This window comes from Rhinolophus hipposideros, assembly GCF_964194185.1.
Source record: "Rhinolophus hipposideros genome assembly, chromosome: 3".
NCBI lineage: Eukaryota > Metazoa > Chordata > Mammalia > Chiroptera > Rhinolophidae > Rhinolophus > Rhinolophus hipposideros.
This window is the reverse complement of record NC_138049.1, coordinates 1,069,367-1,341,915: the sequence shown is the minus strand read 5'-3', so window position 1 is coordinate 1,341,915 and position 272,549 is coordinate 1,069,367. Positions and strand designations below refer to the sequence as shown.

General features: G+C 49.4%; 1 protein-coding gene across 2 annotated transcripts; it reads left to right on the top strand.

Annotated features, from left to right (window-relative positions):
* The first annotated feature begins 29,589 nt into the window (after positions 1 to 29,589).
* On the top strand, positions 29,590 to 196,417 carry SMOC2 (SPARC related modular calcium binding 2). 2 transcript variants are annotated; one of them, XM_081041261.1, is made up of 13 exons: positions 29,590 to 29,847; positions 77,189 to 77,360; positions 90,373 to 90,479; positions 91,521 to 91,620; positions 106,117 to 106,164; positions 109,250 to 109,297; positions 110,526 to 110,600; positions 148,913 to 149,099; positions 155,304 to 155,386; positions 182,965 to 183,064; positions 184,822 to 185,096; positions 190,537 to 190,574; positions 195,216 to 196,417. In XM_081041261.1, exons 1-13 carry the CDS (start codon positions 29,764 to 29,766, stop codon positions 195,231 to 195,233), a joined length of 1,335 nt encoding a protein of 444 aa, XP_080897387.1. In that variant the 5' UTR covers positions 29,590 to 29,763; the 3' UTR covers positions 195,234 to 196,417. The 2 variants fall into 2 exon arrangements, with proteins under 2 accessions (XP_080897387.1, XP_080897386.1); XM_081041260.1 differs by having other exon boundaries at positions 109,217 to 109,297.
* The last annotated feature ends 76,132 nt before the right edge of the window (positions 196,418 to 272,549 follow it).

Here is a 272,549-nt window from a genome sequence, read left to right as displayed (position 1 = left end):
GTGAAGGCTCGGTTAGTATTTGCTGCGTGTACAAGTGAGTGCATAGAGGACACTCAAGTTCAATGTGATTCTGAGCAGCAGCAAAAGGGTCAGGGAAGAACACTCATTCGACTTCGATGGCAGAAACACTTACCTGTGAACAGTCCAGTCAGCTGATAAAAGCGACTGGATTCTGCAGTGAATAACTATGATAAAATATAAGTGACATAGTTTTCATTGCTTAGAATCATTGCAAGAAAAACTTCAGGATCACCGAGTAGAAAATGTAATGATCAGAACCTGATAATATAGAAGGGAGGATATAAGTGACAAAGCTGGAAGGTGGAAAGAAGGAAGGGAGGAGAGGAAGAGAAGCACAGATCAGCCCGCCCCCTTAGATTTAGGAGCGGGGACCAATAAACCTCGTCTATGGTGGAAGCATCAAACAGAAATTATCGAAAATTGGGAAGTGGCAGTTGGAAGTGGGAAAGGGAGAGGCCATGGAAGTTATGTTAAATTTCTTAGCTTGCATGTCAGGAGACAACTGTGTGTAGTTGATCTGTCAACTTTATTGATTCCCAGACGCTGTTCATACCCTTCACCCAGTGAATCCACCCGCAGGACTCCTGTTCTCGCATGAATGTATAGTACTGTTCAGACGGCAGCCGCCCAGGTCCCCGTTATGAGGCCCATCGGGTAAACCGGTGCGTTCAGGCGTTGGGTCTATGGAATTACAAAAAAGAGGGATATTTCTAGATGCTGACACGGAAAGTTTTCAAAGGTCCGTGGTTAGGTAAAAGTCCTGGACAGTGTATACACTGTGCTCTCTTTAGTATAAAGAAGCCTGAAAATAAGCAGCTATATTTGTATCTGCCTGTATGCACAGAAAGAAACTCTGGAAAGACACATAAAGGGCCGTGAAGGGTGTTTACCTACGGGGCGGGAGCTGGCCTGACAGGCTCATGGATCCGAGGGAGAGTTTCACCGTGTATCTCAGACTGGTTTTTAACCCATGTTAATGTATTTTTATTCATGAAAACAATTAGACAAAAATTAGTGGTACCTGCCTGTGATACCACTGGTATGTATGTATTAATTTGAATGACAAAAGTAGCCTTAAGCACCAAAAGCCAGAAATAGAAGGGTCAGCCGGGCAGTGGGACCCTGGTGACGGATGAGAGGCAGGACCCTGGCTTCCCATTTGGTGCCCTTTGGCACTTGTGGAAATTTTCTTAATCCACGTTGAGTAGTACTCTCATAATTTGAAAGAGTCCGTGTTGCAAAATCACAGGCTGTCTGACGTGCCGTTGGTTTTCTGGGCCGTACAGCCCGTTCCCACCACCCAGAGCTTCGCTGAAGGACCCACTGTGTGCGAGAGCCTTGACTCGCTTTCAGAGAGACATAGAGAAGGGGACATAGCCACGTGAGAGCTGCATGGCCGGGGAGAGCCGAGTGGGGCTGTGTGTTCTCCTCAGAGCTCAGAGAACTGCGGGGTGGGGACCGTGTCGGACGAGACCCCCGTGGGGAGCCCAGGGTGACGGACGCAGAGAACTTCTGCGTCCCAGGACCTTCAAAGGCAGGGGTGTCCTCACTTCACTCCCTGAGGGGTGAGGCCAGGGCGGGAGGTGGATTTGCTCAGAGTGAATCAAACTGGAACTAAGTGCTACATTTTTGGTTTTATACAATAGAAAAATTGTTCCTTATTTCCTCCAAGGAAAACAAATTTGTGGCTGACTGCTTAGCACAACCTGCCGGCGTCTCTCCGGGGTGAGGCCGTGTTTACACTTGGGAAGGCGGAGGGGCCCTGCCCTCCTGTCCCCCGGGGTCCCTGGGGGCCAGACGGTCACCCACGTGTTTCCTCAGAGGTGAGGTTCCAAGCCCCTCAGACACGAGGGTTGCTGCAGCCTGACTGGCACCTGGCATCTGTGACGGGACGGCTTCTTCAGACCCACGCGACGGCTTGCCTGGTGTCCAGTTCTTGGCAGCTTGTGCCCCTTGGCCAGGTCACTGTCGCTGCTGTCCCTAACTATCACTCGGCCCCTCCCATGTCCTGACCTCCTCCTCACGCATGCTGCTCACTGACCTCCTGGACTGCAGTGGCTGAGACAGCCCAAAGCGGGTCCTCCATGTCACCACTGACACTGAGGTGGCCAAGCCGGCACGTCTCGAGCCTGAGCCTGGATTTGAATCTCTGCGTGAGTTCAGCAAGCATTTTCTCATCCATAAAACAAGGACTGTCATTCACCTTGTGGGGACAAAGCCCCAGAAAGCAGTTTCCAGGCTCTTGGCCTCACATAGAAAGGTGCTGGCTCAGGTAGTAAATGGCCATCAACTGTGATTGGATGGCCATCAGCTGTGGCTAGTTGGCCGTCAGCTGTAACCAGTGAGCCATTGGCCACTAATATAACTGCCGTGGCTACGCTAGCAGGAAAATGGGGGCTAGCAAGAAGATGGTGCTGGCAAGCGCGGACTGCTCTTAGGACGGCGGGTTGCAGATTATGTAGTTCCTGCTTCCTGTGTCTCCAGCCCAGCCGCCAGAGAGAATATAGTGGTATGACTCCCCTACCTATGGCTCCGTGGGTGTTCCTGTTTGGCCTCACCGTGTCCTGCGTCCTTATGTGGGGAGGGGGAGCTGAGACCCTGCCTGACACCCCGCAGGCCGCCCTGCAAGACACACCTCATGATGTTTTCTTTTAGGATAAAGTGAATTTTGATGCAAAGAACATGCTCAGAATAGGTACTAGCACAGCAGGCCGTCGATGTCGACAATAGAGAAGGGGCAGGCAGGGAGTGTCCGCTGTAGTGTGGCAACTCATGCCCCGCCTCAGTCTGTGGCACAGGTGACAGTCCTCCCTTCAGAGCCGGGGCCCCAGGAGAGGTGGGCCAGGCTGCAGAAGACGCAGTGGTGAAGCCTTGTCGGCAGCCAGCCAGTCTGACCACAGGGCACTCGTGAACTAGCTATCGGTCAGGGCGGTGGGTGGTGTGAGCAGGTGGCGTGGGGGTGAGGTGTGGGCAGAGAGCGGTCCCCTGCAGGGGACAGCAGGCTCCTCATGCTGGGGAGCTGAGCAGGAGGGTGGCCAGGGCCTGCTCGGAGCCACCAGCTCTCCCAGAATGGGTCCCTGGGGACCAGACTGTAAAACTGGTGGAAAACACACGACACACCTCACTTCCTCTTAGTTATTGTCGTCAAGCGTGTTACTGCGTTTCCTCATCTGCCTAGGAAAGTGCTTTCCGCTTTCCCACGCTGAGGCTGCCCTTCCCGGTCTTTGCGTCAGAAAGAAGGAGGAGAACCCACAGCCCACTGAGGTGTGGGGACCACAGAGGAGGGGGCGGACAAGCCTGCGGAGTGGTGTGGGCGCCCAGGCTCATTGCGAGGACCTGGCCTCACACCACGGGCCTCAGTCTCCCTACCCTTGCTGCTGTTCCTCCTGGACCTGCAAGTGCTCCGAGGTCCAGAAACTGTGAAACACTAAAGGGTTTGCAGAGAAGACTGACCATAATTATAGAACAAATCAACGCGATCGTGAGCTGTTCTGTAGAGCGCTGGTGCTTGTTGGGTACTGGACCCCACTGCCAAGTCACTGCCCACAAACGCTCCCTCTCAAGAGTCCGGACCCCCAGTGGGGAGAGAGGTCAGCTCTGGGCATGTGGCCACAGTGTCACCTAATCCACAGCCCAGCACAACCCCTCCCTCCTTAGAGCTGGCCCCTCTGTGGCCCCTGCCTTTCACTGTCTCAGTAGAATTCCCCAGGCCAGGAGCTATGTCCCAGGAGCACAGCCAGGCACCTTGACCGCTACCCGCCCTAACCACCTGTGGCCGGCTCCTCAGCCTGGGCTTCCTTCACCCCCGTTTCCAGAAGTGCCTGGAGCCCCCCATTTTGACCCTGTAAGAATTCTACAGTGTTACTCAGACCGACTCCCCTGTTTCTCCCTCAGCTCATTAACAATGTTTATCTGCTTTTTGGAAATTTGGTGCTGTTGTTTCCTCTTCTTGTGGCTAACTCATTCTTATGAATAAATCCCTTTAAACAATACCTTGGCTTCACAGGGCTCTTTAGAGAGGAATCATAGATTTAGGTTTAATGAATAATCTTTGCTTTCCAGTTTCTTAGGATATTTTTATGCTTATTTCTGGGGTCACAATATTAATGATTCAATTATTACCACAATGTAACAATTTATTGAATGTCTTTTTTTTATACTTTATTTTGACATTCAATATTATTTGATATTACTTTCAGGTGTACAGCACAGTGGTTACACATGTGTATAATTCAAGAAGTGACCCCCTGACTAGTCTAGTGCCCACCTGGCACTATACATAGTTATTACCACGTTATTGACTGTATTCTCTATGCTGTACTTTACATCTTTGTAACTGTGTGTAGCTACCGGTTTGTACTTTTGAATCCCTCCAATTTTTTCACCCTGCCCCCCAAACCCCTCCCATCTATCACCCCAACAAATCTAGTACCCCTCTGACACCATACATAGTTGTTACAATATTATTGACTGTATTCCTTATGCTACCCTACATCCCCATGACTACTGTGTAACCACCAATTTGTACTTCTTAATCCCTTCCCCTTTTTTCACCCAGACCCCTAGCCCCCGTCCCATCTGGCAACCATCAAAATGTTCCCTGTATCTATGAGTTTGTTTCTGTTTTGTTTATTTGTATATTTTGTTCTTTAGATTCCACATACAAGCCAAATCTCATTGCATCTGTCTTTCTCTGTCTGACACTCCACTCAGCACAATGCCCTCCAGGTCCATCCATGGTGCTGCACATGGCAAGGACCCATTCCCTTCCCTGGCCGAGTAATATTCCATTGTATCTATGTACCAGCTCCTCTTTATCCATTTATCTGTGGGACACCCAGGCCGCCTCCACATCTGGGCCATTGTACACAATGAATATATGGATACACACGTCCCCTTGAAGTAGCATTTTGGGTTTCTTCAGATAAATACCCTGAAGGAGGATTGCTGGGTTCTTCATTGTCTCTATTGCCTTTATTTTAAAGTTGATTTTGTTTGGTATAGTATTGCTACACCAGTGTGTTCTTGTTTTTCATTTCCATTTTCATGAAATATCTTTTTCCACCCCTTCACTTTCAGTCTGTGTGTGTCTTTCAATCTGAAGTGAGTCTCTTCTAGGCAGTGTGTGTAATTTTTTTTTTATCCATTTGGCCCCCCTAGTTTTTGATTGGCACATTTAATCCATTTACATTTAAAGTAATTGATGCTAGATATGTAGTTATTGCCATTTTACTTATATTTTTGATTTTGTTTTTTTTGGTCTTAAGTTCCTCTAACATTCCTTGTAATACTGATTTGGTGGTGATGGACTCCTTTAGCTTTTTCTTGTCTGGGAAACTCTTTATCTGTCCTTTGATTTTAAATGATAGTCTTGCTGGGTAGGCTAATGTTGGTTGTATATATGTTTTTCATCACTTTGAATATTTCCTGCCAGTACTTTCTGGTCTGCAAAGTTTTGGTTGAGAAATCAGATGACAGTCTTATGGGAGCTCCCTTGTAGGTAACTAACTGCTTTTCTCTTGCTGCTTTTAGGATTCTCTTTGTCTTTAACCTTTGCCATTTTAAGTATGATATATTTTGGTGTGGGCGTGTTTGGGTTCATCCTCTTTGAGACTCTGTGCTTTCTGGGCATGTATGCCTATTTCCTTCGCCAGGTTAGATTAGTTTTCCATCATTATTTCTTCAAATAGGTTTTCAATTCCTTGCTCTCTCTCTTCTCCTTCTGGTACCCCTATAATGTGAATGTTGGTATGCTTGATATTGTCCCAAAGGCCGCTTAAACTCTCCTCAGTTTTTTGGATTCTTTTTTCTTTTTGCTGTTCTGATTGGGTGTTTTCTGCTACCTTATCTTCTGCATTGCTGGTTCAATCCTCTGCTTCATCTAATCTACTGTTGATTCCCTGTAATGTAGTCTTCATTTCAGTTATTGTATTCTCTTCTGAAGAATGTTTTTTTATGTTTTCTGTCTCCATTTTTATGTGTCCTTTCTCTTTGTCGAGTTCTTCCTGAAATCATTGAGCATCCTCATAACAAGTGTTTGGAACTCTGCATCTGGTAGATTGCTTGTCTCCATTTTGTTTAGTTCTCTTTCTAGAGCTTTGCTCTGTGCTTTAATTTGGGACATGTTTCTTTGTCTCCCCATTTTGGCTGCCACCCTGTGTTTACCTCTATGTATTAGGTAGGGCTGCTATGCCTCCCAGTCTTAGTAGAGTGGCCTGATGTCATAGGTGTCCTGTGGGGCCCAGTGATGCAGCCTCCCTAGTCACTTGAGCCATGTGCTCCAGGTGTGTCCCTTGCATGGTTTGTGTATGCCCTTCTCTTGTAGTTGAGCCTTAATTGTTGTTAGCACTTCAGTAGGTGGTATTGACCCTCAGGCTGATTGTTTGTGAGGACTGGCCATGACTGCAGTGGAGGAGCTGTTGTGCAAGGGCTGATCCTACAGAGCAGGGTTCACTTTAGCAGGGCTCTGGTGCCTGCCCATCTGCCCTTTGGGTGTGTCATCCTTAGAAGCTGCTGGGTGATGCTTTGGCTTGTTTCAAAGCTGGCTGCTGGGCATGCCAGCCAGGGGTCTCCTGGGAGGGGACCTGCTGCAGGCCAAGTTGAGATGCAGCCTTTGCCCTCTCTCTGGCCACCTGGTATGAGCCACAAAGCAGTGCGCACATGGCCGCGACCCACAGTAGACTCACAGGTGCCTCAAGAGGCCAATCTGTGAACCGAGGCCGGCTGCTGCTAATGCCGGGCTTAGGGCTGCTCAGCCAGAGGTACGGGACATGCTGAAGACAGATGCTGCTTGTTTGGGTTTTGTGAACCTTCGAGAGATTTTATGAAAGCCCTCAGCAAGAGCTAGGATAGGTTATATGGAAAAGCCCTGGGAAGCGCTTTGGGTGTGCCTGAAAGTTTGGTGGGGCGAGGTCTCAGGGAATCAGGGCAGGGCAGATGCAAGGTGATAGCCAGTGTGATGGAGACTCAGGTGTGATGTCTGCGTGTGTGCGTATGTGTGTGCGTGTGTCTGCATGCAGCGAGAGGAAGGACTCACAGGGAAGCAGTGGCTTCTGCCAGCTCCTCTGTCCAGGAGAAAGCTGCTCCTTCAGCCCCCGTCCTGAAGTCAGACAACTCTGTTCCCCCGTATGTCCTGCCGTGTCTCCAGCTGCTGCCCCAGTGCTGGAGCTGAGAAAATGAGTCCGTCAGCAGGTAAGTCCGTGTGCGGTCCCTTTAGGAGGAGCACCTGGGAGTGCAGCCACCCTCGGTCTCACTCAGCCACAATCTCCTCTGGTTTTCACAACAAAAATTATGATGGGGACTTCTCTCCTCAGCACCGGAGCCCTGGGCTGGGGATGGCCTGGGACCCCTTGCTTCTCCTGGGGGGCCTCCATAGCTAAGATACCTCTCCCAATTTTTAATGGTCACATGGGTGTGGACCAGCCTGTTCCGCATCTCCCCTCTCCTACCAGTGTCCAGGTGGCTTCTCCTGTGTGTCCCCCTTAGTTGCAGGGCTTCGGTTCAACAAGATTGCAGGGGATTCTCAATGATGGTTATCCTGTGGTTTAGTTGTAATTGATGTTATGGGAAGAAGTGAGCACAGTTTTACTTGCTCCACCATTTTGACCAGAAATGTGAACATCTTTGTAAGAGCTACCGTGCTATCAGGTAAAAGCTATGCGTTGTGTAAAGTGGCTGACTCTTTGCTCACAGACCCCCGGTTTCCCATGCATGCTGCTTGGTTTTGCTCATATTTCTGGGGCACGCGAGTATGTTCACAGGTGTGGTGAGCACGGCAGGAGAAATAGGCAGGTCTCCGTCTCAGTGAAGTCACCACTGTGTAGGTGGACTGGGCAGGAAAGAAGCTATTTGCCAGAGTAAGGTACCAGCACATTCACAGAGCAGTGACGCACAGTAGGTCATGGGGGCCACCTCAGGTGTCATGGGGGCCCCTCAGGTTTCATGGGGGGCCCTCAGCAGTTGTGGGGGGCCGCCTCAGGTGTCATGGGGGTGCCGCCTCAGGTGTTATGGGGGGCTGCCTCAGCAATTGTGGGGGCCGCCTCAGGTGTCATGGGGGCCGCCTTAGCGGTTGTGGGGGGGCTGCCACCAGAAGGAGAGGGACTCAGCGCACTGGGAGTGGGGCCTCGGTTCATTTTCCTTTCCGTTTTCATGTTTAATTGTACTAGAAAACACACAACAGAATTCACTATCTTGACCATTTTTAACTGTACAATTCAGAAGTCAAGTGTATTCACATTGTTGTGACACTTTCCTTTTCTAAACACCAGTGGTTTGTGGAGAGGACTTGCTGTAGCACCTTTTTTTTTTTTTTGTAAAGTCTCTAATCATAGTCCTTGAGTGGGAAACCCCAGACCTGGGTGCTGGCCCCGGGTGTGACCCCAGTTGTCTTTGCAGGACAAACCTCATCACACTTCCCGTTCTTAGTCGTGTCCTCGTCCACGGGAGTCCCACATACACAGCCTTCTTTCATGGACCCCGGGATGGGCAGCCATGCCAGGACGGCTGAGTGCCTGCACTGAGCCCTGGGGACCGTCAGCTATCGCACGAGTATGGGGGACTTATCCCAGACACTGGCTTTTCTTTATGTGGGTCACACTTTATCTAGTTTCCCACCTTTGTTCTTCCCTGTGCCCTTCGCTGTGCACTTGTCGGGGAAGGTAAGGATGGACAAACCCCATGCCAGGTTGCAGAAAGTTCTGGAAACACCTTCAGGTGGGCACCTCACCTGACCTCTGGCCCATGGCAGCTGCTCTTAGGGGCAGGCCTGTCTAGCCTGACTTAGATGAGTCAGCTGACGTTTGTGACCACGAGAACCGTTCACCTCTGTAGAATCGAACAGGCTTTGACGCTTGGGGACGGGCCTCAGTGTTTGGGGGTGAGGAATGATAAATTGGTAGGCGCCTGGTAGATATAAAGAAAGAGCACGTCCACACATGAACTCGGCCAGTGGTAGGGGTACCCCGGCATTCTCAGGTGCACATGGCGTCTACTGGGTTTCACCAATGAGAAATTATGTTGGCGAGCGAGGAACACTGTTTCTTAAAATACTCTCTCCTGTGACTCCGAAATGAAACAGTTTCATTCAGTCTTAAATATTCACCCAAAATCACCTCTTTGGGGGGAAAACACGATGAAATCGTTTTAGCCCAAAGCTTTGGAGCGAGCGTGCTGTGCGTGGCTCCGTGTAGAGGTCTAACGCGAGTCTGAGTGGCCCTGCGGGAAGCGGTGCTCTGCTCTGTACGGGCAGCCGCGCACACAGTGTTGCACAGGGACCCATGGAGCAGGCGGTGTTTGTCGTGGCCAGTCGGACATCGTTCTCCCGGCTCGGCCAGGCCGATCTGCCCCTTTGGACCCCACTTCAAGTCCACACCTCTCAGAAGCTCCCAGCCTAACCAGTCTCACTCAGGTCTCCGTGTCCCCACACACCTGAGTAAGAGGATATTTCCATTTTCTATCACGTTTCAGCTGCTGACATATTGCCATGTAAATACTGTCTCCCAGGTCCACAGGTGTTCAGAACTCTTGTCACTCTGACTTCTCTCTGTTGCCTGTGTATGTCCCATGGGGCTGAGGACATTGCTCTGTTACATACATAGTCAAATGCCAACTTAAGTTCTACACATGGCAAAGCGGGTGTGCGGTCCTCTGAATGACAAGCCTGGCAAACTGTCACTCTGGGGCATTTGGCCAATGTGAAAGCTCCCTTGTTGTCACTTAGTGGGCATGACGTGTGTGTGCTCCCCTGGCTGCACAGGTGGGCAGAAGACAGGAGGGCCAGGCACCTCGTGGGTCAGGTGAGTGAGCAGCAGTTCAGTGTGACAACATTGTCTGAAGCCAAAGGGGAGAACCACCTTTTCCGGGCTCGCCCCATGGGCCCCGGGATGATAGGACGGCACTAAGGTCGCTTCTCCTGGGGAGGCGGGGATGCCTCGGGTTGGGGCGAGGGCCAGTGTGTAGCCCTGTGTGTGTAAGTGCTGATCCCCAAGCAGAAATCAGGAAACCCCAGGACGGGTACCCTCCCTCTGCTTGTAGGATTTCAAAAGCCTAATAAGGAAGTAACCAGGAACAGGAGTCCACCCCGTGTTCCCTGCCTGTCCTTTCACTGGGGGCTCTGGTCCCTCAGTGTGTGTGGGTCACATACTCCACCTTGTTTGGTCTAAGTGGTGGCCCTGCAGGGAGCAGCAGACAGGTGGTGACATCCAGAGGCCAGCCCGGCCGCTTTGAAGGGGAGGCTTCCGGCTGGAGGAAAATGTGCGGCCAGCAGGGAAGGAGAATTTCTTTAGCAAACACTGTACCTAGGACTGCAGGGCTCACGCTGCATCCTGACGAGGATGCTTTGGGTTGCTGTGGCATCTGTATTTTACAAGGGGAAACAGAGCCTCAGCTGGCCTGGCGTCACATGCAAGCACCAAGCCTGGGGGAAAATGTACTTGGCCTCAAATGGCTCCTGCAAGCTGCCTGAAAGTCACAGACATCTTTCCCTTCACTCTCCCACTGTCCCGGAAAAACCAGCTCTGTGATGCTGTGGCCCCCGGCCTCAGGGGTCTGCGACCTGCAGCTCCAGAGGCAGCCCCACCTCTCTTTCCTCACCCTCGGCCTCTGCTCCCTGCATTGGCGGGGGGTCTGCCCCAGATGCCCTCGCTCCCTTTTGCACCAGCTCCTGGGCCCCAGCTGTGGCTGGCAGGCCACCAGCCGCCCATGCAGCACACATGCAGAAGCCCTGCTTTGGAATTTCATTACAAGCTCCCAGTGAAGAAGACATGCATCTCTGTAACACAAACACAAATGGTGCTTTGGCACGTGGACTCGTCATTAGACACGTGTCGGCTATCTGAAAGATCAGCTTGCGGCCCTGCGAAGGATCTCACCGACCGCACAGCTTCCTCACAGCCCAGCCAGTTGAGAAGACTCTCGATGCAGGGTCTGAGAGCAATTTCCGGCCTCTTGCTACAGGCAAGTGGCTTCCCTAGAGCCACACACTTGCCCACGCCTGACTTCACTCTAACAACATGTATTCCAACAAATGCAAGGACCTCTGCCCAGATCGGTGACCCCTGCGTCTGTCTCCCGTGTGCCGAGAAGCAAACATGGTCGGCAGGATGGAGGGGTGGTTTCTCTGTGTGCGGGGAAGGGGGACCTCTAAGCTGGCAACAAGGCAGAAGATTGTCATTATGCCCAATAGCTTGACAGAAATGAAAATTAAGTGCTGATGTCACGCTGAAAGTGTTCACGTGTCATCTTACCATTTAAGTAAATCTCTCCGTTCTCATTCTCTCTCTCTCTCTCATTCATCTGTCTGCCTTTAGAGAAGGAGGGATGTCATGCCAGTGCTAAGGATTAATTCAACACTGATTTTTGAAAGGCACCATGAAAACATGGAGGCTGGGCGATGCCAAATGCTTTGAGACTGCAGGAGCACCCCAGGCAGACAGGCGCTGTGGCCAGGCCTCGCGTGGCGCAGACACAAAGGGTGGCTTCAGCCCGTCCTAGAGCCCTTGTGCTCACATCAAGGCTGCCGCAGGGCAGACAGCAGGCCCGGCCTGGCCGCGGGCCAGCCCTCCACGGCTCTGACTTCCGGCGTTCAGCTGTGTGGACGTGGGGACACGGAGCTCCAGCCATGCAGCCAGCCCTCATAAATCCGGCTTTCACCTCCTGAACCCCACCTACTGCATGAAGCCAACTTTCTTTAAGACATGTCAAAAGCTGTGCGCGTCCCAGGTGGGCCAAAGAAGAGGCAAAATGGGTGTAAAACGAGCCAAGAATTTCCATGTGTTGATGAAAGGTAAAATTACGCACCTGGCACGCGGCGCTGCCCAGCCTGTGAGGAGATGCTGTGCTCAGCTTCTCCTCAATGCGTTTGCTGTGTGGCTTGAACAGAAACACCATTCACCTGTGGCCGGCGGCCCCGCTCCACCTTCTCTGGGTGTGCTCAGCCTGGGCTGTTGGAGAGGGCAGCCCGGGACCCACGCTCCCTCAGATTCCGACGACACTGCTGATATTTGGGAGGCAGTAAACATCTTCTGAAGTCTTCTGTTGTCTGCAGCCAAGAAATGCACTTGAGCCTTCTGAGTGGACCAAGAGGAAGGGGGTGCAGGAGAGGCAGGAAGGAAGCCGAGAGTGACCACAAAGCATGGAGAAAAGGAAGGACATCAGGAGAGCCCCCGGGGACCACGGCAACATGAAGGTCTCCCCAGCAGAGCAGTTCCTAGGGAGAACCACATCCATGCTCTGGAGTCTCCCTCCCCAAAGACATGAGCTCCTCGGGGGCCTAGATTAGATACTCATGGCTCCATGGCTTGGGGACCAGGTGGCAGCTCCCCTCCCACAGCTTAAGGGCTGGCTCATGAAATTCCTGAAATTTAACTGTCAGCTCTCACAAGCTGGCACAGCTCCTTTGGCATCTGAGTCGGCCCGTGTGGCCCCTGAGAAGAAGACAGAGCAGGAGATTGTAAGCAGGGACCCTGCAGGCATGCGGGGGTAAACCCAGGGCATTTCTGTTCTGATGTGCATGGAAGGTGTGTGTTTTAAAGAGAAAAACGTGCAGGCGATTGCTTAGACGAATGAATGTCACATGGTGCAGCAGAGAGACTTTCTTGCACTTTCTCCCCTTACAACAAACTCGGTCCAAAAAACACCAGGTCAGAGAGAAGCAATACAAAGTGACACAGGACACGGGAAGAGGCAAATGTCCCCGTCAGTCCAGGACTCTGTTTTGCAAGAAAAGGGGTGTCTCAGCCTGTGCAGGCTGCTGAAACAGAAGCCCCCCACGGGGTGGCTAAAACAGCAGACATTTATGTCTCCCAGGTCTGGAGATGGGAAGCTGGAGATCATGGCGTGGGTGTGGCCGGTTCTGGGGCGGCCCCACTTCCTGGTTTGTAGAAGGTCCTCTCCTCCCTGTGTCCCCATGGAGGAAGGGCAGGAGCTCTGTGGGGTCCCTTTCATAAGGGCACTGATCCCATCATGTAGGGCCTCAGTGTGTTCAGTACGTGACAGGCCCAGCACCCAGGTGGCTTCCCCTCCTCCATGGCCCCTCGCTCTCAGTGACTTTAGGACAATGTGTGACATGTTTGTGAAGGGGCAGCAGAGTTGTTTTGCTCAGAGGCAAGCTGGGAGCGTCTGCAAGTACTGGCCCCTTCCGTGGTGACCTCTGTCGCGCAGGGGACCCTGTTCGCTGCGCCATGTGTCATGCAGGGCGTCCGGCGGGGTCTCTTCTCCCGCTCCCCACATAAGAATGCAGGATATGGTGAGGCCAAAAAGGAACACCCACGGAGCCATAGGTAGGGGAGTCATATCACTATATTCTCACCAGCGGCATCCACCTCTCTGCAATCCGCTCTTGCTAGCCCCCATTTCTTTCTGCTAGCGTAGCCACAGCAGTTATATTAGTGGCCAATGGCTTATGGGTTACAGCTGACGGCCAACTAGCCACAGCTGGTGGCCATCTGATCACAGTTGATGGCCATTTACTACCTGAGCCAGCACCTTCCTATGTGAGGCCAAGAGCCTGGAAACTGATTTTTGGGGCTTTGTCCCCACACCTCACAGCCACAGTCCACTTGGAAGGGGGGGTTCCCGAGTAGCCCAGTCCCAGGAGGGGCACGGTGGCGTCTGATTGTTAGGTGTGTGTGACTTTGTCACGGTAGTCCAATCTATTCACGGACAACTAGCCCACATATTGTTCTTCCGCACGTTGTTCCCCTGGCTGCTCCGGCTTATCCCCAGGCTTCAGCTCTGCCGTCACCTCACATCACTGTTTACCTGACACCCTGTTATCCACACTGCTCAGAAATGTACAGGCACGTCTGCTGGGGACCCCCGGTGCTGCACAGGGTGGTCTCCTCCCGGGTGGGACCCCCGGTGCTGCACAGGGTGGTCTGCTCCCGGGTGGGACCCCCGGTGCTGCACAGGGTGGTCTCCTCCGGGTGGGACCCCCGGTGCTGCACAGGGTGGTCTCCTCCGGGTGGGACCCCCGGTGCTGCACAGGGTGGTCTGCTGCCGGGTGGGACCCCCGGTGCTGCACAGGGTGGTCTCCTCCGGGTGGGACCCCCGGTGCTGCACAGGGTGGTCTGCTGCCGGGTGGGACCCCCGGTGCTGCACAGGGTGGTCTCCTCCGGGTGGGACCCCCGGTGCTGCACAGGGTGGTCTGCTGCCGGGTGGGACCCCCGGTGCTGCACAGGGTGGTCTCCTCCATGGTGGGACCCCCGGTGCTGCACAGGGTGGTCTACTCCCGGGTGGGACCCCGGCGCTGCACAGGGTGGTCTGCTCCCGGGTGGGACCCCCGGCGCTACACAGGGTGGTCTGCTCCTGTGTCCCTGGTTTACTCGCTGCAGGTGAAGGACTGTCACTCAGCCCAGACCTGCTGAAGAAGAGCTGTCTCTGTGGAAGGTTCCCAGGAATCGGATCACAGCCAGCTGTCGGGACTCCAGGTCGAGGCCACAGGTCTGAGGAGTCAGGGAAAGAAGGGGAATACTGAAGGGCAGATACTCTTGTATAAAAATGGCCTCTCCCACAGTGGTGACGATGTGGCTGTGGGTGAGATGCCGGGAAGTGTGGCCGACCACGTGCTCAGAAGGGGACAGATGCCCCTGGGACAGAAAACCCAGGAAGCAGCCTCATTGGCTCAAAAGGTCTGCAGTCCCCATGACACACCAGGTCAGAAAAATCACTGATTGCTGCTTCACCATTTGATATGAAGTCGATTTCTTTTTATTTTCCAACAGGCAATACATGCATGGCACAGACCTTAAAGAGGCACCACGGCTGAGCGGTGGGGCGCGTCTCTGCCCGTCTAGTTCAGCTCCTGCACCAGGGCTGTACCTGGCGGGACCACGATGCACTCTCCACCACGGGGCACACCTCAAGGAGGGGCTTTGGCCTCTGGAGAAGGAGGTGACCCAGCTCAGGGAAAGAAACGCCTGGCAGAGGGTGCATTTGGACAGTGGTACAGACAGGGAAGCTGGCGCACAGCATGTTACCCAGACGCTAAACGATGGTGCCAGCAGGTGACCCTGAGGGGACAGTCAGGGAAAACACGGTGAGGGTGGTGGTGAGTTTGGTCTTTGACATGTTGACCTGTGGGCAGTACAACATCCAGAAGGGGACGTTTGGGGTTGAGTGGATTTGATAGCTGTAGAGATGATGGAGAATTCGAAATGTTTGGGTGACAGGGACGTCAGATCTGATCCCGGTTCCCTGCAAAGCCAGGGTGGGGAAGCTTGGGAGAGATGAGCTGGTGACATGTCCCCTTGCCGAGTGCTTTCTACGGTGAGTCCCTCCACTCCCTCCGGCCGAGTGTGACTGAGCAGCCCATGCCGTGGACATTGTCTTGGTTTTTTACCCTCCCGGTGGTGCGCTGACATCTCCCGGGGTTTTCACAGGCGTTTCCCGGTGTCTCAGGACCTCGGGCGTCATTCTGTGTGCTTATTCGCATCGGTCTGTTCTCTTTGGTGAAATGTCTGCCTGTGGCTTTTGCCCATTTTTTAAGTGGATTTTTTTAACGATTGAGTTTTACAGTTTCTTAGTATAGTCTGGTTGCAAGTCCTTTCCTTTGTCAGACATGTCATTTGTAAATATTTTGGGGAGCTCAAGTTAACTTAAAATGCTCCATGATAACGGCCACCAGGCAATGGCCTAGTCACTATTCATTTCAAAAAAACCTCGTGTCCTCCTGAGTGAAGTGTTGAACGTGGCAGTGAGTGGGGTCGCTATGGCTCACACTCCTAACGTTTGTGGCTGTGGCTACCCGACAGTGTCCGTCACGGAGCGTTCACATGTGAAGCGGCTCTCAGACAGCCATTTCGTTGGAGTGTGCACGGGTCTTGTGACGACCCGCAGACCACACGGGCTGGAGCCGGACTGTGCAGGGAAGTTTAAAGGGTAAAGCATTGTTAAAAACGACGACCGTATTCACACAGTTGCAAATATGATGAAACGGATGTGTATGCAGCCAGAGTCCAGGTGGGGAGATGCAGCACCCAGCCCCGGGGGACACCGCCCGCCATGCTCATCCCTGTCCCCGTGGGAAGAGGTGACTGCTGTCTCTGCTCAGCGTTCCTCGTTCTCCTCTAATGTGTCCTGGTGCATTGCAGCCTTTGCAGGGACAGAGCCCCAGAGAGCGGTTTCCAGGCTCTCGGCCTCATGTGGACAGGTGCTGTTTCGGGTAGTACATGGCCGTCAGCTGTGACTAGTTGGCCGTCAGCTGTAACCAGTGGGCCATTAGGCACTGATATAACTGCCATGGCTACGCTGGTAGGAGGAGTGGACTGCAGCAAGCAAGTGGGGAGAGCAAGCGGATGGCGGATTGTGGATCGTGTGGCTCCTACTTCCTCGCCCGCTGCCAGCGAGACTCGGATGCAGGAAGACCCCTCGTTGGGGGGCAGGCAGATGTTTGCTTTTGTGTCTCGACCAGCTGCCGGCGAGAGTATAGTGGTATGACTCCCCTATCTATGGTCCATGGGCGTTCCTTTTGGCCTCACCATGTCCTGCGTTCTTATGTGGGGAGTGGGAGCAGAGACCCTGCATGACAGCTGCGTTTCGTGCTTCTTCTTTACACACGTAAAACAATGCCAGCTAGTGCCCAGAGTTGTTCTTTACTCGTATATGAAACCTTCCCTACATGAAAGCCGTGCCGGCATGATGGGAAGTAGATGCAGTAGTTACTGATGACCTAATGGTACGGAAGCTCTGTCTTCTCATCGTGCTTCCCTGAGTGCACCCCCTGAGCGGCCAGTGGCTGTGCTGCCCTGATGAAACCTTCCTCCTCAGTCCTGTCCTTGAAGCCATGAAGGGACAGGAAACGTCAAAAGGAGGCCAAGGCAAAGGACGCAGATAGCCCACAACTTCTAGTGACTCTGTTTCTTATCTGCTTTGTCATTTCTTTCAAGGCAGGATGTCCGTTGTAACAGGGACCCAGTGAGGTGCCATAGACGCAGCGCTCCTCTCTGTGTGTGCTCGTGGTGCTGCTGTAAGGTCTGCACTGTCACAGGACTCTTCCTGAACAGCCACCGTCGGCGTGCTCCAGTTCTGGGAGCCATCTGCGGGAGTCATTCACTCCTCAAGGACAGCCAGTGATGGGGGTGGTGATTTCCTGGCTCAGCTGGCCAGTCCCTGGTGCCCAGAGTTTTGAGCAAACAGCAGTCTGTTTGTTTGCTGTGAAGTGATTTCTAGAAGAGATAAACACTTAAATCGGTCGACTCTGAGTAAAGCAGATTACTCTTCATAACATGGGTGGGCCTCATCCAATCAGTTGAAGATGCCAAGAGGAAAAAGACTGCGGTTCCCAGAGGAGATGGACACTTTCTTCCAGGTGGCCTTTGGACTCAAGACTGCAGCACGTACATCTCCTGAGACTCCAGGCTGCCGGCCGGCCTCGCAATTTCAAATGTTGCAACTCCCACAACCCTGTGGTCCCATTCCTTAGAATCTCTCCCTCCCCCTCTCTCTCTCACCCTGACTAATGCAGCGACTCTCTATTGCTTGCCATAAAACAGAATTTTCCTTTTCCTGAAGTGTAAGTCTCATCACAGTTGGGTTTGACCTTACAAGTGCGACTGTGTTAATTGTTACCCTTGTTCTGGTCATACAGTGTTTTCATGGAACTCTGCTCAATTCACAGCTCATGAACCAGTGTCCCGCGTATGGAATGCCTCTGTCTTCCTTTTCTTATTTCACTCCTGTTCATCCTTCAAGAGTTAGTCCAAGTCCCCCGTCCTCTGTGATCACGTCTAACTTACTCCACAATGCTGCATACATTTAGAGCCCCCATTCATAATTCAGTTTCCACTCCCCAGAAAAACCTCCTGTGTGACCGAACGGGTATGTGCCTGGTGCTGGGGGCACCTTGGCGCAGTGTCGTGTGGTCCCACCGTGCACAGGCTCACCACTTGTCACCACGCGGTGCGACAGAGCAGCAGGAAGAAGGAGGGAGGAAGGTGCTCTGGAGGGCAGGCTCTCAGTCTCCAGTGAGAAGCACAGGATCGGCTCAAGGAACCAAATAGCAGACACGTTAGTCACAGGTTTTCAGGGAGCCAAACTCTGGGGAAATGCAGCCAGGCCCGAGTTCGGTGGTGCCTAGACAACCGAAAACAAACAAACAGTGTGGTCTTCTACCTGGTGCACAAAAGACCCCTCCCCAGGAATGTGGTGCCTGAGGACTTGAGTCAGGGCCAAGAGTGGGAGTGGAGGCCCCCCGAAGGGCTGCTGTCCTTGGACTTGGGCTGCGATGGATGCTGAGAGCCAGAACCCAGGCCCCGGGGGGAGGTATAAATGCTAGACGTGTGCAAAACTGCCCCTGGGATAGGACTTGTGATTTATGTCAGCTGTAAGTCACCTGCGCTGCAGTTCTTATGCTGGACTCACTGTGTGTCCGACACCTGTGCCTGAGCCACCATGAGCAGGGCCAGAGCGGCCACCAACACACATTGTCCCCGTGCTGGCCAACACCCCGCAGAGTGGAGCTTGGTTGTGTCACAAGATTGGTCTCTGGGGTGCAAACCGTGCCCGGTGCCCCGCCTGACTCTCAGAGTGCGTGTGCTGCTCTGCAGCTGGGAGCAGACGGAGACACAGCACGCAGGTCCTCTGAGGACGCCATGAGGGGCACTGAGCCGGCGATGGCTACGGAAAGGAGGCGGAAGAGCTGCTGCTCGCCGCACAAGCCTTCCTGTAAAGGGGCCTTTTGGGCCCTGAGCCTTGTGGAGGCGGTGAGGAGGGAAGGTGCAGACCTGAGGGAGCCCGGGCCCATGTGGCGTCTCCGAGACGCCAGGCTGAGTTAAAGTGCACACAGCACGGCGCTTTCACAGCACGTCCTCGCTGCGTGACCACGCATCTGGCTGCCCAGCTTTGCCCCTGCCAGGACTAGCCGGCCGGTGATTTTTATCCCTCAGCGTCTCTGTCAGCCTCTATTTTTAACCAGGACCTTTTATGGTGCCCCCAATTCTGTGGAAATTTATTTACGTTTCTTTTTTTTCCTGAAAACTTGTGACCTGCAAGATTGGCGCCTCTTACGTTTCCTTTTCTGCTTGCTGTGTAGTTGGCATGTTTGACAGGGAGCCTGTGGGATGAAGGACAGCCCCTGGTCAGGGACACAGGGACAGGCACTGCGGCCTGGCCAGCATGTGGACCATCCCACTGCCCAGGTGACTGAGCTGAAAACCATTTGGTGTGTTTGTGTGTGAGTACGTGTACATGTCTGTGCATGTGATCTCATGTTTCTCTGCGTATGTGTTTTCATGTTTGTACATGTGTATTTGTGTGCATGAAGACATGTATATATGTGTGCATGTGTACGTGCACATGTGTGCTTGGGTCTGTTGCACATGTGTGTGCGTGCGAATATCCACATGGGTCTTGCATACGTGTGTGCATGAGTATGCATGTGTGCGTGCATGTGTACCGCCTGGTCACTCCTTTCCCTTGAACTACTGGAGGCTGCAGCCGGCCTGACTCGCTTCCTGTGCCCGAGTCTCCTTTCCTTCCAGGGTGAAGGCTGTGTCTTGCTCCCTCCATCCCCTTGCTGGCTCCTGAGGCTGCACCTGCGTTTCAGACGATTCCCTTCACTTTTCTAAGTATGTGGAGGCCCATTTCGATCGGCCCATCCAATCTCGAGACCTGTCTCCATGTCTGTGGAATGATCTGCAAGTGTTTCTGAGGGTTTCCCTGCGGTCTGCAGCCTCCAGGGTTACTCCAGTGGTCTCTTTCCCCTGTTACCCTCGCAGCCCCACCCCTCGGTGTGGGCTGGCCTCATGGACTCATGGACTCTTCCTTTCCCGTCTGGCATTAGGCTGCCAGAGACTGTGCTCTGTCCTTGGTGAGCTCTTCTGCTCACTTGTCCTTGCCTCCCTCCTCTTGGGGAGCTGGCTGCAAGTTGGAGGCCGTCTGCCTGCGGGGAGGGGCGGGAGCCAGGTGGGAGCTGGGGGCGGGGGGCTGCTAGTGCCTGCTGCTGCTGCCTGGGCCTTGGATTTGGGCCTCGGAGGAGGCGGCAGGCAGAAGCATGAGAAGGTCGGGAAAACGTTGTCAACACCTGGAGAGACGGACCTTGTCAACAGGTGGCAGGAAGCTTAGTGGCACCATTGTGGCCGCTGTGTGGGAATAGAACCTAAAGTGCCTAAAACTGGGTGCCTGGAGGACTCCCAGCCAAGTTGGAAGTGCCTGCTGTGCTAACCGTGCAGTGGGGGCTTCTCCTCCTCTCAGGTTCATGGGAGGGCGTTCAGTACGCTGGTGGGGGAGCTGGCTGCGTCTCTGGCTCAGGCGTCTTACATTTGTTTCACGTCTTGAAAGCCTGTGACTGACAGTCTCTGAAAAGCCTCCTCCCCAGATCCTCGTTCTCGAGGACCTCGGAGCCCCGAGCCGTCCCCACTCTTCTTTCCTCCCACCCCATTCCTTCTCTGTCCAGGTCACAGTGTTGGCCCTTGTGTGTCCCCCTGTCCCCGCCCACATCTCCCGAGTGGGTCTAGTGAGGGCGCAAGTGGAGGAAGAACAGGAAGGAGACAACCTGTGTGTTCCTTTTACAAAAGTATGTTTGACGGTGACAATCTTCTTGTCCCAATCAGTGAGGGACCTAATTGTATATCTGTAGATATTTAGCAAGCAAGTGAGACTTGAGTGTACCGGTTACTGAAGTTCAGACACCAGCGTGTTCCCCCGTGAATGCAATAGAGGGGCTGACTTGGGGGGGAAGTGACAGCAGTGTGGGGAGGTAGCACCTGGATAGTCTGGGGCTCACTCCGAGAATTCGGGAGGCTGGGGAGAGCGTCCTGGACTCCGCCCCCTCCCCAGCCTTGCTTTGGGGCTTGAGGACACAGGAGTGTCTTTCCAGCTCCTTTTCTCAGAGCTCCCTCCTTTCCCCAAATCTTGAGGGGTGTGGGTTCCAGAAGCTGCTTTCCCGGAGGCTGTCACATCCTTAGACTGTCCTTCCCAGGAGGCTGTGACAGGAGACCAGCACCCTTCACCACCTTCTCTCCCAGAAGAGGATGAAGAAAGGCTTTTGACCTCATCCCTGACCCACCTCTCGACCTCGGGACCCCGGGAACTGTGGTTCACTAGGGGGCAGTTAGTTTCAGAAAGCCTGACTGGACCCGTGGCCTGTCACTGGCCTGAGTGTGACAGAGTGTGACAGTCCCAGGGTTCTGCCCCCAGCTGCTGGTGCTGCGGTCACCTGGTCCAACTTCTCCAGACCAGGAAGGGATTCCGCAGGGGACGGTCAGACACATGCCTGCCTCCCAGGCGGGGAAAGAGGCAGTTGGGGGTTAGTCTTCCCACCTCCTCTTCCACCACCTGTCCCCAGGGCTGTCCACCAGGGTCCCGGCCACACCTGTCCCAGATCGGAGTGCTGCATTCGCGGTGGGAGCCGGTGGGCTGGAAATGCTGTGTCTTCTCTCAGTTGCAGGCTTTTCTGGACCCGTCCATGTGGCCTCCATGTCCCAGGGGTTCTCTCCTGGTTTCCCAGTCTGCACAGTTTTGCCCTTTCCAGGGAGGTCTTTTCACCTGTGTCTTTCAAGCATTCCATTGCATTTTCCGTTTCCCATGTGCTAAGAGGTCATTTGTTTGTTTTTCCCTAGTGAAGTTACTTTGAAAAAAACAAAGCACCTCGTGCTGTTTCTTAGATGTGGAGGTTCCTGTGTGACCGAGGGCGGGACCCTGAGTCCCCTGGCCCCACAGCCACTCTGGCCTGTCCTCCAGGCACTTGTTCCTTCCCGTGGTTTTGGGCTCTGCCTATGCAAGAGGGACAGGCTTTTCCTGGTGGGCCTGGTGTCTGCTCATATTGGCGATGACACATATGTGCTTTGTGTTCTGAGAGCCGTGGTTCTGACTGGAGAGGGACTGGCAGCCTTTCCCCCGACGGAACCCCAGTCAGGATCTTCCCGGTCTCCCTGGGAAAGACCCTTCCAGACCAGGCCTCCGTCCTGGAGCGTGTGAGCCTGAAGGCACTCTTTCAGGAGCCCGAGTGGGAAGAGGCAGTTTTCCAACACTGATTACGTGAGCCTGCACTGCTTCCCATGGGCAGTACCGGGCCTGCCCGAGACAGGCCCAGGCGGCCATCGATAGGGCCACGCTGTGCTGTAGCCTCTCAGAGGAATACGTATGACTCCTCTGCTCCCCTCCGTCAGGGACAGGTGGCTTTCGTCCCTGCTTCTGTAGGTTTCCATGCCACTTGCTTTCTCAGCCTTCTGTCGGTTCCATATGTTGTTTCCGTCGTGTATCTTCCCTGTTTCCCCTTGTGTCTCTGCTGTCAGCTCTTGTGTTCACTTGCTTGTCCCCACTTCTGCTCTGTTTGTCCTCATAGACTTATGGCTTTGAACACTCTGCTCCTGGGCTCGGGAGGTGTTTCTGTAGAGCAGAGGGATGAAAACTTACTCCTAACACGGTCTTTAACCAGAGAATTCTGGGTGCTTCTTTCTTTCTTTCTTTCTTTCTTTCTTTCTTTCTTTCTTTCTTTCTTTCTTTCTTTCTTTCTTTCTTTCTTTCTTTCTTTCTTTCTTTCTCTCTCTCTCTCTCTCTCTCTCTCTCTCTCTCTCTCTCTCTCTTTCTTTCTTTCCTCCGTTTTCCCCTCCTGTCCCTCCCCTTTCCTCCCCTCCCTCCCTTCTTCTTTCCTTCCTTCTCTAGTGGGTGTGTATTTCTTGTACTTTGAACAAAAATGATAAACCGAAATAGAACACAGGCCCATCAGTAGCTCTTGTCAGTGTTCCAACAGCAGAGCACACACATCGAGTTTACATGTTAACACACGCTTGTGGCCCAGGAAGCATCTCCAAGGGCCACGGGCCCTAAGCTGCGTATGAGAGACTTGTCATGACTGCACGGGAAGCACTCTTCCTTTCGCAGCGATAGATAAAATCATGGCATCCTTCCTGCTGACGCTGTTCCCCATATTCCAGTATTCTACTAGTGAGACATAAACTAGAAATGTAAAAAAAATAAAAATAAAAGAGTTACAAACTAACCTGATACAAGTTAAAATGACAAAAAAGTAGTAAAAATAAGTAAAGGGCTGAAAATTGCCTGTGATGATCCCAATCCCCAATATAAAACAATGAACAAATAAAAACCAGAACATTCTCTTTTGACTAAATCATTTCACCCACACTTTCATGGTGACTAAATGATTTCACCCACACTTTCATGGTGACTGTCTTTCCAAATTGCCCCCATCAGAAGCTCCGAGACTTACGAACTGCCCCTTAACCAAAGCTAAGTGGGTTTTTAATAAATTGCAAACGTAGTTGTGTTGTCTGATTGTAGGAGTTGTCCTGGCACCTTGGCTGAAGCTGCCTCTGTAGTAGCAGGCGCAATCCACAGTCAGAATTCCCTTCTCTCCTAGTAAACCAGGATGTCTTGATGGAACTCATTTTTGACTTTTTAAATCAGTGCCCCTTCCCTAGCTATCTGAATGTCCTGTGTGACGGCTGGATGACACCTCGCCTCGTCAATATGCCACACGTGAGGTGACCATTACCACTGGTTTACTGTTCGGAAAAGCACGTGATGGTGCTAAAGCATCTAGAAGGATGAATAATTGCTTAGGGCATGGAGGAGAGAGGTTCAAGGGCTTGAACAAGCGTGGGACACACCGAGCACAGGGTCGCCAGGAAGCAGGGCAGGTGCTCTTCATGCCCCGCCTGCCCGGGTGCCAGACCCAGTGCGCACGTGCACTTCTGTCCCGGAGATGGCACCCAGCTGCACACAGTTGTCCCCTGCCCGTCTGCCGCTGTGTGCCTGGAACACATTTGGGCACCTTCCTGGAATGCAGTGATCCCCTTTGCAAGCCTGAGGAGACACATCTGAGTGCCACCAAGAACTCCATGCATCTCTGCTCCCCAAGCTTTAGTTACTTTATAGGTATTAAAGGAAACACCTGGTTTCTTTAGGCAAGCGTCCAGACAGAGAGCTCTGAATTAAATGTCCTACATCAGGAAAGCAGGTCTCTACTTTGTGGCACACTTTCCCAGAGACAGAGGATTGAGGCAAAACTCAGAGCCAGACCAGCAGACCGTGGCCTCCCCGTGAAGTCAGGGAGGGCTCCTGGTTGCGCAGACAGAGCAAAGCCAGGTAGATGATGTGGTCAAAATTCTGTGGCAACAATGGGCTGTTCCTGCAGGTAGGAAAGGTGGCATAAGGTGGGAAAGGTGGCGTAAGGTGGGAAAGGTGGGAAGGATAGGGTAAGGTGGTATAAAGTGGCATAAGGTGGGAAAGGTGGCGTAAGGTGGGAAAGGTGGGAAGGGTAGGGTAAGGTGGTATAAAGTGGCATAAGGTGGGAAAGGTGGCGTAAGGTGGGAAAGGTGGGAAGGGTAGGGTAAGGTGGTATAAGGTGGGATAAGGTCAAGGGACCAGTATTGCTTGCACTGTGTCCATGGCCATGGAGTGGGTGCTAAGTCACCCAAAAAGGCGTTTTCAGATGAGCACAGGCAGACGAGGGTTCTGGACGAGGGTTCTGGGCCGCCATCGGGCTGGGTGCTGGGCTGGTGGGGGAGGGGTGGCTGAGGGTGATCGAAAGCCTTCTCTGTTGGGGTACCTTCTTACTCTGCATTCTGTTGGGACAGCTCGTATCTGGGGTACACATGCCTCTGTATTCCTGGAAAGCTGTATTTCTGTTGTCACTTTAAACTTTTTTCCTCCTAAAGGCAGGTCTCATATGAAAAAGAGGAAGAGACTCCTAGATTGTGGTTAAGAAGTATGGAGAACCCAAAGCCATTCAGTTCTGCCAACTTGGGAAGACTTGGCTGCTGCACGTTTCCTTAGCTCTGGGTCTCGCCATGAACACGCCTTCTGTCGCCCCTGGTCTTGGTAATGATGGGCTTGTAAAAATACTGTTATTTTTAGCTTAGCAACTGATATATTCTATAAGCTTCACGTACTAGTAAACATAGCTTCATGAATGGAAAGGCGAAAATAGCTTCTGGATGTCATGTCACAGGTTTCAGTAAACCTGTGCTGAACCTCCTGGTTGTACAGCAGGTTGTGACCTGATGTGAGACGGGTTCATGAGGCCCAGGGTCCGTTGGCAAGAGACACTCCTCTCAGAACCGTACAGGCCCCCCGCCCACCGTAGAGGGACTGTTCCTGCCATGGAGGCAGCAGGTTTGTATCTGGCTTTGGGAAACAGAACTTTCTGCAGAAACACTGAAACTTAACTTGGAAGACGCTGCTGTGGGGTTGAAGCGTTACCAGTAAGTCAAACACCAGTTTTTTCATGTATTTTTTTCCTTGTTTGGTGGTGAATCTCCAACAAGAGGCAAAACTGCGAGTCAGTGAGGGTGTCTGTGCTGGAGCTCTCCCAGTCGCTGACCCTTGTGGAGGAAGGACCTGGAGCCTGGGGGAAACTGAGGCAGGTCCCACTGCCACCACTGCTTAGCTGGCCTGCGCTGTCTCGGCCTCACTGTTGTCCTCTGTAACACAGAGATTTAGTCAGGGAATGTGTGTAAAACACCACATTTTTACACACATTTCAGTTATTAAACATTTCTATCAAGGGCCAGAAAGGTGTTGGCATGAAACTTGTATAGCATCTTGAGGAGGAAGCAGACATTTATCCACAAGGACAAACTTCAAACAATTCAAATGACTTGTTCCTTATGCATGAAAACAGAGAGGGGCCGTCTGACGTAGGCTGAGGATTGAAATGCGCACGCCCACCCAGTCCACTCCGACCCCACACTCACGCCCACCTTGTCCTGCTGTCCCGAGGCGGCCAGCTCTCCAGTGCTGTCTGATTGTCAGGCCTCTGTCTGTCTTCAGCCTTCAGTGGCATGCAGGTTTCCGGACTTGGGGCTTGTGCTAAAAGCCCAGGACTGCTGTGAGGGTCACACATCCTTCAACCATGGACCAGACAGAAGAATGAAAGGGAGGACACAGTGGCAGAGGTGAAGGAGGGGCCAGAAGCCCCCGGAACTACCAGAAAGAGACAATTCTCTTGTCCAGAAGTGAAGTCCAGAGCAGTTCCATGAGTGGAGAGGAGCCTGACCCCCAGACGAGAAGACAGTTACCCAGAATTGACCTAAGGGAAACTGCGGGAACTGCCAAGATTCTTCTTGCCAAGGCTAGGTAGAAAGCAGGAGAAGACAGTAATGCCGGAAGTGACTAGTGACAGCGGCCCAGGGTGGACGCCGCAGTCAGGGCGCCGTCCGACCCACTCGCTGACACTCAGGACGGTGACTGTGAGTTTCGTGTCACAGACACTGAATCAGCAGAGGCATGTGGTTAACATCTTATACTTAGCACCCTGAGCTGGGAATGTGAGCCGACAAAGATTTCTAGCCCAACATGAATTAGCCAGACATAATAACTAAATGATATCACGCCCACACAAGAGTAAAACTCTTTTGCAGTTTTAGCATAGAGAAATAAATGAAAAAGCAAGCCAGTCAGCCGGATGAAGCCTTTTTGTAAAGGCCGAAGGCAGGAACTCATTTGGAAACACGAGGGTGGCTACAGCACAGGGCGATTTGTCTGTATTGTAACTGTCGTCAGTGCTAACAACTCAAATTCTGGGGCCAAAAGCCATGATCTAGAATGGGCTCTCATCACTTACTAAGTAAAAAACCTACGCATTTCCAGAGAACTTCTTCTGTGGGCTTGTCTGTCCTAGAGGAACATTTTGGAAAATATTAATTGATTATTCCCTGTCTTATTGTTGAACTAAGTGAATTTACTTGTATATCCTTTCTAACAAGGCACTCATGTGGCATTCAAGCCAGCAATAAGTTTCTCGGAAAGTTTGACAGCCAAGAAAGTTTGACAGTTTAAGAATAACAGACAGACATGACCACGTCTGGGTATATTTAATAAGTATTGATGTTCTTCATGAAAAGGGAAACTGATTATGTCTCCGCAGTCCACTTGTAGTAACTATAGAACCCAGGACTGGGCCTGTGTTGTCCAGGGGTCTTTGAAGGACCCACCGGCCTCATGTCGGTGTCCTGGGCAATTATTGCAGTGGTCTCTGCGGAGTCCCCAGTGGGTCCTCCAGTTGATGCGAAAGCCGGTTGAGATTCTTGAATAAAAGGCCTGGAGGGCCCCCGAGTCTTCTTCTGGCCCCTCTTCGTTCTCCAGACCTTTGCAGGGGAAGGGCGGGCACTGCATCTTTGGGCTTCTGGGCTCTGGTCCCAGTTCTGCTGCTCAGGAGACCTGGCAAAGCCTGCACCTTGGTGCTTTCCCTCCTCACCTGTCCGATGGGAACAATCATTCTTCTCTCCGTCTCTGTCCCTGAAGCTGATGGAACATGCTTTCACTCTTCCAAGTTCCAGAGAGACGAGCAGAGTCAGACAAATCCTTCAGCTGGCGGCTTGCAGTCCCCTCCCCGAAGTAGAGAGTAAAAACTGAATTGTTAGTAGCAAATGCTCTTTAAAGGATTTATGTCAGTGTGGGATGCAAATTTTCCTCTTTGGATGATCTTAGAATGGGCTGTATGCAGTATTTACTTTTGTATTTTTACCTTAATTTTTATTAATGTTCCCTAATAGCATTCCTTATTTCCTTAATCATTAGCAGCTGCTTTGCTCACCTGTTTCTCGGGAACCTAGAGCAGTCCCCAGAGTTTTATTATAATTTCCTCCTGAGCCCTCAAGCCAGAAGGAATGTGTTTAAAGTACTTAATAGATTCTCTGGGCCCTGGAATTTGAAGGCGAATTCTTAGAGTAGCCTGCTTTCAGGATGATGCATTTCTTCCCCATCTTCCCTGGACCCAAGTCCATGACTTTCCTGATGAAAATGGGAAGCCTGCTCCCTCTGCAGCGTGGGACCCAGTGGTGGGGATAGCACTGCTTGGCTCAGCAGCCATCCCAGCATTTGCTGCTACCGGCCCCCCGCCCCCCAGTCGGAGCTCAGCTCCGGATTAAACACCAGATTAAAAACCAGATTTGGATTTTCTGTTTTGTCCTTTTTTTCCAGTGCCCCTGACAAGTCAATCGATCCATTGTTCTTGAAAATCTTCACTCTTGATTTTCCATGTGAGCCAGAATTAGGGCTTTTTCCTGTGAAGTTGTAAGCCAAGGCTAAACTATTTCAGCAATGTTGTCTGCAATGGATACTATCCAGAGTCTGGGTGTGCAAAATTCTCCTGGTTTCCAACCAGTCTCCACCGAGGAGTGCAGCCCCCACAACTTGGTGTGCGCTGCATAAACACCCCAACAGCTCTGCCAGAGCAGCTCAAAAGCAGGCACATTCCTGCCACACTTGCAGGGGCCACCCCTGCATGCGTGTCAGACCCCGGATCTGTGGGTTCAAAACACATGCCCGAGTGGATTAACCTGCGCAAAGATGCCCCAAACAACCCTCCGTGTATTTCCTGGTTGATGATGTGTTGAGCGTTGTCCCGGTTGGAGACCAACTAATCAATCAGCAAGTTGGAGAGGCGACATTCCAGGCGGAAAGAAGTGGCATTCGGGTCAGGAGGGGGTGCTGGGGACTGACCTCAGTGACACGTTAGTGCCGGTGGGTGGCCCTTGCTGGTGCCTTGGGACAGAAGGGTGCAGAGCATCTGTGGTTTTGCCAAGCTCTCCCAGGGCGCGCCAGTGTTTGTGCGCACGCGTGTGTGCACGAGTGTTCTCGTGTGTGCGTACGCGTGTGTACGCGCGCGTGTGCGCCGTCGCCGGGAAGGAGCCACGCACAAGCACCAGCAAGTCACAGCAGGGCCTGGCGGCCCCCGTGGAGCCTTCGCTCCAGCAGACCCGCGCCCGGGCGGCCCTCGGGCCCCAGCAGGCGTCCGCGCGGAGCGGGCGCGGCGGCACGGGAGGTGGGGCTCGGAGCAGCGGGGGGGAGGGAGGGGGCGTGGGGAGGGAGGGGGCGTGGGGAGGGAGGGGGCGTGGGGAGGGAGGGGGCGTGGGGAGGGAGGCGGCGTGGGGAGGGAGGGGGCGTGGGGAGGGAGGGGGCGTGGGGAGGGAGGCGGCGTGGGGAGGGAGGGGGCGTGGGGAGGGAGGGAGGCGGCGTGGGGAGGGAGGGGGCGTGGGGAGGGAGGGAGGCGGCGTGGGGAGGGAGGCGGCGTGGGGAGGGAGGCGGCGTGGGGAGGGAGGGGGCGTGGGGAGGGAGGGGGCGTGGGGAGGGAGGGGGCGTGGGGAGGGAGGGGGCGTGGGGAGGGAGGCGGCGTGGGGAGGGAGGGGGCGTGGGGAGGGAGGGGGCGTGGGGAGGGAGGGAGGGGGCGTGGGGAGGGAGGGAGGGGGCGTGGGGAAGGAGGCGGCGTGGGGAGGGAGGGGGCGTGGGGAGGGAGGGGGCGTGGGGAGGGAGGGGGCGTGGGGAGGGAGGGGGCGTGGGGAGGGAGGGGGCGTGGGGAGGGAGGGAGGCGGCGTGGGGAGGGAGGCGGCGTGGGGAGGGAGGCGGCGTGGGGAGGGAGGGGGCGTGGGGAGGGAGGGGGCGTGGGGAGGGAGGGGGCGTGGGGAGGGAGGGGGCGTGGGGAGGGAGGGGGCGTGGGGAGGGAGGCGGCGTGGGGAGGGAGGGGGCGTGGGGAGGGAGGCGGCGTGGGGAGGGAGGGGGCGTGGGGAGGGAGGGGGCGTGGGGAGGGAGGGGGCGTGGGGAGGGAGGGGGCGTGGGGAGGGAGGCGGCGTGGGGAGGGAGGGGGCGTGGGGAGGGAGGCGGCTCCGCGGCGCTCCGCAGTGATTGCTTGACAGCAGCCGGGAGCCGCGAGCGACGCGGACCAGCGCTCCGTGCGGGGAGGGCAGCTGGTCGAGTCCGGCCGCCTGGCGTCGTGGGGTGAGGACCGCGGGAGCCCCTCCGCCGGCTCCCGGCCGCCGCCCGTGTCCCGCGCGCCCCGCCCGCACCATGCTGCTGCCCCGGCTCTGCTGGCTGCCGCTGCTCGCGGGGCTGCTCCCTCCGGCGCCCGCGCAGAAGTTCTCGGCTCTCACGGTGAGTCCCGCGCGGTGCCTGCGCCGGGCGCGGCGCGGAGAGCAGGTGGTCCCCGAGGAGGTGGCGCCTCCTCCCTGGCGGGGCCTGGCAGGTGGGACCCGCGCGGGACGTGGCGTGCCAGCCTCCGGACGGCCTCCGGCGGCGGCGGGCGGGGGTCCCCGCGCGGGGACGAGGTCTGGGGACGCCTGCACCTCTCTGCGGACGTCCGAGGCGGCCCCGCCAGGACTGGGTACCCACTGCCCGCTGACCCGCCGGCTCCCCACGCGTGCGCTCGCCGGGCGAAGTGGTGGGACGGCTCAGGGCCCTCAAGGTTCGCCTGACTTCCCCCGAGACCCTCCCTCAGCAGCGTTAGGGAAAGCAGATGCCATTACAAATAAGGGGCATTTGTCACTCGTGTAAGCGGCAGAAATGGGAGGGCGCAGGCGCCTGCTGGCCCTGTGGCCGCGTTGCCCTCGGCTCCTCTCCGGCCCGTGCTGCGCGCAGGCCGGCGCGCGCCCCAGCGCGTGGGTCACTGCGGTTGACCGCTGTGTGTTTTTCTAGCTGCGACTTGTAACGGCCTTGGCCGGCGAGGCGCGCGGTGCCAAGCGCGGAGCTATGTCCAGGGGCTGCGCCAAGCCACCGGCCGCTGGCCCAGGCCGCGTCTGCAGCCCCCAGCTCGGGCAGACCTCGTGGGCTTGCAGTGTTTGCAAACCCATAATTAATGCAATCTGCAGAAACGAAAACATTCCACTTAAATGTGTTTTTGAACAAGTGCTTGAGAAAACACGAAGGTAGAGCGAACACCTCTGGTGGAGAGACGCTTTTAAGTGGCCAGGGACTTGTCCTGAAGGCGTTTATTGTATCGAAAATAGGCGGTTGAAATGAGCTGTGGTCCGGTTCTGCTTTTCAGCAAATTTGAAGCACTCCTTTGAGTCTTTTCTTTCTTCCTTTTTTTTTTTTAAAGCAGTAAGAGGGGGAAGGAGTTGGTGAGTTCATGGTTCATACTTAAAATTCTTCTGGAGCCGTCCTGGGGTCCCTGCCTTGTGTCTGCAATGACTTGTAGATTAGAAACTGCTAACTTTCGCAGGCCCTGCTTTCCCTGCAGAACTGTTATCTCCCCAGAGGGGCCCATCAGACATTTACGGCGTGTGTTCATATGTGTACCCATCTCTACATACACACACAGGTGTGCACATGCACACACACTCAGAGGCTCACGTGTGCACACGCACACACACATACTTAGAGGAGCACGTGGGCACACACACACACACTCAGAGGTGCACGCACAAATGTACACACACTCAGAGGTGCATGCACACATGCACACACACACACACTCAGAGCGCACGTGCACACACACACACTCAAGGCGCACACACATGCACACACACACATACTCAGAGGCACACACACATGCACACACACATATTCAGAGGTGCACGCACACACGCGCACACACACACACATACTCCGAGGTGCACGTGCACACACACACATACACACACTCAGAGGTGCATACACACACGCACACACACACTCAGAGACGCACATGTGCACGCACACACAGGCACGTATGCAAACACACTCAGAGGCGCACGCACACACACGCACACTCAGGCACGCACAGCCGCACACACACTCAGAGGTTCACACACACATGCACGCACACTCAGGCACACACACACATACACACTCAGAGGCGCATGCGCACACGCGCACACACACACTCAGAGGCCCACGTGTGCATGCACACACAGGCACACATGCACGCACACACACACTCAGAAAGCATGCACACACACACACACAGGCACACACAGGCGCACACACACACTCAGAGGTTCACGCACACACGCACACACACACACTCAGAAGTGCATGCACACACACACATGCACACACTTGCCCCTACAGTGCAATAAAGAAGATCTAGGGACAGACCAATTCTCAGAACGAGACCCTCGTGTTTCTTTCCACAGCTGCCACGGATTTTCTGGAAGTACAAAAAGCAGACTGTCATCTGCTCGCTGTCCTCGGGGGAGCCTCAGCCGGGTGGTCCCTCTGAGGAAAAGCAGAATCCATGTGGTTAGTTATTGGAACAATTTAAATCTCTGTAGATTCTTTTCTTCTCTCCCCTCCCCTCTTCTAATTTAACCATTTGCTTTAAACCTCTGGTCCTGTGCCTTCCCGAGCTGACTCCCAGGGTCTCCGGGGCTGCCAGCCGCACGTGGGACTTCTGTGGGGAAGGGACTGGATGTGTGCCACTCGCGGTGTGCCTTGCACTGCACGGCTCCAGAAAACGTTTGGCCTGAAAATCACATTTGCAAATAAAATGCCGTGTTGCTTTTGCATCCAGGAGAAAAGTTTAAAGCTGTAAAATATTTTGGCAGACTGCTTCCCACCCCGCCCCCACTCGAGGACATTAGGAGGCTTTCTGAAGGGCCTCGAGGAAACGTGAGCGGTGCTGGGTCTTTCCGTGCTCCTCATGTCTCTTCAGATCACTTTGGAGTATTTGGGATCCCTGGTGTGGACAGGAATGGCTTTCTCTCTGCAGGATTCACATGTGCTCTTGAATAAACCAGAGAGGCAGCGTGAGTGGCTGAGAGGCTGGAGTGATGGCTGTGTGTCTTCTACAGTGAGTGGGCAGAAAGTAACAATACCTGGTTAGCACATGTGAGGATTAAAGATAAGCCTCAATATGCCCGGTACACGTCAGTTCTCCGATCAGCATCATCCCTCAGGCACCCACGGCGGGTCCACGTGAGATGGTCTGAAATCCTGGGAGTGCCATCCTGCCTGCTGCTGTGCCGTCAGGTGCATGTGGCTCCGTGGTCTTGCCACCTGTCACGGTGCTGAGAGCACACCGCTTCGCTCTTGGTGTGTGGATGAGCCCAGCCGAGCTAAGTGGTGTAGAGTGGACGCGCCAATGGGAAAGATGTGATTCTCTTTGTTCCCTGAAGTTCTTCTCACCAAGAAACAGGCAGTGTCACTGTCTCTTTGGGGCTCAGACGTTTGTCATACCTGTCCTTGGGGCACAGTGTTGCCAGAAGGTGTCACGGGATTTGATCACCCCATTACTTTGTGTTTGAGACTAAGAAAATCTACTTTGCTTGACAGTCATTTTTTTCTAATTTTCACCACTGTCATTCTTCAGAAATGGCACCATCAGACCCTTTGTGTTTTCTCCTCTGACTCTGACGGCTTTGCACAACCTGGCCATGGATCAGACCTCAGTGTTAGCAGGGCGTGTTGCTAAGTGTGATGTGTGTGTAACCCACTCCAGTTTGGACCCACGGTACTTCTTCCTGGAGGAAGTGGGTGCATTCTAAGGCCAGCCTATCTGCATTTTTCGTGAGGATGGCTGACTTCTTAATTTTGATTTCTGAGAATGGCTGAGCCTGGGGAATCATTTCAGTATACATCACTGGGGCAGACAGATCGCGACTCTTCCACTCTGTCAGAGATGCCATCATATGGAATTTGACTGACAGTCAATAAACCTACACCTGAGTGCTTTCCTTAGGGGATGTGAGGAATGGGGTGAACCATGCCCCTTTCCCAGAAGTCTTTTAGATGGAGCCATTGCCTCCTTTCGGAGCTGACTAAATGGTTCTGCGTTCATCCTTAAACACAGAGTGAAGCCACTTCCCTTCTCGTGCCTTTTCTCCTGGCCAGGGATGGTGCTGTCCTGGGCTCACGCCTAGGTCGCCCCAGTGAGCCCTGACTGTGCTGTGCGTGCTTGGCTAAGGGCACTTCGTGTCGCTTCACAACAACCTTTAACCCTCATAACAGCCTAACTAGAAACGTTTCTTGTGTCCACGTTTAAGAGAAGAAACGGGAGATTCCCAAGACCCTGTAAGAGCCCTGCACACAAAGCTGATCGAGATGCTTCCAAACTCAGCCTGAACTTTTTTCTTCCTTTGGGGTGAGGAGGGCTGGTGGGGGGGTGCCAGCACAGGTTTTTGTGTCACTTTTAGGGACTTTATAATTCTGCACCACCTTTGCCCAGACTGCTTGACTGTTAGCGCTTTCCCACAAGGGTCTGACCCCGTGGAGCGGGGGAGAGGCAAGGGGGCATAGGACTTGCTGGTCTGAGGACCTTGGAACCACAGTGTAGAAACAGCTGTTTTCTGCCCTGTATGTATTCATTTGCTTTGAAAGAGAGGGGAGGAGATGGGAAAACAGTGTTTAGTCAGATACACACTTTAGAATGTTCCCCTGTTGGCACGTCCATGAGAAGAGTTCATGGTGATTCTGCCGAAACACACATATCAAAGGGCTCTTCCCTTTCCCGGGGTGACTGTGTGCGAGTGTGTTCTGCCCTGTGTCGCTGCTGTTCTCACTCAATGTCGGGTGTCTGAGGAGTAATTATGGGTTCTCCTCTCCCACTGTTGGACGTCCTGGAAGGCAGCCTTTCATTCATCAGCAAGAGATGGGCCACTGAGGGGGTGATGGGGAGGACACCAAACACAATCAAGATTTTCCAACCTAGAAACCCATTTACGTGGTGACTGAAAACCCAAACATCTGGAGGACTCACATTCATTTTGATTTGAAGTCAAGACCACGAGTAATACTCCGAGCCACTTCAGGCGCTCACAGGCTTGTGCAGAAAATGGGCACGGATGTGTGGTAGGTTTCACGGTTCAGAAGATGTTGGATTTCTAGGTAATTCTGTATCAAAATCAGCCTTCACAATGAGCCAGGGGTTTAGAATGCTATTAAGATTGCCAGTGTTACCCGTTAGGCAAGGATAATCGTTATGTAATTTTGAATTAAAAGATACCCTATTCCACACATACAAGGCTGACTTAGAATGATGAATTTCCAGTGGGATCTTGGAATTAGAGGGAAAACACTAAGAAAAAAAACCTGAGTTAATTTATAGAAAACTAGAATTGTCACTTTTGTTTCCCCAATTGATGCTGTGGGTAATGGGACAAGATTTCACTATTAATGTCTGTACGTCTTTAGAGTTTGAATAACAATCTATTGAATATTTTACTGAAGCCCACAAGAGGAAAGATTTCAGAAAATGAATTTCTAATTTCATAGGGGCTAAGAAGAAATTATTTTAAAAGTGAAAAAGAAAAACAAAAAAACAGACATTATTATGTGGTTTTGTAATGCCAGGCTGAAAATCAAAGAACAAAGGTTTGCAATAAAGCACTAATGAATAGAACCAAGAAAAATGTCAACTCACATTTATATTGTCAGGATTAAAAAGAAGAAATTATAAATGGAAACTTGTATACTGTAATATCTGGCCCAATTTAATTAGAATTTTCAACATGGAGGCAGTCTCCGAATGACTACTGAAACCAATTATATTCGGGTTTTTATTATGTGACATAATGTGGCATGTAACCAATGAAGTTGGCATTTAAATGAAGGTGAAATGTCAGTAGAGTAAGTGAACGCTCTTCCTTGGATATATATCTTCCTTCTTTTTCCTTTTGTCTTTTCCCTGGTCATCTGTTTTCTTTCTCTTCTGTACTTCTGCCCATTCCCATTACACTCGTTCCCGCGACTTCTCTTCTCACCAGTACTCTGACCGTGGATACTGCCCTTTCCATGTTAGGAACGGCTGAAATTCCGGAAGGGGTTTTGGTAGTTTCTGTTCCCTATAGCCTTTCCTCTCAAAGCATCTGTCTGTCCCCCTCTGCCGAGCCCTGTCCTGGTGGCTTCTTGCTGTGGTGGGGGGGAGGGGCACTGCTGTCACTGTATCTCCAGCATCGTGTTACTGACCCCTCCACGAGCAAGCCCCGTGCCTATGGCAGATTAGTCTATTTAGGGGTAAGCCAGCTCTTAACATTTGAGGTTGCTGGCAGTCGTCAGTGATAACGCACTTACCATAGCGTGGAGGGTGTTGGGTAAACAGAGGTCTGCGGCTGTGTGATCACCGCTCGAACACTTGAGTGAGTGGCCAGTCTGTGAGGGCCACTCTGTTCTGGATGTTCTCAAGGTGGCTGGGTTTCTTGAAGAACAAGCTCATCAGTTTCTTCGCCCAAAATGCCACAGTACATAGGTTGACCTTGTCCAAATTGGGTGTTTTTGTTTATCTTCTGCTCTGTCCGGTCATGAAGTCCTCCCACCCCCACGAGATGAGCGCAGTTGTATACAGCGGATATCCTTGCTGGGACTTCCCATCACCTTGCCGGCCCTGGGCAGGTCCATCCCAGCCCAGCCCCGCAGAGCGAAACAGAAGGTGGGCATTTCCCAGACCAGGCCAAGACGTTACTTCCTGGGAAGAAGCTTCGTGCCCAGAAAATGGCGTGGAGGCCCTTTGTGATGCGTGAAACATCACACGGGCAGACTCCTGTGGATTCTCTCCCATGAAGACCATATGGAGATGAATTTGGGGACCCTCTTGGTGGCTGAGAGTGCCCCCCCACCCCACATCTTTCAGGAGCAGCAGGAGAGGAGACACCTGACACCAGTGGGGCCAGGACAACACTAATGCTGGCTCTTCTTGTGTGGCCGAGGCCACACGAGCTGTCCCAAAAGCAGTGACCTCTTTCTACGAGGGAGCTACATGTTGATGTTGACGGAGAAAGGATTTTCTAGCTGTCTGGGCAGTAATGGAAGGTGCATTACTGAGTGGGTAGGCTGATGATCTTAATTTTTCAGGGTACATTTCAGTTCTAGGATGGCAAGATGTGTGATTCCTTTAACCAAGCCTCTGTGTTGGGCAGACACGCTCCCCAACTCTTCCAGTTCCATTAGAACTCCGATTGGGTTTGGTGGTGTTGCTCTAATGACAGCTCAAAATCTAACCCCAGTGTTCCGCCTCTTCCCTCTAATTACCCTTTTCCTCCCTCTCTTTGTTCACGTGTAGTCACGTTTTTAGCCCATCTTCAGAAGTGAACATGGACTTGCCTTTTCTTCACTGTAGCTTGTTCTGGTTTTCTGAGTACTAACATTAACTGACGCACAGATTAATCTCTCTATATATGTGAATTGCATTCACACACTTGCACTTTTCTTATGCTACCATAATTGTTTTAGAAAGTTGAGGGAAAATATACAGATCAAAAGAAATGTCACAGAACCACTCTGTAACTTTCCTCGGTTTCAGAAGTCACTCTTATACCCTTCCTTATACTTGAAATCAAATTGAAATGAAAAAGACTTCATAAGATACAGCTGCCCCATTGATAAGAACGAATCACTTTAAAATATGAAATAGAAGTTACAAAATAAGAAATCAATTCCATATATACTCATATTAATAATTTTAAAAACAATTCAAGAGATTTGAATAATGGTATTAGAGCAGAATTTAGTGCATTGTCTCTTTTCAGTTGTACGTTCATTCCACATAGGCCTTGGGTCTGTGCAATGAAGAATTTAAAACAACAAACAGTACGCTTAAGAGTAATTTTAAAATAATGATCTTTGAAAAAAAGAAGGTCGTGTCCTGCCATATGGCAAGGTCAAGACTATCAAATGATGGTGTTTGGAAATCTGTAGCCAGTTTGGGGGCTTTGGGGTCCAGACAGGGTGTGTTCCAGGTATGGACAGCCCTGGCTGCTGCCTTCTGCGAAGTGCCAGCAACTCTAATGCAGTGCGGTGCTGTGTCTCGCGTCCCATCACACTGTCATCTCACAGTTGAGTGTTTTAATATACCTGTTTCACGAGTGACCGTTACGTGCTTTGCAGTGGAACGGATGGGTCAAAGCAGACACAGGGTGTACCTGTTGAGTCCTGGCCGGGACCCCACTCTCAGCACAAGTCCTCCTCTTTCCTCCCGGTCATCCCACATGCACGAGCCTCAGTCAACATGCTGTCGCTGCTCCTTTCATTAGATGTGCTTGTCCGTAAGCAGGGGGAGGGGAAAAGGGAGAGAAGGAGGAGAGCGAGGGGAGGACCCTGCCTCCTGCCCACGCCAAAGGAAGTTTGGGCCAGGGGGCTCTGATCTTTGGAACATGGGGAGTGCAGTTCTGAACATTAAAAGACAGATGCTTGGACCATCCTCGTGCCCAGCTCCAGGGCCGTTCATGGCAGAAGACGTGTCACAGGAGGGCTCTTCTCGGCCCCTATGGAAGACGCTGCGAGTACTTCTCTGCGGGGACTGGTTTCAATGCAGATGGAGATTCACATAATTTTGAAAACTTCGGTTATTGATGAGTCACTAAGAATTGACATTGTGTGTTTCCATGGACCACTTATTTAGGTATTTAAAGAAGATTACTAGGTTGTCCGAAGACAGGACCCCTCCTTTGTCCCCCTCCCCTTTATTCTCAGGCCCTGGTTCTCTTCCAGTGTTTGGAAGACTCTGGGGGTCGGGGGTGAGTGAGTTATCAGCACCTAAGCCCCATGTCTGAAGGAACCCTGCAGGCCCTCCGGCTCCCCCTCCCCACTCTGAACCTGCTCTGCTTGGGTGCTGCTTGGTCAACGCTGTTGGACGAATGTGGCCCACAGGCCCAGAACCAGGAGCTCAGAAGCAGTGGTCCCACACGTGGAGCTGACTCTGCATGACGGCACCAGTGTGTGCTAGGCTGACGTTTCTCAGTAGCTTTCCAACTGGAGGCCCCGCCAAGCCAGTCTGTGCAGGCAGTTGTTTGAAGTTTGTGAACCCACAGTGGAACGGTGTGTATTATTGCTGTTAAGACTGGATCTATGTCCTGAGGCCATTACCCCAGGCTGGAACAGTCCTTTCCGGTTTGTGCACATTGTCTGAGCCTGCTCCACGTTCCCGGGCCTGGGTGGCCCAAATACACCTGAGGGACAGGCCAGGTCTCACTCCAAGGAGAGGACGCTCAGGGTGAATTTCCATTTGCTGCCTGGACTCACTGCCTGGTGAAAACTCCCCAGGAGACCTGCTTACCTCTGCCCCCCACCTTGCACGCTCCCCAGAGTTAACGACTTAAAAATCATCCATAAGATGCTATATTGACTCCCAGGTACTCGTTACTGTGAATCATACTCTAAAAAGTTTATGCTAAGGCGGTAATTGACACCTGTGGAGGGAGGCCCTGTTCTCAGCGCCATGTGCACAGGCCATCTCCTGGACACACACGTCCTCCCAAGTGACAAGGTGACTGCATCTGGGGTGGGATGAAGACGTCCGTGTAAAAACTAAATTGTCTTTGCACGCGGCACCCTGCTCCCCAAGCAGAATGCACCGGCTTTGTGTGTGTCTTATTTGTCCTCTGGTATCCTTGCCAGGCAGCTGTCTGTGCTTCATGGGCGTATGTGTTTTGGGTTTCTGGAAGCCCCTCGGGGTGAGGAAAGTGAGTAACAGCTCTGACCTGAACATACACGTCGTTCCGTTCTCGCTGGGCTGGCTCCCCACGTGGGCTGGTGCCAATCAGGTCTTCACTCTTAAAAGATTGATCTCCTGCAGGGAGTTGCCAAGACAGATCTTCCTTTTCATTCAGAGATATAATCCAGGTGGAGTCCTGGGTCCCTTGTTCACACTCTGGGCATCGCTCCTGCCTGTGGTGCTGCCTGAGCTCAGGTGGGGCCCGAGGCAGGTCCCCAGTGGAAGCTGTGGGTCCTAACTTTCCTTGTTCCACTGTCGCCCACAGGGAGGAGCCCGAGAGCAGCCTGGCCGGCGCTGGGAATGGGGGTCGGCGGGCAGGGAGGCGGGCTTTGGGGTTAGGACCACCAGCAAAGCGTGGCCGCCTTGATGACAGAGAGTGCCCCAGGTCTGCCACTTCTCATGAGTTCAGGCACCACATTCCAGTTTTAAAGATCTGACTCATGATGCAGAGATGCTAAATTAGGGAGTTAAAAATAACGAGCACTTTTGTTTTCTTGATGTTCTAGCACCTTAATCTGGAAGTCTGGGCCATGCATGTTAAATTCAGTGCTATTGCTCAGCTGCGGGGCAGGAGTGCTGTGTCACTGAAGTGGAGCTTTGGTTTTGTGTACTGAGGTCTGCAGAGCTCGGTGGGGTGGGGCTGTCCGGCCGAGACACCCTCTGCTTCCAGCTGCCAGGTCTCGCTTGGCGAGGCGATTCCGCGGCAGCAGTGGCTGACCTATCCTAGCTGCTAAAGTGACACTCATTTCAGTTCTCCAGGACGGAGGTGCCCAAACATGCCAATTTCACGGTGGGGTTTCCCCCCGAAGAACACTGACAGTCGCAGATCACAGTGTGCTTTCTGATCGAGGCTGTGCCCCAGGGAGTCTTCACACATGTGTCACGGGAGGGGGGCTCCGGGAGGGCGGCATGCCAGCTCCCGGCTCCCTCAGCAACAGTCTGACTGGCCTGGCTGGCATTGGCCTCACAACCATCCACATTTCTTTGTATCCCAAAATCTGAAGGACAGTCTTGAGAATCGTTAGTGGCCCCCATTCAAATTTACATCACCTTTCCTTTACCCTCCTTCACTTCTGCCATATTTTTCCGTGTTCTTTTTCAGGTGACAAAGAAAAGTGCATTTCTGGCAATAGCTGCAGGTTGTCCCCCAGGTTCTGATTTGTAAAGGTTATTGGGGGTCGGGGGACCACGCCTGTGGTCCTGAGTTTTCCATCAGGCAGCCATGACTTCAGAGCCAGGCGTGTGTCCTGGCTCAGCCAAGCCTGTCTCGTTGTTCCTGCTGTTACCTGCAGACTTGGGCAGCTGGCAGGTTGGTGCTGGGGCAGGGGCTTCTGCTGGGCCTCCTGGAGTCCTGGGCTGTGGCACAGGCAGTGAGAGGCCCCGCGCCACCAATGCCCCACAGCTGGGCCCTGGACGCTCGGGTCCTGGGAAATCAGGCCAGCTGCTTTGAGTCCCGTGTTTCCTCAGTGGCAGGCGCACGTCCACGTGTCTACGTGTGTGTACTGAGGTCGCCTCAGGAGACATGGGCGGAGCCTGAGGAGCAGGGACAGCAGTGCATGCGTGCAGAGCATGTGGGTTACGCAGGGCGCCCCCAGGCCCTGCCGTCCCTTCTTGGGGTATGTTGTCACGTCCATCCTTCCACCCAGATCCCTTCCTTGCTCTTTTTACTGTACCCCCAAATTTAACAAAAAAAATGACAAAGAATTTCATTGACAAAGGTAGAAAATTAGGAGCAAATATTTCTCTGTCTTTGTCTCTCTCTGACTCTGTCTCTCTGTCTCTGTATCTCTGTCTCTGCATCTCTCTGTCTGCCCCTCCCCCTCTCGCCCTCTGGCCTCCTGCCCTGTGTCCAGTGTGCTTGTGGTCACTCCCAGCCCTCCTGTCCCTGTGACCCGGCTGGCCACAGTCCTTTCTGCAGCACCTGGGACCCCTCCAGCCAGGCCCCCGGCCGTGGCAGCCCCGTTCCCACACTGGGGAGGCAGGTCACCTATTGGCAGGGCAGGTGAGAGGCCCCAGGCGGCCTGGGGCTCCCTCAGCTGAAACATCTGAGGAGAGCGCGTGAACTAAGCCAGAACTTGACTGAGAGCCAAACTCTAACCAGCCTTTTAAAAGAAATCCCCAATTTTGTTTGTTTCCACCTTTCTACTCCAAATGCTTTCTGGCTTTCCCAGTTCTGTTGGGAACTGTTTTTGTACAGAGTACTCCTGTGTGGGTCTGTCGCAGCGAGATCCCAGCTCTCAGGTGATGGCCCTTGCCTCCTGGAATGCCGCAGGACAGCATGGCCCAGGGAGTGGGGGGAACTCCAGCTGCAGTTCAGCAGGTGGGGACACTGGCCCAGCGGTGCGGTGCCCCAGGGCGGACGCAGGTCACTGCTGCGTCCTCTGTCAGTTTGCTTTTGGGGTTTTCTTCATGCCCATCCTGTGGAAAAAGGGGCTTTGATGGAAAAAAAGGTAAAAAACACCAGTGAAGTAGGTAAATAAAAGCACCACACAGCATTCACAGTGTGTCTGGCTGTGCTCGAAGGGACCAAGGGACTTCTCGTGAGGGCCGTGCAGTGTCCCCTGGGTATTGGGTGGGGACCCGGAGCGTCGTGGGCAGGGAGCCACCTGGAGGAGTGAGGAGGCTCCCGAGGGCGGGGCGGGGCTGGGGTGGGGGGGCGTGAAGAGCCACTGGCAGAGGTGGGCCAGGCAGCCAAGGGGAGCCCCGCAGGGCGTCAGAGCCCGGCCAGGCTGGCTCCTGGGGCAGCACGACGCTGTGCACAGCCCTCAGGAGTGGCTTTGCTCGCTGCTCCATTTGATGGCAGGGGCACGCGGTCCTACTTTCCCGGACCCCAGCCAGTGCGTAGCCGGAGCCCCCACCTGCTTTTGGGGTGTCAGATGCGGGGGATAATTTCTGAGCACTGCTAAGTCACCACGGAACATTTGTCCCATACACATCACTCCTGCATGAGGTGGCCTGGATGCTGTCACAGCTTGTCACCAGGGCGAATTTCTGTGCTGTGAGCTGTGGGAGGCAGCGTGGAGGGGCATGCGGGCATGGCCCAACCGGCGTGGCTGTGGCCATTCCTGGTGGTGGCTCTCTGGTGCCACCCTCTGGCAGGCATCCTGGGCATCCTTCCCACGCCCTGATCTTCCTTAGCAGGACCTCCAGGTCACAGGTCTTGATGCTGCTAGTGACATGCAGACTTTTGGAAGTGTGGCTTCCTTTTTGGCAGCCTGGCATCAAAGCTTTGGGGTGCATGTTTCCTTTACGAGCGAATTCTCCCGTTAGTGCTAGGGTTTCAAAACGCTCTGGGTCCCAGTGACATGAGACAGAAGCCTCCTGAGCGCTGCTAAGGAGAGCGCTTTAGGAGTGTCCACGAGGCGCCCATAGGAGGAGTCCTCAGGTGATGGCAAAGGGCACGCCCACCGGCTGAGCGTGGGGGAGCTTGCGCGGTGCGGGGCGGCCGGGAGGGGCGAGGATGGAGGGAGTGGGTCGGCTGTCAGGCAGCAGGTTAGGGAGCTGGCCCCCCATCTCTGCCTGCTGGAGCTGCACTCAGGAAACAAAACAGAAACAGGTGAGACCTGACCACCAGGGGCACACATGGGAACGTGAAACGGCTGCTTTTCTGCATCACGCCCCGTTTTGCTCATTCCGGCCACAGCACAGAATTTGGAAAAGCAGGGCCCAGCCTGCTGTGCTCAGTCCCCAGAGACAGCGCCACAGCCATGTGCCCCACCCTCGCTCCGTCTTGTTTGTCACAACCTGGCGGGATCCCTGAGTCTCTGGACTCTCACCCAAGGGTGTCTGGTCGGATGTGCTCAAACATTTTGAGTGGAAATGCGAGTCCGTCCACACTGTAAGAACCCAACAGGCTTCAAAGTGACCACAGTGCCTGGTGCCGATGCCACCTCGGGAGCCGGTAACAGTGGAACGGTGACAAATGGTGCTCGTGCCATCTACATGAATCTGCAATTACTTCATCCCGTGTTTTGCCTCTGGGGCGCCTTGTAATTATAAAGTGACTTGGACACATGGCTTGTAAACATGCAGGGTGCCAGGTTCTAACCAGACATGCGTGGTTGGAGTCATCTCGCAGACAGAACCCCCGGGGACACGACACCTTTGTGAGTGGGCGTGGGGCCTGCACAGGTGCTCAGGCTGCCCTCCTGGCAGCACAGCCCCCCATGTCTGAGGATCCTGCTGGAAGCCAGTGTGGCCCCGGGGGGGGGACAGTCGGCCAGTGGACGGGAAGCACTGTTTTTTCCAAGTTTTATTCCTTGTCTTCTCTTTCCCATTCTACCAGGAACATTCCTCTGCTGTTTCTTTTTCCCCTTGTTTCTTGGCTCCCTCACCTCGTGTCTGCTGCCTTTCCCTGGTGCTGTTGGCGGCACAGCGTGTGGCAGCCCTTTGCAGTGCAGTTAGGAAGGGTCATTGTCGACCCCTGTGAGACAGACTCTGAGGTGGCATTAGCAAAGCCAGGCGTCCTGGGCTTGTTCCAGAAAGACCACAGTGACCTACCTGGCAAGGGCAGAATCCTGCAGGCATGGCCCAGAGATAGGGCAGCGCCGGCTCCGTGTGGAGGGTGCCTCCCTGCGGCCCACTGCCTGGCAGTCAGTGCCACTTAGTGCCCACTTAGCCGGCCTCCCAGGGGGACGTGGGCCTTGTGCCTCTGGGGGTCAGGATGCCGTCTGTCCTGAGGTCCCGGGCTCTTGTGCCAGCAGTCCTGGCCATGATCCTAGGACGTGCCCCTCATGGCAGCTGCAGCAGTTCCAAGCTGGGTCTTCTGTGCTGCAAGGGACAACGTCCTGTTCCACCACCATGCCCTGTGACCCCGTCTGTCCCTGTCAACCCGCTTCCTCCATGGCTCCTGGGGCACAAATGGAAGTACCCAGGCCTACCAGCCCCTCCCTGTCCACCTCCCGCTCGGCTCCTTCCAGGCTGGTGATGCCAAGTGCTTGCTTTGGCACAGCCTGGCAGGGCGCTCCTGGGATTTGTTTGCCCCTTACCCTCTGCTCACACCAGCTCTTCCTCCAGGAAGCCTCCTAACCCCTGCGTTGGTATAAATGCCAACTCTGCCTGAAGGACACAGAAAGCTGGGGCATGTTTTTAGTCTCCCTTTCAAACATTTAAGTGCCAATTTATTAAGTATATCGTGGGAAGCAGCATAATTAGCAGGTCAATGTTGTGGAAGTTGTTGATAATTAACAACGTGGGGATAGTAGTTAACGTACTACTTGCTGCACTTAGGGCCCGCTTGCGGTGAAACTTCTGTGCCCCTCACGACCCCCGCTGCAGTGGGGCCCTGGTCGTCCCACTCTGCAGATGAGGAAATCGGACGCAGAGATAAAGCGAAGTGCCAGGGACACATGGCGGATGGGCTGGGGCGGGGTGATTTCCCCACACGATGGATCAGATGGAAGATACAGTGGGTGCAGATTTGCGACTGAGGAGCTCAGCCCCGGGCTCCGGCTGCATTTTGGTCGGGGTCCCAGGGTCTCCTGGATTCCTGGACCAGGAGTCTCGTCAGGTGTGCGGCCCAGTGGGGGCTCAGCTTCCCCAACTTCCTGCCACACTCTTTTGTTGGCTCAGTGTTTAACGGGATATTTCAGGTCAGATTTCGAGAAGAACAATTCAGCCTCCAAACTTTTGTGGTGTCACACGTGCATTATTATGAAGAACTGATTTTGGTAGGAACGTGTGAATAGACACGAGCTCTCTGACATACATGAAGATATACAGTCTGTCATCAGATTTAGTAAGTCGGCAAACTAAACACTCACCCAGGGGGGAATGAGGCCGTGGGTTAGGGATAGTCCCCTGTCACTCCTGCAACACCGACTCTTCACGTGTTACCAGGTACTCATGTCTGTGTGAACCTAAAACAAGAGGCCTTTCAAAGTGAGAGGCGACAGTGTTTATTTGAGACCAATCAGAACAGCGATTCAGGAAGCATTGATTCAGGCAGAAGCCCAAATAATGTTCCGATGAGGAGACAAAGGCGATGGTGTGTATGAGAAGGGGAGGGGACAGTGACATCCACAGAAGGAAGGCGCTGCTCTCCGTGCAGATAACATGACATAGTGACGCTGATTGTAAACAGTGTTTTAGTTTTCAGTGCGGTCGTCATCAGTCCGGTTGTCATACTATCTGCTTTCTTGTCACCCTCGCAAATAGTTCTTTGGGGCACAGTGTTGCTTAGGCCCAGGCCACAGGTCATTGGCCCTGTTTGAACACCCAGAGGTCTGAGGCAGTGGCTCCGTTTCTGTCATTGTTTTATATCTACTAGATTTTTTCACTCAAAGCTGGGATTTGTAGTTTACGGGTATGACACTCACAAGTGAAATCACTCAGCACAGAGACGCAGGAGTGTCTTCTGACTGACTGCCATCTTCTCATCTTTCTTTCCTTCATGTAGTTTTACTTAAACAGGACCCTTTATGGTGGTTCTCGCCAAGATCCAGCAAGAACCAGCACTGTGCCCTCCCCTCCCCTCGTCCTCTGATATCCTGCCCTCACTCTTAGGTCCCTTCCAGTGGCCTGATGACTTGGGGCCCCAGAACCCACCAATGTAGCTGCTCCTCAGGTACCTGAGGGGCCCAGTTCTATCCAGTGTCACAGAGGCTGCTCCCTGCCTTGGAGTTCACGCTGAGCCATGACAGACTGTCCTTGGGGACATCTCACCTTAGCAAAGGAGTGGTGAATGTGCTGTGTCACCTGCCCAGCATCTGGGGACCAAATCTCTCTTCCCCGCCAGATGTGGCCTCCTGGCTCCATGGCCCCTCCCAGGTGGCCTTTGCTCTGTTTTGGGGGCTCCCAGAGCCTCTGCTGCGCGGGTCATCTCCTGTCCTCTTGCCAGGGTTCCTGCGAGGCCCAGCCCTCTCTGCGTGTGGGCCCTGTGGGAGGCGTGTGTCCAGCACTGCCCACAGGTGCGTTCTGATGACTGATGTGGAATCCGGGGCTGGCACATGCAGGCCACGGGCTGTGCCGAAGCCCCGGGTGGGGGTGCGAGGGGAATTTAGAGCATGGGGAGAAAGGCCTAGCCCAGGGGTCCCACTGTCCAGGAAGTGACGGACGCAGAGCAGACCACTGGGCAGGCAGACTTCCCCAGGGTCTGAGACTCACGTGACCTTTTTCAGTGCTGGAAATCACTTATACGGAAAGGTCTTCTGATAGAAGACCCCATGTGAGTTTGAGGACACTGGATTAAAACGGTCCCGTTCCTGCAGGAAGTCGGAAGCAGGCTCTTGCGACAGCGTGCTGAGCCCGACTGTGTCACCAGGCAAGCCAGCCCTGCCCCGGCACCCAGGTCTCAGGCTCTCTATCCTGAAACACCACTGAGGCAAACTTGAAAACCAAAATATTAACATTCAGGATGAGAATTATCTGCATAATGTTAAGTAACATCCCACTTTTTCCTATTCACCTTAAAGATAGTCTCCTTTTAGTAAATAGGAATATCAGTGGTGGGGAAATCAGAGCTGGAGGAAGTTTATAGTTCTAGAAACTTCCAAGGAGACTGTTCAAACTTCCTCAAAGATTATTCCCTAACAATATGGAGGCAAAAGCAGTTACTTTGTGTGTCTTGAGAGGTACTGAAGTCGGCTGCTGTGATTTTTCCACGTAATGCAGGTGGACAGTGAAGGAATTCGAGATCAGAATGTGAAGGAATGTGAAGATGTGGGGAAGCAACCTGGCCCCAGAAATGAGGTAAAAATGGTGAAGTGAAGAGAGGTGTGTGAAGAGTGAAGAAAGGAGATCAGGGCATTTCTGGACAGCATCCTGTGCTTATAGAAAGCGTGGAGCTGAACCGCATATCTCTTTCCTAGCGCTTTGGATGACCGCAGGAGATGGCAGCCTGGGTCCAGGCAGGGCGGGGTGGACCACGGTGTCATTGGGGGCAGTGGAGGATGTGGAGAGGGGGCTTTCTGGTGGAGAGACCCTCTGGAATGAAGTGGGATGGCTTCTGCACTCTATCACAGTCTTTCTAGCATTTCAAATCGCCTTCCTTGTTGATAACCACTCTGGGATGGCCCTGTAATGATCCTTCCCACAGCGATTAACGGTCCCACTGTCATGCATCCCAGATGTGCCGGGCGGGCAGCTGGTCCAGTGCTGTTGCTAGTGTATTATTTTCACCGCGTAGGAACAGACAAGTTCTCCAGAAAGGGAAAAACCCTTTGGGTTTATTAGCAAGTGATTGGCTCAGATATAATCAGTTTCATGAGTGTTCAGTTAGTTTTTTTCCATTGTTTTTTTATCATACCCTCTTCATCTGAGGTTCAGAAGCCAAAGTGCTAGATGTGACTATTGTAATGTTCTCACAAGCTGCAGAGACCAACTTGAAGCTATCATGTGCCACAGACTAGACATTTCATTATTGAACTTGTAGGTAGTAGTATTTGGACAGTGTCCAGATTTTTCTCAGGATTGTACATGCTAACTTTCTTCTACCACCATAGAAACATATTTCTGGGACGATCAATATTGTGGTAAAGACAACCATTTGGGAGAGGAATAAAAAGCATAAAATACTAGAGAGGGAAATTCCAGACCAAATAGTGTGTGACATGCCCAGGTGCCTGAACACACCTCACAAGCCCAAGATATAGTAAACGACCTCCTGTTCCCAGGACACCATGGTGCCCAATTGTCGCCATAGGTGGGCTGAAGTGCTGTGAGAGGCCTGGGGCTCCCCACGTCTCTCAGAGCCCCTCCCTGGATGGTGGGCTCCTTCCTTCTGAGAGATATTCCCCCCAAACCCGACTATGTTTATAGCCCTGGCCCCCCTTCCATCACAGAAGGGAACCTTTTCAATTTCTTGCCTGTTTATTTAATCTGCCACTTTCTCCAAAGCTTCAACACACTCATTTTTTAAAAATGAAAATGAATTTCCCTGTTGGTTTGTATATTCTTTGCTCAGCCCAAAAGGGTCGTTGGTCCTACAGCTCGCACCTTCTGTAGGTTTTATTTTTAACTTCTGTTGGTTACAAGTACAAGGCCAGCCTTGCTTTGAACTTCTGACAGTGAGAGAGCCAACTAGGGACAGTTGTGTCCCCCCAGCCCTTCTGGCCTCAGTGTGGAGGGATGTTCTCCATTGTCAAGACTTAAATGCTACTTAGGGACCCGAAGTTCTAGATTGATGGGCCATCAGCTGAAAAAGATTTATAGAAAGTTCCACCTCAGGAAGCGTGACTCACGCGGGGTTGCATGTGGACACATGCTTGTGTTGGTTTGTGATTTTTACAGAGTGGATTGTTTCTTCACTGTGACATTCTTTGTTCAGAGGACACGTTTTGTGAAAGCCTGATGTGAATCCAGATGGAATCGAGGGCCTCAAGAACACTCTGGGGCCAAGCTCGGGGCCTGTGGAGTTGGTAGCTGGGGAGGTTCGGCAGACGGTCTGGGCGGCATCCGGTCCAGGAGGGAGGACGTGATGAGAGGTCAGCTCCCTGCCGGCTGCATCTGTACACGAGGGCGTCGCTCATCCTTGCCCTTTGATTTCCCACTTGTACTGAGTTCCCAGAAGTCTCAGAAGAAAGCATATTTTCCATAGTATTTGTGCACAGGCTTTGTCTGTCTCTCGGCATTTGTCCCAGAGGTCAGATTCCTCAGCCGCCGCTGGATCCAGGGCGCACCTGCCATGTGTTTACTTCCATGGCTGCCGAGGCTGGGCTGTGGGAAGGAGGTGGGTGGGCCTGAGGCCAGAGCGTCGGCCCACTCATTCCCCTCCCCAGGGCTGCTTCCTGGGCCGAGGCCTGCTGAGCCGACCTCCCCGCTCCTCTGACACCCTGTGGCCTGGGCTTATTTCAGCGCTCCAAGCTGCCCACCAAGGCCCTGGGTATACAGTCAACAACCAGAGCAAAGCATTCAAACTAAACGCAAATGGCAGGTGGGCGTCCATGAACGTCGTGCGGATGGGAAATGTATCTCGGTAAGCTGTGGAAAGCTGTATTCTGCTTACTTGCACGTATTAGCTGTATTCCACACGTTTACTGAGTTTATTAGACGCTTTTCCTGTTGCTCAAGGATCAGTTTTCTTGGGCTGTTCCTGGCATGGATTATTCTTAGAGTTTTCTTAAATTCAATGTAATATCTGTTAGGTGAAAAGCTTTACTATATATATATATATAATCTGGCAAAAAGTAGCAAAGTCATCTACATTTCAGAGGAAGCATCAACCATTGTCTTTGTTTTTTAATAACTTTATTTTTCAATTACGTTGACATACAATATTATGTTAGTTTCAGGTGTGTAGCTCGGTGGTTAGGCATTTATGTGATTTATGAGGTGATCACCCAGTTAGTCCACTACCCACCTGGCATCATACATGCTTATTACCATATCATTGACTATATTCCCCCATGCTTTACTTTACCTCCCCATGACTATTTGGTAGCTACTAATTTGTACTTCTTAATCCATCCACTTTTTTCAAACAGCCCCCCAACTCTTCTCCCATCTGGCAACCATCAGTTTGTTCTCTGTATCTATGACTCTGTTTCTATTTTGCTTGTTCACTTATTTTGTCCTTTAGATTCCACATATAAGTGAAATCATATGGTATTTGTCTTTCTCTGCCTGACTTATTTCACTTAGCACAATACCCTCTAAGTCCATCCATGTTGTCACAAATGGTAAGATTTCATTCTTTTTAATGGCTGAGCAATATTCCATTGTGTAAATGTGCCACCTCCTCTTTATCCATTCTTCCATGATGGGCATTTAGGTTGCTTCCATATCTCGGCTATTGTAAATAATTCTGCGATGAACATATAGATGCATATGTCTTTTTAAATTAGTGTGTTGGGTTTCTTTGGATAAATACTCATAAGTGGGATTACTGGGTCCTTTTTTGTTTCTTCTTATAGCCTTTGTTTTAAAGTCTATTTTATCTGGTATAAGTATTGCTACCCCAGCTTCTTTTTTTTCTAATTTTCATTTTAATGAACTATCTTTTTCCATCCTGTTACTTTCAGGCTGTGTGTGTCTTTTGATCTGAAGTGAGTCTCTTGTAGGCAGCATATGTAAGGGTCTTGTGTTCTTATCCATTCAGCTCCCCTATCTTTTGATTGGAGCATTAAACCCATTTCCATTGAAAGTAATTGTTGATAGATATGTAGTTATTGCTATTTTATCATTCAGATTTTTTTTATCTTTTTCTTCTTCTTAAAGAAGTCCCTTTAAGATTCCTTGTAATATTGGTTTAGTGGTGATGAACTTCTTTAACTTTTTCTTGTCTGGTAAGCTCTTTATCTGTCCTTCAATTTTAAGTGCTAGTCTTGTTGGGTAGAGTAGTCTTGGTTGTAGTTCCTTGCTTTTTATCATGTTGAATATTTCCTGCCAATCCCTTCTGGCCTGCAAAGTTTCTGTTGAGAAATCATCTGACAGTCTTATGAGAGCTCCCTTATAGAGAACTGATTGCTTTTCTCTTGCTGCTTTTAAGATTCTCTGTGTCTTTAATCTTTGCCATTCTAATTATGATGTGTCTTAAAGTGGGCCTTTTTGGGTTCATCTTGTTTGGGACTCTCTTCACTTCCTAGCTTGTATGTCTATTTCTTTTGCAAGGTTAAGAAAGTTTTCCATCATTTTTTCTTCAAAGAGGTTTTTAATTCCTTGTTCTCTCCTCCTTGGGTATCCTTTGGGTACAAATGTTGGTATGCTTGATGTTGTCCCAGAGGTCCCTTAAACAATCCTCATTTTTTGGGGGGGTTTCTTTGCTGTTTTGATTAGGTGTTTTCTGCTCCCTTATCTTCTAAATTTCTGACTCAGTCCTCTGCTTCATCTGATCTTCTGTTGATTTCCTCTAATGTATTCTTCATTTTTTTGGAGTGGTTCTTTTTAATGTTTTCTATCTCGATTTTTATTCTTCCCATCTCTTTGTTGAAGTTCTCCCTGAGATCGTTGAGCATCCTTAGAACCAGTGTTTGGAACTGCGTCTGGTAGATTGCTTGTCTCCATTTTGTTCAGTTCTTTATCTGGAGCTTTGTTTTGATCTTTTATTTGGGACATGTTCCTTTGTCTCCCATTTTGGCTGCCTCCCTGTGTATGTTTCTATGTATTAGGTAGGGCTGCTATGTCTCCCAGTCTTAGTAGAGTCACCTTATGTAGTAAGTGTCCTGTGGGGCCCATGGTGCAGCCTCCCTGGTCACCTGAACCAGATGCTCCAGGTGTGTCCCTTGTGTGGGTTGTGTGCCCTACTCTTGTAGTTGAGTCTTAATTGCTGTGGGCACATCAGTAGGTGGGATTGACCCTCAGGCTGATTGGTTGTGAGGACTGGCCATGACTGCAATGGAGGAGCTGTAGTGCAGGGTCTGACCCTACAGAGCAGGACTCACTTTATTGTGGCTCTGGTGCCTGCCCAGTGTGCCCTTTGAGTGTGTCATTTGTGAGTGGTTGGGTGGTGCTCTTGTGTGTTCTGAGGCTGGCCACCAGGTATGTTAGTTCTAGGACCTCTTGGGAAGGGCTGTGTTACAGGCCAACATCAGCAGCTGTCTGTGCCCTGCCCAGGGCAACTTGGTATGAGCTACAAAGTGATCTGCCAGATGGGTGCCATTTGTGCTGGCTTTGAAGGCTAAGCTGTAAACTGAGGCCAACTGCCCCTAATGCTGGGCTCAGGGCTGCTCAGCAAGAGGTGTGGGACATGCTCAAGCCAGATGCTGCTTGTTTGGGGCTTGTGAACCTTTGAGAAGTTTTGGGAAAGTCTGTAGCATGAGCCAAGACAGGCCATTTGTATGGAAAAGCCACTGGACACAGCTTAGGTGGGCCAACAAGTTGGGTGGGGTGGAGTCTCAGGAAATCACTAGGGCAGGGCTCATGGTATTAGCCGGATTGATGGAGCCTCAGACGTAGTGCCCACCTGCATCTGTACACTGGTACAGGGGAGGGCTCAACAAAGGAACAGTAGCTTCTGTCCAGGAGAAAGCTGCCCCTCCAGTCCTCACCCTGCAGCCAGACAACTCAGTCACCCTCCTCCCCCTCACCCCCACCACACACACACATACCCTATGTCCCTGTCATCTCTCCAACTGCTGCCCCAGTGCTGGAACTCAGAGCCAGTGATTCCGTCGGTGAGTACATCTTTGCATAGTCCCTTTAAGAGAAATGCCTGGGATTCCAGTAGTCCCCTGGCTCACGTAGCCAGCATCTCCACTGATTTTCACAGCCAGAAGAAATGGGAACTTCTCTCCGTGGCACTGAAACCCTGGGCTGGGGAGCCTGGGGTGGGGCTGTGACCCCTTGCTCCTCAGGGGGTACCTGGCAGCCAAGATCCCTCCTGATTTTAACCATGTGGGTGTGGGACCAGGCTATTTCATGTCTCTGACCCTTCTACCAGTCTCAAGGTGGCTTCTGTATGTTGTTTGAGGTATGACTTCTGTTCAGCCAGACTTCAGGTGATTCTCAGTGGTGGTGGTTCTGCAGTTTAGTTGTAATTTTGATGTGATCATGAGAGGAGTGAGCTCAGCATTGACCCACTCTGCCATCTTGACCAGAAACTCTGAGGTCCTTTTTAAAAAAATAATGGGTACATTTCATTCCTAATTATCCTTTAAAAGCCACTCCAGAAAGCATGTAAGTTTGCATTCTTGGCCATTCCTTGGCTTGCCTAAGACACTCTTCTTGAATCAGTGTCAATGACAGGGAACAACACGAGGAGCTGTAGACAAAGTGCCAGTACGTTTGCCCCATTGTATCAGGCGGACCAACAGAGACCTCCAGGTTTCTTGTTTCCCATGTGGCTAGAGCAGGTGAGGAATATGTGAGTCAGGACTTCAGTCTTGCTGTAGTTCTCTTGGCACACGCTGTAAAGTGTTGGCAGACTTTGAAGGTTAGTGATTTTCAAAGCCCTCCTTTCAAATGTGCAGATGCCAGATAGGAAACACCTATAACCACCCCACCCTCTTCCCCACCCCTGGGATGGGGCTTCATGTGAAAATCGTTCTGAGTGTTGAGGTTGATAATGAAGTGTTTTAAGTGCAAAGCTCATTTCTGTATCATGCGGTGAATGTTTCTAAAGTGCTCCATTAATATTTTAAGTTAAGCAGTTTTATTGATAATTCCACTTTCCCTGGGTCTCAAAGGAAACTGTAGTTATAGTGTAACTAACAGTTAGGTCATCTACATTAGCATTTTGGGTTACTATTTAAGGCAGGTCTGGCCAACCTTCCATGATGAGTCTGAGCTTCTCTCATGGGAGTGTGCTCTGCTGGTGCCCCCTGGACTGGGCTGAGCTCCTGGCCTCCAGAAGCTCCTTTCCCCAACTGTGGAGTGGTCTTCTGTGGCCCACAACCACTAAAGGATCTTTGTCCCACAACCGGAGCCCTGACCCTTCAGGGTCTTCCCCGATTGGACACCAGAAGGGATATGATTTCAGTAGAACCTCCTGAAATGTCTTGTTCTCGTGGAAACTCCTAACTGAGCAGTACATCTCTCAGGGAGGGAAATTTGGCAAACTGACGGTGGGGTGGGCTCTGCTTAGCTAATTGAGTGTGTTTTGTAAACAGATGTGTATTCACTAGTTTATGTAAACATGAAGATTTGGTTGGTTAGTGGAGGAGAGCAACAGAATTAAAGGGTCAGGGTTTGAATACGGAAGCTGTTTTCTAAATCTTTCTGTTTGTAAATGATGTCCTGAAATCAATACACTCTAGCAACTCAAAGTATCGTGCAAATTCAGGCCGGCACTAAAAGCCAAACCAAACACCTTTGTGGTAAAAATTGGAGGATTCTTTGGACCCCTGCCAACCACTGGACAGTGTAGATGATATAGGAAGATGGAGCAGTTCACCCCCTGATGAGTGTTGCCACTGTCCCTCATTTGCAGTCTCCCTAGAAATGCTTTCTAGTTTCTTCAAGAAAATTGAGTGGAAATTTCCAGTTTATTCAGTGGAATTGTGCATGTGTTTTCTTCCTTGTCTTTGGGCCGGAGGACTAAATTAGAAACAATACTTTCTTTTCTCTAAGCTCTATCTGCTCATGGAAAATACATACATAACTTGAAATATACTCATTTTTTTCAAAGTTGGTTTCCTAAGTAACTGTGTGTGTGTGATTTAGTGCAGAATTGCTCATCGTGAATCAGGCTAACATCAGTCAGAACCATCCACTATGCTGGGTAAAAATGCCAAGTCACCTCTACCCTGGGTTCCGAACGTGAGGTCAGTAGAATGGAGCCAAAACAGCCTCCTCGTAGTGTGGGGTCTCCTGGAGACCCTTCTGCAGAGTTTCAGAATTACCCACTTTGTCTTCGTCTTTCTCTAGAAAGCCTTTCAGAAATAAGTCTCCACTCTTCCCTTTGTGTGAAAAAGACCTGCCAGTTAAGCTATTTCACCACACATGAGTTTATTATTTTTTAAAAATCCCGTTTTTAAATTTGGTTACCTGAAACATGACTTATTCTAGGTTGAACAACCAACTTTTTGAAAAGAATTTCTATTCCAAGATCCTATAGTGTTTCTCTGATACTTTATTTCTTGATGAAGTCATCTGAGATGCATCTAAGGCCACTAATCCCAAAACACTGAAGATGAAGGGATGTCTGGATTCTCCCCATTTGAGCCTCTCTCCACTGAGGCTATTTGAGGCACTTCCAGGATAATTCTTACCAAAACATAAAAAAAAAAAAAAGCAAATGTGAGATGTTGAAAGTTTATTACACATGAATTTTCTGCTGTATCTATCTAATTTCATAGTACTGGGATTTCCATATGTGCAGGTCATTTTCTAAATATTTTGTAAGTGCTCCTTTAAAAGCATAAGACAGTGATATCGCTTGTAGGAAGGCAGTGGGCTGCCACCTTGCGTTCTGGATATGGGCTGGAGGTGACCCCGGCTCAGTTTACCTGGGTGGAACTCCCCACGTTGCTGGGTTATTGAATGGCTGTTGCCTTTCGGTGTCTTGATTCTCCAGCAACCGCAGGATATGACTTTGCCAAATTAGATGTCGGCTACCGTCCTCAGGCAAATCGATGGAAGCGTTGGTGTCTTTCCTTCCAAGGTGTGAATGAGGCCACGTGGCAGAAAGAGGCCAGTGTCTGAAGACTGGGATTATTGGCAGCGTTTCGTGTTTCACTGATCGATCCTCTGGGGCGATGAGGAAATGCTCATGCCCAGTTCAGAAGTGTAGCCTGGAAGACGTGTGGTGGGTGGGTGTGTTGGAAAGCTGAGTCCTTCGCCACTTTGCCCCAGGTTGTCTTCTCTCCCTGGTGAAGTCCCCAGTGGTAGTGGTGGTTTCAGGGCACGTGGGACAGGTTATGACTCACGCACACGAATACCCTTCAACTCCCCACTGGCTGTTGCCCAAGATGCAGGAGCTTGCGCTCTGGCGGAAATGTGTTTCTGCGTGTGAGGTTGTCTACCAGGCCTTACACCTGAATGTGATTAACACCCAGCTGTCGCCCTCGAAGCTTTGGAGCTTGGAGAAGGACCAGGGCCACAAGGCCAGACTGCGAAGGCTTCGGGGAGGTGGCCGGAGCCGGTGCTGGGCAGGGTATGAGGCAGTGAGTTCCAGGGCAGGGCTCCAGGACGGCAGGGGGAGGTCTCAGCCCGGTGTCCCCGGTATGAACCTGATGGGCCCTCTCCTGTCTCCACCGCCCTTATCGCCACTTCAGTTGCCCTGCCCTGAGTCTGGGGAACTTAGCGCCAGCCGTCCTTACCTCTCTCCAAGGTGGTGAAGACGACCCAGGCCACCTGGTTCTCCTCGCCGGGGAGGACGGGCACAGATCCTGACTGCTGGACGTGGCTCCAGGGGACGGGTGGCCCGGACCTGTCTGAGTGCGTGGAGCTGCGGGCTCAGGCAAGTGGGAGGGTGGGGACCCTGCTGCTTTGTCGAAGGCAGAGCACACTTGAGAAATGGTCGCAGGGTGTCCCATCCTGTCACTTGGGAGATGGCTAGTGAAGGACTTAAATGGGTCCCCCTCACTGACGCTGTTCCTCAGTCTATGCTAGAGAGCAAGGCTGTCTCCTAACCCAAACTGCTCCTCTGACGTCAGTGTTGTGTGTGCGTGTGCGTGTGTGAGTGTGTGTGTGAGTATGTTGGACAGGGCATGAGTGTGTGTGTCCGAGTGTTTGAGAAAGTGTGTGAGTGAGTGTACGGATGAGCGTGAATAGCGAGTGTGTAAGAGTGAGTGAGTGTGTGAGAGTGTGCCTGAGTGTGTGAGTTGTGTCTGAATGTAAGTGTGTCAGTTGTTTCCAAGTGTCTGAGTGAGTGTGTGTGAGTGTGATAGTGAGTGTGAGTGTATGAATGAGTGAGTGTGAGTGTTGGTGTGTGAGTGTATGAGAGTGAGTGGCAGTGTGTGTCTGAGTGAGTCTGTAATCTAGTGTAACACAACACAGCAGCCCACATGCGTGTGTCAGAGTGGCAGGTGCTGTTCCTGTGTGTTCTTCCCGCTGTTCCTACCCCAGTGATGGGTCGCTCCCTTCCTTGCGGGACAGGGGCGCTGGGCCGTGAGGGCGTCCAGGCTGGCACCGGCCGTCGTTCATGCAGGGCATCTTGGGGGTCTGAGCTGTGTATTGTGCACCAGGCGGGTGATGCTGATGGTCCCCCTGGACCCTAGCTCCCAAGCCAGGCTGCGGCATTGGGCACCTCTGATGAGCACAGGGCTGTCTCCTTGTGAAAGTCCCCCCAGCTCTGCGGCCACCCACTCTGTGGATTGTCCCAGTGCTGACAGGTCCCCAGCCTCCTGCCCAGGCTGGCGCTCCTGTGCTGAGTGCTTCTGTTGGTCTGTCTGGTACTTGGTCCTCCCCCCAGCCCTCTCCCACCTGTCTCTGCTGGTAAGACCACAGTGTCTGTGTCACTAAATGCCATCTGCCCTCCAATGGCGTCACATTCGTCTTCTCAGCCAGAGTCCAGATGCACCATGGCTGCCTCCTTGAGCGCTGCTCATAGGCTGCAGACTGCGCAACTCCAGGGGTGTCATGCACGTACGGGACGAAGACCGCGACCAACCCAGCGGCGCTCAGGGGCCTGTTCCATTTGGAAGGGGCGAGCCGAGGGCCGAGTTCTCAGCTAAGCACCCGTCTCCTCGGCCGGCCGAGGTTGGATAGGGGAGCGCGTGCAGAGGTTCTGATGGCACACTGGCTCTGTAGTTAGTGGGGCGTCACGATGCATCTTACTTTTAAATGACCCTGTGCTGCTAGCGCTGTGGAAAACTGGCTTTTAGCCCAGGATGAAGGCTTCAGATACATTTTTAAAGGAAAGAAAAGAAAAAGAGTAAGATTTGATTGTAATTTCGGATTAGATTATCATGAGTTGACACTCACAATATAGACTTGTAGTTTCTCATTTTAGGGAAATGTGGCCAGATTGAAACCCGAAAGCTTTGGGCTGGGTTTGCCACCCAAAGGGCGATTCTGTACTGTCAATGTCTTAAGCCTTGGTCTCCTCCCGTAGAGAAAGGTGCTTCCCTTGTACGTCTGGGGAAGCTTCAAAGTCAACAACGTCGGGAGAGGCGGCGAGACGGGGCCTGGCCTGGGCCCAAGGCCAGCCGTCACTGCCTCCTTTCGTGTCCCCTCCGGAAGGGCATGAGATCACCTGTGTACTTATTCCTGAGGCACTTGTGAAATGGCCCACGTGACAGGCACATGCAGAAATACTGGCTGAATAAAACTCTCCCCCCAACCCCTCACTCCACTCACACTGTCTGAGGTGTGTGATTCTGATGTGCAAGCCGAGCTCAGTGCCGTGGAGGTCCGTGCTGCGGGGAGAAGAGAGGGGGCTATTGAGCTGCCTGGGACCCATGGTGCACAAGGGCGGTGGCTGAGGTTAACTTGGGGCTGGAGGGGACGAGAGCTGCAGCCCACGGGGCCCATCTGGGGGCTCACTGACGGAAGGACAGTCACCTGGCTGGGAGGGCATGAAAGCCAAGCAGAGGTGTGCCCCCAGACAGGTGGGAAAGTGTGGACATGGGAGGGGTGAAGGCGGCAGGAAATTGGGGTCCCTGTAAGCTTTTAGATGCCATCAGCAGGTGGGCCCTTGACCAGGTAGGACACACAGCAGGAGGAGGTTGGGATGAGGTGACTCTGAGGCGTCTTGCGATGTGTCTGCAGAGTGACAGCGCGTCTCAGGCTCTCCACATGCTCTGTGTCATGAACCTCTCAGCAGTGCCGTGGAAAGGAGTGGTTATCCTAGTTCCCCAGATGCCAAGGACATAGGCGGAAAGGGGGACTGGAATATTAGTGCCGAGAGTCTGTGTTGTTGCGTGTAGCTGTCCCAAGCTGTGTCCAGAGCTCCTGGACACAGAAAGGTGTCTTGGCTGTGCACCAGGTATTGGGGAGTCAACCCAGAGATGGCGGTAATAGTAGTGATGGAGGTAGTGATGCTTTGACCTTCAGTCTTCGTGACATGTGATGATCTTTCATCAGGTGACAAACTGACATCTAAATGTTTCAGCGGAAGTAGCACACGTGTCACGTGTGTGTCACCGACCTGCGGTGTACCTACTTTTTACCCTTGTTTGTGATAACTGAAGCTTTTCCTTGCTTTACTGTTGATACGTTTACATTTGGGCACATAGTTATGCATTTTCAGTGGCTTGAAGTATTTTTTAAGTTAAAAGTATGTGTCTGCAGAGTGACAGCGCGTCTCAGGCTCTCCACATGCTCTGTGTCACAAACCTCTCACGAACCTGAGTAGCTCAGCCCCTGTAGAAATTTGGACATGGAAGAGCCCATGGCGAGAGTGGAAACGTCCTGAGATGTCATTACCTGGAGATTAAACACTGACACAGCTGTGCAGCACGTGTGTGTGTGTGTGTGTGTGTGTGTGTGTGTGTAAAATTAGGGTCAGGTTCTACATTGTCAATTTTTTTGTTTGAAATATGTTCTATAATGTTTTATATGATTTTAATGACTATGTGTCTGAAACGTGGATTTTCAGTAGTAAATTTCGCCAAATTAAGTATTGCTGGGTAGGTATTTAATTTCTCTCAGATTTATTTCACTGTTTAAGATAATGGTACAGTGAGTACCACTGTGCCTACATATGTGTGCTTCTCCAGTGGCTTCTCACATGTATTTGTGTGGAGTTGTTGGGCTTCAAGACTTCACAGGCCTCTGACACATGGAGTGGTTGGGATGTCGGTGCTCATGCAGCATTTGGAAGTGTCTGCAGCCAGTCACCAACGTAGAGTTCAGAATCAGTGAATTTAGCGTCCTTGGTTTTTAATCTCAGAACCTGTGTTCAGTAGACCTTTGTGTGCAATCACATCAATGACTCCAAACCTGTACCCACAGTTGAACTAAATGAGACTACTTTTGAGTCTCTGTTAAGTGGTTAACTTGAAAAGCTGCAGTCTCTGCAGTTTCATTTTCATGGAGTTCCCCACTTCTCAAAGTGTGATGTCAGCTAGCAGGCGCTGGGCTGGGAGGTCTTCCTGTGGACGCCCCACCTGCATCAGCGCACAGAGCGGGACCTGGCGCACGTGTGAGCAGGGAGCTGCCAGGGCCGCTGAGCGGCAGCCAGCCAGCCTCCAAGCCTTAGAGCTCCCGTAAGCAGAGCGCGGCATGTGTGCCTGGGCTTGGCGTACGGTGCTCAGCAGGCAGCGCACCTTCACACAGGCTTCCAGTCTTATCTCGATCCCCTGCAACATCTGGCCAGCTGGTGTTTTTATAACTGCCTTTCCCTGCTGGAGAACTGACACGTGCAGTTGGAAGCTCTGGGCAAATAACAGCCCTTTCTCTTTTGTGGGCATGTCAAGGCCTGAATGGAGACAGACGATGGAGCAGAAACACAGGTGGTGAAGAGGGTTTTGCTCATTGTCTGTGAGCCCCTGAAGTTTGCTGTTGGGTCGCAGCTCTGTGGTACAGTGTGTTTGTTTGTGTGTGAGCGTGTGTGTGAGTGTGGGGGGGACAGATCGAAGGGGGGCAGCTCCATGAGACAGTGTGTGTGCACGTGTGTGTGTGAATGGGGGGAGGAGAGAGAGACAGAGACAGAGAGACAGGGAAGGCGGGGAAGTACTTCGACGTGACGTTCTGAAGAGCTCTTCCCAAATACGCTTGCTTTTTCAGCGAGATGAAACCCAAATTACAAAACAGAACTTCTTTGGAATTCTCTACAAAGTGTTTTCTCCTTCTGCAACCCTCGTGGTTCTGACACCCGTGATGATGGCGTTCGTGTCCCAGTCCCTGTGAGAACGCAGACACCCTGTCCTCGCCCCATGTGTCTCATTTTCTCCCCTGAGGAAGAAAGGGGACTGTGGCACATGCGTTGGTCTGTTATCAGAACCCAAAGCGTGCCATGCTCTTGCGGCTCTACTTCCGGGAAGCAGAGTGGCGCCATGTGCCTTCTGTGGGCCCATCCCCAGCCCTTAGGGGTGAGCCAAGGGCATAAGCCGTAGTCCTGGCCTTGGAGACCTTCAGTCCAGGTGGCAGCTGACGCTGAGGGACAAGGAAACGGTCCAGAATTTCTGGGCAACCTGATGTGGCTGTAGGAGGAGAAGGATGCTTGTGGCTGGGGTGGTCTGGGGGCCGAGGGCCAGAGGCCGGGCGCCGGGAGCCACAGGAGTCTTCAGAGAAGAGTGGGGCTGACCTGTGCAGGAGATCACATGGGTAGGGGAGCATTGCCACCAGGTAGGAAAGTGGCCTAAGAATGAGTGTTTCTGGAGGACAGAGTGACGGATGTGCTGAAACAGTGTCCTCGCGTCCAGTGATGTGGCATCTGAGGTGACAGGAGGGGCCTCGTCTTAGTGTCCCCCGTGCAGCCCTGCTTCCAGCAGGCAGGAGAGGTCCCCTCATGCGGACGGAGGAACACGCGAGTGGATGGATGGACCCCAGGTCGTGGGAAATCTAGCGCAGAACGGGGATACAGGACAGGTGCTGGGGCTTCTGGGAGCCGCACTCGGGCCGGCCCTGCGCGCGTGGGTCTCACATGCCTTCCTCCCGGTTCCCGTGTGGGTCTCACACCCACACCCGCCGCCCTCCTGGTTTCTGTGTGGTGTCACACCCACGTCACCCTCCTGGTTCCTGTTGTCGCCAGATGGGAGCCTTGTAGGCACTGGGCACTGTGCCCTGTGCACGTGAGCAAAAGAGAAGGAGGCAGACGAAGGAGGAGCCCACCACCTCTGCCATTTCTTGGCCACTTCCCCCGGAGCTCAGCCGCAGGCGCTGCAGCTGGACCAGGATGTGTTCCTGGCCGATTGCGGGTCTGATGGCGCCCTTCGTGAACTCAGTCTCTCAGGGGCTCCTGGCCTTCCTTTTTCTAAGCCAGCTTGGCTGCAGGCATGTCCAAACCCATCGTGACTCACCGCTAAATCACAAACAGGGCTGTGGAGGCCGATTTGGGAAAACCTATCTGACTGCCTCTTAGTGTGTTCACATTCTGCTGTGGTTCTCCAGCGTTTGACAAAACAAACAGTCCTGCTTCCAAGCCGCTGCCATCCAAAGCCACGTCTTGTAACTCTTCATTACAGAGTACCCTTCCAGGCGGAGACCTCAGCCTTCGCGGCCTCGCCTTCCGGGAAGGGATGGTAAACAAGCCCCAGCCCCAGCGCCCCGCAGGGCGCAGCCTCCTCAGCCCTGGCGCTCAGGCCGCAGCACACCTCAGACACAGCCAGCCGTGTGGGCAGCTGCAGGCAGCGGGGCGCAGAAGGGGCAACAGTGAGCTCTGCCCTTTGGCTGTTTCCTGACCATTTCACTCCCTCACTTTGGGTTAACCCTTTGTGTCCCCAAATGAGCAGATGGAAGGCAGGCAGCTGGGGCTGGAGGCTGAGAAGGTGACAGAACCCTGAGAAGCGGAGCCCGGCCGTACCCTTAGACCAGGGCCACCTGTGCCAGCTCGCACACCTGGCTTCTGCCGTAAGCATCACGGTTGCCTTGCTTGTGAAGGAGATGCGTGTGTTGGCAGAGTGATCCCTGAGGCGAAACATCCTGCCCCTGGCCACTTTGCCTGTCCCAGTGCGCCCATGCCCTCCTCCTCTCCATGTCAGCTGCTCCCATGTCCCCTTTGTCTCTGACTTCTCTTTCCCTCCCTGATGGAGCCCTCAGCATGAACCTGTCCTTTGGGTCACATTCTCCCTGCTCCTAGCATTCACAGAATATGCACCCTCAGCGACCTCGCGGCCTCAGCCCCCTGCCCCCCAGCACCTCACACCTCAGGAATTTCTGCTGTGTTGACACCTTGGGCTCCAGACAAGTCTCTTTGCAGCCAAGCCACACCTCCCTGATCCTGTCACCTCCCTCCTTCACCTCCTTTCTGCACTATTCAGATCTCAGCTGGGAAGAGGGCGAAAGTTTAAATTAACCCATTGCAGTCTGAAGTGACCATCATTGGCTTGCGACTTAGTCAACCCACTTATCTCTCATCAGGCCGATGGCAAAGGTGGTTTTCATTTTAGAATACACAAGATGTGGAGAAGTTTTTGTGCGTTTGTTTCTGTCTGCTGCTTTTCAGCACTCACTGAGCTGGCTGCCTCGCGAACCTGCCAGCACAACGCGTGGAAAAGCAGTGAGTGCAGGCTGAACTTAAAAGCTTCCATCTGCTAAAATATTACAATGCACGTGGCCTCAGCCTGCGTGCTTAGATGTGTCTCTGTCTGCTTTGGAGCGTTTCTTGGGCTAACTCCTATGCATTTTAATATGTATAGCAGTGACATTTAACAACCCTTTGGATTGGGGGCTGCTTTCATGTGGTGACATCGGCAGTTACAGTCTTTTATGACTCGTTCTCTGTTATTACCAGACGGCCTCTTCACTGGTGCCCTCACCCTTTCCTAGCAAATCACATGAACCCAGTGGCTGGAACAGAACCTCAGGCATCCCAGGTCTGGAGGCCGGAAGTCCGACATCATGGTGTGGGTGGGGTGGACCCTTCGCAGGCCGTGGGGGTGGCTGTTCCCTGAGCCCCCCAAGTGTGTGGTATTTGCTGGCAAGGTCTGTCCTCCCTGGGCTTGTGGGTGCAGCCCGACCTCTGCCTCACCTTTTAGGGCATGCTCCCGCGTGCACATGTGTGTCCAAGCCAGGCACACTGGACTCAGTGCTCACCTTTCTCCACCATGATCGATGGAACTTAACTGATGACATCCACTGCAGCCCTTTTCTGAGTGAAGTCACATACTTTTGTGGGGGGACACAGTCGACCTGCAACGGTGTCTGTAAGGCGTGCCTGAGCTGATCCTTCCTCAGCCCGGAGCCGCTCGGCCTGGCTTCGTGGGGCCTGGACGCATGGACGTGTGTCAGGCACCGAGCTGGGCTGCACTTCCTGCTGTTCTCTGGGAGGAAGACGGCGGACCCAGGTTCCAGCCAGGCCACCCTGCCCTCCACCGCATGGCTGTGTGCCGAGTCAAACAGCGGGTGGGAAGCTGCCCTGACAGTGAGGAAGCCGGGCACCAGTAAAACCCGCTGCGCGCCGGGGGCACTGGGCCCGCGTGGCAGTCACCGCCTCACAGCTTGCGGCCGCTCACTCGCACTCGGGAGTCCACAGGCCGAACTCCCACCAACGTCCGTGGCAGGACCCTGGGACGCGTGGCCTCTGCAGAAGGAGGTTTCAGGTTTTAACCTGGGGGACCCGAGAAGTCCCCCAGTTCTGTCAAGGAGAAAGCTGTCACGTGGTAGCACGGGCTCCGGCCGGGGGGGTGGGGTTCTGACACTGCAGGCGGTGAACAGGGACCCAGCCTCAGGCTTGTCCTGGCTCAGGTCACCGCACCGGCATGTCTCTGCCTCAGTGCCACTGGCCGTGGCCACAGGCAGAGGCTGCACTTGGACTGGGACTCTGCGCTCACACGAGTGTGTCGGACATGGAGAGTAGCCGGCAGCGTTTGCTTCAGCAGGTTCACGTGTACCCACAACATGTCGGGGTGGGTGGGGCAGCGCCCTTAGAAAGCTGACCCTGCACAACTGGCCAGGTGGTCGGACCACAGGAGCTATTTCTGGGTTGTTGTGTGTGATTCCTGATGGGTCAGCCCGGCTCACTGCAAACCTTTCTCCTGTCCACCCCCTGGGGTGTGTCTGAGCCACGCAGTGTTTGGCTCTGGGTCCGCTTGAACCTGGATGAATCTGAATTCTGAAGAGGCCAGAGGCACACAGGGCCCAACAGAAAACTGACTGCATTTTATTAAAATCACATGTTGATTTGTGCACGTGACATTATGGATACTTAGATAGCGTGGACATGTTTCTTGCCCAAACACCGAAGGGTAGGATAAGAGTGAAGGGAAGAGCTGAGAAAGGCGTTCGTAGGACCGCAGGGTGGGTGCGGAAGGGGCTGGGCTGCAGTGAGGGTGCCCCCTGGCTTGGAGTCTTGGCATGATGTCACCACACACCCTTCCTTTAAAGCAAGGATTTGGGGTCAGTGAACCCTGAGTCCTCATGACGACTTCTGCCAGAGTCAGGCAGCACTCCACGTGCTCATGTAAAGATCAAAATGATTACCAACAATGGGAAAACACTGAATTAAAACTTGAAATGTTAACTTGATACTCGGCATTAAAATATCTGTGCGTGTGAGCTGTAGGACTCTTTTGTTCTTGTGAGACACAGATGCAGAAAAGCCTTCTGAGTTTACTTAACTGTGATTTTATTTCGCTATTTTCAAAGAGATACTGCCCCGTTGGCCATATTGTACGCCCAGAAACCAAGTGGCAGCTTTGCAGAAAATTACAAGCCCAATGGAGGGTGAACTGTGTTGTCTGGTGTCACAAGTCGTCCTTGGAATAAACTGAGACAGCGCTGCCTCGGTTGAAAAGCTATTTTTAACCATTTTAGGGCCACCCACATGTTCTGCCTCAGTTCTTCTTCTTTGATGAACCTATCTGACTTCCTCACATTAGAAGTACCTTCTAATATTGAATCCCTTTACATTAACAAGTCTCTAATATTGATTCTAATATTGAATTCACTTCTGGAATTACCAATAATTTTTTTTTTTAAACAGGCTTATGTCTCCCCCATTTTTCACTCATGCATAGAAAATTACAGATTGTATTTGAAGGGAAAATTTCTTGTGGAGGCAAAAATATGGGCCCTATCTACCTAAACTGAAGAACTCAATTGTATTTGAAATGCAAGTTTCAGCTTGCCATTCACATGAGAATACTCTTGGCCTGGGACCCATTCTCTTAAAGATTTAAAGACACACATGCACACACAAAAGCCTGACGTGTAGTTTTAATTCACAAGATTTTCCGCTTTCCCTACTTTGCACCCCTTCCAGTTTTCCTTGTCTTTTAGAGGCACGAAGGAAGCCAGCACCCCACCATCAGTCCCCACACGAATGTCACAGCTATTGGCTGATCCGATCTGATTCATCCAAACCGGGCAGACTCCCTCTTGTAGGTGTGTCGGAGTGAGTGACACAGGCTGGTGCTGGAGGTGAAACAGCCCGGCCGAAAATGCACACTTGAGCCTTAGTTACAAATGTCATGGTCACAAGCACAGGTCACATTACACGTACCACAGAGCGAGGCTGGTTTATCTGAACGGACTTCTCTTGGTGATGAGGTGACATTGGCCATGGGATGAGTGACACCTTGAGAGACAGCCCTGTCTTGTGCGACAAAACTTGGACAGTGGCAAGAGGCACCTGTGTGTTTGCCCCCCCACCCCGACCCCCGGGCCCCGGAAGTAGAGCTCCCACTTGGCGCCAGGCCTGGTGGTTCTGTGGCCTCCGTCCTGCCTTCTGCACAGCGGACGAGCTTCTCGGTGTTCCCGGCTGTGGCTTGCTCGGACTCACTGCCGTTACGTGGCAGGGATTTGCGTGTTCCAGCACCGCCCATGACATGGCAACATGGATCGTTCTCGGGTCCTTCAAACACGCTGTGATGGGAGCTGTGCAGGAGACCTCAGCAAAGTGAGCTGAAGACTGAACTGGCGGAATGGTCACAAGTGTTCCCAAGGGAGCTCTCTGAAGGGCTCTGACCTGAACGCTGGTCTTTGAAGTACAGTTTGTGGAAAACCCATTCCTACTGCGTTGTAATCGTAGCCTTGCGCACGACGCTGTGAGGCGAGTGTCTCACGAATGCTCTGAATACACATCAGGTTTCCGGGGCCAAAGCCAACAGCGGTTCAGAAACCGCCATTCAGAGTATAAAGGCCAAGGTGTGTGTAGGGTAGCACTGGTCCTGACGGTGGCACAATTTCACATTAGGTTATTTGCTATGTTGATATCACAGTTTTAGGTATTGTACTAAATACTGGTTAGTTAAACTGGCAATAGACGAGCAAGTTGATGATGTCATTTTTTTCCAGGAAGTTATATAAATCCTCACTTTCTTTTCCCAGTGAAGTGACAGCTAAGAAAATCTGTTTCAAGCGTCTCCATTTCATCAGGCATGTTTTCTGGTGTTTGAGTGGCTTGGCGGTCTGTGCTGTGTTCAGTGGTTCTTGCCGTTCACTGTTTTTTGACATGAAAATGCCACGAGCGTGGCATTATCCTGGGGCCCCTGGACACACCTGAATTCAGTGCTGTCTGTGTCTCCACTGTGAACCCCACCGTGTCCTTGCTGCAACATTTATTTCCCCAGCATGTTGGGCTAAATGTTGGTGAGTCTGTTAGACACTTTTACCAGATGTTACGAGAGGCATTGTGAATGAACTTACTCTGTTAGAAGCGGCAGCATGCAGGGCGTGGAGCCAGGCCGCTGGCCACGCATGGGGAGGCGTCGTGTCACTGTGCCTTCCACTCTCATTAGCTCTGGGTGACGGAATGCTAATCCCCTCAGCAAATAAATCAGGTGCCTGCCTGGGTGTCCTCTCTTCCCCCTGCGTTTCTCTGAACGTAATGCCTGCCAGTTATCTGGCTTTGCTGTTCCAAGAGCCCGTCTCAGCCCTTTGTAGTGAGCACACGGGACCTGGTCACTGTCAAGGAGACAGAGATGTCAGACTCCGTTGGGAATTAGCAGCAGCTCGTCTCTGATGTACCGTGTAGGAAGCCTGGGGGCCCTGGGGTCTGGAGCAGACGCACATGGGGAGATGCAGGTTTCCTTGTGTCTGGCTCTCTCGAGTCTCTCCCCATGATGGTAGAGCCGGGCTGGAGCGGCCTGATCCCAAGACCAAGACGGAGGGGTGGCAGAGACACCACAGAAAAGCTTCCTGGGGCTTCTCTGGGAGTTGGGGGAGGGCTGCGGGCTCCCTGGGTCCCAGAGCTGACCACCCAGTGTGGCTAAGACCTGTGCCAGCAGCACGAGCTGGCCCTCGGGCAGGGGCGTCTGTTTCTCTGAATAAACCATAGCAGTGGGGACACCATATGTCGGGGACAGCCCCGCTTTGCCCTGTTCCCCTGCAGTCCCTGAGGGGGCTGAGAGCCGGCTGCAGGGGCCTTGGGAAACGGATGGTGGCCAGTTTGACCTCCACAACCATCTGTCTCTTACACTGACTGATGCTGACCCAGGATGACCGCCTTTCGCTGACTGCATTCTTCACTGTTGGGGTGACTTCCAGGGGGCTGACATTTTCCTCAAAAAGCCAGAGCTGTTACGGGGTCTCTTTGAAACGTTTGATCTCTCTGTAAAGTACAGATAATGTGTGTGTGATGCTTTGAGCTCATCCTGCAAAGTAATGCGAACATTTGTGGTGTGGTAAGATGTCCGTGGTGCACGAGCAGTGTGTGGTGACACTGCTGTTTGGAGAAGCCACGTGGACAGGGCAGTCAGGGCTTTGCGTCCTCACGCCCTACGCTCACCTGCGCCTGTGCCCCCCGTCGCTGACCGCAGGAGCCGGCACTGCCCCCCCTGCACACACACCATCCCTTTCACCTCGCCACGCTTAGTGGCACTGTCCCCCCGTTGGCATGGCGGAGACAGTGGGTCACCTGCCCTGGGACTGTGCTTTTCCTGTCCTCTGCCCTGGGTCCCGCCTGTCCCCACTCCCCAACCCGCTTCTCCCACTTTCTACTACCAATCTGAAAATACCTGTGAAGGCCCTCAAAATCCTCTTTATTCCCGCCACAAAAAACTTCATGTCTCTCTTCCTCTTGTAATTAAAGTATTTCTCTTTTCCCTGTAATTAAAGGTGTGAATTTCAAGAGATTCTTTTCAAAAAATGATTGTTTTCTCAGCGTTTTGGATTTGTTTCATTAGTACTCTAGTCATGGCATTGACCTCTACAGGTCCTTTTGCAACTATTCCTTTAAAACTGGAGTTTAGGGAGCTAGGGGATTAACCCCTTCTCCTGCTTCTGGGTGCTGATGTCCACCAGCTGCTGGCAGGACACAGGTGCTCCCGCTGCCCTGGGTGGCGGTGGCTCCAGACCCAGGGGGGCTTCAGAACATAAATGTGGTTGGACCAACAGCAGGACGGCCGAATTTCAGCTTTACTTAGTTCTGATTGATTTAAACGTGAATGGCTGTCGTGGCCAAGGGTTTCTTTGGGGGGTGGTGCGGGTCTAGAGGACAGTGTGCTCCATGCTGCAAGGTTTTGCCTGGGTGGCAGGTGAAACGGATCCAGGCCACCTCGCCCGCCTCAGGTTCTTCCACGAAACGCTTCAGGTGATGAAACATACGGATCAGGGGAACTGGCTCTGCCTGTGTTAGGTCCTGAGGCAGGCAGGCAGACGCCCCAGGGAGAGGAGCCCCGACGGACCACAGAGGCGGCCAGCAGCGTGTGTGTGTGTGTGTGTGTCGGGGCTGCTTCCAGACCCCTGCCTGACTCTGAGATTGTGTGTGTGCGTTTCAGTAATGGTGACAACAGTGAATCACAGTGTGAGGACCGGGGAGCTGTGGCGCCTGCGTTTCAGAGAGCTGTGAAGAGGAGTCTCTGCCAAGGACCCAGGCCCGGGCTGTCTCCCAGCATAAACAGGTGTTTAAACATGTGCAGCTTGTGATTCCCGTGTAAGCCAGGGCATGGCGAGAGCCATTTGTACCTCTGAGGGTGCCGCATGCGAGCCCGCACTGCATCTCCTCCAGCGGGGGCACAGAAACCCGAGGGAGAACTGGGAGAGCAGGACCAGCGATGTTGCGACCCGTCCCTCCTGCCCCATCCGGCGCCTCCCGAGGCTTCTGTTCTGCAGGCAGTCCTGCGCGAGCTGACTATGACAGACTTTGGCGTCTGTGTCTTGGAGGAAGAAGAGCCAGCCTGGACCTTTGGGCCCAGTGCCCTGCCTGCATGAGGGACCGGTCAGTGGGGCCGGCCCAGAACCTTAGGGTCGGTTCTGGCTGCATCCCACTCGCTGGGTGACCTCTTCTGGGGGCCTCCTCTTCGTCCGTGCCCCTGTGAGCTCTGCCCACCTAACCTTTGGGCTCTGTCAGCATTCCATCTGAAAGGGCAGCTTCTGCACTTGTCCCCAGGACACGTGAGCAAGGCCCTTGGCTCGTACTCTCACAGCAGAAGGGACCCGGCTTCCTTCAGGTTTCTCTCACTTTGGGTGGTGGTTGTGGTGGTGTTTGGAGGAGATGAGCATGGGGACATGAGGGTCTTGTCCAGCCCCTCCTTTCCCCGGGAACCCTCTCTGCTTACCCCAGCCTCTGCGTGTGCAGGCCCATCGGTGAGGGGTGAAGGGGGTCCTGCTGACTCTGAGACAGGACGGCTGCTCAGGGGCATTCCGTTGTCTGGCTCGCTCATGCGGCAAACCCTCGCTGAGAATCTGCTTTGGTGCATGGACCTGTCGGGAACACTGTGCCAAGGAGTCCACGACCCCTCGATCGCAGGACCCTGCTTAGCGGCTAAACATCTGCACTTTCAAGGTCTTTACTGGGCACACGTCTTGCCCCAGACAGGAAAGATCATGAACACAGGAAGAAACACGCGGGTGGGATGTACGCGATATTTCGGATACTCCGAGGGTCTCCCTGGAGCTTGGATGCAGACATGAAACTGGCCTCTATTCAGAGATCAGAAGCCCCTGGTCTTTATACGATGTGATCATGCTTTGGCACTTGTCACGCAGGGGACCCTGCTCGCTGCGCCATTTGTCGTGCGGGGCGTCGGGCGGGGTCTCAGCTCCCGCTCCCCACATAAGAACGCAGGACATGGTGAGGCCAAAAAGGAACATCCACGGAGCCATAGGTAGGGGAGTCATATCACTATATTCTCACCAGCGGCATCTGCCTCTGCAATCCGCTCTTGCCAGCCCCCATTTGCTGCTAGTGTACCCACGGCATTTATATTAGTGGCCAATGGCTCACTGGTTACAGCTGACGGCCAACTAGCCACAGCGGATGTCCATCCAATCACAGTTGATGGCCATTTACTACCTGAGCCAGCACCTTTCTATGTGAGGCCGAGAGCCTGAAAACTGTTTTTGGGGGCTTTGTCCCCACAGCACTTTTTTAAGGTACCAGTGGAGGTGCGCCTACGTGAGACCACAGGGCTGCTGCCGTGTGTGCCCCATGGAGCGGGCTCGCTCACCTGCGGCCTGGCGGACGAGGCCATCTCGCTGCGGCATCACGGCACGTTGTTTCCAGCAGGCTCTGTCTTTGTTTCCTGTTTCTAATCCTTTAGTTATGGCTTCAGTGGAAGTGATTTCACCCCAGAGCACGTAGTCTCCACTGAGGTTTGGCTAAGAAACAAAGTATCTGGTGTGTTGGCTTTTGGATGCACTTCCCCTGCTTTGCAGGTTATTCTGCTAGCCTCTAAAGTGTGTTAGAGTAATTTGCTCTAAATGACTTCCAATGAGCAGGAGGCTTAAGAAAGAAATTCTTGCTGCACGCCTGGGGAGATGCTGTTTCATCGGCGGATGCATTTGATATTCTGAGGGGAGTAAGGACGCAGGGAAGATGGTGGCAGTCTGTCCTTCTGTTCAGCTGTCCCAGAAAATGTGAAGCTGTTAGGGAATTTATGGACTATATATTTAGTAAAACAGCTGCTTTCTAAACACAAATATAGGGCGACCAGGGTATATGGCGCCACCGCTGGACACATGGATGCCGGCCGCAGCTTTTCTCCCTGCCTTCCATCAGGTCAGGTGTCACCGTGTCCACTGTCAGCAGCAGCTCAGAGCATAGTGCAGACAGCACGGCCCAGGGTCCAGGCGTTACGTCCCGTTTGCTCCACGTGGAATTCCTGGGTTCCACTGGTCTCCCACCAGTGTCTGGGCTGGAGCCCGGGGAAGTGCCTGGTGGACCAGCAGCGCCACTGACGGTGCTGCTTGCGAAGCCTGGCCCACCGGGACTCCCGTGGGTGTGCAGAGCGGGCTGTGCAGGAAACAGTCTGACACGTGCTAATACACATGTTCAAGGTTGACGTGCCCTGTTAGTTTTAGACACTTCTCATTTAACCTATCTTATCTCATCGCGGGACTCACTCCCCAGGTAGAATGTTTGTTTTTGGTATCATCGAAGGGCAGATTTTATGTGTGATCTTTGGTGTGTTTCAGCCTAGAGATGGATGAAATACACATGGCATCGGAAGGCACTCTGAAGAGGCTCTGCAGAGAGTGCTGGGCTTTCTGGGCAGGAGGCAGGTCTGTTCTGTTCAGTGCAGTCCCATGAGAATGCCGAGGGTATGCATGGCCTCGCCCTGTTGTTCCCACATTCCCACATCAGTTTTCCCAGACACCTTCTCTTGACCGTGCCACGTGCCCTAGTAATTTCATAGTGAGTCCCACAGGGTTATGTTAATACAACACTTCAGGCAGTAAACATTTACTGAGCACCGACTGTACACCCGGCACTGTACTGGGACGCCGAGGACACATAGGAAAATGCAGGTCATCTCTACCCTGTAAGAGTTCCGGTCCCATGGGCTCTAAAGCAGCTGGTCGAGTGTCCAGTATAATGTTTTCCCATTTCCCAAACTGTATTGTTTCTCATAAAGCTGTGGCCTGCGGAAAACATGTAAGTTGTTAAATACTCACTTAGCCAGTCCCTCCCTGATTTCTTACTGGGATCCTGCATAAGAAACTGGCACTTAATAATTGCTGAACTGATGAAGACATTGCCTGCCCAGGCCCTGTGGGCCCTCTGTGAATTCTTAGGTGATCAAAGTGTGAGAAGGCCCTCTGCTAGAGTGGGCATGACCTCGACAGCATAAGGTCAGCGCCCCTGCAGTGTTTTATGGGGTATTTGTAAGCTCCACCTCATGCAGACCAGTCACCTCTGATCTGTAGGAAGAATGACCGAATATTGACCATGGTGAGTTTTTTTTTCATTGCCAAACATAATTCTTGCATTAATGCAACACCACCTGCATGATATTTTATTAAGAAGAATTTTAAAAACAATGAAGCCTTACTGAATTTAAATAAATGTATAGTTGGAAAAGTTAATAACTCAAGAGATTTCCTGACTTAAGGAGTACTGACAAGAAGCAAAATATGTTTTCATCATTGAAATTAATACTAGTGTGGAGGGAGGGCAGGAAAACAAATTAAATGTTGTGGAAAAGAAGAGGTTTGTGAGTAGGACGTACAACACACGTCCGTCCCTAGCTATGGGGCCAGGAACTGAAAGCTGTGTGACGTCAGAGAAGGAACTGGAAGATTTCTGGGGCAAGTTGGGTTAGGGGACCAGGAGCCAGGAAGGCATCTGTAAGACACTTACAAAAAATCTTTTGTCCATTCAGGTAAAACAGTGAAGGCCACATGGTAAAAACAGGAAAACAGCAATGGCTGCTGTCTCCTGTTTTCATCTCGGTGGTTCTGTGCTGTGCGTTTCCATATCATCACTGCCCACAAGAAGCGTCCAGGGTGTGCGTGCCTGAGCGTCTCGGCAAGGCTTGGGGACTGCGTTTCTCTGGGTTGCATCTCAGCCCTGACAGGACTGTCTTGGTTCCCACGCTAGGTGGACACTTTTCCCGGTGTGTGGTACTTGGAGGCATTGCTCCAACTCCTGTGTCTCCCTGTCCAACATCAGTCACCCCATCTGTTGGTCCCCCTCTCCTGTCACAGGCACCCCACCTCCATTGACCCTGAGTGTGGGATCAAGTCCTCCTTTTCTTCTTGCATCTTCCTTGAAAAACCTGCTAGCATCTCCTGACCTGGTGATCATGTGTGGTCCCAGATAACATGACAATCACGTGTGGTTCCCAGATAACATGACAATCATGTGTGGTTCCCAGCTAATAATGGTGATCATGTGTGGTCACAAATAGCGTGGGGAGCATGTGTGGTTCCCAGCTGATGTGATCATGTGTGGTCCAGATTTTCTGCCTTCTGGATTTTAAGCTCCTGGAGGGTGGATCCCTTTTGAGTTTCCACCCTCCTGGAGTTGGGTACAATTCCTGGCAGAGAGTGGTCACTCAGAATTGTTTAATAAGTTTAATTCTAGCTGGATCTGACTTTTGAGTTACCTTAGAAAGATGAGGCTTTGTCATTGGTTACAGAGTGTGAAAAGGAGGCAAAGACAGTAGAATGTTGAAGTGCGTGTTTTTAAAGCACACACAAATTGGCTTATATTACTTCCAGGAAATAAATGAATGAATGAATGAGTGAATGAATGAATGAAAGATTGAATGAGTGAATGAAGGAATGAGTGAATGAATGAATGAGTGAATGATTGAATGAATGAATGAGTGAATAACAGAACGAGTGAATGAATGAATGAACGAGTGAATGATACCACCGTATCTCTCTGAGAAGAAACACCCCACAGAAAGTGCTGTTTCACATTAGCCTTGAAGCTGCACGTAAGAGGCTCTAGACAGTTTCCACGTTTGCATCAGATTCAAGTTTTCTATTAAACTGTAAAGTAGGTAACTCTTTCCTAAATCTGAGAAAATTCGGGCTTTGCACTGCCGAAGTTACCCTTTAAAGCAGGCCTGATTTGCAAGCACACTGCCACCTGCCTCTTAGCTGTCCCCATGGTCCCACCTTATTCCCAGCACGAGTGAGTCTTGTCCTTGGCCCATGCACATGCATGTGGGGCCCATACCCACCTCCCCGTGGCCTGTTCTTTAGAAAGTTCTTGCTTGTGTGAATTGTACAGCTGCAGAACTAGGCATTTCAGAGGCATTTTTCTTCCTGTTTACCCATTCTGTATGTTATCCCATATCATCATGAGTTAAAAAAAGTCCTCAGTCAATATTACGGTGGGAAAACCTATCCAATTAAGGTTTGAAGAGTGTTTTAACCTGTTTCTTAAATGTTTGATTTTGCTCCAATCTTTTCTGGCTTAAACCCATGCATTTATTAAGCAAAACGTTGGTCGTGTTTCGATCCCTTTGCGTCTGACCCACTTATCTTTTCAGGCGGGCGCAGGCGGTGCGCAGGGGACGTGGCGTGTGTCCCCGGGCCTCCGTGCCTGCGCAAACAGCACCGTTCCTGGCAGCGGGAGCGGGAGCCCCTGCGAGTCGCTGTTGCCTGTTTTCACCGTGTTGCTCAGGATCCAGGTGGTTTCCCCGGAAATTTGGCAAAGTGCCTGTTATCTTAACTGTTAATAGTTTGAAAACCCTCAACCAAGTTCTAATAGAGAGTGAACCCTTCAGATTAGGAATGTTTTGTTTTCCTTGAAGGGCTTTGTTTGTTGAAGAATACAGTTAAAAGCTCGTTTTCCTCTATGCACTGTCTCCCTTGGAATTTAGCTGCTATTGAAAATGGGAAGGGGGAGACATGTGCATAGACCATGCGCTCTCTTATTTCCGAGAAAGAATAGTGCCATTGTTAGCTCTACACCATTAAATTATCAAGAATCATGGTCAAATTCCAAATGCCTGCATGCTAGGCTTGTGTGTGTGCGTGTGTGTGTGCGCGCGCGCGCTAGGAGATACAGAGCTTCTCTCTTCCCATTTAGAGAAAGTGATAATTACGAGGTCTCACCTAAGTCGTCAGCATATCCTCACTTAGGGTTCCAGGAAATAGACCATCTCTTCCACATAAAAATTAGCAGGATTTAGGTTTATTCCATTTTTTTATTTAAAAGAGAATATTGGATGGGTTCCTCTGTGAGGCTGGGTCCTGAGCACGTTACATGTTCCGATTTATTCACTATGCTTTCTCTCTTCCTCTCTGTCTCTCTCTCTCCCTGTCTCTCTCTATTTCTCTCCATCTCTCTCTTTCTCTCCCTCTCCTTGTCTCTGTCTCTCTTTCTCTAGCTCTCTCTCTGTCTCCATCTGTCTCTGTCTCTGTCTCTCTCTGTGTCTCTTTCTCTAGCTCTCTCTCTGTCTCCATCTGTCTCTGTCTCTGTCTCTCTCTGTGTCTCCATCTGTCTCTGTCCCTGTCTCTGTCTCTGTCTCTCTGTCCCCAGTTCCCCAGTGATGCACTGTGGGGCCAGCTGTGTGTTATGAGAACAGTCCATCCGAACTCTCCGGAGCTTGTGAGGAGAGGAATGAGCAGTCGTGAGAACCTTGTAGGACAGAAGTGGCTTGTCAGGGCGGGCGGACTCCTAGGAAAGAAGACTGAGGAGACTCGTAGGGGACATTGCCCCAGGAGCTGTAAGCCTCCACGGCTGGAAAGTTGCCATACAGTTTCAGGTGAAGTGAAAAATGGGGTTGAAACTCCTTAGTGACAGTTCAATCCCACGTACTTATGTACTTGCTCTGCCCATTTTTAAGTAAAAAAAAAAAAACCCAAAGTTTCAAAGAACCCAGAAAAGGCAGTGATCTGTTTTCACTTGAGCACAGCTCGTTTCAGCAAGTGAGAAGTGCGAGCATGCGTTGGAACTTGACCGATTTGAGAAGTACCTCTCCTGTGCCCTGGAGGCCCCAACGAATGAAAGTCCGTCACCTCCAGGTGCTGGTTACCAGTCGCTTGATTGACACCTTCATCCAGAAATGGGAAAAAGACCACTGCTGAGCAGTTTCTCCCTCTCACAAGTGAATGCTCTGAGATGGCACGTGCACCTGCCCTGCCACAGAGCACCCCTGACCTTCCTGGCCAAGACCCCAGGGTGTGGGCTGTGGGGACCTGCCGCCTGTGTGAGGGACATGGCCCCAGCAGTCGGCCCTCCAGGGTCGTTCTTCCCTCCAGGGATTCCTCTCAGCTTCAGCTCTTGGGTAATTTCTAAGTGGTGCCACTGGGACCCTCAGGGCATCAGGGGAGAGCTTGGGCATCTTTTTAAGGAATGAAGGAGCCTGAGTTTGAGAATTTCTTTTTCCCTCTTACTTACGAGGGACCCGTGGAGGAGGGTCCCTGGACCTTTGCTGAGCCTATTCCTGGTTCTCCAGCTCAGACTGAAGGACGGGCTGGGTCCTTTGAGCAGAGATGTCTCCATCTCTTAATGTTTCTGGGGCAAATGACACTAGGTAGACCTGTTCAAATCCACAGGGACCCATCGGGCCCAAACGCTCTGAGAGCAATAGTGAGAACACAGCTCTGATGGTCTCCTTTCCCCCTCTCTTTCTTTCCGTTAATGCATTGCTAATGCCCCAGAAGTCAGAGACAGTATGTCTGTAGGGCAGGTGACATTCCAGTGACCACAGCCTTACAATGGTTCCATATGTCCTGTCACATGAAGCCTTCCTACGAGCTTTCTGAGATCCGCCCTCTTGTGTGCTGGCCCACCTGGCATCAGGAGGACTAGGCAGGGCTGCAGTTGGAGCACAAGGGTGGGGCTGGGGGTCCGGCGTGGGCAGGGAACGCCAGGCATTGTCCTAGGAGGGCAGGCGTGGGAGCGGGCGGCCAGGTCGCAGGTGTCACTGGGAGACACTGCTGTCCCCAAGCGATGTGTCAAGGATATCAGAGGAGCCAAGAATAGGAACCCTGGGCACTGCTATGTGTGAAAGGCCACTGGTGTGGTCTCCACGGGCTCAGTCCCCGGGGAGGGCGGGCCCCTGACGCCAGGTCCACTCCATGCTGTGGGTGACGTGTGCCAAGTGTGGAGAGTTAGCAGGCATTTCGTAGAAATAAGTTTCCTTCAGGGCGTGGGCATTTATTTGGAAAGTGATAATCCAGTTCCAAGAAGGGCATGTGGATGGGACCGGAGGTTTGGGGCCACTTAGAGAGGAGCCTCCTCCAATCCAGGCTGACACTCCTGAGATCCCAGCGGGGTCCAGACACGGTGGGAGCAAGCTCACAGATGGGTTACACCCTCAGAGGACAACATGGCTGCTCAGACTATTGAAGATGAAGCAGAGCCCACGCCCCCGCAGATGTGAGGTTTCACACACGTTCGGCATTCAGAGATTCTCACCTAGAGAATTACCGTCATCCAGACGTTTGGCAGCAAATGAGGACACAGAAATTCAGAGGTTTGGGTGCTGCGTCTGGCAGCTCCTTCCCTTCTCTGATGTGACGTGGTCCTAGATGGCCATCTGTTTTCTGCTGCTCTGCAGGGCATTTCTTTAAATTTGTCTGGCTTCTTTTTTCTCTCTGCAGTTTTTGAGAGTCGATCAAGATAAGGACAAAGACTGCAGCCTGGATTGCGGGGGCTCCCCGCAGAAACCTCTCTGTGCGTCTGATGGAAGGACCTTCCTGTCCCGCTGTGAGTTCCAGCGCGCCAAGTGCAAGGACCCTCAGTTAGAAATCGCTCATCGTGGAAACTGCAAAGGTAAGCTATGTGTCGTCGCCCGAAGGCCGGGAGGTAGGTTGGCCACTACAACGGGCCGGCGTGGGTTTAACCTCCACCTTTGCTAAAGTTGTATATGTAAGAACTTTTCTGTCTATGAAGTTTTTTCAGAGCACGTAAGGCAGGAGAGTGATTTCTGGGACTGTCTCGAGCTGAGGCATTTCTCACTCCATTAGTGCTCTCTTTTCTTAAAATGTTTTATGACGTCATGACTCACATTTATCCGAGAGTTTCACAGAATGTTTCCAGTGTCTTCTAAAGTTGTCACCAAAGTTTGTTGGTTTTTTCAGCTCTTTCTTATTTCACCATTTAGCAAATGGGACATGTACAATTCACCTGGACCATTGCCAGTGATTTTTTTTGTGTGTGCTAATTTTACATGTGTAATTTCTGATTTTCCTGCTTTGAGAATCAGACTTCAAGTTAAGTAGCTTGCTTAGAGCAAAGCAGTGAAATGCTTCCAACACTGATGAGAGGTTTGACTCAGAAAAACAGGTTGATGTTCCAAACGTAAACAGTTCTGTTCAGAAAGAGATTTAACTTCTTTCTTATTCTCTAGGATAGGGTTTCTGGGCGGGAATTCCCGCCGTTCTCAGGAATTTTTCGCTTTCCCATTCTCGAATACCGAGATATAAACTATTTTTTGTTCTTCGCGATGAATCGTTTCCACAAAGTGACGGCTGATATTGCCAACCACCTGGATTCAAGGAACTGATTTTCCCGATTTTCCAACCAACTTTTCTCAGGATTCAGGAACAGAAAAGCGAAAACAATTTCCGAGAACGGGCGGGAATTCCCGCCCGGAAACCCTGCTCTAGGAGATAAGAGCACGCAGTGCTCTGCGGTGATGGTCTGTGGTTTGCTCTGGGGAAGCAGAGCACAGGTCTGCTGGCCACAGTGACCTCCTGTCCCATCCCTAAGCTTGTCCATGTTGGGGTGATTTGCTCTTTTGTCCTGTCCTAATGCCGTGTCCTAGGTGACAGATTTGAGTCACACCCTGACATGACAAAGATAGCATTTCGCCCTGTCCCTTCGGCCCGGGTGTTGCTTCCTGTAGACCCCCTAGGGAATGCTCTCATCTCAGCGCTGAGATCTTGACCAGGGCTGAGCTCTTGAAGTGGGACAAGCCCTGTCCCCACGTGTGTTTGCTGTAGCTCCACGGGCACTGGACAGGACCTGACGTCCTCTTTCTCCTTTGCTTATGCCTGTAGCTCTGCCTGTAACCGGCGGTTACACATTCTGAGGATATTTTCTGCTGCTGTGGTTTGTTCATCATCAGAGTACTTGAGGGCCAGGGCCTGAGCTGAAGCGACAGTGGTTCTGCAGGCAGAGAGCCTGGCATGTTGCTCTGTATGAGGGTGTGGTGGAGAAGGGCTTGTGGGACTCAGGCCACGCCTGCCCTGTGGTCCGATGCCACTGGTGGGGTTACCCCTCCCACTCCCCCCCACACCACATGCGTCATGAGGGTCCCAGCACAAGGCTGGCACACGTGAGGACGTTACTGGAGGGGCTAGGACAGCGGGCGAGCAGACTGTGGGAGCTGGAACATTAGATCTGTAATTTGTTCTGCCCTGGCAGTCGGAAGGAAAGCCATAGGTAGCTGGGGCAGAAAGAGGGTGGATGGGTGGAGGTGGCCCTGTGTCGGGCCTGTGTGCCCAGCTCAGCTCACATGGCCCCTGCATACCTCCACTGGGCCTTTGACCAGGGTTTCCAGGCCCTCAGGTGAGGAGCGTACCTTGGGTCAGCCTCGGTGTGCCCAAGGCCTGGCCTGCTCCAAATGGGACTGGCAGAGTGAAGGAATCAGCTTCTGCCCAATGAAAATGTAATTCCGTTTCACTATGCTGGTGGATTTGCCAGGGAAACAACGCAGCCAGCAGAGTTCCTTCATACTTGAAGGAATGTACTGCAGTGGGACTGTCACCCTGAGTCCAAAAACATGAGGCTTGCCCTACTGACGTGAGCCTCAGGGACCAGGCAGGGCCAAGCCAGGCAAGGTGTGGCCCTGGGACTGGCCACATGACAGCAGCTTGGGGCGACTTGGAGGGGCTAGTCTTTGGGGCCACCCCCAGACCTGAAAATCAGCCTCAGAGATTGGGGCTGAAGACATGCATTTCAGCAGCACCCCGACCCTGACCTTGGGACTCTAGCCTGTTGGGAACAGCTGGTCTGTGATGATAGGGCCACCAAGCGTACGTGGTCACCCAGGATGTGAACCTGTGGGAGGAGCTTTCGCCTACCTCTGGCCCAAACTGGAAACAGTGTTAATTTGGAAGATGCATTAAAAGTAAAGAGCTATAACTTTTGTTGAACAAAACCAATGTGGTTCACAAATTAAATTTTAGTAGGGAAATAGTTTTAAAATGTTAAAACACAGATAGGAATGTCTTTCCATAGAAAATTTTCATAAAAGTAAAGATGATGATCATTCAAATTAGCTGCATTTGAAATTATTTCTTTAAACTATATGTAGTGGCTACAACATAGTGAAACTCTGAATTTAGCGGCAGCAAGCCGTGTGCTGTGTCAGCTAAAGGACGTTCGCTTGAGCTCTGTCTGTGGTGAGGGCGGAAAGCACGACACAGCTTTAAAGAAGGTTTTTATGCATGAAAAATTCCTTTGTCTCCCTAACCATCCATTCCCATTCTTGGAAAACAGCAGAAAATACCGGCCCAAGTCTCAACCACCTGGAGTCCTATCGTTCGATACTATTATTTTGTCCTTGTAGCTGTTTTCTCAGTAGTCATTTGGGTTTTAGTAAACTGTATGCTATTTTTAATTTCCTTGGAGAAAATGTAAGTGAAAATTCTCAGATTCATTTAATGGAGACACACACACACACACACACACACACACACACACAATCTTAGTTTGTTCAGGGGGACAACTGGTAATCCTGAGGCAGCGTCATTCTATGTGATTCTAAAATTATGTGATTAATTAGCTTCAATCAGGCTTTTCCAGTGATTCTGATATGTTCCTTAGGATTAATGAACTTAATACTTAACGTTTTTTTCTCACTGAACGGCTCCTTGAAGAGTCACCTGAGTGAGGGCGGGTAGGTGTTAGTCTCTCTGCATCTGACCCAGTTCTGGCTCAGAGGTGCCTCAGGACAGAGCCACGCAACTGGGAACTGCCTCCCCTGTGTGCTGAGATGGCCGTGTTAGCCTTTCCAGCGGAACCTCCGTGCCGGCACACCCAGCTCTCCTCCGACCGTCCTTCAGTGGATTTCGGGGTCCTGCAGTGACAGAACAGCCCACACTGCCGAAGTGAGGTGGCAGAGGGGTCTCCGGGCTCAGTAATGGGGCTCATCCAGTTCCCGTTGGTACCCCCATCACAGGGGCCACGAAAACAGGGCCCCCAAAACCTCTTGACCTGCCCAGACACTGCAATGTGCTTGCTGTGACTTCAACGAAGACCAAGTCAGCCGGGGCCCTGGGAAAGCCCAGCCTCACGGAAGAAGCGGTTTTCTCGCCGGGACACACGTCCAGCGGGAACAGTGTCTCTGTCCACACTTGGCCTTTCGGCCCTAGACAGCTCCGCTCTCGGAGGTCTCCACCTCTGCCAGGAAGGACAGCATGCTTGGTCGGTGGTCCGGGATGGGGACGATTTGCAGCCTTACCATGGGCGCAGCATGGCCACAGGGTCAGGAAGGTGGCGGCCAGCAAGCACACGGCTGGAAGGGACTGCGTCTGCTTCGTGACACCAAACACATCGATTGCAGGACGCTTGGCACGGAGCTTCAGGCCTCGGCTGTGGTTACACACCTCACTCACCTGTGCTGACACACAGGGAGCGATTTAAGAGTACATTCAAATATCAGGTGATCTCTTTAGAAAAGCTTCCGGAAGCCATCGCCTATGCAAGCGGAGTCTGTGAGAACAAGAGCTGAGGAAGTGGTGAGTTTCCTGTTCCTTTCCCGACCACGTTCCGTTGGATAACCCCAATCCAGTGTCCTGCCGCAGTGCCTAATAGGGCGCCACATTGAGTGTCTGCGTTTGGCGTCTGTGAGCGTTAGTGGGACCTCGACTGCAGTCCAGGTCTCTGGCTGGAAATCCAAGGCCAGAGCGTCCGTGTCCCACGGCTGGTGGAGGTGGCCTGTCCCCATGGCCTTCCACCTCGGCCCTCTGCCATGCCCACCTGCAGGGTCAAGACTGGGCTGCTGCTGGACAGGCCGTGAATTTGTGTTATACACAGATGTCTCTGTAGGTAATACCTTTGTTACCTTATGTATGTTTGGATCCAGCCTAATTTTTCTGGATAATTCCCTTGGTGGGTATTCTCACACTTACTTCATTAAGCAAATTTCATACCATAAATTTGTAACACAAAAAAATGCGGTAAGGGAGAAGTAGGGAAAAATACAACTTACCTCGTAAAAGCAAGTTTAATTTAAATCAAAAGGACTAAAATGAAAGAATGCACAGGTACCCACAGACTTCAAAGTCATGTTCGTTTGGTGCTTCAGCTGCCATGGGCAGCAGATGTTAAAGCCCCTTTAACGAGAGATTGTTGGCCAGGCGGTAGGTTTTCAAATAAGAGGGCCATATGCACCTGGGACGTGCCAGGTTTGGGTGAAGCGCTGGGACTCTGAGGTCCTGCTTTTAGCCCTCGTCTTGGGGGTGGCCCTGGAAAGGGGTTCCAGGCTCTCATCAACCTTACCCTCCAGAAGCAGCTTTTCCCTTTGATTGGGGCTCATGGAAGAAATAGGACCTCATCACAGGGGACTGTCCCTCACCCAGGCTGGAGCACGCTGCCGGTCACTTACCAGCCCAGCCCCCGGGCCCAGCACTTAACACCCCCTGGCCTGCCTGAGCCAGTGTGGCCCATCCGATTCACAGTGACTGGGAGGCAATGGGAGCCCTGCTGCGGACGGGACCTGGAGACAGGTTCCCCGCTGCCACCTGCTCTGTTCTGAGGGCACGAACACTGACATTCACAGCACACCCAGGTGAGAGCTTTCTGCTCTGAATGTGAAAGAGGAGACGGCGTGCCCTGATGTCCCTCAGGTCATACGAGTAACCGCCGACGTTCCTCTGCCCGATCCCTGTGCGGGACGTGGCGGTGTTTCATGGGATCGACTTGGCGAGTGCTGAGCTGCATGTTTTGAGGGCTGGTCACATGTCTGGTGGGGGACAGTCCCGTATGCCTGTCCTTCGGAAGCACTGGTGTGGAAACGACAATTTAAATATTTCCGTCCCTGTTTAACTAAGTTGGATTGAAACGTTTTATGCATTTTATGTGACGATTGCCATTGATCCCGAGTGGACTGAGGGCTTCACATGGAAGAGGTTTCTCATAGTTTTTGAGAAATGTGTGCAATTTGTGTTTTTAGAACTCAGCAAACACATTACTGTTTTCTTTTAATCTGAGACCATTGGGGATGTCTTTATTTTCAACAAAATTTCTGGCATTAAATTAAAATAGCTGAAAAAGAAGGAGAAGGAGGAGGAGAGTCAAGTACCAGGAGATGCTGGAACGATGTTGAGATTTCCGGAACTGAAACCGTAACAGATATCTGACCAGGCAGCGTCCTAGGAGTTTTCCGAGACCGAGAGCCTAACGTGGGCCAATGTGTAAGGAAAGGAATGTAGTTCCAGAACGCTTTCCTGGTCGGCTGCCGATGGCTCCTGGTCGCTGTCTTGGCCACCATGGCAGTGGTCGACTCTGTGACCAGCAAGCTGGCATGTAGGACAGGACCGCAGGAGCCAGCAGGGTCGTGATGGAGGCAGATGGCACCCCACGGCGTGGGGTCACTGTGACAAATGCCAGTATCGTGACGCATTTGCAGAGCACTGCTCTCTCCCTGCGAGGACCCCAGGGGGACAGGCAGAGTCGGTCTGGCCAAGTGGCCGCCATTGCACAGAATCTCAGTGTCTGCCTTGACCCAGGGCCTTCCCACTGGTCCGACCTGCTCAGACAAGCTTTGACCTTGATGTTCCCTGAGGAAGCCGGTGGCCTCGTGACCGTGGGACTGTGTGCTGAGCCCTCACACCACGGCCACTGCCCGGAACCATCTCTGCAGCTCTGTAGAGACTGGCGGCTGCTTCAGTCTTGGTGGTGGTGTCAAACCTTCTATCAGGGGATCCCCTGAGGCGAGGGACAGCAAGGGCATGAGGGTCTCAGGACAGCCCTGATTGTCCCTACCTGGGGACAGGGCCATGTCAGCCGTCAGCAGCAGCGCCTTCCTCTTGGGGACATGTGCTCCAAGGGTGGCCTATGGATCAGCATCTCGGGACGCTGGGCTCAGTGTGCCTTCTGTCAAGTCCTGCGGAAAAAGACAGCTTACGCTGCTGTGTACGCACGTTTTAGATATGCAGTGGAAGGCGGTAACCCACTGACGGTCGGCAGGGCTTGTCATGCCTGAAACGGATGGGGTTGTCAGGTGTCCTTTCTTTAAGGCCCAAGGAGCCCATCACGGCCATTCTCCACAGTGCTGCCACCGTGTGTCCTCTATGTAGCTTTTACTTAATTTTTATAAATTAATTTTTATAAAACCTAAGTGTAGTGACTGCCCTGTGACCTGCTCAGGCCTCTTCGCACTCGTCACTGAAGACAGGTGGCGTCACCTTCCCGCCCAGCCTGGCAGGAGCCCTCACCCGCCGTGGCTCTCCATGTGGTGCTTGGAGCAGAAGCACGCCAGCTGGGGCCCAGGGGACCAGGAGCAGCAGGTGAGGACCTGTGCCCGCATCTTGCCAGCTGCCGGGTTTTCTGGTGCTACCAAGGTAGGGTCACAGAGCCTTGTGAGAAGACGCCTGCTGGGCCTCTGACCGCCTGGAGGCCACATTCGGCCCTGTCGTGTCTCCTTTAAAGTAGACAGTTGGACCAGAGAGCACTGAGAATGCCTTCTGTTTTGTGATTTTTCTGATCAGAAAATATGTGCCTAACAAGCCTTTATGTCAGACTCTTCATCACCTGCCACTCTCCTTAAGCGTCGGATGATGCCCTCTGTGGGGACGGCTGTAGCCTGTAGCTGCGTCTGGGGGCTGGCGGAAGCCCAAAAGGGCACTTAGTTCCTATAAATCAGTTGTTAGCCTGTGTTGTTTTCTTTAGTGAAACAGGTATTTGCATGAAAGAAGTCTATGTGGGCTGTGCGTGTGTGTACCTGTGTGTGTGCCTGTGTGTGTGTGCCTGTGTGTGTGTGTGCCTGTGTGTACGTGTGTGTGCGTGTGTGTGCCTGTGTGTGCCTGTGTGTGCCTGTGTGTACCTGTGTGTGTGTGCCTGTGTGTGTGCCTGTGTGTGTGTGCCTGTGTGCGTGTGCCTGTGTGTGTGTGTGCCTGTGTGCCTGTGTGTGTACCTGCATGTGTGTGCCTGTGTGTGTGTGCCTGTGTGTACCTGTGTGTGTGTGCCTGTGTGTGTGCCTGCGTGTGTGTGCCTGTATGTACCTGTGTGTGTGTGTGCCTGTGTGTGCCTGTGTGTGTGCCTGCGTGTGTGCCTGTGTGTACCTGTGTGTGTGTGCCTGTGTGTACCTGTGTGTGTGTGTGCCTGTGTGTGTGTGCCTGCCTGTGTGTGCCTGTGTGTGTGTGTGCCTGTGTGTACGTGTGTGTGTGCATGTGTGTGTGTGCCTGTGTGTGTGTGTGCCTGTGTGTGTGTGTGTGTGACTCTCTTTCCTCCCCGGGCCTCTAGGCCGGGTCTTTGTCCCTGGCCCAGGCTGTATCTATTCGAGTTCTTTCTTCTGCAGGCCTGCTATCTGGATAACCGTCAAGCATGGTGGTGCTCGCTCTGAGCCCATCTCTTGCAGGAATCTTACCCAAACCAGTGTCCCTTGGCTCCTTCATGGTGTGCTAGCAGGTCTGATGTTGGGAATGTCCCTCTTTGTAGATTGAAGGCATCATAACACGAGGTGGCATCGTCGCTCCCGTGGTCCAGCAACGATCAGAAACATACAGAGTTTTTAAGAATATTAGTGAACAGTTTTCTGCTGGCTTTAGCAATCCCCGGAGTCTGGGTTCATTGCAGTACAGACTTAGATCGGCTCGGCCCCCCCCCCGGAGGTTATAGCCAGACTTCCCAGAAAAGGTTTGCTGACCTCTTGTATAATGACCTACGTTGATGCTTTGATTGTTGTGCTTATCAATTATCAGAGAGCTCATAGGATCAGTTGTTTCCTGTAGGAATGCCATAAAAAAACCGTCTGAATAATGTATTCTTGCTATAGTTTGCAGTTTATTTTCATTTTTTCCTTCAGGACTTGGCAACCCCCATTAGTATTCAGGGTGTTCCTATTATAGTTTGTTTCTGTCCTCAAGTATTTACAGCTACAATACTTACTGAAAATGAAAACTAAGTTCCTTTTCCCTCCACTGAAATGTTACAAACTTCACTGAGCGCCTTCACGTTGGTGGGGGAGGGGCTTGTGGGGCGTTCTGCCCATTTATCACAGCACGTCTCATCTGTCTGTATTAAGAAGAGAAAGGATATTTTATTTATGCCAAAGAACATTGCAACACAGAATTCTTAATTTTTCTGAGTCTGACCTTCAAAATGATATGTGGCAAAAGTATCACGTCTTTTGAAACACAGCGTCTGTCATCATTAGGTGCCAATCGAAACGAAAGGCATGCCCGCCTGGGGCTATCTTTCTGTGACCACTACCGAGCAGAGCATGCTCCCTTCATCTGGCTGCCCTCGCTGGTCCAGCTCCCACCTTCTAACGCCGGGCTTGCCTGTGCCAGGCCCCAAACTGGGCCACGAGGGCCCAGCCGTGACAGCTGAGCTGACCCTGGGGCTTACAGCACTGTGCCCACTTAATACCCACTCAGTGCCAGCCTAGACCCAGAGTCAGTGGGTCTGCTGACCGGAAAACTATGTAGCGGAACTTTTGTTGTGTGTTAACATGATGGGACGCTGCAGCCATTCCGTGTTCCCCGGGGTTCCTGCCTGCATACAAGGAACTTGTCATGTTCCATCTCTGGTGTGAGCTCCACACCGCGAGAGACAAACTCAGGGGCTCAAGGAACGCTGGCTCACGTTTCCCGTTACCTCGTCGCTGCAGTGACGGACAGGTGACCCCACAAGGAGAGCTGAGACAGTTGAGTCCAGGGTCACATGCGAACATCGTTTCCTGACCTCATTCTGGTCAAGCTCTCAGTCCCATCTAACGGCTGCTTTCCAAATTCTTCTGCAAAGTTCTCTTCCAAGTGTTGCTTAATCCTGTTTGGAGTGATTTTAGCAAAGAAGGAAATTATTTGCTTCCTGATTAAATGAAAAACGTCGTTAGAAACAGCCATTGTAAAGATCATTGTTTATTTCTAGTTTATAGCGAGCATTGCATTCTGATAGCTTTTGTGACTGATGCATCTTGATGTCTGAACAAGTTTTGTGATCACACTGGGAAAGGAATCTATTTTACTGCTCAACTGAGAGAGGAGATTACTAACCAGGTAAACAAGTTGCTTACTAAGCTCATTGTTACTAACCCACAACGCATCACAATTTTTCCCGTGGAAAACCTGTTGTGAGGGAAGCTTGCTGAGCACAGTGAGTCCTTCCGAAGCTCTTGCTGTTTTGGATAAAAACAAAGCTCTCTAAAGATAGGTGAGCAAAAGTGCATCAGATTGTTTTCCTTTGGTCTAGTACAGTGGTTATCTTTGCTTAGAAGAGACTAAAATAGTGTTTCATTGCATGAAGATATTAATATTATAATTTTCACTTCTGAGGGATTTTCCTACGAGGTAAACATTGAGCATAGAGTTGACAAATCACTGTGAGCCAAAAAGTTATGTGATACCACTTCATGGCTATTAACAATAAAAAGTGAAAAAGACAGGACACAAATAGCGGTGAGGATGTAGAAGAAAACCTTTGTCCCGTTTGACAGGGTTGTAAAATGGTTCAGCTGCTGTGGAAAATAGTTTAGTGGTTTGTCTGGAAGGTAAACACAGAATCATCATAGGTGCAGAAATTGCTGTCCTAGGTCCAGATCCAAAAGACTTGAAACCTATTCACACAAAATTGTCTGTGGGTGTCCACAGCAGCATTATGCACAGTGGCCGAAAGGTGGGGACACCCAGGTGCCCGTCTGCAGGTGAACAAATGAACGGCACGTCATTCTGCCATAAGAAGGGATGGGGTGCTTGCTGGCCCACGCTATAACATGGATGACCTCGAAACATGCCAGCTGAAAGAATCCAGTCACAAAAGGCCACGTCTTCTATGAGTCCAGTTCTATGAAATGTCCAGAACAGGCAAAGCCATAGAGACCGAGAGCAGCTGGGCAGTTGGGGGAGGCGTGGGAGTGGCTCCTCAGTGGCCTGGGTTTCCTTTTGGGGTGGAGAAAATGTTCTGGAATCTGATGGAGGAGGTGGTTACACAACGTTGTGGGCGAGCTAAATGTCACTGAATCATACACTTTAAAATGGTTAAAACGATGAATTTTACGTTTTGTGTAGTTGCGTCATAATAAAAAAATTATGGTGCTTGTGTTCTGAGGATTTAATTTTCAAACAGTTAAAAGTAAATTGTCCAGAGTGAAACTTCAACAAGGCACTGAACAGTTCAGGACCTGCTTAATTTTTAATCTAAGCATGAATACACAAATAGTTAAACTACAGCCAGGGGACGGGTTCGGACCTGTACCTAAGCCTCGAGGGAGAGTGTGAGCCTTTTCGTTGTGTTCTTTCAGAGGTGATGTAAACGGAAGTTGGGACTAATATAACTTCGAAGGTGTGCTTCGTGCTGTGATTTCTGTCAGGGGGGCATTGAATTTCGCGGACAGTATGTAGACATTAGTCGGCAATGGTGTGAAGTGACATTCAGGACACTGGGGACGATAGCAGATGAGCTGAGGGCAGGCCGGGGGGAAATCTGTGACGTGACACTCACTCACTACAGTGTGTTATCTGAGAGGGTGGATCTCAGGTTCCGGTTCTTACCACAACAAAGTAAATAACAAAACAAAAATAGTACAGGGTGGTGGCATCAGTTTTGGAGGAAACCCCTCAAGCTTTTGTGAGTTTCAGCACACCTGGTTTGGGGGCTGCTGTTCAGACTCTTCTCAGTGGTAAAGCCCATGCACCTCACTCAGAGGACCTGGAATGGGGACCAATAAGCAGGTGGCTTGAGGCAAGCCACCTCAGGTGGTGACAGACATTTTTCCAAGGGACAGTGGACACAGGCCCACAGTTTCCTCCGATTAAATGGTTAGCAACATGCAGGCACAGACCTAGGATTCCTACTCTATCAAACATGAGGGTGCAGGTTCCAGAACCGTCTGGCCAAGGGCAGATGTGACGTCTTTAAAAGAAGGCATCCAAGCCGGGAACAGGGCCCATGCGGGGTTTGGAAAATGTGCGCTTTCTGGCATGTTCCACGAGAGCTCAAGCATTAGATGTAATTTGTACCTCTGTCTGCTCCCGTGCAGAGACCCTGCATATCATACTTTCTCTTTAGACAGTCAAACCACAGGTTGTCTTCCAAACACGGGACAGAGGTCCAGCAAACAGTGATTCCTCGTCAGCTAAACACAGACTGCATTAAAACCACGTTGCTGAGTGGGTTGACAGGCCAAGCGTCCGTGCGGATGGCAGGCTCTGAGCCCGTGAGGGTCTGTGCGGCGGGCAGCCTGCCCACGGCGGGCAGCCTGCCCACGGCACCCCGCAGCCCAGGCTCAGGGCCTCCACTAGCAGGGGCTGTGTCAGCACACTGACGCCCGGAGCTGTCGCCAGCGACCCGGAGCCTGGGGGCTGCTGCCCAGATGGTACTGTGTAGCCAGCAGCTTTTACTACCAGGCAATCAGAAACTAAATCACCAACTAAAGACGCTGGGCGGTGGCCACATCCAGAGGGCTGTGAAGATCTGGATAACTTGTTATTTAAATCTGGAAACGCTTAAGAAAAGTTGGGAAAGCCATTCCTTGCAAGGTTTAACATTCAAATGAGCTGCATTATACAAGGCTGAATGCAGTGGGAGTTGTCCTTGCGGTTGTGTCCCAGGGCCTGAGGCCCGGGGTGGGGACCGCACAGCCTCTTGTCAGCTGGGCATGGGCACTCCTTAGAGCCAGCTTCCCTGACTGGGGTCAGGCAGAGAGGGGACCTGGCCGTGGTAGTTGCACTTTCATCCCTTTCACGGGGAGTCACACCCAGCGCCCTTTCTGGTTCCCAGGCAGTGTGGGCGCAGTGCAGACTACACGGCCGAAGGGGAGAAGCTTCCGGCTAGGCAGCTCAGGGCCGTCACTTACACACACACGTTGCCCATGGACGGCCGTGGTGTCCAGAGCGGGACCTGTTACGCTTCAAGTTGTTAGACTTTTCCACTACTTTCTTGAGTTCTGATGGGTATCTTCCTAAGAAGCAGAAGGACCACCGTGCTTTACGTCAAATTATGTTGTCGTAATTTTAACACAAGTGTGTGAAAAGTTGGGATGGATGAGAGGAGTGCTAAGTAGATTGGACCCTTTTTATCTAATGCATCGTCACACTTAAAGTTGGGAGCTTAGTGTCACTCTGAGGTCCTAGGAAACATAGCTGCCGAGAGAAGAGGCCACCATGGCTTGTTTCCTCACAGTGGTGGTCTGCAGACTGGGCAGATCCCCTGGGCCCCCAGCTGAGGGCCAGGATGTCACCTGCCCTCCGAGGCGCCCTAGCGCTCCCTCCATCTGGGCCAGTGTGTTTGGTCTGATTCTAACTGTGGTTTGAGACCCCGTCCGTCATGGTGTGCGGACTGGACCCCGTGTACTTAGACGCCCGTCCTTGTGCCCAAAGAGTCGGCCTGGGCCTGCACTGCAGCTGCTGTGTCTTCATTGCCCACGTTGCACCAGGCTAAACCAGAAACCTTTCCTGGGCCTCAGTGCACAGGTGACCCCGCTCCCTGACCACACGAGCCTGTCACTGTGTGACACGCAGTGTGCGTTAGCTCGAGGCCTGCCATTCTGCTCGGGCTTGCTTGCCCAGGGGACCCTCCAGCCTCGGCCGTCTACACGCTCCTCCGTGACTCACGCGTTCGCGTCTTCCATCTTCCTGTGTCATGACAGCCGTCTCTGCTCTATGTTTTCCTGCAGACGTGTCCAGGTGTGTGGCCGAGAGGAAGTACACCCAGGAGCAGGCCCGGAAGGAGCTCCAGCAGGTGTTCATTCCGGAATGCAACGATGATGGCACCTACAGTCAGGTTACAAACAGCACCTGGGCCATGGGGAGGGCCACCGGTGGGGAACAGACCTAGAGGAAGGAGACGGCCAGGGTCGCAGCGGGAAACCACCCTTCACACAGCAGAGTGTGAGCCCCCCACCCTTCCCAGCCTCACCTTCATGAGCAGGCGTGTGTGAATTCCTTCCTTGGGCAGGTATTCGTGTCATTGCCCCACGGTCACCTTCATTACCACGTGGGGGGAACGGGGCAGCGTCCTCAGTGAGGCTGTCCAGCATGCTGACCTGATGAGAACCTGCTTTCAGTGTAATTTTAGTTCCGGTGGAGCTCACACTAGAATCAGAAAGTTAGTGTCAGCCATGAGCTCGCGAGACTCCAGACATGGAGGCCGTGGCCCCTGAAGCTTCTCGCTTTGCTCTGATGCCTTGGTCAGTAACCCAGTCCCCTCTCTCGGGCATGCCAACATTATTGTCGCACATACTGTTCCTCCTGGTTAAGGGAGAGGAATTCCTGAATGCTAACTGTGTAGCTTTGGGTAGAAAAACAACACGGCCTCTGCTGTGGGCTCTCTGATACTAACGGGAGCCCCACACATTTTCAAATCCATTGTTTCATGTTTGGAAGACTAAGGAGAGAGAGAGAGAGAGCAATGGAGACAGGTTAGCACTGCAGGCAGTGTCACTGCCTAGTCGGACAGACGCCAAGGGACCCAGGCGTGCGATGGAAAGACTGTCCGCTAATGGGCTGACCAGTGTCTTCTCCTTGACTCTGCCCTGGGCCACCTGAGAGACCCAGAACAGCTGGAACCTTGGGGCCTCGTGTGTCCGATGAGGGCTTGGGTGCCATCTCAGAAATGGTAAGGAGTAGATAATAGTTCAGGTGGCAGCACACGCCAGCTGTCGGTAAATGCCCTTGGTTGCGTTTTTCTGTCAAATGCTGAGTCCAGGTCATCACACTCTCTCAGCCGAGTGTTGCGATGCAGTGGGCCTCCTAAGAGAAGGACAGTGGCCTTACCACCACTGAGGCACTTTGAGTACTGACCACTGTCCTGTCGCCTCTCCAGGTCCAGTGTCACAGCTACACGGGATACTGCTGGTGTGTCACGCCCAACGGGAGGCCCATCAGCGGCACTGCCGTGGCCCACAAGACACCCCGCTGCCCTGGTAGGTCTGATGTAACTTATGGGGGGCGCCTTCCACTGACATCACTGGGCTGATCTTCTGATCATCCTACCTATGTTTGCTCATGATTCAAAAGAAACTCAGCTTTGGTGGCCTTTTGAGGAGTGAGGGGAAGGGGTTTGTGTCACTGGACAAACCCTAAAATATGATGAAACTTTATTTTAAAGACAGCTTACTAACAGAAGGTCGGGTCTGAACCATGACGGGTCACAGGACTCATGATTCCTGATATTCAGAAATAACTACCAGGACTTTAGTCAATGGTGGAAAAGACCCAATGTTTTCTTTGGCAAGAAAAGCAACAAATTCTGGTTTTGTATGTATGTGTTTGCAGAAAAACTGGATCATTCTTTATAGCTCCATCTCCAGATGGTTTATTTGTGTTATTACTCAGAAGAGGGCATGACGTACAGAGGTAATAATACTGGCAGGAGAACAATCTATAAAATAGTCTGTGTTCCATTAAGATTTTACCAAAAACATTAGAAATGATTCAGATCATTTGTATTTGAAAATGGTCTGTGGCCTGAGTTTTGATTAATTGTTTTGGGAGAACTGTCAGATCATCTATGAAGAAATGTCATGGTCTGCATGTCAGTTTCTACATTAGACTTACGAAAATAGGCAAAACGTCATTGTATAACAATAAGAAAGTACAAAACACCTTCCTGATTTGTCATGTACAATATTGAAACATTGGCATTTCGAGTTTTCTTTTAGACTTATTTTCTATTTAAAGGAAGGCATTTTATAATCAGAAATTCTGGCATGACTCAGACATTTATAGCAGGAACCATGGGACAGACTCGTAACTGCCTCAGAACGGTGACGTGTGTAATTAACAGTAACACGAAATCTTATATTGCCAGTGACTGGTCCCCACTGAAAAACCATGGGGTGCACGTGATGTGGAATTAAAATATATTTATTTTTAAAAACTATTTTTTCATCAAGATCTAAAAATGGCTGAAGAAATATTTTTAGTGAGCTAACACTGCACCTAATAATTCTTTTACAAACGCATGGAGTAAATGAAAAAAGAGCAGAACACATGAAGTTGGGTCCGCGTGTGTCCCTCTCTGAAAGACGCCTTTAGGCACTCACTTCACCCACATCGCAGCCTTTGGAGTCTGGACTTACTTTACAAAGGAACAAGTGGGGTGGTAGCTGTGTCTGTGGTTCCACTGAGCCCTTTGGAAGCATGCCGTAGGATCCCAGAGAACTTTCTGAGAAAACCATGTGCAAAATCTGCTGCAATTCTTAGATTCTCCAAGTAATACTTTGCTTTTGGGCTCAAACCACTGTTTGCGCGCACTCTTGTTTCTAACCAGGTATTAGTAACACTTTACTGGCTAGAAACGCCCCATTCTGTTCACACCCATCTGGAGCTTTTGGTCCTTGTGTCCTTTTGTGAAGGTCCAGTGTTTACCATGTGGGGAGCCTCTGGGGGGGGGCGACGGATTTCAGATTAAATGTGCAGCGCGGGGTAAACTGGCCGACGCTCAGCCCCTCTCGCCGTGAGTGGGCTCGTTCGCTGCCGTGGCAGTGTCTGGTGGCTGTGAGCTGCCTGCTGGTTTGGCCAAGGTCGCCTCACACCTGTTGGTCTATTCATAGCTCCCACAGTTATGGAAAAATTTTGTTAGTCCCCAGTCATAGTCACGTATTGATTTTGCAAAACCTTGGGCCTGGGAGAGCAGGTGCCTGGGTTAGGACATGTGTGAAACTTTGTCGAGTCGTGGGGAGTTTGAGAAAACTTTGAAGTTGAAGGGAAAGTTTTGGGAGGACCACACACACACACAGACACACACGTGTGAAGTTTATGATAAACTTGGGCATCATGTAATTTAAGTTTTCCCAGAGGTAGACACAACCTCACAGAAACTGCAGAGAAGTGGGACAATGGGATGTCCCTTTGCACGACTCTATGGTGAATGACATGTCACAGCTGTCCAGAGGTTCCATCTGCAGACTGCCAGGGCCTCAGTGTCCAGGGGTGTCCCCCCCCTTAGCTGGCACTTATGAGGGGGCGTCACCCACTATCTGTCAGGAAGGGAATGGTTCCCATCCCGCTTATCAAAACTGGGGAAACATCAGCATTCAGTAGTTACCTTTTGTCCTGGAATTTGCACCAAATTCACCATATAGGTACATGCTGTAACCACTTGGAAATCAGGAAAAGAGATTTCGAGCTTAGCCATACGCAGCGGCTGTCACTCAGATGGTGCACATGCGTGTACATCAGCCGCGCAGACACAGCAGAAAGAACACCCACGTGTGGTTGGAGGGGGAGCCCCTGCCCCACCTCCACCTCCTCAGGGCTCCCAGAAAGACGTTCCAAAGGGGAGGATTTATGCATTTTTATGGCATGAGTGTGACGCACCCCAATTCCTCTTCATCAGTAGGAAGAAAGGTAGTGTTTGTGCCGGTCTCAGCCTGTCCTTAACCATCCCTCGTGTTTCTTGTTGTGACGGCAAGACATCTGTCCTCAGCAGTAACCACCAGGAAACTTGTAAAGATGCTGCTTATCACTCAGCAGACCTGCAAGTGATACAGGCACCTGGGGCCCACGGCTGGGCCTGGGGATCTGCTTTTATTAGAGTTGAGGGTGGTTTGCTCTGTTCACACAGCGGAAAACTAAGCAGTGAGGAAAGTGAGAGTGGCTGTTGTCGGTGACAGTGACAGGTGGTTCCAATACAGTCCTGAGTGGAAGGACGAGAGCCCAGAGCTCGGAGGTCAGCCTGGCTCTTAGGGCAGCCTGAGGGTCGGACACGAGTCCGCGGTCACACAGTGGGCACGGTGGCTGGCATGCAGAGCGACACCTGTGCTTGCGAAGGGGAAGGTGTAGGGACTCGGCCCCTTGCTCTGGAGCCCAGGGCCTCAACCTGTGTGTGGGGATTCCTGGTGCCGTGCACTGATGAGGTGGTCGTGCAACATTTCACAGGTTTAAGAAGTTAAAAGTGCAAATACTGTCAGGAGAGGAAACACACAGACTGACTTCTCCCAAAGCATGTTCATGGGTTGGACCCCCTTCCCTGGGGGGTTTGAAGCAGGGAAGGGGACAGGTGCTTGGGAGCTGGCTGGAGGCAGTTAAGGAATGGAGGCACTGGGGGCTCTAGGGGAGGATCGGAAAAGACGTGAATGAGGACGTGGGAAGACCAGTGGTGAGGGGTGCCAGCAGAGATGTCCTGGGGTGGAGACAGTGGGTGTGGCGTGGGTGCTGTTGGCTGCGTCCTGGGGACAGACATGTTGAGTGTCACAGCAGCCTGGGCTGGGGTGGTGTTACCTTCTGCTTCACAGGTAGGAGCTGTACCCAAGGCCCCTGTGCTCGTGACAGAGCTCGGATGTCGATCTACAGCTTTGTCTGACAGCCCACAGCCCCCCTAGACCCCATGACGTATGACCACGGGCCTCAACACCCTCATCAGAGATGGGATGAGGTAGAATGTGTGTGAGGCCTGGCCCTGAGGTCCAGGGCTGCGTGGCCCCCAGAAGCTGCTTCAAGGACGAGAAGCTCCAAGCTATTCCCCGTCCTGAGTCTGAAAATTACCATCTGCTTTAATGAGCTCTCATCACGATCACCCCTTCCTTGACGGCTGTGGTCGGGAATTGAGGAACGAGCAGCACAGGTTTTCACCACTGGTGACGGTCAGCCATGTGACTCGTGACTCAGAGTGAGGCAGGAAGCTTCAGGATGAGAGCCCACTTTGGCCCCTATGGACACCTGCTTGCTGGTGTTTGAATGGCTGACACATGTGAGAGCCCTAAGAAAGCCCCAGCCCTCTGCTTTACCAAGCGACAGTGTCCGCGTCCTGTTCACCTGGTACGCGTAGGGACTTTCACACATTACCTCCATCCCAAGAATACTCACCGTTTACTGTTGATTAATTTACTCACAGGCAATGCTCATAGAGTGTCTACCAGGCAAGGTGCTGGTGGCCTGGGAGAGCCACACAGGTACACCCAGCCCCGATGCCAGGGGCACACTGAGGGGGCGGCTCGCTCTGTTCAGGACAATCCCCAGAGGCCTCCTTGGGGACATGGGTCCTGAGAGAGAGACAGGTTAGCCGGGACCAGGAATGGAGCAGATGGGCTCGTTCCCACCCTTTGTTCCTAAGAGTACCCTGCTCCTTGGTTTGCCCCTCTGTTGTTTGCCCCCAAGTCCTCGGTGAACAGGGCGGTGAACAAGACTGCCAGAGAGAGGGGCATGTCCATGGCAATCGCTACCAGCAGGTATTTAGGACCCGGGCTGCTCTGAGCTCCGTTCAGTCCCGGTGCACTGGGCCGCCCTGCCCGCGAGCGGCTAGGAGATTTGCATACTTCCCCTGCCCTGTTGGCTCAAACCCCTGCATCTGCAGATGCCTTTCTGCTCAGGCTCTTCTCTTGCAGCAGCGACTTTCAGGAGGTACTGGACCTGCCGAGGCCACCGAGCAGCCCTCTGTTCTCTAGGCCTGCCTCCCTCTGCACACAGCTGATAGCTGTTTTTTTCTGGAGAGATTTTCTTTTTCATCTTTTTTTAAAGACTTGAAGAGTGACATCGCTGGGGTGGGAGCACAGCTTCAACACAAAGGACTTTTTGCCAAGGGAGGATTTTGCAGCTGCCTCTTCTCTATTATTTGGAAGTAGCCTCAGGCTTTCTAATCTCATCTCCCTCATCTCAGCCCCCAACCTGGCCAAGAGCTTATCCTGGCCTGAGTACAAAGCGGCTTGACACACTGTAAACTGAACCTACGTGCAAGAATTCTCGGTGTTACAATAGCCAAAGAATGGTCACATGTACCTCAGTTTGAGGGGTATGTTTGAAGGAGCTGCAGACTTCCTCCGAGTTCCAGAAGACAGGAGGGGAGATGCCCCACAGGCGGGGGGCTGCAGACATTCACCCCCGACCAGGTCAGGTGTAGGGAGGTGTTGGGGAAGGGATGGCAGCCTTCCTCACTTGGCAGCCATGCCAAACTGTCAGGAGGCCTTGCTCACAGTGCAGGAATCTCTGTTTATCTCCTGGCAACTTTCATAAGATCAATATGAGCTATGCTTTGACGTTAGTTATTGAAGGCTCTGCAATCCTGCGACAGGAATGAGGAAGTTCACGGTCATGTTCCGGGTTCACTCTGCTCGTATGAATTCAGTCTAAATGTGGGTTCTCAGAAGGCCCCGTTATGAATGACAGAGGGTCTTGGGTCGGATTGAATGACAGCTCTGCATGTTATTTATGGGAATTTGACCATGATCCTTGCATTTCCCTCCGATGACTAAAGTCTTAGCCTCCACCCGGAACGGTGGAACTCCATGTATTGATGAATATCCTAAACGATTTCCGAAAAATTTTAGCTTGATACAGAGAAGCTGTTTTGTTTTTCACTTTTCTCCTAGTGAGTCTCCCTAGTGCCTTACAAAGTGAGGAACTTGATGAAAACACCCAGAAGAGTCGAATTGCCAAATACTGAAATCAACAGCACAGCTGTGGTTGGTTTCTAATGTCTCTGAAGTATTTCTTGATGAAAATTATTGAAATGCAAATTCAAAATTGTTCGCTTGAATTGGAAAGGTTACAGATCAGAGGAACTTTTTTATTCTCCCCTCAAAGTGCCTTTTTCTTTAGGCTTAAAAATTATCTTACTGAAAAGAAGATAGTTCAATATATCTTGCCAAGGAAATGTGAAGAGATAGAAAATGCATGAAAATGGAGCCCACTTTTCATATGGACATGGAGACCAGTGAGGTACTGACTTTGGCTGCTAAACTTTAATGCTGCCGACCCCTGTCCACGGTTTTGCTTTCTGCTCTTTCAGTTATGCGTGGTCAACCACAGTCCGAAAATATTAAATGGAAGATTCCAGATATTTTGACAGCGAGAGAGAGGACACATTCGCATAACTTTTATTACCGTATATTGTTACAATTGTTCTATTTTATTGTATTGGTGTTGATCTCTTATTGTTCCTAATTTATAAATTAGACTATCATAGGTTTGTATGTATAGGGAAAACATTTTATATATAGGGTTCAGTACAACCTGCAATTTCAGGCATCCACTGAGGTTCATGGAATGTTGGCCCCATTGATAAGTGGCCTGCTGTATAGATAGCACTAAAGAAGTGATTTTTTTAGAGAAAAATATAAAATGTATTACCCTCTAACACAGAGCATTATGGCAATTTTTGAAATGTTGAAGAAATGCATCTTATCCATGATGAGATAAAATGGTAATTCAATGTAGCCAGCACGGCATGTGCAAAATTTCCAATGAAAGTTCCAGGTTGTGGGAGTTTCTGAAGGCTTTGGATTAATACTGCAATTTAGAAAAATTAAGTCAAATATTCAAAGAAAAGGCCACAGGTTGTGGCTATTATGCCAAACACGACGTCACTGCCTGTGTGAGAATTAGCCTGCAGACCTGTGAGTGACTCGCGACTCAGGCTGACCCATTCTGCCTGGTGCACACCTGTCCCCAGACCCTTGTGGGGCCGGTTTGAATTTGGACTTGTTTTTGAATTATTCAACTGCTTGATGAACAGTGTTTTAGTGTTGTTATTTTTCCTTTTAGGAAAAAAGCTTATTACTTTTATTATTACTTTTCCTTTCAGGAAGAAAAAGTGCTTTCAGATGACTAACCATTTCATTTTTATTACTTCATTGTGCATTTACTGTGGTGGCTAATTTCTAATTGAATTTTTCATTACTTCAAAAACATCTTTTTCCACACCTGTTCCACAAATGGCTTTTCGTTCATATTTCCTACTATTTAATAAAACTATAAAATAAATTAAGAAGTCTTTTAGAAGCAAATGGTCCTGATTTATGGAACCCCTTTTAAAGAACACGGGGTGTGCTGTACCCAAGATGTGCAGAGATGTAAAAACAAGTGTAGGGATTTTCCTTCTTACGTATTTAAACAAATGGTACATTTTTCCCAGCACCATTTTTTATGTGCAACTACAATAGTCAAATGTTGGGAAGATTTATGAAACCACAACATGCTGGCTGACCTTTTTGCAAGAATGATTTGCTCCTGCCATGAAGCATGTCAAATTAGACACTCACGTAGGAAATGGACGTGTATAAAACAATGACATTAAAGTGGATATGAATGGAAAGTAAATCCAGAAATTATCTCTCATTTTCAAATGAAAAATTTTGATTTACGTAATTCCTTCCTTCACCATTTTCGAGGAGGAAATTCTCAGATGTGGGAAAATCAGGTGCTCAGCTCAGCAGTTGGTACATTGAGAAGCTGCTTTTCTCTGATGCTCTGCTGACCAGGAATCCCGACTGTTCAGAGTCAGACCCGCTGGATGGAAACAAAAACCCAGGAAGCCTGAACACAGGGGGTGCCCGCAGGTCTTACCCCCAGGCCCCACACAGGTCTGAGCGGAAACAAGTGGATTTTGTTTGGTTTCTCTGGGCATGCACAGGAATGGAACAATAAATGGCAAAACAGGAGACGTCCAGGAGTGAATGCCAGAGACCATGCTCGCCAGGGTCCCCTCTGCCGCCTGCTGGAGACTGGCGTGATCGCGGTGACGCTGCCATGCATAGTGGAAGGACACTAAGAAGATGGCGGGATGTACAGGGCCCAGCTGTTTCTTCAGAGCTGCGCCTCTCGCGGTTCAGTCTGCAGGGTGGCGTGACAACTGCTGTGGCCGAGCCACGGGGTCCTGACTTACTGGGTCAGAGGGAGGCCGAGGTCTCGCCTTTAGGACACGCTTCCAGGTGACCTGATGCTCCTGGGTGGCCCCTGCTCAGAGGACCTGTGGTGGAGGGTTGCTCACCTCTACCCACCATGACTTGCGTCTCCAGGGCCATCCTCACCTGTCAGTGCCCCTCCCTGTCAGCGGGAGGGATATAGTACCTCCTTGGTCTCCCTTCCAAGTGTCCTGAACGACCTGCTGGTCTTAACCCTTCAGGTATCTGATGGCGAGAGCTGAGGTTCAGGGAAAGGTCCCTGCGACCCTCCCTGCAGCAGGCGGGACGGGTGGTCCTGCGGGCAGCTGTCCTGAGAGCCCTGGCATGGGACCCAGATGACACAGCCTTTTGTCTCGCCTCCGTGTAAGATACCGACCATCCTCCAGTGTGGCTGTGGTTCAGGTGGGCTCGTCCACTCAGAGGGACCCTTGCTGGTCTACTGGACCACCAGAGGGATAGGGGCCCCGGGCACTGGCTCCGGCTGATCCTGCTCTTGCTGCCCGGTAGGTAACACGGTCCCACGATGTGCCCACCCTCCTGGACACTGGCCCCGTGGTCAGCACGTCTGGCCTCTGGCCCCTGGCCTAGGTCAAGACCAGGCCACCAGTTTCTCCCCAAGTTCCTGGAAAGAGGACGTGGGGTCAGGCGTTCCTGTGTCTGAAGCGGACAGGTGTAACGCTGGCTCTGAGGGAAAGCTGGTGAGAACAATTGCGAAAGGAAGGCAGGTTCAGAATTCGGGGTGTGCCAGGCTCCCCGTACTCAGCGAGGCAGTGTGGGTGCTGGCTCTGCTGGCAAGGCCGCTGGCCAGTTTTGCAAAGGCCAGTTCCACTTCAGTGAGAGCCGCTGTGTTTGGGACCACAGCTGTGTTGCAAGAAACTGCTCCTGGTTCCCACAGGACTGTCCTGTTCTTCGGTGCTGCCGTGGCAGGAGGCGAGTGGCTGGCTCCCCCGGCAGGCACTCCAGTGTTCAGTGGCCCCGGCCGCCCCACAGGCACTGCAAGCTGCACTTGGACCTCCGGGACTGAGCCGGGGCCACTGAAGGTGACAGAGGTCCTGAGAGCAAGTGAGACGGGCCCACGTCAGGCGGAAGGGAAAGACCTCACACGAGACGCCTGTGTGCAGTGGGTTCACGGCCTGTCCACCAATGGTGTCAGCACCACCGGGAGGCACTCCTTCGTTCTGCGATGGGGCAGATGCGGCCCCCCAGCCCGTGGGGGCCGCTGCCTCACCACCAGCTGGCCAAGGCTGGCTGCTTGCTACGTCCTCTGGAGCCTGGCCATTAATTCAAAGCCGTGTCACGGCGCACAGTGACACCTGCAAGTCAGGTTCCTTGTTGGAAATGTTCACTAACGTGAAGCTGGTCCTTCCAGCTACTCACGCACAGGATGTTGGAGTCCACCTGGCATGTCTGCATGTCCTGTTTTCACATCGATGGACACAGAAGGTGTGAAGGTTCCTCTGTCTCCTCCCTGATTACTGTGAAGCCAGTGTTCCCGAGTCACACGCTCAGGGACAGTCTACGGTCACGACTACCTTCTGGTAGTCACACAGCCACAGAGTCACAGTGTCTGGGAAATGTTGCTTGTCGGGTGTACAGTGTCACATGACAGACGTTCAGTGTCTTCTGCTACGTGCCTCCGGCTGTGGGGCTCACTGAGGCTGCCCCACGCAATGGGCTACCCAGCCGGCACCATGGTGGGGGGGTTTGAGTCAGATCAGTGGGTACAAGAAGCAGCTCCTGCCTCGCCCTGGTGAGCGCAAGATGCTCAGATTCAGGCCGGCCATGGGGACAGGAGCAGAGAGTGCACAGCCCACGTGTGGGGCCAGCTAGGCGGGGCCGCGTGACGCTGCTCGGGCAGATGGGGCGGCCTGTGGACGGTGTGTCATGCTCTGGGCGGCCGGCTCCCCACCCACTGTGGCAGCCACCCTGGAGGCAAGCCGGGCAGGCACGGGACTGCAACGTCTGACCAGCAGCTGAGCCCAGACAGCTGCGTCATGCAGGCTGCATCCAGCGCCGGCTTCCCTGGTGCCCACGCTAGGGTGGGCCTTCCACAGGAGAGCAACACGGGGGTGGCTGCTTATCAAGAACTCTGACGTCAGTGTCACCTCTCTCCCAGGGCTCTCGGCGCCTGGCCCCTGCACCCACTCTGCCGTGTCGTGTACAACTGTTTTTCACCTTGTTCCCCGCCCAAGCCTCTTCACAGCTCAGAGTGCGTATGTGTGTCTGAAATCCGACAGTGGCCCCTGCAAGTAGCCAGCGTCTCGTGAGCCTTCTCAGGTCATGCTCAGACATCCTGCTCTTATTCAGGGCCTTCTGCCTGTGGTCATCACAGTAGGCTGCGCAGAAGCCGAGATGATAAGACATCTCGGATAAGAGGTGTGACCTCGGGCAGGCCACAAGCACAGAAAGGCACGGGTGGATGACACGTTGCAGAGGACACTTCTGGAGCCTGGAGGGGCCTGAGCCCTCGCTGTGCTCTGGACACGCCCTGCCCCTTCCCACCAGGTCTGCCTCGTGCCTCTTCCCTCCCTGCTTCCTCAGAGGGGCTGCCCTGAGGGATCTGACAGAGTGAGCTCCCCAAGCGGCTCTGCCACTTACTGGCTAAGGCACCTGGGCTGGCCACTGGCCTCTGGGCCTCCATTTCCTCCATGGGTGCGATGAGTAAAGTGCCATATCATGGGGTTGTATCCGCAGTGACTGACTTAGTGTATATGAGGTACTAAAAGGGTCAACATGTAGTGGGATTGTGTAGACATCAGCTGTGTGCACAACTGTGACATAAGTTATTTTGATAATTATTTTGATAATTTCATTAACCCAGTTTAATGTCCATCTCCCCAAAGTAGATGAAACTTTTTAGTGCTGTGTCCCTTGCATGGTTTACCTGTGGGTAAACACACTGAGCATGTGTTCAATGAATGAATGAATGAATGAATGAATGAATGAGTGAGTGAATGAGTGAGTGAATGAATGAATGATTGAGTGAATGAATGAATGAGTGAATGAGTGAATGAACGAATGAGTGAATGAATGAATGAATGAATGAGTGAATGAATGGGTGAAAGTTGTCAAACAGGGAGGCTGAGCTCATGCAGGCCTGTCGGTGCCCTGCCAGTAGCTGTACATTTTTGTCTGGTTGCTCTGAGTGGAGACAGCATTCTCCTTGTGAGTGGGTTGTCGCCCTCTCCACGTGTAAAACATAGCTGTGTGCGGAGAGGCTACATGTGTCATGTGTGACACAGACACGCATAGAATCACGTGACCTGGGTGTGTGCATGAGCGCTCCCAGGCACCTCTGGTGTGTTCCTTCAGCCACAAGCTCCCTTCAGCGTGAGGCAGGACTATCCTGCTGACTGTACAGACGAGGCCACGGAGTGTGGAGGGCTACAGGCACGTGCCAGGGCCACGGAGCAGTGGGGAGTACGTCTGCTCTGCAGTGCACGTTCTGCTTTCTGCCCACAACGCCATGCCTCCGGTAGTCACACAGTCATGTGTGTCACAACACATGTTCTGACGCGGGGCAGGGGGAGAGGCAACAAGTGGCTCCTGAGAAAAGCCTGGAGATGCTTCCATGGAGAAGCACCCAGAGTGAGGAAGAGACCGATGTTCAGGGCAGGGCTTTTTGGGACTCTGTCCTCAGGGAGCCCTGTGTCAGCGAGGTGACACAAGGTCACAGCACAGGGAAATGCTGGTCCAGAAAGTGGGGCAAGCGTGGCCCTCGCTGTCCTTCCACTCCTGTTCCTTCCTTCCTTTGTTCTGTACTCTCTCTGTTTTTTTCTTTTTTTTTTTTTGCGGAAGCAGAGCCACATGATGTTGTTTGTCCATGTGCTGGTGGCCAGGAGATTTCCAGAAAGGGCTGAGGCCCTGGCTTGGTTCCTGCCTCTGAAGGAGTTGTGGGCTCGTGGCTGACCTGCACCCCACGCCACGCGGTGGGCTGACCTCAGGCCGGTGCTCGTCCTCTGGCATGTAGGGCAGCCTTCCTCTCCTTAGCTACTTTTACAGAGCACTTAGCGCTTGAGAAAGGGGCTTGTCTGGGACCACCAGCTCTGCTAGCAGAGTCTGTGCCCTCCTTCGGGCTGCTTGGCACCAAGGCGGCATTGCTGAGTAGAGCTGGGTTTGCACCAAGTGCTCAGAGAGACAGGACTCCTCCCTTAAGCCGTAGACATTCTCACATGGTGTTTTTGTGGTTTCCTTCACCAGAAACGCATGCCCTACTTGCTAAAAAGGACGACCTTTTAAAAGAGCGTTTGACTGGAATGAGCTCTCACTGGTGGGAATCCGGGTGAGGTGCAGTGGTGGAATCCGGGTGAGGTGCAGTGGTGAGCAGAGTCTCATGTCACAGAACAGAGATTGGATCGTGACAGTGCAGCCGCCTGCCCTGTGCACAGCTTGCATCTCTTCACTGTCTCCAATTTCCACCTGCAGGTCCCCTTCCTGCACCCTTGTCCTAGAATCTTGCATGCTCCAAACTCTCGGGAATTCTTCAGCAAATCCTTATCTCCAGAACAAAGTAATTACAGAAGGAGCTGCCTTTTGGTTCTGGACCTGTGGGTTCCCATTTGCATTGTTGTTTAGCCATGAGGACGGTGGTGCTCAGCCGTTTCTGTATCCCTGGGGATGGGGTGTTGCAGGAAGTTTGGGGGAGTCCTTTTGTCCAGAGGTGGTTGGAAGATGAAGCAAAGGCCCTCTGAGGACCTCCTCTAATGTTTGGACCATGGAGCTGCTTCTCGAGGGATCCTGGCTTCTGCTTTAAGATCATTTCTTACATAAGAAGGGCAAGATGGAATTATTTTTGTATGGATTTATTCCAGTAAGTGCTGGCTGAATTTAGGGGTTGATGAGAAAACCGAAATGTTGGCTGATTCAGAGAGAAAAGAAAATTTCTTAATGCCGTCTTCGGCTTTTAGCCTCTCATCAAATCGTGAATGAGCAGTTTGGACTCTTCCGTCCTTAGATGACAAAATATTGTCTCAGTTTGGTTGGGAAACTCTCATGGGGGCATCTGATTATTATTTAGGGCATTTACATTTAGCTCAGAATATTAAAACCTACGCAGTTCTATTCAGAAATAATACCAAACTATTATAACTTCCAGCCAAAAGTGGAAAACGTTTTTTGACTCATTGCAGAATCACATGATAAAAATAAACCGATGACTAAGAAACTTAAGCTCTTAAGAAATCTGGATTTGTAAAGAGATGGTACAAAAGGGAGAAACAAGAAAAGTGGGATCCCAAAAGCTTTGTGAGGAGGCCACACAGGGAGGCAGGCCGTTTTACGTCCAGGGGACGTCCAGGCAGGAGTTTAACCCCATTTTCTGATGCCTGGAGACCACGTAACATTCTATCAAGTGGTAACAGCAGCAACTGGGGATAACCAGGGGCCTTGGCAAGCACTGAAAACGGTGCAAATAGATGAAGTGGGGAATAGGGTCCTTTTTATCCACTGGCGAAACTTAGTTTGCAAATGCACATCCTCCCTTATCCCAGACAGGCAGCTGGGGAGAAGGGGTGTCTCCTGCTCAGCTTCTGGGAGGCTGGCGATACTGCGTGTTTATCGGAGAGAGGTGTCGGGGATGGTCGTGGTGTGTTTCTCTAAGTGGTTTGGGAAGCGTAGGAGAACCCGTCACCACCAGGTAGTTTCCACCAGTGTTTGAGGGAGTCCTCCTGCCAGGAGGCTCTGTCACCTTCTCTGTCCTTTGAGACCCCTTTCAACTGCGAGGTGCTGTGTGTCTCCTGCTCCAGTGCTGTTACATGTCCAGCACTCTCAGACTAGCACGCAGTTTCTATCTTAGCAAAGTGTTGGTTTGTATTTCAATATCAGATTCAAAGTTGAAATAACCAACAATAAATTTCAAGTTCTAGCTCATGAGATGCTTTTGCTAAGAAGTATCACCTAGCATTTGCGCAGGGTAATTCTACCAGAACCCTGGATAGGGTATTCTGAACTGAACTGGCAGATAAACTCCAAAGTAATTTTGAACAGAATTTATTTCTTTGGGTATGTGTAATAATGATGAGGAAAAATGTTGGTGCCTGTAGCAGTTTCAGTGTAATGGGGAAGAAAGAAAAACACTTCCTATTTGTAATATGAATCTTTTAGTAGAATATAAATGCTACAAAATTTTGTCATAAGCTACTTCATCGGCCTGAGCCTACTTCCTGTTCTCCTTTACAAAGAGATGGTTCCTTGGTTTCTTTTCTACAAGTATTCCAGCTGAAACCAGGGTTTTTGTTTATCTACAGTTGTGTAACATTTTATTATTAAAAAAACATTTTTTAAATCCAATTCATTTTACTACTGCAACATGGTGATGTACGGTGTTTCCCCGAAAATAAGACCTAGCCGGACAATCAGCTCTAATGCATCTTTTGGAGCAAAAATTAATATAACACCCGGTCTTGTATTACATCATATCATATCATATCATATCATATCATATTTATTATATTATATTATAAGATCTAATCGTATAGTAAAATAAGACCGGGTCTTATATTAATTTTTACTCCAAAAGATGCATTAGAGCTGATTGTTGGTTAGGTCTTATTTTCTGGGAAACATGGTATGTTAAGAAGGCAACAGAGATAAAAGGTACTCTTATGAGTATGTTTCCCAGGTTAGGAGTTGTGATTTCAGATGACTGAGCCACCTCAGGGTTCTAAATAGCTTGTATAATTGAACTAGGAAGCGACAAAGTGCTGTGCATTCATCAAAATGGGGTAAAATATTTATGTAACAACTACTTATGGCCATGTGAGAGCCAAAGTAAATTCATTCCTTATTTTCCCCCTCTAGGTGCCATAAATGAAAAGTTACCCCAACGGGAAGGCACAGGAAAAACAGGTAACTATCTTAAAATGAATTTACATGATGATATATTACATCTTATCCAATTTATGCCTTAAAATAAGTTCTCAAGTTAAAAAATTAAACATGTACCAGTGATGATAAAGAGAGCTGAAGTAGTTTGTTACTTATTCATTTAGTGAACATTTGTGCAACCCTTAGGATTGCCAGGCCCCAACACAAGCCAAGTCTGAGACGCCCTGATGTTAGCTTATGTTGTTAGGTGTCCTGTCGATGTTGTTAGGTGTCCCCTGGAGTCCATACTTGTGGAGAGGACTCAGGTTTAGTGTTCTGGCTGTTGTCTGTATGATTCTAAAGCATAGAAATCATTGAGGACCGCAGGTGGAGTCGTCTCAAGTCTTCTTTGGAAGAGAGAAGAATACTATATCCACCTGGGGCAGCCACTTCCTGTGGGGGCAGTTATCCATTCCTTTAGAAATCACTCTGAAGCAGCCTGGCCCATGCAGTCTGGAGGGCTGCATGCCCATCATGGCTGAGTCCCACCTGTCCCTGTGTCCTTCCTCTGCTGTCACCCTTTAGACCCTTTGACACATTTTCTGCCTCTATCTTATATCAGCCTTTAAGGTCAGAAGTTATTTTCAAAATGGAATAACAATCATATTTTAGTACTGAATCTAAGTCACTGTGTTTGTGAGAGAGGCAGTGTTTGACCAGTACTAAAGAAAAGTGACCCACAGCCAAGTAGACCTGAGTTGTATTGGACCCACCTCCCTTAAACGTGGACATTCTGGTGGCATGGTCCTGCCCTGGGGGGATGGCAGACTCTGTCTGTATTAGTATGACAAACACACACATTGACACAGGAGCAGCTACTAACCTGTGAGAGTGCTCAGTGAGGGTTGGAGGCGGGAGCAGTTGACGGAAGGGTGTCAGGATAGAAGAGGCATTTGAGTGGACAGATGGTGTGGCAGTTGAGACAGGTGTAAACGTTTCCTCATCGTTGGGGAAAATGGCCCGTTTTCCAGCTGAAAGACAGAGGCAGGCAGGCCTGGTCAGAAACTGCGAGAGGGCTCACATTTGCAAAGGAACCAGATGAAGCTGCGTGTGTCAGAGCGAATGGCTCAGATTGGCCTCTGTAAGATTCAAAGCCGCTTGGATGGGCATATTGATATTTTGCAGAAAAGAGGAAGTGATTAGCAAGATTAATCAGACCCTGAAAGGAGGAGCTGGAAGGAAGGAAACACTGTTTCAGAAGGTGCTCCCTAATCTCATGCATTGTGATACCTGTTGAGTCCACTGTATTAAAAATAAAATAGAAAACAAAGACAAAAGATCCATGGGGAATCGGTGTGTTTAAGGGAAGAAAACTTCCTATGGAGGCCCCTCGGTCTCAGGCATGCATGGAGATTGAAATGAGACAACAAACTCTACTAGGGGCAAAATGGAAAGCACACAGCTCTCCATGTGCTTTATTTCATTTTCTCAAAGCCGAGCCCAGGGGGTGCCAGTGGGTTTGTTATATTGGATGCAAGTATTCAAGGGACCAGCATGGACCACGGCCCTGGGAGAGTCACGCTGACTGGGGGGGGGGGCACAGGCAGGAGACGGAAGTGCTGCCACCGCGGGCACTGGGGGTGGGAGGGAGCACAGGCCTGGGGCGTCTCACTGGCCATGATTGTCCCCTCAGGGATGTCCCTCACCGGCGTCACTCGCCAAGGTTAGCTCAGCCCAGTGATTCTGGGGACAGGCTGGCAGCCCCAAAATGTGACCTGCTTAGGTCTCAGCAGAGGTGCACAACTCGGGTAACGTGTTGGACTGCTGTCGTTTAAAAAGACCTTTAAATATGCCAAGGCTTTTTCTCACTCTGCGCTTTTAGGGCTTCTAAATATGTTCTAAGTGCGCTCCCAGTGTTTCAGTTTCTTGGAAGAAGATTACAAAACATTCAATAGCAAAATGCGCAGTTTAGGGTTGCTGTCAATATTAGGCTTGGATATTTCAAATAAATGATGTTACATGTTGTCAGTATTTTGACAAATAAGAAACTATTTTTAAGAGATTATTTAATGTGAAAGAGCTTTGGAAAACTTCTTTTTGGTTTTCCCCTGAAAAGAACTTCTGTGAAACTACACCGTTATCCTTCAGCCGACTGGGAAAGTAATGGGTCACAGTGACTAGACAAGCTGTGTGCCGGTCCTCATCTCTGCTCCGCTTGTTGTATTTTGATCCTGAAGTTATTATATAACGAAATTGCATGAGAGGAACACACTAGGCTGGTTCTTGGAGCCCCCACAAATGGGCTTGTGACCGCGTCCCCAGCAGGCGCCCACTTGTCACAAGGAGGTCACTTGCCATGTCATCCTGCTAGGTTTCAGGACCCTGTAAACTTTACTTTCCCAGGGAACCCCAAGACTGTTTTTCAACAAATTAAATACAGATTAATATTCATTTGGAATATGCGTCTTCAGTGAATGACCCCGAGTTCTCTCATCACCCAACTTCCATTCCTCCATTCTCTGGTCTCCTTCACTCTGTCCCGCCGCCCATCCCCCCACCCCTTAGCCTCTCTCGTGGATTATTCCCCTGCACAAGGGGACAGAGGGGCCTCACGGGTACAGAGGTGCCGGGGGCAGTTCATTCCATGATTCGTTCACCCCTGCCTTTCCAGTCAGGAACATGGGGCACTGCAGGCTCTCTGGCTCCCCACTGCAGCCCTCACTCCTGCCAGCCTTGCTCCCTGTAACATTGAATGACCGGGACTCACAGATTTTTGAGCTGAGTTTCTCCCTGCTGCTCAAGTCCTGCTCACATTTGTCTCTTCCTCGTGTCCATCCTGCTGCCTCTGCTGGCTCTGCTGGTGGCTGGAAACCACGTCTAACACTTCCTTCATGGACCGATGTTTCCAGCCATGGGCGGAACGGTGAACTAGCAGCTCCCGAGGCGTCGCTGGGGCTTTCAGACAAGCCCCGGCCTGAACGCCCAGGTCGCTGCGCATACTGGGGTGTTGTTTGCATTAATTTGTGGGGGCGGTTTGCAAATCCTTCGCCTCATCCCGTATGCACACTTACTTAACTTACTCTCATAATTGTAGTCTCCTTGCAAATCTTTTCCGTTCTGAATTCAGATGCCTCAGCTCCAGCGCTGGAGACTCAGCCTCAAGGAGATGAAGAAGGTGAGCTCTGGGGAACTGGGGTTTGGGGGGAGCAGAGCAAGGGTGGGCCTGGGCCTGGGCGGGGGCATGTCATCTTGTAGGACTCCACACAGCCACTTCCTGCTGCGCGAGCCGCCCTGTCTTCCCTGAGGGCTGGGAATGTTGCCAGGTGCTTTCACGTAGTGTGACACAGAGGGGGTGCTTTAAATCAAGATCTCCGGGCTGGCATTTCATAGTTTCGGTAACATGGCATACACACTTCAGAAGAGTGCCATGGCATATGCCACTGGCCTGGTCCTGTGTCACATCAGGCACACATTAGTCGTGCAAAGTCACGTGCACAAAAGGTGCTTCCCGAGTTTACTGAATTCTGCAGTCATGACAGTGGGTTTCCTACTCTCAGCCTTGGGGACTTGTCTTAGGTATCTGCCAATGTAGCACAGTTTTCTGGTCAAAAGGGATCAAGGGCTGAAGATAGAATGTGAGGAATGCACATCATAAGTCAATCCGTGACGTAGAATTACGTCGTGCTTTGCTAGTAATAACAAGAATAATGGCCACAATAATAATAGTAACACTAGTGACCACCGCTGGCATGCTGCTACACGCTACCCAGCGTACGCTCTGCTGTGCTGCTCGCTGAGTCCTGAGACTCCTGCCTCACAGGTGAGAAACTGGGGTAACCTGTCCCAGGTCATAAGACCCGCCAGTGGCAGAGGTGGGCCGGACCCGGCCGGTCCGCGTCAGTGCAGTTTCAGGCACAGAGTGTGATGACACCACACTATTAATATCCAGTTATGTCCGTCACACAAATCACTGACGAGATGCGCACAAAGTTCTAACTTGCATGTTACACTTTGTGCTGACTCTTTCAACTGAGTGAAACCCCGTATGTTCTGTGAATATTCATCTTGACCACACAGGGATGTTTTTGGACGTTGGGGCATTCTGCTAAATCCTGTTTCTATCAGGTGGAGCCTGTCTGGATTCATATAACTTTTATTTACACTTTTGGATGAAGAAAGAAAGAAAAAAATATGCTAAAAAATGTTAAATGTATATCATTATTTCCTGTTGTCTCATGCACATAATTATTTCAACTCTTTTCTTAAATGTACAATATGGATTTATTTATTATATTGGGGTTTTTTTTTTTGGCTTTTAGGCTACCTGCTAAAATCTTTAATTGAGACACTCTTTGTTTTCATGATGAATTAAAAATAATTATCATTTTCTTTTGGTTTATTAGATATTGCATCACGTTACCCTACGCTATGGACTGAACAAGTTAAAAGCCGACAGAACAAAACCAGTAAGAATTCAGGTAAAAAGGGCCTAATGTCACAGCTTTGTTTCCTTGGACCTGAGTGTATAGTGCACCTTCTTAGGCCACCAAACGGTCGTGCAAATAATCGTTACAACTTGGCCACCAAAATATAGTTCAAATTTTGGTATTTTTATTAAATTGTCTAAGTTATTTGAAATATTTCACTGCATATGCAAGGACTGTAGTTTTAGATATGAAAATGGAAATATTAATCATAAGTATTTGCTTTTGAGCTATTTTCAGAGATGTCAAATCACTTGGCTAATTTAGTTCAAAATCCTTGAAACTGTGTGGATGGCTTTGCTACCAACCAGTGTTTGACAGAACTTTTACCTTTGAAAACTACTATGTGATGTTTTGCATGGGTTGCTGTGCCTGGTTAGTGACTTTCACTATTTTCCTGAAAACTGACGCCGTCTGTAATTCTCGTTTGTGCTCAGTTGATTCTGTGTGCATGTCCTCGGCTCTCAAGTGAGGTTTCTGTACATTGTTATTGAAGGAGAGCCGTCACCCCAGGGCCAGTGCTTCGCTGCCAGGGACACAGACTTCTAAGAACATGGGTTTTCCATGCTCAGCCTCGAGGGAAAAATTGCAGATCTTCCCAAAGGCAACCTCATTTAGAGCCTGTTAGCCATGCTTACCTACGTTTCTTCAATGTGTGTTTTCAACACCCATTTACGTAACGAGTTCAAAAGGTTCATGCACGTTCCGATAGGAAGAGCAGCTGGTTTCTGTCTTCACCCTCCTCTGCACCCTGAAAGGGACTCCTGAGGCAGTGCCTGAGTCTGGATACTTCAGCCGCCAGCTCAGGGCACCAGGGCAGGCTGTGGGGGGGAGGGGGGTAATACTCTGACTGACCAGAGAATGACCCATGAGGGCAGGGTAGGGGGCTGGGTGGGACAAGCCAGTGCCTTCTTCTTACTGGGTTCCTGCTCTGTGGCTTTTTTACCACTGCCTCGAACCTCAGTATCTTATCTGCATAGTTTCAGGGTTTTTCTGCCCAGGATGGGCCTGCGTCCACTGTGGCTGAGCTCCTATGGGTTGAGTTAATAAAGGGCAAATCCAAAGGCTCGACCATTGGATATCTGTGTACAGATGGCAGGGAAATTAAAAACTTATTTATGGGTTGTATAATTTTTTTCTCAGAAATTACTATTATGGACAAGTTTCCCTAGTGCCTAAAGATATTAACCTGTGTACTTCTCCTATGAACTTGAGAAACAGAGTTAGTTTTGTTCAATATTTTTACTGTATTCTCAAAAGTTACCTTATTTGATTTGCTTGTGTATTATATAGATTAGTGCATGGGAAATTAATGAAAACATTGTATGTTTCAGATTTACTGTTGGTTCTTGAAAGTGTCTCATGGGAGAGTAACATGGCAGTACTTAAGCAATTTGAGACACAAATGTAAAATTATAGTAAAGAAGGTCACTGGACATTTGCATTTTTTAAAGCAATTTTAATTGTCAGTATGAAGCTATTTCAGGTTTTGACAGTAAGTTCCATATGCACTCATGAAACAACTACATTTTTGTGTTTCAGCCATCGCTTGCTGTTACCAGATTTTCAGGCCTTAAGTGGCCTGTCAGTTATAATTAACCAATGAAAACAGTGCAGGCTTTAAGTATTTAGTGGGACTGAAAATAATGTTTCAGGAAGTTCCAGTTTACATAAGTTAGCCTACACTATAATTTGATTAAATCAGCCCAAATGAGTAGATCACAAAAAGATGACATTGGATTGATTTATAGACATGGGGCATGAAATTACCTGATTATATCTGTGCTTAATACCAGTTGTCCAGACACATGTTCTTTTGAGGGTCTGAAAAGAGTCAGACCTACTTGGTATTTTAGGATGTTAAAAATAGTGTTAAATTTATTAAGTTAACAGTGAAATGGCAAATGGTCATGGGGTTTATATAATGACCACTGTTGTCCTTAGGATTTCAAAAGTCCGAGGAGTTTCATTAGTGTTTAATTTTTATTTTTAAAAGATACTTTTACTAATAATTTTCTTTGGTAGAAGTAGATATATTCATTTAACAAAACATAAATAATTTGACCTATTTATTATTCTGTATTTTTAAAAAATGTACCTTATGTGTTAGTACCATCAGTAGCTGAAGGAGATGGCTTTCAGGACCCCCGCAGATACCAAACTCCGCAGATTCTCAAGTTGCTTATATAAAATGGCCTAGAACCACACATATAGTCAGCACACTGTGTCCCCATTTCCCAACTGAGGATCAAAGATACTGTTTTCAATCTGCGGTTGGTTGAATCAAAACCCACAGATACGGAAGGCCACCTGTGCTCTTTCATGTCCTTTTATAGAACAGGCCAAACTAAGCGCAGATTGCTTTTCTCTGATGTGTCTTTATATCAGTTAAAATTACTATTTTCCCTAGGAATTTGTACTGCAGTATATGATATCACTTATTTTACCAAATGCATGGAATATGATTGCCATGTGTGGATATGATCAAACGTGTTTTGGAGCATGTGGTGATTGTAGTTTTTTATAAGGACTATTCTTTTGTTGTTGTTGTTGTTGTTGTTTTCCACTCTTCTTCCACCTCCCCCCACCTTCTGGTTCAAGACATTTTTTCTCAGTGTAGTTGTGTAAGACACAGCTCCCTGGCCCATGCCGGTATTATGATCCTTGCTCTCCCCCTGGCTGAGGCAGTTGGTCACCAGTTGTCTGTTGCTCACAGCAGCTCATGGCAGCTCACGATGGCTGCCGGCCACTCATGCCGGCCACTGGCTACTCACGGTGGTACATAGTAGCCCGTGGAAGCACTCAGCAGCCCACGGCAGCACACAGCAGCCCACGGCAGCCCACTGCAGCACACGGCAGTTCATGCTAACCTCCCACCAACCTCCAGTTGCTCACAGCAGCCCAGCTCCAGAGAGAGCTGTTGTTCACATTCTTAGCTGCAGATGGCGCAGCTCACTGGCTCATGTGGGAATCGAACAGGCGGCCTTTAGCGTTAGGAGCATGGCGCTCCAACCACCTGAGCCACCGGGCTGGCAAAGAGACTATTCTTGCAAAGGAAAATAAAGAAATCCCAGTCTATGAAAATGTATACATAGTAGGCAATAACAACAATAAATGTTTATTTACTAAATTAATAGAGTTTTACCACCATTGGGGCCAGATCAGGTGAGTAAGGAGGGTGCTCCAATACAGTTATTTGTTTCCTGGCTAAAAACTCCCTCACAGACAGTGCCGTGTGAGCTGGTGCATTGTCGTGATGCAAGAGCCATGCATTGTTGGCGAAAAGTTCAGGTCGTCTAACTTTTTCATGCAGCCTTTTCAGCACTGCCAAATAGTCAACTTGGTTAACTGTTTGTTCAGTTGGTCCAAATTCATAATGAATAATCCCTCTGATATCAAAAAAGTTTAGCAACATTGTTTCTACTCTTGATTTGGACTGACGGAACTTTTGGTCATGGATAATTAGCTGACTTCCATTGTATACTTTGATGCTTTGTTTCAGGGTCCTATTGGTACACCCATGTTTCATCACCAGTGATAACACGGTCCAAAACATCGTCTTGCCTCTCCAAAAGGTCTTGGCAAACTTTAGCTCTCCTTTGCTTTTGTTTATTGGTGAACTCCTTCAGGACCATTTTTGCACACACCTTTGTCATGCCAAGATTTTCAGTTAAGATTTTCCTAACTGTTTCTCTGTCAATGTTTACTTCTCATAGTTAGCTGATGATTCTGACGCACAATTCAATGAATTTTTGCAATGTTTTCATCAGTTCTGCTCATTACTGGCCGCCTTGACCTCTATTCATCAGTGACGTATTCTTTCCCCTCAGAAAAATGTTTAATCCATTTGTACACTGCCGTTTTCTTCATGGCATTGTCCTCATTAACTTGGATGAACATGTCCCTGATTTCACTTCCACTCTGGCCACGTTTAACAAGAAATTTAATGTTTGTTCATTGTTCTAATTCAAGCTCAGACATTCTCGTGACAGCACATAAAAACACAACAACAATAATGAACACCACTCAGCAAGACACCACCACACGTCAACACAGACACAGCTGTGAGACACTGATAAACCAACGTTATGAAACCTTACTGGGCTGTTTGTACAGCACTGCCAATGTAAGCGCATGGGGGCAAGTTTGCAAACTTCATTGCCAGACCTCATACATTGAAAAATGAGTCCAATCTGATATTGCATTTTACTTAAGAATGCATTATCCAGTTTTTCCTATCAAAATATAATTGGGCATCAATTAATTTGTTTACTTTCTTGAGTCATTACATTCAGTTTTATTATTCTATTCATAGAAGATATAAAATTGATTATAACACTTCATCAGATAAGAGGTTTTGTGACAAATTGTCTTTTTCTTATATAAAATTTATTCACATATTTATTACACCAATGGTCTTGTCCTGTGCTACCTTAAATACTTCCTAGATTTCTGTCTGATTTCCTTTAAAACCAACCTCAGATATTAAAAAAGGGAGTGCAAATTTTTTTGTTAGTTGAACAAGCTGTTCAGTCATCACAAAATTATAAGTGTTATTTGTGAATTACAAATCCCAGTATGCTTAGGGTTTTATAACCCATGAGTAATGAAAATAACATTTCATAGAGTAAAAGCATAAGTTTGTAACACTAAACTGAGGGGCTCTCACGTGGAGGGCAAGAAGGCGCTGAGGCTCACGGAACAGCTTCATTACAGGTACCCTTTGCGATCACTCACGAGGGAGCGTGACTTACAGAAAGGAGGACTCAGAGAGCTTGAGAGGAAGTGTCATTCATGAAAGGCTAGCCTGTAAAATTTGGGTGGAAAGAATATTCAATGGGAAGAATCAATTGAAAAATAATCCTTAAATGATCGTGTTCACATTTTTGTGTGAATTTTTTTCAGATTTCATTATTTTTCATAAGAAAAAAATTGGAAAACAAATTACTGTCACACTATTTTCAGGTGCCATCGCCTTTTACAAAAGCTAAGAACTAGACTACCATCATCATGTTATTTTTTCTCTAAGTACGCAGATATTTACGTTACATTCATACCAAAACAGTTGTCTCAGTTTCCATCAATTACTGAGTATTTGGGGGATCTTACTGTGGGTCTATTATTGCAAGTAGCACTGCACAGAATGGAAAAGGAGTAAGAGGCAGGTGCCTGACTTAAGAAATTTCTGTAAAATATGCTTGTATGAGGAAATAAAAAGTCAGTAGTGTTTGACATATGTGGCACTGATTATGACAAAAAGAGTTGAGGGAAGAGAGGATGAAACGAGTAGATTTAGATAGATGTAAATTTTGTGATTTTAGAGCTAGAGTGGATCCTAAAGGTTTAGCCCAGCCTCATCATTTTACAGATTAAAGGAAAAAGAAAAACAAAATTCTGCAGCTCAGAGGAATTGAGAGACTTGTTCATTGCCACAACTCTTCTTAGTGTTATTTTCCATGGTTTCTTCAAGTGATTGGGGAAGTTACGTGGAGAAGTCAGGCTTTCAGAACAGCCTTGCACAATGGACAGGATTTAACGGTGTTGTAGGATCTTAAAACTGCAGAAGCCACAGAAACCACCTCATTAACCCTTTACCTTAACAAGCGAAGACACAGACACTGATTGAGGCAGTGGTTCGCCAAGGAGCGCACAGGTGTAGATGTCATTTTGGGACGTTCTGCCCGAACAGGAGAAGCCACGCTGCAACACATCTTCACTCAGAATGTTCCTAGTATCAGAGAGCCTCGGCTATGGATGAAGGGGGAGTGACTCCCAGTTATGGACCCGACGCCTACAGCAGGTGTAAAGGACTCTTGTCCTGTGTGGTCATTCCCAGTTGTCACTGCGTCTCTGTGCTGTTCCTCCTCAGAGCTCTGACGGCGACCTGAGTCCCCGCCGTCCCCAGCCCGTGTCCGCCGACACGCTTTCTTCTGGGCGCACACACTGCTCCCGCTGCCCACGACTTCTTCCGCACTCGCCCCTGCTGTCACTGCAGTGCCCTGTGCACCAGCCTCGAGGCCCTCACCGCCTCCACCACAGTTAATGCATCGCGACTCCTGCCTGTCCCGTCGCAGGCCTGGGCTCCTTACACGTTTCAGTCTCAGATTTGGTGTGTATTTTGTTAACAGAGTGCATTCGTCAGCGGCCCCCTGCGCCCCCGGCCGCCGCGTGCTGATGGGGTTTACCCCTGAGGTCACAGGTGGAGAGGGCGGGCTGTGGCCTCGGCCTCTGACAGCGGACCTGCGTCCTGATCCCCACCACGCGTGTACATATTGGGGCAGCGGGGTGACGTTTGCCATGAGACTCTGAACCTAGATATACCTTTTTTCTTGCTTCTACAGCAGTGTGGTTTAGATATTTACTTCAGCTCTTTTTCTGAAAATATTTTTACCAAAGGAAATAAAACTCTTAGTGCAGTGAAGGTACTGCCTGCCATCAAAGGCTTTTCCTAAGGACACGACTGTGACAAGTCGCGGTCACTGGCCGTTTCCACCCCTCGTACCACACTTGCTGCACGGCATCCGAGCCGTCCACGCGGCACCCCACGCGCAGCTGGGTTTTGCACCAGTGGCTGCTAGTAAGTGCCGGGCATTGGAAGTTTCGGGGGAGTAAACAACGGCTATGTCCTTCTTTCCTTCTTTGGAATGGTGGTGATGACAGTAGGAGAGCTAACACTTCTTCACTTGCTGTGTACCGAGTGCTATTGCCCCACTGTCCCGCTGGCCCTCGTAACAGTGGGGTTGGCATAGTTCCTGCCTCCATCAGAACGGGACACGATGGCTACAACCAAGGCCAGAGGACACATGGAGCCATGTCTGCAGACCGGACTGAAAGGCCGTCTGACCGGCCGAAGCCATGCTCCTGATGCCTCTGTCTGAGTGAAGACACCACCGGCCCTGCGCCTGCTCCGTGTCGCCACCAAGACGGAGGCTGTCTACATAAACACATGGGGCCAGAGTTATCAGGAGAGACAGGAAGGAGGCGAGGGAGGAGCTGCAGACAGAAGGCACCATAGTCCGTGAAGAAGCATGTGTACGGGGAGTCAGCGGGGATCCAGGCATCGCTACCCAAGAGGGGTCCTGAGGGTGGCGCGGATGAAAGACTCGCGTTCCTTCAGAGGTTCTTGTCAGAGGCCGGAGGGCATTCTGCTGGGCTCCAGCCGTCCTGGCCCTGGAACAAGGGCAGGGGCTGGGCTTCCCCTGGTCTGGGGGTGCAGCTGCACTTGCCTCAGGGAAGGAGCAAGTCAGCTCCCAGCTGTGAGCCGTGGAAACCTCTCTGAAGTTCAGCGTTAAGGAGCTCACCCGGGAACCGAGGCAGATGGAGGCTGGACGTGGAAAGACCTTGAGTCTCGACCTCAAGTAAGGTGACCTCAGGGTGACTCAGAGCTGCTCTGCGGTCCTCACCGGCGACCGCTCTGTGCCTGGATTGGACTGCATCCGTGAGAACGCTCCGTCAGGTGGGAGAAGTAAACAGCTACTTCTCCTCGCATCCCGTCTCTTTGGGGCCCCAGGTAGATGCGGAAGCCGGTGCAGTCCTGGCACGGGGGTGTGTGCTCCCTTGGGCATTAGCTCTGTGGGGAGTCTTTAAAGGACCTTTACTGCAAAGTCGTGGAAACCATGCTAAAGCCGAGCAGAGAACAGACGGATTTCGTGGAATCAGCATCTGTCCGCACTGCGATGAGGACACAGGCTCTGCTCGGTGCCCTCAGCCCTCCCGGTGCAACCACAGCCCCTCCCTGCTCCGCCTGCAAAGCCTCTGTCCTTCAGACCTGGGAGCCTGCTGCTCTGATGAGGTTTCTTTCTCCTGCCTCTACGTGACCTCTACTCGCTCCCCGGGAGGAAGACACCCAGTGGACCATGGTTACATCACGTGAGACAGAAAATTACACGCTGGGAGCTGGGAAACTCATCAGAGACTCAGCCTCTGTCTGTGTCCACCGCGCCGCCCGGTGCAGTGTTTGCAGAGCTGGGACAGTCCAGTGTTTCAGCAGTATTCCCGGCAGCTCAGACTCTCCAGCCATGATGGGTCCTCGTGTCCCCTCAAGGGCGCACAGGGGAGCAGAGGTCCCGGGAGGTTCTATCAGGTGGCTGTCCGGCGGCCCCTCCGGTTCCTCCTGCCCTCTGCCAGGCCCCCGCAGCTGCGCTCTGCTCTCAGTGACCCCGAGGGTGGGTTTGTGGCGGGTGGACGCCAAGTCCTACCTCCTGCGCCCTCCAGGACTGGGGACTGACCATGGCTGACCGACGTGTCACTTCTAGAGAAAGGCCGAGAGTCCTGCACAGTCTGCTTCTCCTGCTTGCCCTTCCTGAGCCATGGCAACGTTCCATCCAGAATGTCCCCTACAACTGGTGTGACAGTCAGCTCTTCCACCCACGGGCCAGGCCACGTGCCTGGCTGCCCTGAGCATCGAGCACTGAATGTTCCTGTGGAGGTGTTCTGCAGACAAGATTATGTTTAAATCAGTGCACTCTGACCCTCCCTAATGCGAGGCTCATCCCAGATCCCCCAGGACTCAGGAGACCCCATGATGTCACCTGGGTCTGGCATGGGGTTAGGGTGGTGGGTGTGCCCCCGTTGGGCAGGCCACTGCTTATCTTTTGAGTCAGGAGATAACTGGGAGATCTGCTGCCTGTTTTCTTGGCCCCCATTTGTGAGTTAAGTCCTTCACTCTCAGATGGACCCTCAGTGCTCCCAAGTGTGCGGTACTCCAAGGGAGGCAGGGAGCTGGGACCCAGGCCCGCCTGCATCGCTTGGTGGTCGGTGCCATGTGCGGTCTGGTGTCCAGGGTCTGCTGCCTGCTCCCAGCAGCTGAGGCACCGTGACTTCTCTGTGTTGAGGACAACGTGTTGACATTCCCACTGCTGCCTCCGTGATGTCGGCCATGTTGACCTGCAGTGGGTCGGTTCCTATGACGTGTGCTGTGTGACGTTTTCCCAGTGGAAACGTGTCTGGGAACACCCTCACTGTTATCAGCTTTAAAAATTGGCTGGGTTTGGGTGGCTGAGGTTTCTTCTTCCCCACCTCATGCACTTATGCTGTCACCCCTCCCAGGGTTACGGTGCTCTCGACACTGGGCTGTCACAGCCCTGGCCACCTAAGCGGGGGTCTCGTCCAGCCCTGGGGGCCTGGTCTGCATGGTCCCGACACAGGCACCTGTCCCCAGGCATCACAAGCTCGTCTAGTTGTTTCACAGAGAAGCACAGCTTTGCAGACAGTGCTGGACGTGGGGCCTGGGCATTTTGTCTCATTATTTGTTCCAAATCTGAAGTTGCTGACGGAACGTGTCTGTTTTCTCTCCCTGCCCATTACTCTTCCAAAATGTGAGCGTGGGGCCATGGAGATGCCCCTTCTGAGACCTCCATAGGAGCATGGCTGGGACTGCAGAGCCCAGGACACACACAGGGCCCCCCTACCCCCCTGGTCCAGCTCTGAAGAGTCTCTGGTTTCCTGGCCTTTTCATTTACTGTCTCTGTAAGTTTTGCGTGTGAGCTGAAAAATACATAGCGGCCCCACTTTTGTCATCTCTGAAATCCTCCTCCCACTTGGGAGAAAAATATTGCTTCCTCCCAAACCATTAAAACAGCTCTGTTTTCCATCCAGCAGACGTCCTTTATGCTTATTATGTTCCACAGTTTTATGGGACCATTGGTGGAAACATTTCTCTGCTTTCTTCAGAGTTGATAATTTTTGTTTTATTGCACATATTAAAATTAGTGCCAAAAGATAATCATCTTTTGATTCTGCTTTAAATCATGGTAAATTGCATTCCCTAGGGGAAAATAACACAAATTATGTTCTCTTTCCGTGTTTCTAAGTTTTAAAGTATTATTTCTCTCATTTTAAATTTCATTTTTCAAATAGGAGATTGCAAAACTATCAAGATACCGGCTACATTCTTAAGTTATGAAGTTTGGGCCATTTGAAGAGATTAAATATTAAAATAAATCAAATGGTTCCTTTTACGTGTGGAAGTATTACTTATAAAATATTAATCTATCTAAAAAAGTGCATAAGTGAATTTATCCAATTTTCCTCATTGTAAGAGGGGTTTTCATTGTAGTCATATCTCATTCTTAGATTTCAGTGCCCAGACTGTAGTTATAGAATCAGGATACAACATTTCAACCTAAGCAAGGTAGCACTGAGAGCGAGCATGTCCCAGCCACACTGTGGAAAACACACCGGCTGTGTGCACATATGGGCCTTGGGCGGCACCAAGTAAACAAGGGTATTTCATGGAGTTAAAGGTCTGGAAGTCAATGGTGTCCTTTGTGGATCCGTAACTATGCTGCACAGACCGCCCCACGCACTTCCATGTGCAGTGTCACCTACTTCCTGTCCCCACGCGGCTGGGCTGGGGTCCCCAGAGCTGTGGTTCTGCCCTTGCTGGTTCAGCAGACACGTGTCCTGCACTGAGCTTGAGGAGCCATGAAGCTCCTTTGGTCCAGCTCTTGTGAAGGCGTTGACTGGATTAGGATGCCAGGTCTTGGCCGGTGCGTGTCTGTAACCAGACCTGCACCCTGGGGTGGGGTGGGGGGCTCCAGAAATGCCATGATGGGCAAGGACCCTGGACAGAAGCCTGAGAATGAGGAAGGCGGCAGCCTCTCCAGTCTAGACCCCAAACAAAGCCTCGCTGTCATCATTTATGTGGGAAGAGGCACGTTGAGAGGACAGGGGATGAGAGAGAGAGACGCATGCAGTGCCTGGCCCAGACGCTTCAGAGCACCTTGCGCACAAGGCCACAAGCGGGAAGACGGAACGGGGCCATGGAGCTGTGACTGTCCCTTCTCCCGAGTGGCTGTGAGTCTAGGTGCAGCCTCTGTTCTCAGAGGGATTGGGATACCTGCTGCTTATGGCCTCCCGGGGCCTCTGGAAGTGCAGGGGTGAGGGCACTGGGCTGGCTTGAGGTTCCCACTGTGGGTCCTAGGCACGCCGTTTGCAGCTTTGAGTGTCTCATCTTTAAAGTGCTAACAATGAGACCTCATGGAATCCTATCACATCTGTGAAATCCCCAGCTTAGCCAGTTGGGCCCATCAGTGTCCAGTCAGTGAATGGGGATAGAATTACCTTCCGATGTCGTGTGCAAGATTAACCCTAGGCTTTGCAAATAACAAAAGCACACCTCCTGAGAATCTTGTGTGTGCGTGAATAGGTGCATGAGTGTGTGTGCACGGGAGTGTGTATGTGCGTGTGTACATATGAGTGTGTGCATGTGTATGTGCATGAATGTGTGCATGAGTGAGTGTGTGTGTGCCTGAGTATGGGTGCATGAGTGTGTGTCCCCATTACAGAGGCCACTAGGTACCACTTTGGGAGAACACAGGTGCTATGTGGTAACGACAGGACATACAACCCAAATCACTGAGGAGTCTGCTTGTTGTGATGAAATTCATGGGGTTGTCTCCAATACTGAGTTGGTTTGAAGCATAAACTGGATGGATCTGTTCTTGCTGTTCACACTTGACAGAAACCTAACAGAACAGCATGACTGCGATTCTGTTTCTCCACCTTCCCATCAGACTAAGGACTAAACGGCACTGACCAGCTCCTGAACAACTGGGGTCCTTAGAAATGACGCACACAACTGAAGTCGTTAGGCCTTCTGCCCTCACCCCCGAGGGTGGCCGAGGGGCCTCTGCCAGTGGGGGCCTGGCCGTCGGGTGTCTCGTCTTGTGTTGGCAGTGGCCCCTCCCACTGTGGTGTGGGCAATTCACAAGTCTGTTGGCTGAGTAGCAGAGAATTTTGCCAGCCCCAAACTCTTTCTTGCAGTCCATCTTCCTTCCAAATGGGACAGGCTTCATACAGCTGATGAAATGCTCACCTGCTGAGCAGTGCCAGCACAGTGAGCTGAACGGTCACCAAGTAGCAAGTTTAAAAGCTGTAACTGTGGCCAATGAATTTGATTCACCCCTGGGAATGACAGGACATGTATATATGCGAGGGCTTGTATATAACCAAACATGTACTAACTATTTTGATCTAAAACAATGCCTTTGTGTTCATAAATGCAAACTTTTCCTACCTTTGCTCGTCTTTATCATATTTCTCCTTTAATTAACCTGCATCCTACGTTTGTGTCTCAGGCAATACTCGTATGGAAAGGTTTCTCCATGTTTTTGCCTGAAAAATCTCACTGGTGGCTAAAGGCAGAACATAACAGACTATTGATTTTCAGATGAAAAAACAGAGTAAGAAGCCATTTAAAATGATCTCATTTAAGTTGTATGTCTAGCAAAATATCTGCATCTAAACGCGGAGTATTTAAGTAACGCGAAGTTTCTGCGTCCTGACCAGGGACGTGAGGAAAGTATGAACATTTTCTCCAACCACAAGTGGCGAGAGTGCGTGTTGCCAGCGACAGCAGCTCTGAGTGGAGGGCGGTGGTCGTGCAGCCCTCATGGTAGGCCTGTTTCACGTGTGAAACGTGCCAAGTCACCCGAACAGCAAGTCCCGGTGATTGGCTGTGCTTCACATTGCTGTGTGTCTGTCATTAGGCAGACGTTTCCAAATCCCACGCCAGGGTTTATCAGGGCGGGTAGGCAACCACGCTGAAGGAAAAGCACCCTCGCAGTGTCTCCACAAGCCGGAAGTTTACTGTTTCGCTCAGGTCACGTCCTGGGTGAGCACGCGGTCTCCAGGCAGGCATGCAGGGCCCGGGGCCCTCAGCCCATGGCTCTCGGTCTCTCCAGACCTGATTTCCAGGGATGTCCGTTTCAGGAGGGGAGGGGCACATGGAGAGAAGGGACCCTGTCTCCTGAAAGCCCTGCTGGGTGGACCTGCCAGCCTCTGTCGTGGCCACATGGCCACACTGCCGGGAGGGAGCTGGGGCTTTGGTCTCCGTGCACCGGCTGTGCTTCTGTCACCTCCACTTGACACGAACAGGTAGAGATCTCTGCCACATCGGGCACTGAGTGAGCCGGGGTGTCGTCCTCAGGAAGACACCAGACGTGATCACAACCTCTCCACAGCGACTAGGGTCTGTGTTTAGACAACATTGGTCAGTTGTTCCTTCTCCATTTTGCAACATTTGGATGGTTACACACATGCGCGTTTCCCCGTTCCAAGTGTACAACTCGGATTCTTGCTACAGTCACCACGTTGTGCCCCTATCCCCACAATCTAATTACTGGACATTGTCATCACTCAAGAAAGCTGGCAGACCCACGTCCGTCAGCGTCATCCCCCACTGCCAGCTCCCTGCCCCGGGCGACCACTGTCCATGTCGGTCTCCGTGCACTTCCCGTGGGTACATCGTACCGCGTGTGGCCTTCTGTGACTGGCTTCTGCTCTCAGCGTGTTTCTAAAGGTCGCCCAGGGGTCTTTATGTCTGGGTACCACTCTCTTGCATGGATGGTCCACATGTTCTGTGCTCTTTCATCGGCTGAAGGACATCTGCAATGTTTCCACGTTTTGGCCGTTAGGAATAACACGCTCTGAACGTTTGTGTATACACAGTCTTTGCGTGGATGTATGTTTTCTCTTGGTTACATACCTAGGCCTACAGTTGCCGGCTCTAACATTTTGTGGAATTGCCAAAGTGGAGGCGTAAACTTACACCCCATCAGCAATGGGGATTTCCCGTCATCCTCTCCACACTTGTTGCATTGCGTTTCTGTGTGTATGTGGTTTGTTTTGTTTTGTTTTGTTTTTAAACTCCAGTCGTCCTGTTAGGTGTGAAGCTTTGTGTCACTGATTTGTGTCTCCCTAGGAGTAACGCTGTTGAGCACCTTTTCCTGGACTCCTAGGCCGTTTGCATGTCTTCCTTGGAGAAATGTCTGTTCACAACCTGCGTGCATTTAAAAAGGCGTTAGCTGATGATTTGTCATTGGTCGTTAGCCTGCTTTATTCTAGATGCAGATCTTGCTTCAGACTGTGACTTGCCCTGACTTTGTCCCTTTCTGCTAGTTGTCTTTTCACTTGTCTGATGGTGGCCTTTGAATCCCAAGGGTTTTGGTTTTGATGAAGTCCACTGTATCTATTTCTCTTTTGTTGCCTGTGCTTTTCCTGCTGTGTCTAAAAAACTGTTTCCTAACCGAGGTGCCTGTGTCAGCCAGAGTTGAGCCCCTTGCTGGGCTGATGGGAGCTGCCGCCGCCACCACCACGGGGACTTCACACAGGTCTTTACACCCCACAAAGCAGTGGCCTCATGGGCAAAATTGTCCTTCCTGCTTTCCTCTTACAGGTTAGCTGGACCCTGAGCCCAGGTGCAGCGACACTCACTGGGTAATTTCCTCTCTCTACCTGGACCTTTTTTCTTTAAGCTGGTGAATTTAGCTAAAAGTTACATCAGCAGCAACTCTGAATGGGGAAAGAATATGAGGAAATGTTATGAAAGAACAAATACAAGATTTGCGTGGGACATGCTTACACTGAAACGGTTCCCCACTGATCTGGCATTCCTATGTAAGTGGGTGTCTTGTATTTTATCCAGGAACCCTGCCTGTCGGTAAACACACTGCCCAGTTCACAGCCTTTGTTTAGCTCTTCAGTGGAGAAAGGTGTCTCAAAAACCAAGTGTTAATCCAGTATATGCTAAGTCTGTGGTAACACAGCAGGCAGGACGGCTGGCGGCTTACACAGGAATGCACTTCTCGTAGCTCTGGCGGCTGCAAGGCCAGATCCAGGGGCCTGCAGGTGGGTTTCTGGCGGGAACACTTCCTCTCTGGCCGACGACCTCCTTTTCTCTACGTTCTCCCGTGGCTTTTTCTCTGTGGGTGCACATTTCTGGTGTTGGGTGCCTTCTTCTTCTAAGAACACCAGTCATACTGGGTCAGCCCTACCTTACGACCTCGTTTAACCTTCATCTCCTCTGGAAAGGTGACTATATTCAAAGCCTGATCTCCAAATAAGTCACATTGGGGGTGCAGCATTAAAATATGAATGGAGGGGTACAATTTAGTTCATGATATGCAGAATAGAATTATTTTAGTTACGTTGATTTGGGTGTTTTGCACTGAAAGCAAAACCTTTCAGTAAAAAGCCCAGCACAGAGGTCAAATTAAGCATTGGTATGTTCGCCCGTCTGCGTACGTCCTCACCCATCCTCACTCTTCCTCTGTGGTCACCCTACATTCCAAGAATCTTTCTCCTGAAAAGTCCCTTTCCAGCAGGAATAATTTTGTGCTCAGTAAAGAAAAGTAATACTCAGGAAAGCTGTTCGGGTAAATTCTCATCCACCTTTGGTGCAAGTTTCCATTTTGAACGATGATGAAATGTATTCCAGTGTATCAAATGCTGGCTGAAGGTGAAATTGAGAATTTCCCTCAGATTTAGCTATGGCTTTTACCACCACAAATATTTTCTACAAAATACTTATTTTCAATCAGTGATTCATTTTTCCTATTTATTTGAAAACCAGCCAAGTACAGTTCATGTTAACTAAGAAAAATATTTCATATATTTTACGAGCCCACTGAAATGTGTCCGCCAGCAAGGGTGCCCCTTCTCAACACCCCCTGTGCCCCACGCCTGCCCTCGTGTGTCTATGCACAGCTGTACTGCTTTTGGTGAAGTGTGTGCCTCTGGTGCAACTGTCAATAAAGTGTAACCTGTAAGATTTTATAACACGTTCTTATAATAGATGCTTTGCCTTTATTGTGTACATTTGTGGATACAGAATACTTCAGAACTGATTTTTTTAAAAAAAATTTTCAATTACAGTTGACTTTCAATATTATATTATGTGTCAGGTGTACAGCACAGTAGTTAGACATTTAAGTAATTTAGGTGGTGATCCTTCTGATTACCGTGTATTCCCTGAAAATAAGACCGGATCTTATATTAATTTTTGCTCCAAAAGATGCATTAGGGCTTATGTTCAGGGGATGTCATCCTGAAAAATCTGCTAGGGCTTATTTTCCGGTTAGGTCCTATTTTCGGGGAAACTCGGTAGTCTAGTCCCCACCTGGCATCATACAGTTCTTATCTTGTTACTGACTATGTTCTCTTTGATGTACTTTACATCCCCGTGGCTGTTTCATAACTGCCAATCTGTACTTCTTAATCCATTCATCTTTTTCACCCTGCCCTCAGCCCCCTCCCACTTGGCAACCATCAAAATATTCTTTGTATCTATGAGTCTGTTTCTGTTTTGTTTTTTTTGTTTATTTTGTTTTTTAGATTCCACATATAAGTGAAATCATATGGTATTTGTCTTTCTCTGACTTATTTCACTCAGCATAATACCCTTTGGGTCCATCCACGTTGTTGCAAATGGTAAGATTTCATTCTTTTTATGGCTGAGTAATATTCCATTGTATAAATGTGCCACCTCTTCTTTATCCAGTCGTCTGTTGATGGACACTTAGGTTGCTTCTATAGCTTGGTTATTGTAAACAACGCTGCAATGAACATCGGTGTTCAGGTGTCTTTTTGAATTATTGTTTTGAATTTCTTTGGATAAATATCCAGAAGTAGAATTGCTGGGTCATAAGGTAGTTCTGTTTTTAATTTTTCGAGGAAACTCCATGCTGTTTTCCATGGTAGCTGCACCAATTTGCAATCCCACCAACAAACAGTGCATGAGGGTTCCCTTTTCTCCATATCTTCACCAGCACTTATTGTTTATTGATTTATTGATGATGGCCATTTTCACAGGAATAAGGTGGTATCTCATTGTGGTTTTTATTTGCATTTCTCTGATGATTAGTGATGTTGAGCATCTTTTCATATGTCTATTGGCCATCTGTGTGTCCTCTTTGGAGAAATGTCTATTCAGGTCCTCTGCCCATTTTTTAATTGGATTGTTTGTTTTTTTAGCTGCTTTGGGGTAAAATGCTCTAAAAATATCAATGAAATCCATCTGGCCTAATGTGTCATTTAAGGCCGCAGTTTCCTTGTTGATTTTCTGTCTGGAAGATCTGTTCCTTGATGTTAGTGGGTGTTAAGTCCCCCACTGTGACTGTATTACTGTCAATCTCTCCCTCTGTGTCGGTCATAATTTGCTTTATATATTCTATGTTGGGTGCATAAATGTTTACAAGAATTGGTAGGTTGATCCCTTTATCATTATGAAATGTCCTTTGTCTCTTATTATATATAGCCTTTATTTTAAAGTCTATTTTGTCTGGTATAAGTAATGCTACCCGAGCTTTTATTTTTTCCATTTGCATGAACTATCTTTTTCCATCCCTTTGCTTTCCATCTGTGTGTGTCTTACAATCTGAAGTGAGTCTGTTATAGGCAGCGTATGTTAGGGTCTTGTTTTCTTATCCATTACGCCTCCTACGTCTTTTGATTGGGACATTTAATCTACTTACATTGACAGTAATTACTGATAGGTATGTAGTTATTGCCATTTTATCATTCAAATTTATGTTCTTCTCCACACCCCCTTCTTCTTAAAGAAGTCTCTGACATCCCTTGGAATGATGGATAGGTGGTGATGAACTCCTCTGCTTCTTCTTGTCTGGGAAGAAATGAAAATTTTAGCTAAGCTGAAAAGAATCCAAGGAATTTTCAACCTTTACTATTAACACTTAACACTTCTACACAGGGTTAGATTTTACAAAACTTGAAGTGTGGGGCGTGTTTGGTCATTCTGGAAGACGCACACTGCTATAGGGTGCCTTGTTGGGAGGATCTTGCAAAGAAGGCTGGGCAATATGCCATCAACTACGGGAGGTCAGTATCTTTATTTACAATTAATTCTTGATTACGAAGGAAAAGAAACACTCTCTCCAACCCTGTGTTTCTACCGCTTGCAACTTTTGAACTTCACTCGAGAAATAAATTTTCCTTAGGTTCGTCTTAATCAAAGGGCATGTTTTCTCTTTTGTTTGTAAACTTGGAAATAGGTTTGTTTTCTGTTTTGGTGTGATTTTGCATCAGGAAAAACAATTTTTTTCCATTTTAGAAGTCATATTTTAAAGCTGAAAAATTAGAAGTAAATCTCTAAAGTGCTTGGTGAAGAAGAGAGTTTTTATTAGCTCAAGATTTTTTTTTTAATTTTAAGCTGTTTTTGATCTTTATGTGTTCTCATGATTGCTGAACTATTTTATCTAAAGCCATTGCTTCAGTTTTTAAAATAACAACGTGCTACAACCCAATTGCTGATGAAGTAGAATTACGGGTTGAAGCAGATGTTAACAAATTACTTAAGATATTTCTCTTTGTTTCTTGTCTTGTCTCTGTGTTTAAAAATTAATGCCTCCATTTCCTCTCTGTGCTTTTTCATGAATCTGTAAAGCCATGGTGGACAAAGAGACGCTTAATAAAATATCAAATGCCTGTGAGTTTCTTATGGTATATTTTCAGCCATTTTTAGATATGACGTAAAGTGAAGAGTTAGAGTTTTGGGCAAATAAAATAACAGGGAGAAGCCAGAATGACTTAAGGGGCTGGAGGTCTTGATTGGGCCAAAGACCAGTTTTACGAGCAGAAATAAGTAGCCATAATCATTTGATTGTCTCTGTGTGTGTCTGTGTGTGTGGAGGAGGGGTCAGTTTCCGTGGTCAGAGCTCAACATTGATGTCTTTGCAGACATAAAACAGTATTTTATTTTATTTATTTATTATATATTCAACACACTTTATCATTTTACAGCAGATTTAGGTTTGTACAGAAATGAGAGGGCACCGAGCTCCGCACAGCTCCTTAGCAACCCAGTCCCTCAGTGTCTCCTGCAGTTACCGTCTTGCATTAGTGTGGTCTAGGTTTATAATTGGTGGACTGATACGGATACATTATTGTGAACTAACTTCCATAGTTTACATTAGGGCTCATTAATTGTATTGTACAAGGTCAGACAATAAAGTTTGCGAACTCATCCCAGAAAAGGTGCTACATACCTCACTGCTGAATATCACTATGGTCACCTTCGAAGCACTCCCCTTGGGAAGCTATGCACTGACGCCAGTGCCTAGTCCACCCTTCCAAGCAATTTTGGAACTCTTTTTCTGGAATGGCCATCAGAGCTGTCGTCGTATTACCCTTGATGTACTGAATGTCATCAAAATGTCTTCCTTTCAATATTTCCTGTATCTTTGGGTAAAGAAAGAAGTCATTGGGGGCCAGATCAGGTGAGTAGGGAGGGTGTTCCAATAGTTATTTGTTTCCTGGCTAAAAACTCCCTCACAGACAATGCTGTGTGAGCTGGTGCATTGTCGTGATGCAAGAGCCGAGAACTGTTGGCAAAACGTTCAGGTCGTCTAACTTTTTCACGCAGCCTTTTCAGCACTTCCAAATAGTCAACATGGTTACCTGTGTGTCCAGTTGGTACAAATTCATAATGAATAATCCCTCTGATATCAAAAAAATTTAGCAAAATCGTTGCAACAAATTTGTGAACTTAATTGTCCAACCTTGTATGTGGCATGTGTGTGTATGTGTGTGTATGTGTGTGTGTGTGGTGTGAGTGTGAGTGTGTGTGTGAGTGTGTGTGTGCCCCGTTGTCCCAGGACCATTTGTTGAACAGCCTGTCTTTGCCCCGTTGAAGCGCATTCTCTCCTGTGTCAAACACCAGTTGCCTGCATTGGTGTGGGTCTGTTTTGGCCTGTGGAACAGGTTGAGACTTAAAGATGGTCAGCATTGGCCTTGGGGTGAGTAGATGACTTTGGATGGAAAGCACTGTGACTAGCGGGAAGGTGTGAGGAGCCGAGAGATGAGAGCTTAGCTGTTGTGCAAGAGGCTGCCACAAAGAGGCCGGCTCTGGCTCCGGTATCTTCAGAAGAAGCAGAGGGACCTCTCGGTGCCGTGAGACCTGGTACTGGGAGCATCCTTGCCCTTCACGTCCTGGCTGAAGGAACCAGCTCCCCAGCTTTCCCAGCGTTCCCTGACCTTTCACTGGCTGTGGGTTACATTTCTGCTTCTCCAGAAGTGCCCACCCTGAAAGGAGAAGACCCCAAAGGGCATTCCAGAAGGTGGTAGCTCAAGCAACATGTGTCACGGGCCTGTTTCCCAGCATGTTCTGGATGTTTACAACCCCGGGAGAAAGGTTTGCAAAGAAAATCTGAGGGCAGAAAGCCATGAAGACAACCAAGGTCTAATTTCTAGGAAGTATGACACTTCGTTGTTGGCAGGGACAGCTCTAATAGTTCCTTTCATGCATTTCGGCTTCATTCATTGATTTTGGGCAGTGTTTTATTAATGAAAGTCTCTTCCTTTCCCTCTTCATTCCTTCATCTTTTCTAAGAGCACGTCACGTGCCGTGAAGCTCACGGGAGCTGAGGGACAAGTCACCCAGGTCAACCTCTGAACGCGGGTGGGAAGCTTGGGGTTCACGGTCCTTTGGCAGAGGCGGTAGCACCAAGCACATGCTCCGGCAGCTCATTTTTATTGTGATCCCGATCGGCTGCCCTTTCTGTCACCTGCGAAGTGGCTGACTGGCATCAAATGCACCTGTGTGTAGACGAGCAGGTGAAGACAGTTTTTTCCTTAATACAGATTTACAAATGCTTATTGTAGGAAATATCAGCAAACAAGGAACATAAATAAAGTACGTTGGTAGATTCACAGTCCAGAGGTAACTGTAGTGCCCCCGCTGCAAGTGTAACACACCCTGGTTGGCATGTGCCCCGCACGTGTCCTCTCCTTTTCACGTTACAGCCTGTCCACGTCACTGAGCACGTCTCCACAGGGCGCTCCTAAAGCCTGGTCCACAGGCTGTCTCAGGCTGGGAGGGGGTGCAGGACCCCTCCCAGGCACCGCCTGCTGACTGCCCCTGGCAGCTGGGGTCCAGGAGTGTGGATTTTAATGACTTCTCAGGATGATTCTTCTGCAGAGCAACATTTGTGAGACACTCTTCTTTATTAAGTTTATTGATTGGGGCAACAGTGGTTAATAAGGCTCTATAAGTTTGGGGTGTACGGTTCTATAACCTATCATCTGTTTATTGCGTGTGTGCTCACCACCCAGACTCAGCTCTCCCTCTGTCACAGTGTATCTGACCCCCTTCACCCTCTTTGTCCCCCCCCCACCACCTCCCCCTCTGGTGACCACCATCCTTTCACCCGTGTCTATCAGTTTCTTTTGTTTGTTTGTTCCTTTGTTGCCTTCAGTTTTATGTCCCACATGTGAGTGAAGTCATGTGGTTCTCGACTTTTTCTGTCTGACTTATTTCTCTTAGCCTCATACTGTCCAGATCCATCCTTGTTGTCACAATGGCAGTGTTTCATCTTTTCTTACGGCCGAGCAGTTTTCCATCATATGTATGGGCCACCTCTTCAGGACACTTTTACAGTGTTGTTTTTATGCCTGCATTTCACACCATTGTATGACATGATGTAGTTTACTGAATCGATTGCTTAAGCCTAGATTTTTCTAGTGATTTCAATATTTTGGTATTATTCACAATTCTTGAAGGGATAAATGTGCTGATATAATTTTCTACACTTTGTAATCATGTCCTAGCGTGAGTTTCCTGAGGACTGCCGGAAGTGCTGGGCTGGGGGACGTGTCGGCAGGTGCCCGTTTGCACGTCTGGGAACCGTCTGTTCATTCATGAAGCATCACATGTCCCTGTCCCTCCTCAGTGCCTCACGGGCCTGCTTATATGTGGGCGTGAGAGCCCCTGGGAGTCTGGTTACCATGCGGTTTCTGACATTGGGGGAGGAGCACCTGCGTCCTGGGATAGTGTACGTGGCCATGCCGGGGATGTGTGAGAAGCATTGGTCTCAACTGTGTCAGCCACGAGCGCCTGTGACACCACAGAAAAATAACTGACAGAAAGAAGAAAGTCTGTGACATCAGCATCATGTCCTGCCTCCGAGCCCAGGGGCCCCAGGGGCCACACCAGGTCGTCAGGACCCTGGCCTGGCCCCTCTCTGCATCGGCTTATCTTGGGGCCCTGTGGGGCCCTGGAGCTCCAGATTGTTTCACCCATGCCACTAGCAATCTGGTGGATTATTACTCATTTTTAAAATGAAAATCCCAGAAGTTATCTTCAGCAGACTGTCCTAGGTCAAAGAGGGGGACACTCTGACTGCCATGCCAGGGTCCCTCCCAGGAGCTCAGACCTCACGCTCAGCACAGGCTGGCTGTCGGAGGACTGACTCCCCCACCCCAGAAGACAAAGAAAGCAGGAATGCTGCGAAAAGAAACAACCGATAACCGATGTCCCTGCAGCCGCTTCTCTGTGGATGCCTGGCTTCTGTAGCTAAAAACCCTGGTTCGGGGGAGACCAGTGTGCCTGGCCCCCCAGCACAGGTGAAGGAGGGTGAAGACCAGGTGAAGCTTGCTGGGTGATGGCCCAGCCCTGGGCGTGGTCATGGTGGGGCTGGTGTGGGGATGGTTTGGGGACCCAGTGGAGCCCTGGCGGAGCAGCAGGGGTGGGGAGACTAGAAGCGAGCAGCAGGACCCTGCAGTGTGAAGATGACACATGTACAGCCCAGATCCTGTGTCATGGCTGAGAGACGACCCTAACTGGTGGGAACCCACGGAGAGGGAGCAGTGAGGTCACAGAGGGGGAAGGTAAGAAGAGCTGCTCTCCTGGGACGTTCAGGTGGCGTGTGGAGTGTGGAGCGCAGGCTTGCTCCTGGGCCTCTCTGTCCTGCTGGGGCAAGTGTGTGGTGTTGGGCGTCCGCAGGCCGGGCTGCGGGACAGCAGGCAGGCGGGGTCTCTGCTGAGCCCGGGGTTCGGGCCCCAACCTGGGCAGGTCGCACAGCCCCGTCCTCTTGCCCCAGGCAGCCAGGAGGGTTCCTGCTTGCACGTCCCTGCAGCGCCCTGAATGTCTGTGCGCGTGCGGTGCGAGCAGGACCAGGCTGCCCTTTGCATAAACGAGGACAAGACGTTGCCTTATTAGGTGTCTTGGGGCCAGACTTGCTGTGTTGTGGGCTCTGGATATCTGCAGAATTAAATATTTAGAATCTGTTCTGTTTGAATACTTCAGCCAAAATGTGTCTGTAGTTTTCTCCCCTCGTCAGGAGGAGGGGCTTTGAAGAAACTTAAGAAGCTCAGGTCTGGCGGGAGGGTGGTGGGGGCCGTGGGAAGTGTGCTCAGCCAGGCGCAGGGTGCGGCCGGCTGACCTCGGAGGGCCCCGCCAGCCAACCGCAAGGCTGATGGCACAGGGTGGGGCTCCCCACCGCGCTGCTTATTTTTGCAGCTACAGTTTTAAAAGCAGTTATTCTGTGGATTGCAGATTACAGTAGATATTGGGTTATAAAATGGGTATTAGACATGCGCATTCCATGTGTCCTTAATAGTCGTTTCCTCCATTTTTGTCCTTGCTGCTTCTAAGTCTCATCCAGCATGGCTATTAACATCCTGCTGGGGCCGTGCCTTTGTGTGTCACTTCACGGCAGTGTCAGGGGCCCCAGAGCGTCCTTGGAACAAGCCACGTGGGGTTGTGCCAACAGCTGCTGAGGTGCAGAAGGAAGCAGGACAAGTCCCTTTGTTTCCCTGAGGAGGGGGACAAGAACTCCTTCCGGAGTTGGGGTGTCTTCACGAGGAAGGCAGAGCCAAACCGAGAGTCTGGTTTGACTGGGGAAAGCAAAACATGCGAGAAGTGACCTCTGCTGGGCAGCCTGGCTGCAGTGCCAGGCCATCCAGGCCACAAGGACCGGCGCTGGGCTGGGTCGGGGACACAGCGCGCCAGGGCTGCGGCTCCTCTGTAATCTGGAGTCTTACCCGCCCGCCTCTGTAATTAGGACGCCACTGCCCTTTGATTACGCCATTTACAGGGTCAGGGCCCTGTTCTCAGGATGTCACAGAGCATTTTTGTGTCCCGTTTTCGTGCTGTCCCACAGTCCAGGGCAAAGCCAGTGCATCTCCATTTGCTAGTGACACGCGCACCGAGGGCAGTTAGTCACCAACTGGCCGCACAGCTGCGTCCTGTGTCCAGGTCAGACTGGGAGCTCTGGCATTTATTTCCTTGGCTGACCAGCAGGCAGTGGGGTCCAAACTCACAGGCGTGTGGACGGGCCTGGCACAGCCTGCTCCCTACTTGTGCTGTGAGCTGAGCCCGGGCCTGGGAGCTGGGCTTCTGCTGGGCCGGCCCAGGCCACAGCTGACCGCTGGACTCTGGTCTCCTGAGAGAATGGACGTAGCATCAGCCCGCAGGTTGGAAAACGTGGCTTGTGTCCTGATCGTGGGAAAGTTGCTGGACTGTCCACATGGCGTCCAGAGTAGTAATGTGTGCTCAATGATAATATCCCCACACAGGTCCCTAGGAGTGAGACAAGAGAAGAGAAAAAGAAAGAGAGAAGAAAGAAAGAAAAAGAAAAAGCAGCACTTTGACACAAATGACAGATGTTTGGGAACCGTTTTGCCACACTGGCCAGTGCACTGGACACGTCGTAGCCCAGAAATCGAACACACCCAGGCTGAATGCTCGCTGAGCCCACATTCCGGAGCTGACCCTTCCGAGTTTGTCTCCGAATCTCCAAGATGAGAACAGCTCGCCCACATGACCACTGTGAGCGTCAGATGACACAGGACCCCCATCGTTTCACACGCTGGACGCGCATGCTCACCCTCCTTCTCCAGGTGCAGGCTCCCGAGGTGAGGACCCGAGGACCGTCAGGAGAGAACACCCACACCAGAGAGGGCAGTCCGCAGGAGGACGCGTCATTTCAGGATGAGACCCGCAAGCCTCTCCGCCAGGTTGCTGTCACAGTGTTGTGGGGGGGGGTGCCCACCCCGCAGCCTGCAGCTGAGGGCGTGTGTTTGGGGGGTGGGCCCCGTGCCTCGTCCCACACCTGCCAGATGGGAGTGGGCACTTGTGAGCCGAGGGCCGAGTCCACAGGCAGAGGCTGGAGCAATGGCCCCATACCGAGCTCAGTGTTGGTAGTGTCACCGGGGAGCGCACGAATGGGGTGACGATGCTGACAAGGGCTGCAGAAACGTGCTTTGGTTTTCTCCCAATTCTGTACACTCATGAGACCAGCGAGGTGTCTCAGGTCCTTCCTGCTATGGTCTGACCCAGCCTGTCCTCTGGGGATTTCCAGGCAGGTCCAGCACATTCCCTCCTTCCTTCTCCTTCTGACAGTGCGACCAGCAGGCTTGGGGAGACTGTCAGTGCTGCCTCCAAGCCAGTTTCCAGGCATAGAGGGCCCATGGAGGTGTTCTCCCCGGGGGCTTGTGCCCCAGCATGGAGTGGCGTCTTGTAACAGCCACCGGCTGCCCACTGTCACGCCCTGCCGTTGTCTTGGCCACAGCACCCAGCTCCAACAGCTGGTGGTTACAGCGTGACATCACTGCCTGCGGCATCATTCCTCCTGGCGGAGAGGCTTGCGGGTCTCATCCTGAAATGACGCGTCCTCCTGCGGACTGCCCTCTCTGGTGTGGGCGTGCTCTCCTGACAGTCCTCGGGTCCTCACCTCGGGAGCCTGCACCTGGAGAAGGAGGGTGAGCATGCGCGTCCAGCGTGTGAAACGATGGGGGTCCTGTGTCATCTGACGCTCACAGTGGTCATGTGGGCGAGCTGTTCTCATCTTGCAGATTCATAGACAAACTCGGAAGGGTCAGCTCCGCAATGTGGGCTCAGCGAGCATTCAGCCTGGGTGTGCTCGATTTCTGGGCTATGACGTGTCCAGTGCACTGGCCAGTGTGGCAAAACGGTTCCCAAACATCTGTCATTTGTGTCAAAGTGCTGCTTTTTCTTTTTCTTTCTTCTCTCTCTTTTTTTTTTGTTTTTAATTAAAGTTTATTGGGTTGACAATTGTTAGTGAAATTACATAATTTCAGGTGTACAATTCTGTATTACATCATCTATAAATCCCACTGTGTGTTCACCACCCAGAGTCAGTTCTCCCTCCATCACAATATATTTGATCCCCTGACCCTCATCTCCCACCCCCCACCCCCCTTACCCTCTGGTAACCACTAAACCATGTCTGTGTCTATGAGTTTTTGTTTCTCATTTGTTTGTCTTGTTCTTTTGTTGTTTTTGGTTTATATACCACATATCAGTGAAACCATAGGGTTCTCTGCTTTTTCTGTCTGACTTATTTCGCTTAGCATTATACTCTCAAGATCCATCCATGTTGTCACAAATGTTCCTATATCATCCTTTCTTGCCGACAAATAGTATTCCATTGTGTATATGTACCACAACTTCTTTATCCATTCATCTATCGAAGGACATTTTGGTTGTTTCCATGTCTTGGCCACCGTAAACAAAGCTGCAATGAACATCGCAGCACACGTATCTTTATGTATAAATCTTTTCAGATTTTTCGGGAGATACCCAGGAGAGGGATTGCTGGGTCATATGGTAACTCTATTCGTAATTTCTTGAGAAACCTCCACACTGCCTTCCATAGCGGCTGCACCAGTCTGCATTCCCACCAACAGTGTATGAGGGTTCCTTTTTCTCCACAGCCTCTCCAACACTTGTTACTATTTGTCTTGTTGATGATAGCCATTCTGACTGGGGTGAGGTGATATCTCATTGTGGTTTTCATTTGTATTTCTCTGATGATTAGCGATGTTGAGCATTTTTTCCTATGGCTATTTGCCATTTGTATGTCCTCTTTGGAGAAATGTCTCTTCAGGTCCTCTGCCCAATTTTCAATTGGGTTGTTTGATTTTTGGTGTTGAGTTATATGGGTTTCTTTTATATTTGGATATTAGCCCCTTATCGGAGATGCTATTTGCAAAAATCTTCTCCCATTCAGTTAGTTGTGTCTTTATTTTGTCGATGGTTTCTTTTGCTGTGCAGAAGCTTGTAAGTTTGATATAGTCCCATTTGTTTATTTTAGCTTTTACTTCCATTGCCTTTGGAGTCAAATTCATAAAATGCTCTTTGAACCCAAGGTCCATAAGTTTAGTACCTATGTTTTCTTCTATGCAGTTTATTGTGTCAGGTCTTATGCTTAAGTCTTTGATCCATTTTGAATTAATTTTGGTACACGGTGACAGATGACAGTCCATTTAAAAACAAAACAAAGCAAAACAAAACACTATTCTTTGCTTTATCCACATGTAAGGAAAATTGTTTTGGGGACATTTGGCTACTTCTGGCTCTTGGCTGGAGTAGACCCAGTACGTTTAAAATAAGATGCTGGTGTCACTGTTATTTGTGATCAACTGCATTAGATGAAATCACTGCTCTTAAGGTGGGGCTTTTCTGGAAAATGGGAAGTATTCTGATTTTCTTTGTAAGGTGTCCAATAAAAACTCGGAAACTTTTCTCACTTCCTTTTAATAGAATTGGTCCCCTAATTCTGCAGAATAATGGGGAAACATTTCTCTAGCATCTTTGCAGCATGGTAGGGCCTATATGTGTCGATACCCACTAAAGCTTTTGCACACAAAGAAAAAACACAACACAGCCAGGTCCTCAGAGAGCAGGTGGGGGTATGGGAGTCACTGTTGAAGAGGGTTCCTGGAGGTCTCATGAGCAGCAGCCAGGAGTGTCCGTGGGGGTGGGGGGTGTTGCTTGGTGAGCCCTGCTGGTCCCATGCGTTGATGATGGGAGGGGCAGAGGCAGCCCCATGTGGGGCTCATGAGCTCGAGGCCCTGGGTGTGGGGGCAGACTGTGAAATGGGGAAGCAGGCATCTCGGAAGCGCTGTGGAGCATTAGGCTCAATGTGAGGTGAAGGGAAGAATCAAATAAAGGAAGAATTGGTTTGGGATTTTCAAGAATGAGGTTGGTGCAATTGTCATTGACACAAAAAATTTGGAGAGTTGACTTTCAACACGGATGGTCCCTGAGTAGTTGTTGGGGACACAAGGACAATACAAAGAGGTTAGGGTGGGAGAGGATGTGATTTGGGACCACTCACGGTCAGGGGCTCCTGGACCATCCCAGGGTGGTTTGTGTTTGTCGTGGCTGATAGTACCCCAATTCCCTCCTCTATTGGGGTGCATGACTCAGGTCTCAGATTAGAATCAACTACAGTTTCTCTAACTCTGGATCTACTGTCACAGGAAACCAACATGGGAAGCAATAAATGTGAACAGACCCCCATGGTCACTCCTTTCTTTCTGAACGAGCCAGGTCTGTGAGTTACATCCAAATCTTTATTATAATTATTATTCTTTTGAAATATGAGTTTGGCAGTGAGTGGCCCATGTTATCTGTCCACCATTTTGTGAGTGTTCTTAGCAGGTGTGGTGCTCAGTGGTCCACGGCCGTGAGAGGCGGGGGCGCGGTGGGTCGATCGTGGCCATGAGTCCCTCACACGGGTTGGGTTCTCACTCGGCTTTTCCTGGCTCTGTCACCTTGAGGAAGACATGAAGCTCTGCAGCCTCTGTTTCCTCGCTGGTACTGTACACACCACAGTCTTTTCTACCAGGATTGAAGTGTGCAGGAAGCCTCGTGTTGTTCCCACAGTGCCTGCAAATGTGGCAGGAATCCCGGGTGAACCCTAAGCCTCGAGAGCCTTCCTTGCAATTGGATGAGGGGGCCCCTCAGACGTACATGCTGCCTGTGTGTGGGGCCTTCACCCCAGGGGTCCTGCTTTGCTCTTTTGCTGAAGGGGACACACATGATTACACTCCATTCAAACTACGCATTTCAGGGTCTCCCCTCCCAACCTGCCATTTCCAGGAAATTGGATTCTAAGGGGACACTTCTTTTTATTTCACTTTTTGTCTTTGATCATCTAAGTTGTGTAATTAAAAAGAAAACCACAGAAAATTCCATGACTGATGAAGACAACATGTGTAAAAATTAAGTCATCAGGTCTAAGGAACAAATGAAAGCCCATATGTTGAGACCTGTGACAGTGTGCTTTGGCTTTGCCATTGTTAGAATCGCACATTTCTGGGCCACACGCAGACCAGGCGTTGGGCCTGGGGGCCCCACTCAGACCCTGTGTCTGGCCTCCTCAGCCCGGGGGACAGCCTAGACTGGGGGACCCACTGACCTTCTCTGATCCGGTCACCGAGTGTGTAAAATGAGGACAAGGACCCAACCACACAGAGTTCATGGCACGTACGCTAATGGGTGAAAAGCACGTAGTTATAATACCCACTAAGTGCTATCGATTATTGATCTCGAAGCTCTGCGTGTGTACAAGGCACGTGTGCTTTATAGAGTGGATCCTACTGAACAAACTTCTATTCCTGAAGCCTTTCTCGTATGTGAAGCCCTGGCTAACCCTCAGAACACTCCACAGTCCTCCCTCCCCTACACGTCATGGCGCCTCGTAGAGGCCTCAGCGAGGCAGCATGGCACCCTCAGTGTGTGTGCCCAACACCAGAGGAGCTGTGCACCCTCTACACGCCCCTGGGCATCTGTCACTTTCAGAGTGGAGGTGCGAGGCTCCTCCACGCTGCAGGGTCCGAGCAGGCTGACCTGTGCGCCCTCAGCGAGCGCCTCAGCAGGTCGGAGGGGATGGGGTCCCCTGAAGGAGAGCAGTTGCAGCTGCGCTGTGGCACTCAGCCGTTCCCCTCAGCTCAATCACCTCTGCCTTTTATCTGGGTTTGCAGGTGTTTGCAGGGCTCTCACCTTACATTAGACGTGTCTTGTGGTCTGAGATCATTCAGACCTCATTGTCCCTTAAAGGGACTGGACACATGGTCCTGACCGGGGCCTTGAGCTTGAGCTGAAAGTGCAGATGTGATGACCGCGCTCTGAAGTCCTCTGTGGCTTCCACACCGTGGGCCGCCCCCACCCCCAAGCTTTGGCGCTCGTCGGGCCCGCCGCCCACCCCACGTCCTGCAGGGACGTCCCTGTGCAGCTTCCTGACAAGCCCTCTGCTGCGCTCATGGTGTCTGATGAGCACAGTCTGTCTGTTCAGGGAGCACATGACAGATCGTGTGTATGCAGAAGGCAGGGACCACTCCCAGTAACGGGCTATGACAGCGTGCCTTGGGAAGCACAACGTTCGGGGGTTTGAGAGTGCTTTCAGAGAGAGTTCTGGAAACATAAGGAGATGCACTCAAATGGGTGTCTGTTTGCCTCTGCAGCTCACACTGCGGTGACAAGTGCATCGCATGGCCGCTGTCATAGCAGCTGACCCCAGACTGTCAGCCGTAGTGAAGCACAAGTGTTCCTTTGCCGTCATCCGCCGATCAGGCTGGGCTTCGCTGGGGGCTCTGAGCTGCGTGGGGTCTGGGTCTGCTCCGTATGACTCGTTGTCCTTGTGAGAGACAGGACAGGACTGTCTCAGGGTGACAGCAGAGGCTCAGGAGAGCAGCCCCTCCTTGCCGGCTGCCTGCGGTCCTTCCGGGAGCCGTGTAGGTCAGGTGTGAGCCCAGAGGCGCAGAACCAGGAAGACGCCCTGCCAGTGTGGGAGCCGCAGACACCCTGGTGACCAGGTGAGGGAGGACGGGGCTGACGATGTCATCTGTTCATTCCTGGAGGGGAGCGTGTGGTTATCCCGAGTGGGAGACAGTGGGGAAGGGCCCACGGAGACACGTTCAGGGAGGGAGTGTCGGTGAAGCACGTGTTCGAGCCTCGCAGGCTGTGCTTGCAGCAGTGATGGGACTTGGCAGAACCATCAGAGGTAAACACGTTCGGCCCCTGCGTGTCACGATGGTGCTGACAGAAATGAGGGGTCAGGCCAGCCGGGGGCAGCAGAGAAAATGTAAGTAGGACTGAGATCCCTCCAGGGAGGCTGAGGGGACACAGGGGACGGGCAGACCCCTGGGAGATTCCCGTAACACACTGGACTGTACGTGGAGATGCTTCTACGTCAGGTGTCATGGGAGGCAGGTTGACCCCGGTATTCGTCGGAGTCATCTGGACGTGGGGCATGAACACTTTGGACCCACCGTGGCTGTCTTAGTCACAACTCCTAATGAAACCATCTTCGGCCAATTGAGTCATCACGTGAGGACGTCACTCTGAGCGGACCTTACAGGGGCCCAGTCAGACGTGGCATGTGGAGCTCCCGCCCCGTGCTCTACAGCACTTCCCGGTGAGAGCTCACTGTTCAGTATAAATAATGGATCCCCAAGTCCTGCTGGGAAAAACGAGGATGGACTAAGCACTCAACATGCACACTTTCCTGGGGCCTGACGACGGACTTTCAAGTAGTGTTGGGTCTGAGGCTCTCCATTTGGAAGACAGACCAGAGAGGAGAGGAAATGTTGCCAGTTCAGTTGTGGCCAAAATTTTCTCTTCTCTTAGAATTCCCATTTTATTCTCACTAAAGAAAAGCTTCCGCAGACGCATTTGGATAGAGATTTGCTTCTTGGGAATACTTATGTGCCGTGTGATGCGCTCTGGTAAGAGGGTGTGGCCACATGGCTCCATCCTAACACAGAGGACGTGCCCACACGCGTGGCAGCTCCCTCACAGGCTTCCCACATGCTTCCCGAGCGACACCTTCTCGGAGGCAGCTGCCACTTCTGTTTCCATCAGTCTCACTTTCACCGGGGCTGGAGTTTCCTGTAAGTGGAATAAGCCTTCTTGCCTTATTATTGTGGTTTTGAGATCCGTCCTTGTTGGTTGTACACGTTGCCCACTTATTGTCTGTAAGGTGTGTGTGTAATTGTATGTCGTGTGCATTGACCATGATCTGTGCATTTTCGAGTTAATGGATGTGTGAGTTGTTTCCAGGCTATTATAAATGAAGCTGCCTTGTACCCACTGGACTGTCGTTTTGTGGACCTCTGTTTTACGTACTCTTGGATAAATACCTCAGAGTCGACTTCCAAGGTGGCCTTGTCATCTCACCTTCGTGTGATGAATGCGTGAGGACCCCAGCTGTGTGTACCACAACCTTGCCAGCATTCGTCCTTGGTAGTGTTCTGATCTGTGTCACTCTAGCAGGCACGCAATGGCATCTTGTGGTTTTCATTTGTATTTTCCTGATGAATAACAATGCCAAGCATTTGTCCAGGCATATAGCTTTCATTTGGAAGAGTCTGTCCAAATCTTTGCCCAGTTTAAATGGGATTATTTGTCCTTTCTATTGATTTGTAGGGTTATTTATATAACCTGAATCTTTGTCAGGTACATGCATCAGGAACATTTTCTCCCCATGTGACACTTGCCTTTTCACTATCTTAATGGTGTCTTTTGGTGAGCACAAGTTTTAAGTTTTAATAGAACCCAATTTACCAAATATATATATATATATATATTTGTGGTTACTGTTTGCTGTGCTGTCCTAAAAGCATTTGTCTAACCAGACATCACAAAGATAGTTTCCCATATTTTATTTACAGGCTTTGTATTTTCAGTTTTCCGGGTTAGAACTCTAATTCATCTCAAAAAAATGTTTGTGCATAGTATGTTAGACTTTATTTTTTTATTGGCAGATAAATATCCCATTGTTCTAGAATCATTTGTTGAAAAGATTTGCCCCTCTTACTGAGTTGTTTTGGTGCCTGGTTAATTATCAACTGAACCTAGATTTTTAGGTGTATTTATGAACTCTTTCTTCTTCTCATTAATCTGTTCAGCTGGTCTTACTCCAATCTCATACTGTCTGGATAAGTAGCCTTATAATAACTTTTCAAGTCAGGTGACGCTAGCCTCAGGTCTAGCATTCCAGGTCTTCCTCATTTCCAGAAGCAGAGTGTCAGTTTCTACAAAAGGACATCCTAAGATTTTGATGGAAGTCGTGTTGAATCCATAGACAGACTTGGGAAGAGTTAGCATTAAATATTACTTCATCTTCTAATCTACTAGCATGGTGCCTATCTCTCTCCATTTACATAGACTCCATTATTTAAAATTTTTAAATTGTTTTTTTAAATAAATCGGGGTGACAGTGATTGATAAGATTATGTAGGTTTCAGGTGTGCAATTCTGTAATCCATCATCTGTATATTGCATGATGTGCTCACCACCCAAAACCTTGTCTCCCTTTGTCACCATATATTTGACCCCCTTTACCTTTTTCTATCTCCTCCCCAGCCGCCTTACTCTCTGGTAACCACTATACTGTTGTCTGTGTCTATGAGTTTTTGCTTGTTTGTTTGTCTTTTTCATTTGTTGCTTTCTGTTTTATATCCTCCATGTGAGTGAAATAATATGGTTCTTGACATTTTCTGTCTGATTTATTTCACTTACGATAATCTCAAGATCCATCCACGTTGTTGCAAATGGCACTATTTCATCTTTTGTTATGGCCAAGTAATATTCCATTGTGTGTATATACCACAACTTCTTTATCCAATCCTCTTTTGAAGGACACCTTGGTTGTTTCCATGTCTTGGCCACTGTAAATAAAGCTGAAATGAACATCGGGGCACATATCTTTATGAATAAATGTTTTCAAATTTTTGGGGTAGATACCCAGGAGAGGGATTGCTTGGTCATATGGTAATTTTATTCTTAGTTTTTTGAGGAACCTCCACACTGCCTTCCATAGCAGATGCACCAGTCTGCATTCCCACCAACAGTGTATGAGGGTTCCTTTTTCTCCACAGCCTCTCCAACACTTGTTATTATTTGTCTTGTTGATGATAGCCATTCTGACTGGTAAGAAGTGATATCTCATTGTGGTTTTTATTTGCCTTTCCCTAATAGCTAGTGAAGTTGAGCATTTTTTTTTCATATATCTGTTGGCCATTTGTATGTCTTCTTGGGAAAAGTGTTCAGGTCCTATGCACATTTTTTAATTGGATCGTTTGTTTTTTTGTTGTTGGGTTGTATGAATTATTTATGTATTTTGGATATTAGCCCCTTATTGGAGGTGTTGTTTGCAAATATCTTCTTTTATTTGGTTGGTTGCCTTTGTTTTATTCATGGTTTCATTTAATTTTTCTTTGCCATGCTTTTTAATTTTCAATGTCTTACATATACTTTTATAAATGTATTCCTAAGTTTGTTTTTGATGTTATTGCAAATGAGATTTTAAAAAATTATCTTTCAGTTGATTTTTGCTAGTAGAAATAGAAATACAGGTGATTTTTGTATACTTATATCTTGAAAATTTGCTATATTCATTCATGAATTATAACAGCTTTTTCTTTGTAGAAGCTTTAGAATTTTTTAACATACGCAGTCCTATCATGTGTGATCAAGGTCAATTTTGAATTGTTTTCTTTCTAATTTTTAGGCTTTTTAAAACTTTTTTGCATTGTGTAGGCCCTACAGTATAATGATAAATAAAAGTGGTGAGCGTCTTATAATCTTAGAGTGAAAGTCATCGTTATTTTATCATTAAGTATGATGTTAGCTGTAGGTTTTTCTTTTACTATGCTCTTTGAAAGATAGAGGTTATCTTCTGTTTCCACTTTTCTGAGAGATTTGTCATTTGATTAATGACCTCGTTCACCTTAATAAAAATGAACACCTAAATTTTCTTTGCCAGAAAAGTGGTAGTTTTTCTGCAACGGAAAGAATTTTCATTTAGAGTACAATGTTATTACAATGCCTTAAAAGGTCATTAAGTATTATTTCTAGCCTTTCAAACGGTGGCTTCAGTTTTGCCAGGCATTTTATCCTTCCTTCTAAGGACACTGGTATGTTATACCGTTTGTCCCTCCTGACCACCGTCTGAGGCCATCAGGTGGGTGTGACACCGTCTGGCATGAGTGCCCGTGTCCGTGACCTCCCTGGAGCCACGCACCAGGTCGGATGACTTGGCCTCCACTCTGTTCCTTCATATCCTGCGTCGTCTTGTCCACATCGCCCCATGCTGCCGCCATATTTTGGAAGGACTGCCAAAGGATTAAACAAAAACGCTGTAACTCTGAGCATTACATTTGCTTGATGCCTCTTGATGACTCAACACAGAAAGAAATAAGAAGATGGGAGTGAATAGAAACCAGACTCCATCAGTACAACTTAGAAGTGAGTGGAGGTACGAATGCTGGCAGGAGCAGTGGGGTGATGTACGGATGCTGTCAGTTCCTGCAGTCATTTCCGAAGAACTCAGGAGGTGTTGGGTACAGCTGAACAGCAATGTTATGCCATTCTTTCAAAATGAGGTACGTCTGGGAAAACAAAATGTTCCAAGAACGGATTATTATGTGGCTCAAGGGCCACATTGTCCCTCAGCAAGTAACAACAACCAACCAGACAACCAACTGACAGCAGACGATGGTCTCCCCGCAATGTGAACAGTAGCGAAGCTGTGGTGGAGAATTGGGGGCCAGGAGGGGAGTCCTTTCAAGATGAGCACATAAGTAAAAGTGGAACCAAGAAAATCCGAATCCACAAGTGACTGGAACCCGACACTTGCTGCTGATGTCACTGTTCTGCCTACGGCGGTGGCCATGGGGATGGAAAAATAAACAGTTTCAAGTATCCTGCCCAGAATGCTTCTCAGGGTCCACTGAGAATCTTCCAACAGGTACACTGTGGGAAAGTGAACAAAAAAGCCCTAAATATTAATGTGAGGCTATTAAGACATGAGCCAGCCAGAAAAAAAATGGCATATTCAGCATGTGTCTCCTTGAAATATGTCAGATCTAAAGCTCTTTTTTTTTTTTTTGTAGAATGGATGTGATTTGTTATTGCTTCAGATGTCATCAGACTCAGATCAAGTAGCCTACATTTAGTGAGCTCATCATTTAAGAGGTTTTTTTTTCCCCCTTCTAATTCATAAATGTCTGACAGCCATTTGTTTTCATCTAAATTCTCTGATTACTACTTCTCGGGAGTCCGCTCATAGGGGGAGAACAGCCTCGGCGGCTGGGTACCTGAGCTGTAAGCAAAACAAGCTCACGGGGCCCGAGAAGCACACAGGTAGAGTTAGCTGAGGAAGAAAGCACAGTACACTCATCACATGACGAGTGGACATGTTTTCTTGTGGGCTGAGAGTGCCAGTAGGTCAGTTAGCTGTGGCAGGAGCACAAATACCCATTGCCGTTCTTCTGGAATGGACTCAAACCTAACTTTGAATAATATACCTATTTTAAAAGTTCAGTTTTAACCCCTCTGACATCCTGACAGATCCAGCCAGTTCCAGGCTTTCCTACCTGCATATCATGCTTCTATCTGGCCCTCAGCTGGGCACGATGCAAGCGTCACACATTCCTTTAAATGGTCTCTCCTTCTGTGCTTTCTTATTTCCACCACCCTCGTTCTGCTTGTCTCCATTTTTACAGGCACTGAAAATTTCCCCTTTTTCCTGTGCTCTTTTCTGATACGTCATGAGGTCTCCTTGACATTTTTCTAATACGTCCTTGAGACTTGTCTCCTTGGGTTTCTTTTTGAAGTCACGTTCCTGTGTGTCTCAGTGATGGAAAGCTTCTGGTACGGTGGGGAAATGTGACTTGTTTACGTGGCTTTGTCCCGATCCATCTCTTTTTGCAGGTGTGATTGATGTCTTTATCGAGTGTGGGGTGTCTGTGCCCCAGAGACCCATGCTGAAGGGGTTTCTTTGCTTTGCTCATGCAACGTGGCCTGAGCGAGCCCTGGTGCAGATCTGGCGGTCGCTCCTGGGGAGCTGAGCTGATTTAGGAGAGAGAGCACTTTTCTAGTGTTTGATCCTGCTTTTCTCAGCCTCTGTTCCCAGGGGTCATTGTTAGTTTGTCTATAGACGACCTTCTTCCTGCATTACAGCCCCTACTAAGAAAAATATATTGCATTTCTCCAGCACGCTTGAATGCCCACATGGGGCTGGATTTACCAACTTACATTGCATGAGTGAACAACGCTCCTCAGTCAGGATGTTTGCACAAACAAACACGGCATTTCTCCTGACTCAGCCATAATATCTTCACCATTTTACAACATTCTCAGCAAATTCTAGGAGGTCGTTGACTCAGTCAGGCCGACTTTACTGGTGAACCTTCAAATATGACATACTGTCCTCCAAAGGGACGTGTCAGGGATTTTCCGGAACGACTTCTATAGATACAGCATGTCCTTGGACAGCGCAGGAAACGTGTTTGTGCCAGATAACAGCACCATAAATCCTGTTCACTAATAAAGTTTCTGAACAGGAGCCAAGGCGGCATTAGAGTGAGCGGTGTGTTTCCCAGGGGGGCCCGTTGGCAGACTGGTCTCGGCCCCAGCCAGCCCCTCCCTGGACTGAGGACGCTGAGGGATTCTAAGGAGCTGACAACAGGAGCTCAAGCCATCTTCCCTGCTTTCTAAACATGAGCCAGAGGAACTTACTGCAACTCAGAGAGAAATCTGATCGTTGTCATTTGCACCGTACGCCAGTTTCCAGGTTACAGTGGGAGGGAAGCCTCTTTCTTTAAGATAACCGTCAACACAGGGGTAGGTTTCTTTATTATCTACCCAAGGGCTGAGCAAAATCCTGAGCGCACTATAAAGCACCCAACTTACAGGAAACAGTCAATACGAAATTGAACTAGAGGGGGTGGTGATGCCTTAAAACGCCGTGGCCGTTGGGGGTGTGTGTTAGACGTGAGCTGTGTGTAGGAATCTCCCCACGGTTGTCTTGCCTCCACCTCGCGCAGTGCCCGACGTTATAGAGGACTAAATCCAGTACCTGCCGAGTGCTGGGGTCCGCAGAGCATTTGTGCTGATGGAAGCACAGGCTCAATTCCAATGCTGGATGGCTTTGGTGTTGGAACTTGGTTATTTAAAGTTCTCAACTTATAGACAAAAAAGATCTGATTCTAAAAATGCAGGGAGTTTGTAGGAGACCCATGGAGCCCCCTCCCAGAAGAGGGCAGCTCAGACAGCTGCTTCCCCCTGGGGGCTCCTGCGGCCCCAAGACTCACGAAGAACGGAACTCCAGTGTCCTCAACCTCCAGGTCCCAGGGTGAGAGCGTCCGAGTGGACACATGGGTCCAGTGCGTGGTCCCCTGCAGGCAGAGCCAGGGGTGTCCACAGTCTCCACCACGGGAGCCTGCACACCCTATAGGAAGGGGATTGCCTGCCGAACCCTCAGGGCCGATGTCGTCCTTCCTCTCTCGCTCGTGGAAATGATTTTAGCGTCTCCTGTGAGGACCGAATGGCCCATGGGATGGGCTCTGAGATCACCCCACACGGTGTGTCCCGGAGAGACTGCGGTTTGGCCTCCATCATCCATGTCAGGCGCTGCAGTCAGCCTCTGAGGTCACAGCAGGGAGGTCAGTGTGAGTGCACCCTGGGTAGGAACATGGCAGAGGACCTACCGGGTGACATGCACTTGTGTGTTCTTCAGGACACACACAGAAACGATACGCCCTGAAAACCCGAATGGTATTGGGCGACCCTGTACTGTGCCAGCGCATAGAGCGCGGAGTGAAGAGCAGCTGGTCATTGTCATTGTCAGTGACTGATGCTGAGTCACTTGTGTCGTTCTGTGGCACTTAAACCTGTAGTCACTGCCACACACCATACAGCCCTGTGGTCACAGTCTGCCCGAGACGGAGCAGCATGCGCAAAAACGGGTGGGTACAGTGCCTTGTCATCCCCTGTGGTTCAGCGTCATCTCAAATACAGGTAGCGACAAAACTGAAAGAAGTGGAAAATGGTTATTGGTCCAGTACCCACTGCAATAAAAGTGTTTGAAAAATGCTGACAAATGGCCTCCGTCTTCCACCCCCTTCCTCCCATGCTCCCGTGTGACTGACCGGACACAGGCTGCCTGTTCACGCCTGTCTCTTCCTCTCTCTAGTGTCCTCGTGTGACCAGGAGCAGCAGTCGGCCCTGGAGGAGGCCAGGCAGCCCAAGAATGACAATGTGGTGATCCCCGAGTGTGCCCATGGCGGCCTGTACAAGCCCGTCCAGTGCCACCCCTCCACGGGCTACTGCTGGTGTGTCCTGGTGGACACCGGACGCCCCATCCCTGGCACGTCCACCAGGTAATGTCATTCCCAGGGGGCTGCGAGGTGTGGCATTGGGAAGTAGGAAGGGCGGAGGCCTCTGGTTTCCACTGCGCCCCACTTCCTTGTGCAGGGTGCGTGCAGAAACTGTGGCTTTGGCCGTCAGAGATGAGAGGAAGACCATCCAGAAACGTGCCGGCAGTGTTTGCTTTTGGCAGGCTGTCTGGGCCGTGCCGGCACTTACACTGTGTCGAGTGTCAACCGCAGGTCCCTTTGTCCCTGGTGTTGGCAGAGGGAGCCAAGCATTTCACCGCAGCAGGGCCAGACTGCCCCGGATGGATTTCTATGGTATAAACACATGGAAACCCTGAAATTACCACTTATAAAAGAGCATGTGCTGACGGCAAGGACAGCAGGCGGTTCGGGGTCTGGGATACCAAAGACCTCCTTGTGTTCTGTGTGGCTCGGCAGAGCGGCAGCTGGGGCACGCGTGCTGGCGGTCACGGAAACGGTGGGAGCATGAGGGAAGGTGATTGGCACTCTTGGTTAGATGAACTAAGCTCTGATTTTTCAGATTTATATAAAAGTAGTTTACAAACATATCAAAATATCTTTCAAATGTTATCAAGTTAAGCCATCAGCTTCACCTCTGGAGCCGAGCCAGGAGCATTCTAACGCGTCTCAAGTCATTTCCCCCAAGGGGTCAAGTGCGACTATTCGGCCTCAAGAGGAGGAAATGCAGGAATGCAGACCCAGGAGCTGAAGCACAGTGACTGGCTCATAAACGTTTCCTCAGGACAAAGTCACCCAGCCCTAGTCTAGCTCTCAGTAAAACCAGTGTCCTCGGGCAGTGTGCCCTGGAAGCCGGAAGAGCAGGACAGCGGGAAAGCTGGTCCTGGGTGGCCAGCACGTCACCCATCCCAGCCACACATCTACACTCACCACGTGGCGAGCACAGGGGCAGTTGGCCCAGGACAGGCTCAGAGTCTGCGGGGCTGTTACAGTCGCACGCGTGGTGTAGGCTGTGCAGGCAGGAAGAGAACGGGACTCCGTTAGCGGTTTTGGTGTGAGGTTGTTTCTGGTTCCTGTGCACAGGTGTAAAGGGAAGAGTCGGGAAAGTGTTTCTGCATATTAATGACAGGCTTGTTCACTTAAGTGGGGCCTTGGTTCCCCAGCGGAGTTGAACCACAGCCCTGCGAGTCCCCGAGCTGCCCCTCCAGAAGGGGGGAGTATCCCTGGCAGATGTTTTCTTAGCACTGGCCAACCCAAACCCCTAAGCTGTCAAAACCAGAGCCTGACACCAGCTCTGAAAGGATGTGATCAGCATTATAATGTCATCCCTACAGAACCTATAAACGGCTTTACACTCCCATTGGACAGGAAACATCCTCGCACCCGTCCTCACCACTCTGCCCAGACTACCAGGTATCCCACCAGGGAGGAGAGTTCTCGGCATCCCTGTTTTGCCTACAGGAGAGAGTACATCCCTCTCCTTTGAGTTTCAAGAAACAGCATTAACTTAAACCCAGAGGAAGAGACCCCTTAGACCCCTGCTGTATTTGTGTCTCATTCATTCATTCATTTATTCACGCGTGCATAGCGCAAAGACTGACTGTCAGCCATGTCCAGACACTGCCCCAGGGACCGAGGAAAGGGCTGCAAAGAGCAAACACAACCCCGTCTCTCAGGGTTTGCCTTCTACTCAGAGAACGTCAGACAGGCAGCATGCATACACAGGGCTGCATTTCACGGCAGCAAATGGGTTCTCACACTCAGGCCACCTCAGAATTTACCAACTCACACAGCTCTAAGGACAAGGGAAGTTCGGGCTATTTCAGCAGGTCAAGGACATAATTGTAATAAGCGGTCTGTGTTCTCTCCATCTGTTTCTGGCTTGCTCTGGGGTTCCGGCCTGCTGTGCTTTCCAGAAGCCTCCTGTGCAGGATGACAGCCCTACTGTGCCTCTTTTCCACGGCAGGGCAAGTGCTCCCCACCAACCTTTGACCTTCACTGCACTTTCTCTTGCTCTGATTGGGCAGAATGTCGCCCTGTGACATGTCCTTTGCTGGTGGAGGAAGGGCCACGGGGGCCCCCACTCAGCACCCAGGTCTGTGATGGGGCACCCTCTTGGCCCTCGTGACCATACAGAGCATGTTCTCTGGGTGACACAGTTTGCATTATTCAGCATAGAAGCGATATGATCTCTGAATAATTCTGAAGACATTCCGCTGTCTCATGCACACGGTCGTTCGCTTTTGTGCGATAGGCCTTTGGATGCCCTCAGTGTTTCTGCTGCTGCTGTAGGCACTGGGGACAGGACAGAACACACAGAAGTCTGCGCCTCCACAGAGGTTGTGCTCGGTGGGAGGAAACAGACGACAAGCAGAACACAAGGGGACAAACCACAGAAGCAAGTGGGCTGAGGACGCCCGTCCTTAGACGCTCTGCAGGAAGACGAGCAACGGGCGCGGAGCATTGGGGGGCTGCGCCTGCAGCAGAACGGCGGGGGGACTCCCTGGGTCAGGTCCTGAAGAAGTTGGGGAGCACACAGACGGTGTCTGCGGGAGGGGCTGCCCAGCACAGAGCTGGAACCTAGTCAGCTTTGAGCAGTCAGGAAGCTTTTGGTTTCCAGTGGTGACAAGCCTCCCTGATAGGATTAAACAATGAGGTGACAGGTTAGCTCACGTCAGACGTCCAGAGGTGGAAGAAGCTGCGCTTTGGCTGAAACTGACTTGGTGATGTCGCTGAAGACACACTCTCCCCAGTCTTCCCTCTGGCGTCCTCCCTGTGTCGTCTTCACCCTCGGACGGCTGCCCTCAGGATCACAAGGTGGCTGCCGAGATCCGGGCATCTCACCCATACATCACAGTGCTCGGAGGACACATGGCCCGTCCCTCTCTTTCTCAGGAGCCAAAAATCCCTCCTACAAGTCCCTTTAGCAGATTTAATTCATGGATTGTCAGCCAGAAGTGGATTCCAGGACCACGGCTAAATCCCTCCCTGGCATGGAAAGTGGCTTTGGCTTACACTGATCTTCAGGGAGGCGTGGGTGTTGGGAAAACTGTCAGATCGACACGAAGGCTCTGACGCGCTGGGCTGGCTTTCCCAGCTTCACTTTCCAGGTTCTCCTCTGACTGGGCTGCAGGAAAATCCTCTGCATTGCTGGTGCATAAATGCCATTTTCTTATGATTTTCTGAAATGAGCAGTTCCAGGGAGAGACTTTGTACTTTTGATTTGTATTTGGGTAGACACTTAAAGGTTTCTACCCAAGGTTCCTTGCTCATCCTCTCTTTTCTATTTTCTGACGGGGAAGACGAATTTGAAAATTGAAAAACAGTCCAAAGCCTCAGACATCAAATGCATGGTCATGATAAGCTAGCTCTCTGTTCCGCATATCTCCGAGCAAGACGATTAGAAAGCCCAAGTATCATTATAGACGTGTGCCCACGACGGTACACCCACACGGTTCTGCCCGAGCGAGGCAGAGCAGCTCCCTCCAACACAGAGTTCCCAGTTGGGATGGTCATCCAGGGAGAAATATGGGGTGGATGGGCCACTGGGGCACCTCCTGCGGGTCCTGCCTTTTGTGTCACATTTGACATCTGGCCTTGGTTGGCAGAGCCCCTGCGGGCCGGAGCCAGATGCCTGTGCGAGCCCACACCATGTGTGGGGACGGGCAGGCTTCCGGCTGGTCACCCAGCGTGGTGGGGCTCTGGGACCAGTGTGGCTCAGGCCGGTGGCCAGCTTCTACATGAGCGCCCAGAGCGGAGAGCTTTCTGCTGTCCTGCTGGCTGTGACAGGCGGTCCATTGGCCACCAGACTGCGACTGTTCTTACCTGAGCCACAGCCCTGCACCTGACTGTACAGCCCGCCCCACCAGGTGGCTGCCCGTGGCCACGGGATCGTGCCACCACCTTTCTCCTGGCAGAGAGCTTGCTGTCTGATGGGCAGCCAGTCAGAGGTGCTCATTTTTTTCTTATACAAAGAAAAGTTAAAATAAACACTATTGAAAAGCATGGCAGTGGATATCAACACTGGATCTGAATTTTTTATGTGAGACTCAAAGGTACTGTCTCTGTTTCCTGACACTGCCACGTCTGCAGGTTCTGGGCTTGTCACAGAATTCTTCAGAAGGAGCCAAATACCATCATTTAAACATACATATTTTTATCAGCATCAGTGCTAAGATTCCAGCCTAAATTTGGAACAAAACCAGAATGACCATCCCATGTGGCCTGCGTCCAGGCTGCTTCAAAGTTAAAAGACTCAGAACGGGGGGTTTATGGGAGCTGTGCCCTCTCCTCACCCACGTGAAGGACACGGACATGAGCATGGACTCCCGAGCGTTTGGAGGCCCCACGCACTTCATGCTAGGAGCTCACCATCTAACACCACGCGGGGCCAGCTCTCTGACATGCCCAGAAGCTAGGTCCCCCGAGAATGGCCGAGGCCCCTGGCTTCCATGGGGAATTCCAGCGCGAGGCTCCCCCCGATGCATTAGGACCTGGGACGGTTGTTTGTGGTTTTACAGCACACCTTTTGGGCTCTGGCTGTGCAGGTCAGCTCCCAACTATCCCAACCCCATAGACACTGACCTGCAGCCCCAAACCGGGATTTTTCAGCCGTGAGACTGCCCAAGTCCTCCAGATGTAGCATGCATGAGTGCAGATATGATCTGGCTGTCCCTCAGCTAGCTGGCTTCCTGTCCTGTCTCTGCTGCCGATTCTGTGGCCCTTGCGGCCCTGTCGCAGCCCCCAGGAGAGGAGAGGCCCTGGGTGGGTAACAGGCCCTCCGCCCCGTGTTCACCTCTCTGCCATCTGTACTGAACCGCACTGCGTTGCAAAAGAACATGAGTCAATGGCTTTTGGTTAAAACGTGGTCACTTAACTGTTTGCTGGAGTGTGTCAGGGACACTTTCATTTCAAAAAGACGTGTTAAGTTGGTGCGAGTGTTAGGTTTTCTGGTATCGCAGAGGGCACGCAGGTGTGAGGGGCCAGCGGGAGCCCGAGGTTACCCTCTCTGTGTCCTGGCCAGACCCTCCCGCTCGTGCTGGCCCCACTCTCTGACACCAGTGGAAGGACATTAATAGTGCCCCTTTGGAGACAAATGCCATTTCTTTTGTTTTCCAAGGTGGGAGACAAGAAACAATGAACAATGAGGATCTGACATGCCCCCTATGAAGCATATGTGATGTCTCATCTCTTTCTTAAAGAGGGAAGCATGACAATAGGGCAGAGAGAGGACGGAGAAGCGGCGGACTGTGTTCACTTCCTGAAAATCCGTCGGCCTCTGGGTCCAGAACATTCTGCCTGCACCCCCTCCCCCCACACAACAGTTCAGATTTGTCATTCACATTTCAAGAGTTTTCCCGACCTCTCTGACCCTGTCCCGTCCTCCAGGAGGCAGGCTCTCCAGTCCTGCGTTCAGTTGTCCCCATCACACTGAGCCGTTCGCTACCTGGTAAGGCTCTCCCATCCCCTCACCTGGTGCCCCGGGAACATAAGCATCTGCGGGTGCTGTGCGCAGAGCGCCCCAGCTGAGCTGCAGGTTTTCCTCCCGCCAGCGAGAGGTGCCTGCTTCCCAGCAGTTCTGCCACTGCTGAAGAACGTGCCGTCACCAGCTGCCACCTGCCTGCTGGGATGTCAGGCTCCACCTGCAGAGCTTTCTGTGGTTTCCTATTGAATCTGTGTGGGGCCAGAAGGTAGTGTTTCCTTTCGCTGGTTTTTGTTTGTTTGTTTGTTTGTTTGTTTTACACTGAGGCACACTTGTAGCTTCAGGCACTGGATTGAGAATTAGTCTGAGTAATGTGCAGATCCAAAATCCCGAGGTTCTTTCAGAGACTCTGTGTTCTCTCCTGGGAGGAGTAACTGGGTGGCCAGACCCACTGCCCTCACGGCACGCGGGGCAGGTGGTTTCCCGCCCTTCCTCCCCGACCCCCTCTCGTGACTGTGTCAGATCGGGTGACAGACGAGGCGTCCTGTCCCGCAGTCACTGCAGAGACTGGTGGCCTCACGCCTGGATGGAGACAGCGCCTGATGCAATTGCGTCTTCCTACTGACGGGAAGAAGCAGCTTACTGCAGTACGAGGTCACAAAGGTGCAAAGGGCCATAGTCACGGCTGCTGTGATGTGAGGACGAGGCCATGTGCGGGCCCCTACCGCTGGACGGCAGTGCGAGAAACGCAGGAAAACACCATTTCTAAGTCTTGACCCCGCTCTTCTCTTTCCTTCCTCTCCTGGTAGGTATGAGCAGCCGAAATGCGACAACACAGCCAGGGCACACCCCACCAAAGCGAGGGACCTGTACAAGGGCCGCCAGCTCCAAGGTGAGTCGGGCGAGGGGTGTGGGAAGGCTTTCGGCACCGCGGGGGGCTTTCTTGCAGACTCGGGGTAACAAAGAATTTCTGCAGTTCTGTTGCCCACTGGTGGGGCGGGCAGGGGCCTCAAGCACACAACCAGACGAGGCTCCTGGCCGCTCCCCAGGGGCCTGAGTCCAGCAGCCCCCAGGCCGCGCCCGCTGATGCATCACAGGCTGGTTTCACCTGTGGCCCAGCCAGTTGGAAGGGCCATGTCTGACCTACCATTTCAGAGAAGGCGGCGATGTCCTCTAGTCAGAATATCCTACGGCTTAGCTTCTGCACCAAAGGGTCCTTGATTTGTTTCCCTGAAAAGAAAGCAGGAATTCAGCTGTCATTTTCTGACATTACTTTTGAAGTGACAGGCATGTTCAAGAAGCTGAGGTTTAGGTTTCAATAAAACATGCGTTCAGTCTTGTATCAAGCGAGTTTAATTGCAAAGATCTATTTGAAATTAAACAGAGGCAGCGAGTTTAACCTCATAATTATTACAAATCCATTCACGAAAGGATGTTTATGGATGTTCTCGTTCTCAAAAAGCCCGTAAGTGTTTGTGATACACCCAGCATGATTATTTCATTGGTGAAGCCCCTCAGAGACCCAGCAGCCTTCCAGGAATCCATGTGACATGAAGAGTCGCTGTGTAACGTGGGCACAGGGCACAGGGCACAGGGCACAGCCAGCACGCGGGCCAGTGGCGCTCTGTGAGATCAGGGAGCTTGAAGGCAGGACTCTGGCGTCGCGCGGAGAACTTGGTGGCATCAGCAAGATGCTTCAAAGCTTGTTGCTGGTTTGTTGCATTTGGATCTCCTTTTTTCCTTGAATATCTCCAGATTGTGTACGTTCAGCCAAAGCCTCGGAGCCCATGGGAGTCAATTCTGCAATGTCCTGAGTGCACGTTTGATCTGGGTTTTGTACAAAGTCTGGATAAATTCCTGTTTAGAAAACTGTTGTAGTTCTGTATGATTTGAACTATTATTGACAAAGACGGTTTTAAATTCTGAAATGTAAGATGGTTTTCTGCTTATAAGCAAGGGCAGAGACGATCAGAATATCCGTGGGCACGTGGTGTGATGGGACGATGTCCCATCAGCCTAGAGATGGTCGGGAAATGCAGCGCCGCCCGTCTCCTTTGTGGAGGTGCCCTGGGTGGGGGCTCTTTTTATCGTGGAATCCGGTACATTGAGCATGAGACTGGGATTGTTGATTCAGTGACTGGCGTGGTCATTTATCTTGTGAGACCACGGACCATAGGCATTGAGAAACATGAAATGATGTCCTTGATGGCTTGTTTGGGTGTCAGATGTGCCCTCAGAGAACATCCCACCATCTCAGGTCTTGGCGTGATTCAGGGCAGTGTTGTGAGGAAGGCATGCCACTCCCCAAAGTCCAGAGGACAGCTCGGCCGTCACCACCAACCCCTGCTTCCTCCTGCCGTGTCCTCAGGCACCAGGCCACTCATGCAAACTGCGAAGGAGCAGCCAGTTGTGCCGCGTGGTGTGTGTGTGCAGCTCGGGGCCACTTTGTCACTGGGAGTTAGGGAGATAATTATCCTTGTTAGGGAAAAACAAGTAGGTCCTAAAATGACTCCAGGATGGGGGCTGTCCTGGGTGGAGAGGAGACACCTGTTCCTGAAATAAAACAGCACACCTGGGCCGACACATTTCCTGCTGGAAAGGTGCTGCTTTCGTTTGAAGTAGCTTTTCTCCATTTCAGCCAACCAGGGCCTTTCATGTTCCATGTCAAGTGGGTAATTTCACACACAACTCACTTTTTAGGGGGGGCACTGCCTGCAGATATTTATTGGCCTCCTGTTTAGGGCAGGTCACAGCTTTCCAGCTTACACCAGTGACAGTAAATGACCATGTCATCTTTGGAGGCCGGCACGTTACCACACGGAGAGGAGGTCAGACCCAGCCGGACAGGCCCCTTACTGAGCACTGGGTCATTATTTTGGCTCCTGGAGCTTCTTTTCTTCTGTAAGTTTCCTTGCAGGACTGTCAAGTATCTCGAGAGAAACCAAAAACCAGTGTGGTGGAAATTTTAAACAACAACATGAAACCACAGCTTCCTCCCTCTACAGATTATTGCCCTGGCAGCTCGTAATAGGGGCATTTTGAAGGAATGTATCTGCAGGGTGTCCCCTCAGATGCCCCATCCCTGCTTCGTCTTGTCCTTGCTGAAGAAGGACTAGGGTGAGGGTGCCTTTCCACTCCAGCCCTGCTCACACCCCCCTCCTGCACCCCCAGGACTGGGCTTCCTGGGGACGCTGCTGGCCGTTGGCTACACGCCCACCTCTTACGCTCCTCCTGACAGGTAGAAATGAGGCTTCCAGGGCCCCCATAGGTAGAACAAATGGGCACCCAGGACACACTCCATGCATGGGAAAGAAGTTGTAATTAAGGACACGGGGCCGTGTTTCCTGCCTTACTGTGCGCCATCTGATGATTCTGGATAGACTGGTGATAGTTGGTGGACACTGAGTAACCCGGGGTCAGGCTGATTTTAGGGGCACATAGCATGAGCTGAGTAAGCAGTCTTTGTCATGTGGGGGGAGGGTAACCTGGCTCACGGATACAGTTCCTCGTTCCTGTCAGACCTCGGAGTTCTTCTTGCCAAGTGACAAGAAGTGACCATGAATATCCTCCCTCTTTCTTGATGGTGCTGCGGGTGGCATTGTCACCCACAGACTTAGAGACCAGCCAGAAGACCTGCTCCTGTGTCAGAGGAGATGTAGGGGTGGGGTTGGCAGGAGCTCTTGCTGGGCGCACACGGGGCCACCACTGGGCCACCACCGCCTTGGACCCACTTCACCCACCAGGCAGAGAGTCAGCTCAGAGTGACACTGGCATGGAAGACTGCAAGGCAGACTTTCTTACAGGTGAGGGCTAACAGAGTTACCTCTGTGCTTTCCTCTCACTGGTGCTGATCACACGATTTGTGTTTTTTGTTCTTACGTACAAGTTTTGGCTGATTCTTATCCTCAGGCGCAATTTTACCTGGATTAACAGGCTGTCTTCCATGCTCTGCTGGAACAGATGCTCATGGGGGTTACTTGTTTCCATGATTAGTTATTAATTAGGGTGCCATGCAGTCAAATAATATTTGTAGACATTTTGTATAAAGGAACGGAGAGTAGGCCGCTAGGGGTGCCGAGTGCCGAGAGCCACGGCGCCCACCAGGAGAAGGCTTTGTCCCCACCCCATCCTTTCACTCTCCGTCATCTTGGGGAAAGCTGCTGTCTTCCCACGGGGCTCCTGGCACTAAACCAACGTGGGGACAGTGAGCCAGTGAGAGAAGCAGCTTCGGTTTTCCGGTAAACCCGGGAATGGCCTCCTTTCTTACTGCCCGTCCCCTAAACCAGAACTGTCATCTCTTTCCCACCTCCTCAGTAGTGCAGAGCAGCACTCATTTTGGTCAGAGTCCTCTCCGCAGTGTCCCTGGCAGCCATCACCCCTGTCCCTGGACGTCCTCATGAGAGCGCGTCAAGCCACAGCATGGCCTTTTCCAGGCCACCGTGTGAGAATCCCTGTGCTCAGGCCCCAGTGACTGCTGGTGGAGCAAATCCTGATTCATTCAGAAATCCTAAGAGCGTGCCCTGAATTTTTCTAGTAATATTTCAGCACTATTCTAAAGTTTTTCAGAGCTATTGATTTTCTTTTTTAAACTTTTACTTATTTAACTGTGTTTTTCCAGGACCCATCAGCTCCAAGTCAAGTAGTTGTTTCAGTCTAGTTGTGGAGGGCGCAGCTCACAGTGACCCGTGTGGGGATCGAACTGGCCACCTTGTTGTTAAGAGCACCGCGCTCTGACCAGCTGAGCTGACCGGCCGCCCTAATGATGATTTTCTGAGGCAGCATAAAGTAATCCTTCCTTTGCCCTCAGCATAGCTTACGCTGTTTTCCAAAAGGTAGCTTGCACCTGAGCCCCACATACGTGCTGAGTATCACAGAGCACTTACGGCCGCTCCTCTCACGTGGCCCCAGCCTCCGTGCTCTTTCACAGACAATCTGAGATGTTGGCGTCTCACCCGGTAGTGTCACCTGGGTCAAATCCAATTCTGGCTCATAGGCAAGGATCTGTTAACTTGTAGCTGAGCCAGGAGGAGGTCTGAGGTTCAGGCAGCTGCCCCGTCCCCTGTGCATGTGGCGAGCTGGGGCTGGCATGCTCGGTGCCCCTGTGGGCGTTCAGCCCCTGGGAGAGGCTCCCTGGCCCCTGCCTCCCGTAAGGTCCGGCCGGGACAGTGCACCTGTGACAAAAGTTGCGCCATGTGTCAGAGAGGATGTTTGCCTCCGTGTCATTGCTGACGTTCACACAACGGAAGGACATTGCCAGTTACCTCAGGGTCACGGTCTGGGTTGGGGTGTCCGGCTGTGGAGGTGACCATTCTGAACACCTGTGCTTGGGGAGAGTGCGGACCTACAGCAGCTTATGTTTTGACCAGTGAGTTGGTGACTGAATATGAAATTAAATGTGTAGACAGTAAGATTACTAAACGTTAGAAGAAAATCGCGTTTTGTAGGAAGCGTGATGAAGAAGTGACCATCAAGTCCAATTTCACTGAGAGAACAATGCTGGGAACAAAACCCACACAGGCAGTTTCCATCCTGCCGTCCTCAGAGCCCCCGCGTTCCGGGGGGAGCTCAGGCCTCTGAGGCGGATGCTCTGTGGTCCCCAGGGGACATCCTGACACGCTGGTTCCATGTCACAGACGAGTTCCAGGGAACCACTCCCAGGAACTGGAAAAAGCCTGAACAGACACAAAGGAACGTGTCTTAAATGAATCTTCTATTTAGTACTTACTGTTTCTTAAAAAATAAAAAAAGGTGACAGAATGCTAAGATGTTACACAAAGGTACACAAAAGACTAGAACTAAAAGTAATGATTGTACGACACTTGGCAGAAGTCTCAGTGACGTTTTAATTAGAGTATTCATTTCCGCTGATCTTTTTCTTCATGTTTAAGAGAATGAGAAGGAATTGGATAAAGCTTGGGGGAAAATTGTGGAAATTACTCATTCACAATAAAATAAGAACAAGTAATGACAAGTTAAAGTGGCAAAGGTTATTTTTTTCTTTCTTAACATGCAGAGAAAAGAAAAATAAAGGTCAACGGGAAATTTTAAGTTACTTACAAGAAGGTGTTGGGCAGTTGTCCGTCTGTTAACACTTTGACAGGTGAATGAAACAAAAGCGTGTCAAGGACATCTCTTGCCCCATTTCGCTGAATATAAAGGGAAGCTTTCTTATACATTAGGATTCACCTAAAAGGGGAGCTCAGAGATCTGCATTCATGAAAATCTTCAGTACTGGGTGAAAATGAAGCTTTTAAAAAAGAGGCAGGAGAGTAGACATATCATTTCTTTAGTGTCCTTTCGAATGAACGTTGCGACGCTAATGAAAAAGAAGCAGGCTCCCCTGTGCCTGCACCCACCCCCACCCCAGTACAGGGACAGTCCTGTCCCCTGGCAGTACGCTCAGGGTGACCCGCTGAGCTCAGCTTCCTCCAGTCGAGCTCCCAAAGAGACTCGAAGGATTTCTGGTCCACTGTCCACACCGGCAACAGCAACGCCTGGGGAGACACAGCTGCCATGGCCCCACTACCAGATGACGTCCCAGCCACATGCCACTGCAGAGACCCATGGGGACCCCACAGCTTCCCTGTCTCCCCAGCAGCCGCACCTCACCTAATGGACTAGTTGCTCCAGGGGGGAGCTACGTGCATCTCCATCTGTGTGTGACCCAGTGGGGCTGTTTCTCTGTCTCACAAGGCCCAGTGTCCACCTGGACAGCCCTCTGGGGTGCATAGGTGAGAGGGGCGCAGCAGAGATGAAGAACCCTGAGCCGTGTGTGCATAGGGCATGCACCCACGCAATCCTCACCTGAGACGATGGACAGGCCCCACTCCTGGTGTGGGTGTTAACGGAAGTGCATCTTGGCAGCAGGCCCATGGGCGCGGCGGGGAGGTGCCCTGGGCCCTGCACTCAGGGCAGCACCTGCCTTGGCGGTCTGCTTTCTCCCTCACCAGCTGCTCGTCATTTTTGAGTTGGCGGCCCAGGTTTTCGATTTTGCGCGGAGCCCCACAAGTCAGCTGCTGGTAGTTGGCAGTACCACACTTGTGGCAATTTGTCTGGCTTGGGATCCTGAAGACCGACCCCTAGAGGGCAAGCAGGGTGGGGGTGGTGTCGGTGGATGCGGGACCAGGAATGGAGAGGCCTCACCAAGAGGGTGAGAAACGGTGTGGAAACCACAGGAGCGTTTAGGGGCGTCAGCTGGACAGTCTCCCGGGCTTAAGAAATGCTGACTTCCACTCTGGTAAATAGGGCCCTTTCCCAGCGGTCCCTCAGGAGTCCTATGGGAGGAGGTGGCAGTGGGAGGAAAATGAGCAGTAGCTACAACGAAATGGACACCGGAAACTAGGATGAGTGAGGTAAAATTACATTGAAAAACGGTTAAAATAAGACAGCGTTTTAAAAGGCTGTTAGTTTGTAAAATTCACAGTTTGATTTCTTGTTTCCCGACATAAGAATACAATAAATACCTTAATCTCAAAATATCCAGGCGTTTGCTGAAACAGCAGAGAACCAGGTGGTGGGTAAACGGAACGCCTGACGTGAAACAATTTGCACAGGAAATCTTAGTGAGGGGGTGTCACAGCGAACGTGGAGCCCGTCGCAGCCCCCAGCGTGATTCCAGAAGTAATTGACCTCACTGGCCTGCTGTTTCTAGAACACAGCAGGGAAAATGCCGGTATGTCAGCATGGCGTTTGGTCAGTTTGGCCAAAAGTTATGAGTATACAGAAGAGAGATGGAATAGATTTTAATCTATATTAATCATAAAAAGTGTCTGCCAGACAAATTAATGGTAAGCAATATTTCAGAGACAGTTTAAATAACTGAAGAGGACAAACTGTTCTCAAACACCATTAAATGTTACATTTCTTGTTGAACAATTGTTATTCTATGACACATAGTTCCCATCTCTTTATTAAAGGAGTTTGTTGAAAATACTGTCTGAAAAATTTCCAAGTAATACACACACTTGGAAATGACAAATGTGCCTTTAATTGGACTCCAGCTCACTTTTGTTAAGTCGGGCTTCCTTCATAGTTAATCTGGATTTATTGAGACTCTACCATAACCAAATTGAAGTCCTCCGACAACAGACCATTTCAGTCATTTACTTCAGTGAATGGCGGAGGCCCAGCGGCCCAGAGCGACATGTCTGAAGGGCCCTGAGTTTCAAGGCCAGTCCCACCAGGAGCCAGTTCCCTGAGCAGTAAGCTGTCCACATACAACGTGGCACCCATCTGCCATGGTTGGGACCTTCTTAGGTCACATCAGAGCTGCAGCTTTAACGTTTCATTTTCTACATCTTTATTCCTTCTGTTATAACGACCGACCGACCGTGGGTGCTGCGCCCACTGTGTTTCCTAAACATGCTCTGCCAGTCCCTGTTATGGGTCTTGCCCCTCAGACAGGCTGCCGCTTGAGAGGTCGGTGATGACAGCCGTCTGCTGTCAGACCCCCAGCTGTCAGGCTCGCAGCCTCCAGTGAAATGCTGTCTGCGCTTCTGCCCTTCGCTCTGGTCTCTCCTCTCCACCCGATGGAGCTGCTCAGACACCAGCCGCTGCCTTCGCTGTTTTTCCTCCCAGTCTCCATGAATCCTTTTGGTTGTCCTAGCGTATCCTCCTGGTTCTCCTGCCTTTGACCCGGGCCTGGTCAACATGCTAGCACTGCACTGCACTTCTCCATCTTATCTTCCTTTACAAGGAAGAATTCCCTTCTTTTTAACTCGGCAGTAGATGTGTGTCACGTGCCCATTGTGCAGATGGCCCAAGCCAGACGCTGTGGGGAGCAGGGCTTTGTGAGACCCCAGCTCCTGTATTGGGGGGCAAAGATTGCAGTTTTAGAACCCCAGGAGCCATGCTGCTGAATACGAAAGCAACATTATAAGCCATTAGAAAACTCAGGGAAATGGAGACTGGTGCACAGGAATACTTTCCCTCTGTATCTGAACGTGGCACGGCATCATTCTTAAATGCTCTTTCCCAGGTTTTGTGCCAATGTCAGTGCTGTTTCCCCTTGCCCGGATAGCGCTGAATTAGGACTCTGTGAGCATTGGTTAGTAGCACGACACTGAGCAGTGCTACGGAGGGAGGGTGAAAAGTCACTTCTCCAGCAGAAATTCCGAGAGAATTGAGACAGGTTAAATCTTCTTATCCCACCTGGACCCTGGCAAGAGGACTGGGCTTATTACTTCTAGAATGCAGGAGGCAGGACTAATAAAATGGCACAGCTGATGGTAGAAATGGAATTATATTCTTCATTCTTTAAGAAGTTAAATGGACAAAGTGAGACCTCAACACATAAGCTGTGTGTCAGGCCACTTGGACACTCCCTGATGACCAAGGATGGTAGGAAACTTCGCAAAACCGGGTTTATAATGAATAACAGGAGGCCATGGAAACTTCTAGAATGATTTCCCTGGCAGAACAATTTCATTTTTTTTCTTAGCTCTCATTCAACTTGTCAAATCAAGAACAGTTTTTCAGAAGAATCAGTGGCTTTCCCCTATGACAGAAGGGTCCGCGTCAACTGCTCTTAGATTGTTAATGCTGTTTCAGAAATTCCTGAGATAAATTGGTCGAGTCGTTTCCAGCAGAGCAGTTTTAGAGTTTTGAGTTCTCATCCCACATATCCATCTTTCCTCTATGCTTTTACTCACTAGATTAAGAAACTTATTTAACATGTACAATGCCCTTATTTCCAGAGGCGCAGAGGCAGGTCTCTGTGTTCCAAGTCAGACATCTCAGAGTCGGAGCGACTGATGTCGAATGGCATTGTCATCATATAGCCAGCCCTTCAATTCGCGAAGTATTAGATTTCTGATTGTTTCATCTCCTGAGAAATATGCATTGTCTGCCACGGAGCAGTGCTTTCTGGAGCACCTTGTGATGGGCTCCAAAACGTGTGGCTGAGTCAGTGTTTTAGTTAACCCTTCAGATTGTTAAATAACAACCCACCTGTTACCTATACAGGGCAAAAGTGTCTATTCAAGTGCAGCAGGGTAGGAGTTTTGTCTGTCATTTCTCTGACAGACAAATCTTTTTTAAGCGGTGGAAGGAACCAAATGGGTAACAGAAAGACACCTGTGCACGCCCCATTCCCTGTAACCGCCTGCCATTTTCCAGTCGTCGTGTGTAATTTGTTGACGTCGCTCTTTGCTGTTAGTGAACCAGTTCTTGCACATCCTATTTTCCCAGCATGCACCAGCCCTAGAGCTCACTCCTGCATGACGTTGGGGGCCCCTGACACCCGACTCAGTGGACGTGAAGAAGGTGCACTGTGTCCGGGAGCTGGCTAGGCGTCAGGCCGCAGCCGCTGTGCAGCCCCTGGTTCCACACCATTCATTCAAAGCCCTTTCCATGGAGTGACGCTGTTTCTCATGCCAGCACCTGCGCAGACAGCATCCTTCACAAAGGGTTAGCTGAGAGACACAGTGTGTCACAGCCAGTAAGGTTCCTTTTGTGCCCTGGTGTGTGTCGTCCACAGCAAGGAAAGGCGAGGACAGGACAGGCATTCGCTCCAAGGCTCTTGGCAACACCCTTGTACCTGAGGACAAGACCCGCTCACTGCAGAGAGCAGGGGTGCCCTGTCCAGGCAGGACACGGGACTGCCTGGGTCAGCCTCGGCCATTGTGGGCAGAGCCATCTTGTTTGGCAGCCTCTGTATAGGGATGGCTTCAACTTTCATGGCTCATGTATCTGGACAGTCACTTAGCTCTATTTTCAGTAAACGAATTTGGATGGAATGGCCTTTTCAACTGGCTCTGGCTCCACCGTCCACCACACAGCCGATCTTTCAGTAGATGATGCGATGAGTCTGTGTGCTGCTCTAACACGAGGAACCCAGGCTAGAGGTTCGGAGGAATTTGCACTGTGTCCTGTAGGAATTCTGTCTGAAAACTGGGTAAGGGAGATTTGGTTAAAATTCACTGACTGGCTCTGACTGGTGGGTCAGGGCTGCCCAAGACAAGTGGCAGTGGCACCGACGAGCACAGCAGCACTTCCTTGTGCTTGTCACTGAGCCATTGCCTGGAGTCACTCATCCAGTCTTCACAGCGACCCCCTGAGCACCGTGATTTGATCTGTGTTTTAGAGATGAGTATGTCGATATTAAACAGCCCGTCTGTGTAGTGTGCTGTCCCCATTGGGAGATGCAGCTGGTGTTGCACACTGGCTACCTCACGGGGAAGCCAGGCAGACTTGCATATGAACGCACAGCTATGAACTGGAATCCTTCCAGAACAAAGTTCTTTATAGTGCGGCACTCGATACAAAGTGGGTTGTCTTCTGTGATTCATGATTAGAGGACCCGGTCGCATGTTGTTATAAAGTGCTGTCGGTGTATGGAAGGCACACAGTCACACACACGCCCCCCCCAAGTTCCTGCGTGTTATGTGAACCCCTCTCTGCCTCCCACGGTCCTTAAGGTCTGTGAGGGCGCCCCCACTTTTCTTCCCAGGGGTGCCTGCCTAAGCTTTGTTCCTAGATGCAGTGATACACTCGGGGCTTCCTGGCCACAGAACAATGCCCAGGGTTCCGGATGAGGAATCTGAGAGTTTCGATGACATGCACAGGCCACACAGTCAGCCTTCCCCTCACCCTACTGTTCTTAGCTTTTCAGTGTCTTTTCCTCTCAGTGTTTGGTTTTGACGGTTTTAGATTTTCACACTCTTTCTTCTTCACTTCTTAAAAACAAGTAGCACAGGCACAGACATCCAGGAAGCAGTTACCTAGCCATCCGCTTGCTGGTGGGTTTTGTGCGCTATCCCCTGGAAGGTCACGTTCTCTTTTGGGCTCTGGGACGGTGTACATATGGTGAAGGCAGGCCTAAGAGCCGAGTCCGCCTGACCGCTGGGCCCTGCGGCACAGGATAGCCCGTGCTCAGTGCACACCGAGCCCCCCTGCCCATTCCACTCCATCAGGACGGCTGCCTTTGGCCTGGAGGAAACAAGAGCTCTGGGCTTTCTCAGTGCTGAGGGCAGTGAGGTCTGTGTGGACACTGACGGCCTGCACCCTCCTCGGACACTGGTGGGAAGACAGAGCTGGCCTTCGTGTTCTGCGGTTGTTCTTAGGGCAGGCGTTGCCCTCTGAGAAAACAGGAAGTCAACAACCTGGGACGTGGGTGGCGGGAGAGATCCCTCAAACAGCCCTGCCCATGACCAGGTGAGAGCACATGGTCGGCAGGGGCAAGTCCTGTCGCACTGGACTGGCGAGCTGCTCGCACCGGTGAGAGGGACAGGTCTGAATGCAGAGGACACGGTTCTCCTCACAAGCTGGGCCAGGGAAGGCGCTCACGGCTTGTGCGGAGCCGCCATCTAGCCTCACATGTGCCTGGGGGGCACTGCGGCTTGGGGTGTGAGGACCGGGGCCAGGATAACGTGAGTTCCTGCGTTTGCCTCTACATTTCTTCCTCGGTAGAAATAATTGGCCATGTGTGCAGGGTTTCTGCAGGCAGAGCTCAGATTACCTGAGGTCGCCCAGAGAAGTCTGGGGGCCAGCTGCATTTTTATATCTGTCCTATTAAAGGCTCAGAATAGACACAGTTAATAGGAAAGTTTGCCCATAGCATCTCCACAAACATGCCTGTGGCCACACAGATTGCATCTGTGTTGGCAATAACATTCTACTGCCATCTCTAGCATTTGGGGCCACTAATTATCACCCCAAAAGAGAGCTATATGTCAATCATTCCAAAACTAAAACTTACTGTTTATTGGTGTGCACTTAGCAAACTTACATCGCAACTTAACTCATTCTGTTCCCTTGGCATAAACCTCCTTATCTTGGCGGGTTGACCAGGACATTGTCTCCACTGGGACTGGAGACATGTCACACACCTGCTTAAAATTCTGTTAGGCCGGAGATAAGGGTGCGGAGATGAGCACCTCAGTTTCCCAGTTCTCTGTGCTCGAGTGGACCGCAGGTCTCTCCCTGAGAAGACCTTGGCCCGCCACGTCTGTGAGAAAGGTGCGTTCGTCTACCCAGTGTGTGCTACTGTTAGACCTGTGAACTGACGGTTCTCAGAGCAAGCAAATCCTCACCAAGCCACCTTCCGAGAAGAGAGGCGCCTGTCGGGGGGCTGCCATGTCAGGGGGACCTCGGTGTTTATCAACATCTGAGAAAAACAGAACATTTGCGTGAAAGGCGTGCATACTATTCTTGATTGTCCTGCACGTTAACTCTGAGCTGGCAGCAGGTAAATACAGAGACCAGCCATTCCTCCTGCACTAAGACTGATTTCACTGACCCTGGGGCACGGTGGGCCTTGGACTCGTGCTCCATACGAGGACAGCCCTCGGAAGGTTGTGTGTCTTGTCAGCCCCAGTTCCTGGCTGATGCGTGAGAGCCACACGAAGGGCTTCTCTCTTGTCTGAGTGTCAGGAAGTGTGTTTTACCTCCGCGTTGTTCAATTCATGTTGTGCTTTTGCTTTTGATCCCTTTCCTTCTGTTGGCTGCAGAGGTAGAAATGTGGCCCCAGCTTCACCAAGTGTGCATTTTACACACACCCCTCTTTCTGCCCATCCTCTTCACCTTTATCCTTTCTCTATGTTGCTTTTCTTCTTATTTTAAATTCCATTTTATTGTGACACAGTGCGTGTACTTGAGCAACCAGCTTCACACCTCCCTGGAGTTGAGAGAGCAAATCCTCACACACAATACTTAAAATCACAAAACGCCTTCTATCTGCAGTTGTCCCTGAAAGAGCTACAACCACTATCTGCTGGCTCTACGCATTTTAAGAGTAAAGGTGTGAAGAGTATAGTCTGAGATTACAGTGAAGTCACAGGAAAGATTGCTTTTGCCCAGAGGTCGTTGGTTGTGTTACAATTTGTGGGTAGAATATTGGGAAGGAAAATGTTTGTTTTTAATGGTCAAACAACTGAAAGGCAGAGAACCCAGTGATATGAGGAAACCCACACGAGGAATTCAATTTCATTTCTCCCGCTGAGCTGGTTGGTGGCTTGGTTCTGCCTTGCTTGGTGACAGCCCCTAGCTCTGCACAGCCTGTGGTTCCAGTCTGAGGGCCGCACTGTGTGTGGAGACCATTGTCATTAGTCAGCCCCGAGGGTGTGTGTCACTGGCCACGAGGTGACCATGCCCGGGGCCTGTTCAGGCTGCCTCACCGTTATGTTGAGGAAAGGAAGACCTTACAAAAGTTTTTGGAAACAAAACAGTAAAATCCAGTTACCCTCTGGGGAGAAACGTTCACCATTGTGTGGCTGCCTCCCAAATACAAATATTGGATGGTAGAAAAGATTTCTGCCTTAAATTAATGTAACCTGAAAAAATATAAACAAACCCTGAAGCATTGAGTGAAAGCATTTCATTCCAAAATGAAACTGGATTTCTGTTTCTCCATGTCAGTAACACTTTGTGACAGTCTGTTTAAAAGAGTCTGCGGGGCAGGCCGATGGAAAATCTGTAGGAGATAATAAACACAGTTTCAATATTAATAAGTTGAGTGTGTGATTTAGAGAATGAGTCTAAGTCTGAAAATGTGAAACTAGCAGTGTGTGTCCAATATAAATCACACTTTCACTTGTACTAGATTCCTTTCCATGAATCCTCCCTTCTCCACTCTTGTTTGTTTATCCAGTAGGGCTTCCAGAGGCTTCATGACAGATGTCTGGGCTACAAGGAGAGTACTGAGTGGGTTACGCTCGTGGCTTTTCGTGGGGGAGTTCCTGTTGGAGAATGATGTTTATCTGAGCATTTGCTTCGGAGAGGCCTTTCTGGGTGGAGGGCATGGTTTCCTGACTTTGGGCGCAGAGGGTGTGTTGTGGGTAGGAAGCAGGCCCATCAGCGAGGGCCCAGGGTGAAGGTCAGTGAGGGCCCAGGACAAATCCCATGGAGAAACGTCCACACTCAGCTGTGGAGGTCTGGTTTCTGAGGATTTAATCAAATCAGTGTTTTGTTCTCTGGGAAATTTTAATCGAGCTGAGATGATGATACATAAATCATTTGGCCTGAGTTACCGCAAGAAGGAATTGCTTTTCTGTTTACCATCCCTCCTCGTGCTACAGCCCTGGGAGACACGTTCAGGAGATGGAGTCCATTGCTCAGACCTTTTGTTAAACAGACATAGTCTAAGGGGGCACTGAATGTGTGGACAGACTAATGGGTGCAGCAGAGGGAGGGCACGTTAGGCCCACGAGCTGGGCCTCAGTATTTCATGTTTTACTGTGCTCTAACGTGTTTAAGGCACTGCCTTCTCATGTTCACCGTTCTGCAGTTTGATACATTTTTAAAGCCCTGTTGAAGCAGAGCTGTGTCGTGTGTGTGGAGCTGACTTCGCTGAGCCCCCAGCTCATTCTCCCACGCAAAGCCCAATGACTTGCTTGAAGCGGGCAGGTGCCGTGGCGGAGGTCCCCTTTGGGAAGAAGCACAGTTGTTCTGTGTGAATATTCAGGAGTTTCTGCCTGTTCAGCACGAGGCCTTGCTTCTCAGGATCCCCTGGGCCAGGAACCTGGCTACAGTGCTTGGTGGTCGCAGTGCCCCATCCGTCTCCAGCCCAGGGCTCTGTTTCCTATGATGGCCCTCCTTGCCAGGATTTGCAGGGCAGCAGTAACCCACACATTCGTAGCATGCTGTGGTTCCCTAAAGTCAACAGAAACCTGTCCCAGCAAAACCAAGGCAAAGAGCAAAGAGAGACCAATGTGGAGCGTTTGGCCTCAGCTTGGCTCCAGCAGGTACAAAGTTGTGTTGGTCTCGGGAATTCAGGGGAGAAGACGGTTCATGTAACCCTGGGCAACAAGTGTTCTTGGAGGATACAGGCTTTGAGCTATTTTATTAAGAACGGGAAAGACACGAGTGCGCTGAGAATAGATGTTCCAAGTGGGGTGAACACCTTGGGCAGCAAAGCAGAAGTAAGAACTTAGTAATTCACACACTTAAGGACGGGAAGATCTTCTCTTCAAGGAAGGCAGAAATTGACGTGGGTTCTTCGGTTTTGTTTTCACATTTCATCGCATTGTCGTGCTTTTCTAAGGAACACAGGCTTTCCAGTGATCGTCACTGGTGTGGGTCCAAGTGAGAAGCCCGTTTAAGATTCCGCCCCTTACCTGCAATCCTCCTGGCTCCTCAGCCTCCTGGCTCAGGCTTCTTTCCTGGCTGGGCAAGGAGGACAGTCTAACAGAAGGTGGAGCTGCTGTCAACTTGTCACCAAATTAGATCCGGGTTGCCCGTGATCATGCGTGTTGTAACGATCGCGAATGAATACCATTCCTTTTAGTCAGCATTTCCAGCCGTGATGTGTTATAAATATGCAATTGAATGGTAATTCCAGAGTCTTAAAAACATCTTCATCTGACGTCTTTAAAGACAGGAGGCGTTTTGGCACCTCGTTGATTAATGATTGGTTGAATTGCTTGAGTTAGTGACTTAAGTCAGAAATATGAGAAATGCCACCCCATGTTCACGTTCCAAACCAACAGCCAGCCCTTCCTAATTAGATGAATTTCCAGAAACTGTTTCTAGCCAGACACAGTCAGAGAAGAGATTTTTCACAATACGTTTGTGTCAGACATCAGTAACTTTTCTATCCTTGGCAATTCACATGTGTGTCATTGTTTTTAGAAGCACAAACCCCGAAGCCAAGTGTGGAAGCGATCGGTCATTCCTACCCATGTCCTGTGTTCCTCGCTGAATCCCAAAGCCTGTCCGCTCCAGACAGGGGGTAGGATAGCGAAGATAGAGAAGCCTTTGGCCTTCCCTGAGTGTTCTGGTCGGCGATGGCTGGCTGTACGAAACGCCACACACACTGCCCTCCCACAGTGGAGGTGCTGGCCTCCGGCCGTCTCTGTCGTGTCCTCTGGCTGAGTCCAGGCACAGCAGACCTTCAGGCATGGTCCTCTTCTCTTCCGGTTTCCTTCCCATCTTCAGAAGCTCGGTGTGGCTTTTAGTCCAATTCCAAGCACCACTTCAACAAGTCTCGTGGTTTTATAAAATAGACTGTATCACATTCGACTCGCGTCCATTCCTTTCCGTTTGAGGAGAACTCAGTGGCACTGGCCCCTTTTTCAAGGACCTTGAACTGAAGGAATCAGCTGAGGAGAAGTAACCCACCCAAGAGCATGGCCTGGGAGGGGGCCGACCCCTCCCCACTCCTCCGTGACAGCTTCGGGAGTTCCCGGCATTTCCACCTTCCACCTCTTTCCTCAGGTGCACTGGTGGTGAGTGGAAGTCCTGGGCATTTTCCTACCTCCCAGGTGGTCCATGCCCTCAGTGGTGAGTATCAAACAGGTACCAGGAGAGGATTTAATTACAAACGCTCTGGGGTTACCACGTGCCAGGCATGGAGCTAGCCCAGCCCCCGGAGCAGAGTGTGTGCAGCGTGGCAGGTGGAGTGGGCAGGCGGGGAGAAAGGCTTCACCCGTCCGTCCGCGGGGCTCCTGCTTTCAGAGGCCCCGGCCCCCTCCGTGGGGCTGTCTGCCCTCCCTGTCAGCATGTTTGTTTTCGAAGGCTTTGTGTTCATCAGTGTTTTGTGTTTTTAAAAAAACAAACCTATTTTGGGAGGCAGTTATCTTGTAAGTCCCTCTGTCCAAAGGTAGTTCTGAGAGCACAAACCTTGCTCCGTAGAAAGCTTACTGGTTTAACAAACAGTTTTTTTGGCAGACATGTAGAGGAATTTCACTTCCAATCATTCCAGGAGGTATATAAAAATAAATATAAACATTTCCTCCCTAATTAATTTATATCCTTCTAATTGAAAGCAGTTTTACATAAAATGGAATTTGGCAATGAAACAGTGGGCATGAAAAGCCTATTGTGTGTTGGATGAAGACGAATGAAGACCCACCCATCGTGTGACAGAAACGGCTGTGCTCTCAGAGCAGCTGTGTCAGCAGGAATTGTCCCACCCAAGTTTCAACACAACTGCGTGCGACCTGGGCGGTGACACCCAGGGTCGGGGAGTCGTGCCTCAATGGTTAAGTCAGCTATTCAGTTCAGGACGAAATTCCCGGAGTCCAGCGTAGGTGGGAAACACCCACTGGATCGTGACAACTTAGCAGCTCTTCGGGGCCTAGAGAATGACTCTTTCACTCCCTAGCCTGCTTCTTAAAAACAAGTTTTTCTGTCAGGCATCTAATATGTTAAAAGGCTGTGGTCAGCCTTTACCTAAATGCCTTCCTTTTCCTGATAAGATGTGTCGGCCACACATTCTGTTGCTGAGGCCAGTTGTGTAACGAACGGCCAAGCACATGTCATAATTGTTTGGGGCAAGTTTACGTGCTGAAGGGTGCACTGGGCAGTCGTTCGAGAGCTAGAAGCCCTGTGGGTGTTTCAGGAATAAAGGGGTTCAACGCAAAGGATCACATACTCATCAAATCATTGGACAGAGCCACATACCAGAGGTCAGGGCTGCTACTAATCTGTGACCATCACGTCACATCTTTGTCACTTGTTTCCGAGTTAGGAAACTCGATCCCGCTGCCGACAGCCCCTCCCTCCCAGGAGGGTGACAGGACCCATCTGATTGCCATGGGCATCGTGCCCTCAGAAATACACATCCCACGCCCGTGCCCGCACAATGGCCGCCGCCTCCCTATGCCTTCGCGATGTCCCTGCATCCGGGACTCGAAGCCACTTCATTCGGTCTCCTTAGATGCGAGGGGGCAGCCAGTGTGGATTTTCACTTCTTGATCTTTCCAATGAGAGGTTGGCGTGCAGAGTCCAACGTGGTGATTTTAGAGCTAATGTGGTGAGGGTGGAGCCACGTGTGACAAAGAGTGACAAACGTAGGAATGAAAACATCAGGGTGGAATGGGAGAGGGCCATCAAAAGTCCAGGCGACTTCCTCGTCAGGGGGCCATGGGACCCTTGGTGGCTGGATGTGACGTGAGCCACGTGTCTAGGGAGGAGTTTATCCCAATGTTTACAGTCCGCGTCGCAGGCCTGGAAGCGGGTCGTAGCATTAACGAGAGCAGTGACATGCTGGATGGTACACCACGTCGTGGGGCAGGCACGTTTCATGGACGGCATCCCCGTAGCCTGCTTCCCGCACAACAGCGACACACGCAGTGAATGGTGTGCTTTTCTGTAGCACGTTGTGCTGCATAGAGGAAGATGGGCCCACAGCAGCTGAGCTCCGGGACACAGACATTTGGCCCTTACAACACGTCAGCTGTCAGCCTCTGCCAGGCTGGGGACCTCGCTTAGCCCTGGACTCCATCTAGTCTCTAAGGTAAGCGTGAGCATGATTTGTGAAATACCAGTGGCGTCTCCTTCATTTAACAGCTGCTTCTCCTAATCAAAACGGGACAGAGCCAGCCTCCTCGCACGTCTCACACCGTCAGAAGTACCCCCCTGTCTTCGGGGGGCTGGAGTCTGCGGGGGCTGCCTGGGCAGCTTCAAAGGACACTGAGGGGGCCGGGCCGAGTCTGCCCAGAATGGATGGGGCTCCTCCAGCTCAGCGTCTGTGTGCCTGGTCCGCCCGGTCCCGCTGACAAAGACCCTCTACCTGACTGGCCACGTGCGTAACTCCAGCAGTCACAAGCTTCAGTCCCAAGAGAAACACTGCTGCCTGTGAATGACATTGTTAAGCATTTTATGGCAAAAACAAAAAGTAGAAACACCGACTTCTTTCTTTCTTCTTTTTAAAAGATTTTTATTAAAATATAGCTAGCATGCAACATTACATTAGTCTCAAGGGTACACCACAGTTATTGGACATTTATGTTTGTAACGAAGCGATCACCATGATAAGCCCAGCAACCGTCTCAGGGCACAGACTTTTTTTTTTTTGTAAGGAGGGCACAGCTCCCAGTGGCCCATGCGGGATCGAACCGGCAAGCTTGGTGTTGTCAGCACTGTACTCTAACCACTGAGATAACCAGCTGCCCCTGCACAGACCTCCTTTGACCTCGGTCCTCACTATCAAGACCCCACTTTATCACCTTTCAGAACTGAGCAAACTCCATTTTGCTAGAACCATAACTTTAAAAAGTGAGTGTCATTGATTTGGACCGAAGGTAAATATGTTTTTTCCTGATGTTTCTTGTGGCAGGGGCATTGAAGCAGCTTTATTTATTGTAATTAGCTCTACTTTTGTTGCTGCTGCTGTTGGGAGCCCCAGCTGTGGGGGGTCCTGGGAGGAGCTGCGTGTGGGGGGTCCTGGGGTGGCCACAGCAGGCATGGAGAACCTCTGGCTTCTCAGAGGGGGAAAGCGCACACGCTGCTGATGAGAAGCGCGAGTTTCTGTCAGGAGGGGCAAATGGGAAGCAGCCTGGGGTGCGCCTGCCCGTCCCCTCTCCTTCGGTGCGGGGAGCGGGCCCCTGAGTGTGCAGGTGGAGGCAGGGACTGCGTAGGGGCTGGAAATACTGTTTGGTCTCTAACAGAAGAATGGATTTAAGTCCGCAGTGTTGTTTTCTTGCTAATCATTCTATTTGTGACTCCAAGAATTTAGAATTTTGGCAAAGACTTGAAATGATATGAGAGAAAAACGAACTTAGTTTTCTAAAGGGGAAAATGGTTGCTTTGTGCTTTTGTTCGCATGCATTCACTTACATTCACTTAAGGCCTGGTTCACTTACAAATATGGATGGAGAAAAATTAATAGAACAGACCCGAGGATTCTAAGGGCTTGGTTTCATTACCCAGAGAGGTTTCAGAGCGTTTAAGTTTTCAGTATAGAGTACTCTTTGTTTAGATTCGGCCATGGCTTCTCATCTCATTCATCAAATTGTCAACTGAGTCTGCCATTTTTGGCTCTGGGTGGCATGTCTAGATGTAGAGAAAAAAAATGAAAACATGTTGCTTGAGTTGCTTCCAAAATGTGGCCAGACCTTATGCTTCTGTCAGACCCAACCTTTTGTGAGTTACCCAAATTCTGCAAGTATATCACTGCCTTCAATCCAAAAATCATTAAGACACATATTTCTTATTGTATTTACCCATTGAAGTTTACATTACGTTTGCATTGAAAATTGATTAAAATTGGGAATTGTTCTTAAGGTGCAGATGTGCTGGCGAATATCCAGAATGCGTCCAGCTTTCTGTTCAGCTGAATAGAGTCAGTCGGGCAGTTAACTGGCCCAGGCGGCATTTTTCTCAAAGGTGGGCTCACTTCCACCTCTTGTCCCTCATTTCTGTTTCACCATCCCCCCAGCCCCCAAATCATATGATGACAGATGGCAGAGATGCCCCAGTGCCCTGTCCTACTTGGGTGCCTGGAGGATCCCTGGAAATTAGAGGGGGTATCGCCTTCGTCTGCAGGGGGCCCTCAGCTCTCTCCTAGGTCATTCTCCTTACGAGATGTAACACAGTGCCAGCTTTCTCCACGTCACCCCCCGAGGCCAAGGCCGGTGGGTTTTTGCCTTTGCATTTGCCTCGCTGCACTTGGCTTTGTTTGCATTGGGCAGGGGCTCTGAACTGGTGACGTGTGCATGTGCCTGTGTCGTGAGAATCCCAGGTCATCTGATGCGTGTTTTGGTGAGATTCGCTGAGGGGTCACTGTCATCACCGGCCATGTGCCGCCTCCTGGTTTATCTAGTGGGCAGACTTTGGTCGCTGCAGCCGCCGCTGGCCGCCTACAAATGCACAGAAGCATCTGTGCGCCTTTTCCAGGGCAGGTGTGTTATGAGGGACTGAGGGACGGCGAGCCAGCAAACCTGGGACCTCAGCTGGGCCGAGGGCACCCGCTCCAGGGCTGTCACCACAGCAACGCTGCGGCCCATCCCGCGTGGTGGCAGCAGTGACTCACGCTGATCAGCAGTTAAGAAGGTGCTTTCACTAAGCATTCTGGGATGCTCCAGAAAACACTTGTTCACTCTTAATATTCTAAGAGTTTAGTAACCTGTAACTTCACTTGAATTAAATCTGGGCCATTGGTGCTGTAAACCTAATTTACGAGCACATTGTAGACTAGAAGCTTATTTTTTACAACAACGATGAATGAGTTTTTACAGGTCTGTGGTTTTACAATATATAGGTGGCCTGTTCTGTGGCTAAGCTTTGTGTTCTTCCTTAAATTCCTCAGAAAGGACAGAAGAGAGGCCATGTCCTACGTCAAACTATCGAAGTGAAAAGAAATGAGCTAGGAGTTTGGGAAGAAAGCTTTCTCCATTCGAATGACATGCACTCCCTGAATTACATCTGTTAGAAACAAGCAGTGGCCTGAGCCCCTGGGCAGGGAGAGTCCACTTCTGGGCGGTTGTTGGTGTGCACTTGCTGCTGTCACCACACCCACAGCAGCCAGCTTGCTCCTTCCCCCAGCCCAGGAACACGAGGACGCTGGGCTGTGACATGACGAGGGACTGCTCCCAGCGGGTGTTTGCACGCGGAGCTCCTGGAACACAGGCAGCTCGCCCCACCCTCCAGGGCACCCTTTCCCGGGCCAGGTCTGTGTCTCGTTATGCCGCCCTAGGAGCCTGTGTCACCTGTCGTCCCTCGGGCATCGGGTCACATGACATGGACGGGCACTCGTGTAGGGGCTCCCCCTGGAAACGCTCTCACCACTGGCTGCACTGTTACCATCCCAAGGTTGTAGTTGCCATTGTACTGTCACAAGTATTGTTTTCACAGACCCAAAAGCTTTTTCATTGGCAGCTGTATCTGTAGTGACAGCCACTGGCTTAGCTCTTATAGGAAGGTCGCTGTGTTTCAAGAGAAATTTCAGATGGCCTCAGAAAGGTGAGACCACGCTCCTGGGGCCATTAGTTGTCGGTGGGGCAGTGAGCAAAACGCAAAGCAGGACGGAAGCTGAGTGCACAGCAGTGGGCTTGTGTAGGAACACACGCTCCTTGAATACAAATGACTTGGATACAAATTCCCAAAGCGACACCAGACGCCTTGAGCGTGCGTGTGGTCAGAGTCCGTTCTTGCTGGACACTGACCCCCCACTGGTTCGTCTTCTCAGTGGCCTGATCTGTGAATAGAGACCACGCTCTCTCTACCCTTTCTCGGCTCTGTCATTCTCTGAATGAGTCAGAGGCGCGGGCAGGCGGCCCTTGTACAGCGTAAGGTCCATGTCTCACTGGAGTAAGAATGGCTTCTGAAGTGCTGTCAGTGCCCACGTGTTCTGAGAAAACGCAAAACAAAGCCCTGCTTTGCTCCATCGAGCGGCAGGACTGGGAGGGAGGAGCCTGCGAGTCAGACACGCCTTGAAAGGAAATCAGAGATCATCTCAATAATTCGCAAAAATATTGATTGCACAAATGCCTCATGAAAACATAGACACGTGCCCCTAAATGTTTCCTGCTCCGCGGCTGGCAGTGTGACAGTCCCAAGCTCAGGACCTGCAGCAATGCGAGGCATCCGACAACACGGACGTCTTTGCTCTCGCCACACCCTCCATATTCTCACCAGTGTGCTCCCCCAGAAGCTCCTCGAGGGTGAAAGTGGTGCTGTCCACCAAACGCACGGTTACCAAGTCGTCCTTGTATGAATGTTTGAGGGACAGGACGTTGTCATCGTCCCTGAGTGCTGTGGGAAGACAGGCAGGAACACAAACACCCGTCTCTGAGATAAATAGTCTGTTACCATATCAGCTGTTACAAATCCCTAGGCCATACCCTGCTTGGGTGACCTAAGTGAAAGTTAAAATCCAAGGCAAAGAATTTCTGGAACGTCTGTCACACACAGAGAAAGATGCTGAGGGCGTCCGAGTCCCAGTCCTGCTTCTGGGCAGGACCCGAGGCCGAGAGCCGACACAATTTCCTTTCAAGCCGGGGTGTCCTCTGACCACAGCTGCAACATGCAGCATCTCCGGGTTCCATTAGGCACCGGCCGTTCTCCAAACACTGGTTTGTATCAGTGTTTCTCAAACCTGTGAACTTGTTTGTTAAGAATGATGAAAACTACGTTGAAAATATAGAATATGAAAACAAATATGTCAATATAGAAAAAGAGAAAAACTGGGGTTAATACACAAGAGTAGTGACAGTTTTCATCTTAAGATTGGGAAGTCTGTGCTTTGTCGTCACGGCCTTTACTTGAGAATGAACTTCACTCGTGGTCTCCCCCTCGGACATTTGGTACAGTACACGGCAGAAGCCTGCGGGAAGGCTAAGCCCTGTGCGCCTCTGCAGTGGGGCCCGGGTTCCAGCCGCAGGGTCTCGGATGACACTCAAACCCCGTTCCCAGCTGGAGGGGTTTATGAAACACACTGTCTGTACCTGTGGAAGCTGCAGCTGTGTTATGCACCTGACCATAAACGTGCCTGAAGAAATCTTCTCACTATCTCTGTTTATCAGCATTTTTATGCTTAAATTGCACAGGAAGTTAGATGTTCAGAAAGAAGGCGCACGTTGACGGAGTGACGACAACACGCTTTATGGAGGAATCGGAGTACGTGAGACCCGTCAGCCTTTGCTTCTCTCTGTGGCTGTGGGTGAACGTGTGCGAGAGGTGGTAGGGGTGGCTCTGGGGACTGTCACCTAGCCGACGTGCTGCGAGGGCCGTTCTCTGAGTCCTCGCTGTGCTTCAGAGGCCCGATTCAACCCCATAACCACACGTCCAGGCCACTGAGCCCTCTCACTCCACGATTTCTCCAAAAACTGCATCTCACGGTCTCCACCGCCTCTCTGATCTTGGTCTCAGTAACCCGATCTCAGGACCACAGGCAACAGCCCCAACGACCCTTGGGCGCTCACTGTCTAAGACCCACAGAAGGGGCACGGTGACCTGAAGAACATGAATCACACTGTGTCACTCCTGCAGACCTTCCAAGGGCTTCTGATGTCCCTTCAGGTAAAGGAACAAACAAACAATCCCTTGTGTGGCCCACGGGACCCCACAGACTTGGGAGATCCTGGTGCCTGCACCCCTTTTCCTGCTCTGTTCTGTTTTCCGTTTGTTTGATCCCAAATGCCTCTTAGGGATGCCAGGCGGCCCCTCAATCAGGGCCTTTGCACGTGACTTTCCTCCCGCCTGTTTGGAAAGGTTGTCTCTGTTCTTCACGGCCAGTCTTATCAGCAGGAGATTTTGAGGCGTGTGCGTCACCGTGTACCCCCTGGGACCGGAGCAGAGCCGGCCTGCTTGTGCCCCAGCATGGGGGCACCCTGCAGTGGCTACAGGCTGGCAGCAGCTCAGCAGACAGCGCTGGAGCTGTCGCTGTCCTCTGCACCCAGTGCCTCCCGGTTCCCAAGTGTAGCCCAGACTTTACTTCTCCACTAAGTGATGTGTGACCGGGGCCTCTGTCACCTCCCGCCTTTCTCTCCCTTACTCTTCTCAGACCTGCCAGATTGCCGTGAGGGGGCAGTGTGGGTGTGGTGGGGTACGGGGTACATGTTAGGAAGCGCATACACACACCAGGTGCATGAGCTCCTTCATGAACCTGAGCACCTGGTGGGATACGGAGGACCCCAGGACAGGGATGTGCCTGGAGAACGACGTTTCAGGATGAATCGTGCTTGGGGGACATTAATTAAGCTCCACGTTTAATGAGCGAGAATCGGTGACTTAGGAAGAGCCAAATACAGAGGAGAGGGTGCCAAAAATGTATGCACATTCTAAGAAAGTAAGACCTATTAAACTTGTAATACGCAAAATATACCGATAACAAAAGATGAGTACAAGTCACGTTTGACTTCTGCAATGACAAGAGGTGCTCAAAGTGGTTCCCATCAGCGTCCAGACACTTCTGGTTATGGCGAACTACTGTTTGAGCAACGTTGACCAAAGTGCCCATTTGTATACACTTTTTTGGCACCCCCGGTATTTTGGCTGGTACAAAAAACTATGAGATCACAGTACTTTTTAAGTGGGGGCGGTGTCGTGATTTAATGGGGTTTTCCAGTTCAGCAAAGGTCAATATGCCCAAAGTGCAAACCCTGTGACCCGTGGGGGAGGAGATGGTGTACGGATGTCTCTGCCACGTCTCTGCGTGCACAGCCTTTCTGGAACAGCAGCCCTGTGGGCCACCATTAGTCGTCTCCTTTTCTCTGCTAGATTTTGGGTTCTAAACTGTAATAATGGGTTCCAAAGAGATTTCATTTCTGGTGTCTATAAATGATCAGCTAAATGGATGGTGCCTTACTTCCTTACTCCCGACCTGGACCAGAAGAGTCTCCAACCAGGGAAAACGCCCTTCATTTGTCACATACACTAACCCTTCTCGACAGTCAGCAGTGGCCGAGTGTTTTTAGGGAAATGGGATAAGATGCAGTGTTTCACTTGGATTCGGAGATAAACAGGGTGGAGCGAGTATCTTTAGGCTCAGCTGGGGGCTTTCTCTTGCCACAGATTTGTAAGGAAGTTGTACTGGGTCTGTCTTCGCTTTGACGGGGCCACCTGCTTTCCTCTGGCTACGCGGCCTACCTGACGGAGCGACCATGTGGACAGGCTGGGTTTCTCTGCACCCCACAGTGCAAACCCACGGAATTGGGGGGCTCCCTTTTACCTCAAGCCACAGCTCCTTTTAAGTATTTGGAAACCCGGTCCCTTTCATGGTTCTGATTTCCTGGCACTTCTGTCATTTCTCATACAATGAAACTTGACTTCTTAATGAGTTCTCTATTATTCCTTCTGATGTCTTCTCATTTCGCATCTTTTTCGTAGAAATAGCTTTGAACGACAGTCACCTGTCGTACAGTGACAAGCATTGGACCAGGATGGCTGTGGCAGGAATGTCATATCCCTGTCAGGGGAGGGTCCTGCCAGAGGGCACGGAGAACTGTGTCCTATAAGCTCAGGTGGAGACAGACACGTGGACGCAGGTCAGGCTCCTCTCTCTGGCGGCCTGTCAACACCTCCACTCAAGAGCTGTTGACCTACAGCTCTGAATCCAACCCCAGCCCAGAGTCTTTGCAAATGAAAATGGAAAGTGTTCTTTTTTGGATCCAAGTACCTCTCACCTGTGAGAAATAAACTCCCTAGCAAGAAGATCTGTGCATGTTAGTCTGTAATCTACACCATGGTAAAAATACTGTAGCAGGGTGGACTTATTTACTGCCTCTCACTAGGAAGTAAATCACACTTTAATGTAACCTCTGGCATCGAGGAGTTCAGAAGCTTTCCCACGCCGCCAGCCCTGTGTTCCATGATGACCACACGTCATTTTCTAACGAAGCTTTACACGCTGCTCTGCCTCATTTGGGGTTGTGGTCACATAACAGCACACAAGCAGCCAGGTCCTGGCCCGTGGAAACGGGTCCTCCTCACCACGCCACACAAGCACCTGCCTTTCCTGCAGCTGCTCAGTACTGCCAGCCACTTAGCATGTGAAGCCTTTCTGCAGACACCAACTCCGCTTCTGCCCTGGCGTGTCTTGAGGATAACGGGGGTGTGGAAATTCATAGGCAACAACTGTTCCCTGGCTGGTTCCCTGGGCCGTTGGTGGGGGGTTGTGTACACCCCCAGGACACACCTGCCTTTGGCGCCTGCCATTGGGCTGGGGACGTCCTCCTGGGTCAGCCGGCGGCCTAGTGCTTTTCACCAGCAGGTTCCTAGGCACGTGGTCCTTCCTGGTCCGGCTGGAGACCAGGCACGCTGCAGAACTGCCTGGTCCTCACGGAGGCCTCCATCCTCTCCAGGCCGGAGAGTGACATCGCGGGATGTCCCTGAGGCACCCTGGTCACCACCACACACCTGCAGCCTTAAATCTTCTATTGTTCTTGAGGGGATGCTTAGTGAGATTCTTTTTTCTTGAAAAGCAACATTGTCCAGGTGGTTATGGGCTCCCACCGTCAATTCTAACCTCCTTGTTCAGCCATATTTCAAAGCAGGTAACATGGCTCTTTTCACACTCAGCTGCCACTCCCCATGAGGACTGGTGTCTGTGTGAATTTAATGAAGTGGAAACTGGCATAAGTAGGTTCCTGCTATAGGCAACTAACATGTACTTGACTCATAATAACAAGAAAGTCAAGTGCCAAGAGGCCTTTTGTGAAAATGCCTGAACCTGTGTCCTGAACCGGATAAGCATGTCACAACACAGCACGTGACGTGGTCCACACAGGGTACCCTTACTTCTGCTCCAGAGTCCAGATGAGACAGGCACCTGGTCACTCTGGGACAGGTGGGGGGGGACGGGAGTCCAGGGACTTGCACATGCGTGTGAGTGAGGGGAAAGGTGGGGCAGGTGGTGCCAAGTAGCTGCAGTTCGCTGTGGGGAGCCCAGCTTCCTATAAACTCGGTGACTCTTTGGCCTCATTCTCTCTGTGGAGACACCGTCACCTGGATGGAGTTCCAGCCTGCCATCCTCCAGGGCTGTGACCTGGGGCATTTCTGGATGTTCCCAAGCACTGTGTGCTTCCCAGGTAATATGGGAGGTCCGCGCCTGCCGGGGGCGGACGCGTAAAGGTCAGAGAGCTGGCAATGCCCATGATCTTAGTCTTGTGTGATAACTCAGGGGTAGGATACCGAAAGTGTGGCTCAAGATATAGATATCCATGTGCCTCTGTGAGTGTTCAAACGAGCTCATGCGTGGTAAGACACCCCAACATGCTAATTTCCAAATGTTAAAGCGACATTTCTCCCCATTACAGAGAAAACCTGTGAGTTCTGTGAAGTAGAAACACAGCATGTACTTGGTTTTTTCAGGTTGCCCTGGTGCCAAAAAGAATGAGTTTCTGACGAGCGTCTTGGACGCACTCTCCACTGACATGGTCCACGCCGTGTCCGACCCCTCCTCCTCCAGCAGGTATGTTGCTTCTGACCACAGAGCCGGCCCCTGGGAAGAAGCCCCAGTTACTGGAGGAAGGCTGATCAGCCGGAAGTCAGAGTAGAGCCATTAGATGTCAGAGTCCTGCTCAGCTCTCGGGACAGTGCAGGGCGTACAAGGAAGGCGTCCTGTCCCGAGACAGGAAGGTGCTTCCTGGGTGTGAGGTGATTTGCTAGCAGGGATTTTGTCCTAATGGGGAGAAGGGGAGAGGAAAGGAGGGACAGCCCTAGTTCAGATGGCTTTCTGTTTTGGAATTGCATTTTAGAGCTTATTGACTGCATTTGAAATACTGTTCAATTTACAGTTCTCAGAAGATGATGTATTTATTGTGGGAAAATATATACAACAAAATGTACCATCTTAATTATTTTCGAATATGCCATTCAGTGGCACTAATTACTCTGCCGCTGTCAGACTCTGCCGTCTGGGACAGGACATGTTTTCTGTGTTGTGTGGCGGACTCACTGAGCTTCTCCGCTTCCTGAGAGCCGACCGTCCGTGTCCAGAAGTGCTTCTGTCACGAAGAGCCCGTGTGAGGGCAGCTCCCACACTTCCATAGCTGTGATGCTGCAGGCATCGGACCCCCAAGAATGAGCAATGATTTATCTCTTTATTTTAAGAAACTTTTTCTGATGGGGAGTCTTATTACCTTTACTTCCTAGAGCTCTGGCCTTCCTCTCGTCCTGCCCAAGCCCTTAATGGTGTAATGTCTCCCAGATGATCTAAGCTTTCTGGTCTCCTTCACCAAAAGGCTCTCCTCTCTCTGTCTCTTTGCTGAAGAGTAACATTCGAGAAAAGAAACAAAAGCAGTGCTTGTGAAAATGGTTACAATTGGGTAGTAATTTAAACTTAAAAAGCAAAAAAATAGACACGTACATTTCAAATGGACATATTCTTGGAAAGATTGCTCTTACCTGAAAAATTAAGACTGCGAGCTGTGGATGAATTGCTTCTGTGAAGGTGCCCTGGGAGCCTGACAGCCTCCAGGAGCATCAGAGTGCCCGGTAGCTGTGAACTTGGGCATCAGAGCCGCTCTGCACACCCAGCGCCGGAGTGCCCAGGACTCCCCCAGGCCAGCAGGCATGAAGGAAGGCTAGTAACATTCCATCACACTGTCCCTCATCTTCGGCTTCATGACAGGGCACGTGCTACCATCTGGGACAGTTTCAAAGACCCGACTCAAATCCAGGCCTTCTAGGAGAGGGCTTATTTATTTGTATCTTAAATATAGAATTTTTAACCCAAGAGAAAATGTCTAGCTACCACTTTAAGACACACTTTTACTTGCACCTCTGTGTGCCTATGACACAAGTGATTCGCCAGTGAAGCCCCTTTAAAGGAGAGAGCATTGGAGTCCCAGTGTCTTGTAGGTGGGCCTTGATGTGACAGCTGCCTGCCAACTCCGGGAGCACGGAACTGGGGTCGAGGGCGCTTTCCCCCTGGGCTGGCCAGTGCCAAATGCATGGTCGGCACACACACAGTCCCTGTGTCATTGCGATTTTGAAGCAAACTTGATAAACTTCTGCTAAATCCCTTTCTCCAATTTATTGTTAAATAAACATTACGTTGAACGGCAAATCCAGGCAGGCTGAGGCGTCAGGATGGTGACAGCCACGAGCTAGGTGTTCTTTCCAGGACACGCATTGGGGGGTGGGGGGGTTGGTGGATGGACGCGGGCAGCGGCAGCTGGCGGGGTGTCCCCAAGGACCCCTGTGATCTTCTCTGTGTTGTTCCAGGCTTTCTGAGCCCGACCCCAGCCACACGCTGGAGGAGAGAGTGGTCCACTGGTACTTCAAACTGCTTGATAAAAATTCCAGTGGGGACATTGGCAAAAAAGAGATCAAGCCCTTCAAGAGATTCCTTCGGAAGAAATCCAAACCCAAGAAGTGTGTGAAGAAGTTTGTGGAGTACTGTGACGTGAATAACGACAAGTCCCTGTCTGTGCACGAGCTAATGGGCTGCCTGGGTGTCACCAAGGAGGAGGGGAGAGCCGGCACACGGAAGCGACACAGTAAGGACCCCTGGGCAGTGCCCCACTGCTGGTGCAGTGTGCCATCAGGTTGCCCCTAGTTTGTAGCTGTCCTGTGGTCTGAGGGAGAAGGCACAGGAAAGATCCTGTCTGCCCGTAGAAGTGATGGCGGCCCTGGTGACCTGCTCGGTCGAGAGGCAGAGGGTTGGCAGGCGGTGGGGGCTGGGTGAGTCTGAGGCGAGCCTCGCGTCGGCCAGCATGAGGCCGACTGTTCCTTACCAGCGTCTGACATGGAAATCTGGGACCTACTGGCGTTAGCTTGCTAGCCCTGCACACGGACTCGGCCAGTCTATAAGCAGTGAGGTCACTCCCACCACCCACCCAGTTATCTCCATGGCCGTCTTGCTAAGTTGAGTATATCGTTCTATGTGAGTGTCACCTAACTAACACCTGTCACCCAGAGAGAAAACCTACGGGAGCTGGTCCCAAACATCCTCAGCGGGGAACATGTGGGAGACGCTCATCTGTGAGCTCCCGAAGGTGCCGGGAAAGCCGCTTCACCCTGGGGTGGGGGCCTTGGTTTTCTCATTTGTACAAACCAGTGGTGCTGGCCAGGGTTTGCAGAGGTCCCTCACGGCACTGTTGTTTATCTGTTACTCTGTTGTCGCCTTTGGTAGCACATTTGAGAAAGAAAACATGCTTGAGGGTAGATTCTGGAGCCCTGTGGACTTCACATCCCTCCTGTATTATCACCTCCAAGGTGACAAGAACCCTCGCCGCCCATCTAGGCCATGGGTTTCTGGAAGGCGAGGGATGGCAATGGTGCTGTTTGTTTCTCTGTCCCCCAGACTTGTCATAATAGTCACTCAACATTGTTGCACTGACTTGGGTCCAGGCAGGACCGTGTAGCCGTGAAAGGTTTCGTGCTCCTGTCTGGGTGATAAGTTAATCCTGGCAGCATTACTTCGTTTCGATGACTCCTGAGCAGGGTCTGTGCAGCTGGCTGAACTCCATGCTGTCCTGCAAATGTCTGGACAGAGACCCATGGCAAACATCTGGGGCCACCCGCTTTGCTGCTCACGCAGGGTGCTGACATTTCCCCACAGTGGGACACTTCCTCACCCTTGCCCTGTGTGTGGGCCTGTCCTCTGCTCTCTGCTTGGGGGCAGACATAGGACCCCGTGTACTGGTTTGTACAAATGAGAAAACCAAGGCCCCCACCCCAAGGTGAAGCGGCTTTCCCGGCACCTACTGGAGCTCGCAGGCGAGCATCTCCCACATGTCCCCCGCTGAAAATGTTTGGGACCAGCTCCCGTAGGTTTTCTCTCCTTGGGGAGAGGTCTGTGGGTGATGCAGGTATGTGGCTGTGTCTGTGGGCAGCTGAGGCTGGAGCGGGCCACCCATGAGAAAAGAGGGCAAGAAAGGGTTCTGGGCCAGTACTGCCCACCCTTGGACGTGGAGGTGACACAGGGTCCTGACCGCGATGGGAAAGGTCTTGTGAGAACGTGCTGTTACCGCATGTCTTAATGGCCTGTGTTGGACGTCACCGGCCTCGGCCAGGGGTCGTGCTGCCTCTGAAAGGGCATAGACAGAATGCATTTCCTTCGGCTCTAGCACTGTGCCACGTGGGCTGTGGTGCTGCCACTGGGGCAGCTCCTGGTCCTCTCTCTGGAGCCTGAGCTGAAGAGAAGCCATGGAGGGTGGTGGAGTGCAAGGGCCCAGGGACCATGCGTGATTGTGTGCGGTCAGGCAGGGGTCCGGAGGTGGCGCACCGCATCCTCCATCCTCTCAGCTTCACTGGCCGAATCTTGAAAACTACCCAGGGACGTCTGCATACCCCATGCAGGGCACAGAGAGAGAGAAGGGAGTATACAACCCCATTACTGGGAGGAGGGAGACAAGTAAGGGGGACAACGTGGTCTCTGTCCATGTGATTGTCACTTACTGGGAATATTTAAATGACGGCAGACTCTTCAGTTACCTTCTCTGGGTCCTTGTGACTAAACTGAGGTATCTGAGTTGTGTTGTCTTATTAGTAATGGACAAGATAGTATGTGACCCTTCCCCCAAAACATAAGCTAGAATTTGTTAGAAGTGGCTGTTTTGTCAAAAATGAGCATTGGGAATTTGGATGCATAATGAGTTGATTTGGGAGCCCTTGTATTTTCCCTGCAGAATTTCTCTAAGTTTTTTCCTACTTTGATTTGATTTGATTACCGGTTTGATTCGATTTGATTTGATTTTCAGTTCTTTTTTCCCACCCAGTATAGTTAGAATTAGTGAAAAGTCAGAAAACCTGAATATTCAGGGAGGATTAGTTGGGATTGTCTAAATATCCAAACTGTTACCTTTATGTTTGCTCACTAATTCACAATGCATTTTTAAATTCTAAAAATGTAAGAAATCAAGCAAAGAACATAAATAACATGTGGCTTTTTTATTCTCAGACATAATCAAACCAAGTTCCATATTTATACAAAAAATATTTCTATGCATACGTACATGCATATCTATGTACTGTGATTTTCACTACAAAATGAGATCATATATTTACTTTCTAATCACACTTGTTTTAAGCAACTACACAAAATTTTGCATTCAAATGATTGCATCTAGGACATATTGTTGGAAAGTTTGATCTAAATTTGGACTATTAAAAATACAAAATAGAAAAACAACTGAAAACTATTAAGAAACGATAAAGTCAAAGATAAAATATTTCTGAAGAATCCAGAAACAAAATCACAAGAGATTGCATCATGCCCTTGGGAGTCTCCAAAGTGACCATTACACAGAAACTCAGCAATTAGGAAATATCCATTTTGACCAATTTATCTTTTTCAACCAAATTGCCATGTTAGCTACACTGTTTGGGGGCAAACTGCCTCAGAGCCACAGTGTTGTCTGCCAGGTCACCTGGAAACAATCAGCGTCATGTGTCACCCATGATGTAACCTCTCCAACTGCTCCTGAACGCAGGGTAGGTGCCTGGGAAACAGGGCCTCATCTCAGCCCTGTGTTCTCAATGGATGTGGCTTTGTTTCCTATTTATTTTGATAATGTCCATTCTGTTCCACTGAAAATAATTAACAGTGGGTTATTTTCTTGCTCTTGACATATTTTAAATAGTGATTTTCCTTACTGTATGTACCTTGAATGAAATATCCCTCCAGGAATCATTAATGAAATTTATCTTCTTCTATATTGCAAGGCTTTCTTTTTCTTCTTAACACTTAAGAATATGAACATTTCTCATTGTAACTTGCCTCTAATCTGTAGCTTCCTCCTATTACCAGGGAGACTATTTGTCATAAAAGAAACAAAGAAAAACACGGCAATTTTTGAATAGCCAAATTGGCTTAGAATAGATTCGAAGTATCACTCTAATATTCTTTAGATTTGAACCAATGAGCCCAGGGCCTACTTTTTCAGTCAAGTAGTCATTTCAGGCAAAGTAAAGAATGGTTCCAGTTACTCCAATACTTGAGTCATTCACACCTATGATTGAAAAAATAATCCATTTATCTACTATTTATGTACTATTATTGCAATTTACTTAGTACATTTGTGTTTCAACTTCTAATGTGATTCTGTTTGCTTTAATACAGAAAGAGAAGAAGGGGTTGAAAATGGAATGATTTGGCTCTTTACTCAGTATTTTTTTATCGTGTACATAGCAATCAATAATCAGTCGAGCCTTTGGGACAAAAAAATGCTGCCCTCTGTCTATTGATTCATTCAAAAGATATTTGTTGAATGCTCCCTGCTCTAAACATTGGCAACATAACAGTAAATAAAACAGACAAAAATCCACCTCCTTCTAGAGCTTACCTTTTAGTATGGAAGCGAGAAATAAGATAAATAAGAAAAATCTGTAGTGACACGTGTGACGTGTGGAGGCGGTGAGGACAGAGGGGCACGAGGGCTGAGATCTGAGTGAAGGGACAGGCAGGAAAGGCATCTCCACAGGTGACCTTCCAGTGGGGGCAAAGGGGGGCAGTGGGAGCCATGCAGATATTGGGTGGGGAGCAGCCTGCCAGGGGACAGCGGGGCACTGAGTGGTGAGAAGTTGGGCGGGGGGGCGTGAGCAGGTGGCAGAGGCCAGGGAAGTGCTGTGGGCAGAGCCCAGACCGTGGAGCGGGGGAGGGGGAGACTGCTCTGAATAAGAGCGCATGGGAGGTTTGAGCAGCAATGAGCACTTCTGGCTCATATCTTACAGGGACCCCTGGTTGCTGAGCTGATGGAGTTTGCAGATGGGATGGGCTGAAGCAGGGAGAGTGGCAAGAGGGTTACCACGGGGTCCGTGGGAGAGGGTGGTGACATGGGCCTGGGTGCAGCAGTGGGGTGGTGGGAAGTGTTTGGACGTGGCCTCTGGATAGGTTTTGAAGGTCAGATGAGATGGGGGCATAGGAGAAGGGGGAGCAACGGGTGACAGCAGTCCTTTGCCCCCGGAAGCTTTAGAGTAGGGTGATGGATTGTGCGCTGGAAATGGAAGACGGTTGAGGATGCAGGCTTCAGAGGGAAGATACGGAGGTCAGTTTGGCCCTGTTTCCTTTGTGTTGCCTGTTGCTAGTCCAAATGGAGGCAGTGTCACTGGACCTGGGAGTCTGACTGAGGAGAGAGGTCCACCCTGTAGACTTGGGAGTCATCAGGAAATAGATATTATTTAAAACCATGAGGTTGACTGAACCCACTAGTGAGAGAGAGTGGGCGGGAGGAGAGAGGCCTGAGGCCATGGGGGATGGTGACTTTGGGTGGGCAGGGAGGAGAGGGGGAGGCCATCCTGGAGCCCCCTGTGAAGGGAGGGGTCTGCTGACAGGTGCCCAGGAGGAGAGCTGAGGAATGCCCAGGGGGATGGGTCTCGCAGGGAGGAGGGGCCCTGCTCAGGCCCGGAAGGTGCCTGAGATGGTGCTGGTAACTTCTGAGCCGCCTGCTCTCTCACCAGGTGCCAGGTGAAGCCTCAAAACAAACCATGCGGAGTGCATCTCCCTGGAGCTTCCATTTCCCTTGAGGGTTGGGGAAAAATTATTTTGAGCCAAACATGTTCATTTCTCATGATTTAAGTATAAAACCAAACAATTTCAAAGACCTGGTGTTGGCACTCTGCCAGGGGCCTCATTCCCAGACTCTCACAGCTGAGTCCAGCCTCCCAGGAAAGTCTGAGAAACATGGGAAGAAAAGTTTGCACAGTTGGTGGACAGACCCTTGGGATTTGGGGTAAAAAATACATTAAAGTTGGACTAGAGCATTTACCTTGTTAGAAAATGTTTGCATTGTGACTTTTACAATCCATGATTCATAATCTATGCTCTCTCTTTTTCTCATGTAAATACCTTTGCCAGTTGTTGGCATTTTCCTAAAATGATGTTGATCCCTTGCTGAAAAATTATCTAGAGCCTTTTAGTAAATGGAGAGTATTCAGTTTTTAATAATATCTTTAATATCTTTTTTTTTTTTTTTTTTTTTTTTTTACCCCTGCTAGCCCCTAAAGCTAATGCTGAGAGCACTTCTAATCGACAGGTGAGTGTATTTTAGCTTGAATAATTTGCTGGTTTAGTTATAGGCAATAAAAATTCAGAGTCCTGTAGATTTTGAAAATAAAGAAACTTCCAAGAAAAAATGAAAAACTCCAGGAGAGGTAACATATCCTACCTACACCCCTCTGACGCACCCAAAAGAGCCTTGCAAGATTCTACCAAAAATTAACTTGTTAAATCATCAACTCAAAGGTTTGGTGTGGGGACAAAACCCCAAAAAACAGTTTCCAGGCTCTCGGCCTCACATAGAAAGGTGCTGGCTCGGGTAGTAAATGGCCATCAACTGTGATCAGATGCCAGCAGCTGTGGCTAGTTGGCCGTCAGCTGTAACCCGTAGGCCATTGGCCACTAATATAACGGCTGTGGCTACGCTAGCAAAAAGAAAGGAATGGGGGCTAGCAAGAAGGTGGTGGCTGGCAAGCGCGGACTGCTGTTAGGCAGATTATGTAGATCCTGCTTCCTGTGTCTCCAGCCAAGCCTCCAGCGAGAATATATTGGTTTGACTCCCCTATCTATGGCTCCGTGGGTGTTCCTGTTTGGCCTTACCGTGTCCTGCGTTCTTGGGCGGGGAGTGGGAGCTGAGACCCTGCACGACAAATGGCGCAGCGAGCAGGGTTCCCTGCGCGACACATGGCGTAGTCGGCAGGATACGGTGCTGGCCAAAGCTTTCCGAAGGGCAGTGGAGCAGTTTGTGCGTATGAAAGCTCAGTCTGAGGAAGACCAGGAGGAGCAGCTGCCGGAGAGCTCGATTCCCGTGGAGGGGTGGAAAGAAGTGGATGGTTCCCCAACCAGCAGAGGCCGGAGAAAGCGGAGAAAGCGAAGGTTGTTGCTGCCCTGTGGGCTGGGAACTGCTTGCTGAGGCAGCCCGGATGCAGGACTTTTAGTCCCAGGAGGAAACGCTTGCTGAGTCCTCCTTGGGAGATGAGGGTGAGGTCAAGGTCATCCCTCACCCCCAGGACAGCCCTGGCGAATGACTATGGACTATGGGGAATTGCCTTCTATCCCTAATTTAATGGACGCTTGACTGTTTGGGAACATACCACCATGTAGTGGGACTGGCGAGAATGTTTGCTTTTGTGTCTTGACTGGCCGCCATTGATAATATGTAAGCACCTTGATGTGAGCCGCTGTTGTTCCAGCACGGTACCCCGAGAGGCACAGAGAGAGAGTGGCAGTGCCCTGAGAGCCCTGGCTGTGTCCAGGAAGTCTGGCTGTGTCCAGAGAGAGTGGCAGTGCCCTGAGGCCCTGGCTGTGTCCAGGAAGTCTGGCTGTGTCCAGAGAGTGGCAGTGCCCTGAGAGGCCCTGGCTGTGTCCAGGAAGTCTGGCTGTGTCCAGAGAGAGTGGCAGTGCCCTGAGGCCCTGGCTGTGTCCAGGAAGTCTGGCTGTGTCCAGAGAGTGGCAGTGCCCTGAGAGGCCCTGGCTGTGTCCAGGAAGTCTGGCTGTGCCCAGAGAGAGTGGCAGTGCCCTGAGGCCCTGGCTGAGTCCAGGAAGTCTGGCTGTGTCCAGAGAGAGTGGCAGTGCCCTGAGAAACTCTGGCTGTGCCCGGGGAGACAGGTGGTACCCTAAGAAGCCCAGGAAGTCTGGCTGTGACCAGAAGTACTGTGGTGGTCCCCTGAGAAAACCTGGCTGTGCCCGGGGAGACAGGTGGTACCCTAAGAAGCCCAGGATGTCTGGCTGTGCCCAGAAGTACTGTGGTGGTGCCCTGAGAAACCCTGGCTGTGCCCAGAGAGCCTGGCTGTGTTCAGGATAGTGCATTCACCTCCAGGCTCCTTGCACAGGGCCCCTCGCAGAAGACGCTTGTCGCGTAGATTGTGAGGCGAGACCCTGTAGGGGTGGAGTGTGGGGACAAAACCCCAAAAAACAGTTTCCAGGCTCTCGGCCTCACATAGAAAGGTGCTGGCTCGGGTAGTAAATGGCCATCAACTGTGATCAGATGCCAGCAGCTGTGGCTAGTTGGCCGTCAGCTGTAACCCGTAGGCCATTGGCCACTAATATAACGGCTGTGGCTACGCTAGCAAAAAGAAAGGAATGGGGGCTAGCAAGAAGATGGTGGCTGGCAAGCGCGGACTGCTGTTAGGCAGATTATGTAGATCCTGCTTCCTGTGTCTCCAGCCAAGCCTCCAGCGAGAATATATTGGTTTGACTCCCCTATCTATGGCTCCGTGGGTGTTCCTGTTTGGCCTTACCGTGTCCTGCGTTCTTGGGCGGGGAGTGGGAGCTGAGACCCTGCACGACAAATGGCGCAGCGAGCAGGGTTCCCTGCGCGACATTTGGCCTTAATTTTTTTTTAGTATTTGAAATTTCAATTATTTTATTATTTTTAGAAAAATGTCTGCATCCTCTTGTTTTAAAACCATTCTCCAGAGATCTGTACGGTGTTTCTTACATTTTATTAAGGAGGTGGAGGGACAGGAGACCCTCTGGGCATTCAGGTGAATGTTCCCTTTTCATCAGGGATCCTAACGAGACACGTGTGCAGCTCCGAAAGGGATTTTCAGTTTCCTGCTGTTGTGCTTATAAACACGTTCTGCGTCTGGGTCTGCATTTCTACATGCGCAGTTAGAGGCAAGTACCTCGGCCCAGCACCCCATGGCACAACGCAGCCAAAGCCTAGAACATTCTCCAGAAGGCAAACATGAGTGGACTCGTTTCTCCCTTCCTGGAAGCCAGGCTAATCCTCCTTTCTTAGGACCACTCATCCATTTGTTATTTATTTTGTCTTCTCATGTTTGATGTTAGGTCGACATTTCCTTAGGCAAGCCCTGTATTTGTTGTGGGTTTTAAGTGGAGACCTCCAACGCACACCTTGGATGTCATTTAAAACCTTTTCATTAGAAAGATGTGTGATATGGGTTTCTTTTGTTTAGCAAATGTTTATGGTTTTAACTTTTTAAATCCCACCACAAATCACTTACACTTTAGAGCAGGGTTGGTCTGAAAGCAATTACCCTGCTGAGCTCCAGGACAGCCAAGGGTTGTTTTCATTAGATAATGGTGATAGTTGGCACAGGGGTGCACTCAATTCAGATCCTCAGCTTTTTCCCCGAAAAAGAAACTGGAGCATGTCTACAGCGCTTTCTGTGATGTCTGAGGGAGTGTACAGGGACAGAGTCCCAGAAAGCATTTCCAGGCTCTCGGGCTCGCGTGGAAAGGTGCTGGCTCGGGTAGTAGGTGGCCATCAGCTGTGACTGGTTAGCCATTGGCCACTCATATAACTGCCGTGGCTGAGCTAGGAGTGAATGGTGGCTGAGCTAGCAAGCGCGGACTGCAATTAGCAAGTGGAGTTGGTTGGTTGGCAGAGAAGTGGACGGCAGGTTGTAGATCGTGTGGCTCCTGCTCCCTCTGTCTCCAACCCAGCTGCCATCAGTGAGAATATAGTGGTGTGACTCCCCTACCTATGGCTCCGTGGGTGTTCCTTTTTGGCCTCACCATGGCCTGTGTTCTTATGTAGGGAGTGGGACTAGAGACCCCATGTGACACCTTGCGTGACAGAGTGTACAGACCTCCATGCCACAATTTCAGTGGCTGTCCCTGCAAGCGACGACCTGGAGTGAAGTCTCTAGCATAAGCCAGCTGTGGTTTGCATTGGATAAAATGACAAGTTCATAAATATTTCCCTGAAGAATAAAAGAGCACCAACCACCAGAATGTTCCACTATATGAATGACCATAGGCTAGAACTAGTAAATGAAGGAGAGAGGGGAGGATGCGGGAGCTAGAATTTAATCAGTGAGCTGTCACCCTGGTTTCTTCTCTAGCTTCTCTCATGCTTCGGAAGTGACCAGAGCAGAAGTGGGAAGCTGGTGTTGATATAGCTTTCACGTTAGTCCACTTTCTCCTCTCCCGATTCTCACATCAATGGCTGACCTTTCTCCTCAACTCATTACAGCAAACTTGTCATTAGCTTAACGCAGAGATGCCTTCCTTGCTCTTCCCATCACCTCCAACTCATGCTCACTGGGGACTAAGGCCACCCCAGAAACCTCCCAGGCATAATGGTTAATTGCTACCAAAATAGAAGCATGAAGCCCCTCAGACTAGTAGGAATTGGCACACTTGGAAAAATAAATCTAGAAGATTGTACATAGCTTTTCCTTTCCTTCTAAATTACTTCTGTAAAGTTCAAACAATTTAAACAAACTTTTCAAGTTGTGTTTTTTAGACAGGTAGAGTAGTGACTGAAAAGGATGAAAAAGAAAATTAAAACCCAGCGATGGCTTTGTCAAACTCAAAGCCTACATTAGATTACTGGGATTGTTTTTGCAGACAAATCTGAGCTGCTAGGAACTTCCGCAGAACACTTAAAACATGGAGTCCACTTACAACATTAGGAGTAAATGCTAATTTTCTCACCGAGGAAAACATTTCTCCTGGTGTTCCTGATCGTTGAGGAGGAAAGTGTTGGAAGTTAAGATGTGTGCAGGATATTTTTATTGTTCTTTGTTCATCCTTAAACCCAAACGATCAGCCCAGCGTGCTTTCTTCCCATGTCTATTTTAAAAAGCGCCCGTCCCCCCTGGTGGCACCGTAGGTTTATCTCATTCCTGAAAGGCAAGCCTTCGCCTCACCGATGAGGGACACGAACTTTGTAATGATATCTCTTTTTTTGTCTTTTCTTTTCCAGCCAAGGAAGCGAGGATAAGTGGCTGACAGCCGGGGCGGTTCCTAGACGTGTGGGAGGCTCCCTCACCAAAAAGCAATTAAAAACCAGAAACAGAAACACATAGTATTTGCACTTTGTACTTTAAATGTAAATTCACTCTGTAGAAATGAGATATTTAAACAGACTGCTTTGATCTGTGAAAAGGGCGGGGCTGGCTTCAGAAGACTGAGCACATACAATGTATGTGTCCTCTTTTGACCTTGGGGTCTGTGCTTGGTGCAGCTGCGTTTTGAGGGGCCCTGGGCTCCCCTGAGGGTGGCGCCCACTTAGCCGCAGGCCCCGCCCCAGTCCCAAGCCTTCCTCTCCAGCACCCTCCCACTCGTGCCAACTCACCGCCTTGGAAAACTGCCGCGCTCGCAGCCTCCTTGAGTTGCGTGGAAGCCTCATGATTCCGTGGAACGGTGTCACCTGCTGTCCTCACCGTGCTGTTCACACTGCTTGTAAGGTCAGAAAGGAGTCGAATCCAGGCACCCCACCCCCACCCCATTTCCCCTTACGTCGGGCCTTGTCCACCTGGCTGTGGCCACCGGGACCCACTGCAAAGTGTCACTTGAACAAATGACGATGGTTTCCTTAAAGAAGGCACAGCAGGATATGCTGTGCCCTGGGTGGTGTTGGTGTTGGCTGGCAGTGCCCTGCTGTTCCTTATCCTTCTCCAAATGCCTCAAGGGCATGAGAACGTGCCAGTGGGAAGTTCGCCTGAGTGGCACTTGTGAGGGAAGGGTCGGGAACCCAAGGCCCCCACTGTGAGTCCCGGATCTGGCCCAGTGTACAGCCCTGGCCACCAGGCCCTGGCCCGCCCCCAGCAAGCGGCCTGGCTCTAGGGCGCCACGTGGAGGCCGGCCGAGAACTTCGCGTGGCCCCCGGGATACCCTTTCCTTAGCTCAGACTTTTGGCTGGAAAACAAGCCTCATGGCCCCAAATCTTCCCACGTGTGTCATGTAAAATGATCTCTGTGAATATGCATGAAGATATTTTAGGAGGCTTCTTATGTATTTAAACTGTGCAAAGTGAAAACTGAAACTTTGGAGCCACAAAACCAGCTCAAGTGTGCCTCACCATTGCTTAAGAAAGTTATGATCCTAAATTTATCGGATAATCTTTTATATTTCTGAACTTTGAATTTAATCATTTTTCTTAGATTAAAATAAAATGTGCTATCGAAATTGTCCTTGGTCTTTTCTTTCTGGCTAAATACAGAGTTTTATAGCTGCTCAATTTTAGGGGTGTCTGCCATCAGAGGGGCCAGGACACCGACTCTGTGTGGCATTGCTTTCGAATCCTGGCCCTGTCCCCTGGTGCTGTGTGATTTTGCACAAGTTCCTGAACCTTTTCCTGCTTCCGTTTCCTGCTTTGTGAACTGGGGCTGGGACGGTGTACACCTGTGGTGAAGGTGGGAGCTCATTATAAAGTGCTTGGGACCTGGCACGAAGCACAGGGGACTTGCCTTAATGGTGTGAAACAGTCAGTGCCAACCAAGCACTGTGGAAACCTTCCATGCTGCCAGATACCATGGCAGAGTGTAGGAGAAGCAAGGAAGGTTCTCGCTGTGATGAAAGCTGATGCTGTTCCCCCAGTCACACAGCAAGAAGCCTTCAGATGCCACTTCTCCTTCCCCAGACCCAGTGTCCATACGTGGTGAGCCCCTCAGTATATCCCACTTGGACCACCGCACTGGCGTTTTCCTTCTTACTCTTCCAGTTCTATTGATGTAATTGACATATAGCACTGTGTGCAGCTGAGAAGACGTGACTTCTACTGTGAAGGGATCACCATGACAGAGAACAGACACAAAAATGTTGTCTTCCTGTGACGAGAACGCTGAGGGTTCTGTCTTAGCAGGTACACCCCCCACGGCAGTGCTGCCCACGGTCACCCTGCCACACTGCACTGCGGTAGCTTCTCAGCTGGTCACGCCTCCTCTGGGACCCTTTCCTGTAAGTCCCCTCCTGCACATTTTTCCTCTATCCAGAAGAGTGATTTTTGTAAAACTCAACCATAGCACGTCATTTGTGCAGTAAAGAAGATACTGGAAATGCAGTTGAAAGAAAGGCAGCTGTGCAAAAGCACCACTGGGAGGTGGAGCAGGGCCTGGGTTCTGTCAGGTAGAAGAGGAAAAAGTGTCCAAGGAGGCAGAAAGGGCTGGAACAAAGGCAGGCGGGTGGGAGGGGTGGCGTGGAGTCGGCGGGCAGGGAGCCAGTGCGCCCGGGCTGGAGCAGATGGTTCTTATTGCAAAGTATTAAGACTGCAAATCTAAAGCAGAAATCTGTTTCCCTTACGTACCTGGCACAGCTGTTTCTAGTGATAGATACCTCCCTCCCCGAATCCTCCCTCACCCTCCTTCTCATGTTTAAAAAGGTTCTCCTGCATCCTTGTCAAAAATCTCCACGTTGGAGATTATTTAGAAGTGTACTGACCGGCTCATAAATCATTCCCATGAGTGTGACACCAAGCATTTTTTTTTTAGGTTACCAAGGTGAAAGGTGTCAGCTTTTTTGTAATCAATGTGCAGAAAGGAGTGACATAATCATAAACTGCCAAGTGGACAACCAAATCATGCAAACAACAAAGCTACTCCAGAAAGAAAGTAGGAATGTATATGGCACTATACTAAGGCGCTTGTGATGATGGTGAGGGTGGTGGTGGTGATGGTGGTGATGGTGATGATGGTGGTGATGGTGGTGATGGTGGTGATGGTGGTGATGGTGATGGTGGTGGTGATTGTGGTGATGGTGGTGGTGATGGTGGTGATGGTGGTGATGGTGGTGATGGTGGTGGTGGTAGTGATGGTGGTGATGGTGATGGTGGTGACGGTGATGATGATGGTCATGGTTTTCTCCATAATAACACTTATTACCACACAGACCAAAAATTGTAAAACATTTTTGACTAATTAGCTATTTAGACATTTTTGGTATTTCTTCATTCTACATAGTGATACTAGCCATCTTTTACTGTAGGGCTATAACAAGCCACCCCACAGACTCCATGGCTTTGAACAATGCTTGTGTATTCTTGTTCAAGCCTGTGTGTTGATGGGGTTGGTCGGCCCCATCCAGGCTTGGCTGGGCACAGGTGTGCTCTAGTGCCCCATACTCCTAGGATGTAGGGCCATCTGGCACGTTCCCTGCATGGCTGTGCCTGAAGCACAGGGTGATAAGCCAGCCTTCACAAACACATTTTAAGCCTCAGCTTGTGACCTGTCTGCTCACGTCTACTGGCCAGAACCCATCACATGGTTCAAAGCAAGTCATGGACAGGGATGGGCATGCTGCCCCCGCGTTGCCAAAGCAACATGTGAGTACAGATGCTGCTTGCTGACCCCTGCCCGAACTGCAGGGGAAGGTGTGTCTGTGGGCTGCCTCAAACACAGAAAGCAGAGACAGGAGTGGAATGCGAGTAGACTGTGGGCATCGCCATGCCCGGTGGCGTGACCCGTGGAGACGCTCAGCCTCCCATCTGAAGACGGGTTTTCTTGTCTGCCTCTCAGAGCTACTGTGAGTAGAATGAGGAGCTGCATCCAGAAAGCTCACATGCCCAGCACTCCCCAGGTGACAGCGTGCAGCCATGTGTGTGTCACAGCTGTTCTGTGCCCGGTGGTTCTGAACCATCCTCTGAAAGAGTGTAGGGAGGGAAACTTGAATCCAAACCCTGAACGCAGGGCTTGGGGCTGAAGATTGCAGGCAGGACTGGAACAAGAAAACCCTGAAGGGGAAGAGGTTTTACCCAGAGCCTCCATTTTGGGGGATGGACTTCATTTATAAGAACGAGAAGATAGCCAGCCAGCAGACCCATCGACCTCCGAGGCTCCTTGGGAATCCTGCCCTCTGTGGAGCCAGGCTTGCCCCACATGCTTCCAGCAGGCTGCGCGTCCCCACCGATGTGACAGACAGGCCAGGGGTGACAAAGCAAAGGTGAAGGGTGTGTGCCCGCTGACAGCAGCACATCTCACACATCTCAGCTTCCTGAGCCCTTTCTAGAGCCCTTCTGCCACATCTCGTTGGCCACCAACACCGCCTCTTTGCATCTGTAGCTTCAGACTTTTAAAAGGACATTTGCTGCCCAGGACAAAAGGGGAGTCGTGTTGGTAAGGCAGAGAGTGCGCTCCTGCCTGTCTCTCTTTTGGGGTTATAAAATTTTTTTTGACACTTTTCTAGTATAGAATGTGTACCCAGGACACATTCTGTACTAGATGATGGCAGTGAACCCTTGGGACAGCAGCCAGGAGAGGCATTCAGAGACTGCGTGGGGCGTCCCCCTGGCTTTCAGCACATGTGACTGTCTCAGGACAGAACACTTCCAAACCGAACATGCTTTCATTGATTGAAAATGCATCCAATTTATAATCAAATAAGAATCCTTTGGGCTTGCTGCCAGAGGATATTAATCTGTGGGGCTTTTCAGCGCCCTAAAGGTAACCAGCTGGAATTGTTACAAGGTCTTCCTTTCCAAGTTTCATTTACATGAACGACTTTCCTTTTCATAGTCAATGTGCATTTCATCAAGATGGAGCACAACCTCCACGCCTCATTCTCCACAGAAGCAAGCTCTGCAAAACCTGTGTGTGTTTAGCATTTAACAAAAAGATACGTTTTTCTACATTTTTTTTCAGCACGAAAGACTGAAGAACGTTGCTGTAAAAGTTGTTATGTCTTGGATGCAGCACCAGGCATCAGAGGGGAGCTGTGGGAATCACTTTTCTAGAACAGTGATGTGGCTGGTACCAGGCTCATTCGTGTGTGTGGAATGCTAATGAACGAATGAGGCCATTTCCACCAAGATGACAGTCCTTCCTTCTGCTGCTGATGGATTTGGGCGGGGGAATGTTTGATGGTTCGTTCCATTAGTTTGTGAAATTAGGCGGGATATTTAGCCTGTCTGAATTTCAGTGTCCTTCCTGGAAGATGAGAACATTTGTGCGTGTCTCACGGGATTACCAGCGACCAGGTTTCAGTGGAAGTGCCGGAATGTCCTTGTTCTTCATGCCTCTATCACCCCCTCCCCACTCCATCCCTGCTGCCTCTTCTCATGGTCACTTCCTGGCATCCCCACCATCTGCCCATTCTGCTCTCGGGTCTCCCAGCTGAAAACAGAAACCAAACCAAACCAATTCTTCTCTTTTCCCGTTATCCTTCTTCTCAAGGTTAAGACTCCTTAACTCTCAGTGTCCTGCCTGGGGACTTCTTATTAGTGAGAGGTCTGGGCCAACCAGAGGGTAACAGGCTGACCTGGCTCTCTGACCCTTGCCAGTGGCCTGGGCTGTTTCTGGGCTGCCAGCATCCTTTCACAGGTGGCATTTGATGAGCCACCACGGAGGTCAAATCCATCAGGTTGGTAAACGGCAGAAAAGGAGAATGCACCAAATGTTCCAGGTGCTTCTGAGACACTTTCCATGGGATTCGAATTCCTGACATGCTTCAGGGTCCAAACACACCTGACAGAGGGCAGGACCTAACGGCACCCAGGGTTGAGCTCCTGGGACAGCGTCTGGGGCCTTCCACGTGGCACAGACGCCCGCTCTCTGATCCTTGTGGTGCCCGGGCGGTTATGTGGACAATTAAAAGCAAAAAGTACATATGAGCTGGTGCTTGGCATGTGCTTTGTGTACACGACCCCATACTGCTAGTCTGGAAGCAGTTGTCTACACACATGGATTTTAGGTCTACTTAAGGAGTCAGACATTTCCATTTAAACAGCAAAATAACACAATATTAATGTCTTAGTGTCTCGGTTTTTGCACATATTCAAAGCCAGGAAGTGCTCTGACTTCCTTTTCTCCCACCTCGATTTCTCAGTGTGTTTTCTGGGACCGAGATTAGGAGGACCACAGCCCCTCAGAGCTGGAGGCATAAGGCTCTTCAAACAGCGGTGGCATGTGTGACATTCTCAGAAAATCAGAATTGCTTTTGCTAGAAAGGACTCTTCCCTCTGCTCTGATGATTTTGTCACATATAAATTTGAGTGACCTCCAGGAAAGCCGTCTTCCAAATGTGACAGGCGTGAGTTCACATGTGCGTACACACTCGCGCGCGCACACACGCGCACACACGATAAGCCCTGAGGTGCGCAGGCACTTAAATCAGACACAGTTCGTCCCCGTGCTTTGCTCTCGCCTTCCAAACTGCAACGCGCTGACATGGGTGTTCAGGGTGCCTGGTACGTACCTGGAGGCGCCGCTTCTTATTCTCACCTTGGATTCTGTGTTGCCTGCTAGGGCCGCCATAGATCATCGCCGATAGGGGCTTAACGGGCAGAAATGCATTTTCTCACAGTTCTAGAGAGTTCCAGGCCAGGGTGTCAGCGCAGTCGGGTTCTGGTGACGGCTCTCTTCCTGATTTGCAGACCATCATCTTGCTGTGTCCTCACATGGCAGAGAGCGCAGGAGCTCAGGGTCTCCTCTTCTTGGGGCACTACTGCCATCGCTGGGACCCCGCAGTTATGACCTTATCTAAAGCTAATCACCTCCCAAAGGCCCCGCCTCCACACACCATCCCGCTGCGGGTTGGGCTCCAACACATGCGTTTGGAGGGGACACAATTCAGTCCATAGCAGGTTTTCCGTTTGGATGTCGGCTCACCCAGAAGTAGAAAATGCTAAGTCAAGTTGGGAGGGCCTGGTGAGACCTTTGGGTAAAAGATTGTAGAAAAAGCAGAAACACACTGATGAAGGCAGGTGAATGGACTTTGCCACGTACATGGACAGAAGGAATAGGTGGGATGCTGGACAGCAATGGGCAGGAGAAGAGGGAGGAGCACAGAGCAGGGGAAGTCGCACGTGTGGACAGAACCGGCCGCCTGGAATAAGCGCCGTTCACAGCCCCTCAGGCGTTCCTGGGAGGCCAGGACGGCCCGCTCACGTGGCCTGGGTTCCCAGGTACCCTTTACACTCAATGTGCCACATGCACTCAAGACCAGCTCCCAGTCCACATGGGATGGGTAGGTAACATTTAATGAAAAATTAAAGGAGAAACCAACATATATTTCCAAATTAATAGCAGCTTTCAACGGAAGGAGGAAATCAGAACCACAGCAGATATTAATTTCTCTTTGTAAATTTTATACAGCAAGGCTCTAAGCAAAACCTAATTCCGTAATACTTGTTATTTTATTCCCTATAACAATAGCCCTTTGAAGACTTGGCTGATAAAGTAAGTTTTATTTTATGTCGAAACACAGTGAATGGTAAAGCAAATAACTGTTGTTTTCACTTTCACTTTTTTTTTTTTTTTTTGAGGTTGCGAGAAGTTTGGGGTCTGTAGTAGCTTAAAAAAACAATGATTTCTTAAAATAAAAGCACGACGCCCTGTATCGAAGAGAAGCCTCGTTGGAGCTAGACGGGCACATTCCTCACCCCTCCGACGCCCAGACCCAGCAACTGCGGGAGAAGATAAGATCTGCTTCCATATGCTCTCCCTGATCATTTCCTCCCGGCCTTCCTTCAAAGCCAGCACCACACCGGTTAGTCCCGGTTAGTCCCGGGGGCTGCGTCCTGTTGTGGAGCCCCGTCGCTGTAAGAGTCTGGCTTCGGCTTCTACCTCTAGGCCCGATCAGTGTGGTGCTGGGGATGAAATGGAATATGATACAGAGAGCATTTAGGAAAATAACGGGCCCCTAGCAGCTACGCGATTAAAAATCACTGTTATGTTTATGCCCACTACCTGCCGGCTCACTAGTTTTCAGACACTGAGGAAACTTGCTCTGGAGACCCTGGGCCCCAAGGAGACGGCAGTGTATGGGGTGGGGACATCCGTAAGTCACAAAAGGCAGAAATGGAGTTCAAGTCCAGCCTGTCTGACAAAAATGCCCACGATGAGCTAGGATCTCGCCAGCTGCATCAGAAACACTAAACGTGTTAAGAGAGTGCCTGCCTGCCTCTCGGGAGCATGCACCCCAAATGTGCAGATTAGCGGGCTGTGACTGCCTACCAGGACGCGGCAGCTGCGAGGGGCTAGTGTCACAGGTCACCTTAACTGCAAGGCCCTTCAGAGGAGACCCAGGTTTCATTCGTGCTCCTTCCAAGGCTCCCTGAGGGTCACAGCTTACTGGACCTGCTCTAGAGAAGGACTTGAATGACCCTGAGAGTGGTGGACTTCTGGGAGCAGTATCTGTCCCCCCGAGTGGTGATGGTATCTGGTCCCATGGAAACCTTTGTGTCCCAAGTAAGAAATAAACCAAGGAAAGAAGGGAAAAAAGAGGGGAGGAGGAGCTGGAACGGAGAGGAAGAGGTGGGGGACGGGCCAAGGAGAAGGGAAAGGATGGAAGGCGTCTAGAGAAGCATGGAATGGAGAAAACAGGGAAAGGCAATGGAAACACAGGCAAGGTATTGCCAACTGGTTTTCTTTTCTCTTTGCAGAGTTTTAGCTTTGTAGTTGTTTGGTCCCCTTCTCCTGCCCTCCTGTTTAGGGACTTCCACACATGCAGAAGTCGCTGTTTCCGTGCCTGTCTCCTGAGACCCTGCTTGTGAAAATCAGAACTTTTCGGGTGGTTGTGCAGAACCCAGCTGGGCTTCCTGGGGGCGGTGCCTTGTCGCCTCTTTCTCTGATTGGCTCGAACCTGTCTCCATGTTTTGCTTCTCACCTCATTCGTTCTAAGAGCCCCAAGGCCACACCACTTCTCTCTTCCCAAGCTGAAGACCTGCTTTGTCACACCTCAGCCAGTGTCTGCATGGGGGCCCTGGCATCACACCAGTTCTCCAACTGCTGCTTGTCCCATGAGCTAAGCAGGGACAAGGGAAGAATGGTGGAGGCTCGGCTTCTGAGCTGTCTCTGCCTGCCTCGCGCTCGGCACCTGTCCCCAGTTGTTCGATTGTCCCTCACTCATGGTGGGAAACTTAGCTGACCATCCGCTCATGTTGGATTGGAGCACATGTCTTATTATTGTGACAGAAACAGTTCAAAGGCAAAGATATTTCTGTGTTTGAGTTAGACAACCATTCTGAAAAGAAGCATTTTGGAATCTCACTTCATATTGCTTCACGCTGGTTCCTGGACATGCGTCTGAGCCCCGGGGTGGCCCCGTGCTTCTCGTCTCTCCTGAGTGTCTGAACCTTTGTGCATCAGCCCTGTTTCCTAATGAAATGCAAGGCGTTTCCTAGTAAGACACGTGTGAGCACATTTACTTACTGTATTCACTGTTTCTTGTTCCTGTTAAATCAGGGATACTGCAGGTCCTGCCTTGTGTCGTCTCTCTGAAGCGTTTAGAAACGCCAGGCAGAGCTACACCCGGAGAATGGGGGCAGAGAAGCAGGAAGTGATACGATGCTCCCAGTGAGGATTGCCCCGTTGCGAGGAGCACAATCAGAGGCACACCCCGCCCTGGCAGCCCACGTGCGTCTCCGAGTTGCCTCTGTCCCTGGGCTCCACAGCCAGAGCACTGCCCCTCGCCTCTCCCTGCCCCTCTGCCCACCTTCGCTGAGGCTTGTAGCGTGGCCCTGCGGCATCTGGCGAGGCCGATGTCCATTGTTCTGACCCCACGGGAGCCCGGTGAAACGGGACGGTCATCGAGAGTATCCTGCACGATGGGTCTCTAACAGGCTGTTCCTTCTGTCCGCTCTGAAGGCAGCAGTCAGGTCAGGCTTTTGCGTCTGCGTGGTCCTAAGAGAGTCCCCGGAGGTAATGCCACTGTGACTCGGTGCTCTAACCAGAAACAGTCATTTGAACGCGAGACAGAGCAGAGTGCACAGGCTCATGTGGGTTATATCAAAGCTACACAGTATTCTGGGATCACAAGAGAAAATGGTTAAAAGACAATGAGTTCCATACTTCAGTGCCCTGGAATTCTTTAAAACATGCAAATGTGCAATGAGCGGTCATCGACAGCTGTGACTGTTTTGCAAGAAACGTACGTTGTCTTTGCTCAGCATTCACTCGTACGTGGACAACACTGAAGCATACGGCTTGAATTATCACAGTGGCGCTAATGTGCATTTTTCTTCGGTCTATTTTCACGTTTAAATGCTCTCCGAAAACTCTTCACGTCCTGCTGAAAATTCAGACGTGGAATAATAACGAAGGCCTCCTTATGGCCTTGACGTTTTATTGAAACATTCGAGTGGAAAGCAGAGCACAAATGCTGTAAAAAAAAAAAAAAAAAAAGTTGAGCAGGCAAGGAAGTAAGGTAGGCTGATGGCGAGTGAAACTCAGCTGGAACATTCTGGTTTTCCTCAGCTTTTGTCTGCACACTCTACATGGTTCAGGATATGGCATTCTCAGCAGATGGCAAGAGCCGAATTTACAATTAGTTTCTTTTGAATAGATGAAAGGAATCAGTGATGGAAAGGATCTATTAGGTAATTGTATCCATTCTTCTGGAGTTGTGGTATTTACCCAGAAAGAATGTCTTGGATCTGTCGTATACTTAAGCCAGGGTTAGCATAAATGTGGTTAAGTGTAGTTATGTATAAGAAAATCACATATTCATCAGAAAAGTGTGTTCAGAATAGAAGCGATGGAATAACTTTCTAAGGTCTTCATGGATACAGGAAGGAGATCAATGCATGTCACCCGTGAGCTGGGAGGGACTCCAGCTCGCCAGCGTGGCCAGGCTGAGCCAGCTGGTGAGGCAGGGGTGCTTTTGCTGCCCCCCGAGGCTGTCAGCTCGGTGCAAGAGGAGAACATTCCAGGCCTGACGCTCCTTCAACAATATAGAAGTGAGCAGAACCTCTCTCAGCTGCCCTTCGCGTATGACAATGTCGGGCATTGTCTGATACAATTCATGTCTGCTCCTAACTTTCTGCTTCCTTCCGTGTCCTGCTGCTTGGGACTCATAGACGTGTTTGTGTCACGTTACTTCAGATCCCAGAGAAGGTCTTTTCTGCTTCACGATGCCAGGCACTGGGCTCTCACAGTCAGCAGGTCTTGACACCTGGCCTGTGTCCTGTGTGCCCTTGGCCACACGCTGAGGTCCTCTGGGCTGGGCTGGGCTCCAGGAACACTCACCGAACCCAGTGGGGGGCCTCCTGCCATGGGAATGTCCCAGGTTGCAAGAGGCTCCGGGTGACCCTGAAACCCTGTCAGGCAGCGGTGGGTAGAGGGTGCCCAACTTTCTCAGTGTAAAGCGGGGTGATTGTGAGGACTGTTTTGCAAGGTTCCTCAGAGGGCCCTCAGAATTAACACACTCTGGCCCTCTTTCCGCTTGTCCGTTTTCCTGCACTGTCTCAGGGTAACTGGGATCACTCCCCAGTAGACTACCTGCACTCACATCCTTGTTTCACAGTTGGCCTCAGGAAACACAAGCTGAGGCGGCCAAATGCATACTGTACACATTTACACAATCAGCAAATTTCGATCAAACGCCTGCTTAGAGTTGGGGGTAGGAGACAGTCAAGACAGCTCTGGTGTCTTTCTCATAGAATTCCAATGGAGTAAGGGATACAAGCATTAAAGCTGTGTGTACGTGTGTGCTGGAAAGTTAAAGTGTCATGAAGGGAGAGATAGGGTGCTGTGACTCCTGCAAAGCATGAGAACTAGGGAACTGGTTGTGTACGACGTGGTCCCTGACAGCTGAGCTAGGAAGGGACTCAGAAGTCAGCATTTCAAACACCTCCAGGCGACTGTCACCATGGTGGGCCAGTGCCTCATCCAGTCTGAGAATTGTCACAGACATCCTTTAGTGGAGATTGTCATCTGTTCTTACTCATTGTATGAGTCACAGTTCTGCAGAGACACAGAGCTGATAGGATGTGTGTGTGTGTCTGTGTGTGTGTCTCTGTGTGTCTGTGTGTGTGTGTCATGCAGGGTCTCTGCTCCCGCTCCCCGCAGGATATGGTGAGGCCAGAAAGGAACACCCACGGAGCCATGCATGGGGCGTTCCTATCACTATATTCTTGCTGGCAGCTCGGTTGGAGACACAGGAAGCAGGAGCCGCAAGACCCGCAATCTGCCGTCTGCCTCTCTGCCAACCAACCAATCAACCAACCAACCAACCAACCAACCAACCAACCAACCAACCAATCCCTTGCGTAGCCACGGCAGTTATATCAGTGGCTAATGGCTAACCAGTAACAGCTGATGGCCAATTAGTCACAGCAGATGGCCAATAACCGAGCCAGCACCTTTCCATGTGAGGCTGAGAGCCTGGAAACTTCTCTCTGGGACTCTGTCCCCACAGTGTATGTCTGTGTGTGTATGTCTGTGTATGTACGTGTGTGTGTGTGTGTGTGTGTGTGTGTGTGTGTGTGTGTGTGTGTGACTATAACTGGAGACCCAGGAAGGGCTGAGTGTCTGAAGACGGTCTGCTGATGAGAATCCCTCCTCCTTAGGGAAACTCAGTCCTCTCTCTTAGTGTCTTCAACTGATTGCCTGCTACCGCCCACATGACAGAGGCTCGTCTGCTTTATCAGTCTCCAGGCTTAGATGGTTATCTCATCTAAAAATGCCTTCACTTGGACACCTAGACTCGCATTTGACCAAAAACAGGCACCACGTCCTGGCCTAGTTGACACGTGAAGCCACCACCTTCGTTTGTGAGTTTATTAGACATTGAGCACTGACTACGTAGGTGCCCCATAAGGAACAAAAGATCAGTATTGCCAGAAAAGCTCCTCCCTGTTTCTGCTTTCCTCGTGGGCTTCTCCTGGCTGAAAGCACGGCCACACTGATGTCTCTGTGTTGCTGACAGAGCCCCGGAGTCAGAGCTGGAGGGGGCAGCGGTTTGTGCAGCTGCTGCATTCCACTTGCCAGTGAGGAGACTGAGGCCCCGAAGTGACATGTGGCATGCCCAGGGAGCACTGCCAGCCCCAATCTCTTATGGAAGACCCTCTGTCTGGGGTCTGAAGAGCAGGACTGTTTCAGGCACGTCACACTTGCACAGTGATTTTGGAGGCTGCTTTCATGGAACTTTGGCAGGATTTTTTGTCCCCTTGCGCTGAGGATAGCGTAGGTGTCAGTTTACCGTGGGGTAACTGGGCTTGGGCACCTGGCCTTGGTGGCGGTGTGCAAACTAGCGATGCGTGTGTCTCTGGACCCTACATGTCACTGGGGTAATCCGACTTGTGCCACCTGTGGCTTCTCCACCCTGAAATTTAGAGTTGGTGGCTCTCCACTGAAGTGTGGGACACTCACAGGTCCGTGGTGAGTCTCTGAGCTGCGTGTTGGCTGATTGTGTCCATCATTTCAGCTTCACTGCCTCCTTTGGACTCCACTGAGGTTATCACCCACAGGGGAGGCAGGGCATGGCCCCTGCGACAAAGATGCTCGATGGGGAGGAAACACACTCCCTGAAGAAACGAGTGCAGACTCCCGGTTTTTTTTGCCCCTTTCTTCCTCCAAACCTCCTTTCCGAGTCTTGTAGAGATAAAGAGTACACAAAAGTACTCTGAACAGTTTGCACAATCATGCTCACTTCCACAGAGGGCCTATCAGCATGTTGAGAATAATGCTATAAGGATTTCCTCCGACGTGAACACAGGGACTTGAAAAAAAGACTAGTGACCCTAAAATGCACCATCATTCACAAGTGAATCCTGGGACTCACTCATGAGCTTCACCGTTGGAAACATGGACACCCCAGACTAGATGACTGTTTTAATTTTGAGCGTCTTCTGAAAAGCGACCACAGCCCACGTTGGCCTGCCCATTAGCTGCTCATTCCACAGTCACACAGCACCTCATAAAGTGAGCACGCCACTCTAACCGCCCAGGAGTTTTCCAATTCCGGCTCTGGTGTATCTGAGGGGTTCTTTAAAAGCGTTGAATGTTGTCCCATTTATGGCTGGGGGTTGAGGGGGTGGGGATGGAAACGAACCCTTATAAGTACTTTATAAACACTTTCTACTCTATCCAACTAGCTCTAAGCCTCTATTTCACGAAGAGAAGCCACTAGCGTCCTAGGAAGCCTCCATTAGTCTGCCACTCCAGGTGTCAACTTGGTGCCTTGTACTCGTTCATAGTAGAATAATTTTGATTGTCACTTGGAAATTATCTAAAAGGTAAAATTTAGGTGTTGCATTAAAGTCTATACTACTCAGAGAATGGGGCTGTGCTGCGATGATATCACGATTGAAACTTCTGGTCGACCTCACAGAGCCGTCAACTTGTGTGGTCGTCTTACAAGTCCCCAGGTTGCTGCACAGAAGGAAAGGCCCAGTGTGCACCATGTGGGGTTTGCACCTCTGCCTCTGGTGGGGAGGGGCAGCCAAGCATCCTTGTCCTTGGTGCCCGGGGTGTCTCGGGGGGAGTGCCCGCTGTGTAGACGTGAAAAGTGAGTAGTAGTTGGCTCAAAAACAGTGGCGGGCAGGAAAGGTCCTATGCAAAGGTCTTTGTTGAATATGGCGGCCACTAAGCACCCATGGCCATGTTCTTGCTGGTGAGGGCTTAACATAGTGCCATAGGGCTTAACATAGTAAGACAATAAATTTAAACACACACACACAAAAAAAACACAAACAACAACAAAAAAAACAAGGAGTGAATGATTCAATGACAGAATGACAGACATGGTAGCACATGGTTTCATCGACAGCTCTGACTCAGGGCACCTTTCGGACCCGCAGTCTAACTGAGATGAACTCCTACCTGCAGTGCAGTGGGATGACATGGCTGGGCAGGTGGGTGGGGGACCCAGAGATGGGACTGACGCATGCAGAAGACAAAGATAACGCATTTGCAGAGCACCCAGGACGATTCCTTCCTTTTTCGAATACTCAGCAAATTCAATCTGGAAGCAAGCTGGATAAGCGTTATTCTCTGTGTTTTTCAAATGAGGAGACACAGGGTTTGTAAGTGTGATTAACTTGTCCATGATTACAGAGTTAAAAATGGTGGTATCCAGGACTCAGCCCCAAGTCTGATTTCTTGAGACCCTCTGCTTCTGGGTGCCCCGTTTAATCCAGACCCAGAAGCTGGTGTACTGGATCTCAACTTAGATATTTCCATCTTTGCAGATGCTTCTGCTGCTCCCCAGCGATTTTACTGCTCACCTGGGAAAGACATCACTGAGGACAGAGTCTGCAGTGGAGAGGCCTCTGTGCAGATCAGAAAAGTAAGCACAGCAGATCCTTGATGTGAAGGAAAATTGTCTTGTTTGCAAAAGAGGTAAAGAGGAAAAGAAAAAGGCTCTCTCCAGGCAGGGCACCTTACTACATGAATTTTCTGCTTCTAAGGCCAGTTATCCCTGAGAAATTCTAGTTTACAGGCACCCGAAAAGGAAGCCTTTTGAGTACTTGTGGCTTGCGAGCTTGCTTGTCTGACTTGCACCTCTGAAGAGAATGGCAGCAGGCTCTCCTTGTAAGGAGAAGAAGGAAAGGCCCCTCAGCCTCCATAATATTTCAGCGGCCCTTCTCTGCGCCAGCTTCTCACTTCAGAAGAACAGCATCTTGCCTGCAAGCCCAGCACAGAAGGATGTTCAATGCCGCTCCCTTTCACAGCCCCTCCTGGGCCCCACCTGTCACTACCCCCGCCTGAAACAGACTGAGGCGCCAGCTCAGCCTTCATTTCTTCTCACTCCAATTCGGTCGCAGAGTCTTAACACAAAGCTACGATGCCTCCTCTCCTTCATATCTCCTGTTCTTTACCTACTGCCACCAGGAAAAATGAATTCAATGATTTAATCTTCAGCTATTTGTAGAGAATAACATTTGCTCATGTATAAAAGTCATGTCAAACTTCATGAGTTCAGAGTTGAAATATGTAGGGTTTTGAGCTAATTGTTATTCCAAACGTAAGGTCCTGACTTTGAGAAAACAGTTAAAAGTTCAAAAACTTTTGGGCATCAGATAACTATTACAAAGCAACATTTAGATACGTTTCAGTAAGAATAAAGGAATTAGAAACATATGAGGCCTAATTTCCTTTAAAACCACTTGCATTTAAAGATTAAGGGGCAGAGAGGTACTGATTAACCAAATGTGTTCAAGGACTTAGTAAATCCAAAATATTTAAAACATACTGAAGACATTTAGGGAGAAAAATAGTTACTACAGCTACTCAGCTTCATTTAGGCCACGCGAATAAAGCAGTGTTTAGAGAGGTCTTAAAAATTCTTCATGGCTTAGCGTTTCTGAACTCGGGCCAGAATGAATCACAAAAATTTCATCTGTGGACACATATGCCACCTTTGCACAACTTTCCATCTCTCCAGTGAGAAGAGTTATATTTCGAGTCTCAGGAGTGATTAAAGGTGCTGATAGCTAAAGAATGAAAAATAACGTGGCGTGCTCTTTTATCATTTCCTGACAAATTAGTGTGGCTAATTTAGATTTAATAAATATTTATGGGGTAATTTTCCTTCTGTCAAAGGCACATTTTTTTTTTCTCAGTCAGTGGCAGCCCCACATAAAACTATATCTAGCATATGAAGATAAAAGGGATTAAGCGAGAAAATCAGTGCAAATAGACCATACATTTAAAAAAACTCAAATCAAAGCGTAAGATGCAGGTGGTGAACAACGTGTGCAGGGCGGAACTGCCCTCATGAGAAAGCAGGCTGACAACATGGCCTTTCTGACAACTTAGGCAAAGAGAGACACGTGGCAAAGGCTGTTTGACAAGAGAAATCCTGGCTGTGTTAGGGGATCGGCCACTAGCCAGAGCTGAGGGCTGGAGAAGGGGGCAGCTCAGCCGTGGGCTGTGCAGCGGGTCCTGGAGCCCCCTCCCCACAGAGGGACAATCCTGAAATGCTCCTGGGTCTGTTTCTTTTCAGGATTGCTGGGAGAAACAAGCCAGATGACTGAGGCGACCTACCTCTTTTTCTCATACAGCGAGATGCACATTTAGCACTTTCATTTCCCCACTTCCTTCTTTTCTGCTATAAGCACCGCAGGCCGCACGTTTTCCTATAATTGCCTTTTTACTGGCATCTCACAAATCTTGATAACTAGTGTTTTCATGACCACTCAGTTACAAATAATTTATAATTCACTGTGAAATTTCTTTTTAACTAATGATTAAGTCAGAACTGGGTTGGGTTTTTAGTTCCCAAACACTTGATGCTGTTATGGTAAAATATTCATTTCTAACACAGCTTCACTGAACAAACCCACAGCTTGTCTGACAGCTTCAGAATTTGTTAAGACTGCCTTTGTGTCCAGGACACGCCATTTTTCTAACAGCATTGGCTCACTTCGTGTGTCTGTGTTGCATTTTGGTAATCCTCATGATATTTCAAACTCTTCCATTATTATGACGTTTGTATGGCGATCTGTGCTCAGTACTCTTTGATGTTACTATGATAATAATCGTACCCACAGAAGAAGGCAAGCTTAATGATAAATGCTGTGTGTGTTCTGACTGCTCCACCGACCGGCCATGTCCCATCTCTGCCCCTGTCCTCAGGCCTCCCGTTCCCTGAGTCACAACAATATTGAAATCAGGGCAATTAATAACCCTGCAGTGGCCTCTAAATGTTCAAGTGAAAGGAAGAGTCACACGTCTCCCACGTTAAATCAAAAGCTAGAAAGGATTAAGCTGAGAGAGGAAGGCATGCCGACAGCTGAGGTAAGCCGAAAGCTAGGCCTCTTGTGCCAAACAATGAGCCAAGTTGTGAATGAAAGGAAAGTTCTGGAAGAAAATTAAAAATGCTACTGCAGTGAACACACAGATGAGAAGAAAGAGAAACAGCCTTATTGCTACATGGAGAAAGTTTTAGTGGTCTGGATAGAAGATCAAAGCAGCCACCACGTCCCCTTAAGCCAAAGCCTCATCCAGAGCAAGGCCCCACTCTCTTCAGTTCCATGAAGGCTGAGAGGGGAGGAAGCTGCAGAGGAAAGAGTGAAGCTCGCAGAGGTTGGGTGATGAGGCTTAAGAACCGTAACATAAAAGTGTGAAGCAAAGCAGCCAGTTATCCAGAAGGTGCAACTAAGATAATTCACCAAGGGGCTGCACTAAACCACACGTTTTCAATGCAGACAAAACAGCCTCATATTGGAAGAAGGTGCCATCTGAGACCTTCACAGCTAGAGAGGAGAGTCAGTGCCTGGCTTCAACGCGTCAGAGGACAGGCTGGCTCTCCGGTGAGGGGCTCATGCAGCTGGAGACTTTACATTGAAGCCAAGGCTCAATCACCATTCCGAAAATCCTAGGCCCTTAAGAGTTCTGTGAAATCTACTCTGCCTGTGCACTGCGAATAGAAACACAAAGCCTGGATGACAGCACATCGGTTTATAACACAGTTTACTGCTATTTTAAGCCCACTGTTGAGACCTGCTGCTCAGAAGAAAAGATTCCTTTAACCACATGACTGCTCAGTGACAATGCACCTGGTCACCCAAGCTCTGATGGAGACGGACAACGATATTGATGTTTTCATGCCGCTAACACAGCATCCCTTCTGCAGCTCATGGGTCAGGGAGCCATTTTGACTTTCAAGTCTTATTATTTAAGAAACACTTTTCATAAGGCTCTAGCTGCCATAGACAGTGATTCCCCTGATGGATCTGGGCAGAGTGAATTGAGAACCTTCTGGAAAGGGTCCACCAAAGCTGGATGCCATTAAGAACATTAATGACTCGTGGGAAGAGCTCAGAATAGCATTACAGCTATTCTGATTCCAACGCTTATGGGTGACTTTGATGGGTTCACGACTTCAGTGGAGGAAATCACTGCAGACGTGGTGGAAATAGCAGAGAACTAACTGGGAGGGGGCCTGAAGGGACTGAACTGCTGCCATCTCCTGAGAGAACCTGGACGGAGGAGGAGCTGCTTCCTTGGATGGGCAAACACAGTGGTTTCCTGAGATGCCATCCACTCCTGGTGAAGGTGCTGTGAAGATTGTTGAAACAATAACCAAAGACTTAAAACATTGCACCCACTTAGCTGATAAATTAGCAGGAGGGTTTGAGAAGATTGACTCCAAGTTTGACACTTCTACGTGAGTAAAATGCTGTCAAACGGCATCACATGCTACAGAGAAATTGTTCATGCAAAGAAGAGTCCATTGACGTGACAAGCTTCATTGTTGTCTTATTCTAAGAAATTGCCGCGCACCCCGGCCTTTAGCACCTCCCCTCTGGACAGTCAGTTGTCAACATGGAGGCTGACCCTCCACCAACGAGAAGATTGCGGTTCACTGAAGGCTCCGACGACAGTCAGCACTTTCTAGCAATAAAGCATTTGGGTGCAGGTGTGTCTGTGGTTTGATGGACACGATGCTTTAGCGCTCAGTAGACGGCAGTGAAGTGTAACCGTCACTTCAGATGACTGAGAAACTGCACGTCGTGTGGCTCGCTGTATTGCCGTGTTTGCTGTAGTGCGGTGGCCTGGAACTGAACCACAGCGTCTCTCTGAGGTCCACCTGTAGCCCCAACTTTCTTTTAAATGCATCTTGTGGGCGTGAGAAGAACGTGTATTCTCGATTTACGCAGAGGCTTGCTCTCCAGACACATGCAATCACTTAGTGAAGTTTGTAACTGTGCTCTTTAAAACTTCTGTATCCTTACTTTTTATTGTTGTTGCTTAACCTGCAATGAGTGTTTTTGTGGAAGTTTTATGAAAGATTTTTCATTATGTCCCGTCTGCACTCTGTCATCTGCCAGTTTTACTCATACACACACAGGCCGTGCGGTAAGGTGGTTACTTTTTCTTCAGCGTTTCTCTACCTGCTAAGCACCTGTCCCTCTGTGTCAGCTTCCCGGGCCTGCTGTAACATGGTTCCCAAACCAGGTGGCATGAAACAACCTGGATTTGTCCTGTCCCACTACTGGAGGCCAGAGTGGAAACTGAGGTGAAGGCAGGGCTGTGCCCTGAAGTCTCCAGGGGTGCGTCTGTCCCCGGCTGGCTCCAGGTTCTGGTAGCCTCGGGCATTCTTCTGTCCCCACATGGAGCTCCTCCTGCATCTTCCGTCACCCCCCTCTCTGTCTGCTTGTGTCCAAATGTCCCCTTTTATAAGGACCCAGTCACATTGGATTAGGGCCACCCTCATCACATTTGTAAAAGCAGTATTTCCAAATAATAAAATATTTACAAATCGTAATTTAATACAATCTTTCCACCTTCTGAGGTCATGCGGTTATGCTTTTAACATCTTTCTGGGGACACAAGTCAACTCCTAACACCCTCTTTATCCACTTAATGCTTTTGCCGTATGTTTTACTTTCGCTAATATTATTTGTTGCTGTATTGGAGATTTTTATAGATTTCTTGCCTCTCAGTTTCCAATTGTTTTGTGTTTCTTTATCTTAATAATACTACTTGTGAGCAGTATATAGCTGGGTTTTTAATTCAAATTTTACTAAAAATGTAATTCAATTCTTCAATTAAACTTTTTCTGTGTTGTATGCAGTAAGACAGCTCCACTTATATTATTGTGACTGCAGACGCGATAAGAATAATTTTACTTTGCACTTTCTATTTACTCTTTCTTCCTCTCTTGCCTCCACGCTCAGGCTTCCAGAGCGGGGAGACAGAGCTTCGTTTCTGAGATTCTCTCCCCTTAGATACTCATACACAGTGTTCACACCCTATGAAGGGTCACTAGACATTTTAGTGTACTTAACTTTATGATACCTAACAAGTTGTCAGTTATTCTGTATCTCTGTTCTCTTCTCAGAAAAGGATTTTAGCACAGTTTAATCATTCTCTAAAATACCTCTCTCCATCACCTGTGTTCGTGATGCCTGGAATTTAATTTCCACCTGTGAGATAAAAAGTTACAACAATCGCTGTACCAAGAGGTTTGCACCATCATTTGGCTCAGAATTGCTTCCTTCTGGTGTCTCACTCCATCTGGGTTAAGATTTCTCTCGCTGAGGCGTGTAAATTCATCATTGCTTCATCAGTGGTTTGAGAGCAGTAAACTGCTTTTCTCCATCTGAAAATGCCTTGTTTAGCCTCTGTACTAGAAGATAGTGTAGGTGGGCATTGAACTTGAGGCCGGAGGCCATCTTTCCTGGGCACTTGGAAAAAGCCCACTGCCCTCTGGCAAATGTTTATTTCTCAGGTAGGTAATGACCAGACATGAACGTGCTCCTTGTCTCCTGACCTCTGTGCGCATGTCCCACTTTTCCTACTGGGCCTCTTTGAGGATCTGAAAGATATATTTTAAAATCCTTTCCAGATCTTTTTTGTTTTTCTATAACCTTCTGAGTGAACTTGACAAGGCATTGAGTGTCTGCAAGGTGACCTCACGATGTTGTCCTGAACGTGTGTTCTGAGACGTCTGTGTCTCACCTCTGCTGAGTCCGTCTCCCCGCCACCACTCTGGGCTCTGCCTGTCACTCAGCCCCTTGGTCTGGGCGGCCTCGTGCTGATGGATGGAGGGCCACTGCTTCTGAAGTCACGGCAGAGTCCATCTGCATACCCCCTGGTGTGTGTCCCACTCTCCAGAGTCCCTGACAGAATGGCTGCTTTTCCCATTTCACATGGTCAGTCGCCTTGCTGGACCCTTGAGCTCCCCAGAGCTCCAGGTCCCAGACCTGAGGAGGGAGGCCTCTGCCAGTCCATGGGAAGTGGGAGTTGGCTGGGAGTCAGGCTGTCACAGAGTCACGTGTCACGTGCTACCAAAAATGACTGGGTAGGTGCTGTGAAAGTCATGGCTATGAGATTGGAGTCCATCTAACTTCACAGTCTGTCCGCACATAGCATGCTGTTCTCCTTCCACGGGATGGAATTCATCAGTTCACCAGAAGTAGATGCAGGGCAGGGAGTGGTTTTCTTTTTTACAGAGTATTTTCTGGAGCAGAAAAGTTGACTTGAGGGGAGGAAAGGAAAGGGGAAATTTCTTTACATTTTCAAAATAATGAACATCTTTTTATCAAGATAAAAAAAATGATATTTTAATATCTATTTAGCTAGATGACAGATTGATAGATAGATGATAGATAGATAGATAGATGATATATAGAATGCAATTTTAAGGTTAGAATTCCTTTTGTCTTCTAGTTTTAGAAATGTTCATTTTTAACTCTTCCATAAAGGAAAGGAAATAGGGGAAAATGTCGACCATCTTCACCAGTTGTATTACATATTTTCACTAATGAAATAAAGATCAAACGTGCTGGAGGTGCGGGGAGCATGTGGCTGTCCTCGCAGACCATGAGGGGATGTTTTCTGTTGGCTCTTAGTTGCCATTCAGTTGCAATGAAGGTATTTCCTTTATCATTGTTTAAAAAGTGTTTCCTGGAAAAGGAGCAATTCAATAAACACGTTAACTCTTATGAAACCCCTTAGTAGTCTTTAGTTCACATAGCTCAAAAAATCTTTTTATGTATGCATTTTCTTTTCTTTATTTTGCTTTTTCTTCATTTCTTAAGACTTCTGTGTCTGTAAATTCATAGGATTACAGAACAGTCTTGCAAAACATTTTGAAACTAATGAAAGAATGGGGAGCCATTGATGGATTGGGTGTTAATGAAATAGTGTTATGTAAATGCACTCAGCAGATCTCATAAGCTTTTGTCTTCACATTGAATGTTCAAACTATTAGAACGAGGCATCAATCCATAAGACCCTCTCTTTCCAGGGATTAGCCAGCGTCAGATGTGGCTAACACACTTCATAAGATCAGGATTGACATGTGCCCTAAGTGGCAGTACTGGCTCTGCTCGTATTATATGAAGTTACCTGTCCATGACAGGAACCTTCTCAATGACCCTCATTGTCCTATGACAGGGCCTATGGCAGGTGGAACCCTTGAGCTGGGGGTTCTGAACTGATCGCCATCTGGGCTCAGAGAGGGATGTCTTTCTTCCCTCTACACATGACCATGGAGACAGGTGTCCTGTAGAATGTGTGCACTTCCCTCAGAGGCATCGGGTGGCCGACTTCTTCTTACCTCAGGAGGCTGGCCGCAGCATTCTACCCTCCCTTGGAGGCTCCTAGTCCCCTCCCAAATGCTGTCCTCCAGCTGGTCCCCCCAAACACACACACACACACACACAGAGGGTGCCAAAAAATGTGTACACATTTTAAGAAAGGAAAAAGCTGTATTAAAATTACGCTGATGGGAACCACTTTGAGCACCTCTTGTAATTACAGAAGTCAAACATAACTTGTATTCATCTTTTGTTATCGGTATGTATTGAGTATTACAATTTTAATACAGTTTTCCTTTCTTAAAATGTGTGTACAGTTTTTTGGCACCCTCTGTATATGTGGGAAATGGGTAAAGAAATAGAGTTTAAAGCTGAAGAGTAAAAGGGAACTAAAAGGACCAACTAGAGTGGTAATATTGGGAACATTTTGGATAGAATTTAAAATGAATTTCATGACAAGGATTTTAAGAGCTACTGTACCATTTACGGGTATTAATATGAAGTTTCATAAATGATTACATATTTTTATAATTTTTTTTTATTATTCACAAAATGTTTTCATTCTGTGACCTGCAAAAAGTTAATTTTTACAATATATTTCCCTTTTCTGTTGTTTCACTTAAGCTCCATAGTTACCCCACGGCCATATGTGGAAGTGCATTGCAGAGGAAAATGAAGTGTGAGGAGGGTAGCGAGTCTCATTTCTGCTACTAATGAGAGCACCTTGCGTAGGTCACTGTGTTGACCATGCTTCACTCTGAAAAAGAAATGCTTTCTCATGCATTAAGTTTAACGGCCCAAATGCTACATGTGCAGGCTCAGCAGCTGGGGTAAGAAACCATCCAAGCCAGACAACGTCTTCTGTTTCGTGAACATTTGCTAGGGATCTTTCTAGACCATGGTCAGTAAGCTTTGGGAAAGAGAGAGAGGATCCTGGGAAGTTAAAGAGGAGCAGAACAAAGGGTTTGCTTAAATTAAAATTGCACATAAACAAACAAACAGACAACTGTTTGCAAGATCAGTATTCAACTGACTGCAACATCAAAAACAAAATAAATGGCGAAGTCAGAAAATAACAGAACAATAGTGTCCTCTGTGCAATCAAACAAGATATGCAAACTATGAGGACACCGCCAGATGTGAGGCAGCTCTCAGAGCTCGGGAGAGACAGAATCTGCTGTGACTCAGGTGGGGTGACACTCAGACCCGGCTGGAGGGACAGAGGGGCTCTGGTCCTGGGTGGGGCCCCGCCACACCTGAGTCTTCAGAGCTATGTGGTGGGTTGACAACCCCCCCGGTTCCTTAATTGAGACACATGCTGTCCGGCAACCTTCTCCGAGTTTCTGTTTTCCTCTGGGGCATGGATACCTTTCTGGAGCATTCCAGAACAGGCAAAATTCAGAGCATGGAGCAACTTTCTGTGGGAAATGCCATATGGAGCAGCTCTTTTATGGAAGAAGCCGGTGCGTGGTGTGTTCTAGAGAGGAGCTAGGCAGGTCTGATGCTTCTTTCCATCCCTGTCGTTTGAAATTTTAAGTGGAAGTTTTATTCCCCAGTAAATGCCTTGTGTTTTGTTTACTTTTTCCTTATGTGTTGGATTTTAGTATTTTTAAATAATAAAAATGAAATATGCTTATTATAAGTTATATAATATAATTCACACAAAGAAGTTAAACACCTCCTCTCAGCCCCCCATTTTTTCCCTCCATACCCACTGCTCTCTGGTGTCTTAGAAATGCCCCAGTTCTTGCTTTTTTCACATGGGATCAAATAGGTGCATTATTCAGATTTGGGTTTTGTTTTTTTTTTCTTTTTTTGACGTCTTCTTAGTTTAAAAATGTAGATACAACCCATCTAAAGGTGAGCTGTGTTGTTTGTTGTAATGGAAAAGTTCTGTTTCTCGGTTATGGTGGTGTTGATATGAATCCACACATGTGATAAAATGTTCTAGAATGAAATACAAATACACACCCCCCTCCAAAAAAAAAAAAAAAGAAAAAGAAAAAGAAAGCCAGAAAAGAATACCTGCCCAAACTGGAGAAACTGAGAAAGGCGAGTGGTCTAGCCGGTTGCACCGCGCTGACATGAGGTACTTGAGTTACGTACGATGTCTCCACTGTGAGGTTTGAGAGAGGGGTGAGGGGTGCCCTCTGTGCCCGTGTGTCTTCTTGTGAGCCCATAATAACTTCCGATTTTAAAAATTGTGAGAAGTAGATGCATGCATGCTTCGTAGCGCTGCCTCACAGCTTCCCCACGCTTTCAGTTCCGGGAAGACTTCCTTTCCCACTTCATGCCAAACTGGACCGTTTGGACTTGCACTTCTGAGACTGCCCACTGGGGTCGTTGTGTATGTGGTCAGGCTGGTGGCCTCCTGTCTCATCACGAGAGCTCTAAGCTGGAGGGGCTCTAACCTGTGGATCATGCAGCCTTTAGCCTCCAGGGTGTCATTTCCAATTTTACTTTGACTATGGGTTCTTTTCCCAAATAAACATCCTTTTTCTCAATTCCATGATAGGACTCTCTAAAATACAGCTTGCTTCTTCAGAGGAAACTTGCATCTCTGGAAAAAGTCACCTTCTTTTGTTAATCCAGGTGGATACTTGTCAGATAAACGATAGTGATGGACCTTAGAGATTTAAATAATTTAGTTGGTAAATGCGTCAAGTTATAATAAGTTTTGGATAAAAACTTTTATGAGTTTGTTTTTAATGCCACTGCCTAGGTTGAAATCTGAGCTCCATCACTTGTCATTTGCATGATTTTGAGCAGTTATTTAACCCATTGCAGCCAGGTCCGTTCAATAAAGTACTATCATCACAATGCAATAATCACGTAGCATTATTGAGGAGAAAAGATAACATGATGCTTCTAAAACCATGTCTATTAATAATAGTTACCAATCACTAAGCACATGTTTTCCTTTTTATGAAATAAGCCTAGTGCTTTCTGGTTTGGGTGCCTAGCCCTAATTTTCCCACGACCCCTGTACCACCCAACCTCATTTACCTGTTGTGTCGCCCATGACACTGTGTCCCTCTCAATAGAACACAGCTCAGTGATGGCGGCCGTGCCCTGAGGCTGCAGCACCCAGAGGAAGGTTGCCGTGTGTACCTGGGCACGGCGCAGGACCCCGGGAAAGTTCAAGAAGCCGGCATAGGTCACTGCAGTCCACCTGCTCAGGAAACGTCCCCACTCCTGGGGGAGTGTGTGCTGGGACAGTGCAATAGACCAGGGCCACTTAGTTTCCCTTTGTCCACCGTGAAAATGGTCATTTTAGTGTACGATAAAAGAACCATGGTTTCAGATCTTTTTTTTCTAAATAGTTTAGTAATAAAATCTAAAGCATTTATTTTCAGTCTTCAAATGCATAGTTGAATCCTGTCCTAAAAGTGCACAGGTCACAGCATGTTTGTTGTCTTGCGAGCCCCATGTGGACTTGGGGACTTCCACACTGGTGTAAAACTGAAAGACAATGAGTTCCTGAGCTGGTTATGTGGGGCTCCAGGAGGGGGGCTGGTAAAGCTTGAGCAACAGGCATACGCACAGAGAAGAAGAAAGGAAAAAATAAAAGAAAACCCCCGCTTTTGGCATTTATCAATTTCCATGCCATAACTATCCCCACTGTGGCCAGGATGAGCCAGCACACGCCAGTCGACTCACAGAACCCCTAAGCGTGTCACCGTGGCTCCGGGGAGCTGGTCACGCTTGCTGCACGGGCGGGCCCCCGGGGAAGAATCCAGCCCCAGAGTCTTCTGCATGTTCTCCCATGCAGCAAAGCAATCCTTTGGCGTGTGCTCTGTTTCTTTTTCCCACGTGGTCATCTGCTCAGGTGTGAGCTGCAATTAGGAGCAATTGGGAGTGGGGGCTGTGACCCTCGCGGGGTGGAGGCCTCAGGGGAGCTATCTGCAGCCGGTGGCCAGGGCCTCCGTGGCACCGTGGCGGTGGTGTCAGGACCCGTGGCGCGCCTGCGGAGTCCAGCGGTGAGGACAGCCTGCGGTCTGCTCCAGAGCCGGCTGGGGCACTTCTGTGTGGGTGCTATTTTTATGTTCCATGAAGAGACCACAAATGCTGCTTTGTAGCCAGTCTTACAACGGCCACTTGAGCATAGCCCTCATGCCAGAGGAAGGTACCTGGTTCTAAGTGTCTCCTCCACTGGCTGCTGTCTGCTGAGGACCCTCTCAGGAGCCCTGCAGGCCAGCGACGGCTTCTCTCCAAGGCGCCCTGTCCCCCCAGCAACATCTGATGCTCAGAGCACCTCTGGGACTCTTCACAGCAACTTGGCAAAGCGTGTGCTGTTTTGTGGTTGAGGGAGAAGCAGCCAGGACCACATGAAGCCACGAGAGGTATGGCTTGCGGAGCGCACCCTGACCTGTGACCCTGAGGGCAAGAGATGGGGACTTCAGCATGAGAGAAAGAGGCACACTCTTCTTTGTTTCGGTGTATTCTGAAGGCGAAGGAATGTAGTCCTAATTCTTAATAACCTGCACTCACAGGTCTCAGTCATTTGTCCTCTTGGATTTCTTAGTTCAAATCAGTAAGTATTTGACAAAACTGCCTGATGATGACCCTAGACTCTGACTACCTGTGTCCCTTCTCAGCTGCATTTCAGTGCCTGCGTCTGGGGTGAGAGAAAGAAAAAGGCAAGATGACGGTCACTACTGCTGTCGAAATCACTGAAGGCCGCTGAGGCCAACGCAGACAGCCGGGGCCTGGGGACGACGCAGACAGGGCAGGGACAGTGGGCACGGCCACTGAGGGCTCCGGAGGACATGACAGGGACCTCATACAGCACCTGCAAAATGATTGGCCACATTTTGCAGATGGGAAAACGTAACAAACTCTAAGAAACGTAAAGATATTTCATGCCACAGGCATTAAAATGCCAGCCATCCCACCTCAAAGCCACATCTCTCAGTCATACCCCCCCGCCCTGAGGACGTGCTCCGTCTCTTTCTTATTACAAACGTCAACATTGTATGGACAGCCAAGCTGCTCCTCCATCACGATGAATGGAGCCAATGCCACCTGCCTTCACTTTCATAGCTGCTACTCAGACTGTTTTATTCTGACTATGATCAGTTTCTAGAAGGAACAGATTAACCAACAAACAAACAGACAAGAAATAGCATCACCCCATGGTCCCAGGGTTTTCATGGCTGACTAAGCACATGCCAATGAGCTGGCAGCGTGACACCGTCGGCGAGAACGCTGGTTTGGAGAGGACTCGCCGGGGTCAGTTTCAGCTGTCATCACCCCTGGGTCCTGGGGTCAGTTGTTCCACGTCTCTAGACCTCCACTCCCCCGTCCGTAACATGCGATAACAGTTCTTCGCAGAGCTGTGGGTTAGGGGACAGGGCCACAGGCGGAGCCAGGAACAGTGCAGGAGTCGGGGGAATAGCCACTGTTTGTGTTTCTATTATCATTCTGGGGAAGACTTTCCTACCTGATTACAAGTGATGTCCTGGCAGTGTGTGGGCATTTGGGTCTCACAACACACTCTATGCCCTCAATTATTGAGTGAAGGACATTTATTCACCAATCTTGTCCTACAGCCTACAGTCTAATTCTAGTGGGAAACAAGTTAAGAGCCAAAATGTTGTCTTTTTGTTGCATGAGTTCTCAGTTGCTTTGAATGCAAGTGGTTCTGGCCAGTCTGCGGTGTCACCCATTGTGACCTGGCAGGGTGTCCCTTGAGGAACAGAGAGTGGCAGAGAAATTGAGCAGACTCTGCGGCGATGTGCTGCCAGGATGACGGGGTGACCTGCTTGTCCTGGGTCCGGCCATCTGCTCAAGAACGGAGCAGCAGTTCACAAATATCACCAGTTGACATGTCCTGAGCCCTGGGGAAGGTGAAGGGTGCAGGGTCCATGTTCTCCAAATCACGGCACAGAGCTGGTGTGTGACAATGTCCACATGTGGGCGCGTCTCTCCAGGCCAGGGCTGTGTCTGCCGGGCTGCATGCATCCCACCAGGGTCCCTGAAGGAGAGGGGAGCTGCTCAGGCCGTGCGTGGGTGCAGCTGCACGTCCTTTCATGATGGCCGTGCTCCTGGCCAAGCCAGTGCTTGCATTGTGGACCTTCCAGCCCAAATCGGAAATAACTTCACAGACGCAGCGAGAGTGAGGAGTGCAGAGCCATTTACGTGTCTTTGCAGCGTCCGCTCCTGTGCCTGCGGCTGGCTGTGCACCAAGGTTTTCTGGCAAATGATTATGGGCAGTGCACATTATGAGCTGTTGTTTCACTTTTCTGGGACGAGAAGTGGCCATTTAGGGCTTTTATGAGATATTTGTAACTCCCAAACTTGCTTCAGTTGCCTTTGCACATGGAATTTTATAAATACAAAGGGGAGTCTGTGGTTGTCATTTAGAACAACCCAGAACTGCAGACCTGAGTGCATGACGTGGTTTATATGTGAGTTTCTCATGAGGACTCAGTGATTCCCAGTCAGGCAAGAACTAAGGTTGCAGAACCTCCCAGGTTTACCCAGCGTCTTCCAGGAGGCAGAGTAGAGACACTAGTCCCTTTGTGGCCTCCGAGGCAGCAACTGTAGAAACAACATGCTTGGCCTCTGGCATAGAAGCGAGGCTTCTCCTGCCCTGTGGAGCTGGGCTCACCGCGAGCACAAGTCATCCCAACTCAGTGCCTTCAAGCCTCCTCGTGCTCACTGACCATGGCCTTCCGGACATTGCCCCAGGCCTCCCCAAGTTACATTCATTGTGTGACATTTTCCTGAGGAGGAAGAAGTCACAGTGGCCCCTGCAGGGCAGTCGCACAACCGCAGGAACCGTGCTGGCCATGTGCGTGGGTCCGTGCCGCGGGGCCCCTCGTCCCTTTGTCCAGAGGGTGGGCAGTCACGGCCCTGGAGTGAGTTGCATGTGATATTCCCGTGTCTTGCTCTTTGCTGTTTATTTTTTGCCACTTATTGGGACAGTGGACATGTGCTTGACATCATTATTTTGAAAGTCTAGGCTTCTTATATTGTGTCATAAATAAATGTAATTGCTCTTTCAAGAAAACAAAATGCAATCAGTTGAAAATCAGAAGGTAAATGAAGGCTCCATAGAGTGCAGAGGAAAAGTGATCGTGTCCAGTTTGGAAAGTAAGGTAGAATCAACGAGGGACAGGTGACAGCACAAGGCACCGCCCCGTGGGTCACTGTAACTACTGACCTCAAGGCTGCAGTGCTCAGGGGACGCAGGGGCAGGATAAGGGAATGAAGGTGCCATGGACTGAATGTCTGTGCCCCCCAAATCCATGTGTTAATTAATCCTAGCTCCCCAAGGTGGTGGCATTTGGAGGTGGGGTGTTGGGAGGTGCGTAGGCCGTGTGGGTGGGGCCTCCTGGAATGTGCCCAGTGCCCTGATTAAGGGGCCCCAGAGCAGGCCCACATGTCTCCCTCCACATGAGGACACAAAGAGGTGACTGCATCTAGGACCAGGAAGGGGTTTCTCGTCAGACGTGAATCTTCCAGCACCTGGATCGTGGGCTTCCAGCCTCCAGAACTGTGAGAAAGAAATATCTGTTATCTGTAAACCCCCAGTCTGTGGTGTTCTGTTATTTCAGCTCAAATTAAGACAAGGGGTCAGAGGGAAGCATCTGGGGAGGTGAGCCATATGTTGTCACGGAAAACAGGGAGTAGAGAAGTTTAAGAAGGGACCTGTGGCTTGGAGGAGAGATGCAGGACTGCGGGCCGCGCGGGTGTGCGGGGCTGAGCGCTGGCCGTGCGAGCCTGTGACGTGCGAGGGGCTGCTCTCTGTAGGCACAGACCTGCCATCTCCCAGTGCTACTGGCAGCACTGGGAGAGCCTGCTGCTCCCAGTGCTCGTGAGGCCTGCTGCACTGGACGTGCCGGTAAATGTCAGCCAGCGTCGCAAACAGACTGTCGGTGCTGATGGCTGCCTCGTGGACTTCTCAAGAGGACAGTGAGTGAGAAAATGTGACGCACTGTTCTGAGTTGTAGGCAGACTGCAGTGACCCCAAGGGCAGGCTGTGCCAGCTGGTGACGGTGGCCCATGTCCATTCAGGCCAGTGGGCCTGCCTCACAGCAGATCCCCCTCACCCCCTCCCACGGACCCCTCGCCCTGCAGACCGTCACACACACGACCTGCTGACCGCCACGAGGGTTTGTTCCTTTCTTGTGTGCCTTCCGGGGTCCCCCTGAGTTCTTTCTCCTGTGCCTCCACAGGGGACTGGCTCTGCCCCTTGCCCTCTGTTCCCTGCATGGCTTCACGCCAGCTGGAGCTGGTTCTTGGCCGGGCAGTGATGTCATTGTAGTGTGTGCTGCAGGCCCAGTTAGCAGCACACGCTGAGGGCTCGCGGCACCACCGGGTCCCCCAGAAGCTGAGGGACGAGCAGCTGACTGTGCCGTTTGCCCAGGCGCCCAGCACACACTGCGACTTCCTTGTTTATTCAGGCCCAGCTGCACCTCCTGCTCACTCTCCGCTCCCTGCTCCCCTCTCCTCCCTCCTTCCTTTATTTCATCTCTCCTCCTTTTAGAGTTGAGTCCTGAGTGCAGAGTGGCCAACAGGACAGCCGCGGGAGGGGTCTGTGGGAAAGGAAGACCGGCGGGCACAGAGAGTTTGAGCTCAGCGAGGGGGGTGCCGCTGGCGATGGCACTGCCAGAAGAGCTGGAGTCTGAGTCCCGCCTACGCCCAGTCCTGGGGGACCGTCCAGAGCCTCAGGTGAGGCCAGGTAGAGGCTCCCGGGGAGAAGCGCTGATGATGGAGGACCACGGCCAGCTTGGGACAGCTGCTCTTTGTGTTACTGAAGCCACATCCCTGCCGAGTTTAAGGGAGTGACATTGTCCTGGTCACAGCAGGAGGTGACTATCTGCTTTCTTATTAATTTGGTAACACGTGTCCCAGGCCCCCTTTTCTCACCTGCGACGACAGAGTTGAAAGGTGAGCAGTGCTGTGAAGGGGTCAACAGGCTCTTAGGCATTACTGTCGGTCGCTGTGCGCGGCAGCCCCTGAGTTGGGGTCTCAAGGCCGCCCACTGGCTGGACCAAGTTCTGGTCCACATGCCACTTCCTCACAGCAGTGGGCACACTGGTCTGTAATAACCAAAGCCAACCTTTTCAGGGAAGCTGCTGCATTTGGAAAGTGTCCACCTGAATGTCCTGAAGACAACACTGGGGCGTTTGTGTCTCCTTGTGGTGCCACAGCCAGGCAGGCGTCTCCACCTCTCGGCACCTCGGCTAGCGGGGCACTGGTCAGGCCTGGGAATGGCCGTGTGCTGGGCTTCTCTGGCAGCTCTGGACGTGCTGCCTGCTGCGTTTTCATACTTCCCGGCACATTTATCAAAACCTAACTTTCTGTACTCTCCAAGCACTGCCTGTGACCCTGCAGCGGGCCTCATGGCAGCCGGGGATGGTCCCTTTCCAGAAAGGGCATGGCCAGCAGCAGAGATGTCATCGAGGGTCCTGGGGGAGGCAGGGGGACCCCTACTGCAGTAGGTGTGGTCCCCAAACTGTTCCTCTGGTCTCCACTCCTGCTTTGTCCTAATTTGCACAGTTTGGACTGAAGTCACATGGCGACATTGAAGCGTGGTAGAGACTGAGCAGATTTCAGGACGTTATTGCATGTAGGTTCATGAGGTTTGTGGTTTCTTCATCAAACATGTAGTTAAATGTTACAAAATGAAACCATAAAACCCTTGTCTAGGAAACATTCATGTGTTTCCAGAGGCGCCAAATGGGCTTGAAAGCAGAACTCTCAGGGAGGCTGGAAAAGCTAGTCTAAGATTTTAGTGAACTTGCTCAGACGAGACTTAAGCAATTAAATTGTTCTTAATAATTTTAAATTTTGACATAAAAATAAGCTTAAAAAGGGGGCCAGTGCAAAGAACAGTGTCCTGCTGAACGTTGTGGGTGCTGCGAAGTCCCCATCCTGCATCTGAGCTTTGACCAGCACCCACGGGAGGGTCCAGCATTGGAGACGTCAGGCCCCGTCCTCACGGGTAGACAGACGGGGCAGCGCGTCTGCACCCACGCCACCTCTCCGCTCGGCCACCGTGGCCGCCCGTCCCAACCCCGATTCCTGTCCTTTCACAAAGACGCGTTTCATGACAGAGGTGTCGCGTGCGTCTCAGTTCTGACACTTCATCCCCCACCGCCCCTCTCGTGTAAGGTGAAACAGACAGGAAGGAGTGTTCCTGCTGGACAGGAACTTAAACCGACACAGGGCTGGGCTGGGCACCCCATTCCTGCGCTGGGTTCAGTCATTCAGTGCCCTGCACGAGTCACTCCTCTGTGTGGGGACAGACACGGCTGCTCAAGGGCGTCAGCGGCAAACACAGCTGATGGGATGCTGCCCAGCAGACAGCGGGATGGCGAGTGCAAAGGCCCTGCGGCTGGGCTGCCAAGGGACTGGAGAGGGCAGGGAGCCCAAGACCCCAGAGGGGGCACCGTGGGGGCCTCTGCACCGCTGTCAGGGCCAGGGACGCAGGACAGGTCTGAGCAGAGAGGGCTTCTTCCCGTCTTCCTTCCCTCCCTCCCTCCTTCCTCCCTCCCTCCCTGCTCCCTCCTTTCCTTCCTTTCTTTTTTTCTTCCTTCCTTCCTTCCTTCTTTCCTTCCTTCCTTTTTTCCTTCCTTCCTTCCTTTTTTATTTCCTTCCTTCCTTTTTTCTTTCCTTCCTTCCTTCCTTTTTTCCTTCCTTCCTTCCTTCCTTCCTTCCTTTTTTCCTTCCTTCCTTCCTTCTTTCCTTCCTTCCTTCCTTCTTTCCTTTTTTCTTTCCTTCCTTCCTTCCTTCTTTCCTTCCTTCCTTCCTTTTTTCCTTCCTTCCTTCCTTCCTCCCTTCCTTTTTTCCTTCCTTCCTTCCTTCCTTCCTTCCTTTTTTCCTTCCTTCCTTTTTTCTTTCCTTCCTTCCTTCCTTCCTTCCTCCCTTCCTTTTTTCCTTCTTTCCTTCCTTCCTTCCTTCCTTCCTTCCTTCCTTCCTTCCTTTTTTCCTTCCTTCCTTCCTTCGTTCCTTCCTTTTTTCCTTCCTTCCTTCCTTCCTTTTTTCCTTCCTTCCTTCCTTCCTTCCTTCCTTCCTTCCTTCCTTTTTTCCTTCCTTCCTTTTTTCTTTCCTTCCTTCCTTCCTTCCTTCCTTCCTCCCTTCCTTTTTTCCTTCCTTCCTTCCTTCCTTCATTTTTCCTTCCTTCCTTTTTTCCTTCCTTCCTTCCTTCCTTCCTTCCTTCCTTCCTTCCTTCCTTCCTCCCTCCCTCCCTCCCTCCCTCCACAATCCGACAAGTGTCTTCAGCCTGCTATAAGCCAGGCACTCCTCCAGGAGTACAAGTCCCAAAGATCTCTGTCCTTAAGGAGTTGACATTAGAGCCTGAAAGAGACACACTGAACAAACACACAAGTAAACACACAATCTCAGAGAAGGGCAGCTGCTACAATGGGAATTAACATGAGAATGAAACCCAGAGCAATGGGTTTGGGGCAGTGACTATTGTAGGGTGGTTTGTGAGGGCCTCTTGAGGCAGTGACATTTTTGCTGGCACCTGAATTCCAGGAGGGATGAGCTGTATGACGGTTTAGGAAAACCACGCAGAGCGGAGGAGACAGAGGCTGCAAGGCCCAGTGTGGACCGAACGGTGACATGTGAGGGGCAGGAAGGCCAATGCCGTGGGGAGGTGGTGGGCAGCCGCAGGGTCAGTGGCACAAAGTGAAGGTGGGCAAGGTGCCGATCCCGTGGCAGGGACTGGGGACCGCTTCATCCTCTCCATCCTTCAGCTCCTGCAGAGCTTTAGCTCACTGACCGTAGAATCTGGCCTTCATTTTACCAGAATTCCCAGAGTATCGTCTGCAGGATGAACCCTCAGGTGAGGGAACTGTGGGGACAGAGCCCCAAAAAGCAGTTTCCAGGCTCTCGGCCTCACGTGGAAAGGTGCTGGCTCGGGTAGTAAATGGCCATCAACTGTGATTGGATGGCCATCAGCTGTGGCTAGTTGGCCGTCAGCTGTAACCAGTGAGCCATTGGCCACTAATATAACTGCCGTGGCTACGCTAGCAGGAAAATGGGGGCTAGCAAGAAGATGGTGGCTGAGCTAGCAAGAGCGGATTGCGAGAGGCGGATGCCGCCGGTGAGAATATAGTAGTATGACTCCCCCATCTATGGCTCCGTGGGTGTTCCTGTTTGGCCTCACCATGTCCTGCGTTCTTATGTGGGGAGCGGGACCAGAGACCCCGCCGGACGCCCTGCATGACACATGGCGCAGTGAGCAGGGACCCTGCGTGACAGGAACACAAAGCGAAGGACAAAGTAAGAGGCTGTTGGGCTCTCTCGGTGAGAGGTGGTGGGGGCTCCGCAGGAAGTGTGAGTGGCTCGCAGGGCGATTCGGGTCAGGAGACCACACCTGCTGGTGAACTTGCTGTGGGTGGGGCCCGGGAGGAAATCAAGGCCAGGACGACTGTTAGGCTTTGCTTTGAGGAACTGGGTGGATAATAATAATAAGTAATAATAACAGCAAGCACCTATGTAGTGCCTCCTGCATGCCAGACTCAGCTCTAGGACTAAATGTATTACCTCCGTTTACTATTCACAACAGCTCTGTGAAGCACTTACCCCGTTTCGCAGAGTGGGGGCCAGCTCAGTCTGCGTGTCCTCCCCACCACAGACCCGCCTGTGATGGAGCAGCCTGGGGGAGGCAGGTGTGGTTGGGGAGAAACACAGGATTTGATTGGGGAACGCCATCCACCTGGAGAGAGCAAGATGGCAGTTAACAGGAAAGTTGGGAGTCGGGCGTGGTCAGGACTAGACGTAGAATCCTGAGGCCTTGCACGCATGGACCTGTTCGAGGCTCGTCGCACCACCCAGACAGAGCGTGGACAAGACCTGGGGAAGGATGGGATACCAGGTTGTGTGGGCCTGCTGCCAGACGGAGCGCGGGCCCAGGGGCATTTCCAGGCTGGACACAGCCTGTGCCTCAGGAAGTTGGAGGGCCGGGGGCCGGGTGGGGGCCAAGCGGGGCCCGAAGTGCCTTCTCCGGTGGAGAAGGTGGAGGAAAGGGACATGTACACACTTTCCATAACTTTTGTGGTTAAAGAGAGTAGAGGATAAGGGCAGGGCCATGGTTTTAAGGTAATAGCATTTATTTTTTAAAGATAGAGTAAGTTACCACGTGCTCTATGCTGCTTAGATAACCACCTCCCCCCCCCCAATGAGCAGTGGGTGCTGGGGGAGGACACAGAGTCACCCGGGTCCTTGAGGTCGTGATTGGGGTGTTCCATGTCTGGTGTCGTGTGGCGAGGGCTGGGTGGCACCTGGCCTTGGGAGCACTACACATCCATTTCGATCAAAAAGTGGGCTCTGTGGGTTAGCATTCGGGAAGCACAGCCCCTTTGCTGCCAGGGCTTCTGCATTTCCAGTGACAGCAAAGGTTGTCGCTGAGGTAGGGGTCTGGGAGGCACTTGGGAGGAAGCACAAGGAGCTACATCATGAACAACAGCGAGCTGCAGGCACACAGTAGGGCTTCAGGGAGAAGGGGGACTGGAAACAGGGTGCCACGCTGGAGAGGAAGCTTGACGTGTGACTGCCGGAGGGTTTCATCCCCCAGTGCACACACGCCGTGGGACACAAGCTTCCCGCTCACACACCGAGGCTTGTTCTCTGGAACCATCCACAGGGACCCAGACTCCTCCCCCCGGCTCCGCGTTCTGGGAGAAACATGGGAGAAACACATGCACCCGTGACCTCCAGGCAAGGTCACCGCTGCCACGCTGCCACTATCCACAAAGAAAGGGGACAGTGTCAGCTGACATGCATTATCACAACTGCCACAGGAGGAGATGTTGTCACAACCCCGCAGACTCATTTTGCTCAGGAACATTTAAAACAGAAAAGATAAGTGTTTCAAGATGGCCCCGCAGTCCTTTTTTTCACTGATTTTTCCCCGCTTTCCTTCCATTGCGTAGACCCAGGCTTTCATCCGCTGGGCAGGCACATAATCTGCTCGTTGAGAAGCGCCATCAAAGGGCAGAGTCGTGCTGATTGGGCCCCACTTCTTTTGTGGCTGTCAGAAAATAACCTGCATTTATTTTGAAATAATGTTTCCTGCCTTTTTGTTCCGTATAAATATAATTTCTATTTACTGCAGAGAATTAAGGACATACAGGAGAGTACACAGAAGAAATTTCAGTATCTTATATTTCTGCCACCCAGAGAGAACTACTGCAAACCTTCTCATTCAGGCTTCTTATTCATATATTTATATAATTGAAATTATTCTGTGTATACACTTTTAGGCTCTGGTTCTTTTACTCAGTGTCACTTTGTGAGCGATTTACTCCGACCCGCGGTACCCCACAGCGAGGTGGCCCTTCCTCTTGCTGAACTCGTGAACAATTTCTTATTTTTGAAAGCTATAAGCAGCTGCGGCAGTTATGTGCGCCTTTGCCTGAACTGATGAATATTTTTGAGTCCCGGAGGTGCTATGGGGTCAAAGATCACAAATATTAGGTTTTCCATAAAACGTTGGACTCCTGACGACGCCTGGCACGGTGGCTGCTGAATTAACACTGTAACTACTTTGCATAATTCTTTAGTTTTTTTAGGGTAATATGTTTCAGAAAATATGTTTTCTTCTGTGATATTTTTCTTTGCTTTGTCTTCGAGTTTAGGGGTCTCTGATAGACAGGATGGCCCCCAGGAATTGTCACTGGGAGGGGACCGCCAGGTCATCTGCTGTGGGTCGCATGTGTCTCCCAGGAAGGAGGGTGGAGTCCCAAGCTTTGGAAACTGTGACTGGGCCCTTATTTGGGAACAGGGTCCTTGCAGATGGGATCAAGTTAAGGTGAGGTCTGGCTGCAGGCGGCTGGCCCTAATGCCGTATGAGTAGTGTCCTTATAACGGGTTGCATGTGGACACAGGCACGCGCAGGGAGAAGCCATGTGAAGATGGGGGTGGGGACACCCTGGTATGTCCACAAGAGTACCACCAGGAGTGGGAAGAGACGAGGCAGACCCCAGACCAAGGCACCGAGGGAGGTGGCCCTGGGACACCAGGGGCTCGAACGTCGGGGCTCCAGAAGTAGGGGAGCAGTGTCTGTTGTTTTAAGCTTCCTGGTTGGCCGTGCTTTCAATGGCCCGGGAAAGCTCAGCTGGCCGCCGTCCAGCGAGGCCACAGGGCCGTCGTCGTCCCCGATCCCAGGCCCTGTGCAGGAGGGCAGACTCTCCTCTGCCTTCACTTCCCCTGAAGATCACGGATGACCTGGTGTCTTTGGACTTGTCTGCTAAGGTCTCTTTCCTGAAACTGCTGAGACTTTGCAGAGACGGCTGAGGGGTTTGTGATACAGCTGTTCTCTGAGAATGAAAAGTCATTGAGAAGCTTCCAGAAAGGAAATACTCAGTTACGCTTTCAAAATACACTCAAGTACCTTCAGCCCCCCAGACGTGTTGCCTGGAGTGAGGCCCAGGGACAGAGGCTGACTGCCTGCTCCTTGGGGCTTCTGCAGACAAGGCAGAGCACGTGGGTGCCCCCGGCTGGGTCCCATGTCGGCAGGACAGCAGCCTGCGTGGGCACACAGCATGTGCAAGAGCAGAGGAGACCCTGGGCTGGCTGGCGTGGAAGAAGACGCCAGTGTCCCACTGCAGTGACGGCAGGGGCGCTGCGCTGGCTGCAGTCGCCTTGTTGTCGAGCCTGACAGAGGATGTGACACATTCAGAGAAGAAAGCACGGCACCTGGTGAGAGCAGCAGGAGAGCAGGAACTCACAGCTTGTCCTCGCACTTGTCTGGGGACTCCTGCCAGGGCACCTGGGTGGCAGACAGGAAACACCGCCTGTACAAACGCAGAGGTTTGTCTGATGATCACATGGCTGTCTTCCTTTGGTGATGACCGTGGGGGCGGAGCAAATACTAACCAGCACCCCTGTATCTGCCTGCCCATCCCGGGAGGACCTGGGGGACAGTTTGCACCCTGTGGAAGGTGGTGCCGGAGGGAGTCAGCCTCGGGGACCTGTGATTGGTTTGTTCTTGCTGGAAGCGGATAGAATGCATGTACATGGGTTGGCCCCTGAGCTGGTCATATTTATAAGCAAGAACGTTAACCCTTCTGGTCAGTGGGCTGCGTGACCCAGAAGTGTTTGTCTCCTGCCTGCCAGTGTCTTGTGTCTGCTGTCACTTGGAGCTCCCCTTCCTCAGAGGCCTGTGGAGACACGTGCCTTGTAACTGGGTCAACATGGGACCGAATGCGTGTTAACATGTTAGCTGTTGGCATAGTCTGCTCTCCTGGCTCAGGCAGCCCATGGGACCTATCAGAGAATCGTCTTCAAAGGGTGACACATGCCCAGGTTGGCTTCATGTGGAAAAGAAAGGAGAGGAAGCTCAAGAAGAGGTGCCTTGAGCCAAGACGTGGCTGTTTTGGGAGCATCTGTGAAGTTTGTCCCCCTCTCTCCACCCTCACCTGCTGGTGCACACGCAGTGTCCACCTGGTACACATTTCTAGTATCATCTCCTAACACTACACATATTCACCTTTGACAGGAAAGACGGGCTCGGGGTCAGCAGTCAGCTGCTGACATGGCTGCGAAGAGCAAACGTTTCTTCACAGACACACAGCGGCTGAAGTGACCAGCCTGCCGTCCACCTGAGTTCGCTGTCCCCAGCGCTGCATTTGAGGGAATGGACTCAAGTCCTGAAGCCAGTCTCTGATGCTTTCTGTCAGCACCTTCCTTATCAGTGTTGTTGTGGTGACAGGCTCTTTCCAAGAAGGTAGGCCATTGCCTGCATTCTGCCACTCAAAGCACTTTATAGAAGCAGTTTTCTTCCTGAGAATGACATCAACGGTGTACTTTCCTGAATCAGCCAGGCCGCCTTCTGTCCGGAGGCCAGGACAGCACGCATTCACGGCACCACTGGAGTGTCCACACCGGAGCCAGTCGGGGGCCATGGGGGAGCCAGCGCCGGTGACTGGTGGCATCGGAGCCCTGGCCGCCCGCAGTGTGTCTGGAAGCCGGCACTGAGCGTGATGGCTGCTCCCGGACGGAGGGCGAGTGCACTCCTGGCGCCTCCCTCGGGCTCCATCTTGAACCGTCACATTTGTCTGTGAGGACAGGGTCACTGGTACCCTTTCTCAGGCTTGGCTGGAGCTCAGACAGGAGAAGGAGCCCAGGCAGGGTCTCCAGCCACACCGTGCTGACCGGGGACAGATGGGCGACCACTTGCATCCAGGCACCGCCAGCAGCCCCGTGTGACGAGGACAGCTCACTGCCTTTGCCTGTGTGGGAGCAGATATGGATCCCACGGGAAGGCTGTGCCTCCACCCCAAGTGGCTGTCCTGCACCGAGGCAGGGAGCACGGCAGCCCCGGGGAGCCTTTGCCTGGCCGAGAGCCTGCCTGCAAAGTCGGGGCCCAGGGAAGGGGTCCCCAGCCCCAATCAGACCCAGCCAGACTCATCGGAGCGGGTCCTCGCTGCCGCCTGATTAAAGCATTTTCTTCTGTGAATTAAACCACACTACATAAACCCCAAATTGTCCCGGTCCCAGCCACACAGGCAGCCACTCTCCCAATGCCGGGCCCCAGGCTGGGCCCAGACCACCCGGGATGCTAGCAGCTTCTGTGCCTCCGTGGGGAACGTGGTTCCTGTGTGTGGGGTGGGAGCCTTTTAGCGAATCATGGGAACAGTTTCAAAAAAAGCTTCTTCTCCTGCTGTTTTCCATAATTGCCCTCTCAGCCCAGTGAGATTTAGTGGAAAAAAGCAAACACATCCATTTTGGTCGCCCTTTCCTCCCGCTCCCTTAGTATTTCTTCTTTTGTTTATAGTCAGTAAAGGCCGACTGGGTCGTGCCTGGAAAGCTGAGGTCCCTGCACCTGGTGTCCTGGCGTGAGGCTGAGTGGGCGGCCAGGCGGGAGACCCTCGGACATGGAACCTTGCTGGACCACATGGAGAAGCCAGGCTCCTCTCTCCTCCATGCAAAATGAGGCTGCAAGCATCTGTCATCTAAACAGAATTGTCCTGTTTAAGAGTGTCACTGGCACTCATTAAAACAAACATCTGAAAGAGAGCCCGGTGCCACTGTCTCATGTCACACGGACTCCCCTCCTCCCTCGCTGAGAGCCTGGCCTGAAGTGGGGCTCGCGCTGAGCGTTTGAAGGTCCTGAGGGCTTGTCCTGGCTGATACCAAAGCTGCTGCAAGACAGGTGAAACCGGGGATGAGAGCAAACGATGGATGGCGAGCTCAGGTGAAGAACAGAGCACAGCCCAGGTCGTGGAATGTTGAACAATCAGGGGACATCCTGAGAAATCCTGTTTCCTCTCAGCCCAAGGCAGGTTGCTCTGGGCAGCAGCTAAGGGCTGCGGGAGCCCACGGTCCCAGCCATCAGGGCGCCGTGCCCACACATGCTCGGAGGTGGCACTGGGACAACAGCACGGGTTCAGGGGGAGGGTGGGGCAGGTTTGTAGGGACAGAGAGTGGGGTGAGGTGGCAGGGCGGTTTGGGTCCCACTGGAGGACCAGAGGACCTGGCAGCTGGGACTCTGAAGAGCAGTGGGAGGCCTTCTCTGGGGACGGGACCAGTGCTGGAGCTCAGAGGCCTTTGCTGCGGTCCTGGCTCAAGGGCAGGGGCTAAGGTCTGGACAGCCGAGGTCACTGCTCCTGCAAGCCCAGTCGAGAGGGCACGGCCGCGGGCTGCAGCAGTGTACTGCAGATGAAGCCGGGGGCGTTGGGAAGAAGTGCCTATAAACCACACCCGTTTGAATCCCATCGTGTGTTGATGTTTATTGATTTATCAGCCCTGGGCCCACAGGCTTGGCCATGGAAGCCACGTGTGAAGTGGGTGTCCAGGGACAGCTGAGCTGGTGCCCAAACTGGTCCAGACCTTACTGAGTAGCGACTAACTCAATCCTCACCTGTCTGTGCTGTGGGGACTGGGACGCTTCCAGGGCCCCAGAGGGTCTGAGGTGTTTAATGAAGGCTGTGGGCATCACACAAATTCTTGAGATGAGAGCAAGAGAGCCCGTGGCTACCCCTTTGTAGGCTGCACACAGAGGCAGCTCAGTGGGTCACCGTCAGAACTGGGACAGACAGTGTCCTCAGCTCAGCCCGCGGCTCAGCTGCCAGTGACATCTGCCAACATTCTCCTCACAATCTAGGCGTCCTTAAGGGGCAAAACTCATTGTGACTTCAAGTAAATATGAGACAATGAGAAACATTTGGCAGACTTCAGTCTTAACACTTCGGGGGGAAATGAGTCCCCAGTAATCAGGTTCACGTGTGCACTTGAGTCCCAAGAGTGTCTGTCACTTACGAAACCCTCAGTTTCATTTACTCCACCGGGGCCAGGGTACAGGGGGCGGGAGTGAAAATGCCAACCCTGTCAAAGAGGGTTCCACAGGTGAAAGTAAAGAAAACTACGAGTTCAACAAACATTTCGAGTTGTTTGTTAAAATGGTCCCTTGGGTGACTGACCTGACACGTCACAGGCCTTGATGTTGTAGAGGGGTTTCTGCCTGCCCTCTGGAGTGCTATTAGATAGGACACATCTTAGTTCCTCAAGTGAGAAAAAACCCACATACTTTCTGTGTACACTTAAATTGAAAAACGGATATTTGTGCAGCCAACTCCCCACACTCAGAATTTGAAAGTTATTAAAGTGTGAATAGGATGATTTTGGGTATGGACCATGGAAATGACGTTCTGTGGGTGAGTAGAGAGTAAAGACAGAACAGTTTTATTCCTGTCTCCAATCTTTGCTATGATGTTTACATCCCGTGTTAGTTTCCTGGGGCTGCTCTGATTAAATCCTGTGAGCCGGGTAGTTTAAAACAACAGAATTTATTCCCTCATAGAGCCGGAGGCCAGAGGCCTGGAATTGAGATGTCCCAAGGCCACTGTCCCTTCAAAGACTCTAGGACAGGACGCTTTACGCCTCTTCCAGCTTCTGAAGGCCCCAGGAGTCCCTTGGCTTGTGGCCACGTCCCCCAATTCCTACCGCTGTCCTCACATAGTCACCCTCTCTCTGTGTCTCTGTTCCAGTCTCCTCTACTTCTAAGTCACAGCACCTTTGGATTTGGGTCTGTGTGACCTCATCTTAAATTGATCACATCTGCAAGGACTCTATTTCCAAGTAAGACCGTATGCGGTCTGACAATTAAGTTCAAGAACTTGTTGCATCGATATTGCTACCTTTTTTTGATATCAGAGGGATTATTCATTTTGAATTTGTACCAATTGGACAAACAGGTAACCAAGTTGACTATGTGGAAGTGCTGAAAAGGCTGCATGAAAAAGTTAGACGACCTGCACTTTTCACCAACAATTCATGGCTCTTACATCACGAGAACACATCAGCTCACACGGCACTGCCTGTGGGGGAGTTTTTCTTTTTTTTTTAAAGATTTTATTGGGGAAGGGGAACAGGACTTTATTGGGGAACAGTGTGTACTTCCAGGCCTCTTTTCCAAGTCAAGTTGTTGTCCTTTCAGTCTTAGTTGTGGAGGACGCAGCTCAGCTCCAGGTCCAGTTGCCATTGCTAGTTGCAGGGGGCACAGCCCACCATCCCTTGCGGGAGTCGAACCGGCAACCTTGTGGTTGAGAGGACACGCTCCAGCCAACTGAGCCATCTGGGAGCTCAGCTGCAGCTCAGCTCAAGGTGCTGTGTTCAACCTTAGTTGCAGAGGGCACAGCCCACCATCCCTTGTGGGACTCCAGGAATTGAACGGGCAACCTTGTGGTTGAGAGCCCACTGGCCCATGTGGGAATCGAGCTGGCAGCCTTCAGAGTTAGGAGCATGGAGCTCTAACAGCATGAGCCACCGGGCCGACCCCCAATGCCGTGTTTTTGAGCCCTTTCTCTAGGGAGTTTTGAAGATGATTTTGCCTTCCGGGCATATAGGAAATCTCTGGCTCACAGTACAGGAGTCGGTGTTGTACTTTCCTTTTTTTTTTTTCTCACAGAATACAATGGAAATAACAATTATAACATTTGCACTCTGATAACTAAAAAGACATGGTCAGTTGGGATAGGTCTCCACTTGAAATAGGTTACAGCACAGAGAACAAGAGGCGCAGACAGTGATGGCTCCTTGACACTGAGATTGCGGGGGCTCAGAACTGTCTGACTTGTTTAAAGCCCAACATATGGTTGCTGATTTCATGACTTTATTTATTTGCCAAGTAATCACTATAGAGAAATTACTTTAATTTACTATCAAAAAGGAGGAAGGATAAACTCTGAGTATCAGTAATAATTTTGTACATTGTATACATTTAATATTTCTTTGCTTCATTTTACCGAAGGCCAATTAAAATACCACGCATTTGCTCGAGTTAGTGAATTTGAATTTGGGTATTGGTTGTGAATCGTGGCCCTGTCACGTATTAGCAAATAGGACTAACTAGGGCATGTTACTGAATGTCTCTGGGTTTGATTTTTCCCCATCGATTTGGTTTGAGAATTAACTAAACAAATTGTACCTCAACATGAGCAGCACAGAGCAGGTGTTCAGGAAATGTAATGTCCCTTCCCCTTCGCTTTTATTGATCAGGGTGGCATATGGGCCAAACAGCCCCGGCCCTTGTAATAAATACGTAAAGGTACCAACTATCATTTCGTAATATCTTTTGTTCCCAAAACGAAGCTGAGATGATTGGAAAGTTTGCTGAACCATAGAGCTCTCCTCTTATATTTATAAATCAAGTCAGAATTTTATATTATTGAACCTTGGCTGTGTAATCTTTCTTTTGTATTATAAAATATAATTTTACATTTTGAAAAGACAAATACTCTTGTTATTACTGTTTTGTTATAATGAATGTTTATAGCATTTGTTATAAGGAGATTTTCATTTTTATATAATCTAAAGAGAATTGCAATTTTCTCATCTTCCCAGAGTTTTGAAGCCTCTTATATTTTTCTCTGTTTTTTATTTTATTCAGCTCTTAATTAAATGTCTCCTTCTTCGTTCACATTTTTAAGTGACTGCTTCATAAAAATATAAATAGTACTATCTACAGTTAGGAATTGAATTCATGTTGCACATATACTCTTTAAATAGGCTTCTTGGAGTGTTTTTAATTCAATGGAATGGATATTTATTTAATTAAGATTTATATCAGTCTCAAGAAGATTCACAGAATGATAATCAGTATAATAATGTAATTAATTATTTAATTACAAATCTGAAAAGTCCATTGTAAAGGAAGGATAGTTTTCTAGTTAATTGTGCAAACACTTCCCAGAGAGTATGAACATTTTCAATTCACCTGCAATAAATAAAATATAACAACATTTTTTTCCAGAAGCTAAATTTATATAGGGCAGATATTTTATCTTATTATGCAAAAAACATGGAAGATTTGTAAATATGTTCAATTCTAGTTTTTAAAAAAGGCAGCATTTCTGTAAGAACAGAAGATATAACGTAAGATGAAAACCAGCAAAATTATACCTGTGTGGGGTCCCATGATGGTAAGTGAATAAAACACACATTCCCTCTCATAAAGATGGCAATTCTTCTAAGCAAGAAACTCCAAAAGCATTCATTTTACCTAATAATCGTAGGCTCAGGAAGATGGCGAGACGCGCCGTTGCTGACGGCTCATTTGACTGGGTACAAGAACGTGTGCAGAGTTGTCTGTGTGGGAGCCAAACTCTTCGTTGTGGATTTTCTGCGCACCTTCTACAACATAAGTATTCAGTGAATCTTTAAGTCCATTACACAAGCCAAAATACGGCTTTGTAAAAGCAGAAAACAAATACAAAGATTAGAAAGTGTTGAATTAATTAAATGAGAAGACCTGAGGCTGGGTGTGGCCTCAGTGCTGGAGACCTAAGTTCCCCACCCAAAGCAGAGCCTGAAATGCCCTGAGGTTTAAGAATCAAGGCTTCTTGCCTTTCTCCTTCCCTCCCTCTCCTTCCTTCCTTTTTTTTCCCTTCCTTCCTTCCTTCCTTCCTTCCTTCCTTCCTTCCTTCCTTCCTTCCTTCCTTCCTTCCTTCCTTCCTTTCTTCTTTCCTTCCTTCATTCCTTCCTTCCTTTCTTCCTTCCTCTCATTCCATACCCTATCTGTAGTTTATAATAAGTGTATAGATACGATATTTGAAGTTTGGAATGTGAGAAAAATTCACTGTGGTGCTGTCCAGGAGCGAGAGCCCCACCTCTCCTACTAATTGCCTCTCCTAGCTTCAACCTAAAGGTTGCCCTGGTGAGAAATTGCACCACAGACACTGGCACATGATTTTTTCCTACACAATAAGTTTCCCACATTGTTTTGAAAAATCATGAACTTTTTTCTTCCTTTTCTAATAGGTCATAGTTCTTCACCTGATGTTTTTCCACTACATTTTCTACTTCAGGTCATTGCATATATTGTTTCTTCAATTTATGTGGGAGTGGCATGTCAACTTTAGATATTTTCTCCAGCTCATACTTTGAGATAAAATTTGCATACAGTGAAGTGCAAAGATGGTGATGACTTGACTAATGGATAGTTATTTAATTAAGATTTACATCAGTCTCAAAAAGACTCACACCTGTGTAATCACTGCTCCAATCAAGATATGGAACTTGTCAATCAACCCAAAAAATTCCTTCTTCCTAAATTTAGTTCCTCCATCCTCCATGGTTATCCACTATTCTGGTTTCATTTCCCTTGTATTAGATTTCCTTGCTCTTGAACTTAATATAAATGAAAACATCTGGTATAAACTCTTCCGTGTCTGCCTTCTTCCACTCACAGTAATGTTTTAGAGATTCAAAGAGCTTAGTATGTGAATCAGTTCATTCTTTTTATTGCCGAGTCATGTTCCATTGTGTACTGTACTACAACTTGCTTAGCCATGCCACTGATGTTTGGGTTGTTTCTAGTTTTGAGCTGTTATGAATAACATTTTGTGTAAGTTCTTTTATGGATGGATATTTTCATTTACTTGGGTAAAAACATAAGTGAAATTTCTGCCAGTTTTCCAAAGCACTTCAACAATTAGGATTCCACCAGCAACACAAAGAAATTCCAGTTACTCCACAATCTTGTCAGCATTTGGCACTGGCAGACTTTTAAATTTTAGCCATTTTCTTCTATGCAGTTTATTGTGTCAGGTCTTATGCTTAAGTCTTTGATCCATTTTGAATTAATTTTGGTACATGGTGACAGATAGCAGTCCAGTTTCATTCTTTTGCACGTAGCTATCCAATTCTGCCAGCACCATTTATTGAAGAGGCTGTCTTTCCTCCATTGTATGTTTTTAGCTTCTTTGTCAAAAATTATCTGTCCATATTTATGTGGTTTTATTTCTGGGTTCTCAATTCTATTCCATTGGTCTATGTGTCTGTTTTTCCGCCAATACCAAGCTGTTTTGATTATTGTAGTCCTGTAGTACAAGGAAAAATCAGGGAGTGTGATACCTCCAGTATTGTTCTTTTTTTTTAATATTGCTTTGGCTATTCGGGGTCTAAACATAGGTACTAAACTTATGGACCTTGGGTTCAAAGAGCATTTTATGAATTTGACTCCAAATGCAATGGAAGTAAAAACTAAAATAAACAAATGGGATTATATGAAACTGAAAAGCTTCTGCACAGCAAAAGAAACTATTGACAAAATAATGAGGCAACCAACTAAATGGGAGAAGATTTTCGCAAACAGTTCCTCTGATAAGGGGCTAATATCCAAAATATACAAGGAACTCATGAAACTCAACAACAAAAAAACAAACAACCCAATTGAAAAATGGACAGAGGACCTGAAGAGACATTTATCCAAAGAGGATATACAAATGGCAAATAGACATATGAAAAAATGCTCAACATCACTAATCATCAGAGAAATGCAAATGAAAACCACAATGAGATATCACCTCACCCCAGTCAGAATGGCTTTCATCAACAAAACAAATAGTAACAAGTGTTGGAGAGGCTGTGGAGAAAAAGGAACCCTCATACACTGTTGGTGGGAATGCAGACTGGTGCAGCCGCTATGGAAGGCAGTGTGGAGGTCCCTCAAGAAATTACGAATAGAATTACCATATGACCCAGCAATCGCTCTCCTGGGTATCTACCCCAAAAATATAAAAGCATTTCTCTATAGAGACACGTGTACGCCAATGTTCATTGCAGCTTTGTTTACGGTGGCCAAGACATGGAAACAACCAAAATGTCCTTTGATAGATGAATGGATAAAGAAGTTGTGGTACATATACACAATGGAATACTATTCGGCGTTAAGGCAAGATGATATAGGAGCATTGTGACAACATGGATGGATCTCGAGAGAATAATGCTAAGTGAAATAAGTCAGACAGACAAAGCAGAGAACCCTATGATTTCACTGATCTGTGGTATATAAACCAAAAAGAACAAGACAAACAAATGAGAAACAAAAACTCATAGACACAGACAATAATTTAGTGGTTACCAGAGGGTAAGGGGGTGGGAGGTGGGTGATGAGGGTAAAGGGGATCAAATATATGGTGATGGAAGGAGAACTGACTCTGGGTGGTGAACACACAATGGGATTTATAGACGATGTAATACAGAATTGTACACCTGAAATCTATGTAAATTTACTAACAATTGTTACCCCAATAAAATTAATTAAAAAAAAAATTTTAGCCATTTTGAAGTTAGTGTGAAATAGTATCTCATTGTGGTTTTCTGTGGCATTTCTCTGATGATTAATGGTGTTGAACACTTTTTCAAGTTTTTTTTGACAATTTCTATATTTCTGTGAAGTGTCCAAGTTTTTTGCCCATTTTCAATAGGATTGTTTGTCTTACTTTTGGAAGTTCATTATATATTCTGAATATGAGACCTTGGTCAGATATATGCTTTGCAAATATTTCTACCAGTTTGTGGCTTGCTTTTTCATTTTCTTAATTATGTCATTTAATGCAAAGGAGTTTTTCATTTTGATGAGGTCCAATCTATCAACTTTTCCTTTTATATGTAGTGCTTTTTCTGTCCACTCTAAGAAAACTGCCCGTTTGAACAATGAAAAGATATTTCTCTGTTTTCTTCTGGAAACTATAGTCTTAGTTCTTATGACTCATTTTGAATTCATGTAAGGTTCTAAGGAAGGGGTTGCAATTATTTTTCCATGTTTACCCACAGAGTCAGACACAATTTGTTGAAAAGGTCCCTTTCTCCTTTGAGCTACTTTATTGGTCATTACCTCAAATAATAAGTATGAAATCACATAGTATGAGTCTTCCAATTTAGTTCTTCTTGAAGTTTGCTTTGCCTATTTCATGTCCTTTGAATTTCAAAATAAATTTGAAAATCAACTCATAAATTTCTATAAAAGGCCTATTTGGATTTGACTGGGATTGTGGTAAATCTGTGAATCAATTTTGGGACAATTCAAATCTTAACATTGAGTCTTAAAATCCATGAGCATGTCATTTCTATCCATTTGTCTAGCTCTCTTCTAATTTCTTTCAGCAACATTTTAAAATCTTCAATATAAAGAATTTGCATGCATTTTATAAAATTTTTACTAAATTATTTATGTTTTATGGTACTTTAAATGGAATTAATTTTATTTCCTATGTCAACAGTTTCACTGTTAATACATAAAAAACAATTATATCTAGCCATCGAGAAGTTAGAAATTGTTTCATTCTAGTAGCTGTGTGTTTCATGTCTTTGTATTTCCTACATAAACAATTTTTTTCTTCTTTCTTATCACTGTACTTTTGTTTTTTCATTGCCTTATTTCAATAGGAAGGACTTTCAGGACGATGTTGAATAAAAATAATGAGGAAGGATGTCCTTGTCTTTCTGATCATAAAACACCCACTATTTCATCATGACAGCTGATGGTGCATATGTGATGAACCCATTAGAAAACATACATCCGTAATGAAGTTTTCTGTTTATTCTCTGTATCAGACTGATTTTGTTTTCTGGTGTTTCAAGTTTGTGTTTCCTGAGATTTTGTTTATTATGTCCGAATATTGAAGTTTGTTACGGGCTTTTCTTGGCATATGATCTTATGTGTTTTACTCCTTTAATCAGGTGTTGGGGTACATATTGATTAAATGATAATGTTATATCAACCTTAATATTGATTGCTTATAAATAATAAGTTGATATGATTAAACTTATAATTTAATAATAAAATATTGATGCTCAATAGAGGTGCTAGGATTGTATAATGTCTTGATTGGGTTGGTGGTAAAACAATAGTAAGCATTTACCAAAACACAGAATGAGCCAATTTTCCTGTATATAAATTCCTTAATAATAATAATAATAAAGTGTTTGCTTGTAGTATTTTCACAGATGCTTTTTATCTCATTGAGAAATTTTGATCATGAATGAATTGAATTTTGTCAAATGCTTTCTATGAATCTATTGACATGATCATATATTTGATCAAAAGACTCTGCACACCAAAGGATACATACTGAACCCATAGGAAGCTCAAGAACAGACCTAACTAACTTATGGCATAGAAATCGTAATACTCACTGCCATTGGTGATGGCATCGACTGGAAATGGACACAAGGAAACACTGTGGTTTGATATAAACTCTGCCTGCACTGATCTTAGTGATGGTTACACAAGTGTATGCATTTGTATACATTTCACTACGATGGATTCTACTCCGTCATAACATAGTGTAGGTTTTATAGGATTTAGTTTTCTGGTATTTTGTTAAACATTTTCACAATTGTGTTCCTGAATAAAATTGGCCTGTCGTTTTCTTTTTCTTTTCTCCTTCTCTCCCCTCCTCCTCTTCCTCCTTTTTCTTCTTCTTCTGTAATATCTCCATCTAGTTTTGATATCAGGGTAATGCTATCCTCATAAAACAAGTTGAGAAGTACTCTCCTTTACTCTATTTTCTGATTTTTTAAAAAAGATTAACATTACTAGACTGATAGCCAATGTCGAGTAACAGACTCAGTATTTACACTTTTGCCTGAAATACTCATGAAAAATTCAAACAAAATATATAAAACATGGCTTTCTTAAAACACTGGATCTCAGACAACGAGAGATGGTGATCAATTAGAAATGGAAAGAAAATTGGCTGAGACCTGGATTTGCCTTAGGTCATTGCCATGAGAGTTTCTAAACTGTGTCCCAGGGAAGAAAAACTAGGCAAAACCTGCAATATCCCTTAGTCAAGAAGATGGAGTTGAAAGTTTGATAAAACCAAGGCAAGTGAAGTTCCTCAGACACAGTATTGGAGAGGAGAGCAATACTCTTAGGGAGAACCCAGAGATCTGAGAGGATCCCCTCTCAAGTAGTAGTTAGTGCATATGCAAGAAATTGGGGACCGAACCATCCAAAAGGATTAGGGACAACAGTAGCTGGCACTTACACATGACCCGAAATTGTGCCTTTTCCTACTAGCCAGGCTGGAAAACTCCTAATTCATGGAATGTTGGTTGGAACAGCCAGGGAAGTCTTGCTTCAATAGTGGGAAATACTTATTCTTAGAATAAACACAGCTCCAGACTCATTTAATGAATCATGGAAGAAAGACTGGAAAGGGTCATGCTGCTTGCCAGTAAATTAACTTCAACCCAGAACAAAACTCAAGAATATTTACAAGAATTCAAAAATATCCAGCTCCCAATAAGGTAAAATGCACAATTTCTGGTATCCACTCAAAGATTACTAAGCCAGCTAGGAAACAGAAAGACATGATTCGTGGTGGATAAAATGGTCAACCAATTACAACTAAACCAGAATAGACACAGATGGTAGAATTATAAGATAAATTATTGTAATAGAATTCAAATGTCGAAAAACGTACAAAGAGACATAAAAGATGTGAAGACAAAAGTCAAACGTTAAGAATTGGTAAATACAATGTCTGAAGTGAAAAATACACTAAATCAGATTAATGGCAGATTAGACATTGAAATTAAAACAAAAAAAGATATTAGTGAACTTGAAACCTTAGAAATAGAAACTACCCAAAACAACAACAACAACAAAAAAAAAAAACAACAGAGAGAGAAAATAAAAATGTAAAGAGCATAAGTGAACTGTGGGACAATTTCAAGCACATGAATACTCCTGTGACTGGAATAGTCCAAAGAGAAGATGACAAGGGGGCAGAAAAAGTATTTAAGTAAATACTGCCTGAAACATTTCCAAATTTAATGGAAACTATACACCCACAGATTCAAAAGATCAACAAATTTCAAGCACAAAAAATACAAAGAAAACTATACCAATGCACATTATAATCAATTTTCTGAAAGCCAGGGGAAAACACCTTTATGGCAGCCAAGGAATATATGCACAGGAATGAAGATAAGGATGGCAAAATATTTCTCATCAGAAATAATATTTGAAGAAATAATGGCTAACAGTCTCCCAAATTTGATGAAAAACTTTAATCTACACATCCAAGAAGTTAAATGAATTCCATTAAAAAGAAGAAAAATTCCAAATAAATAAACTAATACCCCACTTTAAGAAACTAGAAAAACAGAGCAAACTAAACTCTAAGCAAGAACAAGAAGGAAATCACAAAGATAAGAGCAGATACAGACTACTAAAAGTCACTGAAGAAGAAATAGAAAATCTGAATAGCTCTATAACAAATAGAGAGATTGATTTAATAATTTTAAAAAATCTCTCACAAAGAAAAGCCCAAGACCAAATGGGTTTAGTATTGACATCTACAAAATATTTTTAAAGAATTAATATTAATTCTTTATAAACTCATTCAAGAAAATAGGTCTCATTCTTTGATACCAATATTACCCAGATCCTAAACAAGACAAAAACATCACAAGCAAAAAATCTACAGACCAATAACTATTATGAATATAAAATCCTCAACAAAATACCAGCAAATTCAACTCAGCATTACGCAAAAAAGAATTACACACAATGATCAATTAGGATTCAACCCAGGAATGCAGAGTTGGTTTAACACCTGAAAATAAATCAATATAACACACCATATTAATAGAATAAAGGAATCAAAGCACATATTCATCTCAACAATGCAGAGAAAATATTTAACAAAATACTACACCTTTTCATGATATAAGCACTCAACGAACGAGAAACAGAAAGAAACCTTCTCAACCAGATAAAGGGCATCTATGAAAAACCCACAGTTTGCATCACACTTAACAGTGAAAAACTAGATGTTTCCCCCCTAAGATCAAAGGCGTCTGTTAGTTGACATTGTACTTGAGGTTGCAGCCAGGATAATCAGGCAGGAAAAATAAAGGGCATCCATATTGGAAGGGAAGAAAGCAAAGCTGTCTCTATTTGCAGATGACATAAGCGTGGATATAGAAAATCTTACATGAATACACACACACACACACACACATACACACACACAGAGACAAACTATTATAGCTAATGAATGAGTTAATCAAGATTATAGGAAAGAAGAATACTATACAAAAATCAGTTGTATTTTATACAGTAGCAATGAAAAATCAGTATGTGAAATTAAGAAATTATATTTTTAAAAGCATTAAAAAGACTAAAATATTTAAGAAAAAAATTTAACAAAAGAACTACAAGACTTGTACATTGAATCCTACAAAATATTTGTGAAAGAAATTTAAAAAAAAACAAAAACACTGAATAAATGGAAAGACATCCCGTTTCCATAGACTGGAAAACTTAATATTTTTAAGAAGGTAAACTTCCCCAAACTGGTCTACAGATTAAATGTGATACCCATCAAAATTCAAACTTTTTTTTTTTTTTTTACAGAAACCAAGAGGATCCTAAATTTAATATGGGAATTAAAGAGACACAGAATAGCCAAAACAACATTAAAAAACAAGGACAAACTCAGGGTACTCATACTTCCTGAGGCCAAAACTTAATACAAAACTACAGTAATGAAGACAGTGTGATACTTGCATAAATACAGAATAAATCCATAGGATGAAGTCAAGAGTACAGACATACACTTAGACATCAGTGGCAAATTGGTTTTTAGGGGAGAAATCAGCTTTTCAACAGATTGTGCTTGGACAATTGGTTATCCATATGCAGATGAAGGAAACTGAGCCATTTCTCACATCATACATTAAGTCAAAGTTGATCAAAATGATAAAACTTAGAAGAAAGCTTAGAGATACAGCTTTACAACCGTAGATTACACCACAGTTTCTTAGCTATGACATCAAAAGCACAAGCAACAACAACAAAAAAAGAAATAGATAAATTGGACTCTACCAAAATTTTAACAATGTGTGCTTCAAAGGACTATCCTTTGAGAAAGTGAAAAGACAAACCACACATGGGGAGAATATATTTGCAGTTCACCTATCTCATAAGGGTTTAGTATTATAAATATATTCTTTCAACTCAGTCATAAAAAATAACATGATCCCAATGAAAACAATGCAAGGGATTTGAATAAATATTTCTTCAAAAAATATACACAAAAGGCCAATAAGCTCATGAAAATAGGTTCAACATCATTAGTCATTTAGGCAAATCAAAACCACTATGATGTACTACTTCAGACCACTAGGATGGCTATATATTTTTTTTTCTTAAGGAAAATAACAAGCATTGGCAAGGATGTGGAGAAATTGGAGCTCATATGTGGCTGACGGGAATGAAAAATGGCCATTCCTGTTTAAAATAGTTGGGCAGTTCCTTAAAAATTAGACATAAAATTACCATAAGACTTAGCAATTCCACTCCTAGGTGTTTACCCAAGAGAAGAGAAAACATGTTCCTCAGAAACGTGCCTGGGAATGTTCACAGCAGCGTCGTTCACAGTGGCCAAAAGGTGCAAACCTCTCTGATGTCCACACAATGGACAAACCAACGTGGGGTTTCCATCCAATGGAATATTATTCAGCCACAAAAATCAATGAAGTCCTGTTGCATACTATAACATGGATGTACTTTGAAAAAGTTATGCTAAGTAGAAGTCAATCATCAGATCCCACATGTCATATGATTCTATTGTACGAAATGCTCAGAACAGGGACATCTATAGATTCAGAAAGTAGGTTAGTGTTTGCAGGGGCTGGAGCCAGGTGAAGGTGAGTGATGTTTACCCGGTAGAAAACTTCTCTTGGAGGTGATGAAACATTGTGGAATTAGACATTGGTGATGGTTCTACACTCTGTGTATAGGCTAAAAACCACTGAATTATACACTTTAAAATGATGAACTTTATGGGGTGTGAATTCTATTTCAATTTTTAAAATCTGAAGCAAGCAGGTGAGAAGACAGGAAACAACTATTTTAAAGAAATTGTCGTCAGCCTGGAAGTCTGCATCAAGCAAAATAGCTTTTCAAATATGAACAAAATGATGACATTTAACACAAACAAAAAATGAGAGTTAGCCACCAGAAGAGCTGTGCCTGCAAGAATGACATGTCAACATTAATCCTTCAGACACAGAAGGGAGGGCACCAGAATTTGTAATTACACTGGTAAGTGTGTAATATTTTTCTTATCCAGATGACATCATAAAAATGGTGTGAGGTGAGCCTCTTGAAATCTTCCCTGCAATTTACAACAAATTGAGAAACTATAACTCCATAAAGGACTCTCTGCACAGCAGACAGGCAAGACTAAGAGGCCCACTACTGAAATCATCTAAAGGTAGGCAAATTGTGCAAGTGGGGGGAGGGGGAGGAGTGGAAGGGACAGGGAGGGAGTGGGGGAGGTGCTTGGGCACAGGACGCAGACATAGTTAGCTGCATTCCAGAACTACCACAGCTGCATGAGAGGGAAGAACTCGGACTGCTAGGGCTCTAGTTATGGCCCATAGGGCTAAGGGGACAGCATATAACAGTGTAGAACCCAACACTCATGGCAGAGACCTCAGAGCAAAGACTTAGGGAGGAAGGCTGAAAATGGTGGTTTAAGCTCTCACTGCCGAGCAGAGAATGGAAGCCTTAGGCACTGAGACTAGCCGCCCCCTCCCTACCCTCCCAGAGCTCGCCCCGCCCCCACCTGCCTGGTGCTAGAAGCGGAACAATAGCGTGTCAGATTGAAAGAACAGAATATTTGCTGTTCTGAGAACTGTGGACCGCAGACACGGACTCATAGCACAACTAGTTCTAGCAAAGGGGAGGGAGCTGTAGAAACATGACTGGTTGTGGTGGGGTTGCCACCATTGCTTTGGGCCACCTATCACAACCCACCCCGTCCCTGCCCCCATCTATCTGGGCAGATCCCTGCAGGAGTAAACAGAACTGCTGAAACACACTGGCTCCAAATCTGGTGCAGAAAGAGCTTTGGAACTTCAGAAGCTCTCCACATCCCCCCACAAAGTTGGCACCCTATGACCAAGGCAAATTGTTCACAGAGGAGAAGCCCACCTTCTAGGGAATCCCCACATTGTGTGAGAAGCCAGAATAGTGCAAAGAAAATATAACCCTACAGGGTGAGAGAGAATAAAAGGTTGCAGTCAGAGAGAAAATAAAACATTCTACCAACACCTACTGAAAAACAAAAACAAAAAAAGGTCTCTTTCTATCAACCTGTTGCAGAACACACTCCTGTAGATGTCTAGGTAGAATACTAATAATACATTAATTTGAATTATTGAATAACCAAAGTAACAAAACAGCTCAGAAAGAAAATGAAAATTCTCCAGAAAATGAACTTAAAGACACCGAAATATGTGACTTAAATGACAGAGAATTCAAGATTGCAATTCTTAAAAAACTCAACGAGATGCAAGAAAACACAGACAGGCAGTTTAATGAACTCAGAAACACAATCAAAGAACAAAATGAACGTTGTACCAAAGAGATTGATTTTTTTTTAAAAAAAGAACTAAATAGAATTTCTGGAGATTAAGAACTCAATAACAGAAATGAAGAATGAAATCGCCAGCTTAAGTAGTAGAGTTGAGCAGATGGAGGAAAGATTCAGTGACATCGAAGATAGAAATCTGGAAATGACACGGATGGAAGAAAAAATAGACTTGAGACTTAAAAGAAATGAAAGAATTCTACAAGTACTTTCTGACTCCATCAGAAAAAGCAATGTAAGAATAATGGGCATACTAGAAGGTGAAGAAAGAGAGAGGGGAACAGAGAATATATTCAAACAAATAGTCGACAAAAACTTCCCAAACTTATGGACAGAACTAGATCCTCAAATCCAAGAGGCAAATAGAACACCTAATTACCTCAATCCCAACAGGCCTTCTCCAAGGCACATTGTATTGAAGCTGTCTAAAATGAACGACAAAGAAAGAATCTTCAAGGCAGCCAGGGAAAAGAAGACAGTAACCTACAAAAAAAGCACATTAAATTATCATCAGAATTTTCAGCAGAAACTCTACAAGCTAGGAGGGAGTGGAATCAACAGGTCAAACTATTGAAAGAGAGAAATTATGAGCCAAGAATAAAATACCCAGCAAATATATCCTTTAGAAATGAAGGAAGAATAAAGACCTTTCCAGACATACAGAAGCTGAGGGAATTTTCTAATACACGACCTGCACTACAATACTAAAGGAGGCTATATGACCAGCATAAATAGGGATAATTTGTGACAACCCAAACATAAAAGGAGGAAGAGTAAAGGCCTGAACCGGAATATGGGAATGTAGAAAGTAAGCACGCTGAAGAAAATGGAATACTCTAAATATAAAACTTTGTTTTACATAAAATTAATGGTAACCACTACAAAAAATTCAGTACTGAAATATAGAATGTAATAAAAGAAGAAACAGAGAGGAAAATCATAGAATACCATCACACAGAAATAATAGACAACAATAAGGCAAAGAAACAATGAGACACAGTCTTACCAGAAAACCAAAGATAGAATGATAGGAAATCCTCACATGTCAATAATCACCCAAAATGTAAATGGACTGAACTCACCAATAAAAAGACACACAGTAGCGCATTAGATAAAAAAAAATAAACCCAATCATATGCTGCCTCTAAGAGACACATCTGAGCTACAAGGACAAACATAGACTCAAAGTGAAAGGGTAGAAATTGACACTCAAAGCAAATGGTATCCAGAGAAAATCAGGTGTATCCATACTGATATCAGATGAAACAGACATCAGGATAAAAACTGTAAAAAGAGACAAAGATGGACATTTCATCATGGTAAAGGGGACTATACAACAGGAAGACATAACAGTCATCAATATTTATGCCCCCCATCAGGGAGCACCGAAATATACCAAGCAACTACGAACAGAACCAAAGGGAGAAATTGACCAAAGCACAATTATACTAGGGGACCTAAATACATCATTGACAGCTATGGATACATCAGCCAAACAGAAAATAAACAAAGAAATATCAGTCTTAAATGACATATTAGATGAAATGGACATAATTGACATTTATAGAAGCACTTCATCACACTACACATTTTTTTTCTAATGCACATGGAACATTCTCAAGGATAGACCATATATTGGGACATAAAACCAGCTTCAGCAAATTTAAGAAGATTGAAGTCATACCAAGCATATTCTGAGATCACAAGGCTTTGAAATTGGATATCAGCTGCAAAAAGAAAGTGGGAAAAACCACAAACATGTGGAGATTAAACAACATACTTTTAAAGAATGACCAGTTCAAAGAACAAATGAGAGCTCGAAAGATACATAGAAATAAATGAGAATGAAAAACATCCTACCAAAATTTTGGGGATACAGTGAAAGCAGCTTTAAGAGGAAAATTAATATTATAACAGGCCTATCTCAAGAAACAAGAAAAATCCCAAATAAATAACCTCATGTTACACCTTAAATAACTAGAAAAATAAGAACAAATGAAACCCAAGGTCAGCAGAAGAAAGAAAATAACAAAAAATCAAACCAGAATTAAATGAAATAGAGAACAAAATGACAATAGAAAGAGAAAAACGTGACAAAGAGCTGGTTCTTTGAAAAAATTAATAAAATCGACAAACCCTTGGCTAGACTCACTAAGATAAAAAGAGAAAAGACACTAATTAACAAACTCAGAAATGAAAAAGGGGAAGTTATCATGGACACCACAGAAATACAAAGGATCATTCAAGAATACTGTGAAAGACTATATGCCACCAAATTTAATAACTTAGAAGAAATGGACAAGTTCTTAGAAACATATAGCCTTCCTAGGCTGAACCATGAAGAACTGGAAAATCTAAACAGACCAATCACCAGTAACAAAATTGAATCAGTCATCCAAAACCTTCCCAAAAGCAAAAGTCCTGGACCAGATGGCTTCACTAGTGAATTCTACCAAACCTTCAAAGAGGGTCTAATACCAATCCTGCTCAAACTCTTCCAAAAAATTGAAGAAGAGACAGTACTCCCTAACTCATTTTATGAGGCCAACATTACCCTGATACCAAAACCTGGTAAGGACAACACAAAAAAAGAAAACTACAGACCAATATCTTTGATGAATACAGATGCAAAAATCCTAAACAAAATTCTAGCAAATCGAATACAACAATGCATTAAAAAGATTATTAATCACGACCAAGTGGGGTTCATCCCAGGGACACAAGGGTGGTTCAACATCCGCAAATCCATCAATGTGATACATCACATACACAAAATAAAGGACAAAAGTCATATGATTATATCAATTGATGCAGAAAAAGCATTTGACAAGATACAACATCCATTTATGAGTAAAACACTTAATAAAATAGGTATAGAAGGGAAATACCTTAACATAATAAAGGCCATCTGTGACAAGCCCTCAGCTAATCTCATAATTAATGGTGAAAAACTGAAGCCCTTTGCTCTACGTTCAGGAACACGACAGGGCTGTCCCCTGTCACCTCTGCTTTTCAACATAGTGTTGGAAGTGCTTGCCAGAGCAATCAGGCAAGAGAAAGAAATAAAAGGCATCCAAATAGGAAGTGAAGAAGTTAAATTATCACTTTTTGCAGATGACATAATACTATATATAGAAAACCCTAAAGACTCCACCAAAAAGCTATTAGAAACAGTCAACAAATACAGTAAAATTGCTGGCTACAAAATCAACGTACAAAAGTCCATTGCATTCCTATATACTAACAATGAAATCTCAGAAAAAGAAATAAAAAAACAACAACAACAATTCCTTTTGCAATTGCAGCAAAAAAATAAAATACCTAGGAATAAACTTAACCAAGGATGTGAAGGACCTATATGCTGAAAACTACAAGACATTTTAAAAAGAAATTGAAGAAGACACAAAGAGATGGAAAGACATTCCGTGCTAATGGATTGGAAGAATCAACATAGTTAAAATGGCCATATTACCCAAAGCAATATACAGATTTAATGCAATCCCCATCAAAATCCCAATGGCATTTTTTAAAGAAATAGAACAAAAAATCATCAGATTTGTTTGGAACCACAAAAGACCCTGAACAGCCAAAGCAATCTTAAGAAAAAAGAACTGGAAAAAAATACTGGAGGTATCACACTCCCTGACTTTAGCTTGTACTACGGGGCATCAATAATCAAAACAGCATGGTATTGGCAGAAAAACAGACACATAAACCACTGGAATAGAATTGAGAACCTAGAAATATGCCCACATAAATATGGACAGATCATTTTTGACAAAGAAGCCAAAAAAACACAATGGAGAAAAGACAGCCTCTTCAATAAATGGTGCTGGCAGAAGTGGAAGGACATGTGCAAAAGAATGAAACTGGACTGCTATCTGTCACCATGTACCAAAATTAACTCAAAATGGATCAAAGACCTAAGCATAAGACCTGAAACAATAAACTGCATAGAAGAAAACATTGGTACTAAACTTATGGGCCTTGGGTTCAAAGAGCATTTTGTGAATTTGTCTCCAAAGGCAAGGGAAGTAAAAGCTAAAATAAATGAATGGGATTATATCAAACTTAAAAGCTTCTACACAGCAAAAGAAACCATCAACAAAATAAGAGGCAACCAAATGAATGGGAGATGATTTTTGCAAACAGTGCCTATGATAAGGGGCTAATATCCAAAAGATACAAGGAACTCATGAAGCTCAACAATAAAAAACCAAACAACCCAATTGAAAAATAGGCAGAGGACCTGAAGAGACATTTCTCCAAAGAGGACATACAAATGGCAAATAGACATATGAAAAAATGCTCAACATCACTAATCATCAGAGAAATGCAAATAAAAACCACAATGAGATATCACCTCACCCCAGTCAGAATGGCTATCATCAACAAAACAAATAGTAACAAGTGTTGGAGAGGCTGTGGAGAAAAAGGAACCCTCATACACTGTTGGGGGGAATGCTGGCTGGTGCAGCCGCTATGGAAGGCAGTGTGGAGGTTCCTCAAATAATTAAGAATAGAATTACTTACTATATAACCCAGCAACCCCTCTCCTAGGTATCTACCCCAAAAATAGAAAACATTTATCCATAAAGGCACGTGTGCTCCAATGTTCATTGCAGCTTTATTTACGGTGGCCAAGACATGGAAACAACCAAAATGTCCTTCGATAGATGAATGGATAAAGAAGTTGTGGTATATATACACAATGGAATACTATTCGGCAGTAAGAAAAGGTGATATAGGACCATTTGTGACAACATGGATGGATCTTGAGAGTATAATGCTAAGCGAAATAAGTCAGACAGAAAAAGCAGAGAACCCTATGATTTCACTGATATGTGGCATATAAACCAAAAACAACAAAAGAACAAGACAAACAAATGAAGGAATAAAAACTCATAGACATAGAAAATAATCTAGGGGTTATCAGAGGGTAAGGAGGGAGGGGGGCTGTAGAAGAGGATAAACGGGGTCTAATATATGGTGATGGAAAGAGAACTGACTCTGGGTGGTGAACACACAATGTGAGATATAGATGATGCATTACACAATTGTACACTTGAAACCTATGTAACTTTACCAACAATTGTCACCCCAATAAACTTTAATAAAAAAAAGATTTTTCTTATCAGTTAAGTGTCTTTGAAAGATAACTGACTGATTAAACAATAGTGCTATTGCGCTGTGGATTTTTAAATACACCTGTAAGTAAAGTGTGACGGTGATAAAACTGAATGAAGGAGAGTGGCCTATATAACGGGACGAGGTCCTTACAGAATGCCTGCAGTGGCACGTCCCCTGAAGCCAGGCTGTGATAAGTCATTGTGTGCATAAACCCTGAAGACACCACTAAAGCACAAAGCAGTGTTATAATCAATACGTCAGAAAGAGGACCAGCCCACGTTCCCACGAGGGGATCCAGCCCTGCTCCCCTTTTTCTTTGAGTCTGAAACTGGGGGCTGAACCAGAGCCAGGGCCGCAAAGAAGCTTCCGGGACTGAGATCAGCCCAGTGCAGCTGAGTCCCCGCCTCTCTGCCCCCCTTGTGCCCTGAGGTCACTTGGCGGTTGTCATGCAGGGTCTCTGGTCCCACTCCCCACACAAGAACGCAGGACATGGTGAGGCCAAAAAGGAACACCCACGGAGCCATAGATAGAGGAGTCAGACCACTATAGTCTCGCTGGCGGCTGGGCTGGAGACACAGGAAGTACGATCCACACAATCTGCAATCAGCCATCTTCTTCTCCGCCTGCCAACCAACCAACCAGGGTAGCCATGGAAGTTACGTCAGTGGTCAATTTGCCAAGCAGTCACAGCTGAGGGCCATCTACTACCTGAGCCAGCACCTTTCCACGTGAGGCTGAGAGCCTGGAATGTAGAGTGTGGAGACAGAGTTCCAGAGAGCAGCTGACCAGCGCAGCGGACTGGGCGCTCCTTCCAATATGACCCAGTGACCCTCAGGAAGAAGACAGAGTGGGGCGCGTGCAAACAGACATGCGTGTGGTAGAAGTACTCACGGAACACGGCACTGATGCGGGACCTCGGGCTGAGAGGAGAGGGAATGTGAGTGTCCCCTCACACTCACTGATATGATTTGCATAACGAATATGCATTTATTTCACAACCAGAAAGAAAGTAAATGATAAGATTCATCTATTGAATGGAACTTCTAGAAGAGGAAATTCATTGAGCTTGTGGATTATTTGGGAAAGTGTAATAGGCTGTTTTGAAGAGCACAGTTTGCTGATGTGGGAACAGCGTGGTCCCCTGGGCCAGACGTCTGGGGCAGGTGACATGAGACACTTGGGGATGTGGATGGAGCTGGCACAGGTTGGGGACCACTAAGGAGGGGGCATCTGGTGAAGTGCTGTCTGAACAGTCCTACAGTGGCAGACACTTCTCACGTTCCAAGAACCTGGTCCCGATCTTAGTGAGTGTGATTCAACTGGAAAGACGATTTGCACACATGCCACATTTGGGAAGCATTATAAAGCTTGTCGCAAAGAATGCACAGTGTGCATGGTTTGCTGCTGAACGAGGAGCTCAGCTGGCTGCACAATGTCCCTTTGGAAAGGCTCCCATCACTGGGGCTCCCAGAGGCTGGCAGTCTCGCTCTGAACTTCTGGTTAAAGGGCTTCAAAGGATGGTGTTCGGTCCGGGGCCATCCTTTAGCTGAGAACACATGTTTTAAGAGAAAGGCTATTCTTCGTGATCATCAAAATTCAGGGAAAACATGAGAGCCCTGGAGACACATTTTAGGGGACCGGTTAGCAGTGAAACAGGAGAAAATCTTTCTTCACTTCTTGCCTCGACAGTTCTGAGTGGAGCCTCTGATGAGTTAAATGTCAATCCCTCCAGGACGTTGCAGCCTGAGAAAAGACCCTGGCACTCAGGGAAAAAGTGAAACGCAGTTTAGTTAACCCATTATGCCTTCCCCTGGGTCACGGGACAGTTAAAACGCAGGGGGCAGCATTTGGATTGAGTTCTGCCCTCCCCGGAAGGCCTCACCATATCGGCACAGGGCGGAGGCCACATCCAGGACAGCACGGTAATGAGAGGCACGGCTGCCAGGTCTGTCTCCAACGGCCTCATCCTGGAGATTCATTGGGAAATATCACTCTGTGGGTGAGATGTGTCATGGCGTGTTTCTCAGGAATGACGAGGGACCCATTCCTCCTGTGATACTCACAGCAGGGGCCCGTCGGGAACCCAACCACTGTCCACAGCACAATGACCCATTTGCCAGATGGCAAAGCAAATGGTGGCTGAAGTCCCGGCACCCTCCCTCAGGGCTCCTGTGACCTCGGCCACCAGTCACCCAGCACTGAGCTCCATTTTCAAAAAAGTATCAAAAACAGCATGTTAAAACATCGTGAACTTGACAACCAAGCTACCCAAGCACCCAATGCAAAAACAACATTGAATCTGTGCTGAATTCGCTCACGCGCTTGGCCTTAGAGAAATGTAAATGCTTTCGTTGTGAGATTTGAAAGCAGTTTATCCTTAAGTGATGGTTGGAGAGGAGACCTCGGTCGGTGTTGAGCTGGAGACATAACACAACTTGCTGGTGTATGTGACTGTGTTGATGGGTTTTGTCTGGGTGTGTTTTCATAATCTCATCTCTTAATATCCACCAAGATATTCCCCTGTTAATTTGCTTTCTGAAACTTTGACATTGTGTGTGTTTATGATTTCAAATATTATTTAATACTGTTTGATAGTAAGTTTAAATAAACTATTCAATGTGAGGCCGTACTCAAACAAAATCTTCTAGCACACAACATTCTTACACACAATTTCCTATCCTCTCCTAAACCTGGATACACAAATTTCTAATGTTATGGGGAAAGATTTTTGTTTTGTTTTTTCTTTTGCGTTTGAATCGACTTAAGGCCGTGTGGTTTCTAACAGGAGAACCAGGCTGGGGTCCTTTCGTTACTGCTGTTATTGGGGGAGGGGCAATGGGAAAAGGCTGAAGTCCCTCCTTAGATGTCAGATAGCCCTGGAGAAAGAGTGTAGATGAGCCAAATGTGACTGTGTCTGGAACACAGGGCTGCCTTTTCTGTGCAGCACAGAGGGGCTCGCTCAGAGGTGAGATGTTTAGTCAGGGTCCGAGTAAAACCTGTGGGAAGGGACATGTTGAAAGATTTAATGAGACATGATTGGGCCAAGGTTCACCTAGCTGAGACAGTAATGCCTGTCTGGAAGTAGTCCTCTAACACATTTGGAAGTTAGAGAGAGACTTCAAGAATGGAAGGATAGCACATAGAATAAGTGAGAGAAGCTAGGGCCTGCTTCTGAAGAGGATAAGCAGACAAAACCACGAGGAAAGCAACCACCTCCCGTCTCTGCCATCTTAGCTGAGGTGGAGTGGAAGGCATACGCTTGTCCCTTTCTGCCAGGTGCCTGGTAAGGGGCACACTCATGTTCTTTCTGGTGTCTAAGAATTACTGGGATAAACACAGCCTCCAGAACCATGCAGTGAGTTTGCTCATGGACGTGTGTTACCAGAAGGCCTACCTTGAGCTATGCTCTGGTGATTTCTGAGAAAAGTAGCTCAGCACTTCTTCAACAGATGGATTAAACATATCGACCATGCTTTTACAATTATAATTACTTTTATTTATGCAGCAAAAGCCCAGAGAATGTGCGTGTGTGCTGCTTCCCCATTATACTAGTACACTTCAGTGTGACATGAGAAAAGTACGGCTGTGCCACACTCGAAAACCAACAAGCTCTGTCCTGAATGAAAGGACCAAAGGGACAAAACCTTTACAACCTGGGAAAAAAGGCATTCTGTGTTGGAAGCTACATAGCCTTGAAGTTATGAATGTATTTACACTTTCATCCAGTTCCAAAGAGGACCAGACCGTGCTCCCTAGAGTAACAGCTGTGCTCATCGAGGAAACAGACTCCCAGGCTAGGGATGGTCAGGTCGGAGGGACACGAGGTTAGTGTGGTCCCCGAGCAGGGTGCAGCAGGTGTAGCAGCAGGTGGCAGCCAGGCCCAGTCTGGCAAATACCGGGCTCTGTAGGACTTTAGCAGCCTTTAAAACCAACGGACTCACATCACATGGCTAAGGAACGAGTCTGTCTGCACAGCAGCTGTCCCTGGGACACGTGCTGGAGGTGTTGTCAGGTTGGAGGGCTGAAGGTAACATGAGGACACAGGATAGGTGACAAGTACTAGGGTTCATGTCATGAGCAAGAAGCCTGCTCTTGGCTCTGTTTTCCCATTGATTATCTTCCTGCATTCGTGCTTGGCCAGGTGGCTGCCTGTGCTTTAGGTGCCCCAAAATGAAGCTCTCCCTCGCAGCCTTTGTGAGGGGCTCATCACACAGCACTGTCCTTACCACGTGTAGAGAATCATTTTGAGAACCAGTGTTTAAGGGACTGATTTTGAGGTTTCTAGAGGCACAGGCTCCTGGTGTCTGGCTCAGTCAGGACAGGTCTGTGATTGGAACAAACTTTGCTACATGTAGGTGTGTTCTCCACGAGACAAAGCCCTACAATAACTTTCCTTGAAGATGGCAGAACTTCAGTTGACAATGTCAGTGGAAGTCTTTGTGTACGGTTAGGACCAAACCCAGGCCAGAAAACACCCTTTCAGTGGGAATCTACTTCTAGAAGAATGGCAGGGGGACCAGCAGCCCTGAGAGCTCGCGAGCACAGAATCTGAGCCCTCACTCTGGACTCTTACTAAGCATCTGGATGTTAAACTCAGACACACAAAGCTGCCTGTGAAACCCTTTCGGATATGAATAGGCCGACGATACTTTGGTAAGGTTGGGGGGACGGGCTCCCCCAGAGTGCTGCTATTCTGAAGGGCTCTGCCTCCTACGCCTGTAGGAAGAAGGCAAAACTGAAACTCAGTATCACATGTACAGAAAAAAATTGGCAAAATCTCATGCAATGTTTTCCTGCAATTTAGTTCTTGAAGTTTCATTTCTCTAAGCATAAATCATAATGGTTGGCCATTTATTTTTAAAAATCGGTCAATTGTGAGAATAAGTGTGGAAATGAAATACACTTATTCATGAAAATAATTCTTAACAAGTTAATAGGACTGGTCATATGCACACTAGATTATAGATTATTATAAATCAAATACAAATTATACCCTGAAGACATGACATATATGGACATGTGTCGACACTTGTAACGTGCTGATGTTTGACCTCAGATACCTTAACTTTAGCTTGTGTGTCCCCCTCATATCAAATCTGGGAAGAGCATCAAAAAATCTTAGGGCAGGACAAGCATTCCAAATCGGATACTATCCAAATCTCCTCTGAATTTCTTGGGCCTGAAAATGTGGCAAGTTGGAAATCTTGCAGCTGTTTCATAAGATTTCTGGTAGTTTCTGTGTTTAGCTAAGGTATGAATAGCAAGAGGCTAGACTCACGACAGGGTCCAGCTTCCAGTGTGTGTGCTGGCAGGGTCCGGAAGTGCAGGAACAAGTAGGAAAAAGCTCTCTGGATGTGTTTAGACTCGGGAAGGCACGTTCATGCCGACCAGCCGTGTTCACTTAGCTAATGGAACACCTGAGACTCTCAGGGACCATGGTGCTTCCACGTCTGTGATTTACTCCAAGGCTCCTTCCATTTCTTCCTAAGATACGTTGTCGGGATTCTGCCGACCGTGGGCAAGACTCCCTCTCAGAAGAGTTTCTGAAACTCTTCCTTTCTAGGCAACCCTGGTCCATCCACTAGTACGCGTCTCACGGGACCCCACGTCTGACACAGCTGCTCTGCCCGGGGTCTTCTGCCTAATGGCCAGTGACATGTCCTAATCATACAGCTCTGCCCAGAGAAGTGCTCTTCCTGCCTGGGGAGAAGGAACACACAGCCGTCTTTCTCGGGACGTCTCAGTGAGACACCCTACAGAATGCTGGCACGCAGGGCAGATGAGCGGAAGACAAGCAGAAAGCCATGGGTGACAGACTCAGGGAGTGATCAAAGCCACGGCTGAAATGAGAGTCAGTGGGTCATAGCAGACGAGTAGAAACAAAACGCAAGTCACCATGTAGTGCTATCGCTCTAGGTCTATCGCAGACACTGCCCTGCTTCCTTCCTTTGTCCAACAAATAATACCGAATACCTACTATGTGCAAGACACGTGGGTGCATGACACGAGGTGGGGGCGGACCTGGAAAATACAGATCAGATGGGACGGAGTGTTTGAAGTGGGTCCCTCTGCATCACGTTAATTCTATCTGGACTTATTGAGCCTCTGCATGTTTACATTAATATTTTCCATTAATGTGGGAGGTTTGCAACTTTGTTTATGCAATGTGTCCTCTCCCCCTGTATGCACGCATGTGTGGCTCGCCCTTGCCTGGGAGCTGGGGAGAGGGAGCCCATCTCTTTGCTCCCCACATGGAGCGTCTGTGGGGCTGGGCTGGAGGGAGAAAATGAGTGCCATCAAATCTCGCTGTTCCTACTGAGATCAGGGAGGTTCCATAAGTCAAGTTGAGCATTTGCTCTGTGCCTTGTGGGGGCATTTCCAGGATTTGAAATCGTTTTCAGAACAGCTTTGAGCAGCAGTGGTTGTTTTGCTAGGAGTGTGTTCATGGAGCCCCCCATCCCCACCCAGTGCTTCCATGTGGAAGTGGAGTCCTCACTTTGTCCCTTCCTGCAGCTGTTCAACGAGTACGCTCTCTGTGCCTCACCGTGCTCTATAAAGTTAGCATGAGTGAACACAACAGTTTGGAACTCTGAGTCTGGTTTTTGAAAGTCATTTTAGGGGTGAGCAATGATTTTAATGGTGTGTGATGGAGCCCATAAGTGATTTCTGAAGTTCAAATGTGACAGTTAGCTTAGGACCCCACTCTGTGTGTGTGTGTGTGTGTGCGTGTGTGTGACAGACACTCCAGCCTTTTTGGAGGCCAGTGGGTCCTGTGTGACCATCTGAAAGGCTCTGAGAAGCTGGGTGTTCAACAATAGAAGTTCCGCTGAGCTGAAGATAGAGTGTGATCTTCCCACATGAAATGCTTCTGTCAATGAGGTCACAGGCCTCCCCGAGTCCAGCTCAGATGGAGACACAGACTTGGCAGGGTGGCACACAGAGGGTGACGTGTCTTCTGTTTCTCTGGTCCTTTCGCTCTCACTGTCCGTCCTGTTTGTGGGGAGCAGAGCTGACCTGCTCTAGGCAGCGGTTGTTCAGGGATGGACACCACCCCAGGGCCTGTCTGGGCCTGTGAGCCTGGGACAATGCTTTGTCACCCAGCCCTCCAGCTCCACATGGATGCACTCTTTCCCCAGGGCCCATCTCTGCTTCCCAAGTCAGGTCTAACACCAGGGAGTGGACAGCCCTGAGTACTGGGTCCGTGCACAGCCACCCTGCACCCGAGGGTCCAAACCCTTTCAACTTATAGTCTGTGTTCTTTCTGGGTCCAGTGGGCAACAATGGGAAAATGATTGTTTGGTGGGCTGGGAGGAGTTTAACCCCAGGCCAAGTTTATGGGAAGTACACTATGGAGCAGAGAGACCTTGTAGAGTTCCCCCACTTCTGACATCCCAGACCTGGAAAAACCATATGCGCTCCCAAGCACACACGTGAATTGAATGTATGAATTAAGCAACACCCAGCCCAGGAGCCTCAGCCCAGGTGCCATGACATCAGCAACATGAGACGGGGAGCACCATCACGGACATGCTCTCCACACAGATAACATTGGAGCAGAAGACAGAAAACCATGCTGGTATCTGTCTGGACCAAGAGCTCTCCAAGTGGAGGGAACTGCAGTGCTGTCTGTGTCTCTGAGGCAGAAACTCAAGAAGCAGTAAGAGGTCAGCGGCGTGGCTGGAGGAAAGAGGGGGAGGGAGCGGGGCCATTGTGGCAGCCGGAGTTGGCATTTGGAGGCCACTGGAGGGTCTGCGGCCTGACCTCCGTGTGACGTTGAACCTGCTGGCCTAGGTCTACGTCAGGTCCTTAACATCTGCAGCCTCAGATTATGCTCACAACCAAGTTCTGGAGGAGGCACTTCAGTAGCCGAGAAGTTAGTGAGGACATCAGAAAGATCAGGCCACTTCACCAGGTCCACAGAGCCGCCAGCTTCCACACCGGGCTCCCAGGACTCCCATGCACCCCTCTGCTCCTTGTGTCACAGAACAGGACACAAAACCAGGGCGTCATGCGCTTCTCCCCCCCCCCCCACCCCCAGGCTGCTCTGCCGGGGCCTCTTCTGGCCTCTGCAGCACTCACTCCAGCTTCCTTTCCGGTTCATCGCTTTCAGTCTGTGATAGTTTTTTTTTTTTTTTTATCTCTGTCTCATTCAAAGGAGCACATGATTTTTCTCTTGACCAAATTCAGAAATATTCTCTCTATTTATAGAAATAGAAAGAATTCAATTTAAAAAAAAAGCTATCATGGTACATATTAAATTATATTTATTGCCTACCACTTAATACTATTTTTTTGAAATATTCCACATTTTTAAGATTTAAGGCTCACTAAATTATTTTATACCAGAAAACGTGCCTTCAGAAGATAATGTGGATTATGTGATCTTAGTTATCCCAACATGCATCCGTTCCTTAAGTTCTACTGTCTGGTTTCAAATCAAATATGGTGCGTACATTTTCTGCAGCAGCTCTGGGAACCGCCGTGCTGCACAGCTGGTGTACCTGTGACAAAGAACCTCTCCAAAGGCAAAGTCTGTGCTTTGTATCCTGGCTGCAGTGGAGGGTACATGCATCTGTCACGTGGGGAAGATTACAGAGCCTTATGCCAAAAGGAAAAAAAAGTGGTGTTGGAACAGAATGTCTGTTAACTAATATTAATGGGTCTGCAAATACAACCAGAGCTTTTATAGGATTCTGTAAACTGTAAAAATGCAAAGTTAATAAACAGTTATGAAATGATGAAGAGTTCATGAAGTGCTAAACAAATATCAGCTATATTTAATATATCTTGGGTTACAGCTTTAGAGCAGGTGTTTTTAAGAGTAATGAACTGATGTGTCAAAACACAGCTCTCCAAAACAAATAGAAGAAAAGGGAATTGTAAGGGAAAATGGTTTCTATTAATGACCTTGTCTCAGTCAGTCGTTCTCTGAGATTGCTCCTACGCCTATGCCTGTCGTCACCAAAACCACCACTAGCGAGGTTTACCCTCAGACTCTTCAGAGCTGACCTGTCACCCTTCCCCGCTAGGGTCTCAGGTGCTCGTGCCACTAACCTCCTTCCCCGGGCTCTTCCTGTGCTGGGTGTAGCTCTGCTGGGAACCCCGTCTTCTGGCCTTTCTGCCCCGTGTGGTCTCTCCCCTTAAGTGTGGTTGGACCTAGTGCCTCACTTCTCCTGAATAGAATATGGAAAAAAGGATGGAATGCCACTTCTGAGATTCAGTCACCCAAATCTGTGACTTCTAGAGTTCTTCTCACTTCTTTCCTCTGATAAAACCAGCTGCTCTGTTGGGACATGTCTTGGGGAGAGGCCCCCAAGCAGGGAGTTGATAGCAGTTTCTGGCCAGTCATCCTGTAAGAGCCAAATCCTGCCAGCAAACGCGAGTGAACTTAGAATCACATTCTTCCCCATCGTGCCTTCAGATGTCACCACAACCCCTGCCAGTATTTTCATTAAAGCCTGTGAGAAGGCCCAGACCAAAGGACCTGGACAGCCATACCCGGATCCCTGGCCCACAGGAGCTGTGAGAGCTTAAATGTTGTTTTAAACCACTGTGTTTTGGGGTGATTTTTTAATGCAGCCATTTACATGCCACCTTCACCTTGAGGTCTGAGGCTGGGGGAGACCCTCTATGTCTCCCTGAGGGCTTCACTGACTTCTCAGTCTATGGCAGACCCCTCTTACATCCTTTCTCTCAGGCCTACGTTATTTGTAATTACACATTCTCAATGAGCTTTTATTTTATTTATGCATTCATTTACTTATCTTTTGTTTTTATTTTATCCTTAACCGTAATATCAATGTCTAGTAAATGTAGACATTCAATAAATATTAATGGCCTAAGCAAATGAATAAATAGAAGACTAAGAAACTTAGTCTTTTACAAACTGAAATCCTTTTGGAGAGGGTAGACATTTAATCAGCACACACACACACACACACACACACACACACACACACACACACACTTAGTACCGTTTATGTCAGGCTGGATGTGGAAATCTGGTAGAATTTTTGGTACCAAACTAGCAGTAGCTAAGACTTTGTTTTTAATTTAGTAAGATGTTTTCTTTACTTTCTTTGTTTTTCTGCAACATTCATGTTTCTTCTTAAAAATAAAATATTGTATGAAGAAAAGTTTCTCTTTTACTGATTATTACAGATTTCTGACACAATGATAGACTTCTAGAAACTTCTGCCTTTCCTGACTTAGTTTTTCACCTGAAAAGGCTTCGTTCCACGGAGAGTTCTGTCTTACACAGGCCTGCGGTTGTAGAACAAAGGGAAATAAATGAAAGGATTTCCAAAAGTAAAATTAAAGAATTAAAGTTTCTGTGTGGATTAGTTGCCATCTTAGTTTATGAGCCTTTCCCAGAAAATTGAATGCAGTGAAAGAGCGAGAATAATAACACCACACATACACCTCCAGGTCTTAAATTACCCGGACAAAGAGGGTTTCATCCAAGCCAAGAGCAAAAGCGAAAGCTGAGGCTGAATTGAAGGATTTAGGTGGCAGTGACACAGCTGCCAAGCCAAGGTCTATGCAAACAGGCGGGGGCCCGCCCAGGCCAGCGGTCACCAACAGCCTCGTCTGTGTTTCCGTGCTGGCAGGGCACCTGCTGCCTGGTGAGGCCTTGCCAGTCTTTGACCCCAGGTACCCTGGCATTGCAGGGGCTACCTGGCATCTAACAGGCGTGACGTGCCGGTCTGAATCCGGTCTCTCAGAGACACGTGAGTTGTGGCAGAGGCCAGCAAGTGCGGACGAGAGTTGTATGGACACAGGGCCTGTTGACCCGCAGAGCTCCCTGGCGCAAACAGATACCGTGATAGACTTGGAAAGTGTCAGCCTGGGTGCCAGCTGCTATTTCTCCTCCATTTTCTTGGAAGAAGCTATGGGTTTGGAAGCAATTTCTGGGCTCCTGCTGTGTTGCACATGGCAGGATAAACACTGCCCTAAAAGAGTCTATTAGGGATAATTAATCATTTTAACCCGAGATGGTTTTTGGAAGGGCTCATACACCTCCACGAAGGGGGGGATTTCTAATACCTAGCAAAGGCACCATATTTTTTCAAAAAACAATTTAACAAGGACTGTTTCTTCAGAAAGCATTTTCTGTCTAAATGCATTGATGGCAGGACCTCAAGAAATGATTTAAGTGTTTTTATAAAAAAAACAAGGCAGGTATTTTGCAATGCAACTGTTTTCAGGGAGAACACACTGCCCTTTTTGTGGAATACGTCTTGATACTTACAGAGATTTTAAAAGAAAATATTTGGGCTGTGGTTTAGGAATCAAACAGTCTTAAGTATGTAAATAATGACAGGCTGGAACTCTTTCTAAAAAAATACATGCAGGCTGTTAAACACTGGCCGAGTTCTGGCGGCCAGAATGTGCTGAGAGGGGCATCAACAGGTTTGTTTGTTTGGCACAAATGGCCGGAGCGTTTGGTACAGGTGGGACCGTCCCCCACGGAGCAGGAGTGAGCCACTGGGGAGCTGCTCCGAGAAGCGTATCTTCCTCTGTGAGCTCGTGTGGCCCATGGGCTTCATTCTGCTATTTACGAGTCTTCTTGAAGAGTTTATGCTGGGTTCAAATCACTTATTGTCTGAGAGGGACATCTCACCTTTCCACTTTTGCCTCATCTGTAGATTGATTTTAAGGTAAGTTTTGAGTTTATACACAGATTCCCCTTGGAGAAGAAAAAGAAATGCAGTTCACAAGTTTTGTGAACAATGCCAGTTCCCAGTGACTTTGGTGCATATATGGACCAAATCAAAAGCTAGTTATGTTTGTCCTGCATCTTTCAAGAAGAAGCACAATATTTATTCTTTATCTGCATCCAGGAGTCAGCAAGTCATGGAGATACATGCGAGTGGGGACTGAAAACATTTACATCCTCCTAATAACATAAGACAAAAGGAGCCAACGGGTGCGAGCTGTGTGGCCAACGTGTAGGTCCAAATCTGTGTCGTGCTATGCAATTCAGTAACCCCTCCACTGATGGGGGGAGGAGTGGCTAGAATGGAGACGGCGGCTGATGCTGGCAGATGCCAACAGTGTCTTGAAGGGGACAGCGAAAGGACATCGCCATGGCCAATCTGAGACTCACAGCAGTATTAATCTCTGGTTCTGACAGGCCTCCCAGAACAAGACTCACAGCATCTTCTGATTTATTCTATGGACATAACCAGGGAAAGCCATCGCTTTTTTACTAGCACAAATGTGTGACAACTTTTTCTTCTGTAATCCATGTTCTGCGCGTCTACCCTGCTTCACAGTAAAAACTCGTTAAGTAAATTTCCATTCATAAGATTAATTAGGACTTCCAGGAAAGGTGGATCAAAATGGACAAAGATATATGCCTATTTATATCAGTAAATCTCTGATAAAGTAGTTGTCATGTGCAAAGAACCAGAAACCCAGTATCCAGATGAACTAGCTCTGTTTGACCTCATGGTTCCTGGAGATGAAACAAGCCCAGAGGCATCACACAATGAGATGAGAACACAGTGAGAGGAAAGGTGGGGCATGAGAAGCATGCGCTGATTGGCTAGTCTATCTCTCTTACGCTGATGCTAAGATTTCATGATTCACATGCCCTTGCATCAACTTTTCCTAAAATTAGTTGCAACACCATGGCAACTTGGTCTTCCCGCTGGCTTCAGTATTTTCTGGCATCGTCTTCATTTCAAACCAAATGTTCCAACAGATTCTTCAATAGTGTGTCCTCAAGGACTCAGACACGTCAGATACAACCTTAGGTCTGTTTTTCCTCATTGGACTGGATTTAGTGGACTCCCATTGCCAGCCTAGGATGGACACTTAGCATTGGCCAATATGGCCTCCCCTGGGTTGTCCCGAGTGGCACAGACGTTGCTCCAAGAATGGCAGGGTGTAGGTGGCAGAGAGAAAAGGGGCTTTTCGATGACATGTGCTGGCAATTAATGTGTGTTGTGCCTCCTGAGAGCAGGGGACTTAACTGTCCATGTAGCAGAGGAAGTGGGGGATGGGGGGAAGGCCCCTCCGGGCCTTCTTTTTGCTCCGACAGACTCATAACTCTTTCTTTACCTGTCACTGCAACTTTAATATCTAAAAGGGATGTAATGGGAGAAAGGGTGGCGAACGGTATTCATGCTCCATGAGAAACAATCAAGGTATTAGTGACGGGACAGCATCTGTGAGATGCTGGGCACTGGCAGCCACTCAAGGCGTGAGTGACAGGCCAGTGCAGGATTGGGAACAGAGCTTCACCCCCACACTGCAAGAATGTCCCCGCCATTCGGGCCAGTTAGCAGGGCCACCACTGTTAGCTGTGACCACACGAGCAGACAGTACATCCAGCAGCCCAGTGCTTCCTCACATTAAGGCGCTGTCAGCAACAGCAGGACTTCTGTAGGGCCGGGGAACGCAGGGGGCAAAAGCCCGAAAGGCAGGATGTAGGGACCGTCTGTAAATGCTCCAGGGCCATGGTTCAGCACTTCTGCAAAGCTCGGAGAGGAGGGGTCATGTGTGTCTGAGGACAGGGAGGGCCCTCCAGCACAGTCAGGTAAAAAATCATGTGTTTCCTGTGTAGATGTTTTAGTTGCAATTTACTAGAAACTGCACATTCAAAAATGACTTCTGGTTTACCAAACGGACTGTTTCTGGACTGGGGGCACTGTCCTTCTACTGACTTTTCTATTTACGAAGCTATTTTCCAAAGTGACCATAACAATGTTATGAAACCTGATGTTTATTGTGTATCAGGAAGAAGTCCAGAAGGTTCCGTCACTTCTTGTGGCCTGTTCACTGGAGACGGCATCCTTTGTAGCAAAAGGTACACAACAAGGGTCGTTTCTGTGGCAAGCAAAGAAATAGTTCTCCATTGAAATTATTGGTTAAAATGGTAAAATGTGGCTGCTTCCTATCTTGTCAAGGACAGGAGTTGGCCCTTGCTAAGAGGTACAGTGTTTCCAATAAAGAGATGCACCACATGGAAAACGAAGCCAGATCTACTTAATTGATCACTAATACAGCGTATAATATATTAATTATAAAGGACGTGAGTATACTATATATGAAGCTGGTATGAATACACGAGCAGACTAATATTACTAATGCATTATTACAACACACTGAACAGCACACAGCATCGGTCGCACGGCTGCTGCGCTCGCCACCTGACAGCAGAGCCCCTACAATAGTGCGTGTCACACGTGCATGAAGCCCTCGGCTCCTGGCGTCAGGTCCCCGCTTCCCTTCCGTGAGTCGCGCCGAGCCGAGAAGCTCTGCTTGGGGGGCCCGTCTCCAGGCCTCCGAGTCCCGGGCTGCGCCCGCTCCGGCCAGGGCCCGAGGGAGGTGCCCGCCGTGCGCTGCCACCACCAAGGACGCGCGTCTCCACGGGGTCGGTGCACCGTCTCCCGCCCAACGCACACAGGGGACGGTCCCAGAGCTCTGGCCGGCCGGTGTTAATCCCAGGCATCTATTACGGTTTCCATTCTCCCCAGATGTTTTTCGGATCTTTGCCAGTGCGGATGAAAGGCGGGCGCCCGCCTCTGCTTTCCCTGCTGGGGGCGGCCACCCCAGCTCCCCGTGGCTTTGGACGCCACTCCCAGTGCTGCCTGTGGGGACAGGGACGGGAAACGAGGCCTCATGCTCCGCTGTTTGAGAAGGTGTCGTGTGCGGAAGCCGCGCTGTTTGAAGGTCTCCCCGTGTCCCCACATCCTTAATGGAAAACTGGATTGGGCTGCTCTCCTTACTGGGACCTAGGGACACACTTGTCCTTTCAAAACTAAAGGCCTGCACACACCACAGAGATCGCTGGGAACGTCCACCAAGAACTGGGATGATTAAGCCAGATGTCCGTCACCTGTAAGGTCCGTGAGACTCGGTGAAGTCTTGTTAGTACACATTCCTGCTTCTTAACGCGGGGCTCTGCCTCATCCTCCCTGGGGACAGGACCACAGCAGCTGTGTTTTCACAAAACGTCGGGCCATTTTACCAGCCTCCAATCTGATAACCATGGACGCAGTCAGACGGCCAGGTTCCGGTTTCTGTCTGCTGCCTCAGCCACTGCCGCCCAGGTGCATCTAGAAGCCAGAAGTGACCCCTCGTGGGGCACTCTGACTCCACCTGGGAAAGTCAGGGACCCTGTAGGGTCAACGGGGGGGCTGCCTACACTTGTTCATCTCTTTCTGGATCTCATCAGTTTTCTCTTAAAATGATGTTAAAGTGAAAATTGAAGACTTATGTGACATTAACTTCATGGCAAGAAGTGCCTTGCCATCAATCCTAAGTGTGGGAAATGTCACATTACGATGGGAGTCTTTGTGTCCGTGGCCCGACGTTGGAGCTATGGTCAGAAGATGGCCCCACAGTGTCCCCAGCCTTTTGTCGGTACCGTCACTGCCCATCGTCATGAATCTTGGCGCCCAGTACTGAAAACACACACACGTGCGTTAGACAGTTGATATGGTGGCTAATAAGGGAATCCACACTCTATTTCATGGAACAACTAGGAAATCACAGTGAGTCAGTCCTCATTCCCAAATGCAAGTCCATTTCTTCAACTTGTTGACGGGTTACGAGCCAGCCTCCTTCTCTTGGAGTCCACGCTTCTCTGTGCTTTACTAAGTTATAAAAGCTTGGTAGGAAATTTGTTCTAAAAGAACAGAATGGGCCACAAGAACAAATAAATTACGTCTATGCCCTGGTGCACGACTAGCTTTGTAACGGGCTTCTGTGGCACGGTCCCTTCCCCCCAACACCTCTCACAAGGTGGAGAACGCTGACTGCAGAGGAAAAACAGTCCTTCCAAGTGACTCACTGCCACTCGCCACTTTTGTGGCTGTTCACATGT

Excerpts from the sequence above, each read along its gene's own strand:
- SMOC2 (XM_081041260.1), top strand. The coding sequence starts at position 29,764 with ATGCTGCTGCCCCGGCTCTGCTGGCTGCCGCTGCTCGCGGGGCTGCTC. Across the intron at positions 91,621-106,116 it reads CAAGACACCCCGCTGCCCTG|GTGCCATAAATGAAAAGTTA; the intron begins GTAGGTCTGATG and ends TTCCCCCTCTAG. Across the intron at positions 155,387-182,964 it reads CAAGGGCCGCCAGCTCCAAG|GTTGCCCTGGTGCCAAAAAG; the intron begins GTGAGTCGGGCG and ends TGGTTTTTTCAG.